The following is a 287648-nucleotide window of genomic DNA, read 5'->3' on the forward strand; positions in this document are numbered from 1 at the left end:
TGTTGTAAATACATCCTCTCAGTCCAAGTGAAAACTGAAATCTCTGGTTTTGCTGAATATAGGTTTACCAGTCTCTAGGTCTTAAAGGAGCTGATAAACTGATAACGTTTTTGTTGTGAATCTGCTGGCAGTGCCTGCCCTGTCTGTGTTTGGAAAATATAATCTGTGAATCCTGCTCCTAGATGGACTATGTAGCTCCAGTGCCACGGAATGAGCTGGAATGACCTCTTCCTCCTGAAGTTCAGATGTTATTTAGCACAAAAGCAGCCCCAAAGGGCTTCCCTGAAATCACTGTCTGCCAGTGCGGCAGCTGAACATGGGCTTTAATTTGTTTTGTTTTGCTGCTAGAGTGCTGTGAGAAAAAGGATTTTGAGTTACAAACCATATGAATCCCACCTCTAAGCTTGTAGACATCAGTTATCTGTCCATACAATTAGAAAATAAATCAGCCTATATATTGTTAACACAAGAGATTGGAAGTTTCTTCTTAAAATAGCTGAGTTATTGTCATGACAAGGGTATATTTAATACTTGCAGCCCAACACTTTGTTCCTTCTCTGTCTCTGTACCAGGATTTGCAAAATTCCTGCCAAAGATCTGTGCATGTTGTGAAGTTCAGGTGAAACGTGGTGGTGTGCTAAGCTCCCTTCTTACCCCAAAAGTGCTGCTTAGCTCTTCTTTTTGGGAAGGTGGGGGGATTGCAGGTCCCCTGCAGCCGCTTTCAACCACTGCACAGTTCTGTGCTTGCTCTCTTCCCAGGTGAAGAGGGGTTTGTACCCAAAATGCCTGGAGGCTTTGTCTGTCTCATAGGAGAAGGTGGTGACAATCGTGTTCAGTAAAGGCAAGTTTAGGAAAGGCCATGGCTTCCAGAAAGGATACAAGATGACCTTGATTATCCTGTGCAGCTGTATCATCAGCCACATCTTCCAGTAAGGGATGTGTGAGCCTAATCGGACTGAGGGGTCTGCAGAGGACAACAGCTGATGCCTGATCAGAAAACCTTTTCTGGTTGGAGTGTCATCGTAGGAATAGTACACCTGTCCTGCAAGTAAGTCTGGGTTCAGCTGCAGGTTCCTTGCTGCAAGAACATGCATCCACGCAACATTCCCTGGAGAAATAAGAGTGGGACACAAACAGGTATTCAGGAGGAGCTAAATTTTCCTATTTACTGTAGGAGTGAATGATTACATTGGATGTGCCGGCCTCAGTGATGCGAGGTAGGGAAAGCACTCCTCTGTTCCTCAGCCGTACTGTGGAAAGACTGAGTAGTTAATCCAGACCTTCAAGGCCCTTTAAACCTTTGGTCTCCCCTTTGAGCTGAACAATTAACGTGCCTTGTGATGCTGGTTCGTGTGAAGCGGAAGGGGCAGTGTTTTGTACCAGAGCGGGATGAATGGGAGGCAGCGCTCAAGGGTTTGATTCCTGGCTCTGCTGTGAGCCTTTGAAGAAGTCACTTGATTTATCTGGGCCCGGCTCTTCTCTAACAGCATTTTCAAACTACTGTTATCTGCACTTTTGGAAAAAGACATATAAGTGCGCTGCACAGAAATAGCTAGAACTGCATGATTTAATGGTGAGTTCTACTCCCCTGAAATTCATTCAACACCACAACAAACTCTTTCTGTAGGTTTTGTGAGTAGTTTTTTGTGCTTGCTAAAATCAGTTATGTAGTACAGCCTTCTTTGCAAGAAATTTTAGAAGTACTGGTAGCTTAATTTCTCCTAATGAAGAAGAAATTGTCTTTTCAAACCAAAAATGTATTTTTAAATATAGTCTGAATTTCTCTCTCTTTCCTCCCATATATCCCTTGAAATGTTTACCTAGGAAAAGAAAGATTAGATCTCTATCTTTTTTTTTCTTAGATTTTTTTTTTCCCATTTTTCTAAACATTTTCTCTATGTTGAGGAGAAGAAAAAAGAGAATACTCTGCCCAGGAAAAACAGTAGAATGTAAACCACTTTTTAAAAATTCTTTTAGCTAGTCTAAGTTTTGTGGTTATACAAATATTTTGTTTATTCACCATCCTTATCTCTCTGTCTTGAAAGAGGATGGTTAAGCTGACGTGTAAAATCTGCTGTGACTGGAACAGCCTGGTAGCACCACATGCAAAGAGGTCAACCGTTCACTCACCCACATACGTGTAATTGCGCTCTGTGTTTTCGGGTTCTAGGTAGTTCATCACACCATTCCTGGCTTTGACAGATGAATACAACTCTTGAAGAAACCTTCCCTTCTCCCCATACACTGTGTTTGCACGGATGATGCAGGTTGTGAGTTTACCACCATTGCTCAGCTGTCAAAAGAAATGGGATGCATGTTAGCAAGTGCTGGATACAGAGATGAAATCTTCCACAGTGATGCTGAGTTTGCCAGATAAACCCAAAACCTGGGAATATTGGGCTAGGGGAGTCAACCTTTGCAGAGATGATCTGGACGGCTGGTTTGGGTCCCTAAAAATGCAAGGAGGTGCCCAGTTCGGGTTTTGTTGGGTTTTAGTTGGTTGTTTTCACAGCACACCTTGCACCCCTCTGGTGTTCACTGAGAGCTGTTGGATGGAGGATGCAAGTGGCATTGACCCTTGTGCAGATGTGATGTATAAATGAGTGTTTGCAACATCTAAAATCAGGTACCAGAGGAAGCCAGCTAAGCTGGCTGGCCTCAAATAGTAGCTGGGAGAGAGATGCTCCAGGCAGTGATTTAGGACAGAAGTCTTATTTTTACATTCTACTTTGTGCTCTAGAAGAACTCATTTGTCTGCTGACTGTACTGGGAATCTAAAAAGACCAGCCAGCTAAATTAGGTAGGTGGCTGGCTCTGGGTACATTAATATTTTTTATTCTTAAATCAGACAAGTCTGAAAATTACACCTCTATGTAGTGTGAACCAGGTGAATCTGGTTTCTTATGCCCTGATTTAACACAGCTCTTTCCAAAGTCACAGTCCTCTGGTGGGGTTAAAGCACAGGCTCGAAGGGCAGCACCCTTTAATGTGGGAAGGTCAGGCTTTGGTTAAGCTTAAGGCACTGCGGTTTGTACATCAAGTCAAGGCAGCAGTTGGATACACACCAGGATACAAACTGTGGGGTCTTTCAAACCAGCCCTCTCCTTCTACCCACCCTGTGCTGTAATACCAGGGGCGCTACCATCAGCTTTTGTACCTTTTTGCCGTTGGCTTCAAATACAAGTTTTTCGGCCATGGCCTTTGTCTTCCCATAAGGCAGCTCCACTTCTCCACTGTATTTGGTGTCTTCATTTCCCCTGAAATAGATTGTGGGAGATGATGAGTGACCATGGAGTAGGGCGCATCTGTCACAGCGTGATTTACTCTGCAGTCACTGCTCCCCGGGGACTTACCACTGGCTGTGTCTAATATGAACGTGAGCTCCTTGCTGCAGTTTAGGAGAAATAAGGCCTCAAGAAATACAACGTGGTTCTTGGTGTTCCAAGGCAGGTTTGCATGAGGGTGGTGGTTTGATGTCTGAGAGCTGGATTTGTTTTTGTCTAATACTGGGATTGAAGCAAACCACACTCTGGCATGGAAATTAGAAGGCGGTGGAGTTACCTTTTAAAGCAACTCACAAGGGGCTGGACAAGGTGAAAAGAGCACAAGAAGGAGAATGAGAACAATCCTACTTCATATTTTCATTAGAGGTAGAGAAAAGCCTCTCATGAGCCATAAACTAAAAGGAGAAGCTGATGCTTAATTTTCTCACGGAGTTGATTAGTATTGGAAGACATATGCCAGTGATATGATAGAGCTGCTAGTGATCTCCTGGAAGACCTGCAATCAGTGGGTTCCTGCTGGGATTATTCCTTCAACTCTCCTAGTAAATTCTGCTCAAGGGGAAGAGCAATGAGTGGACCGATGACTAGGGGCAAGCAGGGCTCACAGCCATGCTGGGGACACTTGGTGGCCAATATGGAACCCAAACTGCTCCTCAGCCTCCTAACTTAGAGCTGCAAGGAGCAAAGCCCATGGGGACTAACATGTAACTGGCCTCAGAGGCCCTGAAATAATTCCAAGGAGAACCAAGAAAGCAGCTCTATTCCCTGCCAGAGTCCCATTTTGTCTCACTGGTTCTAGATCAATGTTAGTCCACTGCAGGATTTGGTTAAGCAGATTAAGGTAAACTCTGGAGGAGCTGGGGAATGAAGAAACCTTGTTTGAAGCACTGGAAAGGAGCATTTGTGAATACTGTGTGGCCACTTGCTCCCCTGCTGCTGTGACTAGCACAGGTAATTTTAAAGTTAATTTACTTGATATTTTGCTCTCCTAGAGAAATTCACCCTAGGCAAACACCAGACTCTGCCAGGCATGGGGTAGACCCCACAGGCAATGAAGACTTGTACTTTTGCAGCTGGGGCTCTTGGAAGGGTGAAGTGGCCTGTGACGAGTTCATGCAGCAAATCTGCAGCAGAGGTCTTTTTGTCAAACACTGGGCCTTGGGAGAGCAAGCTCAGACTCAGGGTCCCTGTTTGACCTTGGGCAAGTTGATTGCTCTTTCCTGTGCTCAAATCTCTATGTGTAAAACACGGACAATGCTGTTGCCTTTCTCTCTCCTGTTTGGCAGTCTAGTATCCTGTGTGTCAGATATCCCAGCTGAGATCAGGGCCGCCTTGTGCCACAGCAACAGATATAAATTAGGAGCATCAGAAATAACAGCCTCCCACCCTGGGCTTTTATCACAAAACCCTCCTCCCCTTCCTTGTGTTTATGGGTGATGAGCAAGGGACAAACCAGAAAACAAGCAAGACAAAAGATTGATTGCGCGTGGTTTGTTGCAAACCCAGGAGAGGCCCAAGACAATAAGAGGGGTTATTGAGAAGTTCTAGTTTTACTTGCTTTCTTTTTTAAATCCAAATTTATTTTTTTTGCCTTGCGAAGCTTTTTATTTTTAAAAGCAGCTTCACAAAGGGGCAAACCTGCCTGCTGTTCCTGGGCTGCAGAGCTCTGCTCGTGTTTGCCTTTGCCCACCCCTTTTGAAGCCTGGTAGTAACAAAGAGCTCAGCATAATGCTCTTGCTTTTCAAAACGATCACAGATAACTGAACGCTAATAAGACTGGAGCAGCATTGTCAGAAGGTATCTCAGCGGTGGCTGTCTCAGAGGGATTGAGACTGACAGAGGCATTTTCTATTATTGTCGGATGCTGAGGTGTGAGCATTATCCCTGCACCCATCACCCTGTTCCAGAGACTAATCATGCTTTGTCTATGTCAATTCCCAAGCACGTAAAAGTGAGTTAAATAAAATTACATGAGGAATGATGGAGAAGGAGGACAGAGAAAAAGAAAAAGGCAGGCAGAATCATGGACTGTGAGGGGGAAGAGCAGAACAGATTGGGTGGGGATGGGGGGCAGATGAGGAGGAATGGGAAAGCCTGATCACCTGTGCTTTCAGTCTGGAAAACAGAGCCATATTACATATTCCAGTCTTCGCTGGGATCCCTATTGAGCCAAGTGGTGTAATATTTTACTAGGGGTCTGACCCTTCTCTCATTTTGTATTATGTAGCTCCCTTAATTTAAAATTAAAATCATTGGACAACGAGGCTCACTCTCTCAGGCTTTCTCTCAGCAACATGGGAGAACCTGAGTGTGTTCTGCAAAATGAGTTAAAGGCTCTAGGTGGTGGTTTTATTTGCATTTATGGTGTAGAAGGGTTTGGAGTTGGTGGGCAGGGGATGTTCGTGTGTAGCTCTGTGAGCATCAGCCCAGAAGGGTTTTCGTATGCACTCATTGGTGCCATCGTTGCAAGCCAAAATACTGTGCTCAGGTGAGATTTGGGGTAGATTTTTCAAGACGTCTATTCATATCTGTCTCTTAAGTTGCAGAACTAAAATACTGACAAGGATGCGCCTGTATCTGCATTCATTTTTTAGAAATGATTTAGATATGCTCGTGACCAAATTCCCTCACTTTTCAGTGACATAGAGCCTCTAGCGCTCACGGTCCCCAACTGGATTTGAGGTTTGTTGCTCTCATGGATTTTTTTCATAAGCCAAGCATTTTTTTTCTACAGATTTGAGTGACAACTGAGTTATGCCTTGGCTTACTTGTGAGTGCAAAATTCGTGCTTGTAGGTCATTTAAAGTTCTGTCTTAAGCACCTTTTTCTAGCTGGGCTCAAATTTCTAGAGCCAAATTACTGAAGCCAGCTGTGTCTAGACTGGCAGCCTAGAGAGACAAAACTTGACTTTGAGCCAGTTGCCATGGTTTGATCAATCTGGATGGCTACAGCAATGCTTGAATCCGGCAAAAACTCTGACCCAACAGCAGGGTACAACCTGACCGTATCACAAATCTTAAGCATCTGAGACCTTAACTGATTTTAGGGCTAAGAGAGGAGTGGTGCTGCACATACAGGGGACAGGCTGGAGGTGCAGTTGGGTCATATATTTTTCAACCAGCTCTTTCAATCAGAGGTATCCACTATTGGTCAAGTTTAGTTTGAGAAGAGGTGTGGTTTCTCAAAGTGAAGAGCAGCAAAGAAGGATTTTCAAGAAAGAGAAGAAGAATAGACAGGACGGGGAACACATATCTTCTCCTTTGTAGCCACAGCAAAAATCTCCATCTGGTTGCAGTTTCATTGCTGCTTAACCAGAGATCCAGAATGATGGTGATTTGTTTAGCCTTACCTGAACATGGGCTCACACAATGTATTGGGTCCCACCGCAGCAATGGAGCTTGTGTGGACAACATATGGGATGTCCAGGGCACAGCAGGCCCTTAACACATTTTCAGTACCTGTGGAGCAGTTTGGGAAGGACAAACATTAACCCTCTTGGCGCGATTCCTGGCGTGCAAACCAGAAGATTTCCAGGCTTGGGATTCTGACCTGGAACAGACCCATCTATTTTATGGCTGAAAAGATGTAAAGAGACAGGTCAGAGCTGCAGTTCCTCAGGTATGTTTGCACACGCATGGATGGTTTAGAACATGAGAGCAACAGTTACATCTATAGGATAATGTGGCTTAACCTCTATGGCTATTGGCAGCTGACTTAACTTGGACTTACTAGTTGCTAACAAAAAGGAAGCCAAGAGCTCAGCTGAGCAAAGCTCTGTTTTTTCCACCCTTTTCTGATTCATGGGTAGACTATCAAAGGGTGAATTGCAGCCTTCTGGCAGAAGAATAGGTGTTTTAGTTACGTATGTTGCTCTATAGAAGTTCTGCAGGATGACCACAGGTTCAAAATCGTTGCAACAGGCTCCTGGTAGCTGCAGAATTTTAAATAATATAGTGGGGTCAGCTTACAAATCCACATGAAATCCAGACAAATCTGCAGCGTGGTTTGCCAGTGTGTGTGGTTTTTGTTTGGTTGGTTTTAGGGGGCAGGGAGGGTGTTTAAATGATTTAAAACTCTTGCAGGGATAGTTTTTGCATTCATCATGACTTTGATACAAGTTGATTCTACAAGAACCTCAATGACAACAACAAAACCATGGTTGCATACTGAGGGTCTTAAAATCTGATAAGTCAGATCTTAGAGGAAAACACTGATACGGTTGGTTTCTGAAAATCTCCATCCTATTTATATCTGGCTAATCAGGCTCTGCCCTTGAGCTTTGCTGCAGATCTTGCATTGGGAGGGCTTGTGATTTCTATGTTCTCTTTGTTGTTAAGTGCATAGTCTGAAATGACCAAGGAAATCCTGAGCTTAGGCTACTTTTGGAGGGCATGAATCAATATGAAGACCTGGTGGAAAAGATTCTATTTACTTCTCCATGTGCCTATCACAATATGTAAAGTTAACTGAGAACCCCTGTTGAGAAACATCGCTGGAAACAGTCGAGTTAAAATCCATTCAGCTTAACAAAAAGCAGATTAAAAAGTCTTTAAGTGACTAGATGAAAAAAATAATTCTTGCAGAAGAGGATCCTTCAATCTAGTCAACTAGACTATGATAGAATTTGGCAACCAGTGGTTAAAACAGAGAGAATAAAAGCAGAAGAAACATGTAGATTTTTTTGCCAGAAATGGTAATTAACTATAGCCACACTAATACTCTTCAGCATTGTTATGGCTTGCTGAAAGACATAATAGATAGCCCATTAACTTGGACTCCTTAATTCCAGGCAACAAGTCTTTTGAAAAGACATAGTCCAATTTAGCCACAAATCATTAGGCTTAAGGCAATAATTGGATGGATTTCTGTGGCCTGAGTTACACAGAAGAGCCAGCTAGAGGATTAAATAGCTGACCTGTCCTGACCCCGTATTTTTTTTCCCATGATGTCTACAGAAGGTATCAAATACAGTTCATTTTTATTCTTTTGCCTGCTATGATTTTAATATAAAACTTTAGACTAATCCCTCAATCCAAGTATTTTGAGAAGCCCTAGTGAAGGCAGCAGCCCCATCCAAGGGGAGGCAGAAATGCAGAACGGTTTCCCTCTGAAAATAAGGCTCCTGGTAGGACACCTCAAAGCATTGGAAAAACCTTCGTGTGTGTGGTTTTCTGGGAACGTCACCGACCTCTGCAGGAGGGTTGGTTTGCTGAACAGGGGAGTTGCCCAATGTTTGCTGCTATCTGTAAAAACCTCACTGCTGAAGTACCTTGCTCCTAGCAAGGAGACAATGAAGATCTCACAAAGCCATTAGAAGGCAGTGGGAACCCTCAGGCTCTGAATATGCTCGGTACACATGCACAAGACAAGCTCTTAAAAGCATCTGGTTTGGAAAACAACTACAGCAGTGAAAAGAAAGATGCAGTTTAAACATAGCCCTGGAATGCATCAGTAAACAGTGGGAGCCCTAAGCAGTAATCGAGTTTGAGACAGATACATATATTAAGAAAAATAAAATTCCTTCCTCGTGGTTAACAACTATTTTAGCATCTCACAGCCTGAGGTGCCATTGGAATTGCTGCTGTAATAGGGATTTCATTATTTTTATAGCCTGTGCTTATTTCCTAGATTTATGAACAAATTTTCTTTAAGTAGATCCTGCACCTTACAAGGAATCAGCTCTTGGTGGTAGGAAGATGTTGTGGAGCTCTCAGTTATGCGTGGCTGGTAGATAATAATACTTGTGAACTCTGACTACAGTTAAACACCACTCCCTTATAGTGTGGGTGCAGTTTGAGTGGTATCGTCTTGCACAGGTATATACTGTAGGGATTTTTTTCTCCTGGGAAAACTAAAAGCTATCTGGTACAGGGTTAACTTTAAATTGTTGCCCTTGTCACATACTAAACAGTTTCTTACCACTATAGGCATGCTCTGAATCATCTCAGTACTGACAGTGAAAATTATACCCTTAAAAAGTGTAACTAACTAATAACTGGGTCCAGATTTGGCTTCCTAAGATGAAGTGGAGAGGAGCAGCATAATCTGCCCTGAGCAAGGACAGAGGGGGACAGGCAGAAATGTCCCCACTGGAAAGGAAAGGTCCCAGGCACTTTTCTCACCTTGTAGCAGGGCAATGCTTGTGAAATTCAGGGGATGAGGGAGTGCTAAGTCAGAGAGGATATGGTCCTCATGGCCTCTTGTATAGCTACAGCAAGACATGTGAATTTAAGGCTGTATTTGTTTGCTTGTTTTAAAGAGCTTACCCCCGACATTGACAGCTCTCATTTCCCAGAAGGGCACAGTGTTCCTGTAGTCCACAATAGCAGCTGTGTGAATAACCACGTCAACTCCCCGCATGGCAGCAAGGAGCAGATTGTAGTCTCGCAAATCTCCTTTCGTCACTGTCACAAGAGTGGTAGCTGCAGAAAAGTAATATAACCATAGACGCAAAGGGAAAAAAATACAGATCAGCATCCCCACCTTTTTGCAGGATGAGGATCCAGCTTGGAAAGCTTTCTTCTCTGCAGAGCAAGCTGAAGCACACTCTAGCTAATGACTAGGCCATTTGAATACATCACATCAGGGGAAAATATATCCTGTTTTGGAACCCCAAGAAGCCAGATCTGCATCTGGTTTAGTTCAGCACAGCGCTTACACCAGTTTGCATCAACTGTGGGTCAGGATAACTGTGCTTGTTGTTGCAAATCTCTAGCGCGCATCCACAGGCAGTGGTGAGACAGAGCCAGAGACTTGGCCCAGAGCTGCAGCTGGTTGCAGGATTTGGTCCAGTGCATGGGAAGGAGCAAAGCTATGCTGGACAGTTTCCTTCAGACAGGAGACTTCTCAAGCTTGCTGGGAATAACATCAGGCATGTTCAAGGGATAGAGAATAGAGCAGAAAAAGAAGGAAGGCAATGTCCGCATAGCAGAGGTAACACACTTGCCTGGAGGACCAGGGTGCAGAGGAAGAGGCTTCTGCTCAAAGTCCTTGCTAGTGCTGTGAAGTGAAGCAGGACATCAGCAGCCTCACGGTGACGGGGTTTCACTGCTACTTAGTGGTGAGGGAAAGCCTGTGACCGCTCAGGCTGAAGTGTTTAATAGTCTCTTTTGCATCACCTGTCTTAAGGCAGCTGCTGCAATTAAGACCAGCAAGAGAATGAGAGCTCAGCCAAAAACAGGGAGAGAGGATATAAGGCAGCTATGAGACATTTTCAGATTGATAAGGTCTGATGAAGTTTATCCAGGGCTTCCAAAGAGGTGATGGATGTAACTGCAGCTTTATTGCATTGTCAGCTACTTTGGAGAATTTTTGGAGGAGGCACTGGAAGACTGTCACAGAGCAAATGAAACACCTGTGCTTAGAAAAGAGGTAAAGAAGAGACAGGAAATTACAGAACAGCTTGATTTCCACCCCAGGAAATTCAGGAACACACAACATGTGTGTGAGCACCTGTAGGATAATAAGAATAGAAGCAGCTGACATGGATTTGTCAAGAACAAATCAAGTCAGATAAATCTCCTTTGTTCTTATGACAAGTTAACAGGCTGTACGGATATTGTAGAACAGGTCGATGTCATCTATCTTGATTTTAGAAGGGCTTTGGAAACTCTGTGTCATTCTCCTAAGTGAGTGAGTAAAATCTGGTGCAAGTAAGCGCCATTAGGCTGAGCACAAAGCTGGCTGAGTTACAGTTCCCAGGGAATTGCCAGCTGTGGTAGGTGGCTGCCCTGGGGCTCTCCGGGGCTTATTGCTGTATTTGAATCTTTTTTATTGTTTTCATCAAGAATCTGGCAGATTTGTTCATTAAATCAGCAGATAACATCAGACTGGGAGGGACTCAAAGTACAGTGGAGGATTAGAGTATGAGCTGAACGTAACTAATAGAGTGCAAAAAAAATAAAGGTGAAATTTGATAGGCACAAAGAGAAGATATTGAGCTTAGTAAGGAAGAGGCAGCCGGTCTTTTTGAAAGAATTTGGCTGGGCCAGGATAGCTTTAGGGGCTATCGCCTGTCAGCAGGGTCTTGCAACTGTGGAAAAGGTGTAATTGCACTGACAATACAAACAGGAGAATTGTTTTCAGGTGGAAGAAATGCATCCATCGGCTTTACTCAGCACTGGCAAAGCCACAGCTGGCTGCTCTGTCCAGAGAAGACCTTCAGAGACCCTTTTCCAGAAGAGAACAACGCCAACGCCCAGAGATATAGAGAGTGGGAGCTGCAGAGGAGAGAGGAGCACACCAGAGGTGTTTAAGCCTAAACCAGCATGGAGCAGAAGGGGTGGTTTTCAAATCAGGATGTTTGTTGTAAAAAATTGCAGTGTTAGCCTATTCTACCTGTAAGGTTCCATGAGATGTCAAAAGTCTTAAATAGTAGATTAGACTGTACCAACAAAAACGGCCTGATGGTGCAGAAACTGGTCACCCGAGGTGGCTTGGGAACGGGATGGAAAAAGATCTGTTGGGAAGGTGGTGGCTGAGCTGATTCTGCCTTGGGGCACAGGGACAGGCTCGGGATGGCCCCTCGGGGATGCTGCTGCCTCATCTTTCTGAGATTTGCTGTGGCCTCAGGCCACAGAGCTCTCCTGGAGCAGGGATTATGGCAGCTTCTGAAGTTTTAAACAGTTCTTTTTTTTCTTCAGTTATGGACGTTTTTAAGGCAACCTGGAGCCTGGGGAAACCAGTCTGGTGAGTTCATCTGCCAAGGGAGGGTTTCTGATAGTGATGTTTCCCTGGGAGTCTTTTAAATTGCTTTAAGAATATCCCCTTTCTATTGATATCTCATAACAGATAGATCTCCCTCATCATTTTTTCCTCTCTCAAAGCAGGCTGAAGGTTTGGACAGTCAGAGAGAGGGGGGCCCAGCCCACCATTAACCTTGCAGAGCCCATGAGCTGCACTGGCTTGTTTTGTGTGGGTATCCTCGAATCCAGTGAAACAGGTTGCTTTTCCCCAACATATCTCACTGTAATCAACCCTGGTGAAACACCGGAAGGCAGCTCTCAGAATATGATCAAATGGATTCATTTAGTATCTTTGAGCATGTTCACTGAGACTCACCTCTTCCTTTCTCATGCACAGCACAATAAGGCTACTATAGGTTTATCTCAACTACCTCAGTAATTTATTTCACAATATCTGCAGCAGATGCTGAGCTTGAATCTATTACTGTCAGTGGTTTTTGGTTATTTTGCTCAGAATTGGCGCCTGGTTGGAGCAGTTCAGGAGAAGGTGTTAGTTAGTTGCTGTTAGTCAGACTGGTTGAGCAGAAACAACCAGGCAGCCAAGTTCCCACGTCAGGTACTCGGTGTGCATGTTGCTTCTTACAACTGAATGGGGACTTCGATCCTCCTTGTGATTTATCTCCTGGGCTTACACACTATGGATCTTTTTGCTTTGATTTAGTCTTATGCTGAAAAACCTCTCTGAGCTGGCAGTTCTTCAGCCAGTCTGTTTAATACCCAGGTTCCTACCCCATGCAACCGTGGCATCTCCAGCTCTCTTGAAAGGGAGGGTTATGGCTGCTAAATAGAAGTTGATGCCCTTTTCTTACCTGTGGTGAATTTTTTTACTTCTTCTCTTGCTACTGAATCAAAAACTCTGACTTCTTTGATGTAATCTTGTTGAGACAGGAGCTCTACAATCTTCTCCCCAATAAAACCACATCCTCCTGTCACCAGGTAGACCCAGGCTCTATCCATCTCTGAAGATGTTTTTGTGGTTGAGGAGTAGAGAGAAGGTTGCTGCCAAGATCCTATCGTGCACCGTTAATCTTTCAGCCAATAGATTTTTTCTGAACTAAGTCTAAAGTTTAACTGTTATATAATTTTACTGGCTGAACATTAACTCCATCCAGTTATATATAAATCAGGTTTTTGTTTTCCCTTCTACCATGGTACCCATGATCAGGGGGCATCTCCAGCTCATGTTTTATCTACCAGACAGTGGCTAATACACCTTTTCCTTGCTGTGCTGTAATGAATGTGTGCTCTTAAATTTGCCATTTGGATAAGAATAATGGGATTGGCTTTGTCCAAGGTTGCTCGATCCTGTCTGAAGATTGGGGTGAGGGGAGGGAAGACTTGGCCTCTGGCACAGTTGTTTCTCTGTGCCTCTCTCATGAGGAGTCTCAGAGATGACCAAGTCAGGCCTGATCAGCTCGCAGTCTCTCTTTGATGCCAAGAAAATTATTTCCTGAAGTATGGAGTAGTCAGATTTTTTTCCAATCTGTCTTTGAACCAACTTGTCACCATTTTTGGTGATCTGTAGACACACTCTTCTAAGACAGGTAGCAATGGTAAATAGGGTAATGCATTCTCCCTACTTACTTTGTCTGTGTACAGTGTAGTAGTTGCTTTTCTGGCCATAGTGTTGCTTGGGAAGCCAGGATTAGACTGTTCCCCTATCAGGACCACTGCTTTCCCCATCCCCAGGCTGTGAGTGCGAGTTCCAAATGCTAAGCCAGGCTGTGGTGGGGTGGGGGGTCACTCCTGGTAACCCTCCCCCGGTCACATCCAACAGGCTGAATGTGGCAAGCAATTCTGACTGCGTGAATGTACGAAAACAACATGGTCAGAGCTGTTCTTACTATAGTGTTAATGTTTGTATGTCTTTAAATAGTAAGCTGTATAGCCACTTGCTGCTGAGCATGTGGTTAATGACGAGTTAACACAGTGTATTGAAAGAGTAACTGTTTATTGTGTTTGCATATATAAACATATATATATTTTCTTTAAAATCAGCTCCTGTTAGAAGTTCAATCTCTTCAATTCTACCATTGATTTTTCTTCTGCTGTGTTAAGCGTTGGAAAAGCGCCGTTTCCCCAGCTGTGATTACAATCAGTGGCCATAATGGCCCAGAGACCAACATGGGCTTGATGCTAATTTGGTGCTTGGCAGACCAGTGCAGCCGCAAACATCCCGAGAAATTAATTTAGCCTTTTATCCAGCAACTCCCAATCTGTACAGTAGTGATTAACAGAACTGCCTTCCCTCAGAGGACTTTTTGCAAGGATAAATCTATCAGAGTTGGAGGTGTTAGGACACAAAACCCAAGATAAATACACCCTGAGAGACCCAGAGAAGTGCTGCATGGGAATGTTTGGCATCCAGTAACCTTGAGTATGTCCTCGTCAGTGATGCAAAGAACCGTATGAAGCAGAGGCCGTGACACTGCGGACGTTTCCCAGTGTTTACAAGACTTTGCCTTTGCTACGCTATTGGTATCTGCATATCTGCCGTGTAATCGGATCAGTGGGGGAAAAAAATTAGCTGTGATTTACATATCTCTTGTTTTTGTAGGATGTAAAAAACAAGTTCAGGAACCAGACCCGTCACACCTCTGACAAAAGCAGCCAAGGCTCACAGGGAGTTAAGCCTCCCTTTGCAAACAGGTAGCTGCATCTAAATGGGTAGTCCTTCCTATCGCAGGAAGGTTAAAAAAGAAAATATAGGTCCCTTACCACATCCTCTGCTAACAGTGTGAATTGTAACATGAGGTGATGACTCTGGGGGAGTCTCCATAAGCCCAGAGGCAAATTCAGCAAAAGCACAAGTGTCTGGAGGAGGCAGATGCCCAAGGGTACCAGGGGATTGCAGGAGTGGCCATTGGGTGGCCATTGCCATCTTAGATCAGCCAACTGGATTTCCTTCAGCTATAAGGAAACTTAGGAGCAGGTGAGACAAATAACAAGAGATTTAATTTACGCTCTGAGGCACTGCAGAATTCTCCCTGGCTTGTTTCCCTGTCATGCAGTCGCCCAGCTCAGCCGTGAGCCCTGTCCTGGTACCAAGGCACAGCTCCTGCAGCACAGTCTGCCGCAGCCAGGTAATGCCTCACTCTGCAGTGCCAAGCAAGATGTTCAAAGCTGACACTGCTTGGCCACTCACTTAGGCTGCTGCAGGAATTAAACTAACCGGACATGTCTCATCTTTGGTTAGTGTGGCTGGGAATGCAGAGTAGTGACCAAGTGCATCCTAGAGACACATCTCAAGCCCTTCCGGAGGGCAGAGGTGCTTGCCGAAGCCGTCCTGCAATAGCTGCAGAAGAGTCAGTCCCATCATGGGTGAGCAGAATGTGAGATTTTGCTTTAGTTAACGAAGGCCTTTTTGCCTCTTCACCCCACAGATGATGACCAGAAGCAGGGTCTTGGTTTTTTTAAAGAGACCTGCAAACATATGGTCAGAGAAAGCTGAGATGGCAGGAAAGAAAAACAGATGCCCTAATTTCAGGATGCAGTTGCTTGAACTTGCTCTGGACTGTGTAAATGCAGGACACCCGACATCAGACTCATTTACAGTATGTTTATTTCTCAGTGCATTACATGAAAGGTCTTTGGTATTTGTGGGTTCTTGAATACTGTTCCCACTCTGCTCTGTAAGAAAATGCTGAATACAAAACATTCCATATACAGTAACAAAACCCATAGCAAATAAGGAGAAATAGATATTTTGAACAATAACATAGCAATATGAAAACAGATAAGTAAACCATGCAAGAGGTGGAACAAACAGGTTGTGTTCACAACAAACATTAGAGCCTGCCATAAATGAGTTCATCATGTCAGATGAGATTTATTCTTGCTCTATGTTAAGAAATTACACATGATTGCAAGATACTGCGTATGGCTGCCCTATAAAAGACCAAATGGTTGTAAAGCTTATTACAATGAGAGAAGCTGAGACCATTTGCACACATAGGAAACACACTGATATAAATAAAAAAATGCTGTGTAAAATAACTAGTGAAAAAGTTAACATTTCCTTCTGTGGATGGAAATGTGCTTTGTGGACAATTATAGCACCTTTGAATTGCCTGGTTTCAATGCAATCACAGAAACTGAGTAGTTTAAACCCCTATACCACTAAACGCCAACATGGAATGTAATCTCGAATAAGACAGAGGCTGTAAATGTGGAGAATGGATTTCCCATCAATTGGATCGAGCAGTAATTCCAGAAGCTGATTGTCTTTTAGAAGCCTTTGTCGCAGTGGTCAGGTTCCTGTATTGAAATAGTTCATTGCAGAGACGGGGAGTGAACCCCAAACTCTCCGGGAGCTGCTCGTGAGCCGTACACTCTGCTCCACTGACAGCAGCACCGTCCATGCTGGACGGAGACCTGGGTCTGATCTCTAGAGCCTGTTCCTGTGACAGTTGATGGCAAAATTACTGTGAAGTTTGGTGGGAGCAGGTGAGGGCTCTTCGCTCTACCTTATTCCCGTTTCCCTGGGTTGCTGTCAATTCTATACAATAAGTGCAAATTAGATACTCTGGAGAGAAGCATTTTCCACCTCCCAGGAGTACCAGATTGCTGGTGAACATCAGGGTGCACGAATAGCAAAGTTTTTTTGGTTGTGCAATGTGCTGCTTCTGGTTCGCTCAAGGCACGGAAAATGTGTTACTACTACCAGAACCAATCCAAGTCAAAAACACATCGGAGCTCAAAGAACATAAAGAATTTCAAAAAAAGTCTTAGGAAAAGGAAGAGGAAAAGAACACACTATGGTATTGCACAGTAGGCATGTAAGATAAAGCACTAAACATTTCAATTAAAATATACTTCTAAATGAGCACGCATTCAGAATAGATCCCCTCTCTAAGTTACATAGATGCGGCAAGATGCATTATATGCCCTGGCTAAAATGAATCTTAGTATCCTGCCCAACATGGAAAATGTGGTTGGAGTGGTTTGCTTAGTCATGAATATCATAAATGTCAGCATGTGAGGCTGTGTTCACCTTTAAAACATAATTGAACTGGGACTGCACAACAGTGTGGTCCAACTCTTGTGTAAGTAGAGAGGAATGAAACGCCAGCTGAGAAAGTCCATTTGGTATAACACAACTGTCCCCCAAATTCAAGATACAGTACCGCATAAGAGAGAGATGGAGCTAAATAAAGCAAGAAGCGTGGGGAGAAAAAAATTACATAGCTCATACAGAAATATGGAAAAGTCAATAATTAAAATGGTTGCAACCCAAACCTTTTTGTCTTGCCAGTAATCCGTTTTAAATAATTTTTAATCCAAAATCCTAGCCAATGTGAAGACTCGACGCGAACGCTCACAGTGCTAATGCGATAGATTTAGTTCAGGGAGACAAACTTGGAGAAAGAAAAATGCCTCTTTCAGTTCAGTGTGAAGGCTGCAAAATGTCACGGACGGGAGACTGGCCCTGTTGTACTCCCTTGTCCCCAAATTCAACCCAGTGAAACTAAATTTTGCCATTTTCCTTTTTAAACATTGCTTTAGTTTAGTTTAGTTCCTGAAATTGCCATGAGGACACTTTCTTAATGTACAGTTTGCTCTTTTCACATGGCTGTATCTTGCACTAGGAACCAGCCAGAATGTGGCCAAATTGCTTGACTTCTGCCATAAGGTGACAAACAGAAACTTTCGTTCTGGGCTAAATTTGAAATAAAAATAAAAGATAAAAAGAAAATAGTACCTTCAGTTCTGTCGATTAGTCTCACCCTTTCTAACAAAATCCCTGTCTTCATGAATGACACCAACTTGTCCGATTTGATTTGCGCAGCAGGTGCAGTGATTCATTTGTCACTGAAGGGCGGGTTCAACTTCTTAACCCTGGAGCTGGGACTTCCCCCAAAATACCAAGTTATTGCAAAAAGTAAAATGACTTTGTATTTAACTCCCAGTGCAAGATAAGCTCTTGACAAGACTAATTCCTCAGGCTGTGGTTTGCTACTACACTGTCTCCAGATTCACATGACAAGGATTCACTGACAAGATAAAAAAGGAACAGCATGAAAACATTTTTCCTTATTCATGTAGGATTAAGAAGCTATTGCAAAATATCCTTTTCTGTGAATAGTTATTGCTACTACTTTAATTAATTATCTTGTATGTATGCACAAGCTGAACACAATATGGGAAAATTCTTGCACAATTCCATCATATCTCGTAGAAACTGCTCTATATTTTCACAGAAACAGTCTAATCTAACCAAAGATAGAGAGCAAATCAATGATGCCATGATCATTTGCATCAGAAGTCCTTGCTAAGGCAACCACAAATAGAAATAATGCCACTCACATGCAATTAGCAACATGAAAAGCCAAGAATTTGATGCTAAAGACCAGAGACTAACCTGAATTTTCAGAGTAAGAGTTTTAAATGTTCTTTGAATTTTACTATTGGTTCTTTGCCTAAAATCCTGGCCTATTGAGGTGGTATCTTCACCTGGAAGTCAGCAAGACACTACCACATGAAATAAAAGCAGATGCCACCAACTATGCCAATGGACAAGGCTAAGGCTTGAGTCTAGGTGGGATTGATTGTCTCAGCCAGTTAAGCAGTGCTTTAACTGAGTAACCTTCAAGGGCAGTGAGTAAACAAGGGGAGGACTAAACTCTTGAGACACAGTCAGGAGGTGTCATTGCTGTAGATAGCTTCTTAGGATACCTGCCATCCGGTATTCCTAAGGCAAGCCAACAAAATCAAGATAAAATGTTCGTAAGACCCTCTCTGAGCTATGGATAAGGTGTTCCCTGCAATTAGGGCGTAGAATTGGCCAGGTGAGGAAACCCAGTTGCCAACACTCCAGCCTCCTACCTACTCCCACTTCATTTGCGCTCTGCAATTAAGCACTGGGATACTGTATCTTTAACTGGTGAACAGGCAGGGAGAACACACAGATGCTCCTACTTCATCCGATTGCTTCTTCTTTTGGCTTCACCGTCATCCAGCAGTGAAGAGAGGATCTGGTAGGCCTGCGGCTGCTGGGGTCCTCCACGCTTGATCTTGATGCTGCTTCGCAGAGGGGAGCCCGGGATCACGTCTTGTCCAGAGCCTGGCTCAATGGAAGACAAAGAGTCTGTAAGGAGAGAAAGTCACGGGAGAGCGCTATTTAACAGGGGACGCTAAGGACAGAGCACGTGGGCCCTCTGAACGATACCTCTTCTGGAAGAGCTGTCGGCCCTCCTGCTGTCTTTCCATCCACCAAGAAACTGTGGAGCTACATGTTTGCTGCCATCACACTACTGCTGTATTAGGTCTCTTCCCTCTGTTCTATCTAAACTCTTTGGGGTAGATACTCTAACTGCACATGGCCCAACAGGCCTTGTTCCCATTCGTGATTCAATTTATAAAGCGCTCTTCATTTATTGATTATAAACTTGCTTGGGCTACAGCTGCTACTCAATATTGCCCACAGATTCCTGTTATTGAAGGCTGAGGCCAAGTGGTCACCGGGAGGTGATTCTCCTGAGGGTTTAAATACCATTAAATACCACTCCTTGTAAAGGAGACACTGAAAAGATTGAACAAAAGGACTGATCCACCTTAGGCTACAGACAAACTAGCAATAAAGCTGGGAATAAACATGAGTTGTCCATTCTCCCAGAGTCTCATGGTGACGCACACCTCCTCCTCCTGCAGCCTCCTGCCCTACGAAGCTAAATATTCATTTGGCTACGGCCACTCTTCTATTTCCCAGCAGTCAGCCACAAATGCTGATAACTCAGTGCTGCCTCATCATTTCTAACGCCCCAGTTTCTTCTTCCTTTTGCCTTCGGAGCTGGACATTTGCACGTTTCCCTGCCAAGAGCCCAACCTCACAAGCCAGACACCCAGCCTTGGTCTGATCCCATGAGGCAGCGTTTCTGTTTCAAGTGAGTGTTTGGCTGCCGGAGGGTTTGTGCTGCCAGACTTTGGGCTTTCACGTGTCCTGCTGGGCCAGAGAATCTCAAACCAGCCTCCCGTTGCAGAGAAGGGGTTTGTTTGCTGGTATGTTTTGCCTTGTTGCTTGGGTGGCTGTGGGTTTGGAAACCACACTGATTATGAAGTTTCTTGGGAAAATGAGAGCATGGGATTGGCATTTCTGCGTGGGGCTTTAAAGCTGGGCTGAGTCAGGCTGCCCAGGAACCTGCGGTCAAATCCTTAACACCTACGGTGGGAACACGACCAGAGAGTTGGTGCTGCGTGATCTAAACCTGTGTGATGCCTTTCAGTGCAGGGAGGTCTGGGCTTCTTAATAAGATTCTCCTTTCTTATTTTATGGGGGTTTTTTTTAACCATATGCGCATACAGGGATGAATATAATTGCACAAAGAAAAAATGCTTTACTTTCAAAGTTCTCTTTCTAAACAGTATATCTTATGTTGTAGAATTGAACTATCTCAAAAGCACAGAGTAAAAATATAATAATCTATAGTCATTGGATAAAAAAAGAACTATTTAAAGTCACACAATATAGGTGTTTAAATATAGCTTAACTACACTGTACTATTAAGAAACATCCATTTTTGCTGATGCAGCTACACTGGTATAGAAGTACACATGGGTATAAATAACTTACCTCCATCCCAAGCAGTAACAGAAAATATGTTTATGTCAGTAGAAATGGTTTGCCAAAATGACAGTTTCAAAATAAGAACCGCACATATCTTGTTGCCGCTGTATTACCAAACAATGTTAAAAATAGGTAAACTAGGCAGCTCTGCAGGCGCAAAACTGCATGTATCCCCCGGTCCAAGCCCTGGCATCTGTACAGGCTTCCTGAAGAGCTGGCTTGTTTGCTTTTTACCAGTATAAATGAAGGTAAAAAGTTAAAAACAATGGACAGCTGGGCCCTGGGTCCTGTAAACACACTACGCTGTGCCATGGACTGGGTTCCCCTCCTCGTACCCGGGAACACCGTGGCTGGGCATGGATCACAGCCCGTAACCCAGTGGGCATCTGCCTTGTATCTCCACCATCCCAGAACACAGATAAAAACATCTCCTCCTGCCCTCGGTCTATAAAAATCCAATGAAAATATGAAGCAAAGTAGGATTAACGCAGAGGTAAGGTCAGGGTGACTGTGGTTAAATCACGGGTTTGTGATTCAAGATTTCCCAAAAAGCTTAAGCTGTTGCTGCCTATTGCTCTTGGAAATAGTGCTTTGGGCCTCTAAAGGACATGTGGCCACTGAAGAGCAGTGCAGCCAGCTCAGCCATAGGACACAGCACTTGCACTGACACTGCTCTGGCTCTGATGTGCCCAACAGCATTTTCTTTTTAGCACCGTGCTGGCCCCAGAAGGGGCCTGTGGGCTCTCAATCAGAGGCTGCTTTACTGCACAGCAAGAGATGTGCTTTAAGTCACTTGCCTAGGAATTGCCAGACATTTTAGCTACTAAACATTTTAATAAGCTAAATCAATATCCAAAGGCCATTTCATTATAAAAGTGGATGTCGATCTGAAGGAAGGTGTGAGCAGCTCGATTTACGAGCAAGGCCAGGAATGAGGTTCCATGTGTCAGGGAGAGCATAAGAAAGAAAAGTGCTGTGGGACTCAGTACCACGGAACAGACTTGTTTCTCACAGCTGGGGATGGTAGATCCAAACAACATTTTGCCTCTACCATGTTTCTGAAAGAGGAGAAATTGGCACAGCAACTTTTGGCAGCTGTGAGAGAATTGAGACTCAAGTACCCCAAAGGGAGAAGCCTGATCTGTGACAATCGCATGAGCCCATACTCTGATTAAGGGAAGAAAACACTCACTGAGGGTTGATACCACACACCTGTAGCAGTGGTCGAGAGCAAACAGCCTCAACAGAAAACTTAAAATCTAACTGAATGAAGAACATGTGAGACTTTCTTTAAATCTGATTGTGAAAATAGGTTTTATGTAAGTTATAATCACAAGACATTCAGGAATCACTGGTTTTCAGGGTAGCATGGTAGCACTGTTTGGGCTTTCTCTGTAAAATATAATGCTACACAGGGCAAGGGCCTCGGTGTTAAAGTCACTTGGAAGACACTATTAACAGGATTAAATGATCTGGCCTAAAGACTTGAACAAGCAGCTCCCTGGGAAGCTGGTAGATGATCTGTGCCACATGGCTTGAGCTGCTGCTCGTGACTTGGCTTTTTGATTGTAATAAAAAGTATTGTGGGGGTCACTTCACCTGCTACTGTAAAGCCAGAGAAACCACTGCAGTTAGTGGAAGCTCTAGGTCCTCAACAGTTCTAAGCATCCTTTTAGTTTTGAAAACCTGGCTTTAATAGATACTAGACAGACAGTTTAGGAGACTGGGAGGATGTTTAACCATCAAGTAGCTGCCTGAACAGAACCCCCACTTGTCTAGAAAAGAAAACCTTAGCGACACTTACCATGAATTCCTATCATGTGCTCAAGAATTAGTACCCTCTCAGCTAAAATCTTCAGAGCTTCTCGAAGTTGCTGAACACCTTCCCCCTGCAAGAGGAAAAAGAAAACTAACATTAGTATATGTTGCAGAATAGGCTTCTTGTTCATAATGTTGCTTCCATAATGCCAAACTATGCAGTGTGAATGTTTAAAAAAGAAAAGATGTAAAAGGTGAGATAAACTGCAAGAGTTAAGTAGGAACGCAGGAGAAAACTCTGATTAAAAAAAGCTCCTCAGTTGTATTCTGTGTTTGCAGAGCCTCTGACCCAAAGCCAAGCTTTTCAGTTTGGTTCCTGCTTCTGCAGTGGGCCAAACCCAGGGTGTATGTTCCTGCCAAACCTTTATCCTGTGCAGCTCAAGTTATGCTGAGCTACCTGGAGGACAGGTTTTACTCTTAGCTGACATTTACGCTGTCCATCAGTGAGTTACCTGGGCTTTGTCTTTGCTGTTACACCAGGAAGCTGGGACACATGGCTGCCACCTTCTTGTCGCTCCCTTATTAACTGGGCAAGCAGAGGTGTGAGAGGTCCAACTCTCTCTACACATGTAGTTTGATCTCTTCTGGGAGTCTGTTCCTGAGTGTTTGGGAGGGACAGTGTAGGGGTAATTCCCTACCCTGTAGCAGTTCTGTGTGGTACAACAACCACTGGGGACTGCAGAGGTGTTCAGAGAGCATGGAGAGAAGGGCAGCTGACAACAAGGACAAGGAAGCCTCAAAGACCAGGATTTCTAGCAGGTGTTAAGCTCATACCCAAGGTTCATGTCATGGCTTGCTCTGCACTTTTAACTGTGGACAGGACCTTCACCCTCCATAAACCAGCCTGCCACAGGGAATATGATTGAAGCACAGTAAAGAGATAAAAAAGAAAGTAAAACAATGTGCTTACATCAGTGCCTTTGTCACCTTCCTCACCCTTCTTCCCTGGTTCACCCTAAAACAAAGAAAGAGCAATTTGTTTTCACGTGACTGGCTCTGTCCAGGATCACTTGCATCCCTTCCCTCCAAAGGAACAATATAAAGGCAGAAGCGTTTCACCAGTAGAAAACAAACAGGCCAAAGTGCTCTTGTGAGCTCTGTCCTGTCCCCCATCAGCTTCCCAGGAGCTCATCACCATTTCTAACACTGATGGACTTGGCCAGGAGTGCCCAGCTGCAGGAGGGACTGGCTGCTATCGCCTGGACCCGCAACAAGACTATATAGATCTCATGAAGCTCTCCATGAGCAATGCTTCAGGCTAAAACACTGAGATAAAAATACTGCTCCCTGCCCCCCCCAAACATGCACGTGTTCATCTTTGATGTATAACAGAAAATCTTCCATTCCGCTTTCATTAATTAGTCACATCACTTTCTGCTTCTGAAGATGCTCATTAAGCTTTCCTTGAACAAAGATCCCTGTGTGCTGTGAACGTCGGTCTGGTGTTCCCCCCAACCAGAAGTTCATGCATTTCCCAAAGAACAGATGACACGGAGACATTAAACCACAAACTAAAACATAAGGTTAACAAACTGGTGAATGAAATAGTGTGGAAATGCCTGTGCTCCTCCAGCTTGTTGGACATCCCTGAGATACTTGCATAGGAGTAGGTATGGGAGGAAGGACTGAAGAAAAGGTTGGGTGAATTGTATGAAACGATGAGGTAGAACTAAGGAAGAGAGAAGAGAAACCTCCCAGAGGACCTGTGACCTCTCTGGATGCTGCCAGTCACAAAACCCAGCTTGCTCCACTAGCTGACTTTGAGCCAACCTTCATCTCCACCAGTTTGTTTGCACTCTAGGCATGTGTGCCAGTGCAGACATCTCCTGTGTGCATCTGTTCAGGTATTGCCAAGAAATCATTTGGAGACATCTCTTAATCTCACTCAAGGGCTTCCAGCTCAGCTTGGCAGACCAAGGTGCAAAGAGGGAGCTAAGAGCAGCTGATGTACTTTGGGTTGTTTGGCTGTGCCAGGAACCTCAGGGGGCAGGGAGGGGGCTCTGGCTGCCCAAGTTTGGCTGGAGGGGGCCTGCCAGCAAAGCACAGCTCTACGGACGCGCTGCCTTCCCGACTGCGGCATTTCGGCACTGCGCTCAACATGCGGGAGGACAACGTTTCATTCGCAGAGGAATGCGTTAGGATGAGGTTGCCTGTTGCACAAATGTCTGAGCTGGAGACAGTTGCCCTGCAGTCCAACTCGGTGGTATTTATGGTGCCAGGGGCGCACCAAACCCAGCTGAGTCTTGCACACCCCCGCAAGTGCATCACTTACAGGAAATCCCTTAATGCCCCTCTCTCCAGTCAGACCTGCTTGCCCCTGTTGGAAATAAAGTAAGTGTCATTAGGAGATGTTTCTTCCATTTGACAAGAACATAGTGTAATTTTTACTAGTGGAATTAAGATGGCTTAATGAAAAACCTTACACTTGGGATAATATGAAAAAATTCCTCTCCCTTGACATTATCACTTAGAGACAGCAAAAGGGGGTCATGGTTTTCTGTCAAGTCTCAGCTCCAAATCCCATCACACTTTGGAGAAGTTTGGTTTGATACAGAGCTGCTCAGCTCACTACCCTCTCAGTAAGACGATTAACAATTTTTTGAACTTTACAGCAGTCAGTTACATTATGCCAGGAAGGAATTTGGCTGGAGATTTGTTTCTTACAAAGATGCCACATTCTTCTCTCTAGTAAAACTGATGGGCTGATGGTGCCCCAGACAGCACCCGGAGCCCAGGACTCCCACAGAGCACTGATTTAATCTGCCTCCTGCTCCACACATATCCCCGCGTTAACCCCAACAGCTACTGATCAAAACACACCTACAATATTTTGGTTGGTTTGTTTTTCCTGCTGTGCTAATTTTCACCTTGTTCTCCGTGGTGTTTGTTTTTTATTTTAAAACAGAAACATTTTGAAATGCTACGTGTTGGTTTGGGGCAGAATGAAACAGCATGGAACTGAGCATCTTTTTCCCCCTCTTTTCCTGCACAGGGCTGGTTTCCCACCCTGGAGCACGCTGGGGCAGGACACAACCCCGGACTGGGAGACCAGACAGAGATTATTTAAAGGAAAAGCAGGAGCTTGGGGGGAGGTGGCAAAATTTAAAAGCATCTTCAGAAACCCATTGATGAAAGAACCACATATTTAACCTTGCTCTTCTCCCCTAGACACACACAGAAACAAACCCATCCTTTTTTTTTCCCCAACAAAACTACCTAGCTGGCGGCAGCTTTTTGTATTATTTGCCAGAAAGCTTTGTGGGTTTTTTTTGCCAGGTGCTTTGTTTTTGTGTCCATCAAACTGCTGCTTTGTATAAAACCAATGGGCCTTGGGCATCTACAAAACACAAGTAAGTACAGAGAGCTGAGGGGGCTCGCGAGCACCAGACAAAGGCCCGTATTGACATGATGAGCGCTGAGAAGAAAACCCAATTTGTGAGGTTCTCTGAGCATCTTCAAAGGCAAATACTTGGATTCTGCACTGGAGGGCGCGAGGCCTGTGAAAAAGCACAGGCAAGCGGCAAATCACGGAGAGGAGACAAAATAACGCACAGAAAATACATAAACAGGCTGTTCTCTATGTCCAGGGGGGACAGGAAAGGATGTTACCAGCTTAAAGGAGATCAAAAGATATTTAGGCTGGGTGTTAGAAATATCTGTTATCCCAGCACCTCTGACTGCTGCCGGGACATGATGTGGTGTGTCCCTCTCTGGCGCTGCGTAAGAAGAAGATGCTGGTGAGTGGGACACGTACAGATGTGCCAGCCAGGGGCGGCTCAGACTGCCGCAGGTCACCTCTACATCTCTTCTTTCTGAGATGAGGCAGGAAGAATGTCTAATAACATCTTCTCAAATCTCAATAGACATTGTAAACCCCACTCCGCTTGTCTTTGCAGCTGCACAGCTCCTCCGCTCTGTGTAAGACCAGCTCTAATTTGTATCCACCAAACCCAAAATTGCAGCGTGTGGTTGTCAAAACCAGCACTCAAATCCACACTCGCAAAAGACAAAAAGCACACAGAACATCCTACAGAAATTCTGCCAGAAAAAGCAATTGGCTTCGCTTTCCATGCTAACACAGGAAGGACAGAAAATAGAATTTTTCTATTTAGCGAGACATTCTGATATTTTAAAATCTCATTTGTTCCAAATCTAGATGCAGAGTTGCAATTCTGCATAGCTAACAAGGAGGGAACAAAATCAAATCCAAAGGATTTGTCTGTACTGAATGGACGCAGCGCAACAAAGCTTTTGTTTCAAAATAAGTCTAGTGTTAGCAATATGGTCAACCACAAACTAATGGAAAATGTTAAATGAATCACTAAGGAAGAGCTCTTATCAGTTTCCTGGATGGAAACTTGATACTTTGCCACAAACCATGCCTTGTTTGGTTTTTTAATGAAAATAAACGTGTAATGGCTATGAGCTGCAGTTGGTAACCTGCGCTGAATCTTATCAGTTAAGGTTTTGCTCTCTATCAAAATCTTAAATTCTAGTCCCAGAAATGTATCAGTCTCTAATCTATCAGTAAAACAAATGCACTCCCAAAGTGGCTGAACTGCACAAGGAAACTTACTAAAAAATAATCCTAACAGTCACTTCAAATGGCTTCTGTCTTTCAGGGAGCTGAAAGTCATTTCTTACAAAAGAACAGGGGCCAAGCACCCTACACAACGTGCAAAGATACTAAAATAAACCGGAGCATTTTAAAAGCACGTGCTCCATCCCCAGATATCCCTGCTCCTTGGCATGGGGTGCTCAGGAGGGGATGGAACCAGCCACCTGGACTTGCTCTCCTTGCACACAGGCTGGACAGAGGAACGCAGCTTCAGTCACTGGTTGTTTCATTAATTTGAGAAGTCATCAAATTGGAGTTAACTAATTTGTCTTTGTCTGTCTTGGTGTTTCAGACATCCGCTGTCTTATGGATTGGAAGAGTGAGCAGAAGCGAAGAAGAGGAGATGCAATTGCATGGGGGAAGCACGTTGTCTCGAGCCACCCCTGGACAGGTGGTGACCTCCATGCTCACCTCCATCTTTGTGACCATGAAAGCGGCACTTGGCAGAAAAGGAAACTCATTTCCTGCAGCTGCGGGACAAGGTGCTGTCAATGCAGCCACCACTGCAGATGTCCATCATTTTAGAGGTACCATCCAATACTTTTCTCCTTACCTTTCTTCCTTTGACTCTGCTTCACACTAGGGTTTAATTGCTGAATGATCCTCCACCACGTACCACATTCTCAAATGACTTTGTGCCCCTAATGTCTCTCACAGGAGCGTTCAAAGGCAGTGGCCTTTTGGAGAGTGTGCTGAACAGAAGCAGCTGAAGGCCCAAATGCCACTTTGAAGCCCTTCCCAGTGCTTGGATTCTGGACTGGGAATCTGACAGATTTATGTCCTTGTTTGATTTTTCTCTGGTATTTCCTAAACTTCACCAGCTTGGAAGTAACATTCAAACAGCACTTCTTTCTATGCTTAGTTATTAGCACTTGACAACCCAATCAAGGACTGAGGTATAGCACATAAACAAATTAAGAACATGATTTCACATAAACATATTATGAACATGATTTCAATTTTCCAAATATATTAAGAAGATCTTTTGACCTGGGGAATAGGTTTGGTTCAGGAAAGGCATGATGAGCTTTTACTGCTTTATTACCATAGAAGGAAGAGTTCAGTGAGATCACTCAAAGTACTACAGCTAAAGAGCTTTGGTTGGTGCAAGGAAGTTGTTCTCCACCAGCCTTTATATACCACATATTTGCTATCTGAATCTCTTTAGGAACACCAGACTTTGCAAGCAATTCAACCCTTTACAGTAAACCCTCATCTTGGTTCTTGCAGAAGACCTAGAAACTTTACATTTAAAATTATTAATGGTTGTAGTCCCACAGAATTGGAAAGACCTATGCTGTATGGAATTTCTGAGACATCACCCTGGGAATCTCTTCATGTGTGTAAAACCTTACTCGCTCTCCTCGGTCTCCTTTGGAGCCTTTTGGCCCGGGTTGTCCTGGAGAGCCCGGTAAGCCCTAGAAGAGATGAGAACAAGAAGGAATTAATTTCCACTGTGCCTCTTTTGTGTAGGTGAAGTGAACACAATTCCCAATGATCCTTAGCTCCTGAAAACCTCGTACACCCATTAAGCAATTGGGATGGATTCTCTTTTACCCTCAAGCAACAACAATGGAAACTCTGTCTGCAAACATCCCGAGCCCTATAGTTTCTGTGTATTTGGGTCTTTTGGGGTCTTTTAAGACACTGCAGACTACTGCTCTAACATTTTTAAGGGACCAGTATGAGAGGATAGTTCTTGCTGTCAGTTACCAAGAGTAAATTAATACACAGATAGTATGGCTAGCTTAAAAATCCCCACTGCTTTCCCCCTCTTCATAATTGCCTCAGTGGGTGGCATGAGTAAGCATACATACCTGAAAATTAATTGGATTGTGCAGTGGAAATTATTTTGAAGCTATTCACTCACCCTAATAAACAATTTTCAAATTAAGCCCAATCTCTACTAATAATTTTGCTCCCTGGGTTGAATAAATCTATAAAACAGTCACCAACGGATAAGAAGGATGTAGTCTTCAGATTTCTACTAATTGAACAGCTTTGCAGAAATCAATCCAAATTCCTAACTTATCCACCCAGTGAAGCCACAGCTATAATATAAACCAGAGACAGGGAGAGAACAATATTGTTTGTTTATATGTGCCATGCCAGCTCCCCACGACCACGTGCAAGACGTTTTTATCCACCTCAAGCGACTTGCACATCACCTTGGAGGCTGCAGCAAAAGAGGCCACTGCTCCAACCTGCCCAGAAACCCCCACCTCTCAGCACCCAGAGACTTGGGCTTGCTAGGCACAGCTGTGAGGAGCCTCAACATTTAGTTAAGTGGCCCAACAAGACTGGATAGAAGTTTTCAAAGGGTCTAAAGGAGGAAAACTCTCCCAGTTCCAGCCGGGAGGCAGCGATGCTCACCATTAACATGCTGCTCCCTGCCTGCAGCGCCCCCAGCTCAGCGCCAAGGCGCACAATGACCCGGCCTCCAGTTCAGCCACGTCTCCCCTGGGCCCACAAAAGATTCAGAAACTCAGGCCTGGTTTGGGAGGTTACTAGCGCTGTCAGATGAGGTGGGGAACAAACTAGACTTGGCCCTAAGTCCAACAGGCAGCATGAAAAAAGCTTAAGTGTCCATAAGCATCCTTTGCTCTTGACAGCTCTCAACAATGACATTCAAGAACACTGAATTCCACAAATCTGTTGTAAACAATAAAAGATTTATAATGTGTGCTGCATGTGAAAAAGCCAGACTCCACTACAGAACCTACTTATGAATTGTGAATTACCTTATATTTAATCATGTTAAACTGCATCTGCCATTTTGCTGCCAGATTTCCCACTGTGTTCATATATATCTGGTATTCCTCATCGTTCTCCAGAGCATTCACTAATTGAAATTATTCTGCTACACTGGCAAACTTTCACTAACCAGCTGTCCATTGCTTCTTCAAAGTGATTAATAAACACATAGCAAAAATCTCCTTTCTCTAATGCCCAGCAATTCCAAACCTCCTATCAGGTTCTAAGTTACATCCCTCTGCTAAACTACTTAACCTTTCTCTCTCTGTGCTCTTCAGTCGCTTTTATCTCTTTAGTCATGTTAGATTCCTTTGAAATATCTGATGTTACTGGTTTACCTCCACATTAAGTAATACTCATCCCAAAACTGGAGTCCCTTTGTATCAGCCAGCCACAATTTTGAGTAGTTTGGCAGTAGTTTATTATTCATCATTACTTCACTTCTTTCCATTTAACCAGCTTTTTCCATCTATGTGAGTACTTTGCCTTTCTTCTACCATAAATTCATTTGAGTGAGTTTATCACACTCCATTATCTTCCCTGTCCACAATTTTTGCATTGATAGATAATCAAACTGATGGGAATTTGTGATATTTTTCTTGAATAGAAAGTGCTATTTCTGAACAAGGAGGCTTAACAAACTCACTTTGGTGAATTGGGGAATTCCCATTGATGCATTTTTGATCTTTTTATGTGCTCCTCAGGAAACACAGTATTTTTCTATCACCGTGTTAGTAAAGCCCATGTCAGATCCTTTGCATCAACTCAGGCCAAAAGTGAAATGTTTCGAAACAGCAACAGCAAGATGTGTTGTTATGATCAAGGAAAATCCAGAAAGCACAACCATTCCAACCTCTTAATGCAACTCAGAATGAAAAGAAGCTATTAAAATCATGGAATTTCATGGAGAACCAAACATCAGATCCAAGACTTATAAAGTACTCTCCCTCTTAGTGCAAAGAGAAGACGTTTTGCACCCAAGCCCTGGCCCTGCCCCAAAGCGCCTTACTTGTGATCCAGGGGCTCCGATGGGTCCTGGTGGCCCTCTGGGTCCTGATGCACCTGGTGGCCCTGGTGGGAATCATCATTTGAGACAATTTTAAGGAGATTTAGAAGGAAAGACCCTAAATTCCAAACATCTGTACTTCCTTTCATTGTTCTGCTTAATCTCTCAATAGGTAAGAGCTGTTCATCGATCACAGGACTGTAGTATAAATGCTTCATCACATACTGGATTACTTGATACCCACATCCTGACATAATATATCCCTATGCCTCTGGAAAGACGCTAGGGCTCTGGGAGGAAAAGAAGGTGAAAATAAGCAGGAAGGATGTCAGTAACATGCTGCATTTGTTTAAAATGACTGCTTTTGAGAAAGCTCCAGCTAGATCCAGGAAACAGCTACATCAGAGCGAGATTAGTTGCTGTTTCTGAAACAGAGTCTCGCGGTTGGCAAGGGAAGCCCACAGGCCCACAGTCTGCCTCGTGTTGTCAGAAAGCTGACGATGGACATGAAGGAGATGGCATTTGGATGTAGCCAGTGTGAGACTGTGGAAAGCAAAGTCTCTTGTTCTTTGCTCGCTCCAGTAGCAATAAATCATTTTTAAGTCTGTACCACAGAAGCGCCTTCTTCCAGAACAGGTTAAACACTGTCTAAACAGGTCAACCTCTTCTACACAGTCACTTAACAGATTCATTCCTTTTGGAAAAACAATTCTATCATAACAGCAGCTGTTAAACTATACCTGCAAATGTGAGACAGAATATTTGCTTAGTGTGAACTTAGCAATACTCCTCTCTGCTTTAGTTGTCGCAACCCTTGAGGTGAAACAATGTAGGCCTTGTACACAAAGTGCAGCTGAATCAGCCTCAATCATTAACACACCACACAAATACTTAAGTCAAAGAATAAAGGGATTGAAGGATAAATGAAAGGTCCTCATAATGAAAGGAAAGCCTTTTCTGCAACTAATGGGAGTTCACTTCTAAATATGCATCATACAGGGAAGTGCTGATGTTTGCAGGAATACTATCATTTAAGCCACCCATCAGCACAGAGAAAAAGAAGAATTGCCACTGAATTTTCATCCCAGATTCTGATTTTAGGCATACTGGTGAAAATCTGGAATAGCTCAAAGCAGCTCCGAAGTCTGTAGACATATCACAGAGCAGGTGGCCAGATCCTGTTCAGTGGAGCTCCACAGTGACAGCACTCTCCCAAATGACTTCATTGGACAACCCATTCTTAAAGACAGTTTTTAATTACACCCTTCTCAAGATATGTCCTGCCAAAGGTAAAACGATCTGCCACTATCAACAGGTAAGAAACCTGGTTATGTCTTGCCACCCTTCCCACTCCTGGACCCACGTTCCCATGAGGACCCCCTGCTTTTCCTGCAGGCCTCCCACAGACTCTAGTCTCCATCGGGAGTTTCTTTTGCTCATCTTCCCCATTGTTACAGGTTTGCAGCTCTACTGAGTTTATTACCTGGTGGCCCAACGGGTCCCGGGGCTCCCCGAGGTCCTGGCAGCCCAGCCATGATGGTGTCTATGACGGTGGAGGCCAGCTGGGGTTCCCCATCTGTGTGACAGAGCAGAGCAGTCAGTGTCCCTGCAGCAACGGCTGCCCAGCGCCAGGACTTCTCTCCAAAACCCTTCAGTGCCTTTTGCTGGCCAAGGGCACACAGTGCTTCAGGATGCAAAATTTCAGATCTTGGAGCGATTTCCCTTTGCTCTGAAAGGACACAGGCTGCATCCCCCAGACCTGCAGAGCTGCTCATCCCTCCTCTGACCACCTCAGAAAAGTCATCCTTTCTGTCAAAAAAATGGCATTCCTGCACACCTATATACTCCTCTCTTCAAACGCCCAAGCAGTTAAGAGTAGCTCTGTACTGTACAGCAATAACTGACCCAAAATTCGCCATCCCCAAGACACATTTGCCATTTAGGATTATTTTAGGTTGTTCTGGCCAGCTTGGGCAGGTCCATTAAGTTCTGGGAAATGGATGGAAATGGGAGCAGAGGGAAAAGGCATCAGTGCCTTTGTAGGTGTAAGAGACAGCAAATGTCTCACTGCTATATTGATGCAAATATCAAGGGACACCAGGAAGGTCAGAAGGATGTTTGCTTACTCTGCAGAGTCCAGCCCAAAGGACATGAAATAAAATCTCCAGAAATGTCAACAGACACATTATGAAGCCTTCTCAACTTCTGGACTCTTGGCAATGATAAAGACGACTTTCAAGGTAGTTGTTTGAAAGCAGTTCCTAGGGAAAACTGTGAAACCTCTTCAACTGCCAAGGATGACAGTGCATCTCTGCAATGCCCTCCTGGCAGCAGAACTGCACAAGATCTAATACAGATCCTCAGAGAACCGAATTTCATGCCTAAAACCTGAATGCAAACAGGTATTTTTTGGGGTATTGTTTCTAACTTCATCCATCTTCCCTTCTTTACAGCCCTGAAACAAAACAACTGAGACTGTTTTCATGTTCAGAAGGAAAGGTACCCAAGTGAAGTGTGTAATCCAATTAATGTGAGTTTTATTTGACCACGTCAAAATCCATTACAGCTTGGGAGCAAGATGAAATTGGGAAATGAGCATCAAACAGCAGTGAAGGCATTAACAATTGCAGAGCCTTTTGTTTTTAAAGAACAAGCGGTCAACAAAATCAAATGCACTTCCACTGAGAGGGGGAGAGGATGTGCTGCAAACAACCAGGATTTAATTACTGCTGGAGGTAAGCCAGGGATAAAGATCTGGGTTACAAAACATTCCAGCTAAATGTTGCATTATTATGATGACAGAGTTACTCCCACAAATACACCTATCCTGACATTTGATTCAAAGTTATTGATGAAAGGTGGTTCCATAATTGTGGCACAGAAGAGAGCTCTGCTCAGCAGCCCTTTGCTCAGCAGCTCGGGTTTGACCCTGCAGCCCCGAGTGTGGACGTGCACAACATCTGGAGCAGCTCCTTCAGCTGCCTGGCCAGGAACTCTCTCCATATTCCCATAAAGCAGCAAAAAAGAACTGGGATCTCCTTTTAAATCCCCTTCTCCTTAGCAGCAGGGAGACATTCAGGGCTCACTGCAGCTGGAGGGTGTTAGAGCAGCCACAAAATAGCAACAAATGGTAGCAGGAATCTTCCCTTGTCAGTCACCTCCTGCACTGATCCAGGCTTTGCTGGGCTCAAGGGCTGGATTTTGTTTCAGTGCTTCTGGATATACCAAAGAAAGCAGACAACAATTTGCTCTGGGAGTTTTCCAGCCAAGAAGAAGAATTCAACCAGTCTGACCTGGGCAGATACGAGCACTTACGTTCTCTGGAAGAGAGCACAAAAATCCTGCAAAGGGGAAACCCGAAACAGGACAGAAATTCCCCGAACGAGGCAGTGAAACTGGCCAAGCCAGAGTGGCACAGGCATCAACAGCTTTGAAGGCAATCGGTACAGTTTTCTAAATTAAATGCTGTTCCCTTCCTCTGCTGTGTTGTCCCCTCCCCAGGACGCCTACGCGTGGCAGCAGGCACAGGGAGTCACTTCACAAACCTCTGCTCTCCTCTCTTTCTCACCAGCGATGTGCTGGGCAGGCAGGCAAGCCCGCTGTGCCTCGGTTTCCCCTCGCTGCCCCTGCAAAATTGGTTAATGTTGTCTTGTTTGAGATGTAAGAAAACACAGCCCTCAACAGAGTGAAAATTGCGTGTTTTTTTTTTCTCTTTTCCCTAAGAATTGTCTTAGCAGGAGAAAGAGGACTGAGTGGACTCCAGGCCACGTACCTGATCCGCTCATTCGGAAGCGGCAGGGAAAGCAAGTGATGCTGGGAGCTGCAGCCTCAGCAGTGGGGTACGGCAGTTTAGCTTCTGGCCTCTGTTTAATGTTTCTAAGGGATAAATTCCCCCATTATAGGCTTGATTTGTAGAGACAGGATGGAAATGAAGTAATCCTGTCTTAATTTCTTTCTGCTACCTGATCTGGTTGGAGACAACTGGGACCAATTTCTTCACCACGGCACAGTGAAACTGTGAGAAAATATTTGTCTCCCCATTTTTGGCTTTTGCCTGCTGATAAACATTGCCAACAGGAACTTGCTGCGATTAATGAAGGCACAGGCATTAACCATGTTCAGGCGGAACCAAACACTGTACTATAATAATCTGATACAGCTTTCTCACATCTCTGTGGGTGCATGTGCCCATTACCAGGAATATGCTTCCCTCTGCTGTCAGCAGCTGGAATCTTGTGTTAATAGTTTTCAGATGTGCTCCATTCAAAATAAAAAAAAAATAAATTAAAATAAAATCTACCCAGAATTTACAAGGCTACGTTTTATTGGTTGTAGAGGATCAGCTTTCCACCAACCTGTGGGAGGCAAACTCAGCCAACACATAAGCAAAATGGCAAGTTTTGTAAGAAAATGGTCTTGATATTACTGTAATTTTATCATGACTGCAGAGATAAGTTACACTTGCAGTGAGACTTGTATTAAAGAAAAAATAAACAAGAAAAATTGTCATAAAGTTTTGGGCTACTCCTTCTGCAAACCAAGAAATCCACCAGAGATACGGACGAGAAGTACAGGGATGTGACAGTCACCATTTACCCACGGTCCTCAAGGCCCTGTGGGAGCCTGTTGCTGCCCAGTGTTGGTCCAGTTAATACAGACATTGATCCACTCATGTGCCCATTTCCCATCTGGGGACAACACAGGGTTCACCCTTCTCACACATCATCTGGAAAGTCCATGTTATCAGTGCCTTTATATACATTTTAGTTTAGCCACTCTCTGCAAGAAAGAGTTTAATTTAAAGGGTGGTTGGAGGGAGGGGGTGGCAGCAGCACTCAAACCATCCTTAAGGATCTGTTAGAATAAAAGGCTGAATGCAGAATGGCACCATGTGGCGTGATCCTGTAAGGCACCGAGGTGACTGTAATGCAAAACTTTCTTGTTATAAGGCTGGGGAATGCAGCAGCTCAAGCTACATTTTGTGAAAATCTTAGTATCGAACCATAATTAATTCCATCCTACCCATACGCTCTAAGTAACTGAATATGAAATCAAGCTGTTAAAATTCTTCCCAAATTAAAAATACATCTGTTCACTTTTGGGAAAAGGAGTCTGGAGAGCAGAGTGGGCGGAAGGGAAAGGGGAGCTCTAGAAACCCGTCAGACACGGGGAGACGTACTAATCACTGGCTGTAACTAATACAGCGGAGCTCTGGAGCTGAACGTGAGCAGAAGAGCTGGGAAAGAGGCACCGCTGAAGTCTGGGGAGTGGAGACAAGAGACCTGGGGCTCCAGGAGTTCACAAGGCAAGTGTCGGTACAGCTGAGCTCTGCTTTATCGCTAATAGATGCCAGCTACACAAGACTGGACCAGAAGAATCAAGCTCAGATCTGAGAGCACTCAGATAAAAGTGCATTACGTGCCTTTCCTAGAAAGCCTTTTCTTGCCATGCACAGCACAAATCAAATAAATATATATTTTAAATCACCATAGGCTCAAAGAAATCCTCACCCTGCACTTATAGGGAAGGGATAAATCAGAGTCTTGGTCTGGGCTTTGGAGTCTGTAATTCTGTGTTTTGCGTGGATGTGGGATAATGTCAAGGCACCAGAAATGCAGGTGGAAGACACGTCTGTGGGAGCAGGAAAAAAGACGAATTTAACAGATGTCCCTGTTCTGTTATATAATTTCAGAGTTGCAAACCTTTAGAGCTCATTTCCGAGTAACCCTGAGCTCTGTTACACCGCAACAGCGGCACCAAGAGGTCTCACATCAGTGCCGTTTCATTGCACCAGCACCGAATCAGCCAGAGCGTTTCATTTCTCTACCCGCTTGTCTCTCATGTGCTGCTACCTGAGCTCTGTCGTCTCACCAGAGACCCTCTTCACAGCAGCTACTCATGACACAGGCTTAAAGGACACCAAGCTGCCTCCTCAGAGCTTTGATGAACTCAGAAAACCAGGCACAGGGAACAACCATAAATCACCCAAACCCTGTTCTCACTGGTGGTTCTAGAAAAACAGTGACTTAGTTTCTCATTTTGGTTGAACCTCTAGGTTCTAAGTCTCACATGTTTAATCTTGAGCACGAACTTTCAAGAGACATACACAATGAAGCAGATCATATCCATGATCCCCAGGAAGGCAGAGCCTGGCAGGGAGGTGCGGGAAGAGCTGAGCGCTCCAAGCCTGCCCGCTCTGCTGATGTACCAGAAAAAACCAAAACTAAACAGGAACAAAGGAGGAAACTTACTTTCTTTCTCAGCTGTGGGCTGGAGTGAGTAGAGAACCCCTTGTTGGAAGGTGAGGGGGAGGCTTGGGGTGGCTGGTGGCCCTGGAGGACCTGGGGGACCTGGGATCCCGGTTTCTCCTGGAAGTCCTCTTGGTCCTTGGGGTCCCAACAGCCCTGTATGGAGGCAGGAGAGGATTTGTTAGTGCATTTGAAGATGTGCTAGTGGATACTATGGCAGTAAGAAGACACAGGACTTCTGTCCTGAACTGTAATTGTGGGAATTAGGGTGGGGGGGAAATAAGAACAACTTCCCAGTTTTCCATTATTTGCCTTTAGCACCTTCCTTGGCAAAGCAGGCAGCCTTACTTGGCTTGAAGGTGTTGCAAAGCTTAACTCCTCAAAGAGTAAAATCTCCCCTCTCCCTAAGGCTGAACAAGAAACTAAAGGCAGCAAGGCATGAAAATCAAGCTGTTCTCCTCCACGTACACCTGTACACTACAGAAAGAACAGCGGAAACGTGGTCAGTCCCAGGGCAGATCAGTTCTGCTTCCTGCGGGGCTGGAAGGCTCCCGCTGCAAACCAAGAAACCAAAAGGCAGACACATCCTTGGCCAGACTTTAGCCATTGACAGGCTGCCAGAAATTGCCAAAAAGCATTGAGGGCTGCTCTCACATTTAAGGCACGCTCCAAGTTTGAAATCTTTCCTGAGCTCAGTTTTACAAGGCACAGCCTTTTAGACACATACAAAGCACAGAGCCTCAGGTCTGGCACCTATTGTGTACTATCGCCTTCATCAAAAGATTTAGGAACGTTTTGGAGATGAAGAAAGTCTCCTAGCTCAGGAATGGAGTGTACTCTGAAAGAATGGCTCGTAACCTTTTTTCTTAACATACAAAAGCATCATTAGTTTGACATCCTGGCATCTGACAGCTTGACACAAAGGGTGGAGAAAAAAAGAGAGATAAAACAGGCACACAGTGAGAGGGTTAAACAGGGAACGCTCTTATCCGAAGGCTGACAGATCGGAGACTGGTTTTTACAGCTCCTGAGCAGGACGGGGAAACACGATCCTGCTCTGCAGCTTTCTGGACGGGCTCTGCAGCTCCACGGGAAACCCCAGGGACGGTCGCTGTTGGTGCAGCTGGCTGCCCGCTCCCAGAGCTGCTGCTCCTTTCAGTGCCCAGGGCACTCGCAGGAAGGGATTCATCACCAACCAAAGATGCTCAGTATCTGTTTGTCCGGGGCGTTTATCATCTGTTGTCACAGATAACTTGGAGAAAGTAAAATATTTCCTGCCATGGTAGCGCTGCCCTCCAGGACTTACCTGGTGGCCCTGCCGGGCCCCTCTCACCAGGTTGTCCTTTCTCTCCTTTTGGCCCTGGTGGGCCTGGAAGACCAGTTGGTCCAACCGGGCCTGGAGGACCCACCTGTCCCGGCAGCCCTGAAAACATTCAAAAAGGGAATTAGTTGGAGGTCAGAAAACTGCTGAGGTCAGAGACTGAGAGATGCCGGAGGGGAGAAATGCACAGATGAGGTAGAACTGGTAGCAAGAGCCATCCAGTATATAGGGCAGAAGAACCAGGCTGGACCTTGCTTCTCCCCTTCTTCCTCCAGTGTTTAAAGGAATAAGCATGTCCCCATGCACAAATGTCAGCAGGACATGCATCTCCAGCTGGGGTGTGCCAAACTGAGCCCACACTGTACCCAACCCAAGGCCTGAATGGCTCTGTCAGGGTCCAGCTGGTCCATTCCTTTGCTACCTTATCCAGACACACCTGTAGCTCCATGGTAGTCCCACTGCATCAAAATACACAAACTATATCTGCAAATCAAATGCCATCTCCCACTTGCTCTGGCTGATCTATACAGACCACCCAGAGATTCTGCATCAAAGATGTTTCCCTGTTTTCATTCATCTAACGAGTGTACCATGTTGTGCACAAGCATTTTTTCACCCCAAACTGAAATTAGTGCACCCACACTTCTGAAGTAACTAGGTGTTACTAATTTATATCCATGAACAGGGTGCTGAGCAAACCCATCTGGAAATACCAGCAATACAACAACTACAGCCCAACGGGATGTTCTTTGGCAAGACCACTCAGACTCCCTGTGAGGCTCCGAAAGGTGCAGGTAGTGTTGGTCATCTGACAGTGACACTAAATAAAATCATAATGTTGTTTCCTTTAGACTGTCAAAATATCAACAACACCTGGCAATTCTACAGTGTTTTTCCGAAAAGCACTATGCACCTTTGGCTCACTATAGTAGCTGCTTTGGAAAGATACACTTAAATACTGCACAAACATCAGCAAAGCTTTTAATACCTTTGAGAGGTGCGTGAGTTTGTCTGCTCGGATTAAGTGGTTAATGGTTACAATAAAGACATTAGCTGTCAGAGCCAGGAGAATAAGAGGTTCCTGGTTTCTGGGCTACCAAAGGGCTTTTGAGTATTTGAAAGTGGTGGCAGATGCAAAGTACAAAGCCAGAGGAAGATTCGTCCGAGTCCAAAGTGCATCCAGATTTGGAGTTTTAGCCTGTATATTGCATATGACCGTAAACCAGCAGAGTGCAAGTTAAGTTTTGATGAACTTTTAAGTAGTGTCCTTCCCTTTCCCTGGTATCAGAAAAGGTACTGGACCCCCTGAGAGTGGGGCCGGGAGAACCTGCTGCATGTAGAGGATGGAAAGGAATGGATGGGAACAGAAGGGAGAGAAGGAAAAACAGAAATAAACTGGCCAACTAGCACCTTCACAGCCAGTACCTAAAGGAACAAGGCTACATCATAAAAAACGCAGCTCACAGGATTTTCAGCTCCCATGTTTGGATCCGGTTCCCAGCCTGGGCATGGGACAACCCACCTGGGGCATAAAGCCATGTGCTCCCCATAGACATTAATGCAAACTCTGCATTTCTCAGAATAAAGGAATAATCCCCCAATATTAGACACCCTTGAAAGACTCCATCTCTTCCTTTTTTTTGCCATTCTGGAGAGACGTTCAGATTACTTTTTCTTTCAAAAATGAAATCTATCCATCTCTAACGCATGATGGAACTGGGCAGAAATGAGATTTTTTTCAAAGGCTTTGTGTAGGTGTGTGTACCTGTACTTCTGTTCTATTCAGTCATCTATAAAGGTCTGATTTAATTTGAGTATTGAACAAGGAGGAATTAAGGTAAAGTTTTAATTTGGATCAATTTGCTTACCCACAGGACACGAACTGCAGACTTTTCTGTGAACAGAGGGGCTCCGTTAATAGATCTGGGCTAAAATCTCACCTGATAGTGGACGCTGCGCTTGGCAAACTCAGGCAGGTGATCAGGAGCTCATTTAAGAGAGCAAGAGCATTTGTTCACAGCACTGCAAACAGCTTTTCCCCACTACGAAAAGCCCCCTAACACACATTAAACTTTATTGCAGCAAATTCTTTCCAGCACAGAGGGAAGAACAGCAGAAACACTGTTTTGCAAGCGCAACACACCGCGCTGCTGAGTGTGGGTCAAAATGTTTCCTCGCTGGTGTAAATCAACCTCAATCCTTCAGTTCAACCTCTATAACTCAATCCCGAGAAGCTCTGCAGACCAAGAGCAATCATTTGCTGCCAGCGTCCTCAATCACGCTGCTCCGCGGAGCTTTACAGGAACTGGCACTTCCTTCCCCAAAGGGGGAAAGCGCTAAAGGACAAACCAGGAGGAGCAGCACTGAGTAATGTGTCAGGCAAATGCTCACACTGGTGACAAATGGTGTTACCAGCAGGAAAGAGACAAGCGCAAAAGGGAGAGGAAAGAGGGGAGGATTCAGGGAAAAGAAGGGAGGGAAATTAATAGGCCAAATCTTCAGCCGGCATAAATCAGCTCTGCCACAGCGGCATTGCTTTCAGAGAGCTGAAGCCCATGGCGAGTGTTTGTACTTCAAAAATATGGAACAAAAGGCCACAGGGAAGAGAAAAAAGAGCAGAGCGTCGGTATTCTACTGCTGGAGACCAAATCAGACGTGCAGAGACCTGGATTTTCTTTCTGGCCTTGCCATCAACCTGCGACACACCATCTGTGCCCGTTTCTTCCTGCAGATATTCTCTTACTCTGTGTATGGAGCTCAGCAACACGATGCCCTGACAATCGGCAGCAGCTCCCGGAGCCCCTGCCAGGCAATACCAATACCGCAGTAATGGTGTTTTCCCCATCACTCAGCACGTGCCCTGCTCACCCCAGCCACGTGTCCTCCGGCAAACTGCCCCTCCATCGGGCAGCGCGTTCCAGCCCCGTGTGCTGGGGGAACTGAATGCTCGAAGATGGTAAAGCTGGTATTTCACCTCTCTAACTAGAGCAGCCCGTCATCAGATAAACCCAAAAGTTGAAACCCAACCTCTCTGTATCTGTGAGGCTGTGAATCGGTGAGCACTCTGGCCTCGGGACCTTCCTGCTTTTTGGGACATATCACATACAGGACTGGGCATAGAAATATTCTGTGCTTTGGAAGAGGAAAGGGCAGAAACCGTTGACTTACCCTGTGGTATTAGCTGCTCCTCTGCACCTCGGTGTCCTTTAGGTTCTAGGTAAGAAGGTCAAGGTTAAAAGAAAATAAAAAGCAAAACAAAACCACAGATAGGAAAAATTAGGTCTCTTGCTGCCAACTGGCTCAGCCAGAGAATATATATTTTCTTAATACTCAGTAAAATGTATCCTGTTGATTAACAAGCTGATCAGAAAGCCCAGCAGTACAGCTGTCTCAACAGTGCTGATTACTTTTAAATAATTGTCTCTTCTCAGCCCTGTCACTCACAGGAGAAAGAACTACCCTAATAAACAGTAGCAAGTTTTCCTGTGCCTCAGCCTGGAGAGGCATCAGTCACCCCAGAGCTGTAAGGTCACCCAGAAACACCCCCCCACCCAAAGCATCTGGTCCATACCAACCATCTCTGTGTTACGCACCAACCTTCTGCCCTTAGTCCAGCCGGCTGAGAAACTTGGTGGCATGCAAGCTGGGATTTGGGTTTGCTTTAGCTGAAATGCTAGAAACAGGGCAAAGTAGGCAGTATTTCACAAAAAAACTCAGGGAAGAAGATGGGAAGGACAAAGGCTTAGCTTTCCACAACCCCAAATCACACGGGACACTCAGGTTTGACTTCACCTACTCTAATATCACGCTTGCTGAAAGATCTCCTGAGGTCCACAATCTCCGTAAGTGAACCTGGGGCCAGCTCTGAGCAACAAGGCCCAGGACAGTGTTGAAATCGTGTAAAATGGGCAGCCCTCACCATCCTAAACCAGCTCTGTGAAATGCCCTACAGTTCACCCAAATCCACAGTGCATTGTTTTGGCTGGCTTTGAACTGCAGATACAAAGTGGCGTGGGGAGGGAAGGAAGCCACACGTGGACACAGATCTGTGAAACATCCCCACAGTTCCTTAGCAAAGCAAGATTTCGAAGCCTGCAGAGCTTGGGCAGAGGCTTCAGCAGGCAATCACCTGTCAATATGCAACTTAACTGATTCATTCTAATTGCTGAAAGACACTGTCCCGACTCAAAACAGTCCAGTGCGTTCCCAGTTCCCAGTGGTGCTACAGTTGTTATTGCACACTAGGTTAAATAAATCAGGGCTAGAAAAATAAAGGATAATGGTGAACAAGGACTACACCTGGCAGCACACAATGCAGCTCACAGCCTGGCTGACAAGACACTCACATACGGCTCAAACAGCATCATCACCTACTTTTTGGAGGTGAGCACGAGCTACTGGGTGGATTTGTGGCTGGGGTGGAGGGTGCTGATATCGGACCATGGAGTCAGCCTGGTGCAAGCGCTACAGGAGATGTGTTCTGGTTTGCAATGCTGCCAGAAGCCTGGGTGAGCAGCATTCGCTGCTCCTTGCTGAGCGAGAGGAGGTTATTATGTGTACGGAGCCGCCAAGAGGAAAAGACTTTGAGTGGAAAGGACAGAGGTGTCAGTACTTTTGCTGGACTGACTTTAGCACAACGAAGTGCAGGTGCAGAGATATTGCGACAGCAAAAAAAATGACATGGAGAAGGCAGAATGAGCATATAATGGACACTGGGGGAAATGGCTTTAATTCAGTTCCTGGCAGCCACCGCTGTGGTTCTGAAAATACTTTGCAGAACATATTGTTAGTGAACCTCCCTCCATGTTGTGGCATCCTGTCAAATTATAAACACGAACGACATCTGGTCTATGTTGGTTGCTCCAAGCCTGCTGCAGTCGTGCAGGGGCCATAAGAAACTGCTCCGACTGGAAAAAGGAAGAAAAAAGAGCAAAAAAAAAGGGAGAAAAAAGCAAAGTAGGCACTATGGAGGACAGAGAACTAGAGAGCTGCTGTGGGAGCATGCAAAGCGGCTGCCAGGCAGGGCTTTGGAAGCAGCGAGTGGGGATCTTGAAATGAGAAGGTCAAGGAAATTCAATGCGTGGGGATGTGTCTAGCCAAGTGGGGTCGCAGGGAGATTTTCTTATGTGTATTTTTTTTTCATGCCACAAGAGGGATCATAAAACAGCCCATTGTGTTTATGGCAAATTTAAAAAATATAATGCAGACTGCAACTGATGTTGCTGTTCATGGGAAAGTTTTTTTGTCCTAATAAAACCATTACCCTACAGCCCAGGCTCTACCTCCCCACGCCGCTCCCAGACAGGGAAACACTCTGTCCCCTCTGAGCCCGATGTGTCTCTGGAGTTTCCTCAGGAATGTTTCAATCTATCCAGGCTTGAAAATCCACTTTTTGGACTTAAAACACATACACTGAAACACACAGGCAGGCATAGTGGTGGCCCTCCTTGTTTTAGAGCTAAATAACACTGATTTTAACCCTACAAGAGAGGCTGAATGCTCGCAGATGCCTCTCTGCAGGGTGGTGTTCCTGCCGAGCACAATCCCACCTTGCAGCAAGCGTTTGCAAACACCAAAGCTACGGTGTCTGGGCTGAGGATGCAAAGCAAAGGGCAGACGCAGGGCAGGGCTGCTCATCGGGCAGCACCGCCTGAGCGCGGCCAGTGCCACGATGGATCAAACACACAGCACCGAGTGTGCCCACAAAAAAAAGAGGAAAATATTTTAAAAGCCCATCTGAAAAATCTTAATGCTGAGGGAAGGAACTGTCAGCATTCCCCTCCAGCCTCTCTCCCCTGCAGCTTCCAATACTCTGTCACGCTGACACAGCCTCATTTTAGCTACCCGATGGGAATGCTGCACGTTGGGTGGGCGCTTTGGTGACAGGGCGGTTGTGCTTACCAACAGATCCCACTGTTTTTCTCAGGACAGTCCCAGGATTGAGCAGGGGAAAGGCATCTGGCAGCAAATCGTCGTACCATGTGGCCGTCGTTCCAGCGATCGGCAGGTTGTTTTCCAGCGGCGGGCTTCGCTCCGCGGCCTCCAGCAGCAGGATCTGGACAGGGGAAGCAAACAAGGTCAGTGGGATGTTTTTGTACGTGGTCTCAATCCTGAAGTGGTCTTGAAACTCCTCTCCTTGCCAGCAGGAGCTGTGAATAACTCTGCATCACAGAGTGCAGGGTTTTGGTGTTAAAGCCCTGTTGGTTTTCTGGACAGCAGCAGCAATTAGTGGAGGAAGCTGCTGGGTTAAGTTGCAAGCAGGTCCTGCACAAGCCGCCCTCAGAGAGGGCTTGTCTGCTTGCGGGGACTCGGCCTCACGTATGGTTGTCTCCCTGGTGAGAAACATGAAACCAGGGAGCAGAGCTGGTGTCTGGGGACACAGCATTTCACTGCTGGGTTACGTGCTGAAATCCAGAGGCATCAGCTCAGGAATCACTGAGAGCTGGTACCAGGTGAAGGGCTGTAGGATGCCCAGAGTAGCAAAGCGAGGTACCTCAGGACAAGTGCTGGTTGGAAGCCAAAGCACAAATGCTGACCAAGTGAAAGAAGGTGGAGAATCTGAAGCTTTTAAAGATGTGAAGTGCTTTCATTTTGGAGTGAATAAAAAAAAAGGTAGGCAATTTCCTCAAGGAGTTCTATTTAGAAGTAATAGGATATTATTAAAATGCACAATTGTTTCTATACCTTGTAAACACGCTACCTTCAAATAAATCCCCAACCCCATGTGCACCCCTGAGCTGTTTGGGCCATTTACAACTTAAGCTCCTTGGGAAATGACCCCTTTTCCCTGTTTTGATTTAGACGGCTGTTCATCAAGCGGCGCTGCCCTGGCCACTGGTGGCCAGTATGAAACTGGAAGTCGGTCTTTAACATGGCCGCAACAAACCTGAACGCCCACAGGCAGCAGAGGGATGAAGGACTCGCGTGGGCTCTGTGACAAACTTCATTACAGTGAAGCCCAGAGGAACATTCATTGCACTTTATAATCAACATTTTAAATTGATGTTTTCACAAAATTAGGACCTAAAAAAACCAAACTCGACTACTTCAATCTAAATGCTTGATTCCCCCGCCTTCCCAGGCACTAAGCAAGCAGGGCATAACAAAGTAGTCCTATAGATTTCTTTTGAAAAAACCTAGTCCATTGGGAGCACTGACCCCATCCCCCGTCAGGCTGGAGTGGGGCTGAGGTTTCCAGAACAAGAGTTTTGATCCGAGCATCCAGCACCTCCAGCGAACCCGGCTCTCTAAGCACAAAGCTACACGGGAAAATCATTCGAGGAGTGCAACGCCATGGTTTGGTACAGCGCTGTCTCCTCCTGTTTGGAGACCACCTAAATAAATACTGATCTAGGGAAAAGGGAAATAAAAGAAAATATGGCTCAGACTTTCCACTAAATCCCTAGAAGTTTCAGCTTTTACATGCTGTGTTGTTTTTACATAATGAAGTCACATTGCAATTATAAATGAGAGTGACTTGGCTCCTCTTGTTTGTTCTTAACTTGCAATTATTACAAGGTTTATCACTTATTTATTACAAGGCATGGTGAGAGCCAGTATCGCAGCAGCGCCAGAAATGATGAACTTCCTGCAGAATGCACTGGCCTGACAGGGGTGAATCAGAAACTAATTAAACTGGGAGCTAGGTTAAGTGCAGGGGAACTGAAACTCAGCTGTTGCAAACAAGCAAAATTCTTCCTTTATTGCAAGGATCTTTATTCATGGACCCATAGTTTTGATTTCTGACTAATAAGAAAGCAAAAACAAATCAGGCCACTATGCATTTATTTGACTGGCTTCTCTGATGCCAGGCAAGGAAGGAATCAGTTCAATCTGTCTCATGCACTTTTGCGCTCCTATGAAATGATTTGTCAGACTTTCAAGGAAATACGCTATCAGTAGGCTAAGCATGTGCCTTACCATGATCCTGCTTAAATCCCATTGACACAGGACTCGAGCGTGCCCTGAAGACCTTTTCTGAATCAACTTATGCTATTATATTACCGTCTTATTTCCCCAGCAAAACACTTGGATGTTGCCAAAGCGTATTCAGCAACACAGGCAAAAACTAATGGTGGAGATGGTGAATTAGCGGGGCTCCAGCCAGGGCAGGGTCAGGATGCTCCTGCTGCGAGGAAGGGACCGACAAGGGTTGTCTTGGCCAGGATTTGGCCCATCGGCGCTGTGGGAAGAGGCGATGTTAAATCAATAGCAGCGATGGTCAGAGAGCAGCGAACCACAGGGGTGCGGGGCCCTCCCGGGCGGCGCGAGCGGCACCAGCACAGCTCTGCTCAAGTTGCATCTGGAGTGGAACGGCTCCAAATCATTTTTATGGGTGATAATAAAAATGTGTTACCACATAATCAACATAAAACAGTGGCAACGGTATCCTTTTCATTAAAACAACATGTTTTAAATGAGCGCTCTGCTGATAAATGCTGTAAAAGATTTAAAGGCATGCACGGAATAATCCAGCATGCTCTTTTATAAATTGACTATATATACTTAGCAGTCATTAAGGCTCAAATCATAGGAACAAGTTTATTTTCCCTGGGCACAAAATGATAGAGGTCAGGAAGTCTCCAGACTTGAAATTGCTGAGAAATTCTAGTTTTTATGACGAGGACTGAAGAAGTGCCCAAAAGAAATAAAGGAGAAAGAAGAGAGCTCTCACATCCATGAGATGCACAGAGCCAAGCTAAAGAAGGAAAAGCACGAGGGATTTAGTCACATTCAAAATCTCAAACTACACACGCTTCTTTCAACAAGGAGTGTCCTCTCATAAGCCAGCACAGCACAAACGGGGTCCTTGCACATTATTGCAATAGCGTTGGAGCCATTCATCTATTTTCTGTCACGTTCTGTTTTTCTTAAGGCTGCCATTGCCGTAGTCAAGGGACTCGAGGAGAATTCCCACTTTCATTAAACAAAAAAAGAAAGTTTCTAGCCCTCTGTGTAAACTGCTGGAAAATGATACCACAGAGGCTCACAGCCAGAAAACAAATTAGCAAAACGTGCAACGGATTAAAAGTCTCAGTATTAAAGTCTTGGTATTTTCTAGTCAATAAGGTTGAAGTGGAGAGAGGAATAACATCAAGTGAAGAAGAACGTGTGGTTTTGATTGGAAACCCTCACTGCAAGTGGTGCCCACCTCTGTTACCATCACCACTTCAATGCAAAAGTTACTCCTCCATGAAGAATGGAGGCAGAAAACACGTTAGAGCTGCGATATAAGTGAAATATGTCGTGATGCCATGGGTAACGTTAGCTACCCAACCAACCAGAGCAGGTAGAGAGAACGACCCGAAGGGCAGCGCTTGTGGTTGCTGCCGGTGGAGTCAGGAGATCCCTGCAGGAGAAACGAAGACTCTTCCTCCCAGTTTGCGCTGTGTTGGGCAAGGTGAAGGACGGACTCAACTCAGCAAAACACTCGGGCTTTGTCTTATTGCACACATGCAAGCAAAAAGTCAAACCGGAGCCTAAATGGACATGCTGAACCCGAGCCTCTGGCAACAGAGGTCCCACCGGCATCAGGGCTTGTCTCTGCTTTCCAGACCCCACCTCTCAGATGCAGCTGAACTGGGTCAGAAAGCTGGAAAGAACTGAAACGGGGCCGCGTCTCCTGCCAACACCGCAGCGGGAGACGGGCCCGAGGTAGGAGCCGGCGTGCGAAGGCGAAGGGAACGCGGAGGGGTGACGCACTGCGCTGGCCGGGGAGCTCGCGGGCCAGCGCCAGCGGCAGAGGTTATTGCCTGAAAACCTCACCCCTGGGCCCTTCGCTTCCCGTGAGCCGCCGGCATCACCTCTGTACAGGATCTGGCGCCGACTCTTCCCCCATGGCCCCGAGCCTGGCCCTTCAGCGCGGGGCCCGCTAGAGCACAGGGCCCTCGGTGGGGACACGAGCGTTATGTGCCTGAAGCTCAGTCCCAGCTTACTCAACCCACCTCCCCCTTTGCTATTTGCCAGCATAAACTTTCTAAACTTCAGACACATACCACATTTCTTGCGTCAGATCAAAAGCTCAGCCCAGGGACAATGGAAACAGGAGGAAGGTTTTCATCTTCTTGAGATGTTCGGTGTCAGAGGACTTTTTTTGGCTTGTAATGGCTTTCAAGAACCCTATTTTGGTTGTTCCCACACATCAAAAGAAGATTTCACAAACAGCCTCCTCCCATCATCTGTCCTCCATTCGCATTCCTGATGTCCTGTAACTAGTAGGTGCTAGAAACAAGGAAAGAACAGCCGGGCTTCCAAAGATTTCAAAATTGATACAACAGGGCTCAGAATGCTTTTTCTTTGGATAAAAATCCATGAAAGTGCAGGGGGAATCATTTAACATAATCCAGATGGATATTATTAATTAATAAACAGGGGATATTCAGTCTCTTGAAGCACTGGCGAAATTAACTCCCCTCCATCCCTCTCTAAAGAGGAGGGAAAGAAACTGCATGAATCCAACTCATCAACTAAAAATTTCAGTGCAAAATAAGATTCCCTTGATCTTGTAAAGACACAAGCTGATTAATAACAGTAATTGCATAACTGGTTGGACATATCTTTCTTTATAGCAAATTATTTGGCAAAATATAGGGGTTTTTATCATTCATCAAGACACAGAGTTAAACAGGGAGTTTTACAAAATCTGATGGAGAATGGTATCTCTCTTATAGCACTATGAAACCTGTGAACACAAGGGTCCAATGCAGATGCAATTGCTTGGTTTCATAAGCCAAAAGATATTCAATAAGTGTCCACTGAAATCTGATGAACCAGGTGCCCAGAGAGAACCTGGGTGACTTCATCCTTCCTACATCTTGGCCAAAGAGGACAAGATAATTATTGCATGGAGAAGTTTTTATTGTATTGATAAATGATGTGGGGAGCAACAGTTGATGTCATTCCAGTGACGCTGTGCAGACCAAAAGGTAAGCCTTATGTCACCAGCTACGGCTTGGAAGACACAAACACGGACCAAAGGCTTCTGCCAATGCACAGGTAGTGTAGTTCATGCTCTTTCTGCAAAAAGTATTTGTTTTTTGGTATAGTTTAACAAGATTTCCAAAAAACAGGATGCAAAAAAGAGACTGTTTCATCAGCAGGTGTCTTCTGGCAGGGAGGGAATCAGAGCAGAGAAGACACAAAGCTCAGGCTAGCCTGCTGGCTTAGGTGAAAGGCAGGCAATGTTCAGCACATCGTCACACCAGTTGGCACCCCAACGTGTCCAGCCTACCATTGCTGGCACCCCAACATGTCCAGCCTACCATTGCTGGCACCCCAACATGTCCAGCCTACCATTGCTGGCACCCCAACATGTCCAGCTTACCATTGCTGGCACCCCAACATGTCCAGCCTACCATTGCTGGCACCCCAACATGTCCAGCCTACCATTGCTGGCACCCCAACATGTCCAGCTTACCATTGCTGGCACCCCAACATGTCCAGCTTACCATTGCCAGCACCCCAATGTGTCAGGGCCAGGGGAAGGAGGTCGATGTGGAAAGGATCCAGTAAAACTTCAATGCCGTGCTGAGAGTTCATTGCAGAGGGAAGTACACAAAGGCGCTCAGAGTGAAATCAGATTCCCCAGCATTACTTTAAAACACCTGATAAAAATACATTGGAGCTATAACCTTCCACTCTCAAAATCACAGCATTCTTCTCTGCCCGATTTATTGCTTGTCACCTGCTGGGGATGTAGCAGCGCTCCGGATGTGGAGCCAGGCCAGCCTGAGACGAACTCGCTCTTGAGAAAGTAACATCTGTTCTCAGCAACGGCTTTGAGATCAGCTCTCTGCTGCTCTACCAGCGAGGAGCCCTCAGCTCTGGCTGATTCCCATCAGCTACTATAGTTTCCCACCAGCCAGTGCAGAGATTCCCATCACTGGCTCCAATGGGCTGCGATGCCGCCTCATGTGCTCTCCTCCTCTGCTGGACTCTAAATGAAAAGCTGCAAGGGGAGAGCAGCACAACTGGAAAAGTTCAGGAACTTGGTTCCTTCCTGGCTCACCTTGGCGCAAGCTGAAAAAAAGGACCCCAAGTAATTTTTCTCTTCTGATATTTTCCTTATGAAGGTCCACTAGAATATCTGATTGAGGATCAAGTGGAAGTTTGCATGTGTAGGCACAAGATTAGCAAAGGTTCTGAGCACCTCCATCCCTCAGGCTCCTCACACGCCTCCGCGCTGAAACCTGATTTTGTCCACAAAAGTATTTCTCCCAAAAAACAAAGCTGGTAAATAATGTTCCCAGGTGGCAAACACACCAAAAGCATTTCCTAATGAAGACATAGGATTTTTTTAGCAGATTAAGTTGCATGTCATAGGAAAACAGAATTTTTCAAAGCTATACTGTGAAAATATTAAATCTATTTGACTAAAAATGCCAAACCTGTAACTCAAAGGCTTTGCGGGAGGGGAGGGTGGAGGAGGACGAGGGGGTCTTTAAAGCCTTTTTGTGGTTCTGACAAATTATTTACATCATTTGCCAAACACATGGAACAGCCTTAGGGGACAGATTGCTCCTTCAATCCAACAATGATAAGAAATAACATCCAACAATTACTAGGACTTGAGAAGGAAAGGATTTTAACTGTATTTCTGAAAGACAGAAGCATGCCCAAATGAGAGAACGGCCAGTACCTGAACTTCCTCAAGTGTCCTAATCATAAGCACAATTATCGTTAATTAGAAATAGGCCAATGAGATCGATGCAAAGTTCAGATGCGGACCACCCACCCAGTTTTGGCTCATGAGTAAAAATCAGTTAGGAAGCTGCATTTTATTCTTAGGGACGTTCGTTAGACTAATTCATCTATAGAAAACTCAGGATTACATTTAAAATTGTACAGGGATTGATTTAAGTTTGTTCTTGCTACTAGAAACCAGCCGTTACTATACAGCTACCTGTGAAACAGCCTAAATACTCCTTAAATTCAACACATTCCTAGAGCTGGAGAAGCAGATTCTACACAGGGTCATTAGGAAACCTTCGAGATGAGGTGAACCACCTTCCTGGTCAAAACAGAAAGGAAATTAACTGCTAGTGGCAATCACATACACGACATGAAAAATCCATGAAAATCTTTGCAATATCAAGTAGCCGCCAATGTCCCCTCGCAGGACCAGCAGCAACGGGGGTTTCCCTCCCAACCTCTCAGCTGTGTCACCGTATCATGAAATATTTGCTATTCTCCAAATATTTATCCACTATGGCAGGAAACTGTTTTATTGTCTATCAGAGAAAGACAAGACAAACCCCATAAACAGACAGACATAAAACCCCAGACAACTGCTGGTATTTCATGTAGCTGCTTGGAAGAAGGGGGGAAATAGAGAAACATTTCATACAATAATTACATTAAAATTCCAAGTAATGGTGCTTCATAATCAAAAGACACAGGGTAGTGAAGGTGCTGTGGGGTAATCTGCTCTAAATAAATGGGGTGATTTCATATAAATAGCATTGTATTGATCAAACTTTGTGCACAGCACGAAGGTTTTCTTTAAAACCTCTCAGAATCTTCTGCGTGGGGAATCACATTACAAGGACTGCTTTCATGCGAAAAATATGCATGTCGTTTATCAATCACACAATGAATCAATCAGACACCAGATATGTAATGTTATCTCCCTGCATTAAAGCTCTAAGTGAAATGCCACGAACTCCTCAAAAGCAGTGTCAGGAGATAAGACTGGGTTATATCAACTCACATCAAATGCTGCACTCAAGCTCCAACCAAAAGCTGGGATGAATATCGCACTGCCCGTGGCTCTGTGGTGGAGCTCATAAAAAAAACTGGGTGAACAAAATCAGCAGAAGTTTTTCTGCAGCTGCTTTCCTGCCGCCCTCTCGAGTTTTGCGGAGTATGGGCTTAGTCCTGGGACACAGGAGGGCAGCAGCAGGCTCAAGAAATTCAGAAAGGAAGGCTCTACACTCTTCCCACTCAGAAGCTGTGCTGGCAAAAGGAAAACCTTTCATTGGAAAGGATCCCCGCAGGGTCAGGGGGAGCTGCAGCGATGTCAAGCAAGATTTCATGGGAAAGAAGTAAAGTTTGGGATGTCGGAGCTTGCGGACAGGGTAATTTTCTCCCTGTCCTGCACACTTTCTTGTCCTTGACTCCAGGCTCTACAGCACCCTCCCTGACATAGTCCCATGGCTCGCAGATTTCAAGCTCTCAATCAAGCTTTCAAATCTCTGGCACCCAAATGGTCTGGTACTGAGCAAATGGAACAGGCCAACTCCCTCCTGGGAAGATGACAGGGTAACTCAAAACAGGGTGGACAAGGGAGGAACCTGATTCCATCTCTACCTCTTTTCCTGCAGAAACATCTCCTACAGCCACACAGACAACCTAGAGCAGCGTTAAAGAAAGCACAAGACGTAAAGAGTTTGTTCAGCCATGTCTCAGAGTCTCTCTCCTCCCCAAGGGCTATATAAGCACCGGTCCCTAATGAGTCATTTTTCATTCCATTTGCTCTGTGTTTATTCTTGCTTCTTGCTTTCTGATCCAACTCTCATATTACAAAAAATCTGAGGGTCACTTTTATTACCTCATTTGGATGCTGATCTTACAAGTTGGATGAACCAACTCATCCTTGTATAAGAAAGATGAGAACATTTCTAGTTATATCCCCATTTTTTAGGGGGACAGCTATAAAAGTCTGCAGAAGAGGAGTGGAGAGAGAAAAAACCACAGTCTTGTAGCCTCTTCTTCCACAAATGAGTTTAAGTTTCTCTAACTTGCCCATCACAGCCACTGGAGGACAAACACGTTTTATATATCCTCACACAAAACCTCCTCATCCTCATCGCAGAGGTGTGAGGAAGAGATTGTTTTTCACTTGTCCCTAACCTATTCAATTTAAAGCACAACCCCTCACCCAGCACCCAGGCCCACAGTGCCTTCAGAGGCAGCTTTCCACACGCTTGCTCTCACCCTGGGTCTTGCAGGGTTTATCATGAGGATGCACAGGCTCCAGGAGCCTCAGAGCCCTCAGAGCAGGTGGCGGTGGCCTGACCTGGTTGAAGCTGGCTGATCTCACCCACCGCCGCTCCCTGAGCTCACCGCAGTCATGCTGGGCTGAAATTCAAACGAACAAAAGCAGCAAAGCTCCTCAAGTTCAGCTGTCTCCAGAAGAAGCACGACCGTGGCAGGGAAATCTGCCTCTGCTCATAGGAAGGATGAACCCCCTGTCATCACCAGGGGCTGGCTGGCTACATCTCAGCACTGAACCCTGCAGGCATCTGCCTCCCTGTTCCTCATGTCAGAAGCTCTGCGAGACTACAAAGTCTTCAGCCATCACGGCTGTTTGTTGCTGGTGACTCAGTGCTCCCTCCTGAACACAGAGCAGGTTGCAGCCAGATGGCTGCAGACATAGGAAGCGTCTCTTATGGACAGCATGGCAGCTTTGCCAGTCAGGACAGAAATGCCAGTTGTTGCACAACAAGTGTCCCAGGTTAGTGTAGGAGAGAACGTGCTCCTGCCTTCACTCGAGCTCCCACGTAGAAGGCAAGCAGGCAGCACCTCCCAAACACGGGGGGCACTTGGCAGTTGGTGCCAAGCGCAAAGAGCAGATTGTTTTCAAGTGGGGGGAACGTCACTCGGTTTAAACCAGCTTCTTAACAAACCCACTGACCTGGGTGCAGTTTCACTCCTGGACTAAGACTTCTCGAGGGGATTTGGGCAGGTAGGACTCCTTCCTCCTCCACGAGTCCTGCCAGGGCCCCGGCTCAGGTTGCCATTAGCATCTTAGGCTTTGTTAAGTGCTGAGCAGCACTAGCCAGGAGAGCATGGGTGCTCTGATGTCATGACAGTCTTTGACATCATTTTTCCAGGGACTCAGATTTAGAAAGTCCTAGAAAGCACAGGAAGGTGCAGCTGGTCACAGGCTGAGCATGGGAGGGTTGACTTACATCTGTCTGAGGCTGGTCCCGTGTCTCACTTGGGCTGGGGACTGCACACACAGAGGTCACTCACCAGCCCCTCTCTCCTCTCCAAACGCCTCCAGCTCCTCGCTGCCAGGTCCCGCGGCTCAGAAAAACAAACCAGCTCATCTTCTGTCCTTTGCGCTACAACAGTTGTTTTCACTCGAACAAGTCTGCTCCCCAGAATTTCACTCCCCCCACCCCTTCACTTTCTTGTAGTGAAATATAACTGTGAAGGCTTTGAGGAAGTTCCAGACAACGTTGCTCACTCCGTTTCAGCACAGACAATTCTCAAATTACCATAATGCACTGGCCTGAAAAACACCCCACATCCAACACCCCCCTCCACAAAGGTTTCTCCCCAAATTCTTTTATGTCATTGATAACCATCAGTTAATGAATAATAACGGCAGCACATGACTTAAAGGGAACAAAGCACTACATCTAACAGCCAGGATTGGGCTGTCACAAAACGGACCACAGATCAAAGGGGAATGACTGACTCAGTTGCTCTGTTGCTAGACTGGAACAATTTATCTGAATCCCAGTAGGTAGAAATTAAAATAATTTGCAGGAAAAACATCTGCATCATGAAGGTCTCCCCTTAACATTTGTCTCCACTAAACTATGCGTGAAAGCCGCCCATCTTTCACAAAAGGGATAAAAAAGCAGGACTAGATAGCACTTGAAGAACAGGCTAATGAAGAGCTGTTCTTAGAAAAATCTAGATACCATAACTCCTCTGTTTGGCACTCTACGTTGGGAGGGTTTCTACGAGACATTTTTAGTGAGAGAGACCAGAATCAGCATCTGCTTCTTTCCTGAGCCAGGGGAATCACTGCTTTACATCTCCACCTTATCAACCAGCTGAAGCAAGAGATTTTTCATAGAGCTCCGTCTGCCCTCTGTTTCTGAAACAAAACCTGAGCCAACGTGTCCCAGTCGAGGGCAACGAGCTATTTATTACTTATTAACAGCTGCACGCTTGTGACAGCAGCAAGCACGGGCTGAACACGCCACCGCACAGCAGCCAGCGAGCCCGGCACCAGAGCTGGCAGGAGAGGAGGCGGATGCCATACAAGGACAGGCTTGTAACGGGTAAACGTGGTGATGAGCATGATGGAAACACACAAGTTATTTCTCAGGTCTGTGTGTTATTTAGGGGGAGCTGAGCTGGGCGGCTGGAGGGAAGAGGGAGGCAGAGCTGCGGCTGCATGGGAAGCGCCAGGCGAGCGATGCCGGTGTGCACATCAGCACAGCACAGCCTGCTCCTCGCTGTGGGTGAAAGGACAGACGCCTCATCCAGGGCTGCCAACTCGGCCTCTTTTTCACCAGCAACTCTTGGAAACGTCTGCCAAACAGAAGAATAAAGGCAGGTCCTTACCTTGGCCTCAAGCGTGTTTAACCGCTCCGTCATATCGGCGAGTCTCGTGCAGTTCATGCATTCTAGAAAAAAACAAAACAACATTATGTAAAATCTCTGTGTACTTTGCATTTTAATGCATTGCTTTCAGTTTGCAGGTTCTGTTCCCTTTTTGATCCATGGCACATAGAAAAATTATTCTAGATAGCTATAGGGGACAATAAATATTCAATTCCATTGCACGGGTAAGCAGCCACAGCCACATTACACAAACTTTGTTTGGGGATGTTTAGTTGGGTAGAGTGTGAGACCAACTTCCCAGTAAGTAGAAAGCAGGTGAATTAAAAATCAACTTTAAGACTTTTCATGGTACCAACCAGCACGATCTGCTGTTGCCAGCAGAGACACATGTTCTGCCACTGGAACAAGCTGGTATGGCCCATGTTCCCACCTCACAGGACATCAGACTGCACAGCCACTACTCCCATTTAACTCTGTGCTGTAACCTCTCCTATACTAGGTACTGGTCAGATGCTGAGGAAATCAATAAATACACAAAATGCCCATTTCTGTGGAGCCCTGCTCTGTCCCTGCACTTCCAGGCCCTGTTACCACTTCCACAACAATACATCTGTCTTAATGACAGCAACAAAATCCAAGACAGACCCCAGGGCTGAAGCAGACCAGAGCATGAAGTGGTTTCCATCTCACTTTGCTGCACAGAAACAACAGCAACCACCAAAGGGGTCTTGACAGGATGCCTTAGGAAGAACAAACATTCACATAATGGGCTCTGAGTGCAGTTTAAAATGATTGCTTGATACAAAGGACATGGTTTATCTAATCAGAAGGCCTGCTGCTTTGCCTCTGTTTTTATTTCAGCAATTTTCAAGTGAGTGAAGGAGCAAGAAGCCCCGAACAGACATTTAATCAACAAGGCACTTTTCTCAGCCCTTTGCGCCAGTGTTGAACTGCCCATTCCCAGCTCTCAGAGCAGCTTTCCAGACTGGACCGCTCACCTACCGTGACTTGTGAAGCACAACAGGTTTTAAAAAGGGAAAATGACTTGCAGCATGAAGTATTTCAGAGAATAAACCATCCATATTCAAGTGATGAATCACCGCCATCTCATGTCCCACAGAGGAGAAATACATCTCTCTGTGTGTTTCTGGTCTCGTTAGGGCCAGAGTCAGTTTTCATTGACTGGCCACGGAAGGAGTATTTAATCTTGGTATTTCCAATGGGCTGGGGACATTCACATGTAATTCTTCATCCCCTTACTAGACCATCCAGGTGCAGCTCATGCTGAGGCTGTACTGATGTGTAGTATGTTGAGTAAACCCAGCGCCTACCTATGGGGAGGAACGGTGTAGGTTTGGGCCTGATTAAATATCACCCCAACACATGGAACTCAGTTATCAAAGCCCTAACAAGCTTTGCCCTCTTCTGCCCAAGGAATCTCTCCAATCTTCACCTACAAACACCTTCCAGTTTTATGAAGCCCATGGTATGTGCTGATGGCTCTCGGCCATGCAAAGACTTTAGTGCATGGCTCGGAGGGCCAGGGAGCTTGGCTGTTCCACCCCGTGATTTACAGACTAAGAAGATCGCTTGAGCGCTAGCAGCAACAATCACCCATTGCATAAACCTGCCAGAGAAATTCTCTCACTGACCCTCTATGTGGAGCTGCAGAGCTTCCCAAAGGAGCTTCGCACAGAGCATCCACCTCACCAGACCCAACGCTCCGCACACAAAGCATCTGATGGTTCAGGAACACTTAGATTGAGGGATTTCCTTTCAGGTCAATACTGACATGGACATTCTTCTACCTAACAGAAAATAACACTTGTTTATTTTTATTCTCTGCAATAGATCTTGGACAATATTTTTTGGCTTGAATTAGTCCATGAACATGCAAGTGCCATAAGTGCATTGTCCCACAGGGAAGGAAATGGGTGAGGCTTGCTTGGTCTGGATCTGCTTGTGGTGTGTAAAACGGGGAATTATGTTCTGTGTGTAACCAGCTTCATGCTTTTGATCTTGCTCATCCCCATAGAAAGATAAGACTGAATAAATCCAGTGCTCCCAAGAGCCAAAAGGCGTACCAGATGTGTTACAGAACAAATAAAATATGGAGTCCTATTCTCCCTTCTGTTGGCTTGCACATGTTAATAACTCCCACAGGTTTAGAGAGATTGACTTGAACTGTCTAAAAACCATCTCTGTGCATAATTTGAGATGGATTGATCATTAAGCTCTCTTTGGAGAGCTCAGCTCATAAAAAAGGGCTCGTACTACCCATCTGCACAGGGTGAATCAACCAGCTCCTGGGGGAGGATGCTCTGATTGCCTCTGTCACACAGTGTGCAAACAGCACCAGCAGCCTCTCTGCTCTTGAGGAGTCTCTCCAAGGGCCCTCTCAGGTGTGTTTGCAGCTCACACGGCTCGATTTAAGTGAACAAAATCAGAGAAGGAGGGAGGAAGCAGCAGTGCCAGTGCATAGTGGGGTTTATATTATATTAATATCACCTTTGTGTCAGTGATTCCTGGTGAAACATATGGAAAATATAGCCCAGGTCAGCAAGAGAATTACTTAAGCCCAAGCTGAATTTGAACTCTGATCCTTTCCTTTGAGAAATGCCTGGAAACCCAGATCCACACCCACAGTACTTAGCCCAGGCCCAAAAGATATCTCACTAATCCAGAAAGTGAACATCCTAATGTGAAAATTTGTACTGAGGCAAGCCATAGTGCTAGCAGATCCTTGTGACATTCATCTAGCTAACCTGCAGACGGGTGATGCTCTCAAACACAGAGGAACGCTTGGTGCTGCAGTTATAGAAACTGCGTTCAGAGCTCGCTCACAGCACACCAGGGACGGGGCTGCTCCAAGGTCTGGGGTCACTGTCTGTCCTTGCAGAAAGCCTGAGAATGATAGTGACAAATCAAGCTAATAAATATCTTCCCTGACTACTATGCGCCAAAGTATTTAGTATTTAATCCTGATGGCTGGTGGTTCCCAGACCTGAAACTGTGAAGCTGAATTTTCTGATCAGGGCAAAAGCAATCTGCTTTATTAAAACGAGCTGGAGAATCTCACATCATTATTTCGCATGCAACGAATATAACATTGGGGCAAAAACACATACTCTCTGACCTGGAACTCCAGAGCAGACGCTTTCCATATCTGCAGAAATCCATCACTTGTTGCTACACAGAACCACAGTTTATTTCCCTAGTTGGCAGATTTGTATTTTTCCAACTAGACTCTGAGAAAGGAGTTGTGATTTCACTCTATGAAGCCCAACCTCAAAACACATGGTAGGATTTGTTTTAGAAATATTCCAGCAGGGAGGATAAATAATTGAGATAACGAACGCGAGACCGTACCTGCGAATGGCGTGACACTCAGTCTGTCTCCATAACGTCTCGCTGTTACTGTCCTAGCACACCTCTCCCTTCCCACCCTCCGGCTGCGCGGGGAAAGCAACGCAACTGGATGGAAAGAAAAGTCACATCAGGGATGTGGTAGGCTCAGCATGCTGGAAAATAACAGGTCATGTACCCTGTGCCAGCAATGATGCACTAACCCCAATCCTGCTGCGTTTGACTGCGCGGCTGCAGCTCCCGCCCTGGACACGCTCCGGCCACAAGAGACTCACTTTGGGTGCCTTGCTAACGTGGCATTGCCGCTTTGCAGGGCTCGAGCAGCATTTGCCATAATTTCATTATTAAATAGTTGCACAATTCAACTGCTCAAGGCTGAAAACCCCACAAATATCCAAACTCCTCACTCAAAAGAAGAAAGGTGTGATGACGGCTCTATACCAACGGGGCTCTAATCATTTCAGCACAATTATCACAGTGGTACTGAGTAAAACAAAGAAAAACCAAACAAACCAGGCTAACTTGCACCATGAGGCCACAGGTCAGACTTTTATGCAAAAAGGCAAAGAAACCTCTTGGCATCTCTGCCCCATTTCTCAGCTCTGACAGCCCACGCTCATTTGTATATCCAGAGTCTCTGCAGAATATTAAAAAGGCTTTTGGTTTCCCTACAGCCAGATGCTCAGTAGATACAAATTGCACAGCTCAACCGAAGTCAAGGGATCAAGGTTCTGTCTCCCTTTTTCTTGATGGATTACTCCAAAATTCATATTTCAGAGGGGAGGTGGAGGAGGTGGTTTATAGCATATGAAAGGAGAGAGAATTCTAGAATCACAAAGCCTTTGTTTAAACAAATAAAATCTTTGCAGCCAGCTTTTTTTTCAAGACCACGTTTTGCCATTATAAGAAACTTCAACCTTGCAATGCAATGGGGTGTAGCACACAGTCAGGCTTCGGGACATAAGAATTGCATTTGCAGTTCATGCTTCAACCTGCTTGGGACTCTAAACAACGCACTTTCCTCCTCCAAGTCCCACTTTCATGAATTTTTAGTGAAATGCTTTTTCTGTAAAGGACCAGAGGTCAGAGGATGAAAAAGGACTAAATATTACACACAGAGAAATAAATCAGTGTATCTGATTTCTGGGATAAAACCTGCCTGGCAGCTCTTCTCTCTCCATCTCATAAAGCCCACCGCTTCCATTGTGCTTCACAGAAACAGACACGCACAAAGAGGATAAACTGGGTTATGCCCAGGGTAGGGGGAGCAAACAGGAGCCGCAGCGAGGCCACGGAACAGCCCCAGTTCAGAGCTCTGGGAACGCGACAGCTTCAACTCTGCCCCAGCAGCTGCACAGCCTGGCTGCTCAGAGCAGGTTATGGCTTGGGATGCACTGCCCTACAAGTCCCTAACTCACAACTCAGTAGGTTGAGTTTAAAGAAAATGTCGTCTTTCAAAGGAAGCAGGAGACCAGCTTATGTCAGTCAGCAGACACCTTTCTCCAGGATAAGTTCAGTGTAGTCTCTGAACAAATCCGGACGAGCATGTGGGTGAAGTCAGCTAAATTAGTCCAGGCAATGATGCTTCTTTGCAAGGAGAGAAGGATAAAGCTGGAAACCCCAAGAAAAGTAGAAAACAAAGCCAATGCCTCCTGTCAACTTGGGGAGCACCTGAGATGTTACACACTGGAGATGTTATATTTGGACACGCGCGAGATAAACCACCAGACCACTAACCCCTCCATGCACTTGTTGCCGCACACATACACACAATTTAGCCAGAAAAAAAAACAGTGATGCTTTCAGACTCCAGCACAGAAGAAATTTCAAGTCAAATTCCACACCAGAGGTACAAACGCAGATCTCCTGTGCCTGCCCAGGTGGCCCTCAGCAGGGGACCGCCAGCCCGGGCCTGCAGCTCCGCTCCTCTTTAATTTGTCTGATTTGACCCTTCCAGCCTTTTTACATGGATACTGAGTTTCACTAAGTAGTTTACGTTCTGGCCCTTTGCAAAAGCTTTCGCCAGTGCTTGTGAAGGATAGCAGGCCCAAGCCATAAATCACAGCCAACCTGGGATCTGTTTTTTCAACACGTTTCCTCTAATGAGAGTCAGATGTTGGCTAGATAGACTTTATTAATTGTACTTGTTTAGAATCAGTCATGTCTGTAGCGCTGTAACTGGGTTTTCAGCATGTGAAAGGCAACGGGCTGACAGCAACCGCGGAGAGGAGGAACGTTTGGGTTGCCCGGTAGCCTCTGCTCCAAAGAGCAAACAGGAATCAAAGGTCTGAGAGCTGCGGGAGGGACGGGATCCTGCCGCAGGTTGGACGCCCCGACCATGGCTCAGGTCCCAGCAAGCTGGCACAAGAACTGTTCCTCTGCAAGGGGAAGCTCTGCGAGTTTTGTTTAGTGTAGGATCATTAAGACTCAGCTGCAAGAGTCTCTCAGTTTACTGCCATGATGTTTACTTGTTGCATGCATTGGAAATTTTCACCTTTTGGCAAAGACAGCGTGGAGGAAAGAGCCACAGATGCCGAGGTCTCCCAGAGCAGTGATGCTGGGACAGCCCAAGACACCTGACCAAAGGAAAAAGCTCATGAGGTCCCTCCTCTCCCCAACATATCAGGGCTGCAGGGGAAATCCACGTTCTTGCTGAGCTGCAGACATGGCATGTTCTAACTCAGGTGTGCACAGAACATGTCACCACCCTAGAGCGTCCCTCTGTTTGGGCTGTGCAGACACAGCCGAGCGGGGCTGGGTATCGCCCACGAGCAAATGTGGAACGACGGACACGGAGCATCTTACTTTTGTCCCTGTTCTGGGTCAAACAGCTACCAAAACCCACAGGCTACTCTCTTCCAACACACAGTTTCTCTAATCCCAAGTTCCAAGCCAACACTGATAAAGCCCAAAACATTTCTGCTCAGCGTGACCACTGACATAATTAAAGCATCTCCCAGAGAAGGAACTGTAGGCTCAGAGAAACACAGACTGTCTCATTGACCAAAGAGGGCTTGTTCTCTCCCACAGTTTGCACATCAAGATTCTGCAGGATGGAAAGTTTTAATTTCATCTATAAATTGTGAATTGTTAGGCTGCCTACCAATATGAAGCAGAACACCTATAGAATATTTTTGCCTTTTTACCATCATCATGGATAACTCACCATCTCTGCTAGAAGACCCCGATCGCTGTCAAATCTCAGTTTGTGATCTCTCTCTCTAATGTATATCTCTATTATAAAAACCCTTATCCTTAACTTTACTGGCTCTCTTTAAAAAGCAGCTCAAATTTCCCTTTTCATAAGAACTACTATCCAATCTTTATCTGCTTGCAAAATACTCAAACTTCATTTTCATATCTACTTTCTTCTACCTTCTTAAATAGGAAAAGGCTTTTTCCCCCTGAATAAGTGATACATATTTTTTCATTATCACGATATTCTGTGATTTTGAAGTGTCTGTAAAAAAACCTGAGCGAAATTTTACCACAAAATGCACTTTTGGAATAACGACTGGTATTCTAGAAATGACAAAACATTTGGTACCTCATTTCAAGTGAAAAAAATCGGTGAATTTTTAAAAACGTTTGCAATATTTTTTCTAGATGTTTTAAGCTATTTTCATCATTTCTTAATGACATGTTTCAGTCTCAAGTTTTGAAATAGCATTTATTTCAAAACTCGCCCAAATTAGAAATGAAATGAACCAATTAAACAGTCTTAACTGAAATTAAATGGTTCACTTTGGGTCAAATGAAATAATTTGGATTGACCCAAACCCATATTTTAGTCATTACGTTGTGTCAAAAAGCTAAAAATTTCCATTTCGGTTTCTCCCAAATCATTTTTCTTTCCAATTTTTTGGTTTAGCAAACGAACACCAAAACTCCCCATTATTCACCCAGGTCTCTTCTTAAACAGCTCACATCACTCACGTTGTTTTATTTAAAATTTCACACATGCACACTCCCACACCACTAATTTTACACATAATTGCTCTCAGCCTGGGGATTTGTGCTCTTTCACAGCGCCAAGGATCTATTTTGCTGGTTAGGCCTGGGCTCTGTTAGCATATGGAATTAGATCATGATCATTTATTCACAGGCAACCACGAGCTGTGGGATGTGTGTTCAATCCATCTTCATCTGTCAGAGGAAGGTTTAGCAGGGAATGGCTGGATTTTGATGCAACACGTTTTACTAGAAACGTATTACCTATTGTTTTAGAAACACCAAGGACATTTTACTAACGTAGCCCAGCATAGTTGCCTGATGACTGAAAAGACCCTGAAAATAAAGATTTTAGCCATCCAGCATGATTTTGTGAAGCCTTGCTGTCTCTGGGGCTGCTGAATGTGGTTCACCTGGGTGATGCTGGTGGTACCATGGGTGCTCAGTACTTCTGATATTGTATAAAACAGCCCTCCCGTGAGCCCTTGACTCCCCTGCTTCACCACAGCATCACTGCATGGCTGCAAAGTACAGCAAAGCAAAAAATATATATAGAGAGAAAATAAAGAGACGGGGTAGTATGAACAATATGTATGTACAATCCTCTCACAGGAAGGTACGTGAGTTAGATTAATATTCCCCAAACTAAAAGGAGGGAGCCCACACGCCTTCCTGCCAAAGAGGATGAAGATGCAGAGCCCAGAGGAAAAGCATTCTCCTCCTATAGCTGGGGTGCAGTCCTCGCTACGCCAAAATCCAGAGCCTGACCCAACTCATTTCTCTGTCACTCCCTGATCTGTGACGTGCTGTGATACTCAACAGGACCTGGCTGACTCTGCCGACCCCAGTCCAAGCACACCCCACTTGAAAGTTCATCTCAAATTGAGATGGTCTCGCATCCCTTATGGAAGAGACGGCTTTTCCCTGCTGGGAGAAGCAATCGGGTAAAAACGCACTCAAGATACGGCGTAATGTAACGTGAAATAAGGAAGCAGACAGGACAAAAGGAAACACTTCAATCGAGGCTCACCGTCACGTCTGGAGGGACTCCTGTAATATCAGTTCTGCACCTGTGTGTCGCAGGGCAGAGAATCTCTCACAGTCTCGAGCCAAACGATGTGTGCTTAGCTGGAGTGTGTCTTTCAGAAAGACACTCTAGAGCCAGACAACCTGGGTTTCTTTAGTAAACTGCATCCAAAGTTAACTGCTGTATAAGAAATATGCATCAGGTTTCCAGTTTGGATTTCTGACATTAAATTCTACCCCTGCTTTGAGTTTTATCACACTTCAGCCTGCAAGGCTGTAAGACACCACTCGGGTTAGGTGTCTCCTCTCTGCACAAAGTCCCTGTAATCCATAAACATGTTACATTTAGGATGCCCAGTCAAGTGCTAGTGGTTCATAATCCAGAATATTAAGCATCGGCTTCCTTTAGCCAAGACAAAAAATTCGCTGAAAGATGAATAAAGAAAACAATTGCTTAAGCAGCTGAAAAGGATGGTCTGAATTCGGAAGAATTTGGCTCCCTGAACTTCAAAATACTATGTCTGCCCATGCATTCTACCCATGCTTCCTTCTACAGCAAATGCGCTCTGATTATTATTACTATTATCAGGGGCACTTTTGCAAAGCTTTGATTTCTCAGGTCAACATTCCAGCTTCAGGGCTGCACAGCACCCACAGCCCTTGTCCAACACACTATCGCCCTGTACAAGGCTCATGACTTGTCACTCAGCACCCGGGAGCTGGAGTGAACTGGTCCAAGGACCATTACTCTGCTTAATTCTGCTAATTACCCTTTGCTGGCCTGTATCGAAACCCTCTTAGCCTTGCAGTGGTCCCTATAGGTGTGAGCAGCAGCAGGAGGAACACCGTCCACGTTTCTCTGCAGCTGCGATGTTGTTCTCTGAGGCACCCAGGGATGCTGGGGAGTCAGGAAACACGGTAAATCCTCCTATCATCTGGTCCCCGTAACGTGAAGGAACAAGTAAGACTTGCATCACGTTAGTGGCTAGCGCGAGGCTGCGCAAAGGAATTCTTATTTTGTTTTGGCTTTGTTGTTTCCTTGTTAACTTCTGGGTGAAGCAAAATTAGTAAAGGAGATATCCAGTTGCCGTTAGCCAGGCTCAGTTCATTTTCAGTTTCAGATTTTTAACTCTTCAAAACAGCTACACCAGGCTACTTCTCTAACTCTTTTTAGAACGAAAAATTGGAGGATATCCATAATTAAAAGGTTTTCCAGAATTCCTGCATCCTGTTATTTTAACCCAAAACTCATCAAATGCGTCCCAAATCTGGGGATCCATTTACTTTCTGACAGGACTGAGCCCTTATCCACAATTTGCCTGTTTGTGCTTTCTTTGATTTATGGTATCTATACAACAAGCACCATAGCTTAAGCATCCCCAACAAGACATGCTGGTGGTAGTCCAAGGAGCTTCATTTTGAGGTTCTAGCTGCCTCCACCTTGAAACTCCCCTAAAAAACTGCCTTAAATGGCAAGTTTAGAGCCATGAATGAAGGCCTGGCATCCAGGGAGGTTTCTCCTGGACCATGGCAAGCATCGGGTAAGGCTGGGCGACAGCCAACCTCCTCTCCCACGCCTGTCACCCCACACACTCAGCCTCAATATTACGTTACGCTTACAGCTGTGGAGGATTTGACAATGAATTCTGACCCTCCCTCTGAGCACTGACGAGGAACGGGGAGAACAACCAGCGAGTCCAAAATGGACAAATGCAGAACAGCGCAATTTGTCTGCAATACAGCGAGAAGGAACCGGGTATCTCCAGGGACACCTTCTTTCCCCGCAACCCCGCACCTTCTCACCACAGCTCAGCATCACTTCTGAGCACCAGATGACAACACCCTGGCAAATAAGCTCAGACCTGCGCTTTAAAATTACACAGTGCGAGGATGGCGTCAGAGGCTCAATGCAGTGTCACTGGTGCCTGCTGCCACACGGTGCCGCTGGCAATAGGGATGGTGTTGGCTCTTTTGAACAAGCACAGGGTCAGGTTGTGAGGGGAACAACAGCGATCATTCCCCTGCAGTCAAAGGAGCTCCGAGGTTTCGCACCAACCCAGAGTTCAGCCCCAACAGCACAATCGGTGAACTTGAGGGCACTTAAATCAAATCTCTTAACTGTTTAAGTTCATCCTTCTCCATGAAACGTGTCTGGAAGACACTCTCAAGCACTTCAGCAAAGTTAATTGTCTGAACCCAAACCATCACAGCCCACAAATCCTTTAAACTTTCAGAATTGACTTAATGCTGAACAGCTGCCAGGTACTCGTTCCCTTGCAGCTACGGGAACAGCTTTTCTTATCAATAAACGGGGATTCCTGTGTATGCAACACTCAGTAATGGTGATGGAAATGGCCCCGTCAGATGCCTCTGCTTTAGAGATATGGATATGCCCAAAAAGGTTGCAGGCAGCAAAAAAGCGCTAAGTGCAGCTACGGGCCAAGCAAGATGCACATTCAAAACAAACAATGGAACAGTCCCCTTCCAGAAGCGTGAGGACAGCCAGCGTGGGGGATGCTATAAAAACGTTGACATTTGCTATAAATCGCTGTGCTTTGAGACCCAAGACGCTACAGTTTTCCTCAATAGGAAATAACTGGGCTATCTCCAAAAACTGTTGGTAAATGAGGACTTTAATGGTGACAATTGCATCAGTACAAAAGCAATCTCCTATTTTAGCCCAATTAGTGCTGTGCTAAATCATCAGCCCAGGCTTTGCCTTTTTGCAGTTGAAAGGGACACATCTGTGAGGCTCTTCTGTTGCATGTGGTTTATATTATACTCTAGCACAATATGTATAAACTAACACTATTCTACGCTTACACAGCACCTCATCTGGAAATCTGAAAGCGATTTATGAATGGTGGGCATCTGTGACATTTTACAGATGGAAATTGAGGCACGAAGGGATTCAGTAATTAGCCCCAGACTTGCACAACGAATCAGTTGCAGAACAGAGCCCGTTATTTGTTGTGCAGTAACATCTAGCGTCCAAATATGGAGGGAGACAAGTCTTTCCCCCTAAAAAGCATAAAAGTGTGCCCAAAAATGCCACCTATGCCTGTGTTCAGACCAACACTGCTGAGGAATAGTCAGCACAAACGCAGATTCTAAAGCACAGCCTCCCCTGGTAGACAGGTCCCTCTGTTCCTGTAATACAAACGCAGGCCAGAAGAAGGGTTAATACACCTGAAAGTTTTTCTGCTTTTTCCACATCAGTTGATCTAATAAAAAAGATTGATTCTCCCCGCAAATCTGGCCTCGCTTTAACAAATCATTTGATTTGACACAAAGGACTATATTCAGATAGTTTAAATTCCACTTTAGTCCCTGAAAGTCAAGTTTCTGATGGGCTGAATACTTTGAAACAGCCAATAAGAAACCCCAGGCAGAGACACCCACCTTGGGTAGGGTTGAAAGTGCCTGAGTGCGGCCAGAAGCATCTGTAGATCTCTATACCATAGTGCTTGGGAGCCTACGAGGAACGTCAGAGTGTTACAGAAAACAGACAGGCTTTTCAATACCTTCCAGAAATACAGCAGCAGCTCACACTCCTGAAGCACTTCCAGTGTGTAAGCACGAGGCTGTTTTACCTTCCCACATTGCCCAAGATAGCGGGCCAGATGACACTCCCAAGGTATTGGGATGCAAATCGCCAAGGGGTAGATGAAGTCCATGACAAAATTCAAGCAATCCAGGTACTTGCATTAGAAAATTTTCAACTTCTTTAGCTTGAAAAGACAGAAAAGCATTTGCAGCCAGATCTCTATTGTGATTTAAACAGACCTAATTTGTAGCTCTCCATTATTTTATCTGAACCTCTGTCCTCATGGGAGAGCCTGCAATTGCAAACACGGTCACAGCGACCTTCCCTCCCAGAGCTCTGCAGCTCTCACCTCTATCAAGCAAACTCTCTTTCTACCTCTTCTCAACATATCACCCCCAAAGATTGATGAGGAGCATGAGCAGGTCAGGGAAAACAGGGGAGTGACATAGTCTGTGGAGCCTGGAGTCCCCTCTCAGACAGCGACCCAAGGGAAAACCAGTAAGGTTCAAGCATGGGCAGACCTTTCAGGTGCTCATCAGGTGCTGCCTGGGCAATTCCCTGAATCTCAGAGCCTTTCCAGCCCCCCTTCTCCTTGCCCTCCAGGTACTTGAGGGAAACTGAGGCAGAGTAGGCAGAGTCTCGCAGATCCCCTCCCGTGTGCTTCCCCCACAAGCAAAGGGCAACCCTGGCTGCCTCGGCCCCCACCCAGGAGTGCCCCCGCTCCGCTCTTAGCTCTGCTTTTATGCGATGCTGGTGTTGCCCACTTACGGTCCTGGTTGGAAAAGTAACCATGCTGGCGGCCAGACGAACCTGCGGGGGGGAGACAAGGCAATTATCACTGGGAACGTGTCAAACCCTCGCCCTGCACAGCATTGGTTCAGCAGAGAAAAAGTTTACTCAGCTTGCGGAGCAAAACTTGGTGAGGAATGAAAGCGCCTTCGCTCCCCCCGCTTGGCTCGTTTCTGCTCTTGCCAGCACTTCCCCCCTTCCCACCCACAGCAAGACGTGCACGCACCAACGCGCACCCTCCTGCTCGCAAAGTGTTGAAATAAGCCCGTAAAAGAGCCCCGTGCCACTATTGGAGAGGATGCTTCCAAGAAATACAACCACAGAAAAACCTACTGAATGAAACAGCCAAGGAGTTGAAGGCGTTTAGCAGATCAGGCATAGCAGCATCTCATAATGTCCAGAAAACCAGAGAACACTTCAGAGGGGGGTCTGTCCCCAGCTCTGCCAGGGCCAGCGTTTGAGCTGGGCTGGTTACCTTGCCTATAAAGATTTTTCTGTCTCAAAATCTAAAACTAGATATGACGACTCAAACTGCCTTTGTAAAGCACCCTGAGGTCTATGAAGATCTAATTATTTAAGTCTGTGAACCACAAAGCACTTGCATCTGGAAAGCGCAATATGTGAGCAAATGAGTATCTGTGTTTTCTTGCAAAGAAGGGTAAAAAAGGAAAAAGAAAAATGCTAAACAAGCTGAGGAAATAATTGCCTTAGTACCACAAATTTCCCACAGCACTGGAGGATGCCGGTCCCACTCAAGTGATGTATATTAGTCACGATCAGCACACATAAAATCACCCTGAAGATACTAACTACTAACAACTGTTACAGGATTTTACAAGAGTGTGTTTCTTGTACCAGTGTCTAGAAACATCACATTAAAAACAAACAAACAAGATCAGATAATTGCTTTGAGTATGGTTTTTGTTAGTTCAGGGTCCTAGATTGTTTTGCACGTGTGCCTGGAAAGCTGAGCACAGCCTTGTGCTTGTCCTCCTGCTCATCTCCCCCGGGAGGAACGGGACATGTCGGTGTAATTACACCAGTGGAAATCTGGCCGCAAACTGGAGTCCCTTAAGACCCTCAGTCACTAAAACTCACACAGATTCCTTTGGAGGGCTGATGCTTTAATATTCCTCCGGCTCTGCGGTGTCACTTCAAGCTTTAGAGCACACAAGCAGCTATAAAGGGCCAAGTCTGGTTCCACAGTCACCAGTGTTACGTTCCTCCTAAACCTTATCCTGTAAGGGAATGAGACTTGGCTGCTGGTGTCACTCCTAGCAGCTGTTTCCATAACATCAGGCAAGCGTGGGACATGTGGACAAACAGAAAACTGTCCCAAATGGACACCAACCTTAGCTTATTCTATTTTTCTTAAAGAAATTCTGCCTCAGAGGGTGCTGCTACCAGGCCCCCCACAGGACTGACAATGTAAGGAATCTTTTCAGCTAGTTTAACCTAAGATTTGGGTTGCAAGTGATGCTCATTTGGCAGGGACATGGTCAATCAGATAAGGGCTCCCAGAAGATGCTCCCATGAAGTCCCACCACGCTCAGATAAGCACCCATAGCACGTGCTGCACCACATACACCACTTCTAGTTCCACCAGCTCAAGCGGTGGGACCTGGCAGGAAGTTCTGCTTCTACTCTAAGGAACAGATAAAGATTCCAGTTAAAATGAGATAAATGTTTTATGCCTTCTCCAAGAACTGCAGAGTCAACAGAAATACCAAGGGCCAAATCCAGAGGAATCCTGTTACTAACTCAAGATCCATCTAGAGTTACACAGCGTCCACAGCGCCACAGAGGAAGCTTCTCCCTTTGCACAACAGTGCCAGGTTGAGATCAACGACATAGGAAAAAAAATGTTTACAAGGTCTTTTCTGTAATTGCAACAAGAAAGAGAAAACCAAATCACAAGAATTACAAAAGACCAATCAAAGGTAGAAATGCATCCCCCAGCCCTGAGTGGGGAATCCATTTCTGGACAGCTGCCTAAAACTCGGCATCCGCCTCGCGCTGGCTCGACCCCCATCGCTCTTGGCAGGTGAGATAGAAACTGGGTTATAAAATGAGCCCTATATTTTACAAGTTTCATAAACATTTTTTTAAAAAAGCTATAATATGAGGTATTCTCAGAGATCCTGTGCCAGAGAGTAATATGGTCTAACTTGGAAACAGAGTTACCACCTGTTCATGGCAACCACTCCTTTAATCTTCATTTCTGTTTTATGAGCTGACCAACACTATTTTATTAGCTGACAATTAGTTTAGGTTGATTTAATTAAACAAAATTGATTATACTCCCTCTTCCTTCAAGGGCAAACTTTCTGCAGGACTAGGGTTTTGAACAACTTGGACCCTGTATCAATACAACTATATTCCTGATCTTTTTGTTAAAAACAGTCAAACGATGATTCGGGTAAATACACGTCAGGGCACACAGGTATGTGTCAAAAAGGCAGGTTCTGGAATCCTCGTTACAAACAGAGGTGACAGCTTGAACACCAGGTAGCACCACTACTTAACTGGTTTAAAAAGTTGCCACCTCTGCTTTAAGAATGAGTGTGTCTGCACCGCACAGATGGACAACACATCAGATAGGAAAGAGATAGCTGAAAAATCACCCAATGTGGAAAAAAACCCTCTCATTTATTATTTTTCAAGGAGATCGATTCCCTAAAGCACATGGCTGCAGAGGTGCTGGGGTCAGTGGAACAGAAGGGGCGGCGCAGGGTGGACCAGCAGGCACAGCCAAGGGGGCAATTTTAACTGGCACCGGGAAGTGGTTCGTTTAAGTAAATCGAAGATGGACACACGGCCGCTGTCTGCTGGTGTCAGACAGAACCGTGACACCTGCTGCTTAAAGTTGATGACAAAAATCTGTTGACATCAACAAGCCAAGTGCATCTTGAACAGATTCCTGTACAATAGATGTTGCACACTAGGCAAGGGAAGGTTTTCTGTGCACACAGACACTCCTGAATCAGCACTGGGGATAAAGTACCATGTGTCTGAAAAACACTGGTCTACCGTGGAAGAGATGGCATAGGCTAGATACCTCAGCTTTAGTATGTCTTTGGATTTCTTTTCATGCATTATTGTAGCTGTTTTCTTCTCTTTTTTCTCCCCTTAATCTTTTTAACATTTTCAGAGCTATACCAAGAATAAAGTCCTGAATGGGCAAATGTCTCAAGTTCAGCACGTGCTCCACGTTACACACACAGGCAGGTGCTTAAACTGTCAGGTATCAGTCAGACTGAGGCACATTCATCCAGAAAGGTCCTACAGATATTTATGTTCGGCTCATTTTAAAGATTCAAAGCAATAATTGGCCAAGATCAGCAGCACTAAGAGCCTTTCAAGCGCCGGCCCTTCCCGAGCTGAGCTTGAGCGGAGCATTCGAGGATGAACTTTCTCATGTCACAATTTCATAAGTCCCGGTTTGCAACAAGGCAGAACTCAGCAGTTAATTCTGTCTGCAGAGCTTGCAGCAGAGGCCGTGGCAACCACTCAGCCATGGAGGATGGATAGAAATGACTGTAACAGTAGTAGACATTTGGGTGCAGTTAAGTATAGACAATGCTGTAGTCAAATGGCTGTTCTTCAAGATATATGTTGCCTTTGACACTGACAGAGCCTTGAAAAGCAAACCACCACCATTAGTTACAACTCTCTGGCAAGAAAAGCTCTAATAATTTTGACTAATTGTCATGGAAAGTTACTCTGATTGCAAATCTGACAGTTATAAAAATCCAATTTTGGAATTCCAAACAGGCCAGAAACATAATTAAGCTCTACATTTTAACACTCTCTTGATCAATGGTGGGGTAAAGGAGACCCTTCCAAGAGCTTTGTTTTGAAATGAATGGCGCCATATTGATGAAACAACTTGGACACAAACCAGAAATTAAATTGAAAGTTTAAACAATGCAGCTGTATTTTATCATCCTGTATTGTCAAGATTTAACGAAAATAGCTCCTAAACAGAGCCACATGTTTTGCCTGTTGCCCAAAAACTGAAGGTGAATTTTAAACCCCTTTCCTAAACTGCAGGATGCCAAGATTTTTCAGCTAGAAGTTATTATTAGGACACAACAGTATTTCATATAAGTCTTGACAATGGTTTTGTATGGTTTCTGTAAAAGCAACTTCATTTTTTAAATCAGAGATGGCTTCGATGAGTGATGCTTCAAAAAAAATGGAATCTCTGTTGTATATTTCTTCTTGTTCCATATACACATGGTACCGGCAAAAATAAAATCTCATTATAATAAGAGGAATAATCAATACAGGGATTATAAAAAGGATTCTCCCCTCATCCTACATATCATTAATGAACATTGTCAGCTGCCTTCTAATCTCAGGGCTTAGAGACAGATCTAACGAGGGTATATCGTGTTTCAGTGTCACTGAGAAAACCATAGTCAACCCCTCCTTTGAGAGTTCTCTCTTGCCTTTGAGAATTAAGATATGATGAAAAAAACACTTGTTAGCTACAACACTCTGAGAACCAGATCTTTGATAATTCTTGCAAATTGGTCAAGATACGGGAGACAGAAAATGTATAAGAAGACTTAGTCTTTTTAATATCCAAGGCTGGATTTGCACAGCTGGAAAATTAAGAAAAACGCTCTGGTTTCTGGCTTGTCATCTGTCCAAATAGCCTAGAGGATTTTAGGAGGTGCAACTCATACAAATTAAATGGGATTCTATCACAGTTATTTACTGGAGTGCAGTATTTAAGATTGCAAGATTCAATTCCACGTTGAGTAAAAATTTGCTGAAAACTGAATAGCATGTTAATAACAGCCTTTCCCATAAAAGTCTAAGTGTTCAATCTCAGTTTTGAATCCCCGTAATCCCAGAACCAGGACAGAAAAAGCGCTCCAGGACTGTAACCCTCCAGCTGAACAGGTCCAACGGCTCAACCCTCACATATGCTACAAGAATGAGGTATTTTAATTGGATCTATCAGGAAGCTTGCAGAGGGGTGCACGCAACTTTCATCCCAGTCCACTGGATGAAGGAAGGGAGATGAGCCATAAAGAGAGAAAAAAGCTGGGAACAAAGAGATCTGCGTGGTTCCTCCCAGCCTCTCTCATGCTGGATAAAGACGTCTGTGAGATCCTGAGGTCAGGCGGAAACCTCTGACAATGACTGTCTGTGAGCCTGAGTATCTTTTACCTTCCTGGGCGACGTGGACTTTCCAATAGCATAAGAAACAACTTCATTGGAAAGCTTCTGTGGAGCTTCACCCATCATCCGTTCCACTCACGTGCTCCCACGTACAAACCACTCCTGCTAGAAGAGCGCTGAGTTGGACACCATATGCACTGAGAATGCAGCATGACAGGAGGGCTATGAGCAGGCTGTTACCCTCAGATAACAAGCAAGGAACCCCACCAGCAGTTATCCTGAGATAACAAGCAGGTAGGCCCACCAGCAGCCCGTTGTGCCCGCCTCGGTGGACTCAGCTCCATGCCATGTTGTGCTGGCAGGCAGAACTACAGTGGTACCCGGATTTAAGGCGATTTCTTTGTGTGGGATGGTGCTGACACAGCCATAGCAGCCATGCCAACGTCACTCAACATCACTAACACTGTGCTGCATCACACGGTGACAGTGGAAGTCACAGTATCACAGTATGTTTGGGATTGGAAGGGACCTCAAAAGATCATCTAGTCCAATCCCCCTGCTGGAGCAGGAACGCCTGGGTGAGGTCGCACAGGAACATGTCCAGGTGGGTCTTGAATGTCTCCAGAGAAGGAGACTCCACAGCCCCCCTGGGCAGCCTGTTCCAGTGTCTGTCACCCTTACTGAGAAGAAGTTTTTTCTCAAATTTAAGTGGAACCTCTTGTGTTCCAGCTTGATCCCATTACCCCTTGTCCTATCATTGTTTGCCACCGAGAAGAGCCTGGCTCCATCCTCGTGGCACTCACCCTTTATATATTTATAAACATTAATAAGGTCACCCCTCAGTCTCCTCTTCTCCAAACTAAAGAGACCCAGCTCCCTCAGCCTTTCCTCATAAGGGAGATGCTCCACTCCCTTAATCATCTTTGTTGCCCTACGCTGGACCCTCTCCAGCAGTTCCCTGTCCTTCCTGCAGACCAAGCCAGGCACACAGGGATGCTCAACCCTCTGGGGATATCCCTGTTTCTCCCTCTTCCTCCTCCACACCCCGCTCCGAGAGGGAGCCGAGATGACTCATTGAGCACTAGATACACAGGTAGACAGGCAGACAATGAACTTCAATGAGATGAACACTTTTCTTCATGTTTTAGGTCACTGTCTACTACACGTCGATGTGGTACATCCTACCCTTGCATATATTAGAGCTATGAAGTGTGTTACAGAGGCTGACAGACTCACTATAGTAATAGAGGTCATATATGCTCTTTGGGCAGACCATGAGAAATGCTATTTTTCCTCAGCTTTTCACCCAATATATTACTGCATTGCAAATTCTCATGGTCATTAAATGCTACCTAAACGTCGGGATGAGATGGTTCATAATGAGGTTGCTACTCCCATCCATCTGCCACTGTTCAATATCTCATGAGCATTTTATCTCTCTTATCAGACTAACAAGACTGTAAAAGAAGTAAGATAAACACCAGTCAGATAACTTGGATGTTATAGCCTCAGATGCGAATATTGACTTCAAAAGGGCACCATACTTTACAGCCAAGGGCTTTGCTGACGTGGCTAAGGGCTCAGAGGGGGAAGCACCTACCTGCACTGCTCTGTGCTGTGGCAAGTTTTCTCTACACTCCTTTCATGGCTGATGAACATGCAACAATGCTTGATAAAAACAGTGTCTGCTACTGATCAAGTACTCATTGCTTTGTATCACACTTGAATCTAACAGGAAGAAATGTCCAAGAAGATGTATTGTCTAAGTTCAATGTTTTATCAAAACCAGATGAGCACACATAGCCCAAGGTCCTGGTCAAAAGCCAAAACATACAAGCAGGAAACTGCAAGCGGGTAAAATGTGACACTTGAATAAAAAAAAGGGGTCGTTACCTTTGTGCCAAAAACAAAGGCATTTTTACCATGATGGTACAGTGTATCTGGAACACCTCTGCCTCCTGAAACAGAACACTGGGATTGCTACAAAGCCTCTTCATGTCAGGGTCTGCTAAATGGCAATCCTAGCTCAGACCACCGCTGGGTGATGCCCTTCAGTGCCTTCTCTTTTACACATTCATTTACACAGATGCATACACATATGCACATACCCTTGTGTCTGTGCCGAGAGGAAAACTGCTTCCATCACAGCTATTTTTACTCTTTTCAGACTATTACTGAGAAGCTTTCTGAACAATTTCCTTCCTGCTATGGCCTTGGGCTTCAGTGAAGAACCTTGTCCAGCATTCTTCTCAAAGACAGGCCCTTATGGTGGAGAATAAGCAATACAGAACTACCAGTGGTTTAGCCCCGATGTTCTGATGACCACCCACACCCCTTCACCTGTCCCTTGCTCCACTCTCTCAGCTGCACTTTTTCAGTCTAAGTCTCTTTGGTTTTCACTGAAACCAAATTCAGAGTCATCAAGACTTGGAGAGATGGGGCTGTGTTTAAGCTGGAATAGACATGGCTTTCCTAATGCAAAGCCCAAGCTTCCTCTACAGTTTCATCAGCTCTCAGCTGCTAAGGAAACAAGAGTTCAGTGGTGCTTACTGAACCCACGTTTAATTCCCAGGACGGCCAGCTCAAAGTACCAGTTGGCTTGTGGACTTCAGATACCTGCCATGGGCACTTAAGCAAAGAGAGTGTAAAGCATCTGTGACAAGAACAAGAGGGGAATATAAGGCATTGAACCATTATCCAGCTACGCTAGCACATTTTTTATGTGCTAAATCATTTTTTTCAATTAAATTCTAGCAAGAAAACATCTACGGAGTGAGTTTGTCACATTCCTGGTAAGGAACAACCCACCACTGCCTATTGAAAAAAAGCTGCAGGGCAAGAGGAAAGGTCTCCAAATGCCCACAAATTCCTCACTCCTCAACCCCAACACACACTGCGCCATCCCAGCCGCATCTCTGCAGCCTCACGAAACCTACCTTCGTTCTGCACCAGGAAAATTAAAAGCAGAAGAGGCATGCTAGCCCCTGGTCATTTTAAGTAATCTGTCCAGTTAAGGTGAAAGAGTCTCATGGAAAAGGCACTACTCCATCCACTGCCACATACACACCAGCCACAGGTCCCTCGGTAACATGTCCCACCCTCCACCATTGCTGAAAAGTAACATAGCTGTTGGAAAGAACTGGAAAATAGTTTTTAAGCTTCATTAAAATATTTCAAAAAGTCACTTTGATTTAAAACCCACCTTAATAAAGCCATATTTATAGTTTCTTTCCACAGTCTTCATCCATTTATACAGCTGCAGTTCCTCTAAAAGACAGTTCAAAGAAATGCAGCTCCAGGCACCCAGTCAGAGTCTAAAAATCCACTGTTGAGTTGCCCAAGGTTTTACTAATAAAATTTGTCTTCAGCGATATAAATTGAAAAATCAAACCAGAAACCTGCTCACAATCTCCTGCAGTGGGTTTTTCAATCTGCGGCTCTACTCCATGAAAAAAGGTGTTCCACATGACCTCCGATTGCTGGAGGGAGATAAGGAAAGAAACACGGTAAGTAGGTGTTGAAACTTCTTAGAAATCTGACTGTACCCTGGGGCACTTTCATCTTCTCAAAGGCACTGCACTTCTGGTTCGGAGATCAGAGCAGCCACTCGATGACTTCTAAGAGAACAGGTCAACTTGCAGCCGTCTCCTTCCATGGCCTCTGACAAAAGGTCGTTCCCTAGTTCAGGCTCTCACACAAACCCTCTTTTTCCAATGAAAGGGGATTCCTCTTCCCCCTCACTGAGGTACAAGATGCCCCAAGGAGCAGCAGCAACTGCAAGGGCACAACACACCCCGAGCAGCTCTCACAATGCTGCTCCCATGAGTGTCAGTGAGATTCCAGATTGCTGCAGGTACTAATGGAAGAGTACAACTAAATTTCCTACCAGTGCTTGGGTTACAGCCTTGCAGCTCACCCAGTAAGTTACAGGTCAGAATTCAAGACTAGAAAGAGTGGATAAAGCTGGAATTGCTGAACTCATCCAATAACCAAAAGCATTTTACGTTCTGCAACTACATAACGCAACATTAAAATTAGGATAGTATCAAAAGGTGCACAGAGAACTTAAATGAAGATACTTGTTTTCCTAGATTGCTACCCTTGAGCCGTAGCAGACTCGAAGGTTTTACAATCTGGTTTTGGTATGAAAAAGAAACCCATAGCACAGAACCTGGGGAAGCAATCAGGGATCGCACAACCTCCTGTTGAGAAAGCTCTCCAAGCCCCAGCACTGTGTTCACAAGAGCAAGACCTCTCCAGTCCCAACCAAAGCAGGACAATCGAAGTCTGGAACAGCAACACCAGCTCTGATTCTATCACAAGTCCCTTGTTACACCCTGCCAGTCTGTGGGGACAGTGGCTCCCATGGTGTCAGTGAGGGTGGCACCTGGTGCCAAGGACACGCATGTTTGGCAGGAGGATTCCCCAGTCGAGCATGTCAAACACAAGCAGAGCTCAAGGCAGGTACTCAGCTGGTCTCAGGAAAAAAAACAGCTGGGAGCCCTGCTATAGAGAGAAGAAACAAGGCTGGGAGAGGAAAGTTTTCAGCTGTTAGCAACTGTTCCTTGCATAAGAGTATTTTGCCAAATCTATCAGTGCAGCACTTCTTCAAGGTCTCCATTATTCCCATGTAAAAAAGGGAATGTTCAGGGCTGTGGGAGCTGCCATCTGGCAGGTCCTGCTGTATCTGCAAGCTTTTGCAATGCTCATACAGGGCCCTGGTCTGAGTGGTCTCTTGGTGCTACTGAAGCTTTGCTGTTAAATACCAGAGCACTAGTGAACTTGCAAAGTCCATCAGTACACAAGCAAAGTTGGGGTTATGTTTTATTTTGGGGTTTTTTTTAAATTTCAAAACACAAAAACCCTTATTGAAGGGCCAACAGATGACAAATAGGACAAGAGTCAAGTGTGTTATCAGTAAATGGGGACAACCAAATTTTGAGCTTGCAATGTAACATGTTGACTGAGAAATGCGGGAACTGGCCTGATTAGGAAATGCCCGTAAGACCAGCCCGTCTAATGAGAACCGCAGGACGGGGGATATCTTTACCGGCCAGGCTCTACATCCCAAAATTCTTTAATTTCAGTTCCTATGAAATTCCAGTGCTTCTCAGATAACATCTAGAAGGCAAACGTTACCACAGCACAATCTCCAAGGAAGCAAATTTCAAAATTGAAATGACCTTTGAAATATTTGCCTACATCACTTTTGCCAAGAAACTTGGGGCAGTTTCATCTTTCATTATTGTTGATTCTCAACTTTTGGCAAATAGCGCATTAGGTTATTATTAGTAGCAGTATTTTAAATTAGTGCCCGAGAATCCATTTGTCCTTTGGTACTGAAAGAACTTGAAAGGGGAAAAAAAATTAATAATAAAAATAAAAAATACCCCCCAACTCAGAAATTAAGACTCAGCTAGCTAGCATGCCTGGATTCAATCTATGGCTCCTCAGAAATCACAAGCCAGTGGAAGATTAACTCAAAATCATGGGATGGGAACGCATATGGAATTTTCATTCTGCTTACAGGAGGGTAAATTGCATTTTTTTAATCTCTGAAGCTCAGCTGATGTTTCAGTTCGTCCGTGGCTGACAGATACCTGCCCAGCTGCCTCCTGTTTACATCTGCACGGGACGGATTTCTCCATATACATTAGATTTTGCTTAAGACAATGTGTCGACTCTCACTCACAGCGCAGTAGGAGAATCCTCTGCCTGTCCACACTTCCCAAAAGTGAGGGCACCCTTCCCTGCCACATTCCATGAACAAAAAAATACTAGAGAGGGTTACAGTCCCCTGGGGACACAGACAACTGCTTTCTTATTTCATACCCCTTGGATACAAGCACCTAACACCAGATGTCCATGGAATATTTCATTAATAGAACCATAAAATAGTTTGGGTTGGAAAGGATCTTCAAAGGCCATCTAGTACCAGCCCCCTGCAACGAGCAGGGACATCATTCTATAGAGAGTTACCGACTTCCCTCATCATTTTTCAATTAACAAGCAATTACGTTTAGCATTGGCCAGGACATGGGGTCTTCTTTCAGAAGGCAAGTTGTACCACAAAGTCACGTGTCATACAAGAACATTGACACAAACTTAAAAAACTAATATATCCTGAACATTTTTGTGACAACCTTCCCCCATGTAAACCAAGACAAACCACAAAATGCTGCCCAAGCCATGACCACTTTGGTTGCAAAATATAACATATTCCTCCCCCAGATGCCTTCGCCTTGCCTATGCTAGTCCAGCTGTTTTATTTTGTGAACTGGAATCTAAATGCGCAGGCAAAAGAACCACGTGGTTTCAGACTCACCGATGCACAAGGGGATTTTCTCTAATAATCCCATTCATCATTACAGAAGCTCAATGTGTGAACGATGATCCCTAATATCCCCCGGGGAGAGCTAAGAGTCTCAAATTCAACAGGCCATTCAGGGAGTTGCATCTGTGGATCTTAGAAATATGATTAAGTGCCTTAAGCAGAGGAAACTGGTTTTTCTTTCCTTCCTTTTAATGAACAGCTCAGAGTTTAGAATATAGGAAAGAGACAAAGTGCCTGAAAATAGTCAACAGTGCATCAGAAGAATCTGGAAACTTCATCTCTTGAGTTTCTTAGAGATAATCACTACATGTTGGGCTAGCAACAAATTTTACATCTTCTCTCTTGTATATTAACATGAAAGGCTAGGAGGAAAATGTTACGCTTACCTGGCAGAACCAAGGCTCTCCCAATCTGGACAAAACCACACAAAAGACCACACATCCAAGGTGGAACCATGCCAACCTGCGCCAAGGCAAGATCCACCCCCTTTTACCATCAACTCAACAGACAAGACTCCCATTGTGAGTGTATAAACAAAGTTTTGTGTTAACTGCGTTAATGATGTCATGGCTAGTAACTCTTCCCCCTGACTTTCAGTTATTTCTCCATGTTTTTCACAGGTCATAAATTGCAAGTTCTGCTAACCAGCGGTGGTAACAGTATGGGGTTTTCCCTTCTCTTTCCTCTTCTCACTTTATTCTCTTCCCATAACAAGTTTTAGTTATTTGAAAAAAATAGACTGATTGTGACTATATGCAAAATGTCCATCAATAAAATCTCTGCATAGTTTAAAAACCATAAGCTGACAGTGGCTTCCAGCACCGTTCTCCTAGGGACACTCCAGCATTTTCCAGTTTCTGGGTCACAGCTTTGCCCGCAGCCTTTTGAGACATTCAAGACTGACAAATTACGGTGCAAAGTTCATAGCAAGAAGCACTCTCATGAGGGCTCTGATAAAAAGATCAAGCAGAAAAACTGCTTTCAGTTGTTTTTAGCTAGTGTTGAAGGACAAATCTTGGTAAGCACCATCAAGGATAGAGGAGCAGCAATCAATAGCTCAACTGCTGCAATGAAGTCACCAGTGATGCCACTCTGACCTGGTTCTCAGTCAAACACCCAGATCAAAGGAGCAAGTTGCTTGAATTTCTCTCTCTCATGGCTTACATTAATTAAGTACTACTTAATGCAATATGATGTTTCGCCATTGTATTCTAAAGGCAGTCAGGCAACACTGAAATACTGTTCTCATGGCAAAATTACTTGATTATGTTACATATTCTACATATGTGATCATACAGATTTAACATATGGGCCATTCTAACTGTAAATTGGGACCAACTTCATCAAAGCCAACAGAACGATGCTGCCACATGGCCAGTGTGAGATGAGAAATGGGGCTGTTGCCTTCAACCCTCAGCTGACGGAGCACTGGACTAACATAATGGAGGAAGCTCTTTTTAAGAGGGGAAGGGGCGAAAAGGAAAAGCAAGGTCAGACCACACAGGAAAAAAAATGGATATTTCTTGACTTTGAACTCATTGCCTACTTGCCTGGGCCACAGAAGTGACTTCAGAAGCATTGTGACATGCTTGGAGAGTGGTGACAAGGAGCCGGAGCAATGGTGTGGCCTCTGCCAGCCCCACCACAAATGGCTAGTGATGCCATATTCCTCTTCTGTACTTTACTCCTCTTGCTTGCTAAAGAGTCTACAGTATGTAACATAATGCCTGTTACAGGAAGGAGAATTTAATGCTGAATCTGGGAAAGCCAGGGAATTATCAAGAGATTTCCAACAGCTGATGGCTGCTCTGCAGGAAAATCCAGCTGCTCCTTTCCATGGGGTGACCTGTTAAAGTTGGAACAGCAAATTTCCAAACCAGTCTCTAGCCACGCCTGGAACAATGAAGCATAAATAAATTAAATTCTTATCTCAGAAAAAAGCTTATGAGTGTCTCGGTCTGTATGCAAGCTTTTCAGGAAATAGGGAAGGGGGAGAAAACCTCCCAAAAATTCTGTGCTAAAATCATTTATACTTTTTGCAGTCAGAGAAAGGGAAAAAATGAATAAGACAAGAGCAACCTTTTGTCAGACAGAACAAGCAATGCTGTCTGCAGGTGAGCAGGAAAAGTCCTTTAGATTCTGGCACTCACCCCTCATTAACGCTAGCAGGAGTTCAGCCGCATCCGCACTCCGCTATGGCTGGCACAGGCTTTCTGCTTGAGCATAACCTGCGATTCCCCTCATAAAAATCCACCGAGGAGTAACTAGTCCTGCATTAGCCATGCACAGCCTGCATACATGGTCTCAAAACACCCACCAAGTAATTTCAGTTCCAACCCCAAAAGCCTATGTTCCTACCAGCCAAGAGCATAGGCTGGCAGGACAGGGAAGTGACCTCAGCCACATCCTCGCTCTGTAGTAGAGCTGGATTTCCTCGAAGCGCAGCATTTTGCCCTGTCCTTCGAAAGGATGCAACTTCGAAACAAGCGTTAACGCTCAGAAGATCTTTCAAAAGCTTTTGCATCTTATGTGGACACTGTGGGGTCGCAGAAGCTCCAGCGCTCGCTGCAAGGGTTACGGAGACGGAACATTAAAGGCTCGCAGTGACGTTTGCAGCTACGCTCATTAGCAAAGGTCTCAAAGCAACGAACACCTGAATAAAAACTGTAAGGGCTACTGAAAATTCCTTATAATGTGACTGTTGGAAAGCTGTCTTCTTGCAGGCCAGAGCAAACCCGAAGTTAAGGCTGTTGCTTTTACCTGGCGATAAACTATTCCACATGAAAACGGAACGCAGGATGTAAAAACAAAGAGCAGTTACGACATGAAACAAATGTCTCCTGAATTCAGTCATTTCCCACAGGGAGTAAAAGTTAATCACATAACCTAAAGACCAGGCAACTCTATATAAAAGTAATGATGCGAACCATTCTTGAAAAATAAAAAGTAGACCTTTGCCTGTCCTTAGATTTTGCCATTAAGACCATTATTTCAGTTTGACCTCTGTGTCACCTAAGATAGAAAAAAATATCCTCACTATCATAAAACAATACTGCTACACACACTTGTGTTACATTTATCTTACAGTTTGTGAAAATATTTCTCCCAAGTACTCTGTTAAATATCTAGTGCTTTGCTGAGAAACAGAGTTCTCAGCAAAAAGACCAAAACTTGCAATCCAAAATTCCTAATTCTGGGCTACATTTTCAGACAAAAACTATCAAGACTTTAGTCAAGGGGGGGTGGGAACGAAACAGGCAATTCAGTAACTTTTAAATTTAGACTAAATGTCAGCTCTCTCCCTTAAAAATGTCAAAGGCAAACGTTCAAACATCCTCCCTAGCACTAATTTTATTAATACTGTCAGCAATTCTCAGTATCTCAATCTAAGACAGTGAGTCAGGCAGCAAATCAATCCAATTGCCAAATCTCCAGAGGGAAAGAAACAACAGGGGAAGGAGGCCAAAGAGATTGCTGATAATGGATATTTAGTCTTTGTGTGGGACAAATACTTTGCTACTTCCTCACACTCCTTTTGCTCTGTTACACTGGGGGCACTCAGTTAGCTGTGGTTTAAATGCCTAAATTTAGCCATTTAGATTACACTGCCTAGAATTTTCATATGGGAAGAATTCCTGCTTTCCGCTCCCCGAGCAGATTGGCCGCTGACTCATGGGACATCTCACCAAGTTTGGGGTCTATGACTTTCCCGTGTGGATGGAGTGATCCCAGTGAGTAACCCTGAGCGCTCAGTCAGGCACTGCTGTGCTTCTTGAGCTTTATTTCCCCTGCAGCCCACTCAACACCAGCACACCTCCATGACCACACCTGCACATCCCCATTAGAGCAAAGAGCCATTCCACCCACATCAAGTTTCTTGATAGAACGACGCTGAGGAAAATGACAGCTGAGACCACTGGAGTCACTTGTTGAACCAGCTACCTAAGCAATTTGGCCATGAAAACTGGGTTTACTCCTTTGCTCCTGTTAGTGGAAAAGAAACCAGACAACGGGGTTTATGCCCTGGACAGAGAGAACATGCCCAGCACCCCAGGGCCTTTAGAGCCATTCTGTTGGTTTTGATTTTACCAGCTTGGCAGGACACAATGGCATGTCCGACATCCTATTCCCCCAGACAGATGCGTTTCTTCTGAAGCACTGCTACCTGCAAGACTTTCTATCCCTGCCTACATTGTAAGTCTAGGATTCACCTGCCCTACTTTAGGCACCGGAAAGTTAGACATTTAAGTCCAAGCTAGCAGCCTTAGCATCCCTTCACGCTGCAAGGCAAAGAGCAGGTGACACACGTCACTGTGACAAACCTCCAAGCCAGGTCAGACAGTCTAGAGCAACCTATTTTTCTACATTGACGGTGTGGGGAGTGTAGCTCACATTTTCACCCAAGGAGCTCACAGCCATACATGATATATATGTTAACCTTTGCTTTTTATGTTCTTTGCTACCAACTTCTTATTCATGCCTTCACAAAAGATTTTCAGCTCTTAAAACGACCAGGCAGCTTGGGTTTCCAATACAGCGTTAATGAAAAATGCAATGTGAAGGGTTTGAGACCTGCTGGGCACCAAATGGCTAATAACCATAGCTGCATTTTCTTGCCAGCGTTATTTTTCCTCCTTGGTTATGTGTAGTTAAGGGACTAACGAGAAGCTTCTCCACATGCCTGCACGTGGAGGTTTTATTTCCTTTTCATGTGGGAATTGGGCTCGTGTTTGATTTGCGCTGACCCTTCTTCCCACACGATGCCAGATCTCTATCGCCTTGGCCGCGGGCCACGCGTTGCGGTTTGAAACGCGGTCCCTCAGGTAATTATCTGAGGAAAATTTACATGGAAATCGATGGTACAAACTCACAGCTGTCAGCCTGGGCTCCGACTTTGGCTGAGCCAGAAAGGGATTCAAAGAGGAAAGTCAGCTTCTAAATATAAATTAAGGGTTGGGTTTTTTTTTCTTCTTCCTTATGTATTTCTAAGAGGCAGAAGTGAGGGAAAGGTGAAAAGTGGTTCTTCTTGGGGGGACAAACCTTAGGTCTCTCAAGATGCCTGAAAATTTTGATCAAATTACTTTGTGCCTTCAGCTGTTATCATGCAGGACTGGGCACCCTTTCAAAGGGAAATTGCACAGAGACTAAAGCATACGCTCATTGGCACGAAATATCAAGTCATCTGTTAAAAGTATTTGGACTTCTTTGAGAAAGTTAAAACGTTTTACACCCGTGATTGTGTTAAAGCGCTACAGTAAAAAGAATCCAGTAAACCCAAACACAAAGTGCAAAATTAATAGGTAGGATATCCGCTGATTCACTACGTTATTTCTTAGCTGGGCCTCCAGTACATTTAACCCTGGGGCTTTCTCTTGCCATACTTGGGTTGACTTCAATCAGTGTCCTTAAGATCCTATTGTTCAGTTTCCCAGATTCTTTTATACTTTCTTCTGGGGGGAAAATCCACATTGGTACAGACTGACCCAGCTGGGAGGCTGAGTTTCAAGGTAGTGCTATAAGTTAAAAAATGAAAAGGTTTCCCTACTTTCAGAGAGGTTTTAAGATATGTCAGTCACAAACATACCATCCCAAAGACAAAATCCTGTTAAGTATTCACTTACAAAGGTGATTCCTAGGTTTCTCACCACCTGAGCCACAGTATCTTGAGAGCACTTAGAGATTCTTCTGGTGAGTCAGTGGTGAACGTGTTCACGAATTTTTGGAGGGCAACGTGAGACCAGGAGTCTGGGCAGAGGAGAAGTGTGATGCTTATCTTTAAACAGGGGAAATAGAAGCCAGGCTTCTATCAATACCCAGAAAAAATGCAGCAGTAAATAACTGGACTATTTATAAGCACCTGGAAGATAACAATCAAATCACTTAACAGCCAACAAAGATCTGTCAAGAGCAAATCATGTCAAACTAATCTAATTTCCTCCTGTAATGAAATACCAGGCCCCTTGAGGACAGAGTCAAAATAGTAGTTTGCACATATCTTGATTCTGGTAAGGCTTCAGTCCTAGTTTTTTGTGACATTTTTGTAAGGCAGCTAAGGATGCAGAGCCTGCACAGGGGACATTGGCAAACCGCTGACAGAATCACACAGCAGTGATCAAAGTTTACCTGTCAAATGAAAGGATGCACCAAATAAGGCTCCACCTCAACTCAGGTTCTGCTCAGTGAAAATAAAGAACATACTCTAAAACAAAATGGAAAACTTACACAAATTGAATAATTAATAACATGGTAATAAGCAAACATTAGTGTTTGTATTGAGCAAAACACGACAGCAAGAAAGAATCCATAGCATAATGTGAGGCAAAAATGCAGATTTTTAAATTGGCAAAGTTGCCTGGATAAAGAGAATTGCTTTCAAACAAGCAAGAATCGCAAGTAAGGCCAATAGGATGAAGAATGCCTGGATAAGTGCTCGTTCTGAAGAAAAGGTCCTCACTTTTAGAGGGCAACAGGTTAAACTCTAGACACGGATACCACACTGTTGTGACCAAGGTGAGCACCACGCGAGGCTGGACGACGGGCACACAGACAATAAGGGCTCTGCTGGCCCTCAGCTAAACACAGCTGCAGATAGTTCACTCCATGGAAAACTGATCCCTTTTAGTTTCGAGTGAACCAGAAAATAATTAAATGTAGCATCCATCTAGAGAGATAGCACTGCAGGAACAGCGAGCGGGGCACATGCAAGTTGTGCCATCCCAGCCCAGGGACCTGGCAGTGCTGTGAAACTTACTCTGAAGCCCACGGACACATCTGTCCCTTAGATACGCAGCAATCCTGTTCTTAGCTCTTGTCTGCATGGACTCTCGGCTACTTACTGCCTTTCTGCTAGTGAACCCGGAAAGCAGAAGTGGTTCTGGAGCAGAACGGCGAGTGGTAGATGCCCCAGGCTGACGTTTCCCCTTCCTCAGTGCTCGGGCTGGAGAAGCAGGGCAGGCGTCTCATCAGGCTGCACATCCCAAAGGAAGCCTCATCTATGCAGAGCTTCCTGACAGCTCCTGGCCTCTCTCTGGAATGTGTTTAATTTAAAAGAGAAAAAGAAGGGAAGAAGTGGGAGCAGGGGGAGAAGAAAGGAAGAAAGATTCCAGGCCCAAGATTTATGGAGAGCCAGGTCAGTGGGAAGAGGGAATTAATAACTAAGGCTTACAGGGTTTTGTGTGCAGATGATGATAACTGGAAATCACTTGGAAATTCACAAGATATAACTGGTAACGGGGCTGAACATGAAGCAACCAAAGCCATCTGTGTGGCTGGATCCAAACCTGATGCTTGCTGGTTCACCAGTGCACACAGATTCCTTTTCCCTGTTCCTTTTTCCAGAAAGAGATGAGTTTGAAGTTGGTTGAGGGTGTAATTTGCTTCTTCCAATACTTTCCAGTGGTAGATTTGGGAAGAAGCAGAGACTATCCCAAATTCTAAATTAATTGCTAGCTGTTCAAATGTTCAAAACTGAAACAATAATAAGAGCTTCAAATAACATAATAATATGCACTAATAGCAACAAAGACAAACATAAACAATTACTATTGCCTTTATACCCACTCTCCCAAATCTTCATCTCAAACAGAAACAAGAACTGGGGTGTATCCTCCACCTCCTGTTATTGCAGTAGATTGGGCTAAATAAACACAGAGCTAAAATGAAACGTCACTGTCACTTGCAGACCGATGCCTCCCATCGCTGCAGCTCCCAGCCCTGACCAGAACTGGTCCATCACCTGCAGTACCAGAGCTCTCCAGCTCAGATTTCAGAGTCTGCAGGCTTTTTGGAACGCGCTTTCATCAGCCACCCATTGCCACTAAAGAGCTAACACCATCCTGCAGTCCGAAACATTAGAGGACAGCAAGTCCAGCGGTTTTAACTGGTTTTAATCCCACGTTGTGGTCACTGAGTCTGAGCCAGGCTTAAGCGTACACCGCAGCTCAGGGGTGAACTCTCAGACTCTATAAATTGCTCCTGAGGAATGCAAGTGACTTATGGTCGCTGATTGACTATAAATCAATTAGATTATCTAATTTCTGCCACAAACACAGAGTGTGATAAAGTTACGATGAAAATGTGCAGGAATGCCTTCTCATTTTTAGAGAAAGCAGAAGGCACGGATAAAGCAACCTGCCTAGAGCTTCTGCTCTGCATGAACGGAGCAGACACGGCAACAGCTTCACACTTCATAGCATGAATACTTACAGTTTTTTAATACTCTCAACTAATTAAAAACCCACTGAAATACAGGAACACAATCATTTTGAAGCCATTCCACCAATTGTTACCCACCCTGCAGAATGTTCTATCAACCAGGCCAGACCTGACACCAAGAAGGCATTTATTTCTCTCCTCCTCTTTATTTTCTTCTTCCTGGAGATAAGCATTACAGCCTGAGCTGGCCATGGGAAGGAGGAACATCCAGACTCTTTCATCAGTGAAATACCAGACTTTTTTTTAAACCCTGTTATGGAGAAATCTCATGTTTAAATGTGACAGGGTCTGCGGATTCGTGCTGAACTTGGGAACTCTCGGGTGGCCTGTGCCTTTTATTAAAGAATCTCAGCTCATTGACTCAGAGCTATAAGCTCATTCTTCTTGTAGATGACCTCAACTGAAGCCTGGTCTACGGGGTTGGGTAGCAGCTGTCAGGCCCCCTGCTCACAGAGCTGACATCTACTATTCCACCTCTGTTTTTATTAATGATGTCCCGTGAAAAGTACAAAAGCATCCTGTATCCCAAACACTGGAAAACCCACATTAAGAGACACTCTGGCACAAACGTTAGGTATGATACAGACAACAGAGATCTGCCTTTTCTTTATGATAAAGAGAAACTCGATTACAAAGAATTAAGAGAAAGGCAGAGTGATTTTACAGCTTGGTCTGTTGGAAGCCAGAAAGGAATCAGATTAAGAACAAATTGCTTAATTTATTATGTATGTTTCAATGAATCTCACAGCCCTAGTATCTGAACAACCTATAAATATTATCCTCCCAATTCCCTGTGAAACAGGAACATGTAATCCCCATTTTATGTACAAGGAAACAAAATGCTTTGACCAAGATTCAGAGAGTCTGTGGCAGAAAACCGCTCTTTCATATAGTGTGTAGTTAAGCCATGTAACAGCTTGGCACAGATGTTGCACTGTAACACCATGCCAAGGATGTGGCACTTGACCAAATTTTTCACAGATTCAAAAAGACTTGGACCAAGTCACAGAAAAATCCATTGAGGGCTACAAAATGGAAAGAAATTGGCTCACAACTAAGATCATGCTTGTTGGATGTAGGCTGGCAGAGTAGTCAGAAGAATTACTACGCACTTTCCTTTTTACTCACACTTTTCCATAAGCATCAGCTCCCGGCCACTGTCAGAGACAAGAACCAGGACTAGACAGATACTTGTTCTAATCCAGCGTGATCAGTATCATACCTCTGTCTTCATTCTCCATCTGCTATCTTTAACTTCCAAGATAAGGATAACTGATAAGGAATTTCTATTCTTTATCACAAACTTATGAAGAACAGAAATGTTTGATAAAGTTCTTGTTTAACCCACCTAGGATTCTCAGATGGAAATCAGAGCATGGAAGTTGCCAGCATAACGAGAAAGGAGAGAGGGATGTGATGAGCCCTTATTTCATCAAAAAGTGACTGTTGCACCTTAGCACTGACCTCTTGGACCCTCATGCAGGGGTTGCTCAAACATGCAGCTTTTGAGGAGACAGCTGGTAAGGATTTTGCAGCAAGCAAATCCCATTTTAATTCTATCATGATTTTCCTGCTCTTTGGGATAAAGAAGACAGACAGAGGGATCAAGGAAGGAGTACCTGGAAAGCGTCTGCTCTAGCAGGAATAAGCCTCTGCTGCTTTCTCTAGCCCATAATGCTGGGGGCTGAGTGCCAAGTGGCATCGTGTCAAACCCTCGTTGTAGGCACCTGGTGGAAGCTCCACAAGCAGCTGCTCCAGGAGGATGGGCTTGAAGACCATAAGGGACTGGGACTGTGGCCAAGTCTTAACATCGCAATGCTTCCTTTGATCTGTTTAGACAGCACTTTCGAGACAGCAGATGATGCCTGGAACAGACCTCTCTTTGCCTATGCACACAGTGACCCAATCTCAAAATTTATACATACGTTCTGCAGCGATCCAGACTGAGGGGTAGACACCCAGGATTTAGCATCAAGTAAAAAAACTTGCTGTAAGGCTGAGGGATGAACCTGCTCAGGAAGGAAATCTGCAAACATCACATACAAGTTACTGGAGGAAGAACAGAGAGACAGAGGCTGCACTCAGTGGGTAAGAACAGGATCTCCTGAGCATAGGGACAGCAGCTGTGGGGAGAAGGGTCTGACCAACGCTGGTCTGACCAGCATAGGTGGGACACAGCTGGCTGAAATCTTTTAACTGCTGCAGAAAGTCAGTCTCAGGCACAGTAACACTAAATAGTGCTGAGAGTCATAAAACTGCAGTTCAGCTGAACAAAACAGAGTTTGCAAATAGCCAAAAGCACACACAGACACACTCGCCCTGCTGCATCTCCTAATACACCAAACAACACATCACCAACTGCAGAATCAGGATGGACAATCACATGTAGGCTCACCTAACAGAAAAATATGCTTCTTAATATGGGTTTGAACACACGCGGCATTTAAATGAAGACAGCACTAAGAAACCTCTGATTTCAGTTTCTGGGCTGCAACGTAGCATTATTGCGGAGCCTTGTGCTGCTTCTCAGGTTGTCTCAGAAAAAGAAACTGAGGAAGCAACAGTGGTATCACAGCTGAAGCTGCAACCATAGTTATCTTGTATACTGGCGGCACCCCCATTTAAACATGCTGTGGTGGGAGCGGAGCAGAAGGACCTGAAGCAGGTTGCTCAGGGCTGCGCGGGGTCAGAACACCCAGCGCTTCCACCTCTCGCACCTGCTTTCCCTGCCAGGTGCCCCACGTCTCGCCAGGCAGGAGCAGCATCCAGTTCAGCTCCGTTTCAGTCACTGATTTATGAGCATCACTGCATAGAACCTCAGGAGCCGCTGTAGAGCATGGTGGCGAATCCTCCGTACAAAGCCAATGCTGAAAATCAACTCTGAGCTCTTCTCATGCTGTTAGTGCAACTACACACGTGCCACAGCAGCAGCGCTTCCCAACCCTGGCGCACAGAGGCTGGCAAACATCTATGTGAGCTGGTTTAAAAGAGTCTCTTTATTAACTCAAAAATTATCTGGGCAAGCACAGATGAAGGCCGCTGCAGGAAGATTTCTTGTGCAATAATAAAAGTTACTGGTAGTAATAGCAGAGTCAACTACCAGCTGAGCCACACACAAACCGTGGCTGATTCAGACAACAAGGCTTCCAAAGACAGCAGTAGCTTTAACTTCTGGATGACCCCATGAGTTATTAGGCTAATCCATATCCTTTCCTAAACTAGTAAGAAAAAGAAATGCAGCCCAACAAGGAAGGCTTGAAAGTTTGTTCAAGGGGAAACACATTACAGTTTGCTGCAGGTAAGGGATTATCAGTCTTTCAGAGAGGCCTTATGGGATTTCCAGAAAATTTGACTGTAGCAGCAAGAAATGATCCAGTTTCAGTAGGAAAGGCTACAGGGGAAGAGGGAGATTGATCCTGCATGTGTTTAGTCTTCAAAGGTTCAGTAATTTCAGCCACTTGGCTGGGCTTTCCTGCTCATGTTGTTTATCTTAAATGATTGTTTGGAGATGCATCCAAAACAAAAAGAATCAGAAACAGAGAGCGAGCGCAGGTCCAGCACAGAAAAGCTTCTTGTTCTCCCTGAGCAAGCTGTAAATTTGCTCATTCTTAAGCATTTCATTAGGAAAGAACTCATTTTTGATAGGACTCTGGGTTAGGGGTTGGTTTCTGAGGACCCAAGGGCTCAGCAAATTAGCCAGGGACTCCTCACCTCCATGAAGAAATGCTGATTATTATTATCTTTTAATGCTCTCTCACCCTTGGTTCGTGGTTTCCAGAGCAATCAAAACGAGGATAGCATGTAGCGCCCTTGATAAATGACCGTGCTGGCGAGCAGCTTCAACAGACAGGGCTTGAAGATGAAATTTAATCCAACATAGCCTCAAATTATTGAATAAATGTGGCAGCCTGGGAAGCAAGCACTGTGGATGGGCTTATTGCATAAAGCACATTTTTTGAGGAGGACTCAAAACTCTTCTGGCTGTTTTGAAAACCCTGGCTGGTCTCTGAAGTGTCGCTGGGCTCAGCCACAGTAGGTGGAAGGGCTCGGTCACTGCCACCCCCAGAAGTGGTTGCTGACATCATATAAAATTAAACCTATGAACTATGTTCCCAGCAGCACTGAAAGGTCATTAGTTAGACAACTCATTTATTTCATTGATATATTAATAATAGTATTTCTTTGGAAAGGTCCAGATTCAGAAATTTGTACGAGAAGTCAATTTTTCCATGAAAATGAGCATGAAAATTTATCCTGCTTCTTAATTAGTATTGCTAATTTGAAGTTTAGGGTTTTTTTAAGATGATGATTAAGTAAAGGAACAAGGATTTCTGCGCCACATTCACTGTTACAATCTATTTGACAGAAACACTCAAAATATTAGTTAATATCTACCTAAGTCATACACGAGATCTCAAGTTGACCAATTACATGGAACAGCTGGTGGTCTTTTATAATAAACGAAACTTTAAAACCACAACACATCCAAGCATTTCTTTTTACTTTTTCTAAACGTGGACCTTGAAAGAAAAAGAAAAGCCATTGAACGGGGCATTTCTCCCAAGGCACCCCCGGGAGGAATCCCTTTCCCCAGCACAGGGAAGGAAGGCAGATACAGCAGCACTTTGCAGATATGATACAGAATCACAGGATGGTTTGGGTTGGAGGGACCTTCCCAGCTCCCCCAGTGCCACCCCTGCCATGACAGGGACATCTGCACCAGCTCAGGTTGCTCAGAGCCCCGTCCAGCCTGGCCTGGGATGTCCCCAAGGATGGGACATGCAGCTTCTTTCATCACCACAGCAATCGGAGCAGACCAGAACCCTTTCTACAGGGTTTTCTATCAGACCTGCAGCTTAGCGATTGTCCCAGGAGGAACTGTCCCCATCCCTGTATCCACAGCCCATCCCAATTCTCAGTTTGAGTGCTGGGCTGGGGGCTGGCAGCGCTCAGGCTGCGAGGGCACACCCATGTCCCACATCTGCAGGCTCGTTTCCAAAAGCAGCAGCTTTTCCTTAGGCCTCCCACTATGATGTTGTCCATGCCTGAGCTGAATGCTTCACTGTTCTTTTCATCATAGGTGGCTGTTCCCTGGGTTTAGGGGAATCCTGCATACCAACAGAGCACAGTAAGATAATTATGAAGGAAAATAAGTGTCCTAAGCTTTTATCTTCTCCCACTGACTTCCATCAAAGCAGCTTTGGTGGTGGCCTAGGACTATAACAGAACATGGAGTGAGGACATAAAGAAAAAAAGGAAAGGAAACAAAACAATGAAAACAACACACAAAGAAAATTACAAAGAGCATCTTGCATTTGTTGATCTTTCCTAAGGTTCACTGACTTCAGAGTTTCCTGTACGCGGGCTAAGAAATAACATAACTTTAGTAATTTATCTTAGTCACTCAGCATAGGGCCTCTGTTCTCAGCTTGTACTTCAAATCTGTTCTTCAATATATACCACATGAGTCAACTGTGTGTGAGGAGAAGGCACTTCCCAGGAGAAAATGTGTGTGTGTTTTGGGCTGAGAGTCACCAGGATATTTAAATAACTTGGTAAGTATGCACAAACATCAGTAATTCTAGTGTAGCCATAAAAATTACACAGTATGGAAATACACTGAAAATGAAAATTACTACCTCAGACAGCCATAAAACTCTAAACTAGCCACGAGTTTGACTTTAGGAGACCAAAGATATCTTTAAAAAAACCCATTAGCTTGTTGGAATAAACTTTGCTACTAACCACAGTGGAATGTTACAACTCAGAACTTTCCCAGTGATTTTTATTTTAATGCTGGCTTAGAACAGATATAACCTTTCCTAAATTACTCAAGAACTGCTCACTAAGCGCTACTATACTGGTTTCCTATCGCTTCCTTTTTTGCCTTTTTCCCCGCGCCCTCTCTTCTTTCACATAGTGTTACCTATACAGGCAGTACACACTGCACAGATATCAACAAGTTCCTTTTGCTTAGATCATTTCTTGCCATTGACAGTTCAAAATAACACATTTTAGAGAAACATCAAAGCTATTACCCAAAATCTTCAGAGCTGCAACTCTAAATTTCATACGCTTCTATATTCTACCCCAGCTGCTGGAGCGGATCCCTTTCTTCACAAGCCAAATTAAAACCCCAGCAAAAACAATTTTGCTGCTGGTCAGATGGATCAGAGCCTTGTGAATAGACCTTCCTCTTGCTGCATTGCCCCCATGTCTTTGAAGATAAAAGACCGCAGAAGGAAAGCATCTTTTCAGGCTTCATCTAGAAGCAGCATCTCTCAGTAAACTCTGATCCAAACCTATTCCTCTACAGCTGTGACCCTCATCCCAAATTTGAGTTAGAGATGGCCACGGCCCATTGCTAAAGACTTCAAAGGCTCACTCCATCCCTCCTGTTTTATTTCTCCAGTCTGGGAAAAGGCGGCCACATACTAAAAGAATGCGTGACTGATGGTGACTTAGAGGCTTTATAACTTCAGGGTTACACTCACCACTTGAAAGTGGCAACTCAAAGACCCTACTCAAAAATTCCTTTGCTAAACGGAACCACAGGGGAAGTTTGGGATGGGCAGCATTTCATCTCCTGAGAGCGTCTGGCTAAGCCCAACATCAAAGCTAACCATTTTGCCAAAAGCACCAGGAAGACTAAGTCACTGCAAAAATAAAGATTAAATCTCAGATTTAATCTTGAGGTGAGAAATGAAACCTCGGCATGGCGTGAGTCAGTGAACCAACACGAGGAAAGTCCCTGAGCGGATCTCACTGCCCGTCCGACAGCTTGCTCTCTGCTATCCGTTATTGTAGGAAGAAGCTCCATCAAGAAACCTCCACACCATGATGGTCCTTGGAAAACCGAGCTCCTTCCCTTGCCCAGGTGCAGGAACAGCTGCCTCCAAAGCAGATTTTTTCCCCAGCTCCTATCCAACCTGCTTTATGACCAGGGTCTTCTGTGCCACAATTTTTCTAGATGTAAGACAGGAATAACAACACCATTCTTTCCAGCAAAGCACTTCAGTGATTAATGCAAAATATTATGTACAAATTAGGTATTTTTATCATAATTCAAACCTGTTGACAAACACTGAAGTTTCACCATGATGGATGCATGATTGGGTGTATGGTGTAGACATTCTTAAGCAAGCGGTTTGCAAAGTCCACAAACCCATCTGCCTTCAATTTGATGCTTACACTTATCCAAGGCTATTTATACATCATGGCATTCTTAACCTCAGTGGCTTTGCATCTCCCCACGTCTTTCAATCACGTAATTGAGATGATGAAATGGTCCCTAGTGTACTTATTTCATGATACCATTTTTAAGACTGTATAACACATCCCCAATGCTGGTAAAGCTTTGAAAAGGGAGCTGTGAACACCAAGCAACAGCAACGCTCCAACCAAAGTCATCTTTTGTTGCAATTCACACAGTGAATGACAAATGCACAGAACGATGAATTAAGCGCACAGCACACTCAATTCAATTAAGCAGGCAAAGAACTTTGCAATAGCTTTTCAGTGCTGACAGCTTGGTGATAACGCAGCCTGGTTATTCATTGCACTGTAAAACGCAGAGCAGAACATCCAACCTGAATGAGAGAAAGAATAATGTTTCTCTAATTTATCACGTTTCCAAGTGACAAATAACTTAGGCTCATAAAAATCAAAAGGAAGTGAAGCTTTAATCCTCTCTCCTTTCCTACTCAGTGGAACATTTTTAAAGCATGTATTCGCATTCTGGACCACGGATCCCTGATCCTCCTAAATGCTGCTGCATATTAGTGGTTTCACACACCGCCCCAGTGCTGTTCCAACATATTCAAACCATAATGCAAGAAGAAATGGGGCGTTTGGGAGGGAGGGAGACACAGGAAATACCCTTGAAAGCAAGGGAGACTGAGATTTTATCCCACTTCACAATGTAGCAGAGAAAGGAATTAAACACACTGACCACAAAATCAAGCAGAGTTTAAAAAAAATCCACTTCCTTCTAAGCACGAGTATTTGTATCACATAACCTTGGGACACAGCCGACATGTCTATGTTTGGTCTGGTCTCCCTAGGTTGCCTGTGATCAATGGACAGAGGAGTGAAATCACCTTCTGGATCTTTATCAGCTCCTGTTCTGAACGGACCCTTGGGGAAACCTTTCCTCCTGCTCGGATGAGAAAGGAGCTTTTCTAGACAAGTCTTGGCTCTCACGAATCCTGCTGAGGCTCCTGAAGAGAGGGCCCAGGAGTCCTCCCTGCCCAGAGGTGCTTCCACAAGGTCAGCGCTTGTCCACAGGTGTTCCAGGTGCTGGTGGTTCTGTTCAGGTGTTGGTTTGAGGACCCCACCGTCAGAAAGGTGAGCACCAAGGTGGCAACTGCTGCCATCAGCATGTGCAACATTCGTGCTCCCTCAGAACAAACGTCTGTGATTTCCAGGGTTCAACACACTTGGGAAGAGCTGAGAGCTTTGAGCTCCTTGATCTTTTCATAAGGGCAACACTCCCCTGAAAACAAGGATCCTTCCTGAATATCTACTCCTACAGTGTCTTCTGCACTTCACAGATGGACCTCAACATGTTTCTCTTGTTTGTAGTAGGTTTTTAGGGTTTTAATTCCTTTAATCTAAAACCACTATTATTCTCATTTTATCAGGTACACTAAATGAAAGGAGAGGAACCTAAGCCTGTGTGTATGCAATAAATTTGTCCCTAAACACACACACGTTGGGGCCAATGGATTAAACTCTTTAAACTCCTATTTCAAAAGCTTGCTGGTAGCCTACCATCATCTAGGTAGGATCTTGAGGATAACTGAACTACAGTGTATTCAAACTACTGCAGAGAAGCTGCACTCAAATACATAAGAAAGAACACTTGGCGTATAGTTTTGTTAATTTACACTAAGCACCTGCCACTCACAGAACAGCTGGTGTTCTCACATCACCATGTGCAACATCTAAATAAAGTCAGCGACAAAACTGGGAACTGCATGTCTAAACAGAGCAGAGAAATTTCACAACCACACAAGACTGGGGATCTCTCCCCTCTTCATCGTCACAGACCAGGGAACATCGCAGAGGGTCATTTAGGATGCACATGGCAAAGCCTGAGACTAAACACCGACTCTTCTGAGTCACCATCCAGCAGCTTAACCAAAAAGGTTACACTATACAGTAGACTGGTTCAAATAACTTCCCCAGAGAGTCAGAAGCGACCTACCTATGAACAAGTAACACAAGCACATAGGCATAAAATAGCTTAAAATCTCAGACACACTCCAGCAGCACTAGATCCTGCTGGCTGACCCATGCAGCGGCCTCACCTTGGAGAAAAACACACTGACAAATTGTATGGAAAAAAGGCCACAGCCTCCTGCTGCCGCTTTGTGCTCTGACAGGGGTCGGAGGAAATTACAAAGGCTTAAACAAGTTTCTAACACCCAAGTTGCTAACGCTACTGTGGTCAGAATGGAAATTTTCATTAGCCTGCAGAGGGCGGAGAATGACAATTCACAATGGGCTGGAATCGCACACAAGGCAGGAGATGAAATTCAAGCCTGATCTCAATCAATGTACACATAGTCCAGAAAACAGTACTAGGACTTTCTCCAGAAATGAACAGCAATGAGGAAGAACTGCTAGGAGTGGAACATTATTAAATCATTTCTGGCAGCCTTTTGGAAAGAATTACTTGAAAGTTGGTGCTTTTGTACCTCTGCTCACGATTCTGGTAGAAGTTTTTGGAGCCCATGGGCTCTATCTGGAACTTATTGCTTATGTCTTTGATGTTTCCTCAGTCAGCAAGCCAGCTGGAAGGTGGGCACATACACCCACACTTAATCCGAAGTGACTGTACCTTACTGTTGAATTATTTGCTTAAGTTCCTCTCTCTCTGCAAGAGCAAGTCTTGTTAGAATGATTCATATAGTTTCCGCTGCTTTCACTTCTTATCAATGGGACAAAGCACTTAGAGTGAATGCTAGTAGCTGAATTAAGATCTAATCAACATCCCTCCTGTGTTAACGTTGATCTGACTTCTGAGCTCTTCCTTTATAAGAATCTTTAACTGCGAAAAAAAATAAGGAAAAAAAAAAGAAAACTAATTTTAAAAGAGACTCAAACTCTGTATCTAAGAAGCCATTCGTGGCTTTACTCCTGCAGTGCAATAGTGATGCAGTCCATCAACAGCCAGAACTAGAAATCAAAATTGACCAAAAATCCCCACAGTACAGCCCTGCTGCAGAGGTGGTGTCACTCCTGACACCCCCAGGAATCAGCCCTGGTGTGCTGGTTGTGTCACCTCCAGTGCAGGTGTCATGAGACACATACAAACAAGCCCTCAAAACTGAGACACTGGAAAAAAGAGGATTGTCTAGACAACGAAATACTGAGGAAAACCATCAGGAGGACTGGGATTGCTGTACTAGAAGACATTGACCTTCCCAAACCTATGAGCCTCATCCCAAATCCTTCCCAGGTCAGGCTCTTCTTGGTGACAACCAAAGGTAAGACAAGGGGTAATGGGTGCAAACTGGAACACAAGAGGTTCCACTTAAATTTGAGAAGAAGCTGCTTCTCAGTGAGGGTGTCAGAGCCTGGAACAGACTGCCCCAGTGAGGCTGTGGAGTCTCCTTCTCTGCAGACATTCCAACCCGCCTGGACACCTTCCTGTGTAACCTCATCTGGGTGTTCCTGCTCCATGGGGCGATTGCACTGGATGATCTTCTGAGGTCCCTTCCCATCCCTGACATTCTGTGATTCTGTGTAAGCAGCAAGTCACTGGCCACAAAAAATCCAAGACCAGAAGGGAGGAGGTACCGCAGGAGTGGGAGACGACAGTCATCTCCCACATGTCCATGGCGGGGCTGGGCACGTGTGTGGGTGGGTCCCAGGTCAACCCAATGACATCAACTTCTTCCCCAGCCCCTTGCTGGCTCCATTCCCCGCAGCTGGGAGCTGGGGCTCGCCAGCAGCTCCCTCCCCGGCACACCCGCTGCCAGCCCCACCGCTCTGCCGGCCCCACCGCCCTGCCGGCCGCTTCCACGGCCTCACTGCCACCAGTGGGATGTGCCCCAGCACCGGGCATGGTCCTGCTGGGGCAGCTCCTGGAAGCGAGTTCTCCATTCCCAACGTGCAGCGAGACTCCAAAATGCAGTTGTAAGCAAGGCTGGGGACAAGACAGAACTAGAGAGAAGGAAACCACACGTACCTATCACCTATTTAGCAAGTGCTGAATAAGCCTTTTTGTACACATTGCCCAACAGAGAGAAATAGAGGCTCTTCTGAGTGTAACTCAATAAATTTGAAGGGAGAGAATGCCAACACACACTTCCAACTCCAACCACTAAATAAGGAAACATACGTGGAAATTACAGATGAACAAATTCTAAACAGACCTAGGGGAGTTTTCTCCTTTTCATCCAAAAAGCAATAAATGTCACAGAACTGAGCAGCAAATCATTCAAAACAATGTAGCTTACCAAGCACACTGTCAAAGCAAAAATCTGAGTCACTTAAACAACTGGATGCTATTTCAGGACTTTTTTTTTTTTAAAGGCTCATGAAGTGCAAGTGGCTCAAATTCCTCTTTTGTACTTGTTAATAATGGGCGTGTTTCTTGGCCAGAACTGGTCTGCAGAGGTCTGAGTTTTGTTTTATATTTCATTCTGAAATGCCTCCTTGACCTCCAGCCATGGGACCAGGACCTGGGGAGGCCATCTGCCCAGCCTCGCATCCCAGAGCAGCATCAGCTCTGCTCTTATCATTCCTGACATGTTTGCCTAAGTGGTTCTTTTAAGATTTCCAACACTGGAGGCTCCGCAACCACTTCAGGCAATCTGTGTGTGTTTTATAGAAATCAGCGGCTCATCTCAAATTGAATGCTACATTTAATTTTGCTCACTTGGGTCCAAAAACAATGTTTAAAACATGCATACTAATGTTGAAAGATTGGAGAGCACATGTGCGTCAGTGCCCACCGCCTACGCCGCTGTGTGCCTTGTGGGGGTTCTCAGTGCACCCCAGGAACACACACGTTTGCACCCCTTGTTGCAAACCACCAAACCCAGCCAAAGGACCCTGAAACATCTGCAGACCAAGCGGATATGCACGTTTATTGAAGGCATGTTTAGGTCAATGATTACAAACCACTCAGAGGTTTAATCACTCAAAGCTACAATTATACAGCAATTTCCCCTCAGCTGAGGAGCCTACTGCACTGTGGACCACAAAATTTTAGGGGATCTCAACTTTTCCCCAAGGTTTTGGGCCATTCCGCATAAATGCTCACATTTTTACCACACTGGGAACATCAATTACACTCTGCAGCTTGAGCTGGGATCTTGCAAAGATTTCATTTGCTTGCTTTACACTGGGATTCATACATCTGTTTAACCAGTTCCTTAAAAACGTGCAATTACTTTATCTGCACGGTTCATCGGTTAGTTTTCCACTATTTGCAGCTATCAAGCACTTAACCGAAACAGGTCAGTGACAAGGCCACGGCTTCCTTTGCTTCTCACAGTTGGGATGTTTGATCACTCAGGTTTATCCCACGTGCTCCCATCTCCCTGGAGCCCTGCGGAGATTCTCTGCATCCACACCCTTCCACTTCACGTCCCAGCTGCTATAAAACCTCAGTTTTTCCTTAATGAGGCATATACTAGTATCTGGTGTTGCCCATTTCTCTCAAATTATTTATTAGCTACTGTTCCTATCTAATTTAAAGACACTCTTTCTGACTCAAATTAAATTTGATGTATTTCCTTTCAAACTTATTAATTTTCCTTGTTTCGCATATTTGGTCAAAACACAAAGAGCACATAACTAAAACCAACACAATAAAATGAAGTGATGGGAAGCACTGCTGGACTCACCATGTCAGAAGCTGTAAGCAGCCCTCAGAAAGGGCTTTTCATCAGCTGGTTTTTATGTTGTTGTTTGTTTTTCCCCAAATTCTCAATATATTTGGCAATTTACTTTAATATTATTCGTTACACCACCTTAATTATTATTTTGTTTACCTTGTATTTGTTTTACATTTCCTTATCCATGCAGTATATTTTCTGTAACTCTTTCTCTTAATTGATTTACACAGAAAAATCCTTTCTTAGTCTCTCTTTCATTGGTTTATTTAGTTACTTGCACCATAACCCCAGGTTGAGTTCCAATCTAACAGCATATTTTTCCTATTTAATGTAATACACCATTTGGAGTAAGCATTTCTTTCTAATTGTAAAAACACGTTCTCATGGTAGAGCAACAGTTGTGACAAACTAGAACCTCTTGGCTGACAAATTCATTCTGTAGGTTTCTGTTTACACCCTTTTGTAGAGATTTCCGATTTACAACTTCCAGCCAGGAATGAAACGTGCTTGTTATTGAAAACATTGATTAAATCATTGCCTAATATTAATCAAAAGGAAATGCAGCGTGAGGTGCAAGTCACTTGAAGGATGACATATATCTGCCACTTATGAAAGTTTAGCTCCTCCAATGATCCAGTAAGATGAGCTTAAGTTAGCTGAGGAAGGTGTGATTTTTTAGGAGACCTGAGTCTCTGTATCCCAGTGAATTGGGTAAGAGCTGCACACACTCAGCAATCTCTCAAAAAGTCAGGCAACAAACCAGAAACAACGAAATCCACTGATTTTCATGCCAAAGGGGGACTCATCCTTTCCTGGATAATTCTGCTGCTCTCAATTGAGAACCAAATTATGGATTGTAAATGACTTCTCCTCCACACACCTTTAAAGAACAAAGAACCAACCAAACAACCTCTTTGTCTTTACCTCCGAAAAAGAGCTAAACAAACCAGGAAACCACAGGCTGCCAAGTCTCATGACAGGGGTCCTGCACATCAAACACCGACCCAAGCAGACTATACAAAAGGGAATAAGCGATGGCTGTTCGTCCGTGCAATACACTTCCATGGCATATTGCACTTCCAGCTGCTTCCAGCATCTGTGACAGCTTACAACGGGCTGTCACTTACTTACTCGCTTCCTATTCATCTGCACAGGAACGGAGGGCAGCCGGCAGGGGAGCTGGCACGGTGGCAGGACAGATCCTGTTCTTCTGTGGACATTATGCACAGCTGAGATGGTAATGTAGATCTTTTCTACAAAGAACTGTGATGGGAGAGTAACTGCTTTTCCTTCCATGCCAGATTAAAATCTAGGCTTCCTCTGCAACCTGCTGAGTCAATGTGGAATAAGAAAAAGGCACAATATACTGTCCAGACTTGCACAAGGGATTTCCTTGTCCTTGGGCAGTCCTCCTGCCCGGTCCACACACAGGCTGCATTTGTTTCAGACATCTGGGCTGTGGGATGTACGTTTGGACACAAGTCAAGGACAGTTTGGAAAGAAAGGTGTTCCAAAAAAAAGACCACAGATGCATTCCAAAACGGCGATAGGAGGGAAAAATTACAGCACAGAAAAAAACACCGCCACACTCTATTGATCTGGTACACAAGATACACTTTGAGACAGACCTGAACTACATCTTCTGGACTAAGCTTTGAATATCCTCATAATTCAAGGTACTTGAGCTGGATGGTAAACTTGACCTGGGTCTACCTCAAATCACAACCAGCACATTCAGGAATCACAATGTTTCCATCAGGCATCTGCCACTCAACAGCTCCTCCAACACCATTCCTATGTTTCATCATACAGCAACTAAATCAGCACTATTTTGAATAAAAGTACACAAGCGAGGCCCAAAATTCAGGACCTTGAGTTACCTACGGTTACACAAGTTATCTTTCTACATAAGAATATGACAATCTTGCTATAACAGGTTAAGGAATTGGTTCATAGTGAAGAGAGAGAGAGTTGAAATGCAGAAAAGGGGGCAATCATTGTCAAAGTACCCAAAGTAGCACCCACAAAGTCTTATGGTCCTGCCTGAAAAGATGTGATGCAATCAGAAAGGGGTAACTGAGTGGCAGCAGCCCCTTGGTTTGGTTTACCTCATAAAAAAAGAAGGGGTTCAAATAAACCCCAGGAATTGTGCCGAGGCTGCTTAGATTGGCTGTGAGTAGATCAGAGGGAATTAGCAACAGGTCTGATTGCTGAATGAGATGCCAGTCAGAGTAAATAATGGAATCACCTCTCTCTTCACACAAGGAACTTTATAATATGTAACATATATGTATGTTATAACTTTAGAACATCAGTGTAAGAACATGGTCAGACCACGTTGCAGCTTTCCCAGGTCCAAGAGCAGGCAGTGGCCACTGCCTGTGGAAGTGTATCAGAAGGACAAGCACATGGCGATACTTGGACCAGAAACCTCCCAGTCTCCTGCGGTTTGTGTTTCAGCAGCTTCCCTGGACTGTGCTCAGCAACACGGTTCAGCTCATCCTCCCACCCGAGCACCTGTTCACAGCTCCCTGAAGAGTCAAGTGGATTCTTCTGCACTGGTTACACTTCACTCCCTGTTTGACACTATTTTCAAACAAAGCAACTAAATGCCTTCTGGAATTTTTAATGAAAATTGATTGTTTGCAGTATGAGACAGCAGATGAGAAGCACCAAGCGTGCCAGGTGCCTGGCTCCATCCTTTAACAAGGTGGCCAGGACATGCCATCTCCTCAGACCCACCTTCCCACTGCAGACATTCCCTGAAGAAGGAGGGAGAGCAAATGGCTATTCCTGGAGAAACAGATGGGAGAACAGAACCCACAGAGGAAAGGAAACTGCTTAAAGACTCTTCATCTGACAATTTTTGGGCAGAGATTCAAGATACTAAATTTGGGCTATGGATTAGGGATGTTGCTACACATCTTTAAAAAAATAAAACGCAGAGGCAGAAGCCAGGAGTCTGAATCGTTCCAAAATTCCAATGACTCAGATGCTGGTTGAGATGACACTAATGGCACAGCAAGGCAGGGGTGAACATGTGTCAGGAAAAGAGGAACTCCCTAGTGTGACTTGCTGAGCAGCCAACATGAGCAAATACTGTGGTGTTCCTAATCTTCAAAATCCTGCTAGGCACAATTACATACATCAGATGGTTTTAAACAGAAAGAGAGGAGATTCAGGCTAGGCATAAGATGACATTTTTCACAGTGAGGGTGGTGAGAGCCTGGCCCAGGTTGGCCAGAGAGGTGGTGGATGAACCATCCCTGGAGACATCCCAGGCCAGGCTGGACGGGGCTCTGAGCACCCTGAGCTGGTGAAGATGTCCCTGCTCATGGCAGGGGGGGTACTGGGGGACCCAAACTGTTTGATGATTCTTTGTTTAGAAGCATCTGATCTTATATGAGGTGTTCTTGAGGAGATAGTATTCACTTGAGAAAGGAGCACACAGATTTTTTCACTTTAAAGCAGTAGGAATAAAAATGCCCTGGAGAATATCAATGAGGACTCCATAAGCAAGTCTTGGAAATTAACCACAGAAAAGTGGGAAATACTTTAGAAACAGCTAGAATGACTGGAACCGAAACCCAAGCAGGTTTAGAAGTCAAAACAGGAAGGCAGAACTCCACCACACCAACATGGCTGCAGAACAACAGTATGTGTTTCTGAAGATTACACATATTCATCTTATTAAAAGGTATCTACAATCAGACTCATTACAGGAGCCAATGGGAGTTCTGAGAGGAGGGCAAGAACCCAAGAACAGAAGCTGTAGCCCTGATCATTGAACAGCTCGTATTTCAGAGGCGTTGCTGCAGCAGAGCCCGTGGAGGAAAGACTGTCAACAAGAGGGTCAGAGCTCAGCTACAGAGCCAGACAAAAGTTTGGTGCCCAGGAAATAAAGCCAAGAAAACAGAAGAATCTATGCTTACATGGTTTGCTTAGGAGTGCACACGCAAGAAAGAATAGAGGAGAAGAATCACCAAGTAGGTATGGAAATACATGTAACACTCAGCGCTGGCAAATAAACTACCAGCTCTGGTGAATTCAGAGGAAGAGCCCAGTCCCACAGGGCGAAAAATGGCTCAGTTTCTACTGACATCTACTGACTGCTCTGTTCAAGGTTCTCACAGGCTCTGGATCACATCCCACATGCAACAAATGACTTGACACCTTCAGGTGCCTGGTCCCCATGGAAACTGTTAAAAGGAAGAGCTAAACCAGCCTCTACTGTCACCCCACACATCCCCATGCCATCAGAGGGCCCTTTGGTAATGCCTTCAGCACCGTGACTCTTTCTGCCTTGCTGTCATTTTCTTATTCTATTCCCAGGCAAGAAGGAATTGGTTTCTTGATCAGTGACTACGTACAACACTATGAATCACCGCTCCACGTTCTCACATACCCAGGTGATTCTCCATCAGGCACTGGTTTGTTCCAATATCCAATTGTGATCTCCTTGTCTTGTAGTAACTGTGCAGCCAACTCTCTGGAGGCCTTTCCTGGTCCCTGTGCACCCAGGTGAGTTCTCCCACTGCTGATAATCCACGGTCAGGGAAGAGAGAACAGGTGTGAGCAGCATTGCACCCTGGCCTCTTCAAGTTTTATCAACCTTCTCAAGGTTTTTATAAATGCTAAAACCAGAGATGATCACACCAAGAAAGGAGATCATATAATTGAGTTTGAGGCCAACAGGCATGCTTCTGAATAATCAGAGGATGTAAAGTGAAAGCAGTCAGAAGATTCTTAGATAAAATTACAATGTATGGATCTTATTGAGCCAAGTACCTTTTTACTTATAATTTTCCCCTATCTTAATTCAGGCCGATAATTTGCAATTACAATTGTAAAGGGCTCCAAGTGAAAAGCCCTTTTATCAGATGTTTCTGTTGTTAGTCGACTTTCCAAGAGGGAATCAGATCCAGATGAAGGCACAGAAAAGTCCAAATCAATCAGCCTTTGACAAGAATTGTAGCCCTCCAGCAAATCCAAATAAAGCATCTTGATTTAAGAAGACGTGAATGCAATTAACTGAGGAATCCACATTCATTTATTTCCCTTTGTAAATATTGTTTATTTCCTTAGCAGGTTACAAAAATGGTGACACACTGAAAACTCAACAACCTTAATCACTGGGCTAACAAGATCTAAGTGATTCCAGGTCCCCCAAAGGGAAGTCGTCTACTCTCAGATACCCGCGTCCTGATTGTCCCTGTCAGAGAAGTATTGGCTAACATTTATTAACCCATAAAAACCACTGTCTGAAAGGGGCATTGAAAGTAAAAACCTTGGCCCTCCAAAGTTTACATTTTTCCTATATGAAGCATGCCAGCCCTTTGATTAGCAGCCAAGAAAATGGACTCAACTCCATTCCAAGTCTTAAAAAATTGTATGAAACAAAACATTAGCAAAGTGATTTTTCCTTGTTTTAATGTGGTTTTCAACATTAGGTTTATTGTTTTGTGGTTTTCTGCATGGAGAGCATATGTTCACAATATGTTTATAATATTCTGGGTTTTCAAAGCTACAGTATAGTCATAGAAAAAAAACCCTGCAAACTGAGGAATAATTAAACAACAGCTGATGTTTTCACCCTCATAAACCCCTTTGCAAAAGGTACACTCCAGGTAAAACAGATTCACTGTTTCTGGCTGGAGAATCAAGTTCTCTCAGACATTGTTTTTGACATTGTGTTGTATTAGTGTTCTGGCAATGTTAGCAATGTTCACTGGTCCACCTGCTAGAAGGTCCCCATCCTTTGTGGTCTCAGTTAATTCAATAAAATATCCATCTCATTAGCTTTTTTCAAGAGGACAGTAGAGGTACTCTCTAGGGTTGAGTTGATCCTACATGTCTGTCTGTCCACTAGTAGAGCTGGAGATCTTTGGTCCATCAGCTCATCCAGCCTCAAAACATGATGCCAAAATTTCAGGGTGGTAACAAAGGAAAAAATATCAACTGACTGAAGCACTTTAGGGCACAGATGGGATGACAAGAGGAGGCAGGATGGGGGGAAAAAAGGAAGACTAAGAGCCAACAATCCCTGAAATACTGGCTGAGAGGTGAAAGAAGGAGAGCAGCTCATAGAGGAGCAGTTACCTGATCTTTGCAGGACAGTGCAATGGCAATCAACAGGGAGTTTTGAAGACAGATGCACACAAGGATCTGAGAACACTTGTCTGTCCATAGGCTGGGTGGTTTGGGCAGGCTGAAATACGATTTTCTGGAAATGTGATTATTCGGGTTACTGAGATCACCACCAGTGCCGGTCAGGCTCAGGACCAGCCTGTTTCCACCACCCGCAAAAGGAGGTTCCTGTGCTTAGGGTTATCTGTTATAGCCTGACACCCAAACCCAACAGCACAAAGCTGGTGCCTGTTTGGGAAGTTTGGCTGCAAACTGTCCCCAGTTTGAGAGAAGAGCACTGTAACCCAACAAGTATCAACAGATCATAACTACAAACAGAGACGGCCACATAAAATGGGTGTAGTGCTGTCTCTGCTACAACCAACTCACAGCTGTGGAGCGAGAGTCAACCCTCTGCAGTGTGACCGCACTAAGCAGAGCTAGTGGGTTCCTTGACATCCTGCTGTCCCCCAAGCTCTGATCCGAAATAAGCAGAGGAGGAGTTGCTGACATGACTCTGTGCACAACCACAGTCCCTTCCCTCACACCTCCCCCAGATAGCCCGGCTCCAAGGGCTAGTGTCAGAAGAGGAAAGAAGCATTTAATTTTATAATTCCTGCTTAAATGATTCACGAGGTGCTTCTGCAAATTGCAAGAGAACACCCTATGAATCAGTCAGTGACAAAAATAAGTTGCATTAATCCATAGTAGTAATATGCTCAGAGTGCTAGAGTTTCGGTAGAAATGAGCTCATTTGTTGAGCTCCCTGCTCAGAACATATAGGATGGCTTTGTGCCGTAACATTGTCCCATAACACAAAGGCCACTTTCCTGTTGGAAAAGACAGCAGCTTGCACACCACATGTGTCTTCCATTTCAGACGTTGCAGGGTGGCATCCTATCGTTCAGCTGCCTTCTCTCTCTTCTTCGTCCAACACCAATCTCTTGCCTACTAATGGTGGCCTCCTCACATCACAACCACTGAATTAGTCAGCTAGAAATGGGCCAAGATCCAAACTCCATAGCCAAAAGCAGTGGTCATGGCTACACAGGAAACTCAGGCACTGCAGGATGAAAAGAACCAAGCCAGCATCTCTAAAGGTGAGGGTGAAAGGCAGGGCAAAATTCAAGAGCAAGACAATCATCATAGGTGGCTTTGCAAGAGCCAACGGAGCCTGAGCCAGGACATGTGAATGTTGCATAAACCTGGAGGCTGGAGCTCTTTGTGCAAGCAGTGATCTAGAGCAAAGTCCTGAAATGATCCTCAGGCAGCATTGCTTTGCTTCATTCCAAGTGATTTAAAAAAGAATCTATCCAATTCATCAGAAAACAACAAAACACAAACGCTTTGACAATGTTGAAAACAATTGCAAGAGATCCTGACGCTGAGTCCAGTGCCTTCACCCTTCCCATTCTATTTAAATAAGATTTTCTGTGGAGCAACTGGTACCTGTAAGAAATAACACTGGCAACCTCAACAGAAGTGCTGCTTCCAAATCTTCTGAAGCATGACCTGACATTGAACAACTCGCACCTTTATTTCCAACAGCAGCTTCATTTTAAAGAACTGCTGGAAAATTCATGATCAGGTCTATGAAAAATTACAATAGCTACTATGAACACTTTCCCAAATGAAATGATGGTCTTGGGCCAATTTCACAGTCCTCTTGTTTGCCACGGCTGCATGTTAGGAATGGTGCGGCCAGTGTGCGTTTCTGCTACATTTTCTCTATCTGCTGCAGCTGGGTAAGCACAGGATGACCCAAATTTTCCCCATTCTAGTTTGTCGCAGGGATTGTCACAGACTAATTACATATATTAAAAAGAAAAAAAATAATCCTTTCAGATATCTAATTTCTGATGCTCTGAGCATTGTGTAATTACTGCCACAATAAAATTTGGCTTTAGAAAAGCAGACAGCCTAGTGCAGGAAAGAATACAGACAACTAAGTGGTCTTTTGTGAAGACTAACTTGCAACTCTTTAAAAAAATAATGCTGTTTTATGAACTGCTTGGGACATAAAGTCACACTGGCTCCCTTTACCTGGTATCTGTGTTACAGGTGTGATCTGCAGCCCCTGCTCACCTCCCCCATCCCACACACAGTCCAGTCGGACTCCCAAACTGTCTTGTAACAGAGATAACATCTCTTTGACAATGAAAAAGTAACCCTTCAAGTCATAATTTAGATCCACTCACATTATTAAAATGGAGAATTTGAGAAAGCGACCCCTTTTTCCACATATTTTTTACACCGTGCTGTTTCAGGTTTTGCTCCCTCTAAAAGTTCAAGCTGATGGCTCCCAACCTGATCCACTCAACTAGTTTTTAATGTACCAGCAAAAACGTGGGAGCACTCGGGATGTGAAGGACACCATGGTTTGTATCACGCACACATGTCTTGGTCGAGGAAAAACATTTCTCTTGGTAGAACATTTTTCAGAGAGAAAAAAAATGTTCTATTAAATCCAAGTCTGCGAGAAATGTTGCGTGATGTTTTTTTGAGAACAAGGGCCCTAAATTTGGGGTGAAATCTGACCTTACATTGTTCCTTTATGTCTGCATTTTATTTTGACTGGGTGGACCCTTTTTCCCATTTTTTGCTGGGTAGCGCTTTTTTAGTTACCTTTTCAAATGTTGCTCAGCTTTTGTCATTTAAATGCCAAAATAAAATGCAACTATTCTTCAGTAAAGCAGTTCTACATATAGCAACCAGGTTTCTGAGTTTATAACAACTTCTGAAATTTGTTAAGGCTACATCCCACATAAAAGCAGTGCTTAAAATTCTGATCCTTAGACCACTAGAGGTCCACAGAGCTGTTCCTGCTAAAGCAGCGACTAATGCACAATTTAAACAATAGTTTTTACTCCTCTGACCTTGAAAGTTTCAAGCGTCCCATTTTAAAAGCTGAAGTTCTCTCCACATATCTGGTTAGTTGGATTATTGCAAGCCAAGTTTTAAAAAGCCTCTTCCTTTTTTGGATGTATCACCGGTATAAATTCAACCATGAACAAGTTTGCAGATGACACCTACGGCAATAAAACCTGAGAAAGACAAAGCAAACTGCAAAGTAACCTGCAGATATTACAAAAGGCAACTGAGCCAGATTTCCTTGGTCATTAGCTGAGGAAAATTTATTTGATGTGAATGGAAGTTTAGCACTATTTGGTACCAAAATATTCAAGTCTCTAAGATGAAAATTGACGCTAATATCCATAACACATCTAACCCAAGAAAGTAAAAACAAATAGACCAAAGACAAAATAGAATGGAAGTAATAAAGGAGCCATAGCCACTTCACTAAAAGAGATCTTTTTTGTTCAGGCTTCTTCTTAACCTCCTCTGTTATTTTAACATAACCAAGCCCTACAGTTGTGCATGGCAGCGATAAAGAGCTGAACAGATGGGGAGGGGAAGAAGAGCTGTCCCCAAAATGATAGCTCAAGGGAAAGCCACGCTACACAGAGAAACTCTAGACAACACTGGGCATTTAAAGGCTGTCAAACATTTTCTCAAAACACATCCTCCACTGCTATCATAGGCACTGCTGATGAAAACCTTACAAGTCAAACCCACAGGACTGATGCCATGGGGCCGTCCTCACATTTCTTTGTTTCGCAGCATATCTGCAGGAGAGGATTCTCCGAAGATCCTCCCCACCTGCGGCCCCACCGCACTGTTCCAGTTGTCCCAGCGGGTTGCTATGAATGGGAATACGCAATGCCACAAATCACATCTTCTGACTCCAGGTGCAGAACAAACAGCAGGAACAGATAAACTCCTATGAAACAAAGACCTCACCAAACAGACAGCCCTTTCCTTAGCAATGGAGAAAAAGGAATAAGAACTAACCTGCAGGAAGAAGGTTCCCCTTATCTCTTCAAATGAATGCAGACACACATGACAGTCCATCATCTGTAGCGCTATTATGCCAAAGACAAACTAGATGTACTATGTGAACCCTTGAACAACTTGTAAAATGGTGCAAAGAAGATTAATTAGTTTTACTTTTATAGTATTGGGCAAAAGAGAAGGAAGGCATAGGCTTGCACATATACACAGATCTCTTCTTACTCTCCACCTCTGGTGCCCTTCCATAAAACAGACCCTTCAGAGTCTAATTCCTTTTTCTCTTACTGAAACCTCATCAGCCACTTACTCACATCCCGCCTTCATAATCACATCTGCATTTAGAGTCAAAAATGCTCAGAAAATCTCTACTAGCAAGTATTCTCTCTTTTGCACTCACAAAGCATCTCTCAGGTATCAGAAGAGTTAATTTTCCCCCTCTTCACCTTCAGAAAAAAACCAGGTTATTTTCTACAGCTGCACTGGTTACAAAGCAACTACAGGCAATGTGTTTGTCTTATGTCACCAGCAGCTCTTCAGTCACCATTATAATTAGAGGGATGATAGTTCAGTTTGTCTTCAAACATTAGTTTTCCACAGGTAAGCTTTTACTGTTGTTGTGAAGCTCAGAAGCTATAACTCCTGGTGAAACATTCTGCTGGGTTTTACAACATCAGCAATACTTGCTTGCCAATGCAAAGATCACAGGATTGTCCCAGAGCATGAGAACTGAAAAGGAAACAACGTAAATAAAGAAAATATTTGATCCCTCGCAGCCTTCCCACACATAACTTGTCTTGATGGAACTGAAAAGCACTGCTCATTGGAAGAGCTGGCTAAAATAAGAGTATTTTTCATTGTCCAACTGAGAAACTCAAGTGGCAGCAAACAAAATCAATAGCAAACGTGCAATTGTTTAAAAAACAAGTCTCCTCCCTATGTTACAAAATAACCTTGGATTATTAAAAACAGAGATTGTGTTTTAAATACATAGCTTTGGACACCTCCCCTTGAAAAAGAGCAAAAAAAACCCCCTCATCTGCTACCTATATGCAAATCTAGAGCTTCAGTAATGTCTGCTTGATAACCTCTACTTTGGAAGGAGCAGCTTTAACGACAATGTCTAAAACGTGGTAATCGGACAATCTAAAACTTTGGCTTAGTACATGAAGGATAAATGGCAGGAAACTGGAGGAAGAACAGTTTTAGCCAAAACTGGATGACTGAAGACCAAAAATACTACCGTAAATAATTCACAGAGGAACCCAGCCAGGGTATAAGTACGTAAAAGCTTAGATCTTTTGCAGGATAATAAATTAAATGGAGATGTCTCTGATAGCATGAACAGCACAGATCACTAATTGCGAGAGTTTGCGAAGAGGCTGAGCACTGAAACACAAGCATATGGTTGGAAGGGTGGTCTGATGACTGCAGCAAAGGTCTCAGCTTTTCTTCCCAACTCTGAGACCAGTATCTTTGGCAGACCATAAAAGTCTCTTATCTATCTTACTCATCAAAAAGATAGACAGATTGAAACTCAAGTTCTTCACCTAGTTGTCTGGGATGTGAGCAAGCTTAGTATTTGGAGAAGCTTTGAGAGTGATAAAATACCAAAGTGTTTCAATATAATTTAGTTTGATTTATTCAAAATTAAAAAGAAAAATAATAAATACAAGAAAGCACGCTGATTCAAGGATCTAGGCCTCTCAAGCCTCAAAACACAAATCATGCAATAAAACTCAGCCGCTCAGGCAGCTGAACTCCAGGCAATTAAATCAACCAGCCAGACAACAGAAAAACACCCCTGTTCTCCCCAGGGGCTCCCACTCCTCCCGCCCAAAGCATCCATCTCAGAGCGTGCCAAGAACAATTAAGATAATGCTACTCCATATCAAGGTACTGGATAAATCCCGATGTCAAGGACCTGAAGAGAAAGCACTGTGCCAGCAAATCATTTTAAAAATGAGATGGTCTTCAGTGTATCTACAACAAGTCCATCTGGAAAGCACAGAGCTGCATTTGCTACAATACACCCATGCAGAGTTTGCCCTTCATGGTGTTGCAACGGCACAACGCTCGTCTTTCTGCAGGATGTCGCTGCCGAATCCCATGGGCACAAGAAAAAAAGCTAGAGAAGAGAGTTATATCTGATCACCCAGACTGGAAATTATTGTGTCTATACAGCCTTGTTTCAAACCTAATTATTATAAAAGCTTCGGGGAGTGTTATTTTCAAAAATGAAGTCTTCTCTGTCAAAACTTCCATTAATAAGTTGTATTTCTTAGTAGAGGATCATTTTACATAGAGTGCCCAGAGATCTTGCAATATGGAACAGATTCTTTTTAGATGAAGTAGAGTATATTGTTTTAGCATTGTGGTAACTTAACGTTTTACTTATGTTTTTGAAGCAGAAATGTTCTCAAACTTTACATGTACATATGTGAGAAATGCACTTCTCTTAGGCAGTCTCACAGCTTGCTTTGGTGCTGGGAACTCAGAACAAGACACAGTGGGAAGAGAAGTCTGCATAGTAACAGGAGGAGAAAAGTAAAAAAGAGGGGTGAAAAAAGGGAAAAGAAAAATATTTACAATAAACAAGATCACACCGTCACTACCCAAAAACTTTTCCAGCAACTCATGTGCATGGGAATATTAACAAATCCCCAAACGTCTCCTTGTTTTCTGCCCACAAACCATGCTGGAATGCCGTCAAACGATTCAGGCACCCAACCTCAGAGCGAGGAACACAAGTACAGTCCCACGTAGTAAACAGCAAGTAGTGACAGTAATTAGCTCATTACTCAAACATACAGCCCAAACAAGACCAGAGAAGGATTTGGGTTTTAAAGACAATTCCAAATTGCCAATATTTGGTTGGTTGTGCCATGAGTGAAAGGAAAATACCAACATTGTAGAGTTTCCAGCGACATGGCTGCATCCAGAAGGATGCTCCCTGCCCACCTGCCCCACAGGTGGCTGATGGATGGGGCATCTGCCCAGCTCAGCCCTGCCTGGATCCCTTCCCACCCAACTCCATGGCCAGGGTGCCAGGAGGCCGCTCAGCACCATTACTCTTGCCTGTCCGGTTCCTGTCAACACCTTCTCCCCCAGCAATGACAAAAAAGAGACTCCAAGGAGTCAGCGTTTCCTTACGGAAAACAGTTCTGTTGGGAAAATCCCAACCGGGTCTAGATGCAAGACAAATTATGGAAGGCTCAGAAGTATTTCTAAGCTAATAATAAATCTATGCTCCCCAGAAAAAAAGGCCAGATGTTATCCAGCATAGCAGCCATAGATCCAGGGCACATTCATCGGGCGCCACAAATGCAATGGAGCGAGACATGGCCACAATTACGCTGCACAATTTTGAGCTGTGCTGTGGTTCAGGACAGTTTCCTCTGCATGGAGCAAAGCGAATGAAAGGCTGGGGCAGAAAACTCCCAGCTGCAGAGGTCAAGATGTGGAACGAACATTGAGAAGCTAGGAGGGGAATCAAGAGCATGGGTATTTAGCATTTTATCAAAAGTAATATGTCAGCAGTTTCTTAAAGGTTTTCGGACATAATCAGAGCGGGTGACGTTCCTTTCTGCTTCAACACCAAAAGAAGCTATTGTCTACAAGGAGATCTTTCTACAGCAAGGAAAGATAAGCCTACTAGAGATTTCCCTGCTGACAACATATTTTAACACCTTAAATATGGAATCAGTAGCTGGGCATTCCTCTGAAACTCAGTACACATAGGTTTTATGCCCAAATAAAGTGATTTCTGTATATAATACACCTGCATGCTGGAAAGAGACTACAACCATTCATATCCTTGAAGACTTGCATAATTATGAATGTCTATTTATCTCAGAACAAGGAGCATATTTGTAGCAGTGAATGAAACATCCACACCAGAAAAAGAGCCCATTTGTTGTCTGAATTTGGAAAGTCTTCCTTATGATCCCACAAGGTTGCCTTAAAGTACATCTTAAAGTACAGAGTAGGCAGGTTTGCTTTGGATCAAGAAGCTGCTCTCCGTCCCAAGGGCACCAAACCATGCAGGAGTTGCTATGGTACTGCAAGTATTTTTGTTTGTTAAACAGTAGATTAAATAGTCACATAAAATGATTAGGCTGCACGTTGGATCATTCCCTGGGAAGGCTTATGTTACAAACTGGCTTTCTGGGGAAATTATTTAAGCTTTTCACTTAAAAAAAAGGTTGGTGTGTTTAAAAGACTCTACTTCTTACTCTGATTTAAACTTATTTGTGCAGGTAGGTAATATAACAAGGCGCTTTTACACCTATTAAAAATGTCATTGCAACTGTTGGCTTCATGCAGTAAGTGCTTTAATAGCTCCGGTATTATCATCACTATCATGAATGGTCAGAGCTTGGATTACAATTCTTTCGCAAGAGGAATGGATGTCTTGCCTTGGGTTGTAACAGTGCTGCAGCAGAAATTAAAGATGAAGTGTTAGTCTGCATTACCAGACAGAACAACAGATTTCCTTAAAAGGCTAAATACACATTGTCTCCAAAATAAGCTGGTTTGATTACAGAAGTTACTGGGGGGATATAAAAACGTTTACTGTCGCTTATTTCATTTACCTGCCTTGGCATTTATATTGCTCTCCATGAGTTCCATGCACTATTATGAGAGAGATCCAAAAATAAGCATAATTATTCCACAGTTGATGAATGAGCCTCGGACTAATTGCTCAGATGACTTCACAGGCTCAGGAGCAGATGGTCACCCAGCTTAAGTCAGCACAAACATCACGAAAGGTGTGACAGCTACACAAATGGAGCATCTGTCCCTCTGGCTCATACTACCCAGGAATCGTTCAAGTCTAGATGGCAGTGCCGGACCAAAAATAAAGGTGATGTATCTTAGAAAGGTGACCAGCAAAGAGCATCTGATTAACTTCCAAAACCTTCACAGCTCCTTTCCATCTGATGGTTTACACCAGAAGGCGACTTTGGAAGACACAAGACAATGAATATTAAAGACCAAATCCTGATGCAATAAAAATGAATTATACATACAGATATCAGAGATAATTTTGTTTGCTGAACAAAGATGCCTGATTGCAGAGGACTCCACTTTTTAAAATATTTTCTCAGGAGAAAGGTCAAGCTAAGCAAAATAATATTAACATTAAGCAAGTACAGCTGTAGATATCAGATAAGAGCAGTTCTGAGGATAATATTTGGCATATATTACACTGCTTCATCTGTTTTTCCTGTACCCCCATAAATGATGACAGAACTCTTCTCTGCAAGAGTTCCCACAACCAAAGGCATTGATCACTGGAGCTTCCAAAAGAAAAGCAAGAGGAGCCAATACCGGCTCCAAAGAAAACAAAATGTGTACCAAACTTACAAGAAAGAAGTCATAAAATTCCCATCAAAAATGCCAGTAGGACTGAAGCAGATCAACTGCAGACAGACCTGGAAAGTTTACTGCTGAGCTCCCTTCTCAAGCATGGGGTATAACAAACCAGACGCTGAACAGCTAAAGTTACAGAACCAAATACTGCGTCCTCTGGGCAGGAGGAGACAGGAACACCCGTGCATTTAGCACAGCCACAAATGCAAATAAAAATGCCCGTTCAACACAAGCCAAAACTTTCTGCCATGCTTCAGAGAGCCCAGTTGCCATTCAAACCCATAGTCCCTGCTGTAGCTTTGCCAGTATCCTCCTGGGGTTACTGCTTTGGAGTAACCTCAACTTACCATTTCCTTGGGATGAACATCATACCGTTCTAATACAATACTCCCTATACAGCCCCCCGGGGAACAGGATTGTTCCAGACGTGAAAAAACAATCTGGAGAATGGGAACATCCATGTTCAAAGATGACAAGACACACAGCAGCCTGACAAGAACTGCTCTAAGTTGAAAACCAACAGTTATATGGCATCTTCGCTTCCCAGAGAGAAAGAACCATCAGGAGAATCTTGGTGCCAGATTTATAAAGTTTGCTTCACCGCTAAGTTTCCTTAGAGGAAACTAAATTTGCAAAAATCATTTATCCTTACAGTGACTACTGGGGACAAGCAATTGGTTGTAACATTGCTATTTTACAGATGAAGAAACAGATAAAGATGAAAGTCAATGTCTTCTCGTGTGGAAAATGAAGCTGGGAACCGCAGTCTTCGGGTGTCTTCACTGGGGATGTCTGAGCAGCAGGGGCAGCCGGGGGTGGTGGTTGTTTGTTTAAGGCTCTGTCTCTCTACCCCAAACTACCAACTGAAGCCAGTGGAAGCTGCTTGGATTTGGCAACTCCCAAACCAGACATCCCAAAAATCACTGACTGCTTTTGAAGAGCTGGCCCGAGTAATCTGGTCCACATCGCACGCAGGAGTTGGTTGCAGAGCCCCAAAGCAGAACTCAGGGGCCTCCATTTCACAGCTCACGAGCAGTGCTGGGCCACGACGTATTCAAAAATACATAAGCTCTTTGGATGCTGTCTGAGAGCAAGCAGCAACTTTAAGCCTGATTTCAAGTTTTAATGCCTAGCTGGACCATTTGCCACCTCTTCCATTTTTCTTTTTGAAAAATATGAACACCTCCATTTATTTTTAATCCCATATCTCTCTCGAAGCTGCCAAAAAATCAACCCGGTTTGCATGAGACAGCACTTTACATCCTTGGGGTGAACCAGCAACCCAACCGAAACAGTTCCTATCCTCTGCCTTCTCCCACCTCTCCAGACATGTCCCTGCCCCGGAGTGACGGAGCCGGAGGCGCAGTCAGCTCTCCCCGTTATCAATCAGACCCGAACACTCACCCGGAGGCAGCCGCAGCCCCAGAGCCAGCGGAAGGAGCTGCACAGCAGCTATTTTATTTACAACCTGCTGACAACAGAGTGGAAATTGATAGAAGCTGCAGGCACCAAGTGACTCCTTGTCTGTCAGCACCAAATGGCAGCTCCTGCACTTACCCCACTGGACAGGAGCTCTTTAACTCTCTCTTGTCTCAGCCCAGGACTCACAGGGTGCTATGGGTCCCCACCATGTTCCCCTTCGTGCCAGATTTACGTTGATGCTCTTCCACCGCTTTCAGCTGAGCTGCTTCTGATTCAGAGCAGCAAGAACACACCAGGACCTCCCACATTTATATATTTACTGTCCACGTATGTTTGTTGGACAGATACTGGACCTTCATATTTTATGCAGTGCCAGGTGTCCATACAGAGCATGTTCTAACAACATGATCCTACTCAGAAGAAATGAATGCTATATTTAAAAGGAAAGAGGTCACCTACCCCTAGAAACCCAGAAAAAACAGTGTTATCTATAAAGTATGGTTTTAAAAAGGTAATTAGGCAAACCATACTGAACCCTACATAGAAATTGTTTACATTCTAGTGGCCATCATTCAGTTTTAGCAATTTCCAAACAGTATCAAATTAGGGTTGGGTCAATCCTGAAGAAGCATTTATATGATGACCTAATACAGTTTAATTCTCTTCAAATTAATATATTTAATTACTGCAGATTATCAAGACAAGCCTTCATACAAGATTCAATAGCTAGAATTTCAAATGCATCAATATTGTTGTTTTTAGTCCTGGGGTGGGGTGTGAAATCACATTAACTTAAAAAATTTCAAGCTAAAGAATGTCAGTGGCCCAATGATGTGTAAAAATCCTCAACTCTCATATGTGCATGAATGGATGAAACGTTACATCTGTGTTAGAATTAAAAACAGCCCATACTGAGATTTCAAACCATATAGTACCCATTTTGGTGAAAACACTTTAAAAGAAATGAGCTTTCTTCCCCACCTTGAAAATTATTATGGTTTGAAATCTTTCAGTCCTCTCCTTGTCCTGCTCCCAAAATGATGCTTCTAAATCACGCCATTTGTCCATCTGCAGGCGTTTCTAGAGGATCAGCAGAGGTGCCCGGCAGCTTTGTCACCGCTGTCACTCTGATGGTTGGTGTCACACCATGATCTCCAGCTCACTGCCGTCACTACCTGTGCCCTCACCGCCTTGTCTCACCTCAGTGCACCTGAGGCATGGAGCAGAGGGAAGACACAGTGCTGGAGGTCACGGTCCCCAAAAGCAACCCTGTCCTCGGTCACCAGATGCAGCACATGGGGTCTGCTGAGTGGGAAACGAGATATCTGGAAGGTATCAGCCTCCACCAAGCCAGCTCAGCTTATATTTATTACCTCTACTGTTCATTAATTCACTGTAATTTCAGCTTTTATATCTAACCACAAAACGCACACCCAAGGGTGCCATCCAGGCACCTTAACGCAGGTATTTCACACCACTTTATACACCCCTGAGCACCTACAGCTGCAATGTCATCATCATCTCAGTGAGGAGACACATGATAAGAGAAAAATCAGATAAACTCCGAATTGCTCAGCTAGCACACACCTCTGCTCGCTCTATGGACAAACACCAAAGAGCACCAGAGGTGCTTTAAACCTCTCTGTGAAGGGGATCTGTGGCAATTTCTGTCTGAAACAGAGGCGAATCCAACAGTTTTGATCGTGTTCACTCTGATTTCTGTTGGCACAAGCAACATCACAATGTGCCCCTCAATAAGAACAAACGAGCCACCACTGCTCTATAACTACATTGAGTCCAATGCAATGTGAGAAATGCAAAAGCCCCTTATAAAAATAGCTCCTCACCTTTCAGACTTTTCCAAATCACAGAACAGTTTGGTCAGATTTGAGCTGTTAGCAAAGACCGAAACAGCTCTTTTTTAAGTCTGATTTGATAATTCTCAAGATGCTGATCAGAGCAAATAGAACTTGCACTTGGTTTCTGGATCTTGTGTTGAATCTGTTGCAACTGATTACATGCACACTGAAGAGATGAGCTATGCTGCAGAGGACATGCAATCCCAAACTCAAAGCAACACACCAGACCAGCTGAACCAAGAGATATTAAAGCTCCATGTGCCATTGGAATAAAGAACCCCAAACAAGCAAACAGTTAAAAGCATTTATGAAGCAAACACAAACTTTGCATTGGACAGCTGGTTCCTCACTTAGGGAAAAATATATACATTACTAATAGGAATTATATCCTGTTTCCTTTCTACTGCTTAAAACATACAAACAAATTATATTTCAGCCTAAAGACATATTATTCATGGATCTTTTACTTCATTGGAATTTATAGTCCAATTCCAAACCTGTAATTTAAAATGTTGGCTGTTTGTCTAAGTAATTCACCAGAAGGTGGTCCCAAGTCCCCTTCATTCTTCTGCTAGTAAGGAAAAAAATCCCCTGCCAACTTCTACATAAATTGGTGTATATCACAAGCCACACCACTCAAATGCCCAGACACGACTCTTCACATCAGAGCTAAAGTTAAAAAAAATACAGACACATATTATATACAGCCTTTCCTTCTTTGAGGGTCATACAGCTGGCGTTAAACTGGTGGTAGCAGAGCACCTAGAACAAGAGAACTAAATACAGCATTCAGCAACTAGGTAAAAAAATTACTAAAAACAGTATTCAAGGAGAAGGAAATCTGCTACCAAGCTCTCGGTGCAGGAGCCCAGTGCTGAGCTGGGCACGGGCTGAGGGAGCATCGTTAAGGACAGTCGGGGGGATGCTGAGCAAGGCAGGCGCTCTGCCAGCAGCATCTGCTCCCTGCCAGCCCAGCTCCCACCGCACCCCCTGCAAGGGGGAGGTTTCGGGGCACGGCAGGGATGGAGCAGAGCACCGATGCGTGTAACTGAGGGCTCTCTGCCAACTCGCAGAGATTTTGGCTGAGAAAACTGCAGGTTGGCTCCCTCTGACCATGCAACAGGGTCTCTAGGAGCAGGCTGGTACCCAGTTCCTGGAACACACATTCCCATCACCTGTAGGTCACATACCAGAAGGCTAAACATTAAACTTTGGCTGGGCAAGTCCACCACCTCACATGTAGCTCTGGAGGAGACACGTACCCAAAACACAAGGACTCGCGCGTCCCCACAGGAAAGACAAACTGAGTTTTGCCCAACAGAAGGCAGGGAGCTTTTTCTTTTGGGGTTAGCAGAGAGGTGCCAGTCAGACACAGTTGTTTCCCCCCTAGAAGAAAGGCACAGAGCAGAGCGAGTCACAAACCATGTCAGCTACAGGTACAGCTGCTTCCTGGGAGCCTAGCAGCTCCTAGTGCTGTGCAGTGACACAGAACATGGACCACACACCCATAGGAATGGTCCCTGCAGAGCTTGTGGTCCCTTCCACCTCCTCCTGACCCCCTAGGCTGCTTCGCTCGCAAGTTTCTCTCCCAGGACTGGTCACAGGAGTGGACACATGAAGATGGGACTTGATCCAAGAGGCTTCATTGTCAGAAGCTACATTGAAGTCCAGGGGAGTATTTTTCACTCGCTCTCTTGAGGTCACAGGGGCTGCTTTCTTGCTCTGCATTATGTCAGTTTATTTTATAGCAAGAAAGGGTGGAAATAAATACCAAACTAGCCCTGCCTTTCCTCCCTCACGTTCCACACAAGAAAATCCCTCAATCCCTACAAAACAAATGGAAGCTCATGCCAAACCTAACAGAGCTCATACAGACATTGTTATCTTTTGAAATGACACCTTCAATTTAATTATCTCAGAGATTAAATCATCTCCAAACTATTAAGCAAAATAATTCAGCTGTGCCAAAACGCTGCATCACACCATCACTTCTTTTTTTTCTAGCCCCCTTTTAAACCTCCTCTCTGACTAGATACACAGAATGGCAGAAGCACACAGATTTGCAGTTGTGTTTGGCCTCTGGAAAGCCAATTCTTGACTGTGCAGCTCCCCACGTTTCATATCTACTTTAAGCCTGACCAAGCATTTGTCTATACAGTTCTGTACCAACTGGTACTTACTCTGCTTAATTATACATACTCTTAACTCATTGCCCTAGTCCTACAGTGAAAGTCACATCACCAGCAACATCGGCACTGACCAGCCCAGAGATCACCGGGGAACAGCACATTCCTAGCGCTTGTTAAACTGGGGACGTTGGCTACATAGCCAAAATATAAGTATTTTTCTCCCTTCCCTTCTCTTCACACATTCATGGACACCCGCTTCAGAGGGACAGAGCTGAGTGACCAGCACTGCTGCCCCACACCGAAAGACAATGACAACTCAGTAGACTCACCGCACAGCTTCAAGTCAGGGGAAATATTTGCCAAAAAGAAATTACTATTCCAGTCAAGCCTGTTAGAACTACAGCGTCCTTTACCATATGAAGGCATGTGGAGCAACATAATGAACTCTCTGAAAGGGCAAGGAAATAATTGCAACCTTCTGGCTGCAGGGACCAGAGAGAAGCGCACACAGCCTAGGAAGTGGCTCACTTGGCAGTAATAAACCCCTGAACCAAAGTATGTTTCTCTAAAGATGATTTTAGAGCAAGAACAGCCAATGATGGACCAAGGACTCGATGTGAAGCACAAGCTGGTTTTACCAGAACCCCAAAAAGGCCAATTATCTCAGAGGCCAAGCGTTTGGGACAGCTCATGCCCCCCATGCAGTGCTGAGGGGCACACGAGGAGCTGTGTGCCCAGGCGCACTGCACTAGACCATCAGAGGTACCACACAAAGTTGGCTTGGTCTAGGAAAGAAAGGACAGGCGAATAATTTTGTGGCAACAAAGCAGCTTCTGCCACTCAGATATTTGCCACCTGGGCCCTCAACAGCAAATACCTGCCTCAGGTACCAGCCAACAAGATGACTGCTGATAGCATGTGCCCAAGGGAATGAGTTTTTGAGAAGAGCTGGGATCAGATGCTTCAAAAGCAAAGTGCAAACCTCTGTACAGAAGATAGTTTACAGAAAAACTTACGCTTAGATAAGGTTCTTCTCAAGCACGATCTACTAGCTGGGCTGTGCTATGGTAGGTTTATCTGCTCTGATGCAACCAAAGTTGGTCTCAATAGTGGAAAAAGATTCTGAACATCTTTTGAACCACACAGAAACTTTGTGTTTGTGTCCTGTGACACTGAGATCCCAAGACTATTCCTACACAAAAGCAATCTCCCAGCTGCCTTCATTTCTGATCTTTTAATTAATTGGGTTGAGGGCTCTGTTCTGTGTTCATAGCACAATACAGACCCAAGGCTACTATTCACAACATAAATAATACTGTATTCTCCCTTCCTTCCTATCCTCCACTATTCCTATGCCTTGACAAGAAAATTAATTGCTTGACTGGCGTCTGTGCTGTTTGCTATTTCATATCTCATATTGCTCTGCCATATCTCATCTTACAGAAGAATGGTGCTGAGTTGTCTGCAGAGGTATAAGAGCTTGTCATTTCTACAACAGTTTGCCTTCTTAAAAGTTTTAACATTCAGTTCTCTGGAGACCTGGAAACAAGATATCCTGGCACAGGAGACTTGCGTGCTAATGGCACAACACCATATTGCATTTAACTAAATTATGGACTTATGAATGAGAGCGCCTGCAAGTGAGAGGCAACTGATGTGGGGCAGAGAGGGAGTAAAGGAGAAAAACATGATGTTACGCCTAAGAACTCACCCATCTGAGCTATCAGGCTGCTCCAAGTCAGCATTTTATTAATATTATTCCCACTGGTCTTACATCTTGGTTACCCCAGCAACCTATTCACAAACTCCCTGTACTATACACATGCTTAAAACCAGCACACACTAAAGAAAATGTTCTGATAAAGCAGCAACTCAGGGCTGCGGCTAACACTGTCGATATTCCCCTACAGTCCTCAAGACTGATGCACCAGAAGCCAGACATATACCAGAGAGAATGGGCTGCAAAGCAGGGAAGGTGAGACACTGCAAGGTAAATTGTCTCCTGGGAGATCCTGTGATGAAAGAAAAAACAACAAGAAAAAAGAAGAAAATATTTTATTTTGCCAAAATATTTTCCTCTCCAAAACATTTCCAGGGGTTTAAAACAACTGTTGGTCTAACCTAAAACTCAAAAGGTCCTGCTCATGGTGTTTCTTCCTCTCTGCAGAAGCTAATTTGAAATCCCATGCTGTCCCCTGGACCAGCCTATTGCTCCAGTGTCCTTCTCCACCAGACAGTGAACATCCAGCACAGGCCAAAGCTGACATGTGGCTAATGCAGAGGTGAGGGTAGGTAGGCCTGGCCTTCCATCATGCTGGGTGGGATTAATTCCTGACTAGGACAAAGGAATGCAAAAGGAATAGACTCCTGTGCAAGCTATCACACAAGTGGCCACTGCCAGTTCCTCCCCACATGATCATACCACAAGCAAGTTTCTGTCAGCCTCCCCAGCTTTCAGCAGGGCTTGTGTCCCTGCTGCCCTCATCACCTGTGCATGTCATCTGCTTCTCAAACCCATTAACAGCACTAAACAGGGAAAAAGCCAGTTAGGGGTTTTCATTTTTATATCTAGGGCTGGTGCAGAGTTGATACAATCAGATTAACAGACTCCAACATCCATATCAGCATCCAAAGTCCCTGATGATCTTTTTAGCTCACCTTGGACTGAGAATAAGTTGGTTTTATTCCCTTAGACCAAGAATAAATTGCTTTTCTTCCTACTAGTTTCCCTGCTCTTTCTACTCATCAATTCCACAAAGACTAACCTGTGAGCAGAGCACAACTAACACATCGAAGATTGTCAGAAAAGTTCAGGATACATTGTGTGGTGTCCAGTTCCAAAATGGCATAAATTACATCCTGGAACGCATTATGTCCTGCTATGTTAGACAAGAGGAAACGTGGTATACAATGAAATAAAAGACATCCTGGAACCTATTACATACTCAAAAGACAAAAGAAAGGACATTATAGGATCGACGTGGCTAATAAATGATGTGTTGGCATCTCTTTTCTACCAAGACGTGGATTAACAACAGATGTATTACACTAATGTCTATTTGTATACTAATCTAAAACAACTGCATTGCTGTTGCAGACAGGAATTTGACAAATGCAGCCCCCATTCCAGCTCCATGAGTGCTGCTGAGCTTTAGGAAAGGTGGGGAGGGGTGTGAGCCACTCTCAGAGTTCCCCTTTTCAGTGTTCAGGTCCTCTCTCTCACCTCCTTTTCTTCATGGGTTGCTCCCCGCTGATTTCTCATCTGCACAGCCAGGATGCTAAGGATGCAGAGAAGGAAAGGGGCTGCCTTGCACTAGCCCAGAAGCAGCTCAGCTGTGGAACACTTGGGAAGGACTACTCGGCATCTTGAAGCAGTCAGTGCTTTTGAACTCCTGAATCTAAAGGGTTAAATCCCGGAGCCCAGCAATTTCCAAAGTATCACTTTCCTTCTCACAGGCCAACAGGCCTCCTGCATTTACATAGAGGCCTCCAGGGAAGGCAGCTGCAGAAAGCATGCACAGAAGATGCCTTCCTCAGGTGGCTGAGGGACAGGAGAGAAGATACTGCTGGATTTACCCTCTAGTTCCTTTCTGCAGGGAGCAGAGTTAGAGGCAGAGCCTCCAGCTCACTGTGCGGTCCCAGTTTGATAGCTATGACAATTCACACCTTCCCTCAGCTTGAAGAGGGAAGCCCAGGAGAGCAGCCTTCACAACGCTGGAAACCTGGAGGAAGGTAGCAGATGAGGTGGAGACAATCCTTTGGCAACCATCTTGGCAGCACAGATGAAATTCAGTTTAGTACCAGCTGCAGAGAGCCTTCTCCAGGCATTGCTGCTCTCCTACAGCACATACAGAACAAAAATCTGCCCACAACATCTTATAATACCTCACCCTGTGGACAGGGACACCTTACTGGCACCCAGAAGCCACCACAGATGATGACACTGGTGGGAGCTGCTGTGAGCCACTGAACAGCAGCCGAGGCTGAGAATTGGGAGCCCACATCAGCCCGTCACCCCAAAGCTGCATTCCTTGCCTGTTCCTGACTCAGGCTGTGACTTAACCACTGTAAAAGAACAAGAACAATGGCTCTTAGGGGGAAAAAAAAGAAAGAGAAAATAAACAGAAGCATAAGAAAGAAGGAGAGAAAGGAATGTGAAGCTGGCTGGATGAGAAAACCTAGGTGAATATATCTGATCCTTCCTCCCCAGCCAGCAGAGGCTTGCTCTGTGAAAAAGATTTTCTCTGAAATAATTTGCATTTGCTTCCAAACTTAGTGCAGATCTGTCACCAGTCACTCAAAGCCCCACTTCAGAAACCAGCAGAGATTGAAATAAAAATGTGACATGGTCTGTCTTCACTATGTTCGTAGCCTGGCTTATCAGTGTGGCTAAGAGCACTACTTGAAAACCAGTAGGACAGCCCTACAGAGTCATGCAATTAGGTGACAAAAGTGTACCCACAGATGCCACATACATTTTTCTATGTATATTTGCAACCTCATGTGAAAATAAGTTGTTATTCTGTGTTAGGCAACGCAACCATCTGTTCAAAGTCAGCATCATGGCAGGTTCTACACTACACTCCATCCACTGCTTTACTTCCACTGTGCAGGTTCACAACCCAGCACTGACCCAAATACAATGTTCAAGCGAGAAGCAGCTAGTCCCATAGCTACCCAAACTTTTTATTTTAACTTCCTAGAGAGACTATTTCTATTAAAATTTTAAAAACCCCTCACTGCAGAACTCCTAGGGATGGTGCTTAGAGATGTGGTTAAGAACTTAGCATGAAGCAGAACTTCTCATTTCAAGAGATCATCTTCACACACACGATTGCTAAAGGCCATCTCTGAGTAGAAACCTGCAGAATAGGTGTGTTCTCCCCAGACAACACGTCCCTCTGATTTCCCATAAAAGTCCTACAAAAGCTGAAGCAAAAGGGAGCCTCAAAGCCAGGCCATGGTCTCTGCCTAAGCAGCTCTGGTTCACATTTTCATTTCTTGCATTTTTCCTACTTTCCCTTCCCTGGATGTATGTCAATGCCCTTAAGGTGCTGAAAATGCTAAGTTACTCCACATGGAGCAGAAGTAGGAAAACTCTCCAACTTCCACACAGTTCAGCATTCCACAATAGTCTAAAGTTTTGCTTCCTGCATCACTTCAGTACTCTGGAGCAAGTTAATTTTCCCTGGGACAATGGGATTTGCAAACTTCCATATGGCACTTGTTTGAAGGAGGCTCACATCAACCATGACAAAGTTATGTGATGATAATTCTACATGAGAAACACACATGGTGGTCTCATTGGTGAACCCTCCTTGTTGGCACATAGTCAAGACAAGGGCAATCCTCTGTTGGCAGCCTTACTCCTGAGGCAATGGATTGACCCATGAGCTCAAAACCAGCCCCACTAAGCAGGATTGTCACTAATGGGCCATATCCTGTGCTAATTAGGTTATTTGCTTTTGTCTTGTGGGCATTTGAAGTAGAGCGTCCAGGAACAACAGAAGATAGCTTTACAACACACAGCAGCAGGACCAGAATCTATTATCCAAAGAAACTTCACTGCACAGCATTTCCTAAAAACCATAAAACAGAGCAAAGCGCCAAGAAGACTCTTGTCTGAAGCACCAGCTGTTTCTCCATAACTGTCTTCCAGCTCCCATGCACCACCAGCCTCCCCTCCCTGTCCCCATCAGCCCAGGGAGGGGACAAGTGCCAGCTGAGTCTGTAGCTTCCTCCCTTGGAGCAGCTCAGGAGAGGGACATCTCCATATTCCAGGAAAGGAATCAAGCTCCACCTGGGCAACCCAGAACCTCAAACCAGGCTGCAGACCTGAAGAGATGGGATGGAAGAGGAGGTGGGGTGAGAAGAAAAGATGTAGGGATAGCAAGGGACAACACATGGAGGAATCTACAGCATCTTGCCCCAGGCTACACAATTCCTGGCTGTAGCTCCACTCCCTGAGCACCAAACACTTCAGATGAGTTAAGACCCTGGCCAGGGTGCTGCTGTAGAGCTGGATCTCTGCTGCTTTCCATCTGTTTGTACTTGAACCAGTCAAGAGTCTCACAAAAGAAAAAGTACGTCTAAAAAGCCATGAAAACTGGGACAGTGCAAGTGGATATCCTAGAAGCAGGAGTGAGGACAAACTTTGGCTGACAGAGCATTTAGAGCCGTAATAACACTCTACTAGGTTTAATAGCCATGAAAAAAAAGACAGACATCTATGTATAAAAACAATCACTCAATCAAAAGCTGAAAAAGGCCCCTAAGGCCGTCTCAGTCTGTGCAATGGATTGGAAGGGCGCAGTGGAAGTTCTAATTGCTTGAGTGCTCTTAATACACCCAAGTATTCCAGTGGAAGCATCTACTTCATGGCCTTGCTGCACACAATCATTTTGTCTATTGATCTCGGAAGATGTTATAACCATTTGTTGTGCAGTTCATTGGTAAGTAGTGCAAGGCTTGTCACCTACCCGTGCTCTGCACAGTGCATTAACCACTCTGAGGACACTGGGCACCTTCCAAGTTGCACCCTATATTGACTTTCCATATAACACTTTGCAAACAACAGTGTATCAGGGTGCAAATGCAGAGAAACAATGCAGTAAAAAGGTGGTTCCCTGCTGACAGGGACAAAGAGGCCAGGAGAAACAATCGGTACAAACGCATCCAAATGAAAACAAGCCTTGCCCTTGAAAAACAAGGCAGCAAAACAGGTCTAGGGAAATCATGACTTTCTGATCACAAACATCAGGTCAGGACAGTAAAGTCATGGATCCAGAAAAGATCTCACATCTATATGGAATACCAGAAAGTTGAATTGATTGCTGTGTTATCAAAAAGCCAAGTATGTGGGTGTGAATCAAGGCTTAGGGCTTGTCCACTTCAGTCTTTCCTTCCCAGCACACAACTGCCAGTGTGGACACTTCAAGTTAATGAGACACAGACACATGTGCCCTTTCGGAAACAAGAGCATTGCTGCATGCACTGAAAACAGGGTGAAACAATTCTTCAGTATATATCAAAACTACCTCTATGGCAACAAGCACAGAACAACTTCTATACCATCAACTGCCATCTTTGCTTGCCAAGCATTAGAAGTTGTCTCCAGAGACCTGCAGTGTAGACAGCTTCCAGGAAACACACTAATGTGATTATAGGTTAAGAAAGATCATGAGAGGCACAGGTATGAGTTACATCCAGACACAGTTGTTGGCCTGATACAGAAGTCTTGCCCTCAAGGGGACACACATATCGTAGAACAGGTATCTGGGGAGAGCAAGGTGCTCTTCAGATGAGAAAAGTCAGATGTGGGAACAAAATCTGCAATAACCATTTACATGGACAGAGAAAAGAAATTCTAGGTGGCAGCATGCTGTAACAGAGATGTCTGAAAAAGCTTACTAAAAGAACCGGAAACCAAATACCAGTTAAACGGAAGAATATTCTTGCCAAATTCCTTCACTTGAGGACTATGTAATTAGGCCAGGAAAAGCACAACAGAATACGCTATAGAGAATAGTCCTGCACCGCTTGTTAACCCAACAGGCCTCTTCCATCCCCAAAGCCTGCATTTCATAGCAGGTACCTGAAAGGTATAGATTACACCAGGTGGTAAGCCAACAATTCCAATCTCATCATGAAATTAAGCCCAAGCCAAGCATGGAGAACTGCATATTTTAATACAAGTCAACAGACTAGCTAGGCCCTTGTTGGCAGGGGAGCTCTCCCAGGGAAGCAGTGGAGTTATGCCCAAATAACCGATGGTGGACAGGACACGAGTGACTTCTGCATGTGCTTTCTACCCCTAAATGTAACGTCCATGCAACCCCATTAGGGATTACAAGGATGTTGCTAAGACTGTAAATAGTGAATACTTCTGAAAATCAAGCATCTGGGCACCACAGCAGAGTTCTTCTCTTTCACCTACCACCCCATAAAAAACAAAGCTACCCAAAACAGCAAGCCAGTTTTTGAAAAGGTTGCTGTATATCACCCTCTTTCTGACCTTGCCTGAGTCATGACTGGACCCAAGAGTCTTCCTCTCTAGTTCTGGACTCTAAGTAGATGGCTACACTGCTTCCCTGGAGACCCAGTGAGGCAGAAATAGGAAATGAAATGAAGAACAGGGAGGAAATTCCATCTCCCAACACAAAAAAATTAAGAGGCAGTCACAGAATTCTCCTGGTAAGAGGTAAAGAAATACGTATGCAAGAGTGAAGGCTAGAGACACAGAAATATCTTGTTAAATTTTTACAGTTTAACCACTGAACAAGCTACTTTCTCTCCATAATTTATACCTGAATTGTGTGTCTAGACATGACATCATTTTAAGGTATGCCTTGTGTTCTGTGGTAAGTTTACAATAACCAGAACTTATAATTGCTGTGGTTCAGGTCAGCAAAAGCGGAAAAAATATCCAAAGCCCCTTCTAAGCAGCTGTTCTTGGTAATCGTTTTAGTCTGTTGTTTTCCGTCAAGAAGACAAGGCCTAGTAAATGCTAAAAGCCAACATTAAACCAACTCCCCTCCTAAAAGTGACGAATACCATAGATAATCTTCAATTCCCAGGCAGCTTTATTTGGTATGGTTCATATTAAAACAGTGAAGGACAGCCAGATAAGCCAGGGCAATAAAAACATCTACTGTGTGCCTGCAGAGATTGACAGTTACAGACACACCAGACCCTGCTGTGTGCCCACACGATAAACCAGTTATCCACATACAGGAAGATAAGCCTGTGGGTCTCAGGTGGGATAATAACAAATACCAGCGTATTCTCACTATTGAGACATAAATCCTGAGGCTACACAAGCTGGAACCACAGTGTAGTTAACACGCACCAGCCACTCTTATTTAGAGGAATGAACCCTGTGGTGATAAGGGCTGCTGGCCAAGTGACTTTAATCACATGAGGAGTTGCAATCACTGCCCTGGAGAGTGTAGCCCACAGCATCCTATTGTGTCAATGAAGTGGAATTTAGACATTGGAATTGGGGAGGGGGGAAATGGGCAACCTGAACACTAAATGATGTTTTGGTTTGGGGTGGTGGACATGCTCAATGCCAGAGGCAGCCAAAGAGGAGCAGGGAGTAGGATCAAGAGGGCACCTCAGTGCACATCATAACTGTCCTGACGGCAGCAAGCACAGAGAAAATCCTGTGCTGTCACACCCAGGGCAACTCAAAGATCCTAAAGAGAGCCCTAGATCTAGAGGTGCATTGGGTGGAACACATCGTCCATAACATGCACCTCAAAAGACACAGGTATGTCACATACAGGGAATCTTTAAACTTTTTTTTGAGAATAGAATAGTCCCAGTTGAAGGAGACCTACAACAATCATCTAGTCCAACTGTTCTGTTTTGGAGTTTGTTGGGTTTTTTTTTTTTTGACAGAAACGTTAACAGTGGTAAGAATGAAATACAGGTGAAGATTACACAGCACACATTGTGCCTCTCTTCCCATTATCTCAATGGGAAGACAAACTACGGCCCTGAAGATATCCAAAATACAGTCAAAAACAATGGGCAGCAGCCCTGGATAAGAGTTATGGATGATGAAGTAAGCAAAATTCTAAGTCAAAAGGATAGACCATAACTATTGTTGACACCTGAAAGGCATAAAAGACTGTCCAAAATCCAGCTGTCATCAACAGTCAGGAAAAACCCAAAAGACAAAGGACTTGACAACCACTGTCCCCTTTTCTCCATGTCACACAAGTGATCCAATCCAGACCACACAAGTGCTCACAGTTCCAAGAATGTGAGCAGGCAGAATTAACACACTTACGTGTTTTAAAATAAAATCACCATAGAGGTCCCACAGAGTTTTGTTATACTACTTTTCCTACCTATTTTAACATAAGCAGTCCAACTCTCCCCTGTCATCTGTACTAGTCAGAAAAAACCTTCATTACTTCTAAGCTCTTTCAATACCCACTCAGAAACAGCAAACCATTTCAGCTAACAGCAAACAGGAGAGGACTCTACTGCACTAACAGGGCTTGATAAGAGGCTGATCATCACACCCAAACTGAAGCTAAGCTTCTCTTCAGCTGGTTAATACAGACACAGAGCTCTCACATCCCTGTCCGGATCAATCCGCATTGATGTGAGGTCAAGTCACCAAAGGATCTGTGCCAGAACAAGCGATTTAACGTACAACTTCCCAGGTCCACATCAACGGTCCTTTCAAATCACATGCACACCAGGGACTCAAACGCGGACCAACAAACCCAGTGCACTGTTGTAATGCAGGGTTTGTGCAGAGCTGTTACGGTGTCACACTCTTCAGCGCCATGGCAAGAGCTGGGGAGACAGGGAAAACCATGACGGATGCTGGAAAAGGCTGCCCTGAGATAGCTGATGCTCGTGAGCAGTGGTGACAAGGAGAGAGCAGCCGCTGCATTTCAGCAGTGGATAAGTAAAGAGCAGCAGTGAGAACACCATTGCTCACAGGATCCCAAGAGAACAAGCATATTCCTGCCCAAATGGTGCAGCTGACCTGTTACATCCTCTGTCCCAACCTGAGTGTTCACCAGGGTCTACAGCTGGCTTATAATGAAAATCTGAAGTCATCGGGGCTGTTCTGGCTTCAGTTCTTGTTAAAGATGTTGAACATCAGCCCAGGTTTGGTCAAAAGGTTACACAGGTTTTCAAATCATTCCAGCTTGCAGTGACCAAAGGTTGATTTAGGGTTTGCTGTCAAGACTGTATTTGCATTTACAGTTCTACAAGCTGCCATAAAAAGCCAGGTGAAGATCAGAGTTTCTCATGATTTGTGGATTGGGAAAAGATATTCACTCTCTCTGGGATCATCACAACTCCAAGGACAAAGGACTGATAAATAATCAGCTTTTTGACATATCTTCAGGAACACTGCCTTCTTTTTCTCCTGCCAACTTTTAATGAATTTGAAGAGCGAAACAAACTTTTACTCCTGCTTAAATCAAAGATCAAAGCTTAACACTGCTGAACCTGAGGCAAAACCAGATTCCAGGGTGAAGGTTCATAGCCCAGAATTTGAGTATTCACAATTGCCCAGGTCCAGGAGACCAGCATCAAGTGTCAAAGAACATTAATTCTAGAAAACTCTGCCACTATATGTTAACAGACCCATTGAAATGCTCATTCACATTGTCCATTAAGTGTGTGAAGGATCTTGTTACTTACACTGTTCTGTAAAGAGCTTACAGTTTTATGGTTATCATCCTAATTACCACTGCTAGTAGCCATTCTGCTTCCCTAAGACAAGTGCGGGGCAAGAATGATACCTTTGTACAGACACATCACACTATAAACGAACTTTAACTACTCAGGCCGCAAGGAGAATGGTTTATTTTCCTGTGTACCTCATAAAAAGCTGCTGTCTTGCTGTGAGTGCTACTACTAAGACAAAAGCAAGAATCTTCAACTTTACATTATGTTAAATCTAAACCGATGCTCATCCCCTGCATCCCACCCAGACAGTCTAGATGCAACAGAAATATCTGCTTATTTATGTTTCCACAAGGATTAGCAAGTACATAGCAGAAGGACAGTGTTCAAGGCATCTTTGGCAGATCACACTGGGAGATGCGTCTAACAGATAATACAATTGGAGAATGCTTGAATAGCCACTGTTTGCTTAATCACTTGAGGGCAAGTCTGAAAAGATCAAATAAGCCAAGTTTAGGAGTAGCTTGTTCCCCTTATTTAATGAGCTATAATATTTTACAGTGTAAAACCCTGCAGCAATCCAACTAGCTGCAGCATTTGGAGCTATCACTACACAAGTACTATGAGCCAGTAAACAGAAAACCAGAACCTCTGTTACTTAAGCACGGGCCTTTGCCACTGAAGCTAAAAAACACTGGCTGACAACAGCAACAGGTTTGTGTCCGTCGCCCAAATCAGCCACCAGAGAAGAACTAATTAACCCAGACACTTCACAATTCCCATCAGTATCTCAAAGGTACCACAGCAGTTTCTACAGCTCGTGCTCTAGAAAATGCTCTCCATGAGAACAAGAGCCAGCACCTTCAACATAAACCTCTAGCCCTCGATCTGGGGAGTCACATTCAACACGGTCACTGGCAGCAGAAGTACTCTCATTAAAGTCCATCTGCCGTGAATGTTCCTCAAGGTTTAGAATGAGACCACCTAGCAATCAAAGGCCCCCACACTTCCTGCAGTGGATACACACCAAAGGCTTCTTCAGCATAATTGCTACAAAAGTCACCCTTTACAAACAAATTAAACACCAAATTCCAAACCCTCACTGGGTATGTTTTCTTCTCTTTTATCCTTGTGTAACAAGCAGTGCTTTCCATTTACAGGAAAAGAAACAGAAAACGCAAGAATTTCTTCAACTACCTCTTAGCACCTCCACAACCAGGTAAGGACTAGAACATCTTCTAGACCCATATTTTCTATAACCTTTCTGACTTTGTTAGAATTGCCACCCAAATTAATTTAAGCCACTGTCACTGCACCCCAGTCTATTAATCACTGTGATGCTCTTCCATGAGATCTGTCTGCAGCAGAGGCACCAGCCATCCACAGCATCACAAGGCTTAGTGAACAGCACATAAAAGTCACAAGCATTATTAGTTTTTGCGTTATTCATTTGATGGTATTAGCAACCAGAAAACCGCAAACGTTACAACAATTTTCCTGGGAAGAAAGAACACATGTAAGATGTGGTTGCATCTGTAGTATGACCCTGATGTTGCCTTTCTTATATAGTGCACCCATTGCTACGCATCTTGAAACATCTGTGCCTTTCCAGTGACTGATTATCCAGAGACACGCAACAGTGCTCAGTATCTATAAGAGGCCGGGGACTGAACCCTGAGTTTATTACAGAAAAGAGCTTGCCAGAAATCCAAACTCTAGCCAACGAGTCCCTCCAGGCTCACTTGGAAAGGTCTTGTAACCTCATTGCCGTATGCCTGCTGGGCTTAAAATGAAATGCAAACTTGCTTGTTACTTGTGGATTTGGATGCACTATCCAAGGAGGAGACAACTCAGGAGCCCAAGCAAGCAGCATATAAGTCCAGAATAAAATTTATCAGTCTTCAGTGAATTTCGTGATAGGGGATTTTCACAGAGCCATTCCTTAATCTCTTTCCTGCTTTGGTAGTTGAGGGACCTAGTACAACCTGTTTAAATTGTGATATTTCACTCTTACACAGCTTGATGAAGTATTTTATTAAATGTTGTTTGAAATCCAGCTCATGGTATGTAGAATCATTGCTGATTACTACAGAAAGTTCACCAGCAAGTTGTTCCCAGCTTTCATTGATTTGGTAACTGTAAGGTTGCTAAAGACCCATCCAACAAGTGTTCTTTATGCTGCAGTGACAATCAGGGTATCTAGCAATGCTATGCTTGTTTTGGAACTGATTAGACACTTCCTACTCTTTGTAATCACACGTAGTCATTACAATGAGTCTTCACCTCCTTTTCCAGTGTTTGAAAGCCATGAGTTAGCCCTTAATGACTACCAATTATGTTATTTCTAGAAAAGCTCATTTGTGCTGGTGCTATTTTCATTTGCATATATAACATACACCTACTAACTACTTTTTAATCAAAGTTAACCAATGTAATTATTTAACAGTATGACATTCAAATCCTATCAACTACAATTCCTTTCCCAGCCAAATACTACTTCACAGATGCGGCACATCCCTTTTGGTATTTAGGATTGTGGGACTCAGTTGTGCAACACCGAACTAGGAGTAGCTTTCACAAGAATTAAGCAGTAACAAGGCTGAAGTTACTGTAAATGCTGAAATGTGACCTCTCTGAGAAACATGGACACAAACACAGGCAGGCAACCCTATCCATAAACTTACATAGGAATTTAAATGTGTCTGGCAGTCTCATAGATGCATTAGTAGTAAACATTAAACCTGGTCAGAGTATTTGTAACACCAGACTCCAGGATGGCATTTCTTCTCCTGAGTTTAGAGCAGAGCTTCATTCTACCATCTTCCACAAACTCAATTCTCTCTCAGGATCCTACTACCTTTAGAGTCTCCTTCCATTCAAAATCTGTGCATTTGACTATTCCAGCCTCTGACTGTCTTTGACAAAATCTCACTTGGGTAGATTTCTGCCCAACTCTACAATTTAATCAAGATTCGCCTGCATTTTAACCCTAGTGTACCATGTATTCCCAGTACTGCTCAGCCTCTAACACTCCTGATCTGATTAGAGAGCTCTATCCATTCCTTACATCAACTTTAAAACGAAATAGCAAGCCATGCTGGACTGAAAACTGTCCCTGGTACAATTCCATTTGACACCTCTGCCCAAACTGATAGAGTCTGAACCCTTACTACTCAGAACACAGGGTTTCTTTTGAGTGAACTGTGCATTTCGAAGCTGCCCCATCTAATATACATTCCTGGAGCTGTACTCACTTCGCTAACTGGTTCACATAGAGAAGACATGAGGTTGCAGTGACATGTACTGAACAAGCTTTTGTCCAGCACTTCTCCCCGTTAAACTGAAATTCTACTCTACTAAAAATTATTCAGAACACCTTTGGTCGCCCTTTAATAACAAGGAATTGAATAATAACAATGTCTAGGCTTCAGCAGCATGGGAATTTGATGCCTACCTCTTCCATTCACCTTGAAGTCTTCTACAAAACATGAAACCAACCTCAAACTTGCTCTGGCAAACTGGTCTCTGTTCCTACTCCTGGGCTCACAATCTCAATTCCACCTGCATCACAATTGCTTGCAATCCCATTTTGACATGGCAAAGCATCCCAGAACGCAGACCTTTTCCTAGTTGTTTAACCGCTTCGACAAGTGCTTAAGGACGACTACCCTTTATATTCTTTACAAGATCACAACTACTCAAAGTGTGAAATAAACAAAAAAAGGCAATCAAATAGTTTATCCACATAAAAAAGACTATCTACATACCACAGTAATTTGATGGGAGCTAAAAAAAATGGGACAATGTAACAGTGCGGCATACAGCTTTTCTAATTATGTTAAGATAACATCTGCAGATGTTTAGCACTCTAAATATTTTGACATTAGGTGCTGAATAAAATTCTCCCTGTTCAGATTAAAAATGTCCAAAAAAATGAAACTACTCAGATGCTGGAATGCATTGTCAAAATCTCTGGAAATCTGACAGGGTCTTTTTTTTTTGGTGGTGGTTTTTTTGACTGTATCAAAAGAGAAGATGAACATTTAGAAATTGTTCAAGGAGTCACACAGCACTGATGCCAGAAAGCATTCTCAGCAGGCTGCAAATTCTTCCAACAGTGACCACACACTCCAGGAACTCCTCAGAAAATGTGATCAAGGGTGACAAACATCGTGTCTGAAGCCAGAGGTTGCTGAATGGTCAGCATGGTGACAGGAGGGGATGGGAACTGGGTGACATAGAGAATAGTTTGGGAAACTTCTGGTGGATCTTCTGCCTTATATTGGAGAAGCCACCAGAAACACAAGCAGAATGAGGCGTAACATATGTAGGAGGAGGCGGCATATGCTATGGAAGAAAATACCAGGGTAGATACTGTTCAATACCTGCATACAATAGGTACACAAACATCATTGCTCCGAAAGTCACTTTCATGCATCAGCAGTTCCATCAAAGGTGACTGACATGTTTTGACTTTTTTTCATGAAAAATTTTTAAAGAGTTAGTTACCACATTTTACTACCTACTTACTCACTGCTTTACTAACTAGATAATTAGGAAATTCAGGTTGCATTTAATAGTCTATAACACGTATTCACATAATTACCTAATAAGCAATAAACTTCGGAATTAGAAGATATTTTTAGAAGCAACTTTGCTACATGGGACCCAAATGTTGGACTTTGAAACAAAGGTCTCAAAATGAAAGCAAAGTCACATTTCACTGAAGGAATTAATGAGCCAGTCTCTAGTAGAGAACTACAAACATATAAAGGTCTGTGCTAGATGCAAACTTGAGAGGAAGGTACCTCTGTTTGCAACACATGTGCAGCACAGAACTGTCCTGCTACCCAGAGAGCACCCAGATAACCACCCTGAAAGAATGTCGCTGCTCAAATGGAAGCTTTTGCTTTGATTATGACAGGATCCAGACTCTGCCAAAGTCGGAAAACATCGCCGTACTAGGAACAGAGAGGACTATGCCTCTCTGGACTATGCCCAGTTGCCTTCTCTTAGATTTTCATGGTTTCTAAGGGCAAGATGAAAAAAGCTCTGCTACTCACTGCATGTGATACACAGACTCAGCTCCTTGCTTCCAGACAGTGGCTACGAGGAAGTGGGAAAAACCTCACATAAGCTCAACTTTTAAAGAGAACTACTGTGATATCACGGGAAATGTTAGTCCATAACCTTCACATTGTATTTTCTCAGAGAGTAACAGTTCTACATTTAACTGTTCACCACAGGGGAGCAAAGCAAGACCTGGAGAAGTGAAGTCCCATCAACACCACTTTGAGTACCCTTTCTTCTAGAGCACTCCAATGGGCTTTCAGACAATTTAAGGTCTCTAGTTCTGATGTTCATTCTCACAGCCTCATCGAATTTTGTAACCGAATTGCATTTGCTAGTTTGAGGTTTTCCTGGCAGTGTTGTTCTGCATCTCTCCTCCTGAGACCAAGAAACTTTGTGAACAAGCAAGAAAAAAGAAGAGGGCTTTTGCACTCTATCATAGTGAAGGAAAAGTCCTCATTTGCTTATGCTGCTTTGAAGACTGGTAACACATGGGAATCTAAGAGGTTTGAAAAATATCAGGATGACAAGATGCAAACAATAGTTATTACAAGTAGATTAAAATATTCCAAGAACTGAAATGGGGGGGTGAAGCTCTCAAATTAAACCATTACTTGAACAAGACATATCCTACTTGTATTCTAATGCAAAGCAAAAACAGGAAAAGAAAAAAAAAAGCTTACAATCACAATGGCATCACTTTAGAGGTGCTAAGGTTACTCTTGGAGCTGTTTCCTGCCCAAACAGCTAAGCTGTCTACCATCAATCTGCTTCTGGGGTAAACAGTAAATAGGATATTGGCTACTGTCCCAAATTCAAGCAATAGAAACAAAGAAAGAAGAGATCTATGTCAGATTTTTGAAGCGAAATAAGACCGTGCCTAGCTGGAAAGCTCTAGGGCAGTGCTGAGCCCCTGAACTTGTGAGGGACACTTTTCCTCTCCTGAGAGATTTCACTTGCCTTTGAACTTTCAGCCATATAGAAAAAAGGCTGAGTTGAAATGTCAGCATCATCTTGGATTCAAATCAATCAGCTTGATGCATGATTGCAATAGCTAAACCACTTCACCTCTGCACTGCCCTCATCCATATGTTCTTTATATCAGCAGTCAGTAGACTGGGTGGCTCAGTGGATTAATTTCCTGTCCTAGGCTTGGGCTCCAGTTTAAACAAAACAAAAAAATCCTGAAACTGAAAAATAAAAATTAGTATCTACTGACAGTTAAATTCACCAGACTTGTTTGCATGAAGTCTCTTTTTCCATCCAAGAAAGCTGCAAGAAACCCTTTGGGAAGCCCTGGTACAGCTGGTGATTTTTAAGTATCTAGTCAACTAGCTGGTCACAGTTCTAGAAAAACAATAAAGGAATTAGAGACCTTTCAAATGCTGACATACCCTTGGTTGAGGGCAAAGCAATAAAGGGAAAAGGGGAGAGCCCCAAGCAGCATCAACTTGAAAAGGAAACAGATTGGAAGCAGCCATCCCCACCTCAGTAAATTAATACCCCACTGAGTAGCAAAATCTCCACCCACTTTTAGAGCTGGGCTTTCTCCACATGGTGCTGCTCTTTATCAGCTACAATGCAAGAGTTAAATTCCCAAGATAATTTAAATCTAAACAATGTGCAGCTTTCAGCATTAATGTAGGTGCCTGCCAGCTGGTGACAGTTAAGTGGTTACTTTCTCAAGCTAAACTTATTAGCCAAGGGTCGAGACACTTTGTAATACTCAAATTGCATTTAATAGCTTGCTCTATTGGTGCACAGTACGTTATTGTGGAAGAGGAGTTCTCATTGAAGGTGTATTACAGCAAGCCAGTCTCATCAGGAGCCTCCTATAATTTGGGGCTAGAGATCCTTGCTGGATCATCTTCTTTGCAAAAGAAAAGGTGGCCTGCCATTTGGGAGATAACACAAAAAAATACATATGTCAGAAATAGCTGCTCTGCTGCCTTTGAATGATTGAGAGTTCTTTGACTTGGTTTCCTTTGTTCACCCTCCCACCGTCTTATCTTCCCCCCATAAAATGCTAAAAGAAATAAATTTTAAAAGGGCAATGAAGGCCTCATAAAAGGACAGCTAGTAAAAATAATCCATCCTCCAGACAGGCTACAGTGACTCCCCCAAAGACACTGTTCCAGAACAGGGCAAAAAAAGGAACAAGTATCAGCCCTGCTCGCCAGGGATTAAAGGAGATGGGGTGTCTCAAAAGCCTCAAGATACAAAAAACAGCCTTTAGTCTGAAGGAGGGACCCCAGAGCGTGCCCATGAACACACAACTAAGAGTTCTCTATGTGCTTGATCAATCCATTATCTCCTGGCTTCATCTGTCCTACTCATGATAATACAACCTTCCTGTTCCAAGGCCCATGGGGAAAGAAAACTTTCCTTCAGTCTCTGGAAACAGGAGACATCTTGAAATGGCAGCTCAGCACCACTGCAGTTGCCATTCTGCTGACAGTAGAGAACAATAGCGACTGTCAGAGAATTAGAGCATTTGCAACACAGCAAGGAGGCAGATTAAAAACAGTGCAGGTCAAATCTGCCGTCAATCATACCTACCTCACATCAACTTCAAAAGCACCAGCTGCGCACACAAGTGAAATGAAATATTGAGGTGAAATCTAATTTTAAAAAAATTAAAGCATTTTGAGGGTCTACCCTGTGAATTCACTGTGACTTCATAATTGTACTGGCTTTGTTTTGGTTCAGTTTAGTTTTGTTTTCTTTTGGTTTAGTTTTGTTTTCTTTTGTCTGCTGTTTCCAGGAAGGATCCACACAGATGTGAGCATCCTACCCTCACAGAGGAACCGAATCTGCAGTAGGAGAGAGCACAGAAAGGAAAGAGCACAAAAGGCTTTATATCATGTTGCCAAAAAAACCTAACACACTCTTTTCAGCCTCTTTTACTTACAATTCTAAGTGACATTAAAGATTAACATAAAGAGCAAGTAAATACTTCAGTTTTAAAACTGATGCCTCTGGACAGCCCGAGGTGCTATGCACACCACTAGTGTCAATACTGCTGCTAGAAATGAAGTGGCACAAGCCTGTTGTACTAGAAATGGATTTCATTATTTCTTTTAAATTCCTTCTCCTTTCAAGAACATGGGAATGTCAGTAGTGCCAAATGTTTTAGAGAGAAAAAAGGTAAAATGGAACTCACACGTGAAAGTGAGGGCTTGCTACTGGCTTTCTGCTCACACTTCACAGACCGTATCCAAGCCCAAAAGAACAGTTCCACCTTGAGAACTTACTGCATAAAATTGTCACCTTGTTCCACAGACCTGCTCCTGTGAGATCGCTGCTGATTTTCTCAAACAAGCTTATGTTGGCTTTTTATTTCCACTGAACTCTGCTGAGACAGATCTGGCACTGCGGGAGGGAGCTGGATTCTCTCCTTTACACCAGCAGCACCACTAAGCTGTAATCGCTCACACCTGTCCAAACCTACAGGCACGAAGCGGCTGCACACACAGGCTCCTCGGCAGATCCTCCGCCAGGCTGAGCTGCGGCTATTTTGGAATTAGCAGTTCTGCCACAATCCTTAGCATCTCTCTCCCCTGCAGTGACAGGTAAAAGCCCAAGCGGCACACAGCAGCTTCTCTTTCCCAGGCTCACTTTCAGCAGCATGCTATAATGCAAATCTCAGTCCTGCAATTCAGGGTAGCCTTGCCACTTTTTAAGGCTTTTGTTGAGCTTCTGGGAAACTATTGTTTCCTCAGCAGCCTGAAGCAAGCTGCTGTCTGCGACCATCATTCTTTGTGACTGTAAGGAAAGAACTTCCTAGTTAGAGATCTGCTTAAATTGTGTGATTAGAATTGAGATATGACAGCACAAAGAAAAGGAGGTGCAGCTACAAACAACAGTCTTAGAGATGCTGGGCACCCCAATGACCCTTCCCCAGCCAGCAGAGACAGGTAGTGGTGAATTAATGCAAACAAACAGAAGACTCAAGGCTTAGTTTCTCATTCATAAGCCATGTACACTTAAAGCACAGATTCAGCAGATGCCTTAGTGCCTAAATCTGAAACCTGATATAAAAGCAGGACTTGTTTCAAAGCCCCAGAACCAACAGGTAAAGCAGAAAACATCAGGAAGGATAACGCAAAACATGCCCTTTTCATCCCTCATGATAAGAAAAGGCCTTTCTTCCTGCTCTGAAAAGAACCCTGTTTTCCTCCATGTGAAAGACCAGGTACAAAACCCAGAACTGTGTCTTCACATGAACTGTGCAACCTCAACATTGCACTAGTAGACAAGAGGTGGGTGGGAAGGGGAACAAAAGGTGCCTGGTTTAATTCAAGTCTCCCTGGGAACAAATGTTTTTGTGTCCAGACCTTACAGACGTGACTCTTACAAGCAGCCATCCAGGGACCAACTTTCATCAGCTACAGCAACTGATGGCAATGACAGCAGGATGTGGAGAAGATAACACACTGACATGGGGAAAGCATGTTTTCTGAAGGACTGTGCAATGAGGACACCATGAATGAGCACATCTATAAACAGGTCACCCCTGAGTACCCCTTTCTTCATTTCTTTCCCCTTCTTGTTCAGGCTTCTTTGCAGGCATTCAGTATGGCCTGCTTTCCAAGACCATCTGTAGGAGCTTGTGTGTGAACATTCAGAGAATGACAGGGAGTGAAGAGAACAGGTGATTTGTTCCTGTGTTTGAGAGGTGTAGAGCAAATTAAGGAACAAAACCCAGCTCAACGCAGCCGGTCCATCCACACATCCCCTCGCTGCTCTGTAAGGGCAGATGCATTGCTGGATAACTTACCCTCTTCACAGTTGCTCCCCGTGAAGCCAGGACAGCACCTCCACTCCAGCGTGGTCACAGTTCGGTAGGACATTTTGTACGTGGGCCTGATGAGAGTCCTGTAACTAACACAAACAAGAAGTCGGTAAAATGCACTTAAGTACTTAAGGGCAGTGCAGGTCTCATCGCTACCAAGTCATTGCAAGTAGCAGAGATGATGGTTCTGATTTACCTCACTCTGCCTCTATGTGGATTTTTCCAGCATTGAACAAAAGCTGACATTGGCCTTTCTTCACTCAGTACTAACAGAGTTTTCAAAACATTGCCGTCACAAATATTGCTTAAATCTCTCTGGTGTCTTCCCTTCTCCCAGCCCCACTACTTGGATCTGGGGTGTATTGACACATCAGCATGACAAAGATCATCACTACACACTACACTCATGATATACATGGAGCCTTTTTTCCAGCTAGCTGATCTGTGCCTCAGTTTCTTCTACCTGAAATAGGGTTACACCCTTCCTCAGCACAGCTGATGTTCTGCAGGACACATTTGTTAGCTCTGCATTCTGCAACCAGCACACCCACAGTCCCAAAAGAAAGAGGGCGAAAAAAAAAAGCACAAGTGCTGCCATGCCCAACTAGAAACTAGAAGGCTCCCTGCAGACACAAACAAACCCATGCAAAGGACCACGGATTCTGAAGTGAATGCAAAACGGAGAGTTGCATAAATGCCAACTTTTATTTTCAAACAGCAGGCTTGGAAAGCTGGCAAATCAGACTTTTCCCAGCATACAGCCAGAGAAGTCACTGCTGCTGCTCACGAACATGAAAGCAAACACAGAAGTTGTACTCTACAAGCTCCCCTTCAAATTCCTACCCTTATTTAACAACCAAAGGAATGTGGCACACACAGGGAGAGGCTGAAGCTTTGGGATTACAGCGTTGCAGCTTTATGCTTCCCTCTCGGGGCCAGGCAGACACAAGCCCCAGGCACTCGAGTCTCCTTGTTCCGCAGTGCCAAGAGCTGCCCCTCGCTCAGCAGGCACAAGGCTGAGATGGAGCTGTAAGTCACAGGAATCTCACCCAAAACCCCTCTGAGGGGCAGCAGGCACAGCTGTACATCCAGGATGGCACTGTAGGGACATCGGTGCAGTTACTCTGAATAGCAGTAACAAAGGCTTGCCAGGAGAGGCTGCCCATGTATGTCTTGGAAGGCAAGCAGCAACTCAGTCGTGGTTAACACAGTCTTTAGGAAATTAATTTCTCAGTAAGCTGTTCCTGATTATTGATGTCAGTTACCAGACACAGAAATCAGCTTCTCCTATAGCCACTGGAGGCGAGGGCCGCACAAGTTTCCTCCTGAGCACATGGCCGCCTGCACTTGGAACAGCATCGCAGCGATGGGAAAGCAACGTTGTCTCCTGAGAACATTACGTCCTCACCCTCCGAGTTGCCAAAAAGTACACCAGTTACTGCTAATACTGGCAACTGTGATCCAGGCACTTGTCTAACACAGGCTGGACAGAGCCAGCTTGTCCCACCTAGTTCTCTGCACCTCTGCATCCACTGGTATTCAGGAGTTTGCAGTGATGAGTGAGCGTGAGGACTTGGCACAACATTGTAGGTAGACCTTCAGCGCTTTTGCACAGAGAGACCTAAAACACAAAGGTTTTAAGGGCCAAAGCTGTTCTGCAAGACCCTTAGCAAGACAAAGTTCAGGAACTGAACCCAAGCCTCTCGACTCTCAGCCCTGGCGTTGGACTCAAGACATCTTTCCACACATAAGCCCCAAACCATCAGTCAGGAGTTCATGACTTTGTCACTAACACCACAGTTGGATTTGACCTTGAGATGAAAGTCTCCAGCCCTGTTACCAGTGTCCAGAGCCAACTAGTCTCCAACCACACCGTGATTTTAAAACCATGTTTCTGCCAACACCAGGATGTTAAAGCTCTCTCAAACTTCATTATGAAGTGTGGAGAGTGCCTTGAGCCAGACTGGAATCTTGGCAGCAGTTCTGTGTCGGGGAAGTAACTATAGTTTAATCCTCAAACGAGCAAGGACTTCTCAGGACATGACAAGCATGGAGCTCAGCTGTCACAGCTACCACCCACCCTGAATTTCCTGGAAGAGTCCTGACATTTGCAGCTCTGTTCAGCATTGCACAGTCAGGCATGTGAAGTGGTCCCAGCTTGCTAGCTCCGATTTGCTCTGAAGCTGCTCTGTTCTTCATAACATCATTTTTTGCTCAATCATATGACATAGCACCAAGGTCTGTTGTTAAATATATCATCACAAAGATTTCTGACTGCTATTCCAGGAGGAGAGAAAACAAAAACCAACAACCCTCCTTTAGCAAAGCTTCAATACTATCTGATACCTGAAGTGTTGCAATTGAAAGGGAAGAAAAAACATGCAAAAAGGAGAGGAAAATATACCTGTCAAAGACCAGAAGCCTCAGAATGAAAATCTGTGGAAAACGCAACAGGCAGAAAAAGGGACTGGTACCAGAATAGGAAAGCCTTTCCCTTGGATGACACCCAAACCACAGACACTGGCATAGAAATCTGCAAAACCACAGTAAGAGGTTAGGATAAGCCACAACCCGCACCTCTTTGCTTCCCAGCCAGCCAAAGGATGCACTTGGCATCCAGTCCCCTTCAGCAGAGGCTGCTGAGCGCTTCCCACAGACACAAACTACCAGGACCTGCCACCCTACTGCACGAGCCAGGTGTCATTTACCAACACGTTCGCTGAGGATCACGGCAAGACCTCAGGGAGCGAGGCAACACTGAGGGAAGAATGCACAAAACTCAAGCAGCAGCTTGAGTCACTGCTCTTAGTAGAGCTGATTAAGAACCTGGTATCCTCAGAGACTGCCTGATCAGCGTCACACAAGCTACAGGAGCTCATCTGCAGGCAACCATCATTTGGGAAAGAGAGACCCTCTTGCTTGTGTCTCTATAAGTGACTGTCCAGGAAGCAGTAATTTGAGGAAGGAGCATGAGATGAGTGATTAACTAGTTTGGGGATATGACGCTAGAAATACTGGAGAGGTCAGGACACATCGAGGGACAGCAGCCAGCAAGTCTCATGCCTCAGCACACAAGGATATGTTCCCCTTGCTCTCAAGGAAGTGTCACTGAACACAACAGCCAGACATGACACAAGAAAGGGAAAGAGTGTCACATTCTTGGATCAGAGCCTCAAAACAAAAAAATCAGGTCAAAGAGAAAGGCTTGATCTCTGCCATGACCCAAGCAGGACAGCCTGTCACACACAGGAAATACCTTCCCCCTTATGGATTTCCCCTGCCCTTTGACACTTGCAAACAAAGCTGTTTGTACACGATGACCACATGAGAGGGAAGGCGTGAAACTCGTTTCCACATCACAAGAGATGGTTTTGTTAATGTGATTCATTCAGCTGTTGCAGCTTGTGCCTGAGGAGACCTCAGCGACCTCAGAGGCTTCCATGCATTTTCATTCAAGTTCCAAGTTGAAAGTTTCAACATCCCTTACTGGTGGGTTTCACCATAGCCAGAAGAATGAATATGCCCTTTTAACTGGCAAAGAATGCAGAAACCAAGGAGTCTAAGCTTTCTTTTACCTACTACTCTCCTGACAATGAAGCCACACATCAACATATTCAAACAGGGACAATCCATCTTAAGTTATAACAAATGCTCCCTCTGTATTAAAAGACGATCAGAACAAAGCTCATGGGACTTCCTCTAATTTTTGGGACCCATAGCCTGATCTATAGACATGCCAAAAAGCAGTAGTTCCCCAGGGAAGAACATAATGAAGAGTTTCAAAGATGCTCCTGCAGATACTGGACAAAAAGCCTGCAGCTACAGAAGTATTGAAGGCAATTGTGCATGTCCTGCCTTTGCCAGAAGGGAGAAGGATGATCATTTCACTCTGAGCATGTCTGTTTTGCACAACTTATCAAGCATCTAAAACCCAGAAACCAGAATCTTATACACTTCCCATCTCAAGTTGTACAGAGCAATAATTTACACGTTCTCAGTCCAAAGAAAAAAAAGACCATGGACACAGAGACAGATGTTTCTACACCAGCAGAGTAACCATTAGCTCCTGGATCACGTGCTAGTGCAGAGCAGCACTGCACTTCCCCACCAGCAAGGAGGAAGAGTGGCCAGACAGCATGTCTGAGCAAGATCAAAAGGCCTTCAATTAGCAGCCTGGGGACGCCTGTGCACAATGTGTGAAGCAGATGGCCCTCCACCTGTGCCTCCCAGCAGCACACAGCCATCCACACCCATCCCAAACCTGATAACACACTTTCACACTACAGCTCGAATCCCTTACACTCCCAGATGCTACCTATCCCATTCACAGGAGCACTGTTCACCCTGCATTTATAACCCGTGTGTGTATGGCAGGGCAGGCATCTTGTTCCAAGCATATGACTGAACACCTTGGAAAGAAATAAGGGAAGTAAGCACTAAAGAGTTCATGTGTAACAAGACTTCAAATAGCAATCCCAATGCCCTGGAATTATCTCTGGGATTTATTATTCAATTGACTGGAAAGAGAGAAAGATTTCCCTGTGGCATTACTGCTTTTGAAACTGAGGAGAAACATCAGCTACAGGCCAATCTCTTGGGTGACAGATCCCCAGCTTCTACTGACTCTGTAGCAATAGAGTCTTCAAAAGCAGAAAAGACCAAAACAGATGAGCCTGCAGAATTCCTTCTTTGTTATTCTGCAAACTAGCTTGTAAAAAAAAAAAAAAAAAAAAATCCCCTTGGGTAGCACAAATGTACTTAGTTTGAATGAAAACAACAAAATAGAAAACCCAACACTGGGAAACACCAAGCAGCAAGAATGATCCATGCAAGATACATAGCCTCCTTACAAGAAAAATGTCATCAAAAGCATAAAGCATATGTGATAAGCCAAACCAGCTAGAATACTGAAAGAAAAAGAAGATACCACAACTAGCTGTTAGAAAAGGCATCACAGCCCGGATTTGCTGTGTTGCAAGAATGCTCTCCCCTTCAATCTCTCCCACCTTTGAGTTATGTTTGAAGCTCACAGATTAGTAACTTCATGTTTAGGGTTTCAATGGCTCTCGCAAAAGTCCAGAAGCCAGGTAAGCCCATTCCCGGCCAAGCCAGATATGGCTTTCTAGGGAAATCTTCAGATTTTCTGAAGCCATAAAGTGCTGCAGAGAAAGGATGCTCAAAGGTTAGCACGAAACAGTCATGCAACCAATGAGTACAGCAAAAAAAACCAGCAGGATAAAATCTTGCACAACCTCACTCAGAACATGCATTTTTCTAGGGTGAAACATGTAGGTTTGTCTTCTGAAGACTGTAAAAGCACATGATCTGCCAGGCGGTTCATCACATTCATTTATCTCCTGAGATACAGATTTACTGACCACAACAGTCATACGCAAATACCCTAATCAAAATTAGGCTGATTTGGGCCAATTAGTGTATAACAAGAAGTTGTTACATTCTCAAAGTCATAAAACACAGCAAGATAGAAGTAGTACTGTTCTCATCTTATAGACGAGGTGGCATCACTTGACTGAAGACACAGGAAGTCATGGAAGCTCCAGCAATTGAACACAGGTCTTAAATTCTTGCCTGATCTATGAGACCATCCTTCTCTGTGAGCTTCCAGGAGCTTGGTGTCCTAAGCATGACAGGATTGTGCGTTAGCCCACGGCTGCTGCAGCAAAATGACCACTCAGGAGCAGGGCTACAATTCAGTTGCCCGGGTTTACTGGGAGCCAGGTACAACCATCCAGGCAGCAGAGACCAGAGATTAGGTTGCCATTGAAACACCAAGCTAGAGACTTTATCCCTTCTTTCAGATAGATAAATGGCATGTGATTTTTATAAGTAGACTAGGAGCTTCAGCCAGACTGCTGGAAAGTTGCCTGTTCACTTCAGAGTGTGACAAAGCAAACGCGTATCCTACGGCGCGCAGAAGCTGAAGCCGTCACTACACATATGGAGAGAGTTCAAGAACAGATCTGCTGAGGGAAAGTCTCCAGCCAAGAGCACTCCAAAGCAACTCAGCACCCAAGCTAAATAAAGAGTCTGGGGTGGAGGGCAAGAGCAGAGCAGCTCAGCCCATCCCAGCCAAGATGACACCCCTGCAAAAGAAGTACAGCTGCCAGCTTCCCAAGAGCAAGTGAACAGACAGCAAGGACATCACAACGCAAAGCTGCTAGGCTGGGGATCTCACAGATACTCCCCTGTCAAGGGCTTGACCCTAAGCTGCAGTTTGTGCAATAAGGGAAAGAAACAACAAGAATGAATGGGAGACAGGAAACGGATTAAATCCTCGTCTGGCCACACTGATGTCTGCTTGTAAGCAGAGTCTGTCTAACAGAAAGCCCCTCTCAGCTGTCACCACAAGGTTGAGAGATGCCTTTTTTTTTGGCTGGTGTCCCTTTTGCTAGTGAGAAGCTTGATAATGGGTGTTGGCAGAATGAAAGCCCTCCCAGATATGGCTGACTCCCTGTAAACAAGGAGATTAAAAGAGTCTATTTCAAGTTGCAGCTGGGAGAAATATATAAAGCCAAAATAATGCCAGTGGCTTATGGACATTTTACATTGGTTATAGTCAAATGTAACAGCATATGAATCTGGCTATGCCCCCACTCTGCCCCTTGAAGCTCAGGCACCAGAAATCTCACTGGAGAAGAACAACTGGAGAAAGCCAGAAGATCTTTAAGTTTGTCTCTTCGGCAAAGGGGAAACAGATATATTTATATTACCTGAACAACCAGCGAGATATAGAGAGCATGAACTGCCACTGTCAGACCTAGAGTAAGCCTGACGTCCTCAGACACTAGACTTCCAGAAAACCTGAAAAGACAGAGACGCTGATACAGAGAAGGGAAGGAGGAAACAGTCTTGTTCGATGGGAATGAATCTTTGTCCGTGTTAAAAACTCAGCTTGACCCTGAAACAAGAAAAAGCCAATTATTCACACAGCTAAGTTCTGGCAACGTAACATTGGCAGGTCACTGTGTAGGCCCAGGAAATCAGACCTCAACCATACAACGTGACTCAGGCTTATCAAGCCTTGCCCACAGTAGTTACATGTCACAAGATCCATCCTTCTCAGTGGCTGGTTTTCATTCTGTGATCAGAAGTCAGATGCACTCCCAAAAACAAGCAACCACTTATAAAAGATGTCTGGGATGGGGATAACTTTAACAACCCACAGCTCTCAGGACCTCAGTGACTTTGTCTTCATTGTTGCTTGTCCTTGGGGCTCTCCTTTTCATACAGTGGCAGCACAGTAAACAATCAGGAACCAGCACATGCCATTCCTGCTTTACCTCTGTTGATAACTTGGCGGGCTCCAGCATTTGTTGGCAGCTTTCTGCAGGTTCTTGGGAAAAAGAGGTCCAAGGTCTTTCTCTACTTCATGCAAGAATGTCATATGATGCATGATTAGAGGACAGATAGCACAGTCATTTCCTGGAAATGCTGCCATTCACTTTGCTTGCATTTTGTCCCACTTGCAAAGGGAAAAGAGCATCAGCGGCCTCCCATCTCTTCTGGTAGGCTTCTTCACCGTGATCATCTTCCAGAAACACGGCTCCCATCAGTTGAGCTTTCACCAGCTGAGATCTTAAATATCAATAACCCCAGCTTCTTTCCATGATATTTTCACATGGAAAGAAAAATTGAGAAGTCTGTTGCCATTCTGCATTGTCTCCAAACAATTGGACTCATCAGGCAAATGAACCAAACTACATTTGAAGCTGAAAATGTTCCATGAATAACAATGTCACAACAGCACACTCCGCTCTTAAAGTCTCTGGGTTAACAATGTAAGAAACCGTGTATATGAGTAACTGCAGGAGCCCACAAAAAGGATTTTTTCTAGTAACATGATCAATTGTTTGGTACTTATGGAACTACAGTTATGTTAACTAGGAAAAATAAGCAAATTTTTTGGCACATTTAGGAGACAAGGTGAAAGCTCGCAAGTTTCTAATGGCAATTATGTGTGTAAAAAGTCTGGGAAATTAAAAAGCTTCAACAGAAGTTTGGCCATGACAGTGTAAAATATTAAGTGTTTCAACCACAGCCTTGCGTAAAACAAGACCAAAGAGACACCAAAGCAGATATATTACAAGCGAAAAACCTTAGACTGACCATTGGCCAAGTGGAAACTAAAGAAACAACTGTGGTAACTGCCACATGGAAAATGTGAATTCCAGATGAAGAGTTGCAAGAACAGATTGGGAAGGTGGATCTCTGGGTATTTAAGTGTGCAGCTCAACCAAATTCTGGGTAGATTATCAACTACAAGAGGACCTCAATCAGTGTCCTGTGGGTGAACTGGTAACAATAGCAATATAATGACTAAGCTTTGTGAGCCACATTATGGGCTTGTCTACATGGAAATTGTTATAGAAATTAGGTGTAAATTTAGAGCACAATGGCTTTTTTGCACCAATTCCCAGATGGGTGGGTAACACTGTTCTGCTCTTTCTGCTCTGAGAATGTCTTTCAGAGAAGGCAAAGCTCAACAATACAAAGACACTTTGCACAAGGAAAGGTGGTAGGAGGGGATAGCTATTTCACATGCGGCTTGAGTTTTTTGTTTGGCTGGTTTGGTGTTTTGTTTGCTTGTTTTTCTTCCTCCTTAAATGTAGGTAAGTCCCAAGACTGTATATGACTGAAAGGCAAAGCAGGCTAACAGCAAACCTGGGGCAAATTTTTGGCAAGTCACAGTCTCTAATTGTGTTTCTCTTCTGGGGTGAGGGGACATTGTGCTTATGTGCATGTCTATAAAGGACAGTGAGATGCAGGAGCGCTGTAAGGAAATTCCACTCTAAAGGCAGAAGGCACATTACCTTTGTCCATCAACAGCTGCAAGGGATTATTTTTTTCCTCTGGCAGGGGGATTGGACTAGATGATCTTTTGAGGTCCCTTCCAATCCCCGATACTCTGTGATTTGATCAAAGCTTCCCAGTGTATGTCGTTAATATTTCTCTTAAAAACCCAAGTACAAGGACCCAATACCAACAAGCCACACAGTGCCATTTGTCCAGCATCCCCTCCAACCCTGTTGAGTCACACCACACTCTGTTGGACTTCATATTTATTTAGCTTCATGCCTGACTAGCAGCCACCTCCTGCGTGAAGTACAAGTTGGCATTACAACCCAAGCTAAACTGTTTTTTGTAGCTTGTCCCCCATGCTACACTTACCTGCGTGCGTGGTTACTCTGCAAATAACACCAGTGGCATTCTATAGTTACGCCACCAGGGGTATCACATTTGAGGCACCGATCTCAATCCTCTATGCAGTACTCGAAAACTAACCCATTTAATGAGAAGTGCTGGAAAATCTGGGCAACGTGAGACATGAAGATTTTTACCTCACTAGGTTGGCACAAGGTCCTGGCCACCGGCAGCTCTGATAAACTCGCTGGATGACTGTTTCTGACCCATTCTGCACCTGGCAGGAAACCGTCCGCGTAACCGTATAGTGACACCAATGCCTGCAGAGAGAAAGGACACCATTAGCCTCAGTAAGACAGCAAGCTGAACCAACGTATAACAGACTGCAGTAAAAACAGACCAAGTATCTAGGGGTGGGGTTGTTTCTTCTGCCAGCCATAGCGAGTCTAACTTGTAGTCTTCATTTCTCACCCTGCCCTCCCCTCCCAATAGCTGCAGAAAGATTCCCTGCTTCTGCCAACCTGAACCACAAGAGACCCAGTAACGCCCCTTGCTTGGTCCTCAGAGGCCAGAGTTTTACAGTACATGATTTAGTTCTGTTAGTTATCATAAACAATAGGACTTCAGGAAAAAAAAAGTTCCAAATCTCCTGATAGTCAGTTCCCATTGTACTAGACTCAATTTCATCCTGCTCATTATGGTATCATGCCCCAGCCTCCCAGTATTGTTAACAACATCTGAGTTGGAAAATTCTGCTATTTGGTGTGGTGGAGCTCATTATCAGCAAGGCTCAAACAAGCTGGGTGCCAAACAAGTCATATTGCTGTCCTGGTGATGTTACAGTCTAAAAATAGGCAAGAAAAATGCAGGGGACAGGGGGGACTAGTGTCTTATGCTGTCTCATATGAAAACAAGAGAGATCTCCTCACCATAAAGCATATATAAGAAGGTAGGAGCAGCAGTGTCAGCCCTGGGAATCAGGACCCATAGAGCCTTTCCATCTTGTCTGAAAAATATGTTTTTAGGTTCTGGTGTTGTGCTTGGGGCAGTAGGAGAGGAAAGATACTCTCATTTCCCTCTTGCAAACATTATTCATACTTGCCAAAAACTGGTCCACATTTCTGCTTTTGTATCTCAGCGTAGTTAACAGGTTCGAGAGCCGCTTTTCTAGTGATTTGGGATAAGACCTGTAGTCACTAATGGGAAGTGGAGATACCAGCTTGTGCTCCAAAACCCACAGGGTGCTTGTGTCAGCGCTTCCTGCACATGCAGGACAGTCCTGCATCCCATCCACCCTAAATCAAGAGCTCCCAGTACAGTCAGTCCCTTCTTCTCCAAGTATCACAGTGGCTTCCCAAGCTCACACACCAAAAAACAAACTGCTTGCACAATGGCAGCAGCCATCTACACATCCCCTCCTCCTTCCCTCACCCACCTTCCCCACCACAGTTCAGTTTTTCCAGTATTTGCCATTTACAGTATTTGTTGCATTTTGTTTCCTTTTTGGATTCCCCTCCTATCTCTGCAGGAGGCTCCCTGCTCTCTGGATAACTCTCATTTCCATGAATAGGAGGCACACATGCCAGCGGCTGAGCCAAGCGCTGCAGACCACAATGGGCAAGCTGGGGCCAGCAAACTGCTCACCAAACCTCTGATACGGCCAGGAGGGTGAGCAGGGGCACCTTCCCACCCAGCCCCTCAGCTTTCCCTGCAGACACTGCTCCTGCTCACCATAAACCCACTTGCAGTTCTCATCGGGAAGCACAGACTACAGTTGCATCTCAGGTGCCTCCCAGGCTGGTGGGCAGGTCTTAGAGAATCTCTTCTCTCAGATTTATTGAAGATGTGTGGTGTATTTATAGGGATCAGACATTCAAATATCTCCACTAACATCTACATCATAGAACCAAAGGGCAAAAAACGGGGGTGAAAGACTAACAAAGCTTCAGATCACATAATGACAGCAGATCCTTTAACAGGCTTAACACAACTTCTGCAGAAAGTTCAGGGAGCAAAACCACAAGAAACACAAAGACAGGAGCTAAAGATTGGAAATGTGACAATTAAGTTATCACAGAGTCATCTGGGAAGAAGTACTGTTTCCATGGTGTGGAGCTGGATCATCCTATCCTGATCATTTCACTCTAACACTGATTTTGGTGGGTTTCTGAGACAACTTGTCCCACTTCCTTGGGTACACATAAAGCACCTTGTGTCAGATTTTAAAACAATAAAAATTACACTGTATTGCAAGAAAATCCCTCCATATCTGATGCTGAAACTAGAGAGCTTCATATTCTTGAAGGCAAATGAGGTGGGAAGGTGAACAAAGACAAACCGCACCACGCACCCCGGCACAACACAGAAGAGAAGAGGCAGATTGCACAACTGCCAGAGGGAATCTGGCAGCCTATCTGCTCTGGTTAATGTATAATGGCAGCTCCAAATTGCAACTCCTAAAGAAAAACTGGAAACTAACTGATATTCCCTTTTGCTTTCCCTTGCACAGACCCAGATGTAACATCATCTTGCTCCTTCAAGGATTATTTTCAACCAGCTCTGGGGAGTCTAGCTCTACTTTTGTGGATCTGCAGCTAAACAGGCGGCACTGTGCATGGTGCCTATGTCAGAAACTGCCAGAAAGGTTGATTATTTCAAGCTATCTACAAAGTTGTTCTTGCCAGGGCTTTTATTCAGTGGGTGCTGCCAGCACGCACACAGATTTTTCTTTCCAAAATTGCTGTTTTCTGAGTAGATCTCTCACACCTTTGCTCTATCTAGTCCTTGGAATAATCTGTTCAGGTACACACATCCCCTCCCAAGTCGAAGGAATTTGGCAGTCAAGTTGTCGTTTCTCCTTGCAAAAGCCTTTCTTGGAAGCGAGAGATGCTGAACAGACCTTGTCACAATATAGTGACAGAGCCTCAGGCAGCGCTTGGAGGTAAAGCTGCTCCTCCACTACAGTGAGTAGGAGAGAATCCTGCATGTTACTGGGGGAAGAAACCAAACACTTTTCCTACAAATGCAGCTTTTAGGTGTTTTACTGTGGCACAGAAGCAGGTGAGACAAAGACAGCAGAGTTGATCATGAGATGCGTTAGGATACATAGCTTGGGACTCGCTGTAGATATAATAGCAGAGTCGCTACAACAGCCAGACAAAACCACCCTAAGATTTCTCTTTGCAAGCCAAAAGTCAGCAAGAACAATCTCCAGAATGCAAGCAGGCTTCAGACAAAGTGACGAAAGGCCCCATCATGGCTTACAGAGACTATAAATGACCCTTTATATTATACACAGATGCTAGCAAGAAATGTTTAGGACTTCTACTGGCATGCATCCAGGATGGCAGAGAATATATTGCTGGTTATTCGAAAAGAATATTCCAACCAAGCAAACAAAACCATCCAAATAGCAGCTCCTTTAGGGCTGGGTCTGTCAGATCTCGTGCATGCTCATCACCAGCACATTTAGCACGGTGTCCCACAGCATCTCACAGAATTGGTGATCGTTCCACTGCTTTGCTTACAGGCAAGTCTTGCTTAGTCCAGCTTCCCCATCTGTTTCCAAAGGGATGCCCTCCTCTCACACCCTATTTAAATTTCATGAACAAGTGAGGATCTGCTGACCATGGCCTGCAAGCTACTGATTTAGACAGTTTTGGTACAGAGCTACAGACCAAGATCTCATGTCTTGATGACTGCTGACATCATGTCATTCCAGAGAGAATCCAAGTACTGATGCCAGCAGATATCCAGTCATATTTACTGTCCAGGTTCAGGATGTTACTATGGACATTTCAGGCTAAACAGAGCAACATACTCAATAGTTTGCGTCCATTTGGAGATACTCTAAAAACTACTGGTTTGAGCTTAAACAGACCCCTCCCTCAGCAGATGCGGGGGGTTCCCCACTCTGCTGACCCCACAGGAGCGGTGATGGGCAACTTCAGGCACTTGGGCATAGGAGGGGACACAAAATCCTAACTGCCCAGAGTGTGCAGGGAACAGGCTGAGAGGACCTCAAAGGGCAGCTGGACTTACACAGGGAGCTTGAGCTGCATTTTGCCCCTGTAGGCAGATGCTATATTCTGCACCACACTGGCTTTCTGAACCTGCTGCACCCCTTCAGAAGCTTTGTTTGGATGCACAGTTCATCCCCTGGGGATTCTGGATGTCTATACAGACTGTAATCGCACAGAAAGAGAGAAAAGTAACCACAGAGCGGGGGAGAATGGTAAGGTAACAAATAAGTTAAAATACTGTAAGTTCCAGAACAGCAATATATTCACATATCAAAGCTCAATTCCTAGCTAGCATGACTGAGTTAACTTAGAGCAATCATTTCACAGATGGGAAGAGACTGACAGACAACAAGCTTCCCCTTCCTTCCTCCTCACCATGTGGATTTGCACAGGACAGTTTCCTGAGCCCATCACTCAAAGGGAACGTGCAAGGGATCCCTCTGCCAATTCGTATACTGTGAACACCTCGAAAGCCTCACACCACAAACTCACAGGGCCATCTCCAAAGCTCTGGTTTGTGTCTTTCCTAGTCCAAACTGCTGGCTTTTTATCCAAGCTTGTCAGAATCCTGGGGGTCCCTGAAGGACCTTCTAAGGGGTTTGCAAGAAAAAAGCCAACTGGTTGTTTGTATGCTTCATTTCACTGGACAAGCAATCACAAACTGAACAATGTCAGAAACCATCAGGCTGCACCGATCAGGACTCTGCAAATAGCCTGTTTAATCAGGAGCACGCAACTTGAAAATGAAAGCGGCTACATTCTTGCCTCATCACTCCTTTCAGTGGGACAACAGGCCAGCTCTACACACAAAACCGACTTATTGCCATGTGGTTAAGGCCAGACCTACAGCAGGCAGCACCTCACACATACAGGGCCCTGGGGCTGATGTGTTCACTGGACTGAAGGACACGGCTACAACTCCAGATATCCGTGGCCTTATAACAAACACACCATGCTCCTACCACCGTGAAAAGCTGCACTTTCAGCAGAGACAATCCTGCAAGTTAGACTCCGAACAAAGCCATTTATGCTGTGGTAGAGCCAAGTAAAATGCAGTTTTACTATGGTTTTAGTACTTCCAATGAAAGCCCATGCCACATGGTACAATACAAAAGCTCAGATCACCAAGACTTAAGTAGCCAAGACAGAAGCAAAGTCTTCCTGGGAGACAAAAAAAAACCCCCCACCACACCAACAAAAAACACACCACCACATCAAACCACAAACCCACACAGACTTCTACACACAGGATTGTTTCATCAGCACCTGTTGCATGTGTTTAAGCAAGAATTGCCCCTTTCCACTCCCAGTATTGCAGAATTTCTCAATAAGGTTGGCATTTCTGATGCTCATGATTTGCCCTAAAGCTCTGTGCTGTGTAAACAACTGCACTGAATTATCTTTTTGTTTCCATAAGGATAACACACTGTGTGTTATACTTAGCAGAGATCAGCATTTAGGGCACAGAAAACAGTAGGAGTGTTTTGCTAACTAGATAGATTTCCCCAAGTTTCCTCATAACATTTTTCACTGGAGCTATCAATTTCCCTGCAATCCTAGAGAGGAATTTCAATAAAATCAGAAGGTCGCTGACTTTCACTGGGAAAAAGTTGCAATCCTGACTCCATGAAAGCAAACCATGCCCTTTTCTCTGTGTAAATAGTATGGCATTCCCCTAGCTTTGCCAGAACAGCAATCCATACATTGTGTGCTGGAGCCCATCATTAGGAGGGGTTCTTTATTTGTAGACTCCACTGAGGCCAGGAGCAGAAGTTGCCTTCTACATGCCAAGAAATCCAGCTCCAAAGGCTGACAGGTTCTCTGGGGTATCTCTTTCTGAACCATTCCCTTCCTTATTCACAAATACACACCTCCCTGAATGGGCGTTGACTCTCATCAGGATAAAATTTACCAGCTAATTCATTGGGCTGTGACCACATTAGTCTTAGTGCTGTGGTGTGGCTAAAAGGGAAACAGTCCAATCACATTACCAGAAATCTGAGATAAAAACCAAGTTGGGCTTAAGTCTCTCCTGTGCTTGACCAGGTAAGTAGGTTTTAGGATCCAAGACCATCATTCAGCTCATTGTCCAGCAGAGACCCAGCTGCAAAATTCAATTGTGAGCAGCAGTTTCCACAATGTTAGAATGTTCAGAGCTGATGGATTGGTTGAGGCCTGTAGATTGAGGGACTATTGCTAAGGAATCCATGAAAGACCACCTGGCAGGGGCAAGGGGGTGCCTGTACACAAGCGTATGATGGCAAGGTTCAGTTCAAAGCAGAGTCTGCTCTTCTTTTACAAAGTTTTAAGAGGTCTGCAAGTCAGAAGACATGACAAGCAACAGTAATCTTGTTGTCAATATTGATGTTTTACGCATGCCTTACGCCCACTGAGTACTTCATAGTCACTAATAGAGGTTACCCCGACTCCTGTGAAAAAGGGAGAAAAATCTGTAACAGCCCGTTCATTTTGGGAAACAAATAAAACTGGAAGACTGCTGGTGTTTCTGAGGCCAGACAGCAGCAGCCATTTGAAGCAACAGAGAGCCAGAGGCACAAACAGGAATAAGACAAGTTCCAGGTCTCTTGCTCTGCTGTGCTGGTCAGACAAAGACTGGAAGGAAGTCCAATCTTTCTGTACACACCACCACGTCCCCCAGAAAGACTCTGAAAAAAAGTGGCCATAAAAATAAGTTCTGGCTAGCAGAGTAAGATGGGACTATTTATCTAGGTACCTCCCAATAGCATAGCCCTTCCCCAGGGGGCAATATGTACAGTGCTTAGTGCACTTCACGTACTCAGTTGCCAATAACAGTCTTGAGTTTTCCCACACAAAGTGGATTATCAGAGACTGCTGGAGGGAGTTGAGTCCTAGAGGAATCTTTACCTTAGGAGGAAAACACAGCTCAGTCTGCACAACAGCTTTAATCTTCAGCAAGTTCTGCAGCCAAGCGCATTTAACTGTGCTTTCCTTGCTTTGTTGTGTGCACGGTTGACCTTCCAAGCAGTGTTACCTCGAGGGCTGAACTCACTTCAGTTCATAGGAAACCGCACAAACTTTTGCCTTATCCTTCTGCAGCCATTGAAGTTACAGGGGTTAAAGGGAAAACCTCTCCCTGCTGGAATTATTAAAAGCCTAGAAGCAGAATGGCCAAATGGTTATGGAGCTGCAGGTGCATCTCTTTTTCAGAGACAAAGAGAGAATCCAGCTCCCCAGAGCAACATTCAGCTTCCTCAGCCATGAGACCATTCCTCTTCTCTTCCAATCCCCCACCTCATTCACAGGGCACCTTCCAAGAGCTGTAACTAACGAAGGAGGGGCTCTGAAGATGATAGTGCTCATCTGTTACACACGCTTGATTCATTTGATTCTATATCAGCACTAATATAAATGCAAAATATAACAGAGGTAGATGAAGACTTAAAGGTTGAGCAGGCAGGTAGTATCAGAAATAAATTAATCGTCTTCACTACATGCCCCTCTGTATCTGTTTATGCATGCATAAGGGGAAAGAGGTGAGAAGGTACAAGAAGTACTTCCATAGCATAAATTCCCCCTGATTTATACCCACTACCCAGGTCCTCTGAATTTGCTAGTGGCATGTTCCAGCTGAATCAAACAAATGATTGACCTAAACCATAATTACCTTCATCATGAAAATGAAAGAAGTTAGTCCATGACTGAGCGCTCAGAAATAAAAGGAGGGTTCACTCCTTTGAAGTGCTTTGCTTTTACAGGCATTCTTCTATGCACTGAACTGTTTTGCTGCTCCCTCTCCCAAGCTTATCACAATCAATGAGAGGACAGGAGTTTCCAGTATTCACAGAGGGAGGAAAGAGGAAATGTACAAAAATATCCATGGAATCTGTCTTTGTTAAATTAGACTGACTTGATGGAATTCGGCATTCAATATCCACGCAGCGTGGAAATCATGCACAATTACAGCTGTGTCATTTTTGAAACATGAAAGCTCCTTGAATTAGAGCCTTTCAAAAGAAGAACCTGAGTCTAAACATTTTTGCACAGCTGGATAACCTGGCTGTAGGTAGGTCTCCTACCTTCCTATTGCAAATACATCCATGGTACTGGTTTGCTCATTCCTAGAAAGTCTGACCTTGAGGGGAAGGGGGAGGTTAAGGAAAAAATATTCGTAAGACCTTGACTGAAAGCATTAGAACTGGGATTTAGAATAATGACTATTTGTCTAAAAGATAACCCTGTGCTCAAAAGTGACATCTGGCACTTGTGTGTCCTCCTCTGAAGATCTATCTAGAAGTGCTTAAGTTGAAGACAGTGGCCCTGAGCTTCATGGAAATACGAGACTACTGTCAAAGTCAGTACCCTCTAAATTTGTGCCAACATAAATTCATCCAGAACTAAACCGTAACTTTGAGTTAGCAAGATGTGAAGGGGGAATTGTAAGTGGAAAACCAGGACTCTCATACATGGCCTGCTTGTCCCTAAAACCTCTGCAGAGAGAAGAACATTAAGAAAACCAGTATAAGGAGTTAGCAACCCTTAACAGCACCCTATGCTTTACTAGTACTCCTGTTACAGCTACAGAGTCTCCTCCACCATCCATAAAGTCAGTACCCATAGCTGTCTTTAATTCCCCTCACTACATTGCATCCTAACTAACTGACACTTCACACAATTTGAGTCCTCCAAAAGGGACAAATCGGGCTCCTGCTGGTTTTCAGCATCTCCTTCAAATCACATACGTAGCCCTGCAGGGCCTGTATCTGCAGGCACCAATAGTGAGTCTGCAAGGGTTGAACAGGGTTTGCTTCTGAATTTATTTATTTTTTTGCTTACAGAGCTCTGTACAGACAACAGTGCATCTTTGTGCCTCGCATTCAGCTCTCTGCTGCCAAAATCACAGCACTTACAAGCAGCAATGAAAGCCACATGCATGACAGGAACACAGGGACTCTGCCTAAATGAAGCAGTGTTTTTCATTAGCATTATACTGGCACCAAAAGCCACAAATTACAACGAGAACAAAAGGCAATGTCAAAAGGAGAGCATTGAGCATATCAAAGAAAAAAAAATAGGATGGCACAAACAAGTCATTGCTTCTGATTAGTTGCATACGGTTAATCTGCCCATGTAACATCCATGTTTCATGTTTTTCCTGGCACTGAACAGTAGAAACATTACTGTCATTTGAGACAGGTACATCCTTTTGACAGCTAAAAAGCATACTGAAGAAGATCCCACAGACAAAACATTGCTTTTTCTCTTTAAGGGTGTACAGATTTGTTTTCCTGAGCTATTTCAACACTCAAAACAGTGTCCTGTGGGCCCAAAAAGGCATCGACAAGCAGAACAGAGCATCAGATTCAGATGCATAAGGATACAACTGGAAATATGTACACAGACTGCTGTGTCAGGTAAAAACCCAGAACTCTTCTAGCAACACTTCATTCACCCACCTGCACTCTTTTCCTGTAACACATTATGATCACTTCATTCAGTCTAGGTCTTCAGTTTGTTCTGCAACTTGAAAAGGAGTTTGTGGGTTCTGGTATACAAGGGACTATGCAGCAGACCTTTCTAGAGTAGTTACCTACCAATGTGATTGCACATCATTGTCAGGAACCAGATTTCACAACCCAAGGAGACCTCTTCCTAGGGTGAAGTCACAGTAAGCGTGCAGGCTCAGCTTTATTCCACATCACTTCTGTTTCAGTGACTACCCTACAAACAGCCAGACGTGACAACATCCTCATTGAAACTGCTAAAGAAACAGCCTTTGCTGTAATGCAAGAAAACCCCACACCTTTCTAATGTTTCCACTTCTGGAAGAGGTGAATCAAAATAATCAGCCAGTCTAGACAAATCCATCTACTTATATTGCTTTGAGATCAACAATTCCCCTTTTCCCTCTTTGATTTGTCAGTTGTCCTGCTTAATGCAAGTGGCTGACCTGAAATTCAGGTACCCATCAGCCAGCATTTCCATTAGGTCTGAGACAAGCTGGTGCTCCAGGAAGGTTTTTTGGGGGACAGGTGTACCCTGCCAACAGACCTGTACTCCAGGAACAAAGCACTTTTCTCGAGTAACTGCTCTACTGATATGCCAGGTCATTCTGAACACCAGGCTGTGCTGCATGGAGTAGATAAAGCAGGTTGTCTTCTGTCTGCCCAGCTCAGAGACCCCTAAGATGAGCTACATGAGGCCCAGTTCAGTAAAAACCAAGCCTTGCAAAACCACTCTGCCTGGGTATTCAAAGTGTTAATCAATCTGAAAAACAAAACCCCAAGCCTGTGTGTTAATTTGTTATTTAAATTGAAAACTTTTTATTCCATGTCTGCCATGTCTGGCACAAGGCTGTCCTGGGCGTTACTACAATAAAAAATAATTTGGAAAATAATCCTATTGTTCCAGTCACACCCATGGGAGTTTCATGTGTAGGGAAGTAGGAACATCAAAACTGAGATCTGTTGTGTGATCAGAAAGCTGAGTTTGCCCTTTACAACAGTCAGTTTTGATTCAAGTGCATGTTGGGAGAGAGAACAGAGATGGTGAGCTGAGGCAGGAGGATGTCTCAATAGCTTTAAGGTTAATAGATTCCTACTTACACACCCTAAAACTCAGAAACATCATCTTCAGTGTACTAAACTAGCAATACCCTTAAAAGCACGTGTCCACTCCCCCATCTGGTTAGGGAATTACATCTTTCCCTTCCTTGTCTCCCTCTCAAGCCAGTCATTCCCAGTGCCCACCCAAATGCAGTAACGAATTGGCCTAAAACACTTCCCAGTTGCCGCTCACAGGCCCCTTCAAAACGCTTTCTCTGCCCAAAGTGGAAGCCTCACTCAAAGCTCCCTGTGAATATAACACAGCCTGGATGCGGCAGTTCCAGCCACACAATAATCCACTATACCAGCAACCTCCTTTTCACCTTTTTCCAGCCTCCCACTCTTACACTGAGTCGGTCCAATGCCATAAAATATAACTACATAGCAACTGCTGTACATGAGCTCTGCTGCACACAGTAGTCCCAAACCCCAGTAGTGAACACTCTGTATTGCCTCATCAAGTTTTAAACTCACTCTTCAGCAGACGGTGTAACGTTTCAATCACACAGAGCCCACTCTGATACCTGTCCGTAGATCAACTGTGTAAAGACATCTAGTAACAAAGTGCTCTAACTACCTATTTTCAATTTAAAAGGTTCTTCTGCTTTTAACACACCTTCCTAAGCTTTCACTGGTTTTGGAAGCAGTCTCCATACCTCATTTCTAGCCAAGAACAATTATTTGTAATCTTTTAAATCGTGCTGCAATCTAGTTTGTTCATTAGAAAAAAAAAAATATAAGAACTTTATTTTTTTAAGCCTTTCTCTCATGAATAGAAACACCAACACCTTTCCCTATTATTAAAAAATTCTTGAGCAATCTAAGAAACCGCTTTAGTGCCTTGGTGCTTTGGAAGCCTCTATTTGGAAGGGAGACGGCCTTAAGGGAGGAGATCTATATTTCGGTATCCAGGTGGAAAATGGGGTTGATTTGGCCAAGTAATAACAGCCGAAAAAAAACCCTCTGTAGCCTGTGCACGCACAGTAGATTCCTTAGGAATGATAACACTGCCTTGAAACATTCCCGAGTACACACATGGGAAATCGGATGGGGAGAAAGCAGCACTAAGCAAAAGAGAGGGGACAGCGGGAGGTCCGAAGGAGAGATACAGACATTTAGCCAGAAAAATCACTGCCCTGTTCTGTGGACATTACAAGTATGGCAACCTCCGTTAGAAGGGGACTTGTAGGGGATTTTTGGTTGTTGTCAAAGTTTAAAGTTACCTGCCAGTGCAAAAGGACATGGCAACCTAGCTGTCGCCACCAAGCTGAAGTGGAAGACTCCACAATTGCCTTTTAACCACGAATTCAGTAAGGGTGCAAATCCATGCGAGCAAATGCTCCATCTTCCTAAAGCAAAGAATCCACAAGCATCCCTCGCTCATTAATGTTTATAAATATATAAAGGGTGAGTGTCAGGAGGATGGAGCCAGGCTCTTCTCAGTGAAAACCAGTGATAGGAAAAGGGGCAATGAGTACAAAGTGGAACACAGGAGTTTCCATTTAAATATAAGAAACTTCTTCCCATTGAGGGTGGCAGAGCCTGGCCCAGGCTACTCAGGGGGGTTGTGGAGTCTCCTTCTCTGCAGACATTCCAACCTGCCTGGACACCTTCCTGTGTAACCTCATCTGGGTGTTCCTGCTCCATGGGGGGATTGCACTGGATGAGCTTTCGAGGTCCCTTCCAATCCCTGACATTCTGTGATTCTGCTGGGAACAGAGTCACTGGTGAGAAAAGCCTCAGTCTACACATGCAAAGCAGCACTGACTGACACTAGGTACACCCACATCCCATTTTAGACACATACTACTTGCAAAAGCTTGCAGCAAATTCAAGGCAAATCCATTGAAGACAGCTGCCCTTTTTTTACAAGCAAGCGTACAGGGATGCCATGCACAAGCCAAGTCACTGAACACCAGCACCCAGTGTACACATCAGTGCTGAATGTCAAATTAAATGGCTGGAACAGAGTCGGGTCATGTGCTTCTTGCAGCAGAAAAAAACTGGTATAAGTTTCAGTTGAAACGATTCTCCCATACACAAATCAAAAAGGTGGTTGAACCTCAGAGCGTGGACTGACAGAACAACTACTATTGAACTGTGTCCCCTTGCCGTTGATACGTCCATGGGACACTTATTCAATTATTGCTGGAAATATCTGAGCCACAAGCTATTTGGGGAAGCACACAGTTCCTGTCAAATGCTTTTGTGGGGTTTGGTGTTGGCTTTTGTGGGGTTTCTTTTTTCAGTTCTTTGGCTTTTGAGTGTTAAACACAAGAAAAACCCAAACACACAACATAGCCACACGCATCAGAGCTTATGGAGGTGCCCTGCAAAGTGAGCCTTGTCTCCACAGAGATGCTCAGATACTCACAGCTGGTTTTTTATTTGTAACACAAGGTGACTCGCAGGCTCAACCAGGACACCAGCTGAAGTGTTTGATACAAACCAATCTAGTTTCTAGTTGCATTCAGCTCAAGGGATGAGTTGTGGTGATTCCTGTAATTTCCACATTCCCTCCTCTTTTCCCACCCACTGCAGACAGACATAGTTTCGTCCTTAACCTTCCTAAACACTACACAGTGATTCCTCCAAAAGGTACCTGAGGGCTGAAAGTTTGCCTTCGGCAAAGTTCTGTAGTCATTTAGAAAAGCTCCTTTGAAAAACTTCTGGTTCAGAAGCCAATAACCACTTGGCAGGGCCTGATGAACATAATTATAGAGCTTGATTGTTTCAAAGGACATTACCCAAGCAAATGAATATGTTGCTGTGGCCCTCGCAATAAATTTCCAATGAGTTTTGGTTACAGAGATCTTGAAAGGGTTTTAGCAGACTTTTAATTACACTATCAGGGCTCCAGTATTTTGCTGGTGCTTGGCAAAATGGGATCCTATTATTTCTGCTTGCAATGTGCACTTATTCAAAGCTTATCCAGAGCCCGACAGCCTAAGAATTCCTACAACTTTGTAATCCAAAATTTTTATATCATTTGTGATATACATTAGTGACTTCCAGTAACAGCGGCCCAAGAGACGGCATTTTACTGTGCGATACTTTAAACCATTTGGCTCTGTGCTGTATCCTGAAATATACTGCAGGGAAACTATATATTTTGCTGCAGGTTACACTGACTTACAGCAGCATTAAGCCAAGCACTGTAACATCCTACAGAGCCAATTTGCCTTTTTGCTCTCTGCTATACATCAGACACTGCAAGGGAACAGAGAACACTTGCAGCATTGCAGCCCAGACCTGCCTTTGCTCATAGACTGGTATTTGTTTGGTAGCTCTGGTTGTTGCTTCCACGGGTATGTTACACATTCAGCCTCCCACTGCAGTTGCAGAGAAGAAAACTCCACAGTCTGCGGCATCACCCGACACTCCGCTGCTGTTCAGCCTCTCCCACCTCTCAACTTGCCCTCCAAACTAAATCCTTCTCTGCAAAGACTAACTCCCAAAGACTAATTTCAGTCATCCAGGCTCAGAGAAGTGCATTAAACAGAGAGCACGACGACCTCTATTCTGTAAGAGTGGAAGTTCATGCAAGCGCCAAGTATTATTGTTCATAGATTTATTATAAACTTCTGCATATATTCACATGCAAGACTGTGGATTCTGCAGCTTTCCCTCTAAGATCTAACCACACCCTCATGAAATATTCCCCAAAGCCTTCCCTTACATGAAGGGAAGTATTACTGTTCTCATTTTATTTAGGGGAAAGAAAAGAGAAAAACTTAAAAGTCTCAGTTCCCAGACTTTGTTCTGCTCTACAGAATATACACTAAGCATTTGAGGGAATGGTCTTTTTCTTGGGAAAGAGGGTAGAAAACAAAGCCTTCTGAATCAGCCAGCTGATAATTAAAAGCAACTAAATCCAGATCACTTTAAGCTGCACATGAGAATTCAAACTCCTTAGATGCCGAATTCCTCTGCCGACCAGAAAAGCCAGGGTCACTTGCCCAGCTGGTCACTATTGTTCTGTCCAATAAAGTTCTGGCAGGAATGCATGTTTAACAAAATACAGAGATTAGGCATAGCAAAGAATGCGGCTTCCCCCTCACTGTTTAGGTTAGTGGGGTTTGCCATGTTGAAATACTGAAGCTTAAGCGTATCAGATTTTCTCTGTCCTGTACTGCTAGTGCCAATGACAGACACAAGCTGACAGCTCGGTTCTCAGGATTGCTGCCATTTTATGCTGCTTTGAATGAACCTACAGCTATAACGTTCACCTCAAAGCTGCAATGACCACTAATTAACTGGTGTTTTCTTGGGGATGTAGAGTACCAAATGAGAAAGTCTCTCTGTACCTCCCATGCACCAGAAATTCTTGAAGGGCAATTTAAACGACACCAGAGATTCAAGGGACCAGACTTCGAGAACCTTGCAACAGGCTCCCTTCCCTTCAAATGCCTTAGGATAGCCCAGATTTCCGAAAGAAAATCCAGCATCCACTGACTAAATACAGCATCAAAATGGCAACAATATTCCTAACATGTGGCTTAGCTCCTCACAGTTCAGAACTAAGATCTTTAGCTCAATTTACAACAGGGCACACAAGACTAGAGTCACAGGCAAAAATGCCACAAGAACAAGTCACACAGATGATCTTGCAGAGATGTTGAGACATCTCGCAGGAACACAGGTTCTACCAAGCCAGATGTCGTGCACAAAGCAGCTCGGGTACCTCACTGGGCCAAGAGTTTCTCAGCTGAAAGAAGAATGATATTGAATAGACAGATATTTGAGACACATGAGTAGATTTGCAAAGCATACATTCATCGCAGAACTGAGTGTAAGAAGATTATAAATAGCCTAGTTACACCTCAGCTAATAGCTTATATTTAGAGATACCGAGGATTCATAAGATCCCCTGCAGGGGTATGGTAGCTCACACTGTGTGAAGTGCAGTTTACAGGTAGAAAGCATCTAAGATCCTGTTACCATGGCAGTCTCTCCTCTCTCTCTGCTGTCACAAAAAGCTGAAGAACAACTTTCTGTCAGAGCCACACAGTAAATCTGGAACAGATACAGTTGAGATACAAAGCTGCTGACAGCCAGATCTAAGCGTTTTCTTCTAGGAAACCCTTTTTAATCTTCGTAGCACAGTAACAGAAACCTTATTTTAGCTGGTATCACTTTCACTGGCACCTGAAAATGCAAATAGCTCAAAGTTTGTGCAAGATAGAGCAATGATACAAGCAGCCAGACAGCCCACATTGAGCAGGGCAGCAGAAACCAGACTAGTTTTTGCCCGATTCCTCCTTCTGCTTCCCCAGAAGAAAGCCAGGAAGCCAAGCAACCTGAAGCAGGAAGTGGCATCAGATTTGGAAAAAGTCTTTTTCTTTAGGGAAAACACAAGCAGAAATCTCCCTGGGTTTGAGTGTTAAATTCACGCCAACCCCCCTTCACGCACAGGCACACTGGAGAGCTGTTGGTAGAGCTGTCACCCATCACTGCCTCAAATGAGGATTTGAAAAAGCTCCCTGTGCTCTCTGTGTTTACAGCAATAATGAGAGCCTGGAGGAAAGGGGTTAGAAACATCTGAGTTTAATAAGGGCTAAGCAGCACAGAGCGAAAAAGAAATGTCTGCCCTTCCGTTCAGGGCTACCACACCCCAGCAAGCATCGCAGCACCAGGCCAATGGCAGACTCAGCGCGGAGACGTTATGTCATGCGAACCGCCGCAGCAGCCCATCTGCCCCGAGCCTTTTCGCAATGAGAAGAAGCATTTCAAACCAAGCTGAGAGCTCCCAGCACCACACTTTTGAATGGCTAAATGAGCAGAGTCCTGTGGGGAAAAAAGCAGATGTTGGTTGACCCCAGGCACAAAATAAGCCAAGGACAAAAGGGAGGTTTTTGTGCAGTGCCTTAACTGAGCAACTCCATCTCACAAGGTCATCACAACGGGGCAAAAGGAATATTTAGCTCCTTTAACACCTACACTGCTGCCTTTTCTTCGTCCTAAACAACTCATAACATCCAACATGCACAGGGTAAGGAGCATCCTATTCCAGTTTCTCACAAAGAAGACCCCTGATCGCAGTATTCAGGTCCTGCAATCGCATTTGCTGCATCCCCTTCCTCACTTCTACAGCATCCATCTCCAAAACTGCCCTCACATGCAACATGTATCTTTCATAAAATACCTTTGCCTACACTGCCTTTGAGGCACTCTCTTCCCACCCTACACACTTGGTCTTTTTATTCCATTGAGAAGTGAAAAGCAGGAATCAAGAGTCTTGTCCATCTGCCAAATCAAAACCAAATCCCCTCTAGAGCACACATATATCAAAAACAACAAAAGGGGGGGAGTGGGACCCAGAAGAAACAGGACCGGACCCGTTCTTAGCTCTACAGACTCAGCACAATTTGGTTACATGACCACATCCAGGAAGATATTCCCTTGCCTCATGATTTCATTGTACTGACATTTCTGAGATGCTCTGAGCAAACACATGCTTGTATCTAGTGCAAATACTGCAAAGAATATCACTTCCACCCAGTTCCTAGGGGCAGAAAAAGTTGGAACCAATTAAAAAGACATCTGACTACATAACCTGATGTCAAGATTGGACATGAACAGATGCATTACTATGTAGTGGTACCTCGCATTAGCTTTAAAGTTTTGCAGATGGTTTGTTTGCTCCGCACAAAGGAAGGTGACTGCATAACGACAGCCTTACTCAGCTCGCACAGGACAGGCAGGAGACACGCAGCAGAGCACAGAGAAGGGAAAGAGAAGCTCACAGATACCCTTCTCAGCTTCAAAGATGATTCAAGATCAACTACTAGGATTTTAAGTGGCAGATTCCCTTTTCCAGATAAACCACATGGATATGTAAGAGGAAACTGATTTGTCCCAAACATGAAACACCATGAAGCTGCCTTCATCATCCATTCTGTGGGCCTCTGAGTGAAAGCCATTTCTAAACAGATGGGAGAGGTTTTTTATTTGCCAGAGCTAAGATTTCCCTGCTTTGTAGGCTGAAAAGGAGGCTCAAACCTGAAATAGCTTCCTATTTATTGGTCCTCCCAGAAACTTTCAACTATTTTCAAATAGCCAGGCCTAAACATGACAGGCAACACTCTCACCCAAGCACACTCTTTACATACACATCTGTTCATTTCCAAGAGGAGGAGAAAATTCAACTCCTCAAAACCAGCCAAAACATCTAATTCCATGCAATAAATTGCAAGTCAACAAATAATTGTTTCTTACTAAAAAGGAGATAAGGAGCCAAAGCAATCAGGAATAGTGTCACAGTTCCCACCTTTCTTCTTCTTTTGTTGTAGTAGTGTTAAGAACACTAATTCCAATCAGTGCCACATTGTCCATGAACACACTAAGCAAGAGCTTTAATATTATTCAACTATATACAAAGTTGAAAAATAGCAGGACAGTAACCTAGTTAGTAACAATATGCTTTCCTTAACTTTTGTAGCTACGATCCTTAACAGAGTCTCTGTGATATCTAAGTTGGCACAAGTTAGCTTTATGCTCCAAAGCCTCAAAATAAACATTATGCCTCAGTGAAATGAAGTTTAAGCACTGTCTACATCTCTGTAATTAAGAGTGAGTTGAGAGCTTTGAGCATATTGCAGAAATTAGGTTGGATGAATTCTAGTATTACCCTACAGGAAAGGCAGTCTGTGCTTCACAAACAACCTTTCCAGACATGCTAGAGGTCTAATGCAGGAAGAAGCAGGAGTAGCTGGCTCGTTATTGTACTCCAGCAGACCTAAAGCACTCTGTGCGCTCAGTCTTTCATCATTATCTTAAAGCTGTTCTTCATTTTTCCCCCTTTATCAAGATACAGCCCAATAAAACAAAGATTGAGTAAATATTTTATGATCCAAGTGTCACAGAACTGCTCTCCCCAAGCAAAGCTGTGAAGTTTCTAACCTGACATGTTTCAACTAGGAATTTAGCACACTAACAAGCTCAGCTCTTAGAAAATGAACAAATAAGAGTTATTGAAAGAGACATATTTGTTAATTTATCCAAAGGGAGCACAAGTTCACTGCCACCCATTGCTTTGCCTCTCCGCTCTCTTTTCCTTCCTAGAGCTGGAAAATGTAACCTACATGAGAGGAAATGATTCACACAAGCAGATGGCAAGGCAAGACAGTAGGAGATTTCCTAAATGAATACAATTTACTGCAGTAACTACGGTCACGTCTGGTATTTCAAAGCCATTCCAGCATTGCTATGTCCTTACACTATGATTGGCTTCCCTGTTTTAATTGCATCGTGAAGCTACAGCACCAAACCCCACAAGTCAGATGAAGATCATAAGGCTGCAGAGTGCAGGAAAAAAAAAGAAAAACGTTGGATACTTCACAAGTTTGGTGATGAGCTTATGACCTTCTGCCCTCTGGTTACCTGGGCAGGGCACTTCAAAGGGGAATTAGTGCAGAGGACTCAGCATGACACAAATCCCAGTTTGCTTGCTTGACATCCTCACACAGTCCACAGTAAACCATGGAAAACCAGAGACCTCAGGCACTGAACAGACTATTAGGTGATGGAGGGAATGACTCAGAAAGCAAGATCATGTCAGTAAAAGGAAAAAAAACGCATGTTTCTCCAATATGTATAGTTTTATATTCCACACCCACTTAAGAGTCACAAGAGATTTAGAATTTGGGGCTGAAATCAGGTTCAAACCATCTTTCTCCGGTAAAAAAAGAATTAACAGACAACCGTCAGGAAAACTCCAGATACATGTTCTGAAAGCACCCAGACTGCAGAAATCAGGATACTGATTTACAGATCACCTTCTAATATGAAGAACAGGTTTATATCATGTAGAGAGACCCACACTTGAGTTCACAAAGACTTGACATATGACTGATTTGAAACTATGGGAAAACAGGATGAGAAGTTAAGCTGGGAGAACACCAGTTCCAAAGACAACTAACACAGATGCAGGAGTTCTTCGAGAACCAAGCTACTTCCAGCATGCAAATCAGCTTCCCTTCACTTGGTTGGCAAAGCTTCTCATGTCCAAGTCTGGAGGACCCCAGTTGGTGGTTGGCAGACAGCCTCTCCATTCTTAGGCTTTAGGTAAGACCCACTTCCCATTCTCATTGCCTTAACACAGAAGCAAGCTAGAAACCCACACACTGAATGCGAATTTCAAACAAAATAGTGAGGCTGCTACAATATATATAATGCAAATAAATACTGCTGCTTGTATTTCAGTCAATATTACTTGCACATCCCCTACAGAAGTTCAAAGTAATCCAAGGACAGGCAAATACAGACTGCAAGCATCATTGGCCTAATAACGACCAAGCAGAAGCTAGAATTTCCACTTTAGAAAATGAAACAATGCAAGCAACGTTTCACTGAAACAAGCATTCCACAATTTCTTTGTGAAGGATGTGAACATTCTCCTTTTCCTCCAAATTCGCCTCCACCCCCCTCAGGCTTTTTATACTGCCCAGTGCCTTCGTTTTCTAGCAGAAAAAAATGCTCAGCAGCCTGCAGAGCCTCAGAAGCCCCCCTCCCAGCCAGCCTGCAACCCAGATACCAAGCACTAAATCAGCTCTTAATTTTGGAATGGTTTTCTATCTAGGTGGAAGACAAAAGATTCCAACAACTTTTATGTTGTTGTTGTTTTGGTTGGTAGTTTGTTGGTTGGTTTGTTTGGAGAAATACACCTTTTATGACAAGTTAATTAAAAAAAAAAAATCCTAGATTCCCAGACAGTTCAATCATGTCTTCACTTGCTGATCAAGGACAGAAAGAGACAATGGCAGGAACATGGCATCTCTGGATCAAGAAAACATGTCAGCTGTAGAGCATTGCTTCAGTATGTGCAGCAACACACCCAAAACTGGAGCTGCAGCAGTAACCCTCAAGGCTCTAGCCTGCTTATTTCTGGGTACCACCAGCCAAGTAAAGTGCCAGAAGCCACTGGATAAAGTACTCACTGGGAAGGCTGAAGAAAAGAAAATGAGAATGGCTGTGTAGTACCATTCATAATAATCACCTACCTACCATCTTGTGTCTTTTGCAGCCTCCTCAGAGCACAGGCCGGCAAGTTATGATGTGACAGAGCTGCACATACTTCAGGTTCTACTAAGATCCCCTGATTAGATGGCAAAAGGGACAGGGAACAACGCAGACAACAGTTTATACCAGCCTGAGCCAGTCTCCTGAACCAAAAAGGCTTCACACCAACATAGATCAACCAGATTTTAGAGCAAACAGTCTCATTCTTCTCAGCACCATATTAAATACAGAAAAGCAGAGCTACCCCAACCTGAAGCTGTGCCCTGCAGGAGGCTCCCCACAAAGGTCCAACACTGGGACTGGCTAAAGTTTCCCCACACAGATTTTCCCATCATAAAGTGAAGCTGTTCGACACTTGCCAACAACAGAATGCCACCACTCAAGGGGAAATTAAAGCATACAAAGATTGCTTCAACGTGGGCTATTTGACTAAGCACTTGAATTTTTATTTCAAAACATCCACCAGCAATTTTTCTCTCCAAATTTGTATTTCTCCCGTTGTTTTAAACTAGAATAAGATATTCTCACATGGCAAAGGCCCAGTGGACAAAAAGAAAAATCTACCGGTTTTCCCAACACCACTGTTTAAATCAGCTTTAGATGGTTTCATACAACACTGTATAGACTTGGAGAGGGACACGTTCCCCTGACAAAGCATCAGCTATCCAAACAACTGAGGCATGGGAAAATTGTGCAAGAGCGTGAACTGGGGAAGGTCTTTGGTGAGCAGAGACATAGTCTGCGCTCATGTAAGCGTGGTAGCTCTGAACAAAGATCTGCAGGCTAATAGATATGTAAGACAAATGACATGTGGTTTTCATTGCAGCTCATGCTTTGGGAAGGGGCTACCTTGGAACAGATCCAGCTGGGATAGGTTTATCCCATTACTCTCCTATAATTTTCTGCCGTTTCGAGCCCTTTGACAGTTACTGTAGTTTAACATCACACCCCCTACAGACTGAGGCCTGTTTGACAGGCCAGCAAACAAAACCACCCCCACTTGGAGATGAAATATGCACCATATGTGAGAACCGTGCAAGGCACAAGGCTAGCACCCACTCCTGTACTTCTGTGACATGCCGATGTAAATCTGTTGTGTAGATGCCTTATCCCAGTTCCTAGCCCAAATAAGCCCTAACCTAAGCCCTCCTCTACAGCAGCATAACTCATGCATAGTAGGTATTAGCAAGGGAAGGAGAAAGAGAGGTGGAAAAAAGAATGGAAGAGCCTTGAATATTAAATTCTCAAGTCCCCATTTAAGGCAATCTCAGGGAAAAGAAAAAAAGTTCAAGAACAACTGGAATCAAGTTAAGCCACTCTCTCACTTTATACAGTGCGGCTCATTCATCTGAACAGCTGTTTCACCTCTAGAGAAATAACCAGAGAAAACAGAGGGGAGGGGGAGAAGCCTGAATTGTTTGCTCTACTGAAGCAGCAAGATACAGTAAATCAAAACTGATTTACATTAAGTTTCTAAGAAATTGCTTTGGGGTGGGAGGAGAGGAGAAGAGTGGGAGGTTTGGTTTGAAAGAGCTATTTGAAAGCTGCAGCTCTCGAACAAGACATCTGTAATTAAGGTCTCGTCTTTGTTGAGCTGAAGCTGAGTTTTTCCTCGCAGCCGAGGGCTATAACAGTTCCCTCTGCCGGCATCACCAGCGTCCGTTCCGGAGGTTTTCGGGGTACACGCTGCCCCGCGGAGCCGGCAGAGCCGCCTTCCCCTCCCGACGGACCGGGGGAGGCGAACAGGGGAGGGATTGAGGGTTTAATTCGCCAAAGCTCAGCTCCTCCGTTCCCGCGTTGCTCCCTGCCCAAAGAGGGACACCGCTGCGGGCAGGTACGGAGCCTCCCTCCGCCTCACCGAGGACGGGGCCGCCCAGCCCGGCTCCCAGCCCCTCGCAGCCTCCGCGGGGATCGCTGCCCTCGGTCCGACCGTGCCCGTTGCCCCGCCGGGAACCGCCGGCGAGGCCCAACCTCCTCGCCGGGGAGGCGGACCCGGTCTTACTCACCGGCGACTGGCGAAGCCGCTGCCCGGCGAGCCCGAGTTCTGCTCCGGGTAGTTGTGCTGCAGGGTTGATGCTGGGAATTGATAGAGGAAGCCAGTCCCTAGCGCACATCCATGCAGGCAGCAGCACCAGGACAAGAAAAGAGCGAACCGCATTTTTGCAAGAACAGGCTTTTCCTCCCGCCTCCCCCTTTTCCTCTCACACGGTACGCGCGGGGCTCCACCGTGCTTCCCCCGGCCGGGGTCACGGCGGGATCCCACGGCGCGGAGGTGCCCCCGGGACCGGGGACCACAGGACAGGGGGTGCCCGGGACACAGGGACCGCTGCTCCGGCTCCCCAAGGGAAGCCCCGGCCCTGGCAAGCCGAGCCCCGGCGGCGGCGGCTGCTGCCCGCGCAGGGGGTCCGGGGCCAGCGCGGCTCTTTGCGCCCAGGGCGCACACTCAGCCCCGGATGCCTTTTCAAATTTGGCGAGGTTGGCCCGACTCCGTCAAAGGGGGCGTGGGGTTTCGGCGTTAACCCTTGCCAGGCCTCGCAGCAGACCCTGCTGCGAAGGGGCTCCCCGTCGGTGAAGGCGGCCAGGCACCCTGGGGCCATGCCGGGGCCCCTCACGGGCACGAACCGCCCCGGGGCAGCACGTCGACCCCGGGCAGAGCTGGCAGCAGCATCGTGGGGAGGCCAGGCTCGGCTCTGGGCATGGAGCACACACGGGGAGCCTCAGCCCCATCCCAAAACATCACTGACACACATCACCAAGCCTTGTGTCTCCCTGATAGTTTAACTAAGAGCCGCTTCGAGGGGAACCCACTGCACCCCAGACACCTGAAACCTGGTGCCTGCTGCCACTTTTCCACTGGAGAAGTTACACAAATAAAGTAAAAATTTTTAAGATGCTTCATTCACAAGGTAACCAGAAGAAAGGTAATCCCTGCTTTAGTGTGTGCATCCTGCTTGTTTTGGCATCACAAGTAAGCACACCCTTTATCACTACATCACACAGACCTCCTTTGCAGAGCACCCAGGATGGCCCTGAGCTTGTACATCTCGTATTTGGTGACAGTATCACAGATTCCATTTGCTGGCTTTCCAGTGTCCCCCTCTCAGCTCCAGAGGGACTTCGACTTTTGTGGCTTATTGACCAACAAAGCAACTTGTCTGAACCAAACACCATAAGGAGGGATTTAACTTCTAAGACCACACAACTGTGTTTTTAAGTTTTCCACCCTCAGATCCTGCAAGCTCACAGTAACCCCTGTGCATCTTCACCATTTGTGCAGCCATGCAAAAACAGCCTTGATTTACCACTGAAAACAAATCTTAGTGGGGTATCCTAGCAGCCTGGGGCTTCCCTGTGAGGCTCTGCAAAGGCAGAGACCTCTTCCCCTCAGGGGCAATATGATCCTTGAGAGATTCTGCAGCTGGAAAACAATTCCTACAAGATACCAGGAAAATGGCTTTGTTCATCGTGAGCACCTACCCCTTCCCCCATGGTGCCCACCTCCAGAGCCTGCACACAGAGATAAATAGCCCCTGGCTGGAGCCTGTAACCAGACAAGTTTAGACTGCAAATGAGGCACCAGGTTTTTAAACAGTCACTATCATTAATCACTGGAACAAATCACACAAGGAGGCAGTGGCACAGCCTGTACCAAAGCTCAGTGCAGCCTCCCTGGGGTTACCCCACAGCTGCACTGGGGGTGTCCCAGACCCAAGGGCTGGAGCAGGTAAGGGATCAGCACTCTCTGAACTCAAAGGGAGTGAAAGGCTCTGGTCCAGCAGCACCGAGCAGCCAAGCCTGCTCAGAAACAGCCACTATTTATTTACAAAAAGCTCTCAGTGCCTGGAGCTGGGACATAGCAGGGCCCTCTGCCCCGGGCCTGGCTCAGGTCAGGCTGAGCACCCTTCCCCTCAAGCAAGGGGAACTCCCCATCTCCCACCTCCAAGAAAACAGGCAGTTCCCAACAACTCACCTTAGGACATTCAGCCACTCAGTCATTTTACTCAAGATTCAGCCCTTAGGAAACCTCTGCTCAGCCCAGCAAAGGAATAACAACAGAAAAACCACCAAAACAACACCAAAAAAAAGTTTGCTCTCTGGTCTTCCCTCTTAGTAGAGCTATAAACTCCCCCAAATTCACTCTCATCCTGAGAAAGCAGTAAGAAGTTACAGCACACCTAACACACTAGGCAGTTTTCTGAGGTTCCTCTCCCCTCCCCTTCAATCTAGGTGATCATCCTCAGCTGTGTGTGCACAGCCAGACTGGGTGCAGCTGGGCCCACACCTGTGCCAGATTATTGCTGCTCCAGGCCATGTGCTGGGGGCTTGTTTCAGTCTTTTGTCCCAAACACACTAAGTTCCCCCTCCTGACAGCCCAGGATAGATCATTTATCAGTATTAACAGCCCTGAACAGCACCAGTGGCTTTCTGACCTATTTTCCTGGCTTGGGATAGCTGCTTCAGAAGCTCTTTGTAGTCTTCAAGTCTTAACTGTCCAAGAGCATTTTATTTTTCAGTTGCATGCAAAATTTGCTGCTTCAGCCTTCACTGACTTTGCAAGACCCTAGGAGATATTAAACACAGGTGATTAGACAAGACATGATTCTGGCAAATTATTAGAGACATCTGTAGGAAGCAAATGTTCTTCCTATTTCATGAACTGAGAGACTGGAGACCAGAGGTCAAATGACTTCGCTCAAGACTGTAAAGAGTGAAAGGCAGAGCCAGAAATAGAGCTCAGATCTCCAGACTCCCATTACTTCTGCCCTGTCCCTAATGCACACTTGCTTCTACTCTGTATGGCTGATTTAAAATGAAAATGAAGAATTAACTTCCAAGCTGGTTTTGGAAAGAGAGAAGAAAGGGTGATATTGTCTACTGTAAGGGGAGAATTAAAGATGACATTTCATTTTAGTCATTTAGATATGCATAGTATAATCAAACACAATAGCAGTAATAAATGAATATTTTTTTCTCCCCACGGTGCTTACGAGTGCAACATATTCTAACAATTTCTCAAAACTATGTTGATAAATTGAAAACACAGTGATGGAGGTAAAAAAGACGGCCAAGAAAAACATAATTCATGCAATTTATCAGAAGGACTAGCTTTGAGAAGAGAACCCTTGAAATCTGAACAGTCCTATTCTTATAAACCAGACATACTGTATTTCAAAATATAAAGCTACACTTTTTATGCCTGTGCATAAGCATGTTAATTAAAGATTTGCCCAGGAACTCAGGGCTAAATAAATGATTTGGATGTATTTCGCCAACTCCATTCAAGGTGGAAGACGCAGGGTGCATACTGGAAAGCCACAGCACATGGAAGCACAGGAGGAAAAGGTTTATAGGCAAAGGCCAGGTTTTCAATTAACCAACCATATTGACTTTGCTATCATGAAAAAGCAGTCCCTGGAGGGTGTTCCTCCTCCACACTGCTCACCTTCCACGCCAGTGACAGCCTTACACTATCACATCAGAAGATTAATCCATTGGACGTGTGTGGGCACACAGTTTCACAGGATCAGGAGTAGTTTTAGGCTTCCCAGTCCATCGGGCATACCTGGAACATGAGACATCAGAAACTGTTCTGTGAAAATATCTATAATGTCTTTAAACATATAAACTGCATCCAAGCCAGGCAATGAATGAATTGGATTGAAATACAGATGCTAAAAGAAACATTCAAAGTTTAGTCTGATTTTTGTTCAGCTGCAAAAGAAAAACCAGTGGAATTGATACAGCAAAAGAGGGATTTGTTTTCTACCATGTTTTCAGGTTGAAAATTGACTCAAAAAGGTAGAAAAGAACTGCCATACCTGTAAGCAGAGTCTAGCCCCAGAACTGCAATGCCATCTCAACTGTTCAGCACCACTTGCAGTATCACAGAAGTCAGTAGTTAGCTGAAAAAAGAGAGAGTCACAATCTTGTTAGAATCATGGCAAACAAATTTTGAAATGCCCATTCCTTGGACTTTGTGAGTACACTTTTCTTGTGGGTACTAAGAAGAGACCAAAGGAAAAGAAGTTTGTTCTGGTTGATGAAACCTTGTGGAGCTTTAGAATTATGAAGTGTCCTTTTGAAGTTAGAAAGAAGTCATCGACAAGACCATCTAAAACAAAAAGAATTTGGATAACACCCTTGTACCTTCCCAAGGAGGCTATATTAATTCATTGTGGTATAAAAATTAGTCAAGAAACCCTGGAAAATTAGAAGATATGGGTAAGAGCTTCGTAACAAGATCTTCATGATAAGTTAAAATGTAAGATTACTAAGGTAAACATGTATATTACAAAACCTGAGCCAAACTGAAAATTTTAGGTGACTGTGGTGTTTTCCCTTTTAAGCTGGAGGTAGCTAGTGTGTGAAGATTTCTTGAATTTGACTTGGAATAAATCAATCACAGCTGAACTGAAAACAGAATAGAACTGAAAAAAGTGTCACACTTAGACAAACAGTTTAGCATACAGTAAACATGATAGGCAGTGATACGGTCTGCAGCACAAGAAATTAGCTGGAAGTCATGACTTTGACAAAATTAATTGACCTTAGATGAGAACCTATTCCATTGCTTTGCGCTCTGCACTGGTAGTTTTTCTTAACATCCAACCTCAGTCTTCTGTTGCAATTTAAGCTCTTAATGTCTTACTTTCTCCATTATGGATGTAGAAATCTATTCCTCCTCTCTGTGAACAGACTTTTAATTCCTCAAAGTACTTTTTAAAAAGATGTTTTAACACCTCTCTTTGCCTTCTAGAAGCAAAACAATGCCAACATCTTCAGACTTACCCTGTAAGACACGTTACATAGTTCTGATTCTTTTTGGTATTCTCCTCTGGACTTTCCAGCTGGTCTACATCTATCTCACAGTATGGTACCCATAACCTGTACTTCTGGCCAATACCTCTGCCCTGCTGAGGATTTGCCTTATTGACATCTGTACGTCATTGTTAATCCATGTTTAGTTTGGGATGCTCTACCTTTTCTGAAGAACTGCTAGCCTGGCTTTCCCCCATCCTGTATTTGCTATTTAAAATGATTCCTGCCAAAGTATAGTGCCCTCCAGTTGTCCTTAATGAGTTTCATCTTATTTTATTCAGATCATATCACCAATTTGTCAAGATCACTTGAAATTCTAATCCTGCCTCCCAGTGTTCTTGCACTCGGCTCCAGCTTTGCCTCATCTACAGATTTAATAATCATGCTCCCTCTTCCATCACTGAGGTCACTAAAGAAAACACCAGGAGGTCTGTCTCCATGTCTATATCCTCAAACTATGTTCCTGTTCATTAACTGTTCATTAAACATTATTCAGTCACTGAGGGCTGCCTGCTTGCTTCATGCTGTACAGGAGATAAACACTGAATTTATAAACTCTCCATACCACAGATGGTCTTGAACTCCTACAACAAAACAAAGTACTTTATAAATTGCAGTGGAAGGAGATACCAGATATCAGGCTGCAATTTTCAATGGAAATTCACTGGTGTCCAAATGCTTTAGATGATTTGAAAATCCATCCTGAGTCTATGTATCTCTATGAATCTCAGAGAACAAAGAACTTCAATGACCAAAGAATGTCTCTTTTTGGGCTCTGGCCCTGAAATCCTCCTACTTCTCTCAGTTTCCCCATGGACCCAGGTTGCCCAACATAAGCAAATCAACATGAACAGTAGTCTGAGTTTTCCTTCTGTATTGTGCAAGTCACCTAAAAGGCAGCGGGCTCATTCCCTTCCTGACAAAATACACAAGTAAGGGCACACAAAACAGATAAGAAAGGATTTATGAAACTATGGAAATAAGCACCCTCTTCCCAGCTCCTGCACACACCAGAGGCTCTGCCACTTGCCTTGTGGAGCCAAGGAACAGATGAACTGAGGGGATGCAAGTGGGGAGACTGGAGTCCTCTTCCCTCCACACAGCAAATCCATATGCTCCATTCATATTTTTCTAGCTTGTATTGATTTTTTTCAAATCTCTTAGGAACCTCCCCTGGGGGCCATGACATTGAGGCCTAACCACAATAATCTGCTTTTCTTAGCTGGCTTTCACAGGCCCCCTCGAAGCTGCCTATAGTCCCTCAAAAGTTTGTGGGCTGCAAGCTGAAAATCGCTGCACTGTAGCCATTGTACACGGACCACCACCTTCACAGCACAATTCTGCCCAGCTACCATCTGAAATCGCCTCCAGTATTTTCACCTTAGCTGTCAGCAATTAAGGCAGATTAACAGCAGCCATACACTTTCTCCCTCTTCCTTCCTCTACCCTGTTCCGTCTGTCTCCACACTGCCAACTTCTCACCAGTCAGTGCCTTCCCGCAGCTCCTTTGCTGGTGTTGGTCCTCAGCACCAAGGCTGCAGGACCTTCGGATCGCTCCCTGCTGCAGGTGTTCCCCAGAGCCTGCTCCAGCGTGGCTTTCACTGCCTTGCTGTGCTACTTATTCCACCTCACTCTGCTCTAAATCACTGTCCATCTCAATTCACAGGACCTCACTGATAACGAACATTACACACTTATTGGAGAATTCACATGAGCCTCTCCCTTGTCTGTCTTCATTCTTTTCCCAAGATCCTATTTTTTAAATTAAGTCTCCTTGTTTTCATAGATTGTGTCTGTTTCAATGTGATTAATCCCCTTCATTATTTTAAAATCATTGACTGAATCACAGCAAGATTTCTTTTTAAACAAGATAATACCAAAGCTCTTCAGTCTTGCTTTATAACTCAGAGCTGAAAGGCACAGTATTATTCTCATTTTCCCTGCTTTATCCCCTTAATCATATCCTTCTTAGGTAGAGTGAGCAGTACTGAAACAAGCTCTCTCAACAAGAACTCACCAGTGTTTTATGTAATAACACCAACACCTTCTTGATATATACTCTGTTCTTACCGTAATGCAACCCAACATCCTGTCCAGTTGTTGGAGGCTTTTTCTACAGCTGTGTGTTAGTCTGAGAGCTCGGGGGATTATTTAAAGAGAATATTCTCCAGATTTATCAATTTACCTTTATGAACATTTTGCTCTATTCATTCTAAGGAGAGCAATCACTTAAGTAAACCCCAACAGTGTTCAGTGGCACTGTCTTGCTCTTTAGCTGGCTCTCTACCTAATCTTCTCTCTTGACTCTTACAGATTCCTCCATGGAAGCAATAAAAAGGCAACTAAGGTGCTAAAGACAAAAGAATAATTGTAGGCATTAAAGGCTAAAGTCACTGCAAGGCAATTGGATCCAAGTATTTCTTGGCTATGCACATCCACACTAATGCTCACTTAGGTGTTCACAGTATACTATAATGTCACCACACCTAATGAGCCTGGTATCCAAAATCCACCCCTTTTACAGGGCCTCTGGGTGGTTTTGTCAAACAAGCTTAGTCTGAGCACCTTCCTGAACTAGCTGCATGCAGATTTCCCTCCTCTCCTCGCTTCCATTTCTAAATGACCCAAACCAGAACTACTAAACTGTACTTTGCAAGTATCAACCCCTGCACACAGAATGCAGATCTGTCCTTCACTACAACAAATGCTCTTTATCTCGCTCTGTTTTCTGTGCTGCCTATCGGAGATCAATCTCTCTAGAGATGCAAACCCAATCCCTAAATAATCCTCCGGGATTACACTGGCTCACAACCCCTCATGCCACTGGGTCTCAGGCAGGAAGGATACACGGGCTGTCAGTCTACACCCAGAATCTGGTTGAAGTCCCTGACCTCCCGGAGCCATCGGGCAATCTCTCAGTGCTTCCCGGTATAGCACAGGCTTTACTGCTTTGTTATATATCATGGTTACTGTACGGATAATAGAAATAGAATAAAAAATATATGGTATAAATAGTAAAAATAATGCCATAAGGGAAGAAAAAAAATAAGGAAGACAAGATGTCATCTAAAGAGAGAGATAAATTGTTCCTTTTTTTGGCAGAAAGGAAATGTTAAAATCTGCAAGATACTATGAAATGTTTAAACTGATTGTTGCCCACCCTCCCGCTCCCCCTCAAATGAAATAAAAGCTTTTGACCAGACTAAAGAGATTCTTGGTATGTGATGGACAAGACTTTCAGCCTCGTGGTGTGCCTGGAAAGCAGTGGCTCACGGCAAAACATTTTTTGGCTCAATTCACATCTTGAGTATTTAAGTCTAGGATTGTTGTGAGAAACCCAGTGCAGTGCCCCAACTGTAGGGTGATGCACGATTTTGCATTGAAAACAGGTGTTAGGCTGGCTGGCTTTCTAGCAGAGCACAGTAGATTTGTCCCACATTTTGGGTACATGATCTCTAGGTAATACTTGCCTTTTTTTCAGATGTTTCAAGAAAATTAGATAATTATTTTCCACGTTCTGAGCCTTCTCTGATTTGACTGACAATAGATTTACAGAGCCGAGCTGTCGGCTGGGCAGAGGAGTCTGGCCAGCTTATAGCGGAGGTGAGTGGACTTTGGCAACAGCAGCATTGCAGTTCTGGAGCATTTGAGCACAAGCACAGCTTGAAACATCTGCCCTGGCACACGGCGGTTATGGTGAGTGACTTAGTGAGCTGCAGGCTCTGGTTAGGGAAGAGGAGGACAAACAGTCTTGATAACCCGACCGTTCATTTCCTTAGGTTTGAAGCTGTGTTAGGTAAAAAGCTACAATAACTGAAGCTCTTCACTGTGTTTATTCATTTTAAATGGCTTTGAGATACAGTTTCTTCGAAAGATCCTGTATAATCAATCTCCATTGTTCTGTATATATTTGCAGAAGATAACAGTTTCATTAAAATATGGTGTGCTATTAACAGCAGTAAATATATAGCCTTAAACCTTAAAATATAGTGCAATTAAATAAGAAATATGAACCTAAGGAGGTTAAGTGCAATCAACCACTGACATTTACATTTGATTTGAATTAAAAAACACACACAGAGGGAAATAAAGGGCCTCCGTATGTACTTGGATAACAGGAAATCCCCTGGATGTAAAAACAGTGAATTTAAGAATGGAGAATATAAAGGTCTAGTTCAAATTAAAGATTTTATGACTGAGGACTCCATTAAATCTTTGAACACTTACAGTAAAGAGTTTGGAATGCTTCCAGTCCAATTCTTTATGTTCTCACAAGTGACAGATTATACTCCTGAACTTTTATAGCAAAAGAAAGAAAGAGTGATTGTATTAATCCATCTAAATCTGGAGCTTGCTAATTAAGATGAAAACTATAACAATCTGTGCATAGGTGAAGCATGGTATTTTTATAACCCAGCTCAAGAAAACATTACTAGCCAAGCCAAAAGTAGAAGATTTAAGTTTTCAAATTATTGAAGAACAATGAAATAACAAACCATTCAATACTACATGATCAACTACCTGTACTAAATATGAACTCCTCTATAGTACTCAGTCTACTTCACTTTTTATATTTCCAAGACATTCCTCATGGTGTTTAAATACACAGTACAATACGCTGCTTCTGACTGTACCCCTACCTGCAGAAACACAAGGATTTTCGATTGCAGCAAGTCCACAGTGACAGGCCACATTCAGTCAAAGTGCTGGTCTCACATGAACGTGTATTTGTAGCCATAAGATATTAAGAAGAACATTTCAAATGAGGAGCTTGCAAGTGAGTCAAGCATTGAAAATGGGTGTACTACTTTTCCCAGGCGTCAAAGGGAATCAAAGGAAAATTAGCAAGGCTACAGATTTTAAAGTGGAGGGTGTAGAGTTAAACATTCAGCAGTGTTATCCAGGTACTTAAGCAAAGGAGCAAGGATTTGAGGTCTTGTGCCAGACTCCTCAAAAGATACTAATTACTGGTATAAATCTGTTGTCTCCGATGGCATACTGCCAAGAGGTAATCGAGCCTTAAATTAAAATAAATGTGAGACATCTGAAAAGACAGCTGATTTGGCCCAGGGTGTTCACAGAAACATAATGCCTGAAAGGGCCGCAAGGTGAAGGAACTCCTGTGTTTGGTCATAAACGCCAAAGCAACACAAAAGTCAAATCAGAGAATGAAAATGAGAGAAAACAAAAACTTCCTGTCAGTAGCATCTCCTCTCCTATAGGACCACACGGCAGTCCCTCTAAAGATAATACAGGCTTTTCCACTTGCTTTCCATGAAATCATTAAGGGTCTGACCTTGAGTGAATAAATACATCAGACAATGTTAATAAATGTAGGCTCTTTCCAGACCAAGCTGGGTGGCAGACAGCACAGCTGTCACTAAGAAAAAAACTTACTTTGAAATTTTATATTCAAAAGAAAAAGCATAGGGCTTTAATAGAAAAGGTTCCATGAGCCCTTGTGAATCACAAATAACAATAATCCTTTGATTGTCATTTCAGTACCTTTTACTCTACCATCTATGGAACTGCTTTTACTAAACATAAAGAAAAGGTTTTCGCCCAGCCCAACAAGGCTGCCATGCTCTTTTCTATAAGTAAAGGGTGCCCAATACATGCCAGCACAATATTTCTCATTTCTCACCATCAGGCTGTATTTATCTTTGACTGCTTCCACAAACAGGTATTGAGAACAGCAAACTTAAGTTCTGACTAATGGTATGACTACACGCACACTTTAATTCAATGTACATCTGCATAGTAGCCATAAGTAATGGTCCCATCCTTGTCCCACTTGGCCATGTCCCCACTGGTCCTCGTTACCTTCTTTCCATCAGCACCAGGTTTTTGTGCAGTTATGCAGTGAACAGGTTCATGACCTGATTGGTTTTTTTGTTTTTCCAGAGGCATCAGACTAATTTTCAGTTTAATCCATTCCATCTAAGTAGGTGATTGGAAGGAAGCTAAACAGAGAGCTGAGGATGTGGATGGAGGCAATACTGCTTTGAGTGGGTGGTGCTCCAAGCTTATGTCCTATGTGAAAGAACATGCATCCACAGCATCAATCACAAGTCCAGGCTCTGTCAACAGGCAGTGAAGTCTCTCCTAAATAGATGCTTCCACAGGGTAATTCAGAATACCTAAACCAGAAGCCTAAAATTAGACAGCATGAATATGATGAGACTATAATGTCTCAGTACTGTAATTCCCACAAAGAGTTGAGGCTTTATTTACAAACGCAAATGATCTGGGCTTTAGCAGAAATACTGTTGCTTAATGGTTTTTTTCCATGGAAAAATTGAATCTTTCCCCTGTGAGGGGGAAAGAAGACCCTCTGAAGGGCTCTCCTGCTAACACAATAAACATCTGTGGGTTCTTTCCTCTCAAATGCTATTTTTCTAGGAGGTCCCTCTCTGATGAATTAGCATTCCCAGTAGACCATGGCAAACAATCCTGCACACCACATCTTAAGAAATGGTCCTTCTTGGAACAGATCGGTTTGGTCTGCCTTAACGCAGGCAAGTTAACACCACATTATCAAATGCACTGAGGTCACCAACCTCCATCAGATGATCTGCTTGATCCTTTTCAGACAGAAAAAAAAAAGAGCAGCTTGGATTCCTTACGGAAATCTGAGTGCTCCAAGCTGGAAGCAGTAGGCTCGGCCACTCTCAGCCCACCCACCTACAGATCAAGATGGACTGGAACAACCTCCTCCATGAGCCAGAAAAGTGAAGGGGGTTGGGAGGTGGGAGGAAGAGTTTCATATTTCATCTACCACTTTTAATAGAAAACAGAACATGCTGGGGGGTTGAAAGGAAAATGGCAAATCCCTGAAGATCCTAAGTGTTGGCCTTGCAAGTCAAAACTGTCAATCACACCGTGTCCCCTCCAACTCGTACTTCTTGAAGGGAAGGAAAGAAAGAGGCACGGGACTGGCATGTTCAGCCACTAGGTGTTACTGTTGCTCCACCAAATGTGATCAGAGCAACCACTTCAGAATATGCAAAATATCTATTGGAGTCACCATCTGCAGCTGTATCTTAAGATTTAAACAGTAGAAACAAAATCCTACTTCTAGATTAATGTATTGTGACTCGAAAATCAGAGCACTTTGGTGTGTTTTCCTGGGGTGGTCATGGAGGTAGACTGCTGCTCCCTGTGGTTTTTTTATACAGTACAGCATAAATGGAGCAAGTCAAATTCATCCCTTGGGAACATCCACTGACTTTGATGAAGGTACATGAGGAAAATTGGAGTGCTTAAGGTGTCACTGAGTTCATGTCCACTGGTCAGGAAAATACACTGGCCACCAAGTTGTCTGCGTCCCTGGCCACAGCCCACACTGAATCTCAGAGGCATTTTAATTAATCCTAGATCTGCTGTCAGCCAAGTGGGTTCCTCAGGCAAGTCATTTAACCTTTCTCTGCTTTTGGAAATAAGGATCCTCATCTCCTCTGGCAAGGGCTTTGAGACCACAGATAAATCAGAGCTGTAGTCCTTGGCAATCTGTTGGCATGAACCAAGCAACAGGTTTTGCATGAGCTTCTCCTATGGATTCCAAAATAGGTTTTCTGAGAGAAAGACTGAACTGAGCACTTACCCCTCCTTAGTAACCACTTTTAAGTGGAACAGACTCATAATAAAGAGCAGCACCATTTATCTACTGCACCCATCAATGCACCTTATTGTCCTGTTTGCATTTGGTCCTTTTTCATAGCTCTACCAAAACAAACAGGCAGAGTGTTCCTTCTCGTGGGAAGTGTTGCCATGTGGTTGTACTTCTAACCACGTCATTATTTTCACACACAACTTAATTGGACTGCTCTAGGGTATGTTTTCCAAAGTTTGGGAACATTGTTACAATACATTAAACAAAGTACCAATACTAAGCCACAAAATCTTATGAAAGATTTTTTTGAATTGTTTTCATAGGAAAAATTTTATATGCCACATTAAATGAAGTATAACGCAAACTTAAAATACTATTCTCCAAAAGACTGAATGATTTGCAAGGCTAAAGTATTAATCGAAAGGTGACTGGCACTGTTTACTGCTGCTTCCAGTTAAACCTGTGGGCCTCTACCTTGGAGGCAAAGTCCTCTTATCTGCAATTTAGACAACAAGCATCACATATCTTGATACAGCAATCAACATGTCTCATAGACATTTCCATAGTGAACAACAGTTTTATTGAAATATTGTTGCTAGCCTGCAATTGCTTTTGGCTTTTGAATGAAAAAGGAGGATCTGTCCATGGAGAATCATCTGGAGATGATTGTTTTTGCTTGCTACCAAAATATTATGGTGGAAAACCAGCCATCTAATAAATGCAAGACTTATACACCATTACCAGTATAGTCTGGAAGTAATTCACTTACTGTTGGAGTTTTCTCTCTGCTGCAGTCTAACAAAGAGTTTTCAATAAGTGAAACAAAATGGCCTTGCTGATTTGTGCATGTGTACTCTCCACAAACAATACATCAATAACACATAACTTTACCCATATCCCTAAGGCAGATGATAACATCAAATGTACCTGACTTAGATGCCTTTGAAAACATCACCATAAGTGGCTTGGCAGCTTAATTCCCACTTTCCAAAGTGACTTAAAACTCTAAATCATGTGGATAAATCCCAAAATTGCAGCCTTAGTCAGCTGTGCTCTCCCTACTCTTCAGTGGCTAATATAAACACACAAAGACCCTATCCTACACTTCATCTAAAAATTAATCCCAATTGCTTTCTGGGCAGCTGCACAAACAGCCAGATTTACCCAGTTTCAGTTACCTCTTATTCTTTTTCCCTCTTCTGTGCTGCTGTCTACAATAGGATCCTTTATACCACATTTCTCTTCATGTGCTAGTGGATATGGCAGCTAATAACATGTGCCAGCTAATAACAAAGGTTGTCCTAATTTCTTTTCTCAGGGTCACCCTTTTTGCCTTTCCTTTGGAAGTTAGTAGGTCTGAAATGTGGAAATCAAAATAGCAGCAGAAATTATTAACCATGAGTTGTCCCAGTTCATTGTGAATTTAGTCATGAATCACACGTGGGTCTTCACCAACACGAAATACACATCCAGTCTGCTAGACCAGAAATCCAGTGCTAAGTACAACTACCATTTTTTCATTGTCTTTGTCCCACCAGCCTGGAAACAAAGGGTTTTCCAAATTATAGAATACTGTGTGAATGGTGCGATGCTACCGAACCATCCTAAACTATCCCTACATAAGGTGTGAAACAGCAAATAAGTCGACAGTGTGACATAAAAGGCTCTACCCCTCCGTGAGAGCAGAGCAATTCTGGTTCACATTTATTAATAGTACTAGTAATAAACATTTACATTATGGTAGTGCCTAGAGGCCCTATTTGAACGCTCATCTAAAACCGCTATTGTACCTGGGCACTAAACAGCTCTGCAGCAGCACATCTGTCTGCCAGATGCTTTTTTTCTTAGAAGCCGCAATATTAAGAAGTCCCTTGCTTCCACTAACAAGCCTTAATAAGAAACTTAGAGAGCTTGTTTCATCATCCATCTAAGGAGAATCTGCAGTTAAAATCACAATGAAACTACAGGCAAGGACAGCACTTCTCAAGACAGTGAGGGACACCAGCGCAGTGCGTGAACACAGTGGGATTTTTAAGCACGTTTAGTTGGCCTGACTCTTGCTTTCCAGGCGGCAAAAAGGCCGAGGGGACGCCTCCCCCAAAACAGTGCGGGCAGGAGGATTCGCTGCCAGATCCGCCCGACGGACACAAAAGCCGGCGGTTCCTCAGGGCACGCTGGGTCGGGTTCAAAGCCGTACGGGCGCTGCAAACGCCGCTGCAAACGGCGGGCGGCTGGCACAGGGCTCGCGCCCGGCGCTGCGGCACCGCCGGCTCCCTCAGGAGAGGCCCGGGACAGACCCACCACCAGGATACCTGAGAGGCTGCGTCCACCTCCCGCGCCACAGGCGCTGCTGTGTGTGAGGAGAAGAACGGCAGCGGCCGCGGGCGGCTCGGCCAGGCGGAGGAGCGGGGATCGAGCGGGACCCGCCGCCTGGTCAGACGCCACCTCAGCCCGGGCGAGCGGCGGTGACGCCCCACGTGCGCACCGCCCCCACCGGCACGTGACGGCGGCAGAGCCAATCGCAGCGCGCCTTCTCCCGTTCCCTCGCCCTCCCCTACGGGCAGCGCGCTCCCGTTGCTGGGCAACGCGCGCGCGGGAGGAGGCGGACGCCCCGCCATGCTGAAGGCCAAGGTGCTGCTGGTGGGGCCCCGTGAGGTGAGCACGGCCCGGGCCCGCGGGGCCTCCCTCGGCCACCTCCCACCGTCTCCGAGGTCGTATTTACCTCCACCCCGGCGCCCTGACCGCCCTCCCTGCGGCCTGGCTCAGGCGGGCCTGCTGGCGGTACCGCCGGATGAAGTACGCGGCTGTGGAGACCGGCGGGGGTCCCTGGAGGCGGGAGGGAGAAGGAGGCAGGCCTGCATGCGCCTTAGCTGGAGGGACAGCAGGGTGCTTGCATGAACACTCTTCTCTTTATTGTGGCTTTGGCAAATTCTGACGAGTGTCTTTGATTCCTGTTCTATGCCAGTCTGGGAAATCGGTGTTGGCAAATTTTGTTTCGGAGAGCACAGAAGGCATCGGCAGCTACAGCCCTACGCAAGGAGTAAGGTGAGTGAAACCTGGCGGTGTGCGGACTGAACCAAACCCCCGACAACTGCCCCCCAGAAAGTCCCGCTCTGGCGGCGGTGGAATGGAGAGTGATACCACATTGTATATTCACTCATTTTTACAGGATCCTGGAGTATGAGAAGCCAAGCTTGAATGGTAACAGCAAAGGAACTGAGTGTCGATTTGAGCTGTGGGATTGCAGTGGTGATCAGAAGTAAGTCCGCATCGTCCTTACTCCACGCTACTTAATTCATAACAGTGCTGGTTACATAGAATATTCATACTTAAGGCCTAAAACCAATGATCTTTTTGAGATGAAGAATATTCACGCCTCTTTAGCCCATTATAGTTTTTTATAGCTTTCTGCTATAAAGCATCTAATACTTGGGATTCTCTGCCCTAATCCCAGCTGATGCTGAACTTTGTTTTGGATAAGGACTGAATATAAGAATAAAGTCCATAGCTCCTGGAACGAAGTTACAGGTACAGGAGACAGAAGCCCACTCTGTAATTGCCTTTGTCTCCTTTAAGTTATTATGTGAGTGGACTTCAAACAATGTATATATATATGACTGAAGCCTTAATTTCCAGGAGATACAATCAAGAACTGGACAGGTTTTAGGGAAAAAGTTCAAACAAGCATTTGACCAAATACTATGTTGGTCAGCAAATCATGGGACCAGCTAACTTAATAGCTAAGTCAAAATACTTGGAATGTGATAGATCACTGGCAAGATCACTGATGTTATAATAAAGAAAAAGTACTGAAATGTGTTCTCAAGGAGGCAAAAAGAAAACTTGAGGATGTTTGATTGGATGTTTCTGTTTTCCAGCTATCACTCTTACCATTTTCCATGCATCTGTTTTTCAAGGTTTGAAACATGCTGGCCAGCTCTGATGAAGGACACTCATGGTGTAATAATCATCTTCAATCCTGAGCTGCCCAGTCACCTGAAAGAAATTGAAATGTGGTACTCCTGCTTTGTGCAGCAGCAGCCACTGCTTGATAGTCAGTGTCTCCTGGTTGCACATCATAAGCCAGGCAGTGCGGGGGACACGGAAAATCTGTCCTTGGGTAAGAAGATGGAAAACTTGGTCTGTAACTCAGTTTTTTATTGAGCTATGTATCTTTACAATTTTTCATACCTTGTGGCTTGCCTTTTTCATTTAAATCTCCCAATTGAATACTAGAGTGCTTTGCAAAAACAGAAATAATTAATTTCAAAGGTCATCTAGAAGGCGAGCAATATTCCTATTTCACAAAAGGGAAAGTAAAGGCAAGAAAAGTTTGAGTAACTTCTAGGAATTAGAATTCCTAATGTCTGTAGCCATATGTCATCATGTAGTTTGTTCCTTATGTTGAATTTTATCTTTTGTTAACTGACACTTTTGCGGCCAATTAAGCCTGCATTATATTGTTCAAAAGAACAGAAGCCCTTTGAAATAAACACCTAATGAGCTTCCTCTCAAAATTAGTAATAGGTACCTTATATACTGCATAATTATTTGTGGTTGTTTATACAAATGAGAACACACACTCCCTCTGGGCAACCTGTTCCAGTGTTCAAACAAACACATATTTATTGTAAGTATTAATATGTTAATACATATTTAACAATATAATTCCATAATTTTGAAGTAACCAAAGAATATCATATCACTTCAGTAGTAAAATTACAATTCAGTGCTGAATTTTTTGACTCTGCCTAATTGAATGTGAGACCAAAATGAGTACTTTAAGCTTTAATAATAATGTTTGAAGAATTTCATCTAGCAACAAGTTGTACTTGTTTGTAATGCTAACAAGCTATGATGCATTTCTTCTTCACCTGTTTTATGTTATCTGGGGTATCAGACATTTGATACTACTGAATTCCATCTGACTTCAGCATGAGATGTCCCATGACCTTGATTGTGAATATCTATTTTATAAAAGGAATATACCTAATTATTTTTTATTTACCTTCAAAGCTTACCCACTGAACAAGCTAAAACTCATACATTCCAACTTGGAAGAAGATCCTGAAGATGTTCGGATGGAATTTATTAAATACTTCAAAAACATTATCACCTTAATAAATGAGAGCAGAGAGAGGGAAGAAATGTCAATTATCTCCTAATATTAAAAGAAATACTGAACAGGGAAGAAAAAGGATTATTTTTACTTGGTAAGCTATGCTAGCCTGTGAACAGATCCTCACAACGAGAATTTGCCAGCCTATAAACACTTCAGAGAAAATAATGCACAATTTAGGACTTCACCAGAAGAAAACAAGTGCTGACATCAGATGAACTGTGGTGCCAAAGAGATGTCTGCACATCCAGAATTGGGACAACTTGACTTTATCTGCACATTGGTTTCATTTGTATCAGAGGTACAGGAAGGTGCTGTTTAGTACGTTAGTGGGGACCAAAAGAGAAAGGTATTGGTCATCACTTCAGCATCCCGTTTTGTAGAGGTGCTAAGAGAAGAAAGCCTGACAGAACATAAGATTTGTGGAGTTCCGTTGAAGCGTCTGAGTCAAGTGCTCATACTAGCGGTGTGCCTGGAGAAGTGACACTTTTGGAAGTCAGTACAAACTGATTGGAATAGAGATCTGGGTAGTCATTGTAGTGTGGAATGCACATTTTAATATTCCAAGTTCTCCTTTCTGTCCAGCATCTGAAGAGAGCACATTTCGTAGCTATTGCCTTGGCAAGACAGAGTCAGTTGCAGTCTTTCTCAGGACTGCATTTTTCTTCTATTCCAACAAAAGAAACGTATTGCTGGGGACAATGTTTAGGTCTTTCTGGGAGGGAAAGCATTGAAATCTCAATGTAGTGCAATACTTTGACCCATGTCAGGAGCTCCAATGGAGAAAAAAATGTTCTGCATTCTCTAGAGGAGGAGAAGCTGTTTAGAAACTTGTATTACTGTTCCCTGTTGCATTGAAGTAAGTGGTTCCATAGATAATTCACTTTCTGATTTGTTTGGTTTCCACTCATCCCTGTTCTTAGAGAGTTTTGCTGTGGTACGTTTTTTGTAACATGCAGTACTAAAGCAATAAAAACATTTTAAAAATGCACCTGTTTTGTTCTCGAACAGAAAGTCAATTATGGTTTTGTGGAACTCTTATCGACTTGCTTAATTTTTAGTAAGGAAAACCATGATAAATTTGTAGTACATTTCACACTAATCAGCTCCAACAAGAGGTGATTACCAAAGCTTGTCACTGACTCAAATAGCCAAAGAAATGACAAATAATACCCAGAAATGTGTATTTATACTGACACACACTGCACACAAATAACCTGCACTGGTCTTTTCTTGGTTGCTTGATGCACTCACAGCATTTGCTGCCCCAGCTTTTCATTGTCTGCTGGCTCCCGTTCTGCTAAAATCTTTGCTCGGTTCTGAGATGAAAAGAGGGGAGTACTGAAAGAAAACATCAGTGAGAGGAAGGACACCAGGAGAGAAAAAGCAAAATAAGCAGCAAGAGATGAAGAGAAAAGGTTGGAGTCGAATAGTGGGAGGTTGGCATTTCAACATTACATTTTATTTATACGACTTTTGAAACAATCAGGCTTTATATGTTTGCAATCAGTGTCGTAGGGTGGTCTATTGGAGGCAGTTATTGGAAAATTCACAGTTTAACTAGAGAACAACTTTTTTACATGCTGCCTTAGATTATTTTTTCTTTGTTGCCAGCTGTGTGGTGCTGGAGCCAATAATATACTGCCTTAATAAATTCCGTTTTTCCCAACAGCAACATTGTGATATGCACTGGTAAAGACTGGTGTGAAACCCACCGAATATTTTATATGGAATGTAAAACAGTATTTTGGTGATTCCAGGGTTGGAAAGTCAATGAACTCTCCTACTCACCACCTTGCTTCCTATAAAACAAAAGCTGCAAAAGCTGGTAGCCCGTGGCTTGGACACGTGCACTCTCTGCTGGGTTAAGAACTGGCTGGAGGGCCAAGCCCAGAGAGTGCTGGTGAATGGGGCTGCATCCAGCTGGCGGCCAGTCACTAATGGTGTCCCCCAGGGGTCAGTGTTGGGTCCAGTCCTGTTTAACATCTTTATTGATGATTTAGATGAGGAGACTGAGACCCTCATCAGCAAATTTGCTGATGACACCAAGTTGGGAGGGAGTGTCGACCTGCTGGAAGGCAGGAGGGCTCTGCAGAGGGATCTGGATAGACTGGAAAAATGGGCCGATGCCAATGGGATGAAGCTCAACAAGGCCAAGTGCCGAGTCCTGCGCTTTGGCCACAACAACCCCCTGCAGCGCTCCAGGCTGGGCACAGAGTGGCTGCAGAGCAGTCAGGCAGAAAGGGACCTGGGGGGACTAATGGACAGGAAGCTCAACATGAGCCAACAGTGTGCCCAGGTGGCCAAGAAGGCCAATGGGATCCTGTCTTGTATCCAAAATAGCGTGGTCAGCAGGACAAGGGCAGTGATCCTTCCCCTGTACTCTGCATTGGGGAGGCCACACCTGGAGTATTGTGGTCAGTTCTGAGCCCCTCGGGTCAGGAAAGAGATTGAAGTGCTGGAGCGGGTCCAGAGAAGAGCAACAAGACTGGGGAAGGGACTTGAACACAAGCCCTATGGGGAGAGGCTGAGGGAGCTGGGCTTGTTCAGTCTGGAGAAGAGGAGGCTTAGAGGTGCGCTCAGCACTCTCTAGAACTACCTGAAGGGCAGTTCTAGCCAGGTGGGGATTGGGCTCTTCTCCCAGGCATCAGCAATAGGACAAGGGGCCATGGGCTTCAACTCTGCCAGGGGAAATTTAGGCTGGCTATTAGAAAGCAATTCTGTGCAGAGAGAGTGGTTAGGCATTGGAATGGCTGCCCAGGGAGGTGCTGGACTCACCGGCCCTGGAGGTTTTTAAACTGAGATTGGACATGGCACTTAGTGCCATGATCTAGTGAATGGACTGGAGCTGGACCAAAGGTTGGACTTGAGGTCTTTTCCAACCCAGTCGATTCTGTGATTCTGTAATTTAAATACATTTGGCCTCCACAGTGCAGACTCCAAAGACTCCAGGATTCACCAGCTGTGCAGTGGGAAAACAACCTGTTACTTAACCAGAAGTTATTTAGGTGCAACATTATTTTGTCACTTGGCCTTGAGTATTGATAATCCTGACAGCTTACATCACTGTATTTATGATGTACAGAAATGACTTTTGAAGTTTTATTGCTGTGTAACTACAAAAAGGTTTATAGCTATAGATGAGCTCTACTCAAGTTCACATCTCCCACAAAAGCGGTTGCTACATCACGTTCGGACCGTTGAGCTATCTGGACAAAGAATAAGCATGGAAATTTGGTAAGGAGCAGTCAGAACCACAAGAACTCTCTCTGTAGGGCTAGAAATGCAGAATTTTAAGACTTCAGGGTCATACATAGAAAATTAATGGCTGTGGCTATCTTGCAGACTGGTGATTTAAGACATTTAAACTCTTCAATTATAAAACAGAGTTTGCTCAGGTTACCTCTTACAAGCTGTTTTATGCACACGCAGAACATTATGAAGCAAATAACTACTTGTGATGATGAAAACAGTTGCAGGCACTGCAATCCAGATGTGTGGCTTCCAGGGTAAAAATCATACTTATTTACAACCAAACTTTGGAAGTAGCAGAAAAACCGAATGAAATACATTTGGACCTGACCAAAAAAATGCAGCTTTCCTTTCAAGTAATATATTTTGAAGGCCAGGCCTTTGGTCTTAGTTGCTCTCAGCAGTATTGTTCTAATGGACACAATAGGCTGAAGAAACCCTGTGTTCCTATTTCTATTCTTGAACTGCCAAGTGACTACAAGGGAGTCACATAGGCCACCACATTTAAGAGTGCCCATCCATGCTGTGTTTTTGCATACCCGGTTTAAAATATGTAGGGTGCCAATGTGCAGACACATCAGAAAGCAACTTCCACAAAGTATCCAAGACCTTAAAATCAGATCTTAAACCACTCAACTTCTCAGTCATTGTACCTTGTTCTGGAGGTCACTTGTGAGTTTTTCCTCTCACCACGTCTCCAAAAGTCTTCACTGGTAGAATTCTTCAGTGGTGCAGCAAAAGATTCCCCAACAGATCAACCTACCTTGTTGAGAAGCTGCCTTTCCTGACTCCAACATAAACTTACAGAGCTTTAGTCAGCACTCTTCACGCACACGCAGATACTATTGCACTTGTGAATAAAAGATACTATATCCTCCTGCTTCAAGCAGTCCAGGGGGTTAAATCAGGTGTACGAAGCAGGCTCGTTATCAGTTCAGGTGAATATTTCTGCATTGATCCATCTTATGTTAGTTACTTAGGATAAGATTCCCCCTTGAGTGACTGAGGCTTGCATAACTAGGTATCTTGTAAAGGTGCCTGCTCAGGATTTGCTCAGAATTCATCCTCAGAAAATTAGTCCTTTTCACAAACTATAGTATTTGGAAACCTCTTACCTCTTGTTGTAACCAGAAGCCTGATGGAACTGGCTTTGTGCAGATGGTGAACAGGTTTGGTCACCCATGCTTAGAAAGCTACACTGAATCACAAAAGGGCCACCCGAATGGCTGAAGAAGAAAGAAATAATTCTATGAGAAGTGTTTGATTATTTTGTTTTGTTTTGTTTTGTTTGTTTGTTTGTTTGTTTCACTCTGGCAACATAGGAAGAGAGGGCACACACTTGACTTGTGCAAATATATCACAAAGAAAGAAAATCGACTGTATTGACCTGGACATAAGATAACAGGAGCAATCATCAGAGCAGGGATGCTGGTGCTGAAAGGCTGTACCATTCTAAGCTGCACAAACCTAAATATATAGCACTCTTTTACAATCTGCTCCTTTTGCTTATTCTGCTCCTCACCCCCTTGAATTGTAGGACAAAATACAAGGTGACTTTGTATTTAAGCCCTTTTTTTTTTCTCCTGAGACAAAAAGCAGGAGAAACCTAATACTCAGGCTCACATTCTACCTGCATATAACCTAAACAAAAGACAGTTTTGGCACAATAATATGTGTCGATAAACAAGTCATTAATAAATCTGATCTGGAAACCGGATGAGGTTTCTAACAGTCTCCCAATAAGAAGCAGTGGGAAAAACCTGCCTGGTTTCAGAATGGTGCTTAAGTAACAACTTGTGATAGAGTGTCACTGGACTTGATACTTCTTGTCTCCTTCTCATGAAAACAAGGGGCTTATTTCTTTTTTATTAATGCAGGTATTTTTTATTTACGTAGGCATTTTCTACAGAGTGACAATGAACAAGAATATCAGTTCCAAACTTCCTTAAGCTTTGAGGAACTTGGATTCTGATCGATACTCTCCAGCTGGTGATCATTTGAAGACATAGTTACGTTTATACATACGCAAAGGAAGTCAAACAATTTTGTCAACTCGTAGCACAAGAAAGGTAACACCAATTTTCTCCTGTGAGTCTCACTTTCAGAGAGTGCTGTCTGAGGACGGGCACCGGCCTTTGCTTGCATAACTCTCAGACAGGAACAAAAAAATGCCATATGTTTTGCTGAGTTCCACTGTCTCTTCCACCCTTTGTACGGAAATGAAAGCCTATTTCTCTACTAGTTTCATAAAATCTATCTGAATCCTGGTAACATGTCTCTGAGAATTTGCTCAGAGGGATAAATAGACAGGGTACACCCTCCATTGCTATGTTACTGTTCCATGAGTTCCAGACAAAAGCATTTATTGTGGTTTGGCAGCAACTATCTGTTCCTAAAACCCTGAGACTTCATTGTTCTTCACTTGTCTAAAGCTGATTTAGTACCTACAGGCGCAGATTGCAGGGTTCATCTTTTTAAGGAAGGATCTTCAGGCTTCCTGGAGTGCTGGGGTCACCTCTCACAGCCAGTAAGACCACTCGGAGGAGTCACACCAAAGTCAACTGTGAAGGCCGGGCCCTCAAAGGAGCAAAGGTCTGCCCTGCAATGAATATTTTTATTCTGACCTAGGTTAAATGGCAATACTCCAGAAACTGAGCAAACAACTGCCAGGCCCATAATAATAACTCTGAGTCATTAATTAAAGATATGTCTCAGGGAAAAATATTGCTAAGGCCCGAAAATTGTTTTGCTGTGTTTGGAATTCTAATAATGGTAGGCAGGTTTGACTGGAACTCCTAATGACACAAAGATCTTGTGATTCTATCTGTAGCTACGATAATGAGCCTGGGACCTAAACAAAGCTATTAGGAGGCCCCTCTGCTCAGAATAGTGTATATTTACTTTTAAAGCAGATCATTAAAAGTAATATCTAATGAAAACTCCATCTGTTTTCCATCGAGCATACACTTGGCTTTTTCCTTTTTCTCCCCTAAGGTTGTGTGAAGCTTCACAGTGCACGGTGCTGACACCGCCACAACATGACAGGACAAGCCAACCCTTGATGCAGTTCTTTTGTCCAGGAAAGTTAAGTACTGGGTATATTTGGATCTATTAACATAAAGCTGAACTTTTGGACCTTTAATTTCTTTCATATCCACAGAATCACAGAATCACAGAATGTCAGGGATTGGAAGCAACCTTGAAAGATCATCCAGTGCAATCCCCCCATGGAGCAGGAACACCCAGATGAGGTTACACAGGAAGGCGTCCAGGTGGGTTGGAATGTCTGCAGAGAAGGAGACTCCACAACCTCCCTGGGCAGCCTGGGCCAGGCTCTGGCATGCTCATTGGGAAGAATGAGCATGCCATGTCTTCTCATATTTCAGTGGAACCTCTTATGTTCCAGTTTGAACCCATTACACCTTGTCCTACCATTGGTTGTCACCGAGAAGAGCCTGGCTCCATCCTCCTGACACTCACCCTTTAGATATCTGTAAACATGAATGAGGTCACCCCTCAGTCTCCTCTTGTCCAGCTTCAGAGCCCCAGCTCCTCAGCCTTTCCTCACACGGGAGATGCTCCACTCCCTTCAGCATCTTTGTTGCCCTGTGCTGGACTCTCTCCAGCAGTTCCCTGTCCTGCTGGAACTGAGGAGCCACAACTGGACACAATATTCCAGGTGTGGTCTCACCAGGGCAGAGTAGAGGGGCAGGAGAACCTCTCTGACCTACTGACCACCCCCTTCTAATCCACCACACAATGCCATTGGCCTTCCTGGCCACAAGGCCACTGGAGAGAGATGTACAAATACGGTAGTGATGTAATAAATCTCAGGTCACACAGACCTGCACAGGTATGAGTCTGCAGACTATGAAGGTTATTTTACAAAGCAGTAGCAATAAAAGCTAAAGGTTATTTTACAAAGTAATAACAATAAAACCTAAAACTTGTTGCCAAGTGCTCTCTTCTCTACTCAGTTAAATGGGAGTTTCTGTGTCCTGTTAAGACACAGGGTCTATCACACAAAGTTGGGCAGTTGTGATCTCTACAGACATTCCCACAGTTTTCTATAATGTGAACCCACAGAAGCCAAACATATACAGATGCAATTTCCATTACTAAATAAGTAATTTTCCAGCCCTGGAAAAACCTAGTAGTGCTAGGCAAACAAGCATTATATGCTAAGTGCTGTTGAAGACCAGTTTCCAACAGACTTGTGTCTTAAGGATTTCTATCCTCTTAGAAGGCTCTTCCTCCCTTATTCTCTATACAGACATACACAGACCTATAGTAATGAAATTTTAGGTATTTCATAACTTTGAGACTTCTCTCATTCTATCAGATGTGGTTGAAAATGGCCAATGGCTTAAGAAGGGACAGGTGAGATAAACAAGCTGACTCATAGTTAGACAGTACATTCTTATAGCCAGGCTAACAAAGTTAAGTATGAAGGTGGGATAACATGGCAAAGAGATCACTAACAGTATTTATAAAAATAAAGTTACAAATAAAGCACATCTTATATGATTGATCACAAATAAACAGAATAGGATCAAGCAGGCAATATACAAGGACAAAATACTTAAAAATTAATTCTTACCTTTTGCTTTTGTTAGAAAATGAGACTTGTGTTCATGTTTGTTTACATGAGTTGGCCCCAAATAACTTTGGAACTGGTTCCTAATTACCACTCAAATTTGACATGCTTGAGATATTTAATTCCTGCAAGTTTTGTGAAAGTAGATGGCCAAGTAAAGAAGACAGATTATTCATCCCTTATTGAAGAAACAGGCTAAAATGAACTCAATCCCCATTAAAGATCAGAGAATTCATGCTGAAACACAATCCAAGTTGTAAATCCATAGGAAAAAAGATTTCACTGTTTGCAGAATTACTTGTATTGAATGAGATCAGAAAGAGATAACATCAGTATGATGGAATCTAATCGCCTCTCAACAAACATTTTGGAAACGAGTCAGCAACCACATCTACTTCAACAGAACCAGAGCACCATGTGACAGGAAGCTTATTAGAAACCCTGTCTCTCATTATTTTGTTTTTGCTTATAACTTCCCAGCATGAATACTCGATATTGCAAAATAAAGCAGTTTCCTTCACAGAACATCCAGAATGGAGAAAGAAATTGGGCCAGACAGTCCAGATCCTGAAGAAAGTGGTGCCTGTGGAGCTATGGCTTTCTACCAGCAAAACATCTGGCACAAAATAACATTAAATATGAGTAACTTGCTTCTCTTTCCTCTTACCATTGGTGTGAGGCAAGAATAACTCCATTGAAGTTTGCTTGATGTATCAAGCCTGAAAACAACACAAAAGAAAAGAAAATCAGCCCTTTAAACATAGCAAGACATCTTAAAGGAATATAACTCAAAATATCCTACTTCCTCACAGCATAAACAGTTACATTGTGAGACATTTTTCTTGGTTACTACATATGAAACAGCTGCTTCACGACATTCTAAATGCAACTTAGGAATTCCCATTTGATGCTCTTTCATGGCTTTGGTCATAGCTCCAGAAGTCAGAGCCTCTGCACAGGTAAATTTGATTGATACACAACTCCACTCATCTGAAAATCTGCCCATGAGTGGAGCCAAGTGTCCTAAGTCCCAGGCAGGGCAATGGGAGCTCTGTGTGCTCAGCACTTCTGAGCTGAAACTCTTCGTAAAGTGAAAGGATTGAATCTCAAACATCTCTAAATTAAGTGGTACATATGCACGAGCCCTTGATTTGCCTCTGCTGCCTCAGTTATTGAAGTGAAAAGCGTGAGCCTGCCCTTCCCCTCTGTGCCCACAGTGGTTTGACAAACTGGGCCTGTGGGACTGTTAAGTGTGAGCACTTGCATCTGTTGTACGGCATCAGTCACACAACCTGACAACAGCTCCCATTTCCCCTTCTCACTCCTCAACTCTGCAGTTTTTCTTGTACATAGAGCAGGACTGACAGTGGGATCTGTCCGTGCTGAGCCACGGGACACCAGTCACCTCCCTGGCAGGGAGGGCTCACACGGGCAGACCCACATGAGGTCCTTAAGGGGGACAGAGAGGTTTTATACAGGGCGAGATACTCCGCAGACACATCAGCCAATATCTTCCCTGAAAGAAGTCTCTGGATGACGACTCCTTCTTCTTCCTCCTTCACCTTGAGGACAGATAAAGAGCTTTTCAGGGAGATCTTAAGTCAGTGTTGCCATTTCAACCCCACAGGTGCCAAAGTGATTTTTATACTCTATCTGCTCACCTAATGGCCAAGCCCCAACAAAGGGACTTTAATAGTTTGCACCAGGCAATAAATCATCCTCTGTTGCCTCTAGAAACAGGGAAGCAAGAGAAGGAATGTAAAGCTGGAACAAAGCACAGACCCAGAGCAGGTTCAAATACTTGGAGAAACTGATTTATCCAAAGATTTGATACCAGATATTCTATTCAGACAACTTTAACAGAGCTCTATAGAATGTTAAAGGCTTCTCATGTTTTCAGTATTCAAACCACTCCATCTGGGCACTTCTGCCACAGGGCAAAAAAACCCCACCGCTTAATATTACTCAAAGAAATGAGTTGTGCTCTGAAAGTTCAATATAAAATGAATAAAAGCAAACACATGCTAAGTTGTTCCTGAGAAGGCTGAACACAAGAGGAGCTGCCTTGAATTACAGCATTTCTAAATTATGTCAGCCCAAAGTCTGATTTTAGGAGGAATATATTAGTGATACGTTACTACAAACATTGTGCTAAACTGGAGCACTCTTCATTAACAAATATCCTGTTCATAATATACCAAACATTCCTGTTTCCTTGTTTACCTGGAGTTTCAATAGGTTGTTGCACAACTATTAGTCCATTGAAGTGTTCTGTGCTTTTTCTTGGACATCGATTTGGGTATCACTTCTTTGCAGATAATATACATTTTTGCCTGTGCTGACTTTTAGCCTCAGGGACTCCTTGTTTTCCTATTAGTTCCTTCTCTCTAGCCCACCAAAAGCCTGTAGCCATATGTAATAGGAAGAATTATTACTTATTGCACAGTTCTGTGCAAAATCTTTTTCCAAATAATTTTCCTTCTTGACATCCAGGGCATTTGTCAAGCAATACAAGGCTGTTGAGACTGGGCAGTGGCAGCTGAAGTCACTTCTCCCATATTTTCTCAGCTGTCGGTGCACTTCCTAGCTTCTTTTTGCTGATTCCACTCTGCAAAGGGGAAGGATCACAGGATAAGGATCTGGCCCAGTTTTCTCTCTCTGCCATAGTTCTTTCCTCTCACTGATTTAATTTGCCTACTTTTCTTGACCAGTCCCATCTATTGCCACCTCCACTTCCTCCTACTTTTGTCTTTTGCTCCTCCAATGATCACTAATTCCAACTCAGAATACAGCTCTTCTTTAGACAATGTGATCTTCCAGGTTGTCTCATGCCTTCCTGAAGGGCTGACAACTTTGCCAGGCTTTTCTTAGAAGTTCCTTCTATACCTGACTGCAACCTCTTTTTATTTAGATCATTGTGTACCCCACCAGGTCTGCTTTGATTCTGAGATGAGCAGAGATGCCTCTGTACCAATGCCAGCGGATTCTTCTGTATTTACTCTGACTAGGCACTGGATGGTGCTCTTTGCACTTTCATGCCAGCGAAAGCACTTTCGAAGCAAGCAAACTCTCTCTTCTCGTGAGAATTGTAAAAATTCCCTGGGGTCATATACAGTTACATGTCTAAGTCTCTGAATCCTGTGGGAAGAGCATGTTTTGACTATACAGAATGTAGCTGAAGCTGCAGTGGAAGAAGCTCTGCTAGGTAAGGACAAATGCCAAATAAAATGTCACTATTACACACAAATTCACAAAGCAGTGGCCTCCACATTCCTCCTCAAATATTTTATTTGCTAATTGGTTCCTTATCAGTGTTTCCCATAGCAACAAGAGAGATGTAAGTGGCATAAAGTGGGCTGAATGACATTATGTCTGCATGTAAATGTAACTCGGATTGTGCGATGATCTGCAGGAGGTTAACAATGTAATGTGAAACCTCTTGTGGTCTCAAAGGAGAAGGGAGCTTCTTAATCCTGCATGAATGGTGAAAGAGTAAGGCAGGAAAGAAGCAGCAAATATTTTTGAGAGAAACAAACTGAAATTCTATAGAAAATTAGTTTATTTCACCTTTTTATCTGCCAAGATATATTAATTTTACAACAGATGTTTGTCTTCAGCTATTTTTCAAAGAAGGCCAGAAGCTTTTATTTTATTTTAAAAGGTGTGATGAATAAGCAAAGGAAATATACTTAATGGCAAAAACACTATAGGGAGATGGGAAATACGTGTTTGGTTTCTCCCCACCATTGCTGACTTTTGTGTATCCCCAGGCAAATCAGGATGGCTCTCTGGGTCTTTGCAGCCTGTAAATCTGAGATAATTCCTTCTCTTCTGCTCTACTAAAAGGCTCTTTCTGCAGTGAAAAGTGCCATAGAAGTAAAAATATTTTGTATGACTGCATATAAGGGACACAGCTCTAGAAAAGGCGCTGTAGTAAAATAAAGAGGCAAATAGAGAGACCACTGTAACAGCTAGGAGAAATCAGGGAAAACAGGGACTAAAAGGATTCATAAGGGTGGGATGGCATTGCTGAGAAACAGTTGGACTAGCTGGGTTTACCCACTGGCTTAACGTGTGATTTAAGTTTGTAGCAACAAGTATTTGGGTTGGTCCCCCTCTGGACATGTGGGCACAGGCAAAGCCGCAGAAAAGGCTCAGGAATCACTGAAGATTCCCACTCAGAGGAAGACTTTGAGCTACGCTTTTGGAGCTTCTAGCAATCTTACCTGGATTAAACTGTTCAGAAGGGCGGGCTTGTTCAGCTGAAGGATTTGCAAAGATTTGGTGATCCGCTGAAATCCTATTGCATCTCTTCAGCTGCCTGGTCCACTGTTTATACAAAGGCTGCTCAGTCTTCTTGGGTATCATGTTCTAAATACCTCCAAAGACAGTTCTGAAAGGGACATACTGAGAGTTAACATGGGTTGGATTAATAAAACACTCCAAAATGAGCACTGCTGCTGAAGTCTTAACGTGGAAATCCTTTGGCTACACCATTTAATACAACACACATGGGACAACAAATTTTATGGTACTTGCAACACTCTCTCCTTCTCTTGGCAAGTGGGCATTGCAATCATTAGAATTTATGGGACATCTGATCTGCTTATGCCTCAGAGCAAGAAAATGGGATAAATGGCTCAATCCTGCAGATCTGACGTGACTCATCTTATTGATTTTAATGAACTGGTCTTCTCAAGATTAGGAAGTTGAATGCATGAGATGCTACTGCTAGTGTGGTCTGTTGTTTTGAAAGATACTATTATATGCAATACTTACATGCAAAACAGCCTCAAAAAGCAGAACCACTTACTGTTATTTTAGTTTTTTGGTTTTTTGGGGTTTTTTTAAGTATGTAATGAACAGAGTGAAAAACAAGAGAGTTCTCCCTGGGGTCTCATTAGCCTTATTGTCCCTGCTGCTGGATCACACTGAGCATTGCTGGGTGAGGTCTGATGAGTGCGTGGTGACTGACGTGGGCCTTGCTGGTACCCACTCTCTGCTATTACAAAATCCTGCTACGAAAACAGAGCTGGTGGGATGGACTGTGTGTATCTGCACTTCAATTACTGCCATACAAAGTTCAGCATCTCTACTTAAATCACTGATGAAGGCAGATTTGGGTTAAGGCTCAACCCTGCAAGGCTAAGCACAGCAGTGCTGGTTTTGTGCCTCCCTGCAATGACAATTCCAATGGAGGATTGCTGAGCAAGGTTACCCAAATGACCGTGCTCTTCATGTGTCCTTCGTAACGCACACAAAACAAGTTTCTGATTCGTTGGTTATTTTGCAGTAAGAAAAATTGTTTAGTTTCATGGTACATCACAATGTCCAATGAGCTTGCCCCTTGGGAATCCAGAGAGCTTTCAAATCTTAATATAGACATCTTTTAAATGAGATCATTAATGTGCATATTTCTGTGTCCAGGGCCAATGCAAACACTTCGATTTTTGCCTGCCAGATTTTCATTTTTGGCTTCATTTGCTTCCCATATATTCAAAGAACCGTACCACATGGAATCCTTTAAAGAATAGATGGGATAACATAATTTTTCAATTGCTCTTGAAAAGGTTTTTAACCACATAAACTATTTCAGGGTTCGCTAAGAAGTTACCATTGCAAATAATGTAATTGTTCCAGACTGAATTCCTTGCATTCCAGAATAACTTTTGAAGCAAAGAGCATGACTGGCTTGGGATTTTCAACCAACCTCTTTATGGTAATGCTTAGATGAATGTAAATTTTCTCCAAAAGCTTTCCATTAAAAAGAAAGGACTAAAGCCTACAAACACTTATATCTGCAGAACTAATACTTAATGCTAATGACCCATTAATCTCAACAAAAAGAAAATAAATGTTTAAACATTAGGAAACTCTGAACACTTTTTCATTTTAAACAAATAAAAAAAGTGAGAAAAACAGCAGACAAACTCTGGCAAACCAAAAGCAAGGAATAAATTCTGCTTTTCCTCTTCTCTTTTGCTAGAAGGACAAGTCCCTTACTTGCCTTTTGAATGAACCCAGGGTTTGCTGTGGTGATCAGCTGAAGTGCCTCCTTAAAGATGTGTGCAACTCCTGTTTCCTGGAGTTAAGAACACACAGTTTTTCAGGTCACATGTTTGCTCTCCACATTCAAACCAAACATGTGATCTCACGGTTTGCCCAATGAAGCAGCCCAAAATCTTCACCGTGTAACACCTACAGGTAGCATCACGTGGGACAGATGAGCTGTTGCACTTGAAATTAGTTCTGCTTGCTCAGGCAGAGAGTCCCCAGTTCTGCAATTTTCTTCTTCTATAAGTGTGGTGGAGTCTTGTCTTGGCAAGCCACAAAGCCACTTCCCAAATCTACCTTGTTACTCAGCTTTCTTGGATAAATTGAATTAAACAGTGGGTGGTTTATGAAATGAACTACACGGGGGAGCAGGGCCTGTAATTCACTGCATACTCCTACCATACATGGCAAATCAAAATTCTTTGTGGCCAGTAAAGCAACACAAATGGGAAACAGCGCAGCTTCAGAGGGTCTTTTTGATCTCCATTTTTATTCTGTGCTACAGGCCAGCTTCTCATTTCCCACACGTCAGCCTATTTGCACTGAATTCACACCAGATGTAGACTTGGCTTTGCAAGTCCAGAACTTTAGTTTATCTTTTTAAAGACTCTGGTTTCTGTAGAATCGGCTTAGCTGTCGTATACAACAATAGTATCCTGTACCATTCAAAACTAAAACAATTAGTGCTGTATTTTATTAGTCTCGCTTCCTATGAATACAAAGCCTTTGCGATCATGCTCTTCATCGGTCTGATCACAGCCCTGGCCCCCTCATCATCCATATCGAAGGACTTGCTGGAGTGTGCAGTAACTTCCCCCAAAGCTGAGTAATTTGCTGCAAGTGGTAGTAGAATGTATGTTATTGGGTCTTGTCCTGATGGGGAGTTGGGGCATAGACAGAGTAACTCAACCAGACCTCAGATCTGGGACTCGTTTCACAGATAAAGACAGTGATCATTACATTCTCCAAAGCCTAATGAAAATAGATGCTTCAGTTGAGGTTAAAGTGCCCCAATTAAAGAAAAAAACAAACATAAGCCACACAAAGAAAAAACTTTCTACATGCTCGAAGAAAAGTAGGAAAAGTTGCATTTGGACCTTGAACGTTCATAAGCACTGAAGTCAGTCAACCACAAGACAGATCAATTAGGAAAACAGATTTAATTAGTTCTTTTGCTCCTTATTTATTCTACTTTCCTCAGGCAAAAAGCAAATACTTCTCTCCTAGATGTGTTATGTAAATTACTTCACTACGCTCTTTGCAACCAAAAAGCCACAGTCCCCCTCAGTTTACTCCTGGTCTCCAGACAACCACTTACTGCTTGTCACTGGATGTTACTGTTTAAACAAAAGCTGCAAACTTATCTTTTCCAGCAAGCCTGCAAGATTAAATTTCAGGCAGAGTGCAAGGTGACAGCTGCTCCTCCAGCCTATACTAACACAGCAGGAAGCTGCATCTTCCATTAACTTGCGTCTCCTGCTCGTGGTGCTGATGCTGAAAACATGCTTGTTAGACTTTTAGGCCAAATAGGTTTGATAAAAATGCATGGGATTCCAGGAGTGTTCCTATTTCTGTAGAAGCTTATTCCAGTCTCTGCCCACCTGCAGCTCTCTTGAGCTGACCCATGCTTCAGTGGATCATTAATACTACCACATTTACAGCACACGGATTGGAATTCAGGATTTCTGGTCTCTGCTGGTTCTGCCACTGCAATAGACCTGTTCCTATGACTGCAAACTACCACTAAACTTTGCTTATATCTTTTAATGTTTAGCTGAGTCATGTTAGAAAATCCTTTGAGATGAAGGCTCTAAGAACTACAAGTGTTTGGAATTAAATGGGACATTTGGGGCGGCACAGAGAAGTTGCCCAGTTGTTCCAGGTTCCAAGATATTTTGACTAGATTCTGCATAAACCTTTGCATCTGTCAAGTTCAATTACTGTTCAGAAAAAGAAGATAAGAATCATACCTATAAAGCCAGTACAACATCTGATTGCACAACAATAAGGAAAAAACCCAAAACAAAGTACGAGCCCCTTTAGAGTTTCTCTATTCTTCAAACCACTGTGTAAAACCCATTTAATATTTAACCTCAGCAATTCTGATAGAGATTTTGAAATGTTGTCATCCCAATAGTCAATATTTTGGCCAGGGAAGTGATGGAAGGGCTATGATATTCATCCCTTAATAAGTATTGGTAGGTACAACAGATATCAAGCTGAATATTATCTTACTTTCTGTTTGCAGCAGGAGTGATGCATCAGGGTTTGATCCCAGACTGATCAAAACGTGTGGGAGTTTTGCCTTGACATGAGCAAGATGAAAGTAGCTGTTAATATGGGTGGTACCCATATGAACACACGAGGACAGAGTTTCAAGAGCTCAGTTCCCACAGTGTAAGAGTAGATATTCAAGAGGATTTATGTGTTGAATGCTTATAATGTCCAGCTACTTCTAAAGAGACTAAGCAGGAGCTAAGAAATTTGGAAATGTACCTCAAGTGATAGATGCTTAGTCCTTTGATCACTTTGTCACTAAGCCTGCAATTCTGTGAGCCATCAGCAGCTCTGGGTTCTCCAAATACCCAAAGAAAGCCCTACATGTCTCAAGTTGTGAACACAGAAAAGTTAAATCTTTAGTTTAATCCTGCTTTTTACAACAGCAAGGACTGTGAAGATTCACCTCAACCGATCAAAATGAAAAGGAATAATTTTCAAAGGCTCCCTATTTCAAGTTTGTATTTCGATTAACCGAGCACAAATTTAATATGAAATGCAGAATCCCCTGCCTTGCCATACCACATATTTTGACAGCAAGGCCTGAAAAACGGTGGCACCAAGAGAGACGCTGTTTAAAAATGACTGATTTTTAGGGTATGCAAGCCATAAGAAAAGCAAGTTGCAACTGATTCTGCCCTTGAAGGTCTTGGTATCTTAGTCTTCATTTCAACTCTGCTTTCTCTGAGTTTACATGCTTTCAAAGGATGTAAATCTACTTTTTTATTGTTAAAAACCTGGAGTTTAGAGACAATTTCCCAGTTCGGTGGATGAATGAATACCCTTGTTCACCAACACAAACCAACACACCATGAAATTCTGGCTTTTTGTGGGGAAGAGATCTATGGCTGGACAGGCTCCTTGAGCCACCCGTCCTGCTCACCCCTGCTTCACTCTGTGCATAATACAGCAGAACAGCATTTTGTTGGTGTCACTTATACCAGCTCCCTGAACAATATTAACTATAGTTTTAGGCCAGACTGAGAGCAGACATGAGGATGACTTACTGGCCCAGGAGAGCTGACGGGCCTGCAGGCCAGGTGGAGGTGACAGGCGAGGCTGAGGGGACAGGGGAGACTGAGGGGACAGGGGAGGCTGAGGGGACAGGCGAGGCTGAGGGGACAGGGGAGACTGAGGGGACAGGGGAGACTGAGGGGACAGGCCGGGCTGAGGGGACAGGGGAGGCTGAGGGGACAGGGGAGGCTGAGGGGACAGGGGAGGCTGAGGGGACAGGGGAGACTGAGGGGACAGGGGAGACTGAGGGGACAGGGGAGGCTGAGGGGACAGGGGAGGCTGAGGGGACAGGCCGGGCTGAGGGGACAGGCCGGGCTGAGGGGACAGGCGGTGGCCTGGCCCACGACCGGGCCCCAGGGCGAACCCGGAGTGGCGGGAAGCCCCTGGGGCGCCTTCAGCCCCACCAGCCCCTCCGCCATCCCGCTGCCGCCCCGGCCCTGCCCGTCCCGGGCGGAGGCTCCAACCTGGCTCCCGCCGGGGCCGCCCCTGCCTCCCCTCTCGGCCGGTGGGTGACAAAGCTCCTCAGCATGGAGCCGGGCGGCCACAGGCTGCCCGGGGAAAGCCGCCCTGCCCCGGCCCTGCCAGCGCCGGTGGCGGCAGCCGCTCCCGTGGTCTCACCGTGGGCGCCTGCGCGGCGGCTCCTCCTCCTCCCGCCGGCGGCCGCCGCTGTCAGGATGAGGCGGAGGAGGCGGAGGCCCAGGCCGGCAGCTCCCGTCTCTCGCCGGGGCCCCCTGGCGTAGCGGTTCCCGCTCCGACGCCGCGGCTGGAGGCGGAGGAGGCCGCGGCGGCGCCGCCGCCCGCCCGCCGGAGCCATGGCCCAGCCCGGCCCGAGCTCCTCGACGGACGGTAAAGGGGGAGACGGCCTCGTTCCGCGCTGCAGGGCGGCCGCGGCCTGCCCAGCCCCGGGCTCGCCTGCGGAGCCGCGCCGGCCGGGGGGCGGGGGACAGCGGCCTGGGTGAGGCGGCCTTGCCGGGCCGCGGCGGTGGGTGGTGACGGGGAGGTGGGATCGGCCGGGACAGGGTGCGGGGCAGCCCAGGGCGGGGAGACCCGCGGAGTGGCCTGTGGGGCCAGGAGGGAGCCGTGCCCGGGCGGCGGCGGTGGGAAGGCGGGCGCTGGGCGCCCAGGGGCGAGCTGGGCTGGGAGAGGTGGGTCGGGAGGGCCTTGCGAGGACGGAGAGGGCATCGCAGGTGGTTATTAAGCTGTAAATGTGCTCCGTGAGGAACAAGGGCGGCTCCCGAGGCGGCACAAGGAGGGAGGATGATGGCTCAGAGGACGCGGTGCTGCCAGGAGAGGGGCTCTGGGCCTGGGGGTGAGGAAGGGCCTCTCCACCCTGGGGAGGGGAGAAAAAGGGTGATGGTGCTTGTATCCAGGTGGACACTTCTTGGTTGGGTAGGACTTTGTCGTTGGTTTGGCCATGACAGATGATGTAGGGCTGTGTTTGTGCAGTGTAAGGGCACTTCAGGAGGTTGAGGTCGGGATACTTGGCCTGGACGGTTCGTTCCCGTGATAGAAATGACAAAGATAACGACAGCTTTTCTCTCAAGGTGGTGTTTACCTGTGCAGGAGGAGGCTAATCTTTCCCTCATGGTTTCTGTTATGGAAAGGTTATTTGGCTTGGGAAGAATGATGGACAAGGAAGTATTTTTTTCCCTTGGAATGGGTTACAGAGCCGTATGTGTATTAGAAAAACTGCAGGTAATGCTTAGCTTGGAATGTGGGATTGAATGGAAAACGTCTGATTGATGGGATGTATGGGAAGGGGTAAGAGAGCAGGAAATTTGAGATCAGAATGTAAAAGCAGGAGGACTAGAGAGATTAGAGAGATGTGCAGAACCTTGAAGAATAGGTGCTTACCCAGCTGTGGGATGATGCCAGGGCTCTCTTTTTTTAGACAGCACGAGTTTCCCTGGGAAAGCACTGGCTTAGAGAAGGGCAACAATGTATTCGTAATTCTGCATATCTAGGGAATTGTGTGGACTTTTTTTTTTTGGACTTCCATGAGAAAGTGCTAATCCTCAGGGATTTCAGTATTTCAGTCTACCTTTTCAAATTTTTAATTATGAAGGTTCTTAGATGGTGGGCTTTTTCCTGTGTTAAGGTAGATGATTTTATGCTCGTCCTTTTAGAGCACTAAGGGGAAGGTGAATTTACTTGCTGTCATGCTTGTAAGATTGATGTGGGTCTGGGTTGCTCTTGTGTACTTTCTGGTGAATAACCATTGTTTATTGTTCTTTAGCCTTTTCTTCTGAGAGCTACAGAACAACTTCCAACAGATTTTCTTCTTGGCTCTTGCAGACTATCTGACTGCAGGTGTGCAGTGGCACTGTGCATTGTGCAAATGTTTGCTGCTTCTAGACCAGGAAAGGTAGTGGTATGTTAGGATATTAAAAGTTACAGGTTGCATAGATTCCATTTGTTGTTGATATTTAAACAGAAGGCAAAAAGGTACAAGTAAAATTTAGTCATTTGATAGGTTGATGAAGTCCTTCTTGTGAGAGGTATGGATTGCTGTCTTTCTCTTGCTTTCTAGCTGGGAGAAGATGAGGATGCTGTAAATAAGGCACATGGTGGGGGGAACTGGCTGCAAGTTGGATGGGTTCTGGAAGTGGTTGCTGTGTTCTTGCACTACAGAATTACAACTGCTAAAATGGCTCCTCTCCCTCATCCTCCTTTGGCAGTAATAGGACCAGTTTGGGTTTCTTAATCCACTTTGATGACTGTACTATTGTTCTCATGTGTGTTGGTTTTATTTTTAAGTAACTTGCCAAAAGTGTGTCTTGAAACTTCTCTGTTGTATTTTAATGTGGAGAAAATATTGAAGAAGGGAATTATTGTATATTTTTAGTTGTCTGCACTGAATTTATTGCTTAAAGGAGTAGTGGAACCTCTGATATAAGATTACGTGTGACAAAATAGAACTGAATTAGTATGTTCCCCTAAGGAAGAAGAATGGCTTTTTATAATTCCTTATATTGATTATAAATACCTTATGCAGTCTTGTACAAGATGCATCAACTATGATTTTTTTTGTTGTTGTCAAAAGCAAGTATAAAAGAACTACTCTTTCTACTGTAGTAGATATAACGTGTGAAACAACAGGAGAGGAATATAATATGGAATGTATATTCTATTCTAATGGTGATACTGAAATGAAAATGGGCCCAAGAAGAAGGAAGAAATAGGAAAAGAGTGGACATCAGATCCTACCATATTTTGTACTTTGGCTTAGTATAGATGTTAATAACCCTCTAATACTTTTGTGTGGGGTAATAGAGTTTCCATATGATAAGGATCGGGGAAAGGCTGAGTGCAGAGTCCTTTGGCTGCCGGGGTGGCTTTGTGCACTGGGCTGTGAACCGTGAGCGAATGTCAACCTGTGTTGCAAGTAGGTGTGTGCTTCTTACTGATCCTGGTCAAGATAGGGTTTTTGGAGATTTTACTTAATATGTGTGTTGTCTAGATGGTGTGACTGGAACAGTAATGTCGTATTTTTAAAAATATCTTTATTTTTGAAGGTGGTGTGCTCACAGCCTCTCTGGGTTTAACTCAGATCTGGATGCTCGCCATCTCTGAAAATAAGGTTACCAAACAAAATATTTTGGCACAGTTTTTCTCTATCAGAATGCTCAGACTTTAGTATTATTCCCCTTCTTGTATCTGGAAAATGCTTCAGTGAAGAAACGGCAGCTACATAAAACACTGATCCTTCCAGACTAAAATTAGTTACAATGACATGCAAATTATTAAACTCTTTTTACTGCGCTAGTAAACTTAAACCATTAGCACAGTCAGACTGATAAATAGCATGTCCATTGATATTATTCGGTGAGAAAGGAAACTGTTAATGGCACAGTCTTTCAAATATTTTAATAAGAACTTGCCAGCAGAAAGAATTCGCACAGTATTGGAGTAACTTCTTCTTACTCCAGTGCTTAGGCGGGTAAAAATAGTGTCTCTTTTTTTGTGATTGGAGATGATGCCAGTTCTCAGTGGAGAGAACTGCTCGGCTGCATGTGGAAGGCTGGAGGACGTTGCTGTATTGATTTTATTGCCACTAGCAGCACCATGAGCTGCATCATTTCCCAGTGGCAATAATACAGGATCCTGACAAGAGCCAAAACTTGCTGTCACTGCACTTTTCATGTATCCCAGAAGCTGAGTATTCCCAGTGCAAGGGTCTAGGATGTCACGTAGAAAATTAATGAAGAAAACTTAAGCTTTAGATGCTTTTAAATGTCTAGTTATTTTCCTCATAAGTATCACTTTTAAAGGAACTTGAAGTGTCTAAAAATGCTATTACTCATCTCAAAAGCTAGGTGTGGTTGGCAGGGGACTGTTTTTGGGCGCTGAGGTTCAGCTCTGTATTGTTGATGTAACTGTCAGATGCTGAACTCTTTTTCTCTTGGGGAGCAACTTCAAAACTGTTGGTACTTTCCAAGAGCCAAAAAAATTTCATCCCTTATTTTCGTTTTGCTTCGTCTTTGCTTTATTATTATTTAATAGTTGCTAATATTATTAAACAAATATATTTTTTTCATTAAAACCCACAAATCCACTTTTTTTTTTTTTAGCTGTATGTTTTTCTGTGTCAGTTCAGTGGACAAATCTGGGATTTGGCTTCAAAAGCAAAACAGACGCCTTGAACATACATGTTTCCACCTTTTAAACTGTCCAAGGAAGTTTTGATCTGCTCAGCAGATCTGTTTGCTCCAGAGTGGAAATATACACACTCAGGGTGTCTATTTTCCTGTTGAAGCCAAGTCCCAAATCTCTCTCTTAATTTTAAAAAGTACCGTGACCCTGTTCTTTATAATTAGCTGTTGACTCTCCTGAAGGTACAACGAATATACTCTAACACATGGGCTGATTCTTTGCCCATTTGTATTGCTTCTTGGCCACTTCACCATCGTCACAGAGACGATGGCCTCAGTAAATGTTTTTTTCCCTTTCTGGCCGGGTGCCTCAAGATGCTGAGTTGCTTTCCCATAGCCCTTGGTGGGCGGAGAGGATTCCCACTGTGGAACTGCTTTGTGTGCGCTCCCTCGAAAGTGATTGAAGAAGGAATTTTGTTTTAAAACTTTTAAGAAGCTAAACCAAACCACGTCTCTCAGTGTGGGAGCGGACTCAATCCCGGAGGCATCACCCCATGTGACGGCTGAACGGTTGACTGCTTGGGATCTTGCTCCAGGCACTTCATTAAACTTTTAACTTCATTAAAAAATACGTCTAACGTGAAGTTTTCTGTATTACCTTTAGTTATTTTATTATAGTTGGTATTTCTTTAAATAGAAGCATGAAGTTAAAAGCATGAGGTTATGGCTTTCCTCTGACTGAAGTCTTCCAAGATAAGACCCGGTAACATTGATAAGCAGCACTTACTAAGCAGACCTCTAACCAGTCTCTGACAGCAAGGCTGGAAAAAGAGAGTAGCTACAAGTGCCATTGTGTGTATGTATTTAAGAGGAACGTATTTCACTCCAAAGGTGTAGTGGTTCGTAGTCTTTATGTGCAGAATTGTTTTCAGTACCTGATTTAATGGTATCTGAGTTAGTGGTACTAGCCTCTGCAAGTTCTTCTATAAATAGTGTGAGCATTGTGTAATTTTAGTCATGGTATAGTCAGTTAAGCATGATGATGAATTATCTCTGGAAAAAATATCATTTGCTATCTTTATATAAGTTGGCACAGGAGGAACAAGTGAGTAGCGTACCCTTAGTAAATATTTCTGTGTCTGTCAGAAAAAAAGTAACTGCTTTTTAGTCTTCACTGGAATGTACCTGATGCTTGAGAAAACTTCTGGGTTGTCCTGTTGCTTTATTAGCAGTGCCTATAGTACTGAAGAATGCAGAACTGTGGCATGAACGTTAATAAAATGAGGAACTGCTGTGTTTATTATATTTATTTCTTTAATTCATGTCCATTTCTGTCAGCCATGACTCCTGTTGGCTCTGGGCTGACCCATGGTGCTTCTTTTCTCCCTGTCCCCATCCTGTGCTTGTCTTTCCTGGCCTGACTCCTCCAAATACCACAGAGAGGAAAAATAAAAGCTTTGGTATCACCCTTCACATCTTTCTCCATCTCCCCTGGCAATTTCTGCTTCCACACAGTTAAGCAGCAGAAATGTGGCCTCACTTGACCTTTGGTCACAGATTTTTTCCTCTCCGGTCAAACAGCCAGTCATTTGACCTTGTCTTGGGCAACTGCTGCTCTTCAACTAATCCTCTGGTTTCCTCAGTGCTTCCCAGCCCTCACCTTACTTCCTTTAAATACTATTCTCCCTCTCGCAGGCCTTCTGCAACCTCCCATCTGTGGGTGTCCCGTGTATCTCGTCCAGCCGCTCCAGGCTCTGCATTAGCACCCCTGTGCTCCCTGTTCCCTCCGTGCCTCCGTTCTTCTAGAGAAAATCATATGACCATACAAACTTCCTCTGTGAAAAGCGTATTTTCTTTTCTAAACAGCGCTGCTGTCTGGCTATGTTCAATCTTAGCTCGTTTGCTGGTTTTTTTAATATCTTTTTCTTTATTTAAGATCTCTCCAGTTTCTTTTACTAAGAGAAAAACATCTTCTTATGCTTTATGCTTGGTATAGGGCAAGTACTCGTCTGCTTTTCAACCCTGCCTTATACACGTTTAGGTTTTGAGTGTTTTCTCCAAACAGGTTATAGTATTTTGGAGGCAATGAACTTCAGTTAATAATTTATCCTGAGGTTGGCTGACATGTAATTCTTTAATACCTTGGTATCTTTATTTGTAAATCAAAGCAATTAAGTGTCTCACAGATTGCAAAAATTAATTGCCGGAAGTTAACTTATGCCTCTTGGAAAGGTAGAAAACTATGAGTGTTCCATCTCTTGGCTGTCAGAGCAGTTCTGAAAGTTGCTATTGGTGGAGAGCAGGGCAGGAAACCTGGACTGCTGCAATTTGCTGGGTATGTTCTGTATGGATTTAAGGGCTCTGTCTTGTCTTGTGTGTCTGGCAGTGTTAAGAACTGAAAAATAACTAGGGGGAAAAAAAAAGGCAGCCTGATTTAGTTACTTAATAAGCAGCAGAATCTTTCTGTGTGACTCACCACAGTAAGGAGAGAAGAAATTTAAATTCAGGTGGGAATATTTTGTAAATATTTATCTTCTTGTATTTTGTGGTTTCTGAGAATGTTTTTTAGTAAAGCTATGGGGCAAAAATTACAATAACAGATAGATATTATCCGTGGCAAAGTGAATCAGAATCAATAATTGAAAGACAAGAAAAGCATTAACTGTATGGTACCCCTGCCTTTCAGAAAGTGACCTCAATAGACTGAGCTTTATTGCATCTTTTGTCCATACAGGTTTTTAACTTACAGATAATTGCAACAAGACTTGAAATGCTATTTTAGTGGCAGCAAAGGAGAGAAATGTGCAAAATGAATGAAGAAAGTGCTCTTATCACCTTTTTTGTCAAGGGTTTCCATGTGTAGCTGCTGACCCACCATACCCATTCCTTGGTAGGGTTATGTTTTGTATTTGCGTGGGTCATTACCTTTAGAATACTCCCTACCACAAGTGATATTTGTGTTGTATTTTCATCTGTACTACATCAGTGCTATGCAAAATGATTAGACTAGCACCATGATTGGTTGCTTTAAAAATAATACAGTAACTTGCAAAGTAGGATACAACTACAGAGCATAAAACAATCCTTACATCTGTATTTTCAGTGTCATTGGTTTAATCTACATAGGAAGAAACGCAGATGAGTGCTAGAAGTTATTGCTCAAGCAATAATGATGTTCGCCATCCACTACAAATTTTCATGTCTCGTACCCTTTAAGAAAATGGTCTTTCCTAAGGCCTACTGAAGTTCATATTAGACTCACGTTGACTTCAGACAGAAATTGGGACATTCATCTTACATTAACAGTAGTCTGTGCGGAAATCACTGTGATATACTTTAGCTGTGGTGTTACTTGGTGTATTTTGCTGAAATATGAAGCATAAATTTGACTCTTAGCTCAAACCATCCGACAAACTGGCATCTTTATGTCATATGCTATGTCTTTTAAATTTTCTTTTAACGATTGGTTTCAAGTAAGGTTTTCTAAATTGCCAGCTTGCAATATCTGTGTATATCTTATTCCTTGTGATGTATCTCAAGATGTATGCTAAATTAATGGGAACATAATTAACCAAACTCTGGATTCAGTGCTTGACTGACGATTCTAGCTGTGAACGTATTGTAGCTGTCGGTCTGGTCTTGACAGCTTCTGATGGAGTTTAGATGAAACTGGAGATAAAGGTGCTAAATCTCTGGATGGTGTAGAAACTCCTGATGCTACAGAGGTTGCATTCAGTTGTGGTGCTGAGACCTTTAGCTGGTGATACATCAGGAAAGGTTGTGATGGCACGTTATAGGGTCTAATCAAACGTCAGTTCTGTACTAGCATGTTTCCTTGCAAGTAAGTGTGAGCCTAGCCTTATTCTGGAATACAAATGTTTTCTGACGTATTTTTATCTACAGTTCTAGATTCTGTACCAGTGTAACTGCATTATCCTGGAGACACCCTTTCGCCGCGTTTGTTCAAAACCTGTGTGTATACAAACACTGATGAGAAAGCTGAGCTTTGGAATTTGCTTTCTGATACAGCTTAAGTTTGTAGGCTTCCCCTGGAGAGCCTGAATGGAAACCAGGATTTGAAGAATGTCATTTGTCACTTACAAATTACAGTCATTAAGTCTTAAAAAGTAAGTTCTACTGTGAGACTACACCAATCTCAGCTGCCACAGGGGAGAGTGCAGGACAGAAGGAAGACCAGGCTGTTTCTTTTGGCAAGCAGGACGCAGTTTAAACTGATTATCAAACTGTACCCATGGGCTGTGGTTTCATGTCACAGCTAAGCCCATCTCGGAGGTTGCTGCTGCAGAAAGAGTGATCCTGCTCACCCTGATCCCACAATTGCATTCCCATCATTTCCTTTGTGGCAGCTCTGTGCCTTGGACCCATCGCTGAGCCAGGTCAGCTCAGTAACCCAGCGGAGACCTGCTCACTGCTAAATTAATGAGCTTAATTGATTTAGTGAAAGAGCTGGTGAGTGCTAGAGCTGGTGTAAAGGAAGGGGTGGAGACCACACAGTAGTAATATGAGTGTCCAAGGGTAGAGTTCAGTCTCCTTTTTTCAGAGTTGAAACCAGTCCACATCCTCGCTGTCACATTTGTACCAGTTCTGGTAGATGCTCAGCCAAGTGATAAGTGTGATCAGGGACCTGGTTTGGCTGAAAATTGGTTTGACCCACTCCCACCCCCCAAGTTTTTGGTGTCTCACTTCTCTGATCCTGTACAGCCTCACAGGCTTGGGCAGCATGGTGGGGATTAAAGGCATGAGCGGTCAGGGTGAGGGAGGAGTGCTGAGTTACCTCTTCAGATGACCACCAGTATTTAATTTGATTTAAAATGATCATAACTGCAAGATTATGAAATCTTCATGTTCTGTATTGCTAATACTCCAGGCATATTTAAAAATTTTGAAAATGTCATGCTGGAGGAGGATTTTCTTCCTTTTTAATTGTTCAGGAATTCATTTGGTTGACAAGTGGTAGCAAAAAATGTGAATATATAGAATTATAGCAACGTTTTCTGTCAAGAAATAGACTATAGAGGCTTGGGGGAGTAGTAGTCTGTTCTCAGGGAAACTATTAAATTGCTGTAGAAACCTTACTCCGAATGATAGGAACCGTATCCTGTTCCTTATAAAATAAAGATGTTAATCGTCTTTTATTAATTCTCATACTGTATTTATCACCAGAGTGATAAATACATCTGGAAACTGTATATAAAACCATTTATTAATATTTATATCCTTTTGGTCATAACTTTAAGGCATCATATTTTCAACCTATTGTTCTGACATCTAACACTTTAAAATGCCTATGCCTTGAAAATATGTCTTCACTTGTTGCCTGTTGCATTTTATTGTCTGCCCACCAATTTGGGTGGCCAAATTATGTAGGCAGGGACAAAGAACCACAGAGGGAAAGAAATCTGGTACGGTGCTTGTTCACCTTCATAACTTCAGGGTTACATGTGAATTACTGCTATTTCTGAAGGGATTCTGGTACCTGTAGGGCTACAGTACCTCAATTATTGTCCTTATGACAAATGGCAAGACAGCATGGGATCTTGGACTAGTGGTATCTTGGGGAATTTTTAAATTAATGGAATGGTTTTGATTTCTATATTAAATTTCTTCACCAAAGAGAACAATGCAGTGAAGTTGTTTTGTTTGTTTTTCCTGAGAGCTGAGTCATACTTTATTTATTTTTTTTTTCTCCCTAAAAAGAACTGCCTTTAATAAATCTGTAGGCAAAGTGATAAACATATTATAAGGAGTCAAATGGATTTTTTTCCCTCCCACAGCAAATGAGTCAGCAATTAAATTATCTTGAAAGAAAATCAGTACTGAGTTTGTTGTCTACGTTTAGAAAATGTTTCTATTTTAAGACAGCATTTATACTAACGGTGTTCAGAGCGATAAATTGTGTAAGTGGCCTCCTGTATAGTGAAGTGCTTGTCAGAATCTCTCCCTAAATGTCTGTCAATCTGAGATATTCTTATTTGATCAGAACAGCGGATTTCTGATGGTTTACTAAAACAGACAATATCCTCTGTTTAGTTGTTGTTTTTCTTGCAAGGTAAGACACTCTGCAAACCTCGCTGTTAATTGCCACGTGAAATACTTTAATCCTGTTCTGGATTTTGTGGGTATATCACATAAATGATGGGATGCGGTAGTGCAGCAAAGCCTGGCAGAAGAATCCCAGTGTGAATACTAAGACTTGTTAATATTTTCAGTGGTGCTTTGGTCAAGAATAATTAAGCAACTTGGCAGTTTTGGGGGATGGTTTTAAAATGCTGTGGGAGGGGAATAGGTGGTTCTGCTGAGGGTCTTGGTAGGAGACACAGGAGTTTCGTGTGTGTGTCTGCTTAAAATATCTTCTGCCGGTCAATGAGGTGGGACAGACTGATGAAATAACAGGAGTGGTGAAAGCGCCTGAATGCTGTCATGTTTGACAGGAGCATTGTTTGAGCTCAGCTGTATGAAATGCTCAAAAAGCTTTGCCAAGGGGATCAAGGCAGGCTGTGGCTGCAGGGCATGGAGATCTACCTGGGCAAGTGAGCTCAGGGGTGTAATCGTAGTAGCAATGACACTCAGCACAAGCTGTGAACCCTTTGAGGGAAATTTGACCAATGCTTAGATACTTAATCTTCTCTGAGTGTTGTGCTGCCATCACCATGCTCTTGTTTGCTCAAGCGGTGACTAGTTGGAGTACATGTACACAGCCTGTAAAGTAAATAGACCCTTCATAATCCCAAGAAGCCATTGAGCTTTTTTCCTGCAGTCTTTTTAAAAAAAAATCGATCCTCTTGTAAAGAGCAGTTATAAAAGTGAAAAATTGTTACAGCCAGAAGAATGAGGTACAAGCACTGAGCAGGAAAAATGCTGGTGGTCATGATGAGATTGGTAACTCAGTTCTCTCCATCTTGTGTCGCTGTACGTGTATTCAAAGTGTCTGTGTTCACCAGACTGTAGCTTGCCGTTGACTTTTGAGATATTCTGATAAGCATTCAGGCTCACCAGGACTCTGTTTCTGAGAAGATTCTCTGGTGATAGCAGCATGATAGATAAAATTTAGTACTTTTAGGAAGTAAAGAAAAATAGGCAGCCATAAAGTTTTATTTTTCCATATTTTAGTCTTGAGCAATGGTGACAGGAGAATAAATAGGTGGAAAATGGCAGAAGTTTGTTGTGTGTGTAGGTTTTTTCTGACTTGATTTTCAGATTTCAGCTGTGTAGAACTGAACCTGACGTCATGTTTGACACTTTAGATATCAAGTAGAAAGCTTTGTGGCTTTAATTTTATAAATAGACCTAGTACTCAAAAATAGTCATTGATAATCAGCTTTGTCTGTCTTAGTTCTGGAATGGTCACTGTGTGTTTCTGTAACTGGAAACGTTGTCATACATAAAATATAATCCTTTTGGGAGCTGATCTGTGAAACAACATTTAAGTAACTAGTCAGTAAAAAAATGTGTGTGTGTTCCTGTGTTTTCTTTGAATTGAAATTTTGCTGTGGAGCAGGTTAAGAGAAAGTTCTAGTTTTGTTTTTTTTTTTTTACTAGAGTTTCTCTCTGGGTACTCCCAATAGTTTTGTGGTTCTCCTGTGGTTAAACAGACTGGCTCCCTTTCTTGACTTCCTACGTATCGGGATGCTCTGGTCTTGTGCCCGATAGAAACAGTCCCTGAACATTAACCCACTATCTTGGGCCCCTTTACCTTCAAGCAGCCTTGTCCATGGGATTTCCCCCAGCAATTGTCTGAAAAGGCCGAAGTTTGCCCTGCTGAAGTCCAGGGTTGCAATTCTGCTTGCTATCCTGATCCTGAACTCCACCATCTCATGGTCGCTGCAACTAAGGCAGCCCTCGACCTTTACTGCTTCAACCAGACCCTCCTTGTTAGTGAGGATGAGGTCCAGCAGTGCACCTCTTCTAGTCGGCTCCTCCACTCTTTGCATCAGAAAGTTATTGTCAAGGCACTGGAGGAACCTCCTAGACTGTGGCTGGCCGAGTAGTCCTTCCAACAAACATCAGGGAAGTTAAAATCCCCCACCACAACCAGGGCCTGTGACTGTGAGGCTGCTCTCAGCTGTCTGTAGAGGCCTCAGCAACTTCCTCACCCTGATCTGGTGGCCTATAATAGACACCCACAATAGTATCACCCCTGCCAGCCTGCCCCTTAACTTTCACCCATAGACTCTCAACTCGCTCCTCATCCATGCCTGGACAATACTCAATACATTGTAGTTGCTCTCTCACATAAAGAGCAACTCCACCACCACACCTGGCTGGCCTGTCTTTCCTGAAAAGGATATAGCCACCCATGACCACATTCCAGTCATGTGTGCTGTTCGTTAGAAACAAAGCTTAATTGGCATATCTGACTGTGTCATCAGTAATCTATTTGCCCCCATATCCTGGCAGAAAAAGCGTGATTTACAGCCAATAAATTGTTGGTCAGAGGAACTTCTTGCTTGCTTGTTTTTTTATCGGTTTGGCATATCAATTTCAATTTAAGTTCTTCTCAGTGCTATTTAAGAAATTAAGAGATGGAGTCTTAGGGTTTGTATTTGTTCCTTGATGAGTTAGGGCCCTAATTAGGAAATTAGATCATCAGCACTACTGCTGTTAGGAAATACAGCATGTTCTGTGCCTGTTGTGATCTCGTGTGTAACACAAGCTCCTGTTTGGGTTGGGCGCCGCTCCACCAGCTGCCCATCCATCAAGCCGTGTTGATTTTATACTTCATCGGTGTCGTTAAACATTGATAACTGCATTTCTCTCCATGGCAGTGGGAGCACAGTGACTCTGGCAAGTTAATGAACACTGGCATTGCAAAATGGGTGTGTTGGTTTGGGGATTTGTTTTGATTTTGGTTTTTGGTTGGTTTTCAGTTGATGGCCTGCAGTGGTCAACACAGTTTTCTTTTTCAGATCTATTACAGGCCTGGGGTGAATTGGACCTAAATTCAGGGCAAGAAGTCGGTTGAACAGATTAAGCGCTGTATTTTGTAACATCAGATGCCCTCATAAGCAGCAATCAGTAAAACGTACCTGTGCTTTTAAAATGCCCTTTTGTTTGTGTCTGCTTTTACTCTAAGTCATACAGAGCTATAAATAAATATAACTCAATCTTAGTGGCATTGACTATCCAGTGTTTTACCACTATAAGCTCTAGAACTGATTCCACCAGTTTGCAAGTCTAAATGTCTGATGCTGCTGAAGTCGTGTAGCCTTTGTACTGTGTTTTCACTACTTGCTTTTGGTGGGAAGTGTGTTGGGTGTGATTTGTAAACACTTCTGATGCTTCAGTCTTTTGGGGGATCTATTCTGTGCTATATAGAGGCTATAACTGAAAAGAAGTGATTCAGCTTTGCACGACAGAGTTGGAACATGTTCATAAAATGCTTTTACAGAACAGACAGAGAATTGTGCAGGGGAACACTGCTTGTCCAGTGCATGGCAGCATGGAGGTGGATTTTCTTCTAGTTCATCTGTCTGTTGTTTCTGTTTCCTATTTGAATTCTGAGGTGTGCAATATGAAACTGGCACCTAATGAGACCTGAGCTTCTTGAAGTGCAAAAGAGTTAATATTGCACATGAAGATCAATAGTATAGGGTTGGTGGTTGTGGGGGGGTCTTTATAACATTATAGTGTAGTATCGTATGTTTTTTCAATAACCACCACCTTGTAAAAATCATTAGCTGTCTTGTGGACTTCCTACTGTTCCCCCTTTTGTTGTACCACCAGATAAGTGCAAATGCGGTGAATACTGGAAAACAGCGTGATGTATGTGCGCCTTTGAGGATTTTTACCTGCTGGAAATGAGTTTTATCTTATGGTCAGTTATTTCTCCATAGAGAAATACAGTGGGCATCTGGGAAACTTCTCTGATACAGTCTGAGAAACCTTGTCTTGGTGAACATGCAGAACTGAAGACAGGAAGGATAATGGTACCTAATTTTGAGTTTACGGGTTCTTCTGTGCTTTGTTCCTCCAGAGCTGTTAGCTCAGCAGCTGGCACTTTGTTTTCTTTGACCTCAGCCGTTGAGAACTTGGTGCTTTGTTGCTCGGCATTCACACATTGTTCTTGTGCCTGGTGACTAACTTCCCAGTGTTTGGGAAAGAAGCACCAATAGTAATAATTCTGACACTTTTTTTTCCCCATTTCTTCCTTCATGATATAAAAAATTCTGGTGTTCTTTGAGAGACTGATTGTTTTCTACACAATTCCCTGCTACATGCACCTCTGGTGCTGTGAAGTTGTCTTTTACAATTCGGTGCCACAGTCTGAGAAAACTTATCTTCCTTTGTTGCTTAAAGGACTCTAATTGTCCTGATGTACCATGGGGCAACAGCTGAGCTAATGAGTAAAGATATTTTAAAATGAATAAGCCCCAAACCTCAAATTTGCACAATGGGATGCCTTATTAACTGTTAGTGACAAACCTTATCATCTGTTTTGTTTTTTAGTTGCTCTTCTACAACGGGTAGCAGAATTGGAAAAGGTCAATGCAGAATTTCTGCGTACAAAGCAACAGCTTGAGCAAGAATTTAATCAAAAGAGAAGAAAATTTAAGGAGTTATATTTGGCTAAGGAAGGTAAGCTCTCAGTTTTCTTTATTATTCTAAAGTTTAATTAAACCTGAGTTTCAAATAATCCCTGCACGAAGAAGAACAATTGTAATGCCAACTGTTATTCCCACAGAATCACAGAATGTCAGGGATTGGAAGGGACCTGGAAAGCTCATCCAGTGCAGTCCCCCCATGGAGCAGGAACACCCAGATGAGGTTACACAGGAAGGTGTCCAGGCGGGTTGGAATGTCTGCACAGAAGGAGACTCCACAACCCCCCTGGGCAGCCTGTTCCGGTGTCTGTCACCCTTACTGAGAAGAAGTTTCTTCTCAAATTTAAGTGGAACCTCTTGTGTGCCAGTTTCAACCCATTACCCCTTGTCCTCTCCCCACTTGCCTATGCACACTACATACTTTCTATTTTTTTTTTCTTTTGAAGTTGGTTAAGGATAATTAGGATTTGAGGGAGTTTTCATGCAGTATTGGGATAGTTGACTGTATACCCAGCATGATTGTTATTTCTGATTTGCCAAAAATGAAAAAGTGACCGTAGTGTTTTAAACAGACACATATTAGGAACAGCGGAGGCAAGGAGAGAGTACATTTCAGTGGGTGACTACTTAGCTTCCTAGAGTGAATTTTTAGAATTCAAGATTTGCCAAAATGGATAGGAGTCAGCAGAGCAACTCGGTGTACACCAAGAAACATCACCACTGAATTTTAGTACTGACATTCTAAATCCACGTTGTGCTTGTTCTCTCTGAACAGCAGCTGATCTGGTAAGTGGGAAGACGTTGCCAGGGTGGTATGCTGGCTGGAATTCATGGGTAGCTTTTTTGTGTAGTATTAATTTGTCTTAAATTTCCATCTGAGGTAGAAGGTAAGCAGACAAACATTATAAAAGTTTTAATACCAGCCAAGGGCATCTGTTTCAATAACACTCTTTATAGGAAAATGTGAACCATGCAAGCTCGAATATCTGATGAAGAATTGGAGAGTGGAGATAGCTACTGTTCTGAGAGCCAAATTGATTTATTTCTAATCCTGATGATTTTCCTGTCCTTAACATATGAAAGCAAAGCCAAAAAATAATGCATTAAGACTGCAGCTGCTTGTATAAGCTTATGAGAGCAGAAATACAACAGGCATAATGAAGATCAGATCATAGAGAAGACCTATTTCCTTGCGTTTCTAGAAACTGGATGAAAGGAGATCTAAATACAAAACTCTGCTGGTGAGATCAGCAATAATTCTCTCTTTTTCAGAAGAGTACAGTTAAAAAATAGAAAATAAAAATAAATTGTGATGAGCGGGGAAAAACAAAGTCCGACTTTCATATGTCTGGAAGTGAAAGGATAGCAGAGCAGAATATACAAGTAATTACAAGCAATTACTTTTTCCCTCCCTCCCTCCCTGTTCTCCAAGACACTTTTCTAAATGCACATTGGAACTGTGTCAGTCCATCTTTTATACTGTCATTTGAGAACTAAGTAATATAAATGCTACAAGATCCTGGTTTTGTTACACAAGGATTAATGCCCTTTTGAGTACTCAATTAGCTCAGGGAGAAATTAGTTTAATTTGTGGTTGTAATAATTAGAGACGTAGTGGGTGTTCCTGTTGAATGTTTTTAGGAGAAGCTTAGTTTTAGCAAAGCCACAGTAAAGAACAAATTAGGCTGCATAGTTTTTGTATGTGGGCTCTAGGTAGTGGTCATAGATGGTTTCTGTTCAAGAGATGTGAAGCATTCTATCCAAATTCAGTTAAATAATAATGTACTAATTAAAAGTGCAGTTCACTTTCATCAGGTATATTAATTCATGGGTTATATCTACTGTGTCTACGTTGTGGCTGCATCTGTGCAAAGGTACTTTCTAAACAAAATGCAAGGGCAAGCAAAGTCAAGAAATAATGTTCCCTAACGATACCTGCTGATGTTTGTTCAGTTGTTACGGGTAGATGCTTTAATATCAGTGCTTCTTTCACCCCCTTGTTCAAGCACTGTTCTTTGCCATAGCAACTCTGGATACTCTCCAGATGGAATTGATTAATCAAGTTAAATGTAAATAACACTTCTTTTCAGAGGACCTGAAAAGACAAAATGCAGTGCTGCAAGCAGCCCAAGATGATCTGGGACAGTTGCGGACCCAGCTGATGGAAGCTCATGCTGAAATGGAGAACATCAAAGCTATCGCTACAGTTTCTGAGAATACAAAGCAGGAGGCTATCGATGAGGTGAAGAGACAGTGGCAGGAAGAAGTAGCTTCACTCCAAGCTATTATGAAAGGTAACCAGCAGGCAGGCTGCTGCTGCTAAGATCGGACTCCTCTTCAGTAGGTGTTAGTGATTTGTACCTGCTCTTGCACAGCAGATGGAGAGCTGCTTTTTATGGCTTGACAAAACTGGGATACAGAAGTGGCTGATGGAGCCACTTCCCAAGTTTGGGAAAAAGGAGCTTGGCTCTTCTTCTCTTTTGATATAGGGATAGAATTTAGAAGGAGTTATGGCAATAGGAAGTCCCACATTTATGCAAAGTATTTTTGAGGAACTATGAATGTGATGCTTCATCCTTCCATGAAGATAAGTCTGAAAACAGCGTTAGGCTGACAGCATGATTCTTTTCTCTCCTTCTGTGTAAACTTAATTCTGCTGTCAGACAGTGAAGTGTCTCTCCAGTACCGTCACATGCACTTTTCAGGGTAGGGACTGAACATGCTGCTCTGTATCAGTTGTCTTTTTTTTTTCTTGATAGTTCTGAGCTTTTCTCTGTGTTGCATGTTGCACAGCTGCGGATGTTTCTGAGACAAACTATGGGCAAGGAACAAAGTGCAGATGTAACCTGGGGACAGACTCTAGCTAGAACTGGCCGTTTTCTTAAGCTTCACAAACAGGATCATGTATCCTGAACCGATGGCCTGTTGGCTGGAGGCAGTTGTTCCATCCCCTGATTATGCTTTTTCCCCAGGGAAGACAGATCTTCATGTATATTGAGTACACAAATTTCTGTTTATTTATGATATATATAGATCCACGAACCTAGATCAAGGTTCAGTTGTGCCACCTGCTGAATGAATGTAAACAAAGGCAGCTCCTTACCTGAAGATGTAATATTACTAAGAGGGAAATGAAAGCTACGTGAGAAGTTCTCGTTCTTTTGCATTTTGGAGTAAATAAGTAGTGTTTTGGTAGTTTGAATGGGTGATGTGCTTGGAGGTACAAAAGGTGCTGCTAAATAGGATGTTAGACATGTACGTTGTTTTGAAATTAGGGGTTACACAGTTTTGGGGGGTTGTTTGTTTGTGTTCTAGTGATGGTACAAATTGAGATGCAGTTCCTTGGGATCTCTAACTTACGTAGTTGGGTTTTAGGGCAAGAGTCAAAGGGAAGAGAGGAAGGGAGGGTTCACTGTTGTCCTAGTTTTGATCAGTTAAGATAAATCATTGGAGATGAAGTTCCTAAAGCTCTGTTTTTTAACTTACATTGAAAATAAGTTTTGAAAATGCTGTTTTATAGAGACTGCTCGTGACTACGAGCTCCAGTATCATCACCGGTTGGAGCAAGAAAGAGCTCAGTGGAATCAATATCGAGAAAATGTGGAACGGGAAATAGCAGAGTTAAGAAGGCGACTGTCTGAAGGTCAAGAGGAAGAAAATCTAGAAAATGAAATGAAAAAGGTACGTTGAAATCTAATTCTTCAGTTTCTGTTTCAAGATAGACTTGTGTGCTTATACATGGGTTCATTTCTATGCTGTAGTTCCTCAGAAATACACGTAACCTTGTTCTGCCAGCTTTTGACTCTTTGTTCATGGAAGTCATCTTGACAAAATCCTGTGTTTGAATCCATAAAGATGTTGTATCTGATTATGTGGATTCAGTAGGAGGATTGCACTTGAGAAGATGGGAAGGTGTGGTCTTCGGCTTGTAAAAGCGGGAGGTCTTGTAAAGTCTCTTGTCATAATGTCTGGGCCCCTCAGTTCCAGCAGGACAGGGAACTGCTGGAGAGAGTCCAGCACAGGGCAACAAAGATGCTGAAGGGAGTGGAGCATCTCCCGTGTGAGGAAAGGCTGAGGGAGCTGGGGCTCTGGAGCTGGACAAGAGGAGACTGAGAGGTGACCTCAGTAATGTTTACAGATATCTAAAGGGTGAGTGTCAGGAGGATGGAGCCAGGCTCTTCTTGGTGACAACCAGTGATAGGACAAGGGGTAATGGGTTCAAACTGGAACACAAAAGGTTCCACTTAAATTTGAGAAGAAAGTTCTTCCTGGTGAGGGTGGCAGAGCCTGGCCCAGGCTGCCCAGGGGAGTTGTGGAGTCTCCTTCTCTGCAGACATTCCAACCCGCCTGGACACCTTCCTGTGTAACCTCATCTGGGTGTTCCTGCTCCATGGGGGGATTGCACTGGATGATCTTTCGAGGTCCCTTCCAACCCCTGACATTCTGTGATTCTGTGAGTTCATAGTGTAAAAGTCCTGGCAGAGCGTTACCAACAAACTGCCAAGAAGAATTTTCAGAAAACAATCTCCCTCAACTGAGAGAGTCTTTCCAATAGCTAAAATCTCAGCACTTTTTCATTATTTTATTTTTAAATCTGAATGCACTTAAATAACAGTTGGAATTGCAGTTTGCTCAGTTGAGAGAGCACCCGAACTTAGTGGCTTTACTGTGTGCCAGTTAACATATAAAAGTTTAGTATAGCAGGTAAATAACATTTTAAACTATACACCTGGTTTGCTGTTGGAGCTGTGATGAGTGTAAAGACTTCATAGCACAGTTGCGTCAAACTCTGAGCAGCAGAAGGATGCAGAACAGGGATTTTGCTTATAGAGAGAGCAAGAAAGGACAAACCTGTTATGGGGTGTGCTTATTAGTCAGAAGAGGAGAAGTTGAAGGGTAATCTGATTTCTGTGACAGAGTTGGCCATAAAATCTGATATACAGTGAGGTGCTTTTATTGCTGAAGAATAGTGGAATAGATTTAGATGAACTTTAAACAGTTTACTCCTACTTTAAAGGGAGATTCTCGAATTGCATCTCTGTGTTTTCTGCATTGTCTCATTTTTAAGGAACAAATTCAGGTACAGTACATGCCTGAGATTTCTCTCTGAAAGTGTTGGAGTAGCAGTGAAGAACATGCAGGATTGCTGTAGCCAGCTGTCAGGCCTGCGATGCCATGGTTTGTGTGGTGGCGTGGACCCATTTTAGCATCTTCTTCAGCCGTTGTGCTGTGGAAGCAGGTTTTGCTGGGGCAGGAGCGGTTGGAGTGCTTTGGTTTTGAGTAGGTGCTGAGTAAATGCAAGCCGATAATGCATAAAACCTTTAACAGTCAACTTAGTTTGACATAAGGTCAGAAGGAAATAAACATTTCAAGGATTGCACCTCTGGAAGGGTCTGAATAACACCCTTACCACAGGAAACATGATGGCTGTGGCACCTCTTGCCACATGTGACAGTATCTTTATGTAGCATTTTTTCAGATGAATAGATATACTCATTTTATTAAAAGTTTGAGTGGGAAGTTGAACCTCAATTTGGGAGTCTCAGTAATTATAATTTACCTCCAAAAGCAGACCCAGTGACCAGCGCTCATTTTCTTAGCAGCTATCAGCTCTTCTGAGTGTTCAGATCAGTATCACACTGACCTTTAATACGAATTCTTACCCCAAACCTCCCCCCACCTTCTTTTTTCTTTTCAAAGGAAACATTTGCGATATGTTGCAACCCTAGTGTCAAACTTCAGCTCTGTTTACCAAGCAGTAAAAGCCGGGGTAATTTTTCTGTCCTGTGGAATTTGATACAGTTTTGTCTTTCCAGCTGGTTGCTGTTCAACACTCTGATTTTGCTTTCGGGGAACTTTCTGACTGTTTGTCTGAACTGGTGGGTTTCAACACGAATGCATTTGCTGCTCTATATTCAGTGTTGAACCATGTGAAGTCAGACTGGCAAGAAATATTCCTGCAGTTATCATGAATAATTAGGAAAAAGCTTATTCGACAGTCCTAAAAATGTTTGGCCATCTTTAGTCCATATGAGCTAGCTATAGGTAGCATTGAATGAATAGAAGTCATACAATAAATGAAATATAGAGCAATTCTGAAGTTGAACTGCTGCTCCCATCTGTTTGAAAAACGCGACTGAGTTTCTGGCTGCAAATGCTGGGATGTGTGTGTGTGACACCGTCACATGTCCCTGGTATTGAATTCACTGTGTCATGGGCCGTCCCTCGCTTCCCTCACCCATTCTATTTGTACTCTCTGGATGAGCAAATTGGTAGTGACAAAATGCAGAAGAAGTGAATGAAACATGAACAAATTTAATTTTGTTTTGTCTATAGAGTTTTCTTTGAAGCTTTTTAGACCCCAAGAGCATTTGTATAATTGACAGGTGTTACAAGATTATTTTGTTTGGTCTATTAATTTTATGTTTAGAAAACTTCAGTGGTTAAAAATAATGTCTTATTTTTCTTCCTGAAAGTCGTGCTCAGAATACAGTTGTCAGTAATCTTACCAAAAATGGGAAGTCAAATGAGTAACCTCTGAGACCTGCAGTCCTGTCTAGATATAAAACAATACATGAATGTTATTTTTCAGTGTCTGTCTTTGCTGATCAGGTTAGGAAAGGTGTTGTCTTGTGAAACTTCAGCTTTGGGACACTGTTCTTTGCCTTCCCTCTCCTCCCAAGTTCCTCCAATAGAAGACAGAAAACAATTGTGCAAAACCAACCCAAATGAAGTTGCTTAAATGTTCTGTGGCTGAAGTAATTGTGCTGTGGTGAATATCTGAGTCTCTGCTTGCTGTTGTGGGGTCTATGGGAGCTGCTCCTTTCACTTGAAAAGTTTTTAGAGCATCCATGAAGGAAAGCCAGAGCTTTTAAGAAATGGAGATGTGAGGACCACCCTTTGACATGTGCAATTCTGAATTTGAACACTCCACGCTATTTCTCATTTTAATTCTTGCTATTTTTACCTGGCTCTTTCTCTTTTATTTTCCATGTATCAATCTTTTAATTCTGTTGTCCTGCTTTGATCTTTTCAGAACGACTTCTCAAAAAAATTGTGGGGTTTTTGATAAATTGTCTGTATATAGTTTTGAAATGTTTAGTACAGTAACACCAAAAATTGATGCTACATTTTTCCAAATGTCCCTGATAATGGAAACTGTTGTGGTGAAAACTATGATAACGTGTTATTCATAATTTATTGCATTAACTTCAGGCCCAGGAAGATGCTGAGAAGCTGCGTTCAGTTGTGATGCCCATGGAGAAAGAGATTGCAGCGCTAAAGGAGAAATTGACGGGAGCTGAAGAAAAAATAAAAGAGTTAGAAGCATCAAAGGTGAGGTGGAGTTGTAACTGTATCCTGATTTATATCTTGCACCATGATAGTTTGATGCAGATAGGTGAAGTCACATTTTGTAAGAGAAAAAAGGGTGTATTGTGAAACTCTTCATACATAATACATCTCTTGTAGCTCAAATAACATATTTGGCCTATATATGTTCTCCTGTCTTTCTGTTGTGAGCGTTGCATTATGTGTGTGTGATCTGTGCTTAGCTTAAATGGCATGACTTCAGGTCTTCTGGTATTAAAAAAGAAAAAGCTCTAGAAAAGTAGCTGCTTTGCACCTCTCCAGCAGCCCAGCCTTTAGGTTATTGTCATGCTTGCAGCCACAGAAAGATTTGCATCGACAGAAACACTTGAATCTACTTCCATTCGGCGTCTGCTGTATTTGCCTTCTTTTTGCCTTCCTGTGTAACCTCATCTGGGTGTTCCTGCTCTGGCAGGGGGATTGGACTGGATGAGCTTTGAGGTCCCTTCCAATCCCTAACATTCTGTGATTCTGTGATTTAATTTTCTAATCTGGGCATAAAACTGAAGCAATATCTGCAGAATTTTTAGATCTTAAAATTTAAGCAAACCTCAGATTCATAGAATGGAATATTGGTCATTGCTGGCAAGAAATCAATGTAAGTGATTTATCTGGCATTCCTGTCTTCTTCACATATGTCAGAACCCTTATTGAACTTTCTCATCAGCTGTGAAGGGTAAATAATATCTATATCACTCTAAGTTAGTTGCATTTAATGTACTGTTTTATAAAAAAAATACAAATATTTTATCTTGAAAGTCAAATAGGCTGAAATTGTGAAGTAACTTACCATGTGGATGTTTTTAAGACATAAAAATGAATATCTTCCTTTTCTTTTGGGTCACTTGCATTCTCATTTTAAATAGATGCACATCACTTGCTGGAATTCATCCTCCTCTTTTTTTTTTTCTTTCCCTTTTATTCCAAGCTGAAGGTCTGTCTGAGATTTGGTAGAACAGTGTCATTCATTTCACAGTCTACAAAATTTTACTACATTGAGAGTCCATACTTGAGTGTTTTCCTTCTTTGTAGATTCTTTGTGCTTTGTATATCAAATTGTTCTCTCACTGAGATGGTGGGTTTGTCTCTTTGTATTCAGGTTAAAGAACTCAACCATTATTTGGAAGCTGAGAAGTCATGTAGGACAGACTTAGAGATGTACGTGGCTGTTCTCAACACACAAAAATCAGTCCTGCAAGAGGATGCAGAGAAGTTGCGAAAAGAACTGCATGAAGGTACCTATCTAATAATAATAATAATAATAACAATAATGCTTTTCACTCTTTTACACTAAGGATGCAAAAACCAGTCTAGTTGTTGCTTCTTTTCTGATCTTTTATTTGAAATGGATTTAAAGAAATGGTTGGGGGGTGGAAGCAGTACTTGTAACGGTGAAGGCCCTTAAAATGTTTACAGAAAAGTTGAATGTGGAGCTCTTTTATGATGGAGAAAAACAATAGAGCCATTCATTCTCCTGAGAGATGCTATTGAATTTCTGTTAAGTCCTTATAGTATTGTAAACTTCCTTCTTATTAAAGTGATTTTACTGGTGTCTTTTATTTGTGTACAATTATGGGCATTATTTCACAGAATCACAGCATGTCAGGGGTTGGAAGGGACCTCGAAAGATCATCCAGTGCAATCCCCCCATGGAGCAGGAACACCCAGATGAGGTTACACAGGAAGGTGTCCAGGCAGGTTGGAATGTCTCCAGAGAAGGAGACTCCACATCCTCCCTGGGCAGCCTGGGCCAGGCTCTGCCACCCTCACTGAGAAGAAGTTTCTTCTCAAATTTAAGTGGAACCTCTTGTGTTCCAGTTTGAACCCATTACACCTTGTCCTGTCATTGGTTGTCACCGAGAAGAGCCTGGCTCCATCCTCCTGACACTCACCCTTTAGATATCTGTAACCATTAATGAGGTCACCCTTCAGTCTCCTCCAAGCTGAAGAGCCCCAGCTCCCTCAGCCTTTCCTCACACAGGAGATGCTCCACTCCCTTCAGCATCTTTGTTGCCCTGCGCTGGACTCTCTCCAGTAGTTCCCTGTCCTGCTGGAACTGAGGGGCCCAGAACTGGACACAATATTCCAGATGTGGTCTCACCAGGGCAGAGCAGAGGGGCAGGAGAACCTCTCTGACCTACTGACCACCCCCGTTCTAGTACACCTCAGGATGCCATTGGCCTTCCTGGCCACAAGGGCCCAGTGCTGGCTCATGGTCATCCTGTTGTCCACCAGGACCCCCAGGTCCCTTTCCCCTACGGTGCTCTCTAATAGGTCATTCCCCAACTTATACTTATGTCAATTCTGAATGCCTGGTGGTAGAATGTGTGCCAGTACAGTGCACAATCACTGCAGAGGAATGAAAACACAACCTTCTGTTGAAATAAACAGGGACACAGAAGACAGTCTTTTGAAACCAGTACTAAAAATATAAACTATTAGAATTCATGAATGGAGTTGAGGCGTTAGTGTTCTAACTGGGAAATCTTCCTGTCGGTATTACATCCCTAATCACGAGCCAAGTTTGGGAATTAAGAAAATGTCATCTTTCATCCTAAATAGTTGTTGAGCAAAGCCTGACTGTTTCTGATTAGAACAATAATTACTTTTATTTGTGAAAATGCTTCTCTTTGGAAAAGAGGTTAAAAAAAAAATGTGGTTCAGAACGACTCTTTCTATTTTTGAACAGTCTGCCACCTCTTAGAGCAAGAGCGACAGCAGCACAACCAGTTGAAACACACCTGGCAAAAGGCCAATGACCAGTTCCTGGAGTCTCAGCGCTTGCTGATGCGGGACATGCAGCGTATGGAAATTGTTCTGACCTCTGAGCAGCTCCGGCAAGTTGAAGAGCTGAAAAAAAAGGATCAGGTTACTTGCTGCTTTTTTTTTTAGTACTGTAAATTTAATGTGTTATAACAGATATGGAAATCATACGCTGGAGACAAGTTATTTAAGTGTGTTCATATTTCAAAAAATGATAGCTGACAGTTCTCATAGAAATTCTCTATTTCAATGACAGCCGACAGTTATAACCAAAACTCTCAATTTGTGCAAATATTTTAATATTAATGTATGTAGTAAATTTAAAAGTAACGTTGCCAATATTGTTAAATGAAAAGGTAATACTATCCAGAAGTTAATCTTGGAGGAAGAAACAGTCCCCTGTGACTCAGAACAGCTGGGTTAAGGATATTAGGATTGCAAGATTTCCTTCTTTTTAGGTTTTTCCAATACAGTGCTTAGCTCAGGCATAAATTAAAAACTTCATTTTAAATTAGCTTATGCAAATGGCTGTGTACATGCTTTGAGTTAGTGTTCCATGATGTCTTTTCATTCTTTTTCTATATACTATATTTCATAGTTTAGAGTGATCAAGGCACTTCACGTTTTCACATTTTGTTTTAATGTTCATGATCGTATAATGGCCATTAGTGGGGCTGTAAGTGACACAAGTATATTATGAGGTTCTATACAATAGCCAGTGTAGCAGCTAATTTTGTTACTTATTTGTTAATGCCTAGAATAAGAATTTTGATCTAGGTAATATGTTCTTTGAATAAAATTTTTCTAGAAGATGAATTTGCCACTAAACTTGAAAAGTAAGTTCTTCTTTAAAGTCAGTTTGGGCGCCTTGTGAAATAAACACTAGATTCTTAACCATAAGAATCCTTATGACGTAAAGATTGGGTTTTTAACCAAAATAATCTTTTCCAGTGCCCTCTTTGTAGCTTCATTTAGCATGAAAGCTGATGTCATGGCTACTACGGCAAAACTGAATCCTGCTTACTTGTTCTCTATTGACCACTGATTTCTAGGAAGAAGATGACCAGCAAAGGCTTAGCAAGAGAAAGGAGCAGAAGCAAAAAGATTCAGATGATGAAACGAAAGCTTCATGTTCTCTAGCCCCTGAGGAAACCCTTGTCCAGCTCTCTAATGAAGAGGTAAAACAACTGCATAGTTCAAAGCAACTTTGAACACTTGTGCATTACTCAGGGTGTTTGTTACAAATTCAAATGCAAACTTATTGCCCTTTATTCTCTATAGCTTATAATTCTTATTAACCAATGAGAAATCTTTGGAGTTGCACTTAAATATATAAACTTTTGCCAAAGCCAATTAAAATTTGCTTTTACCACGTCTGATAATTAGTACCCAGCATTTCTCTTGTACCATGCTTCTAGGACGGACTATATAACTTTTTCTTGCTTGTTTTTCAATTCAGGTGCAGGTAAATAGCACCCATGGCTCAGTCCATTCACTGGATGCAGACTTGCTTCTTTCTTCTGGCGAATCTTTCAATAAATCTGAGAATGATATGTTCAAAGATGGACTACGGAGAGCACAGTCAACAGACAGTCTGGGGACATCTGGATCTTTCCAGTCCAAAGCTTTAGGATACAACAACAAAGCAAAATCTGCCGGGAACCTGGATGAGTCAGATTTTGGACCACTCGTTGGAGCAGATTCAGTGTCTGAGAACTTTGATACAGCTTCCCTTGGGTCTCTGCAAATGCCAAGTGGGTTCATGTTAACCAAAGATCAGGAAAAAGCAATCAAAGCAATGACACCAGAGCAAGAAGAGACTGCGTCACTTCTTTCCAGTGTTACACAAGGAGTAGAAAGTGCTTATGTATCTCCTAGCGGTTACCGCTTAGTTAGCGAGACGGAGTGGAACCTGCTGCAGAAGGAGGTGCGTACCCAGGGCCTGCATCTGCGACAGGCTGCGGGGCTCTTCTTCGTGAAAGCTCTTCCTAATTTGGGTCTTTTCCAACCAAAATGCCCCTATGATTGTATGGTAATTTGTTTTACAAGGAGTCAGGTGCAGAAGGAAATACATAGCATCGTATGTAGCTCTTCACTTTTCACTCTTGGAACACTTCTGTAGGTAAAGCACATCTGATGTAAACCCTGCTAGCTGATTCGGTTCGTGGGAAACTCAGCTTTCCTAAATACATAATATTTTTGCAATTGGGGGATGGCCTGGTAGAGGTAGCTGTTGATCTTGCAAATACATGAGAAGGTGAAAAAAGTTGGGAGAACTTAGAAGGGGAAAACAGGAGGCTGAGGAAAGGACATTATAGTGCAACTGGGGTGACTAGGAAAGCACAACGATTAAGAGAGGGAGCAGAGCTAACAATGCTGGTTTGTACAGCAGGGAGTTTTAAGGAGGATTGTGCATGGAGTGCAATTTAGAAATGAGTAGCCAAGATATGCATAACAGACAAAGCTACCACAAAGGAAGCTTCAGAAAATTGTCGGGGACTTGCATCATCAGAAACGGATTTCTGAGAGCGACAGGCTGCAGATTAAACTTAACACTGTGCCAGTTTCAGAATGGGTGACCAAGGAAATTGTTGCTTTTGGGTGTTCTGCCTGTCAGTTTTTCAGCAGTGTTCTGCCAGTTCACAGCTTGCATTTAGTTTATTCCTAAAAAGAAGAGTATTGTGGAGCTCCTGTGGTTACTCTTTCAGAAGAAGAGAGGCCAAGGAGCAACACTTTAGGGGGAAGAAAGGGGAGGAGGAGAGAAAATAATCCATAGTGGGTAAGAAGGAAGACAATGGGGGAAGGGGAGGGGGGTGCGCAGGTAAGAATGCAGTGGAAGAGACCAGGCAAAAGACAGATAAGATGAACTAGCAACATTTTAGTTCCTCAACTTGTTGGAATTCAACTTATCAGCAAATCATGACTTAGGGAAGTCTCTTCAAATCTATTTTAAAATTTTTTGGTTTATTTTGTGTTGCTACTAATTTGTAATATCTGGAGAAACAACAGTGTGATGATCTCAGAGCTGAGTTAAATCCTCTACTCTTGAGTATTTCCTTGCCCTGTTGACATTTTGATGACATTTTACTTCAAGCCATTGTTAGAATTCGGAACAGAAATGCGCTGCTTCCCACACGTTTCTGGAGGCAGGAGGACAGGCAGGGTATGTGAATGCCACTGACTGTGGGCGGGACATGGAGCAGAAAATACAAATAACATTTCGGCTCAAACCTGATTTACAGCTGGAGCTCTGGTTAAACTTTGTTCCCTTGGCCAAAACCATTACAATGTCAAACTGGTAGCTGGTTTATTCTTTGTTTCCCTGCTGCACACCCAACCTTTCTTTTTTTTTTCCCAGTTTGGTTTCTTTTTCCCAAAACCAAACCAAAACAACACCGTAGAGTTGTGTTTATAATTTGATTTGTAATACAAAATAATTGCACTAAAAAAATGCTATCGCCTGTTAAAAGCTTTTCTCAGAGATATTTGTTTCTGTACAGGCAATTAAGTAATATATTTCAGAAGGACACACTGAATGACTCGATGAACTCTTGCATGTCATAGCTTATTGCTTTTGTGCTAGTAGTGGGATTCATGCAAGGAAAAGCTGACGTACTGCAAGCAATTTACATTATCCATTACTTTTAGAGCAACTTAATCTTGTCATTACATGATTCTGCCACTGCGTTTTATCTGTAATATTTTGTGATCACACAACACGTCCAAGAGTATGCAGTATGCATTCCTTGAAGAATTCTATGGCCTTTATGGCAGGTGAATAACTCTTGTGCTCTCCAGGTGCAGAACGCAGGGAACAAGCTGGGAAGACGCTGTGATATGTGCTCGAATTACGAGAAGCAGTTGCAAGGGATCCAAATTCAGGAGGCTGAGACAAGAGACCAGGTGGGACTTCTCTTCTAGCTTTAGCAAGATTTTTGCAGCTCTTCAAACAATCTGCTGGTTAATTCATTGGGTTTAATTTAACAACATCAGCATACTTAAAATCTGGATAACTTGTGACATTGTATTGCCATAACCTGGTTTGTCATTGGTATGTGGTCATGAGCACTGCGTGTACCTATTTCTCAAGGATTCACCATTGAGAACCACTTTACCCAGTACTATACGACCATGCAGTAAAGGCATGGTTCTATAAAAAGTGTTGTGCTCATGCTGAAGTCAGTATCTTTCATAATTTATATTGTAAAATGCTTTTAATGAATCAAATTCTATTATCTTTGATACTACAAGAATTGTTAACAGCAAAGGAAAAATCAGATGTCTTCATTCTGACAGCGTAAAGTGACCGTGAGGTATTGGAGAACATGTTTCCTGCCATATACTGAACAATTTTCAGATGGTATGGAAGGCATGAGTCACATTCTGCTTTGAAATAAGTGACTGAAGTCATTAAGTGGCCATGGTCCACTGCAGTTTGATGTCCTGTGTTTTCTTAGAGCTGTAATGCAGGGTATTTCAGAAGAACAAAAAAGGAACTTCTGGGTTGCGTAGGATTTTATTTTGCGATTTGGAGGTGCAGTGAGGCGGGTTATATTTGTGCTCAGGAAATAAACGCTCCCCAAAAAAGTGGAAAATTAAATTATTTTGTTGTTACAACACAGGTGAAAAAGCTGCAGGTGATGCTGAGGCAGGCTAATGACCAACTGGAAAAGACAATGAAAGATAAACAGGAATTGGAGGATTACATGAAACAAAGTGCTGAAGACTCCTCTAATCAGGTACAAGCACTTTGTAACCAAGATGGTAGGAATCATGAAATGTTTTTCAAAAGTATGTAACAAGAACTGGTCTTCTGGTAGATATGGATGGACTACCTGCTGTAGAGGCAACAAAAATGAGAACTTCTGGGGTTAGTTACGTTCCACCTGAGTCTACTGCAGATTCTAGAGAAGTCTGACACGTCTCTAACGAAATAAACTTTAGTGGATTAGTTTGAAATTTCAAAGTATATAATAGCAATGATAACAGGGAAGAGAACTTCAGTGGTTATTTCTTCAAAACCTGTTTCATGCTTTATGTTGTTTCTTTTTTTAAAGATCTCTTTGCTTATGGCTAAATGTCAGAAGTCAGAGAACTTCCTCAGTGAACTGCAGCAGGCGTTTTTGCAAGCAAAGAGGAGCGTCCAGGAGCAAATGGTAACACGACTTAAGCCCAGAGATGGCTTGGCCAGCACTGTCTGGCCCTTGGAGCTCAGTGTGTTTGTCAAAGGCTTTGTTTTGCTGCCCAGGCAAGCTTGGCTGGACAGAGCTGTGCATCTTAACATGTGAAGTTACTGACCAGACGAGCTCTGAGGGCACAGCCAGCTAATGCATAAATACGGAAGAAAACTGGGAGACTTAATGCTGTATTTGTCATTTGCTTCCTCCTGTCTGCATGTACAGTTAAGACTAATTTTGCCTTTCTTGCTGGTGCGTAGGCCAGGCAAGAGAGAACTGATTGCACTGATCCACACAATCCTTTTGTTTTCCTTCCTTACAAAGAACATCAATTCTCTCGTTTGAAAGCAATAATAGTAAATGGGGCATAAAGAGATGCGAGCATGACCCTAAGTGACAATTTATGCTTTTCTTTACATTGGAGGCTGTCCTGACGCAGTCAAGGGAGCAGGTTTCAGAAGAGCTGGTGAGACTGCAAAAAGATAACGAAAGTCTTCAAGGAAAACATAGCTTGCATGTGTCTTTACAGCAAGCTGAAGATTTCATCCTACCAGAAGCAGCAGAGGTAAAACGTTTTTTAAATCATTAACACAAATAATGCACGTGACTACATCTTGCTGGAAGAATATTTTTTATCAAAAAGCTGCTGACTCAAATAGCACAATGAACAATAATCTGGATTTTAACCCTGTTAAATCTGTGAGGTACAAAATCAGCAGTCTGATCCCACTGGGCCATCAGCGTGCTTCAGGGTGTAGCTAGATAATAACAAAATGAGTTAACTGTGGCCTGACAACTGCTCTGTTGTTAGTGGAGCGTGAGCTTATCCCAGTTGAGCTAGTTTAAGCTGTATTTTGCAACTGGGCACACAAGTGTTCAGTCACCACAGGTTGATGTAGGTATCAATTCAAGAAGTTAAACAAAGTAAATCACTTCAGTCTCTGTCCAGGCATTAAGACCCATAATAATCCTGAGCCTTGAATAATGATAAGCCTTGTCATCCTTTTTGTGGCCACTCTCTTACACCCAAGCACATCAAGCTTAAAAGATCATTGGGCGTGAAGGGCAGGGAGAGTGGGTCATAAATCTATGGAGACGTGAATCTTTACACATTCTTACTTCACTGTGGCCAAGCAAACTCTTTGGAATTTTAATAACTTGCTGGATGCGCGATCTGGTATGGTGGGACAAACCTCAGGGTAGTATTGGGTGGGGAAAAATGTAATGAAATATAACAAGGGCAAGTGTAGAGTCTTGCATCTGGGTAGTAACAACACCAGGTTCCAGTATAAGTTGGAAAATGAGCTATTAGAGAGCAGCGTAGGGGAAAGGGACCTGGGGGTCCTGGTGGACAGCAGGATGACCATGAGCCAGCACTGGGCCCTTGTGGCCAGGAAGCCAGTGGTACCTGGGGTGGGTTAGAAGGGGGGTGGTCAGTAGGTCAGAGAGGTTCTCCTGCCCCTCTACTCTGCCCTGTGTAGACCACATCTGGAATATTGTGTCCAGTTTTGGCCCCTCAGTTCCAGCAGGACAGGGAACTGCTGGAGAGAGTCCAGCGCAGGGCAACAAAGATGCTGAAGGGAGTGGAGCATCTCCCGTGTGAGGAAAGGCTGAGGGAGCTGGGGCTCTGGAGCTGGACAAGAGGAGACTGAGGGGTGACCTCATTAATGTTTTCAAATACATAAAGGGTGAGTGCCAGGAGGATGGAGCCAGGCTCTTCTCGGTGACAACCAATGATAGGACAAGGGGTAATGAGTTCAAACTGGAGCACAAGAGGTTCCACTTAAATTTGAGAAGGAACTTCTTCTCAGTGAGGGTGGCAGAGCCTGGCCCAGGCTGCCCAGGAAGGTTGTGGAGTCTCCTTCTCTGCAGACATTGAAATCCACCTGGACACCTTCCTGTGTAACCTCATCTGGGTGTTCCTGCTCCATGGGGGATTGGACTGAATGAGCTTTCAAGGTCCCTTCCAATCCCTGACATTCTGTGATTCTGTATAACTTTCTTCAGCTTCTGTGATGGTAAATATGGTACTGTTTATGTCTGAAGATCATAATACAAATCTTTGCTAATTGTTGATTCAGGAGCTCCGTGAGCTGATTTTAAAATATCGTGAAGACATAATTAGTGTGCGGACAGCAGCAGATCACCTGGAGGAGAAACTCAAGGCAGAGATTTTATTCTTAAAAGAACAGATTCAAGCCGAACAATATTTGAAAGAAAATATAGAAGAAACTCTACAGCTGGAAATAGAGAATTGCAAAGAGGAAATAGGTGAGCAAGGGTAAAACAGTCTCAAAACAGGATTATTAGAATTTTGAAAGAGAAATTAACACTTGATTTTGTGATAAGTAGACTTATCTGAATTTACAAAACTGCTTTTGATGGCAAATACACCAAAGCTGTGCAACTGAAAACAAAAGTACAATTACTTATTTACCTTTGAGGTACCTTTGACGTAGCACGTGCTTAATTCTCTTTTAAATAGTAACAGAAGTAAAGAGGGTCTGTCCAGTTTCCTGTGCTTTGCTTTAAATTAAATTTTAATATTCTTGTTTTTCAGCTTCCATTTCCAGTTTAAAAGCTGAACTGGAAAGAATAAAAGCAGAAAAGGAACAGGTAAGGAGCCCTTTCGCTGCAGGTTTTTTTTTTAAAAACAGAAGAGGATTCTTTTTTTCTGCTAGTTCTATCAGTAACACTGGGTATCTTTCACATCAACCTCTTCTCATCAGAGAAAATGAACTTTTTTTCTTCTCCGTCTGAGGTGCCAGTTACACCTTAGGTGTATTTTTGTATGATGCTTAGTATGTGAGTGTTGGGAGAGAGAGAGAGCTGAATGAAGGGGAGGATTCTGAAACGTGTCACATTATTGTTCCTTCGTCTCGGCCTGCTCTTGTGCTGCTGGAGGGCTGGCTGACTTGTGCAGCTCACCTTTCATGGAACAGTAGAATGGTTTGGGTTGAAGGGACCTTCATACTCACCCAATCCAACCCCTGCCATGACAGGGACATCTTCACCAGCTCAGGTTGCTCAGAGCCCCGTCCAGCCTGGCCTGGGATGTCTCCAGGGATGGTTCAGCCACCACCTCTCTGGCCAACCTGGGCCAGGCTCTCACCACCCTCAGGGTCAACGATTTCTTCCTCATGTCTGGCCTGGATCTCCGCTCTTCTAGTTTAAAACCCTTGAGCTCAGGTATGGAATTGTGCAGGAGAGAACAGCTGTGTTGGAGCCAGTGTGGGACTGGGACGTGTTCATAGTTCTGTTCCTTACAAGGTGTTTTGCCTGTTTATTAATCTGTAACCTAAATATTGGGTTAACTAATTCCTAACTAATATTAGGCTACCTGGTAATAACCAAAATGTCACGTTTGGGCATTTCTCTCCAGCTCTAAGAAATAAATGGAGAGAAAGAGATGTTCGTTAGGTATTTTCTGTGTACCTAGGTGAGGTGATGGTTCATTTGCGTCCCGGGAAGAACACGTAGGCTGTACTTCTTGTATGGAGGGACTGTGAGAAACCGAAATGTTGGGAGTTTTAGTTAATACTTTATTATTATTATTATTGTATAGTTGGAAAGTTCTTCACAGGAAAACCTGCAGCAGCTGGAGAGTCTGCAGGAAATGAAGAACACTCTAGAAGAACAGCTGAAGAAGGAGACAGCAGCCAAGGTAGTTCTGATGTCTGGACATGGAGTACGTAGAGATGTTTTATGATGATCAGACTGTGGTCAGAGGATGTATCACTGCGTGAGGGTGGAAAAGGAAGCTTTTCAACCTTGATAAGATTCTGTCAGTGAAATAGTGTCCATGGGATGCAGTTTAAATCCTTATCCCAGTCACTTTGTGCTGGGATTTGTAAAGCAGTGGATCTGAAATGCTGCTGTCACATCTCTTTGGGGTTGTCTTCCCATGCAATTCCCTGCACTGCCATTTCTGCATATAGAAAGCGTCCTGACTAACCAAGCCCTGGTTTGAATGCTATGGTACTTTTGAATAAATGTTTCATTGTTACTGTAGGAAGGAGCCCCACTTTGGCAGTCAGATGAATTAATTGAGATCTGATTTTTCACTCTATATTTTTTTCCCCTTCCACAACAATGTAGTTTTATTGCCACCCGCAGATCACTGCCCTTCACCTATGGCCATGTTCCATTACAATTCAGAAATCTGCTTTTTCATTTTAAGATCTTTGGATATAGCACTGTTAAGTGTCATGGGGCTTTTTTATGTCTAACCAGTTGAAGCACAAGAATGTTTGTTTGATGTGTGTTAGGCTCTGAGTCTGCAATTAGGAAAATTAAGGTATAGACAGAGTGATTAATTTAATTTCTTGCCAGGACTCGGGAAATAACCACGCTGCTTTGCTCTAGAATCAGGCTTTAATCGCTTTATACAAGCTTCTCCTGTTCTATTCGGTTTCACCATAACATAAAGAATCTTTCTCTTCAGGCAAACCTTGAACAGCTGGTATTTGAAGAGAAGAACAAAGCTCAACGGTTGCAGACTGAATTAGATGTCAGTGAGCAAGTGCAGAGAGATTTTGTAAAGCTTTCTCAGACGCTTCAGGTAAGAGAAGGGCAATCAATTTGTAAGGTGCTACTTTTGTTCCTTTACTTCTCTAGAGCTGTATAAAATAAGTACCAGTTGCAACTTTTCTTACATTGGTATTTATGAACTATTTTTCAAGTCATTCGTATAATAAACTGATGAAGTATAGTATTAGTATTAAGCCTATTGGGGATTTTATTCTGATGACTCGATTCCAGCCAATTCTCCACAGCAAAGATAGACAATTATTGTACTAACAGGAATGCAGATGGAGAGATGATGATGGCAGTGATGATGAAGGCTTGCTGGAGTTCCCCAGAAAGCGGCTTTTTATTGTAAAAACACAACTGCCTTATGTCTTATTCTCCCATTCTTGGTTCTAAATGAAGCTCGTGCTCCTTCATACCTCGCGTTTTTTAGGCAGTGATAATTTGCCGTCTCTGGGGAACGTGGTGTGTCGGTGGTGGGTTTGCAGCCGCTCACGGTGTGTCGGTTCCCCGCAGGTGCAGCTGGAGCGGATCCGGCAGGCGGATTCCCTGGAGAGAATCCGTGCGATCCTGAACGACACAAAACTGACGGACATTAATCAGCTCCCTGAAACATGACACCCTGACGAGCGGGCTCCGAGGCTGCATTTGGGGTTTTTAACTCATCTTTATAGCAACATTAATTATTATTTAACTCTAACCAAAAGAGCAGAAGACAACAGAGAGGAGCAATGACTAAGTTTTGTTTCTAGAGGGGAAAAAAGGTTTCGTACTGGGCAGGAAGAGAGCACAAGGGTGACTTGCAGTGTAGGAAGGAGAACTTTCTAATGGAAACACTAATGAGTGCGGTGTTTCGTGTTCCACCGAGTGGGATCAGTCCTTACATTCTGAAAAACTTCCCCTCTTTCAGCCGACTTCGTAACCTAATATAGAGTTTTGGAACATTTACCCCCTCGTCTTTCCCTCTTTCCTGTCCCCCCACTACTGTGATCAAAGTAGCTGCTGGAAACCGTATTGTCCCTCCAAAACGTTGAAGAGCAAAGTGGTTGAAGTTTTTCTGTTTGAATAGTCAGTAACAGTATTCAGCTAGCAGAGAGAATGAGGTGTAGAGTATGCTGTATGAATATTTTATATTAAAATATGACTTTATTAGCAGGACACTGGATATTGATCTTTTTTTGTAACTCAGTACTTTTTTCCGTTGTTGTTGTTTTGCCATTGACTTTGTGTTGAAGAACCTGAATGCTGCTGAAATGTGGTGGACCCGAGTGAGCTGGGTGTCTCCTGAACAGATAAACGCTCATCCAAAAAAACCCGAAAAATGTACTGAGAATTTAGCTCCTTCAAGTTTTTCCGTTGGATTCTGATACTTAACGAAAAGCACAAGAAATGCACTGTTTTGTAGCCTCTTTTCACAAGTGTAATTTAGAATCTGGAACTGCGACTGGTTCTTTCTCATCTCTAAAGCTGAGCAGTACCTGGAATCCCTTCTTTGTGTTAAAAACAGATAAGCTGGTATATATCCTATGCATTGCCTTGGTGTGGGGTTTTTGCAGGTCTGCTGTGCTCCGGTGGCTGACACGGCGTGTAAATCCGGTGTAAAGCTGGTGTAAACCTGCCGGTGTTCCCTGGCTGGCACCACGGGAAGGTGCGGGATGAAGCGCTGAGCGTGACCCACGTGTTGTGGGTCTGGACAGTGTGTGGAGCAGCGTCTGCACCCCAGAACACAACACGAGCATGCAGGAGCCGCACGGGTCTGCTGGTTCACGTATGAGAGGTACCGTGCAGCTCTTTCTGCAAAGTACAGCACCGTGTATCGCTCCGTGTTGACTCCTGCACTGTCCCGTTTCTATAACCATCTGTTTAAATTACACTCTGTAACACGACAGCGGAGGTGAGAAATTCTTGTCATGGATCAGGTATACGTTTTGGTTTCTTCTTCTATAAATGTATGGCGCTAACATGACCGTTCTTCCTCCTTTTCTCTCCTTTTGTCGGCGTTCCCTGCGCGCAGTTGGATAGCGGTGGTTTCACGTGCGGTTGCAGGTGTTGATAATTCTGGTGGTGCAAACTGGGATATTGAACCGGCCCTTCCTTACAATCCATTAAAAGAAAAGAGGCTGAAGGAGCAGATCAGTCCTGTCCAAAATTTATAACTTAGACTTTCCTCCTTTGCTTATTGTTGTTTTCTTTATCTACTTGACCTGAAGGTGATGAAGAAAGCTAGAAGTGACAAATGCTTCCAACTGTAATGCACATGACTACATTTTAAGTCCTTAAATCTGATTTTTAGCAGTGTATATCCTCCTTCTAACAGTGGTTTTGAAGAGGAATGCCTTAAAAACAGCCAAGAAGCAGCACACAAACTCAATCCCTCACTCATTGCAAGAATTAAAGCATTTTATTCACCCTAGCAATTAATTCCTTTCATAATCCTGACACCCAGAGCTATTTTCCCTACCTTAGTAATGACTAGACTAGGAGATGGCAGAGCTGTCATCTTAAGGTGACACTTCACGTGCAAGTGAAACTGAAATGTGGCTTAGGTTCTTTATTAATTGACTATTACCAGATTTTGTGGGGTTTTTTTTAACCTTTATCCCCATTTGCTGATCTATGAGGTGACAGCAGCTGCCTCCTGGTGCATAAATCAAATATCGGATGTTTTGCGTTGTTTTGCGTTCACTTTTCCAGGAATTAGGGTCCGATCCTGTTGAGTAAACTTTGGAGACAAAAGCAAAATAGGCCTTTATTAGGAACTGGAGAATGAAAAGCTTTTTCCTGTGTTTCCTTCCTTCCCAAAAACTGACTTCACCTGGTTCCTGGTGCTTCACCTGTGCAGCGGTGATGAAGGAAGCCTGGTGTTGTGCGGCAAAACGACAGCAAATCCTGTACATCCCTTCAGCCAGCTGGACAGGGGAGGAAATGCACCTGAAGGCCCATGCAGAAGAATAATTTTGAGTTGAGTTTGTGGGCTGTCCCCGTAGTCTGAGCAAGCAGGAGGCTCTTGGCCTTTTGGTGTCCCTTGCTGGCCGTGTGTCGGTGCCCGTCCCCAGCAGCCCTGTGCTCCTGTGTGCTGGGAACAGCCGGAGCCGGCTGTTGTCGCGGTTCAAATAGCTCAGGGCTGGCGCGGCTTTTCCTTAGTGTATTTTTTACAAATCGTTGATGCAATGAGCGGGCTGGCGGTTTGCGGGCTCCCACGGAGTCGCTGGGTGTGGTTTTGCATGCGTGTGTTGAGCACTGGCGCGTTGCTGTGGGTGGAGGAAGCGGCAGGCGCGGGGGCGGCTGAGCTGAGCCCGGTGCCGACCACCGCCTGTTACACCAGGCACCCAAAGGACTTGCTTTTGGTGCGGAGAGGAAGGGCGTAGTTACCGTGTGGTTCTTTCCCTTTTTACCACCTTATTTCCATCATGCACCCCAACACCTTTACTCCTGTTTAAGTACCGGCTTGTGACCATTTTAGAGATGAAACAAGAGTGAGATTTTTCACCAGCCGGTGCAAGTTTCTGGTTTTTAAATTAGAAACCTGTTTGCAGCAGTGGTGGGAGATGCTCGCTGCTCACAGCTGCCCTGGAGGGCTGGATCTCCAGGATCTCCAGCTGCTGCTGCACTGCAGAAACTTCAATGGGCCTTTAATAACCAAACAGTGTGTGCCAAATTTGCAGAGCAAATTTAAAAGACTGTAAATTGTTGTAGATACTGGGTGGATTATGGTGGTATCACTCGTAAAACAAATACTCTTTCCTCCCGTCCTTGGTGTTCTGGAGCGCAATTTGAGTGGGCTGTAGGTTCTCCTCGCTTAGTAAGAGATTCTTACCAGGCACTAATCGTAACCTGGCAGATCAGCTACGATACACAGCGTGCATGGATTAGAAACCTGGATTCTGTTCACAGAGGCTGTAAAGGGATGAGATCCGGTTTTGTATGCATTCCTATACTTGTATAGTCTTAATCTGTACAAAAACCAAGTGTTCTTGCAGCATGTCCGGTAACCTTGTTACCTAACAGGTACTAACAGCTCCCTCTTTTCCTTACAGCTCTATCGGGCACCTCTTACCGTGCCCCTTTTGTAGCGTGCAGTACGACTTTTCAAAACTGAGCTCGACCGTGTCACCTTTTCTAAGGGCTGGGGGGAGGGGACAACAGTTATTTATTGTCCACTAAGGTTTGTCTACAGCAGATTAAAATTGGCCTTTGAATGTCAAGAGGGACTCCAATGCCACCTTTTGCTAAAGGCAAACCGAGTGTTTGGAAGTTAATACTGCATTCCGGTGAACCGAGCCATTGGTGTCCTGTGCAATTGTGGGTGTAGAATTCTGCTGTCCTCAGGATTCAAGTGTAACCATTTGTTAACTGTGTTGAAGGTGTGTCCTTTATGAAGAAAAGTGTTCCAAATTAAAAAGAGCTGCTGAAGTGTGTGCGCTTCTCTGGTCTTTCTACTCCGCCTTGTGCCACAGACCTTCCCCGTGGTACGAGATCATTCCAGGGTCACCCCGGACAATTCCCCCACTCCTGAGTGAGCTGTAAGTATCGCGCTATAACATATTTCAGGTTTGAAATACCTGCTGCACAGTCTCCCTCCCCGGAGAAAAGCAGAAAGACACAGCATGTAAGGAGTCTTATCAAAAGTATTTTATTTCACAGTCCCATCTTTACAAAATAATAGGTAAAAGGCATATTGGTCAACGTACAAATGTTAAATATACAAGTGGAAATGCTAGGGAAAATTAAAGCTCGTCCAGCCTTTCGGTGTAGGTTCCTTGCTGTGGACGTGTCAGAAGTTCACGTGGTTTCTGATGTCGTTGATCTGTTTTACCATTTCCCTTATGTGTTCCCCCCTTCAAGAAAAAGAAATTCAAGTCAAAAGGCTGCAAGTCATTTTTGCTCAAAACTGATCAGGAAGGAAAACAGTTCATACGGCAGAAGCAGGGCATGAGAGCACTGCTGCAAGTCATTTTGTTAATTAGAGGCTGGGTACAGACTGCCAACAGACCCTCAGGCAAAAAGCAGACTTAAAAGCAGATTTAATTTAATAGCAGCACAAGGTGGCCAGTGCTGCTGTCAGGAGCTGGCACACTTTGTGCCTTAGGCCACCTCAACAAGCTGCAGCTGGTGGCTCAGCCGGCCCCTCCTGCAGCACAGAGCTTCAATCAGACTCCGAAACCAGACAGAACCGCTCATGCACATGTCAGGGCTGGAGGTCGGGGGGGATTCAGCTCGAACTTACTCTTCCCTCAGGACGCTTTGGATGCACTGGCTCTGGTAAGCACTGAGGGTGATGCTGGGTTTTCGGGGGCTGGTGCCCTTTTCCATCTTCTTCTGCTGGTATTCCTTCTTCATCTTCACCTAGAAGTCACGTGCAAAAAGAATAAAGAGCCCGGTCAGGGTTGGTGCTGCCTCCCCAAGTGAAAGCTTAGAGTTACAAACTGGTGGGTCACACTGCAAGAAATACCAGTTCTTTTTGGGTTAAAATCTGCTTGCTCTTGCACACTTCCTCCCACAAAGAGAAGAGAAAGTCAGTGCTGAGGCTGAGGAAGGTGTGTTGACTTTCTCAGAGCTTATACTGGGTTGCAGAGGTTCTGTCTATATTACCAAAGACCAGAAGTTATTTTAGTGTGTTGTTGCTGATGTAGCACAAGTACCAGTTGCTGTTGGGAGGGGTGCGTTCCATCCGCACGGCCGTGGGGGGGGAGGTGGTGTCGATAACCCGCCAGCCTGATGCCTCATCTCACCTGTCGGATCGCGTTGCTCAGGTGCTGCAGCTGGTCGTGTATCGTCTGCAGTTCTTTCCTCATGTCTCTTTCACTGTCTGACAGAACAGGAAGCTGAGAGTGGAAACTCCGAAGCACTTTCTTCATCCTTCATGGAGAAAGCAAGAAAAGTTGCTGAGTTAACTTGCTATGCGACCAGTTACGCTGAGTCACCAACAGCCTTGCACTTGTGTCACTCTTCCTGAGTCCAGGGGCTCCAGACTCAACTTTCGTCTTTCAGCTGCTCTCACAGAGCGTTTCTGAGGGGAAGCTGACTCAGTCTAGACCTAAAGCGGTGCTGAAAAATCACCCGAGCCCCACAAATTGCATTTCAGAAGCCTGGACTAACAAACCAGGGTGGCACGTCCCACCCACTCTGTCCTATCATACTCGCAAACTTTACATCACAGCGCAGGACCCGCAATGCAACAGCGTAGTTTGCACTCACCTGTTCATAATATCTTCTTGCTTCTCTTTGGCCTCCTCATACTTGTCAGCCAAGCGCTCGGCCATTTCCCGCAAACTTTTCCTTTATGCAAGTGAGAGATGTTTATTTACTTTAGATGAACAGGCACAGTGGTCTGTGTGGAAACAGGCTCAGGAGTCCAAGCAAGCCAGCTGGAGCAGAGACTGAACCTACAGCCTCATTACAGCTGGAAATGCATTTGCCTCTCACTAGTTTCACACAGGACTCTGCATAAGGTATTTTTTGCACAGAGGTGCATCATTCCTGATGTTTGATTTGATAAAAGCAGACAGATTGTACTCACCTTTCTTCCCGACAATAACTAAGATCTTCCAGTTGTTTCTTCTTCTGTCCCCACAGCAGCTTCACTCTTAAAATAAATACATACTTAAAATCAAACTGCCCACAACAGTGAGCAGGATTTAGGCCACACAGAAAATGTGACAGAAGTGAATAATGCTCCTAGGAGTACAAAGAACTAAAGACACTGAAAGATGGGCAGTGTGGAGAACAAACTCCTCCATTTTTTCCTAACTTTATAACATAAATAACTAATTTGAAGCAGCAGAGACTTAATTAAGGTTTAGTGTTCAGTACTGAGCGCTGTTGTTTCAGAGACACTGCACAGCAGGTAGTTGCGAGGGTTTGTCTGACCTTTGCTGAATTTCCTCTTTGGCCAGGTCCTGTTTCAGGATGTACTCCTCTCTGAACACCTGCGTGGCTCTGCTCAGGAGCTGCAGACATTCTTCAGGGGGAGGAGCCGCATCTTTATCTGCTGACCTTCAAAATAGGAGAGACAGGTTTTTGCAGCCCTGCTCGAACGTGTTCAGCTCCCAGGATTTATGGTAAGGATTCTGAGGGCTCAGTTATGGAAGAGACTACTGATAAAATTAAATCCCTTTGCTATAAATCATTTTTCTTACGTGAGGAAATCCCAAGATGTCTTAAGATACTCAAAAACCAATGGGACAAGTGATGAACAACCTAATCAGCAGAGCCAGCCCCGCTTTGAGCCAGGGGCTGCAGCAAGATCATCCCCATCCCAAGCTCCGTCGTCCCTGTTATTGCTCCGTCCCAGCTCACGTGCTGTTCCGTCAGGAGCTGATGGACACACAGGATTCCTGAGGGTTGTTCCCCCAGGAAAACACATTTCCTTACTTGAGGAGCAAGGGGTTGGCAGAGCTGCGCTGCAGGATGCTGCGGATGTGCTTCTCGAAGGAGTGCTGCGACTCGGCCAGGATGCGCAGAGGGGAAACAGCAACTTCTTTGTCCTCTCTGGTGCACAGCAGGGGAGGGGAGGCAGGATGGACTGTGCTCCTACCGAAGAACATCACGTTGGAGAATGCAGTTTAAACCAGAAAAAAAATTAAACCGCATCAGAATTTAAATTGTAAAGTGAGGAACTCATCCGCTGCACAATTAATGTATTACAGCAGTAAGTCACGAGTGTTCCAAGAGAAAATATCTCAACTATGTGGTAAATCCTGCTCTAGACAAGGTTGGGGGAGCTCACAGCCCCACATCTTTCTGTTTCGCCGCAGCTGAAACTGCAAGAATCATAAATATCCTTTTACTTAAGGAGAAGGAAGTTCCATAACAAAGCAAACACCACCTGCTTGGTCACTGTACACCTACGTAATTTCAGATAATGGGGTTTTAAAGAGCTGTAAAGAAATGTTATTTGAGAATGCTGCAGAAATAGTTTTTAAAATAATAATAGGTCTGTAAGAGAACCTGACATGAATGCTAACTCTGCTGAAGGTACCCGTCATACATTCAACAGTGTTCTCAGCAAGAAATAAACTGAAAATAGTGCCCTCCTCTCATGTTCACTCACGTGTGCAGATGCAAATCTACCACACTACTCCATACCTTTCCCACCAACCCCAAAGTAAAGTTGCTCTGGAAATGCAACAAAAATCCCACTACTTCAAAGCAATTTAAGAACACACTTTTCTTCCCCTTTCATGCAAACATAACTTTGGTGCCTATTAACAATCTCTATATTACTGTCTGTAAATTAATTTCTGATTTGCAGGTTCCCTCATTATAAAAATCAAGAAAACAAAACAAAAAAGAAATACCATAAGAACCTTCTGATGCAACTCTTGTCCTAATACCCATTAGAAGTGTTACAGATTAATTATATCCCTTACAAAAACCTTATCAGTAGTAAATTACTACAATAATGCTGAAGTGCTCAGCCAGGGGCTGTTTGGAAGGCAAAACTCAGCCTGTGCCCCAAGAGGTGCAGAAGCCTGGGGTGAAAGGATTCAAAGAACAACAGTTCCTGCAACAATCAGAGATTTCAAACCAATTAACAACGTACAAGAGAGGCCTTGTAATACACTCATAGGTGTTTGTGATGCAGATCATTGTGGGTCCCAGGATGTCAGAAACGATCCAAAATCCTCTGATGGGAGCAGGTTGCCTGAAGAGAAGGAAACACAAGAATTAGGTGGTTAAACCAGCTCTTTGTTCCTGAGGCTGTTGGGCAAGTTCACTCTTCTGGAAAAGCTCTCGCTATGGCAATGCTTGCTCCGAAAGGCCTTGCTCCTGTAACTACTAACGCCACTGGAGATTCAACGTGTCCTGACTAAGATCAGATGACTTATAACCTATTAATAAATATTTTCTTTTCTGTATGTGCACGGTGTTTAATACATAGCAGTGAAAAAATAAAGCGGATAAAGGTATATTACAAAGCCCAGCAAATGATGCATCTTAAGCCTGACTAAGCTTAGAAAAAATCAGATGTTCTTTCGAGGCATTATTTTACCTGTAACAAGTGGGTAAAAGGAACATGTCAGCATTCAAAACAGACAAATCAAGCCTCAGAGTTGTCTAGGGTCAAGTAAATAGAAGTAAAGATTTCTGCTGGTTTTACAGATGATTTTCAGACAATAACACAGGAATTTAGCTTACTTTCCTAACTGTGCATCAAAAATCTTGATACACAAACAGCTTATTTGTATTATTTTAATTCTGTTAGGCCAAGTTCCTTATTTTTAATGGCAAGAATGCAACAAAAGAGGGCAAATTATAAACATTGTTCATAGCAACTCACTGATTTGGAAGCAATAGAAAGGGTTTACCTGCACGGCAATGGTTTTGTACAAAGAATATGTTCAACAAAGCACTTCTGTTCTGCTCCCAGCTCTTGTAAACTGTCTTTGTCTTCTTCATCTACAAAGAGATTGGTCACAGTGCCTGAGATACACCTGACAGCCTAAGAGATTCTCACTATTACCCACATCCACCGGTGTGGTACTAGCAAATTGGTGTTCGGTAGCATGCTCTACACGCAACAGTGTCTTGCCGCTCACCTGAACCAAGGAATTTGTGCAGTTTATTGATCCACGTCAGCCCCACGCTGTGGACACCAGCCTCGTGTGTGCAGTGGTACCGAGAGGGACACTTTGGATCTGAAATTTAAACAGCTAAATGTAGGAGATGGCACCGAACTGAGAAAAACTCAACCTGCAAACCTGCACTGTTGAACACGTGTATCAACTTACTGTCCACTCGGCATTAACATCTTGTTGCAAGTACTAACTCATCTCCATCCAAAAACCAGCCAGATGCACTAGCCATGTTGTTACAGCTCTGCATAAAATCAAATTATGCTTGAAATACCCGATGAAACATTTTGAACTATTCCTCTCACACCACATCTGTATCAATCCACTAAATTTTAAGGGGAAAGCCAGGACACCAGCATTCTGACAAGCTGCTTGTTCAGAAACACACAAAGTTCATCCAACCCAATTTCCTGCCCCACAACTGCACTGGATGCCCTAATAAGCAGGTACCAATTCTTCCTTCGGGGTGACCATCCCCACAGCACTTGCTTATGGACACAGGTCATCACAGGTGCAACAACTTCTACTTCATCAGCCACAGCTGTAAGAATTTAGTATTGTGTGACCTGCCCTAAGTGAACTCTCCAGCACGTCTCCAGCCTCCCCATGCCACAGCTTTACTGAAGACATCACACAAACCCTTATTCCAAAACCATTTGACACCAAAGATGATAATTTGTAAAAACTTTGATCCTAAATGCATGAGAAAAAGCAAGTAAAAGCCAGCAACCTTAACAACCCTACCTCGATGCAGTTTGATTGGGCAAGAGAAATCAGACTCCAAAGGCTCCTCTTCATCTCCTGAAGCCAGTTTCAGTGCGAGTTCCAGCTCAACACATTCAAACACATACAGGGAAGGAATGAGATCGGATCTTGGGTCCCATGACTTTTCTGACTGTAAAGAGCATTGAATTCTTCCATCAGACATCATTTAAAATAGAAAAGCCAACATAAACAGCATCAAGAAAGAGTTACATAATCTAGCCAAGAGTATTAATTGTCAGGGAAAGTAGTTCAAGTCCTTTTCTTTTTTTTCCACTTAAAAAAAATTATCTCCAAACCAGGGTTTCTTCTTAGAAGATCCTCTTTAAAATAGTTCATAATAATAATAACAATAATAATAGTTCAAAGTTTGATCAAAAATGCATCTACCATCAGGATACACAGAACTGATTTTTAAAATGAAAGCATCAGAAATCACAGGGACTGGCTGGAACAGAAGGAAGACTCGCTACCCCATTACCAAAGAACGCAGCTTTGGCACCTGGCATTCCCTTCCAGGCATCCTGCCATCCTGCAGCCAGGACCTCTGACGAAAGAAACAAAAATGCGTCCAGAAAAAAACCCAAAACAAAGTACCTGCTCCTCATCCTCTTCTCCATCCAGCACCACGCAGTGGTACAGCATTCCCGACTCGGTGGCGATCACCAGGATGTTTGGGATGCAGGGCAGGCACAGGACAGCGCAGGCGTCGTAGCCGTAGTTGTCTTCTGCCGCAGGGTGCATGGGCAGAGGGCCAAGCAGCTTGCCCAGGCTCCCCGTGCTGGAATAAAGACGTGTTCACAACATTCACAACACAAGGTGTGGAAGCAGAGCTCCCCACAGCCGCCTGTGGGAGTTTTCTGGACAATAACTATCAAATAAGCATCATAAAAAAAACCCGGTGGTTTGGAGTTGTGTTTAATGTCCGTTAGCAGCAACTCGCACTCCTGCAGACTCGGAGTCTGCGCTTACACCTACTCAGTGGAGATCTCAGAGAAGAAACAGGAGCTCAGTAAAAACGTTTTATGCTTTGAAAGCAACCAAGCTACATTTCAACAATATCATATTTCCTAAGTTGCCTCTGGCTCTTTCAGCCTCATCCAAAGCTAAGAGCGTCTGCGCTGTGAAGGCCCCAAAATACACCCGATAGCCTCAGATCCACTGATCTTTTAATAGTCTGGTGTCTTCATTTCAAATTTCTGATTGTAGACAGTGGATTCTCAGTAGTGGAAACTGCACCCTTAACATGTGGATGAAAAAGGATGTCACACTATTCTTGGATTTCAGTCTCTTAGCACTGCCACGAAGAGGTAAACCAGGCTGCAATACAATAAAACTCAGCCCAACATCTGTTACAGAGTCGCAACCACGCTGAGCGAGGGCTCCCCAACTCTAACGTCGTACAAACATACACGCACCCCGTGAAACCAGAGGACGAAGGGGATCCTACCTCTGGAGCAGGCTGATGTACGTGAGGAACGTCTCTCCATTTTCATACAGAATGTAGAGTGGATAGGCCAACACTTCTTCACGCCCTCGCTGCCCAAGAATGTTCTTTGGGACGGGCACCAGCGGGCCGAAGTCAAAGGCCACGGCAGTCTCTCCCAGTGACGCTGTGTATGCTCTCCTGGGGACAAGTCACAACAAGACCTGAAGCCAGCTGCGCTCATGACAAAACAACTACCTGGATACGTGCTGACAAATTACTGCTGAACACCTGTCCCTCTGTCCTTTCACACATGCTATTCTCAGCATGCAAGTAAATTCTTCTGAGAGTACCTCACTTCTGCAGGGCAGCCGCCAGCCTAGGCTCACAGGATAAGAGGAACCTGTACTGGTATTTCACGTGTGGTGCATCGCTCTGGGACTTCACTAGCACAGACCCTCCAGTTTTTCCTTTTCAATTAGACCAAGAAGGAAATAAAAAGATGATCTATTTTCTAAACTCCTCACTCAAAAAGCCCTTTTTGACCCCATCTTCAAGACAACGTGTATTTTTCAAATGACTACTCTGACAAACACTAGCCTGTATAGTTTATTCCTGCTTTCTTTAAAAAAAATGGAGCAAACAGATTTTTTTTTAGTTTTTAAAAAGTGCAGCTACTGTGCTAGGAAGAAGCCCTGAGAAAATTCACATCAGATTTCAGGGTGAATTTATCACTTATTCATTAAAAACACAAGTAAGAATGCAGAGCTTATGCTGTCAAAAGCAATTCAAAATAAAGCCATACAAACCCTTTTTTGATCGTGAGAGTCTCCTCCTCAGTGTCAGAAAGAGCAATCACTTTGATGGGCGTCTGCGGCACCTTCAGACTGTAAAACCTGGAGGAAAGAAACAGCAGCGAGTCTGTTCAGCTGCCAGTCACACATGTCCCTGCTGATGCAGGAACATCAAACTGTATCAGTCTAAAGTTTCTCCCAGTCTAAGAACGGCAGGACGCAAATATCTGGTAAAAAATCAGACTGGATATGACAAAAAAATCTCCCAAACACAATCAACTACAAACAGGTTTTACCTTATAGTGTTATCTGAAGTCAAGAGGACAATGTGGGGCTCTAATGTCTCACAGGGATACCAGGCAGCGTGTTTTAAAGTCAGAGATGTTGAGCTTGTGAAGAACCTTTCCGCAATAGGAATAGTGCTGAAACACAAAGCAGAAAACTGCACTGTTACAAGAAACACAGTTACTTCTAAATGGAAGTCAGGGCAAGAGGAGCCAGAAATCAAATTAAAAGGTTTCATAGCCATTAGCTGCATTATTCTTAGAGGTGGAGGGACAGCTTTAACTTGAAGCTCTTTGTTATTTCCATAAGGACATGTGCTTTTAGCTACCACAGCTAAAGGACCCCAGAAAGGTTAGAGAACACTGCAGATGAACACCTTGCAACAAGTTTATTCAGGAAACTTGACAATCAGCAAGTCCCTGAGCCAAAATAAAATTTGCAGTTGTCCCTACAACGCAAATACAACCAGTGTCTTCACAGAATCATGGAATCATTTTGGTTGGAAGAAACCCTTAAGATTATCGAGTCCAACAATAACCTAAATCTGGCACTAACCCATGTCCCTAAGAACCTCATCTACGCATCTTTCAAACCCCTCCAGGGGTGGTGACTCCACCACTGCCCTGGGCAGCCTGTTCCAATGCCCAACAAGCCTTTCCAGGAAAAAAACTTTGCTAATATCCAACATCTTGCACATCTGTGTGACCCCAGGAGAGGAGAAGCTGTCGGGGACCAGGACAAGGGCGTCGTTAACCGCCTGCGGTCTCACCCACCTACAGTTCACCGTGGATTTCCCACCTTCAAACTCCGAGTTCTTCCCCCAGCGCTTGGGCAGCTCCAGCACCATGAGCCCCTTCGTACCGATCAGCGCCACATGATGCTGCGTGGGGCTTAACAGCGTCTGATACACCTCAAAAAGGGGCGGGTTTATGCACATAAGGGTCTGAAAACACAAATGTCGCAGTTAAGCCTAGAATCACATTAACATGGCGGTTTCTCTTCAGGACAGTGATTTATACAACGGCTACAAAGCAAAGAATGAGGCAAAAACTTGTCTCTGACCACAGACCGACGGGTTTCTCTGAGGAAACACCCCCGGACAGCGGGAGGGAGCGGAACCCCCCGGCCGCAGGCTCCAGGGACCGGCCCCCTCCCCGGCTCCTGTCACAACCCCCCGGTGCCGCTCCCTCACCCCCCTCAGCGCCGGGCCGCACCTGGTACCGGCTGAGGCCGGCGGGGTCGGGCCCGCCGAGGCGGCGGAGGGCGATGGCGTGGAGGGCGCCGCGCTCGCCGTCCCAGAGCAGGACGTCGCCGTCCAGCCCGAACAGCAGGTCGCGGATGAGGGGCGGGCGCGCGCCGGCGGCGAGAGCGCGCTCGCGGAGGCGGCTGAGCACCGCGTGCTGCGGCAGGGCCGCGCGCCACTGCTCCGCCAGGCCCCATTCGGCCGCCATCGCCGCCGACAAGCGACACTTCCGGGCGTCATCGGGCCGCGCCCGCCAATCGGCGTCACTCTCCGCGCCGGGACTACATTTCCCGGCGTGCCCCGCGGCTCCCGGCGGGCGGGCGATGGAGGAGCCGCTGAGGAGACACCGCGCTCGGTACAAGGGCCCGGCCGCGCCGCCATGGAAGGAGACGTACCGCCGGGTGAGTGCGGAGCAGCCCTGCCCGCTGCTTTGGCCCCGCTTCGCCTCTCCGGGCCGGGCCTGGCCCCTTCCCAAACCCCTTCCCAAGCCCTCTCTGCGGGGCCCGGCGCTGCCGTCGCGGGCCGGTCGGGGCCCCGACCCCCGGCAGCAGGTGTCACCCCGCTCCCGAGCAGCCCCACCGGGATGCCACCGGCCCAGGGGCCCCGGCGCCCGGCCCGGCGCGGCACTAACGCGTTCCGTGTGCTCTGCCCCCCCAGCGCTGCATGGAGCGGCTGAGGAGCAGCCGGGCGAAGCTGCTGGACCGGTACCGACAGGCCGGGGACAGGGAGAGCGGCCCCGGCGCGCTGCTGGTGCAGGAGGTGATGGAGCAGGAGTGGCAGCGGCTGCAGGAGGGGCTGCCGGGCGGCCCGGGAGAGGAGGCGCTGGGCCAGGTCAGGACCGCTGCGGGGCTCGTGTGCTCGGCAGCATCCATGTGCAGAGGGATAATGCAGGCGGATCAAATGGAACCGCTCTGCTGGGAGGACAGGCTGAGAGAGCTGGCGTGTTCAGCCCCAAGAAGAGAAGCTCCAGGGAGACCTTATTGTGGCCTTTCTGTACTTAAAAGGGACCTATAATATAGATGGGAACAGACTTTTAAGCCAGGGCCTGTTGTGATGGTTTTAAACTAAAGAAGGGGAGATTTAGATTAGATATAAGAAAAAAATGTATAGTGAGGGTGGTGAGAACCTGGTCCAGGTTGCCCATTCCTGGAGACATCCCAGGCCAGGCTGGAGGGGGCTCCGAGCAACCTGAGCTGGTGAAGATGTCCCTGCTCATGGCAGGAGTGGCACTGGGGGAGCTGGGAAGGTCCCTTTAACCCAAATTGTTCTATGGTTCTATTCTATGATCTCTTTGCAGCTGTAACTTCAGCCCCTTGCTGGCTGGAGTTGGCAAAATTTGGAGCTTTTGGGTTTCATGTTTCTGCAGCTCGTGCGGGGTGCTGTGCTGTGAAAGCACTGGCCTATGGGCCCACGAGTGGGGAACTTCCTTATTCCTGCAGAAACTGCGTGTGAATCACAGCACAGGGTGGGTTCCTCATCTGTGGTTTTCAGAGCTGGGTCTGTCACCAACTGCTCCTGAGAACAGGAATAAAACTTAGTTTTAAAAAGCAGGTCAGGCTGTTCTGATCCATTATGGGTGGCTCTGCGTGGGTGGTTATGGTGTGTGCATGGCTTTGCAAATAGAGACAGAAGAATGAGCAGAGTGAATCTACGATGCAGTGACAGTTCAGTCAGGTGCTGGAAGTTAAGTGAGCAAGTAGCCAGAATGGAGAGTCACTGACTGATGCCCCTTTCAGATGCCAGAGGAGCCCGATGAACTAGCAGTGCTGGAAGAGATCCAACAAGAACTGATCTTGCAAGGTAATTTCTCTACGTGTTTTCTGACTCCTACTTGATTTGTAATATTCCTGACTTTGTAATAATCCAAACTAGCTGTGGCCACACTCCTCAGATCCTGTAGACCATGTGATACAGAAGAGCCTTCTTAGAAATCCCTGTAACCTCTATAATACATTGAGACCCTTTTTGACAGTTTTAAGTGGCATTTTAAGATCTGTGACAAGCTAATGAGACCAGAGAAACGCCACTGAGGTGTTTTGGAGCTGTAGGAACCTGTATAAATCAATTTAGAGTGTTTCTAAATTACTGGGTGAAAAGTGAAGAGTCACCCACTTGAAACTGGCTAAAGACTGAGCCATAGGAAAAAATGGTTTAACAGGAATTTCATCAAGTGTAGAAATCTGATCCAAAGAAAGAAAAATTCAGAAACCAGTGGCTGCCACAGCCTCCATCTGCCCAGCAGCTTCACATGTGCTGCTTTAAGTTCCTAACAGATGCTTGAGGGTATTTTGCTGTGTTATTGCAGAACAGTTGGTTATAGAAGAGTACGAGCGGAGCCTGCAGTTTGATGAAGAATGTCTCAACGCGATGCTTGATGGCTTGGATGCCAGCGACAAGGTCATCTGCCCAGTGTGTAGAAAGTAAGAAAGCCCTTGGCATTGGCATGAGGTTCTCCACTCCCTTACAGCAGTTTTGGCTTAGAAACAGGCAAAGGTAGTGGGCAAACAGGCTGTTACTGTGAACTTCAACAAAATAAAAAACCTGAGCAATCATCTTGTAAAGCTAAAAGAGGTTTTTGCTAAATTCTGACTTCATTCTGGTGGTTGTGATGATGCTCCTTCTAGGAATAACCTGACTGTGAGGAATCACGCCGTTTTTTGCCAGTGTGGGTTATACATCAGCACGCAGGTAAGCTGCATGTTAGCTGTGACTAAGTTTTTCTGCTGAGAAGAGGCAGTTTCGAGCTACTGGCAGCAGCTTAAGTGTAAGATCTCTTTTAACCTGTTGTTTCTCAGGGTATGACAGAAGAGAAGCTACAGGCACTTCTAGAACACACTCTAACGGAGCACAGTCACAGGTGCTTCCACAACCCCGAGTTCACAGTGACCAGTGGGATGGAGGAGGAAGCCAGTCTGCTCATGAGCTGTCCGGTGAGTGTCAAGTTCCTGGAAGGGATCTCTGCTTGGATCCACTTCTCAATTATGTGGGCAGAAACAACAAGGCCGTTGATTCCCCCAGGGGGTTGTGTTGCTGTTTTCCACCAACTTCTTTGGAAATGGTTTTACTTTTGACCACCAGTAACTATAAAAGGAAGAGCCAAACTACACACTTTACCTTAACTGCTGGATTAGGGAATCTTTCAAGGACCTGTCAGCTTTAGTGCTTTACCTTTTTCACACCGTAGCCAACAACTACCAAGTTTTGTGTGGAACAGCTGTTTAGGTAAGTGGTTCATGAAGAAAAGTTTTTAAAATTACCTCAGTTTAAGCCTCCTCAAAAGGCCTCGCCCATATCTCTTAAAGAACACCTACCATCGTTTGGCTCAAGCTAGAGCTGGCATGTTCTTAGCTTCCCTGCTTATGTAAAATCACTGTGTGTACCTGCACGGGGAGGACAGTGTTAGGACCAGAGCATTTGAAATAGTTTTGAACATTAATAATTCATTTTATATATTGCTATAGCTTCTCTGTTCAACTTCTGTAAAGGTCTGTGACTCCTGGACAATTCTCCTCTAAGTTGATTCGGCTGCTGCTTTTTTACTGGAAGGACTTCAAGACTAACAATCCACCCAGAGCTGCTAGTATTTTTATGTATATACTTGTAACTGCTGTGTCAAAAATATATTTGAAAAGGCAGTAGTGTTGCCTTGACCTGCACTTTTAATGGCACAGTATATGTTTTGAAATAAATAACACTTAAGTTTATTTCAGCCTTCGTGTTGTCTTTAACAAAGCAGCGGTGATCTCACAGCTCATGCTAGACTTCAGCTTTGGTTTCTGCTTGTATTTATCACCTTCAGGGAACAGCTGGAGCCAGCAGTTTGAGCAGAGGCCACAGCTGCTGCTCTGCAGCACCACTTTTGCCAGCAGCAACTGCTGCCTCGCCATCACCCTGCTGGAACCACAGAGCACCAGCCTCCCTGCAGCATCTTTATAAAATAGCTACATTAATACTAATATAATAGGTTATGGCAGCACATCCCTTTTTAAAACAGCTCCTCAAATAAAATGTTTAAGACCCTGAGTTCTATTCCCTAACACAAAGACAGCCAAGATTTCTAGAATGAGATTCACATTCATAATCAGCACTGTTTGGCCAGCAAACTTCCTTGTACAGCTACAACTCTCCGAGAGGGCATGCAGCGTGTTTGGAGCTGCTGGAACAGCAGTCTGGGTCAGTGCACACCACCGCTGCAGCAACAGCTCTGCAAGCAGCTGTGTTAACGCTGGTTCAGACATAAACACCAGCATCATTTTTCTGACAGCTCTCTGGCCAGCAAGGGCACAGCAGAAAGAGAAACCACCAGTTTTCAGTGATATGTTGAACAGATTTTATTCTTCACATTCATTCTTAATTGTACAAAACCCACCAAGTCGGGTGTGGCAATTGCGGGCCATAACGTGATCTGGGCTGCAACATAAATACAAATTCCCAAATACAAGAGAGAATCCTCACATGATGCTCGTTTCCAAATTCAAAGTTACTTACTCTCCATATCTGTTGTAAAGATATATTTGGGTATTGCTGGCTGGAGTAGTGCTGTGGAATACCCACACTTGAAGAGAAGTTTCCCAGCTTGACCTACTGACATTTGACAAAGCTTTTAAGGTCTTCGAGGAATTTAATGTACTCCTGGTGCTCCAGTGCGGTGCTGAGCTCTATTAACTCATCAGCAAATGTGTTGTCCACTCCTCGATCAGCCAGGAAATCCATTAAGTGATCATACAGAGCCTGGAAGCAAGAAACAGGAACCTTCCTTAGCAAGGACACCTGGTCAGGGATTGCTTTTACAACATCCCATGGCAGCTGGCATTTCTTTCTCCCAGAAGACCAGGCAACTCCCCAGCCCCTTCTCAGCAGGCCTGGCCTTGGGTGTAACATTTGGAGGGAGGGGGCCATGGAACAGGCCATCCAAACTCCGTCATGTGAACCCAAACCCATCATTACAAATGAGCTGCACTTCAGAGATGAAAACTGACTGTAGGAGTCAGCAGGTAAAGTCTGTCAAAGGTGACACTCCGCCTGTCCCCTCTCTATAATGCTGTGGCCTTAGGGCTGAATTGCTTCAACAGCATCTGGAAAGGGTGGGATGTGATATAAATACCTGGTTGAGAGACTAAATCCTTTACAATCATGAATGCAATTTTTTTTTGTACTTTCTTAATACTACTTAAATATTGCAGCTCCAACTCTGCAACTCCAGAGCGGGGGAATCCTGGTCTCAGACATTGCCAGCAACACTTACCCAGTCAAGGGAATCTGTATTGAGGGTGTAGTTGGTGTCTTTCCAGTCTGATTCTCCAGTGGGCTGAAAACTGACCTCCCGAATTGTGAAAATATCACTTTCTTCCTCTCCCTCATCTCCAACCTGAAACAGATGAGATGTAAGACACACAATTAGCTCTAACTACAGCGCCCCCGCAGCCATCTCCTCCCAAAGACAAGAATGTTACGCTGCAGGCACTAAGAGCCTTACTAAGGCTCCGTCTCAACAGGTTCCTGGGAAGCACAGACCTGCACAAGGCGGCAGGAACTCCCTGAAGGTGTCACAGCACCAGCTCGTGCTGCCAGAGGCAACCTGATGTAAATCAGCAGCCTGGGTTGTACATTTAAGATTTACATTTTTAAGATGTAAAAATCTCTTCTGCATGGTTCTAAATGCGTCTTCTCAAGTCGGTCTAACCTTTCTCAGCTAGGACTGGCTAAATCAATGATCTGTTAAGGTTTACAAAATAAACCACAAAGCATGGCCTGAAGCAAAGCTCACAATTTTTTTCCCCACCCACGCTTCTTTTAATCACTACTTCTCTTCGTGACACCTGGCACCATGGAGATTTGGAAGTTATTGATACACTGTAGTAAATCAGTCTTGTTTTGGCCATTCCTGTTGATCCCTCTCAAGCTGCGGTACTGTTGGAGTTAACCCTTGCCTCCCCTCTCCAATGTAATTCAATAAACTGGCTGATAAGCAGGTGATCAGAAACATCAGGTCAGGATGTCAGGAATGAAACAGAACATCTCCCCAAAGAGTGTTCTTGCAAACACAAAGCAATTTTATGTGTAAAAAAAAGAAAAAGATCTAAGAGGAGACTGCATCTTCTGCAGATTGAGCAAACCAACAGAGTACAAGGTGCTGTTGGAGTCAACAGCGGCACAATCACACTACAGTCAAGCAGGAAATGTGCAGCGAGGCGCAGTCCAGTGCAATACCCACCTCATCTTCAGGGTAATGGCAGTCGAGAACAAGGGTCTGTTTTGTGTCATCTTTGATGACTTCCACAACAAAGTTTGGAGTTGATGTAAGTTCAGGCTAAAGAAGAGAACAGTTGCATCAGCACTGGAGTCTGAGCAGGAGCCAAAGTGAGGACAGTCACAACACAGCCCACCCGGCCCAGCTTGTTCCCTGTCACCCTCTTCTGGGAGCGTGACCTGGCCAGGGTGACCCAAACTTCCCTCTGTGGCACCAACAGCCCTTTTCTGCAGCTGGTCACGTGGGTAAAATGGCAACTGCCAATCCCTGACACCTCTGAGAGGCAGCAGCCCCCCTGTATGGGTGCCCCAAAGGGAGAGGAGCTGGGAACAGACTCAGCCTGCTTTGAGAGCAAGAGCTGCTCCCGCCTGCCCTTCTTCAGGGAGGACACTCAGCAGGACACAGGCGCTGCCAAACACACGTACGGGTGCGCAGATCGAATGCGCTATGCCTTGTCAGCAGACACCGTGAAGGGAAGGAACGAAGAAATGTCCCCAGTATCGCCCCACCACTGAGCGCCATGCACAGGAACAAACACTGCCGTGCAGCAACTGCAGGTGAACTGCTGCCAACCGCACACTGTGCAACCGCACTCTCGACTCGTTCGGCAGTAGTGTCACCGCAGACAAAGCCACCCACCTCAAATTATATTGCTCATTTACAGTTTTCACTGGTATTTTTACTAATGGTCTAATTAAACAGGAGTGAGACACTTTTGACCAACAAAACCACACAAGTGAAGTCATCATGCGCTACATTAACCAAATACAAAAGGCAGCATTTATTGCAGGGGGTTGGAAAGGCAAGAGATACCAAAGTTCCTCTTATTTCTCCTTGTACAGAGCCCTCTCACCCTGCTCTGCCTTCCTGCTGGAGAGGAGGGTCACAGCCAATGACAGCCACCCAGAAAAACCTGCATTTTGTGACTTAATGCTCCCAAATATCACATGAGAGAGGAAAATGCATAAGGGCAAGGGTCTAACCTCCCTCTGCCCACCCATCGCTGAAGGGCACAGAGACTACATTACCTCCTGCTCATCAGGTTTCTGCTCTTCTTGTGTTTCTTCCTCAGCCGAGGGTGGAATGCTGTTATTAATGTTGAACGTAACCGTTATCCTTCAAAAGAAACAGAAGAACGCACTTTGAGCACAATCAAAAAATACTCATCAAAATTTATTCTACTTGAAGCTTTCGTTGTGGGGACAACATTGCTGGTGTTGAACTCACACAATGTGAACAAGACTATGGATTGAGGTTTGAAACACAGAGGTGAGAGAAGCTGGCTTCCTCCAGAAATGAGAAGTTTTATTAAACTGTTACTTTCAATGCAGGAAAACTGGGTGAAACTTTGTAACACATAACACGGTAGCAAGCTCATGTAAAAAGAAAAAGGGCCTTTAGCCTCAGTGGGTAAAAGACCGAGCTCTGCAGTGTCCGGTTTGCACAGACTGGGCAGATAGGAATAAAAGGAGCACAAGGAGAAATGCGGTTCTGCAGATTCACCAACCCCCTCGGGTCGCCCCGCCTGGGCCACACTCACTTCTCCCCGGCGACCTTCCGCACCAGCCGGGCCTCGGTGCCGTGCACCTCCAGCTCCCACCCACCCGAGACCTTGGGCAGAGACTTGTGCTTCTGGATCTTCTTCTCCTCCTTGATCTCGTCTGTCAGGAACTGCGCGAACGCTTTGTCGCCTGGTGGAGGGTTGAAAGCACAGGATGTCAGGGGTTGGAAGGGACCTGGAAAGCTCATGCAGTGCAATCCCCCCATGGAGCAGGAACACCCAGATGAGGTGACACAGGAAGGTGTCCAGGCGGGTTGGAATGTCTGCAGAGAAGGAGACTCCACAACCCCCTGGGCAGCCTGGCCCAGGCTCTGCCACCCTCACTGAGAAGAAGTTTCTTCTCAAATTTAAGTGGAACCTCCTGTGTTCCAGTTTGAACCCGTTAATGCCCGGGATGTGGGAGGGGGAGGGGAAAGGGAGGGCAGAGCGCGCGCACGTGTCCGCCTCGCGCCCCCCAAAGGGCGGGAACGCTCCGTCCCCTCACAGCCCCCCGGGATCCCCTCACAGCCCCCCGGGATCCCCTCACAGCCCCCCGGGATCCCCTCACAGCTCGCCGGGACCCCCTCACAACCCCCCTTCCCCGCTCACCCTCCGTGTGGAGGCCGCCGCAGCCGCAGGACACGCCGCCGGCCGAGCCCCGCCGCGGGCGGAGCAGCGCCGACCGCCAGCCGCCGCCGCCCAGCTGCCAGAGGGAGCGGGCCTGGGTCGGCGCGGCGCCGGGCGGCGGCAAGAAAGCGCGGGGGAAGGAGGAGGAGGAGAGGAGGCGGCGGGGCGCCGGGCGCAGGGCCGCGGCGGCGCGCAGGGCCCGGGCGAGCAGCATGGTGCGGCGGGGAGAGGGCGGCGCGGGGGGGCGGGCAGAGGACACCGCCGGCCCCGGAACCCCCCGCCCCGCTTCCGGCGGCAGCCGGACCCAGCGGCCCCCGCGGCGGGGAGAGGGACGAAGGTTCGAGTCCCGGACCCGGCAGAAAAGAACGTGGACACTATTTCAACTTAAAATGAAAAAGGAGGGGAGGACGGGGCAGGGGCGGCATGTACAGAGAACCGGTATGTACAGAGGCTTCAGGGGAGGCTGGGGCACCGATAAAGGCACAGAGGAAGCTTTAGCGATGTGGAAAAACAAAACCAAACCAAACCATGTAGTGCTTCCCTATTGACTGCAGCAAGAAAAGCACCGTCCATAGTGGAAGCTTTACCCCACGCTTTATTAGAACAGTCAGCTTTCTGGCAAGACCTCGATGTTTTTACTCAGAAAATATGATTTTTTCTTCTTTTTTCCTTTAGCAATTAAGATATTCTATAGGGAAGACTGTTCTCGCATGTAAAGTGTTCCCTTTGTTTAGAAGTTGGCACTATTGGCCTCTCCTGAGGAACAGAACAAAAGATTCACTGACCCACCTTAACATCTTGTCTTTAACATCTGCACAGACACCCCAGTCTGCTTCAAATGACGACATTCCCATGAGAACTGCAAACACTGGAACTCCTGAATGTCCTGTGACCATTTCTTCCATCCACACAGCTTTCCTGCTTCACAAAACAACACCCAGGACTGCGAATTTTGCCATTATATCTTTATTTTGAAAAAAAATACAAATTAGTTCTAAATAAAGATACGTTCCCTCCCTTAAACAGCCTGTTAAATTAGACTGCCCAAATAAAATGTGCTTATGCTCTATTTTCCTCTACAGCTGAAGTAAAACCAATAAATAGATACAACGCTCTGATAATTCCCTGCAATTCAAGTCAGGGAGAACAACTGAAATAGCTGCACACTCCTGAAATGCCAATCCAAACCCACAGCTGGTCGTACATACAAAAATGGCAAGTTTTGCCTGTGCACCACTTTATCTCCTTGTATTTTTGCCAAACCACCAAACAATAGTGCAAAGGAGCACAACACAGGGATGTGTGTCTGTTTCCACTGCGACCCTGCAGACATTCAGTATCACCTTCCCCAGAACAGGCTGAGAGACGAGGCTGTTCCAGACACACCAGGTTCCCCCGTTTGCTCTTTGGGATGGCGATTTGCACATCAGCACAAGTGACATGCCAGTCAAACAAACAAACAAGGTATTTGCCCCAGTTTTCCAAGAGAAAACCAATTAGTGGAGCCCAACAAAATGGCATTTACAATGTGTTGTGTAACTGTGATGCGTGTGACCAGAAAGAACAAATTATGGCAAAGAAAACGGTGATCACGAGCAAAGCCAGGAGCTTTCCCTGAGCAAACGGAGGGAATAAGGGTTTGTCAACAGCCGGTACGACCGCAGCCCTGAGCTGCCATGTTAATACATTATAAGCTTTTTATTTTTAAAGTTGCTATTTGAAGGATACAAAGACTAAACAGCACTTTAGTCACAGGATGAAAATCCCGCCACAACCAGCATAAACTAATGTCACCGTATTGCGCAATGACTCTGCGTGTGCAGAACAGCTTCCTCTCCCATCCTTTCAGACCCACAACCTGCTTTAGTTCAACTCATCCAAAAAATCTGTATAAATTGATATGCTTTTCAACAGACTCTGTTGAAATGGGAAGTTACCTCTCCCATAGAGGTTATTTTAGACGTACTTAGGATATCTTTTAAAAAACAATTCACATTTTTCCCCACACCAACACAGTCGTAATGGAATAAATCCACTAACAAGTTTTCCGTTTGGAGCAGCTCTAGTTTCTTAACTCCAGTATTTTAAAAGACGATTATGTTTCCTGTTGCCACTTTTCCTCAAGTTGGCCTGATCAGCCGTGGTGGATGCTGTGAAAAATCCAAAGCACGGACAAGAGTCAGGAAACCAGAAGGGTTTGCTGAGGAATAACATCACATCTTAACAGCAAAAAGGACGAACAAAGACGATTCCAAACATGCAGGCAGCTGGACAACCTCACCGAGGAGCCACTGTCAGCCTGAGGCTCAGACACAGCCAGGGAGGCTCTGCCCAAGCCAGCACATCCCCAGCACTGGCTTTTGGATTGTCCCAAATGAGGGTGAACATGACACACAGGCAGAAAGACGTTTGATGAGGTAAAAGACAGTAGCACCACCCTCCTAGAAACAGTAAAAAAAGGCATACTTCTCCCTGCATGTAGACATTTAAAACTTGCTAAGGATACAAGCACAATCATCAAAAATCCGAAGTCTGCTCAGAAGAGCTCTTAGGATTTTGTTTCCTCATATACAAGCCTGTGAAACTCCAGTAAGCGTTAAAAACTGGAAGCTGATGCCAACTCCTCTTTCGCCCCCAGTATAGATTCAGCACATGCAAATACGCATGTGCGCAGAGTACATACAGTGTTCCCTTTTTACAGATTAACTGTTAAAAAGGGTGATTGTTCTAAGCCATGGAGACTCATGAGGTTGTGTTTCTCATGGAGAAGCCATTTTCCTCTAAGGTTTTTACCTTATTTTCAAGGCAAAGCTCTACTGCTCCTGTACAGTCATTACAAATCAAAAAAAAGAGTCTCTTAGGGTGAGCCTAAGAATCCTGTAGGTCCTGATCCCAGAAACACAGGTCAGTTCTTGGCCGTCCGGAGCTTCCTGCGGAAATAGTCAGGCGCTGCCTCGTATAGCCAGTCGGCATCCACCACGCACAGGTCCCGCATGTAGCACTTGTTGGTGTGGAGCAGCCCATTGTAAACCACGCAGGCAGGCTTGCAGTGGAAGAGCACGGAGGAGGGGTGGATGGCCACTGTCTGGTGCGAGTCCACTGTGCTGTAGGTGCCGTCCGGCTGCAGCTCCGCCGCGTTCATGAAGAGGCTGTGAGCCAGGCAGCGGCGGATGTTCCCCGTGTCCGAGCGGGAGGACTCAATCGGCATCGAGAGCTGTTCAGCAGCGAGAAAGACAAGAGTGAGTAGCGTGTATGTGCACACTCACAGGGAAACACAGCCCCTTTCAGTGGGCTTCTGAGATTGGGCGTCAGAAATCCTGCTAGCAGAGGAAATAAGGAAGGACTGCTAGGAATTCAGCTCAGGAAGATGTTAGGCTAATCCAGACTACTAGCAAACAAAAGATGAGCTGCAGAATGCATCAAGACTCTCTAGGAGCAAGTTTTTGGCATCCACAATGGGACAGGGGTGCCAAAGCGTGGCTCCCACGTCACACACACAGACCACAAGCTACTCAGCAGCAATTGCAGTGCTCTGTGACTGGCAGGAGCAGTGCTGATATAATAGCTGCTGTTAACTGAACACCCAAATCCGCAAAGGACCCAGCCGGCATGGGCTGGCGAGGCTGACATGGCGCAGTGGCACACACAGCACGGTCACATCTACACTAGAGCAGCAAAACCCCTCAGGAAAAAACGTCCTCTACCCAAGAAGCCTTCCCAGAGGTCCCCTTCACTCTTCGCCTCAAGTCACTGAGCAGCTGCAGAGTCAGGAATTTTACCTGACTATTCAAGAGAGACTGAAAATAAAACCACATTTTCTCACTCCTGGAACTTGATGCACAGCAAAATCAGTTTCGGAACAAACCAAAAAATACAAACAGGTGAAACACGGAAATGCAGTATGGCACAAATTACCTTTACACAAATGTCCCGGAGCTGAGCTCTGACATCTGACACAAGCATCATGTTCCTGCTGTTGACAAAGTTCTCTTTGCACCATCCCTGCAGCAGAGATGCTGGGAGTTAGAAGGGGCCGTTTTTTCACCCAAGAAACATGACAGTCTTTGGATACCATGAAAAGCAGAATCCTCCAAACACACAATCTTTCTCAGAAAAAAGGCACTAACCCATTTCGTTGTCATATTTCTACCCGCTTACTCCCCTCTGCCTACGTTCCCTCCCACAGTGCTCAGAAACAGCCTGTTGTTGTTCTCTTCCCAACCAGAATTGCACTGCAAGGTCACTGAGTGCAGAGCAACAGCACTTGCTACCCCACAGGTGGCGAAAACAAATAACACAAGAACAACAGATGCTGCAAGGAATGGGGCACACAAACCTACAAATCAAACTGAGGAGTTTGTAGAGTAGGGTAAATCAAAATCCGCTTGTAAATATACTCAGTGTTTTGCCACTGAGCATGTCTAGGTACTTATCAGCAAGTCTCAACACTCTCCCACTCCCTCCTGTTTTCAGTTGGAACCAGAGAAGGAAGAGCCCTGGTTCTGATTACAGAACTGGCCTCAGGAAGCTTTGGATAACAGGTTTTGCTACAGCTTCCTGGAGGAACCTTCAGCACTCAAACAGCTTTCTCCAATTATAAAGGATGAGTAAGTCCTCTCTTCTCATTGCTTTGGAAGGATGCATATTGCATCAGTCGTGAAGGATGCAGTTGTCGCTCTGCGGTAGGCCAGAAAAGGCTTCTCATCACCACCAGAAGCCCAGACAGCACTGGCATCCTACCTTGTTGCCACCGACATTTCTGAAGGCCCTGTAGATGCTGAGCAGGGTCAGATGATCCCCCTCACTGGAGATGAATTTCTTCCTGACGGATTGCACTTCCTCCCGCCGGGCAGGGGGGTTGTGGAGGACACTGTCCACCGACAACAGTGACACGATGGTCAGGATCTCTTCTGTACAGTGGAACTTGGAGGACATGAGGATGGTCTGCAAATCACAGAACAAAACTGATTTTTGATCGACTTCAGATGGGCAGATTTTCCTGCTCACTGGCAGCCCAGGAGCTTCACCAAGCTTTGTTTAGGACAATTTCATAAACATCTGGGCCTAGAGCCAACTGTAAATCCTCTTATGGGCCCACCAAGCACCTTAACAGCAACAGTCACGCTCTTTCCTGAGACTGGCCAGTTCACATACAGTACAGACATGGTGACTAAAATCCACTACAGCATCAGACACTTCATGAAACTGCTAAACAGTGCTACCAGCAACCCCAGAAATCAGCTTCAGAGGTGTCAGAGGAAAGAAATTATCTTTTAAAAAATCTCCCTGAATTAAACAAAAAATGACAAGGAAACTGCTAGAAATAAAGCTGTGCTTCATTAGCGCATTGCAAATATACCAGTACAGCTGCAGTCACCCCAAATTCCAGACCTTGTTTAAGGAGTTTAAAAGAGAAAAGCCAGTGGTACTTGGAAGAGTATAAGAGATAAAAATCAGTTAATTTTGCTGCCATTTTTACTTTAGAGAACTTTGGTTCCAGAGGAAAGGCTGCCATCTTCTTTCCCAGGGGGGTTAGGACAAGCTGATCTCCCTTTCGTTCCACAGCTCCCAGCAGGTCCAGCTGATCAATCGCTGCTTGAATAGCATCTGTCAAAACAAGGATGTTCAGGCTGTGAGGTTTCCTGGCTGGCACTGGCAGGGATGTGAAAGTTCTGCTGGTGCCATCACTACCTCTTTTCCCTGGCCAGAAGGAAAAAAGTACTTTCTGTTTAGAAAAATTAGTGCCGCAAACCATGGCTTATCCCCCTCTATCCAGTACAACATCTTTTCCAATTTAGGTAGCAAAACCAGAGGTAAAATTCAAGCTGCCATCTCCAGCTTAGAGCAGAAGCCACATGAGATTCCGCTTTTCTTGGAAGAAGACCCAGAACTGCTCCCTGCTCTGCTCAGGAGCTGAACTCCCCAGCTCTCTGCTGTAACTGCAGCTGCTCTGATGACAGTGAACCCAAGAAATGAGCAGTGCGTGAATTCGAGATTTCTGGAGCACCAGAAGATGCAACGGAGAGAGGCAGCTCCCCTTCCACAGCTCTGGCCTTTCACGTTTTATCTTCTCAGGCTGGCCTGAAGACCTGATTTTTAAGCAATTCCTCAGTAACTCATATCTCTTTTTTTTCCAAAGCCGCCTTTCTATCCACTTACCTGGAGATGGTTTGGACATGAAGTCAAAGTTGAGCACATTGGGAACTTTCAGGGCCAGGAGCTGAAGCATCACGCTGGCCAGGTTACACCTGTATAGACAGAAAAAAACAATGAGATGGTTCTCTTCCTTTTTGAAAAAAATATTTTTTATCTTTTATTGGCTTATAAGCTGAGCTAGACTGCTCAGATCTGTGCTGCAGCTTGACAGAGACTATTCCAATGCAGGCTGGCGAAGCCTCACTTCCTAAACCAGGAAAGGTAAGAGACCAGTCCAAGATTTGGAGGAAAGTCAAGAGTACTATTGTCCATGTGTGCTTGGAGACTTAGAGCTCAACTGACCACCCTGAGCAAATGCTTCCTAGTTTTTCTGTTTAAACATCTCCACAGCTCATTTTTCTTAAAAGTCAGACCCTAGATCCAGTTTTGTTGTTCAGTTCTTTACACAGCTCCATCTGTCACAGCACAAGAAAGAGGTGTGGCAAGAAGTATGATGGTATCAGGATTCTGTACCCACCTCTGTATCTCAGGTATTGTCATTTTGTCAAACTTCTCAAACTCATCCTCTGTGTAGAGCCGGTAACAGAGCCCACTGTCCTCTCGCCCCGCTCTCCCTGTGCGTTGCCAAGCCTGCGCCTTCGACACCCGCTGGACTGCCAGCACTTCCAGACCAGTTTCTATGTATGGAAAAGCATCGCTTCAGTCTATGTCTGTGTAACACACAGCTTTGAAAAACATAACTTCATAGGATTAACAACAAAAAATCCCAGGGTTTGCCACTCAAATACTGCTCAGATTTCACTTGGTTTAGCACTCTCAAGCAAAGGTAATTATCATGGACTGTATCCATGAAGAGAAGATTCATTTGACAGACTTTTACCTCTGTATTGCTAATAACCAATAAAAACAATCAAAAACCCTCACTTAAAACCTAGGACATTAATTTAGACAGTGCAGAGAGTTTTTTAAATCAGCTGCCAGTGAGGCTCATTGCCTCAAACAACTTCTACAAAACTGAAAACAGCCTCTGCATCGCTCCTTAGAATTCCTCACCAGGGCTGTACTTCTTTGCTTTGACCATGCCGGTGTCTATAACGTATTTTATTCCTGGAATGGTGATGGAGGTTTCTGCAATGTTGGTGGACAGGATCACCTTGCGACAGCCCTGGAAGAAAAAGCAAAATAAACCAGTCAAAAGCCACCTTAAATTAGCTGCAACAAAGAAACGCTGCTGATTTTGGCCAGTATGAGCCAAGCCTACATATCACTGCAGCATGTTACAACCACACACCACGCTTGCTATGCCAGCTGCTGTAAATTAAGATCATCTCTAGTTCCTAATCAGTTCCTAAAACCTTTGTTTACACTTCTTGCAACAAAATACATCACCCAGGACAGCTGTCATTAATACAGCTTTAAACCATTTTGGTTTCATTTCTGGCACATGACCCGAATTCTAATTTATCTGCTGAACAGGTACAAAAGGGCCTGAGGCAACACCATTTCCTTTTCTTATGGGCCTGCCAAATATGCCCAGGTTTTTAGCTTTTTTAGTATTTGGCCCATTAACTGCTATTTTTTTTTTGTGATATGGACATAAAATTCCTATGAAATGGGCAAGTTTCAGTTCCTCTGCCCTTTTCACTCCCCCTAATCTTTCTTTCTTTTAATGATCCCAGATGACTTGCTGTATGTATCTGTCAATACCATCACAGTTGCATCATCTTATATCAGATTAGAACCATTCAGCCTAAAGTCAGTGGACATTATTTACTTATTATCAGTAAAGACTACTTTAACCCCTTAAATTCCACATGCTTCTTACAAAAACTCATGCAAGCAAACTAACTCATCCTGTTTACCCATTGTATTGCCTGACCTTGGGTGCAGCCTGAAAGACGCGGAGTTGTTGAGAGTAGGGCAGAGAAGCGTAAAGAGGCATCACCACCATCTGTGGGCAGCCGTCAGGGAGATGCTTAGCAATGTCTCGACAGGTTTTGGTCATTGCTTCAATCTCTTCCTGACCGGTCAGAAACACCAGGATGTCCTGAGAAGCGGGTGCTTCCTGGAGCCAGAGGAAAAAGCGAGAGAGAAGTTAAGATGGTTTGGATAGGGAGGGAGAACTGAGATTGTAGTGACAGCAAATCTTCTGATATGTCCTGACAGTGAAGACAGATGCTGTGCACGGTGGGCAACAGCCTGAAGGTCCCAAAGGACTCACTAGAGGAGAAGAGTAAACCACATTTTACAGGATTAAGTTTTAACAGGATAGAGGAATCATTTAAATTCACATGGTTATTTTGTTAAATAACTGCCCAGGACATGCAAACAAGAGAGCCAGCAAGCACCCAGGTACGAGCCAGTACACACAGAAAACTCAGGTGAGAGGAGCATTTTGGTATTAGGTAGGAATTGACATCAGAGCGCTTTGCTTAGTGGTCTCCTTTCAATTCCAGCCTTGATGTGCAAGTCCCAAAATCCTAACAGCAGTAGCACCTTCAGAGCATTAAATGCAGTGTAACCATCTGGCAGTTTTGCATTGAAACATTCAGTCACAAAATGCCTATGAGCTGTTATTTTAATACATTTCTGTTTGCTCTGCAATCACACTTCAACAGTAGGTTAGAATCAGCTTCCTGCTACTGTCAGCTTATGCCTGGATTTCCCCCCGCAAGCCAAGGCTCTGTACAGTTGACCACTTCCAACCTGTCTTTGCACTTCGGGAATAACACTGGCCTTTGCCAACCCCTTCCTGTGAGCCAATCCAACTCACTAACCCAGCAAGCTTCCCAACGATCTCTTTTTCCCAAAGGATGCAGTGAGCGCCTCAGGGACGTCTCACATCACCTCTTCTGCTACAGCAACCTGGGAGTCCCCTTGACCAACAACCCATGGCCCCAGGGAGACACAAACCTGATGGGACTGCCATACCTGGTGAATTTGGAAGACTGACACCAGCGCTGCGTGGAGGTAATCGCTCTGAGGCTGTTTGGTGTAAAAGATCTGAATGGGGTGCTGCCTGCCTTCTAAATAGAGAACAGGAGCTCTGTTGAAGTACTGGGAGAACTGGTCAACGTCCATCGTAGCCGACATGACAATCACCTTCAATGTGAGCATAGGAGAGGTTAGCGCTGAAGTTTAGACCCCGCAGGACACATACCAGTCAGGACTAGCCACAAGTCAAGCTTCCTGAGACTGAGATATAGGCTCAGAACAGCAAAAAGCACACAGAGTTTGAGACAGAAGAGAGTGATTTTTTCTTGTTAAAGCCATCAGCTTCGGTCTCACACAAGTGTAATGTGTTGGTATGATAAAATGAGTAAAGATGCATTAAAATTCTTTTCTGCCATTTAATAAAGAGAGCTGAGTGTCCACAAAGCCAGGCTGCACAACAGTCTATTGAACAAGGCTGCACTGGGACCTGCCAGTCCCACTATGTGCCTTCCCCACCCAAACCAACATGCACTCACACACTCCCTCGTGCACTCACATACATGTTCACATCATACAGCTGACATCTCAGACAAACAGCTCCTGTATCCAGGGTGCTCTCAGCAACAGTAATAAAATCTCCCCAAACGTGCCTAGTCTATAACTAACAACCACTAAGCTCTTAGGAAAAAAGGCAGCAAGGAGCTGACCAGGTACATTGTTCAGATGAGTTAAATCAGGCCCACACATAAGCTGGCCACCCTTGTCTATTCAGATTTAAAGAGGCTTTTTAGGAACAGAAACGGCTGAAATTTCAAACACTTTGAAAAACCCCAGGAGGCACTCATAGCCATCAGGGTCCAAGCCCCAGCCCTGCCCCTCGCTGCCATCCAACACGCACGTACTTTCAGTGGCAGTTTGCCCAGTTCCTTTCGTTTCTTTTGTGCAGCTTTCACCACTCCAAAGAGTACATCAGTATGGATTGTCCTCTCATGGGCTTCATCCAGGATAACAACACTGTACTTCCGCAGCATCGGGTCCCCAATAGCTTCTCGAAGCAGCATTCCATCTGTCAGAAACTTGATTCTAGTTTCATCAGATGTGAGATCGTCAAAGCGTACAGTATAGCCAACCTACGAGATAAATCATTTCAGAAAGCACAAGCACAAAGTTACTACAAAGCACACTGGCCAATGTATCGGTCAGAGCCAGCTAGATCTCCGGGGAAACTCCGGAAAGCATAAGGGTGTATTTGCAGTCTGTGAGCAGTTAGTCTTGCAAATCTAATAATTCACCCAAAGGAAGCTCCCCATATTGTATACTAATTAGTTTTTTCCCAACTAGAAGCATTCTATAAATGCTCTAGGTTTCCTTTCCTTTCTTCCCTGCTAGAAAGCACCGTATGCTCTCTGAAGACTTTATGTAGAAGTCTTTCTCCTCCACTTTTCTCCCACAGATTCATGGATCTGCACAGATTCAGCACTCTGCTCCTCTTGACAGTGACTCTTGACACAGGGAGCAATGGAAGGGAGTGCAATATTTTTTTATTCGTTAACCAGTATTTTTTCAAAAGGAGGAACACACACAATAATCAAGAAGTAAAACATGACAGAGTCAAACATAAACCCCCTTGAGCCACAGAAGCAGGTAAACAGCTATTTTTTTCCATTCAGGCATATTATTACATGAAGATTACCTGCTACCCCATGGCTCTTTTTTATCTTACCCATTAAGCCCCAATACAGTCCCATTGGCACTGCAGTACCAAACCAACTTTGTAAAGCAACATACCAGTTTCCCCAGCTCCGTCTTCTTCTCATCCGAGACTCTGGTAGCTAAGGATATAGCTGCTACTCTGCGAGGCTGCGTCACAGCGATGATGCCCTGGCGGCCAATTCCTGCTTCGTAAAGGTACTGTGGGAGCTGAGTGGTCTTCCCTGAGCCCGTTTCTCCTAAAGAACAAAGGAACAGAGTTTTTCACTTTTTCAGCATCTTCAAATGAAAAGTCCCAACTCATTTTTCTATGCTAATTTAGTCATATTTCAGGATGAGGAGGCTGAAGACAGGAAGAGGGTGGCCAACTTGCCCAAAGTCACATAGTAAAGCAGTGGCAGGCCAGGGAGCGAGCCCAGACGCCCTGCTCTAGTCACTAGCGCACTCCTCAACAAAACTCATCTTACCCAGATTCTCTCCAGCCATATTCTGGTTTAGAAACATATTCTGGTCTGTCTGGATATGAAGCATTTGTTGTGTAACACAGCCACCATAAAGAGGTAATCATGCTGAGCAAGGAATAGATGCTGGTTTGGTTTTGTGCCTTGTCTACACTACACACTACCAAGTTTTAAAGAAAAGCTGTAGGGAAACCAAAGCAAAGCTTTCCTCACAACAGCAAGTACCAAGTTACGGTTTGAGACTCTTTTAGAGGAGCGCTCAGGGCACTGACAAACCAGCAAGACTTGCTCTGTGCCTTCCTGAACCCAGAGATGGTCCCTTCAGCCTCTGGTGAACATCTTCTCCCTCCACACAGCACTATCGCAACATAACCAACATTGTCCCGTCTCCTCCACACAAACTCTGTGTACACCCCTCTACCAAAGGCGACAATCAGCAAAAGCTGCCATCAGCACTCACAACAACACCCACACAAAAAGCACAGCTCGCTGGGTGCAGGATAGAGCAGCACAAATCCCAGTGCTTAGAGGCACCACAAGTGAAACTGCCTTGAAGCACAAGGTGCGTGGAAGAGCAAAGAGTCATAGAATCATTTCAGATGGAAGAGGCCCTCGGGATCATTGAGTCCAACCACAACCTAACCTAACTCCAGCACTAAGCTATGTTGTTTAAATGCCTTTTAAACCCCTCCGCCACTGCCCTGGGCAGCCTGTTCCAATGCCCGACAACTCTTGCCAGGAAGAATTTTTTCCTGATATCTCATTTGAATCTTCCCTGGCGCAACTTGAGGCCGTTTCCTCTGCTCCTGGCGCTTGTTCCTGGGGAGCAGAGCCCGACTCCCCTGGCTCCAAGCTCCTTTCAGGCAGGTCAGAGATCAGAAGGTCTCCCCTCAGCTCCTGTTCTCCAGGTTGAACCCCCAGGTCCCTCAGCCACTCCCCAGCACAGTTCTGCTCCAGCTCCTTCCCCAGCTTCATCACTCTCCTCTGAACTCTCTCTAGTACAGCTGGAGAGTAAAAATATGACTAATTTACCACATTTCGGGTTTACACCCAAACCCACTTCTCACAGGCCGCACCGCCCGCCGCCGCCCGGCAGGACCGGCCCTGACCCGCGCCGGGAACACCCGCTGCGAGGAGCCCCCTCGCCGCAGTGCCTGAGGGAACCCGCGGCCGGGCTCCCGCACTCACCGATGAGGACGGCGCTGTCCAGGCCCCGGAGCTGGCTCAGCAGCGGCCCCCGCGCCTGGAAGATGGGCAGGGCGCGGCGCTGCGAGTCGACGGGCGGCGGGTGGCGGCGGGGCGCGGGGGACGAGGGCTGAGCGGAGGACGAGGGCTGAGCGGCGGGGCGGGGGGGCGGCGGCGCAGCCACCTTGGGCCGCTTGGCCGGGGGTCCGTCCCCGCCGGCCGGCATGGCCGCGCTGCGCCGCTCCGGGCCACACTGTCACCCTGGCGACGGCTGCGCCTCGATGGCGTCAGCACGCCGCCGTCACACCCACGTGACGCGACGCGGGGCATTGTGGGAGATGCAGTCCCGTGATGGCAACCGGCCCCACGTTTGGGGCATCACCAACCGCCCACCGGGGACAACGGGACCGCGGCACAACCCGCGCTCCCCGCAGGAAAACCCCCAGAGCCCAAACATATGCTGAAGTCAGCCAAGAAGGGCAGAGCTGACCCACAGGTAACACCCGAGACAGGCAGGTTCAAGATCCCCCTCATCCCAGTCTATGATCCATCAGCACAAACGCTCTGGCATCACGCACGGCTGACAGACACGCTCCAAAGGGGACTTTGGCATTTAAACACACTTCTTTGTGGGACAGGCTGCCCATGAGGGTCATTAAATAACATGTTAGGCAGTAATCTGCTAGTAACATTCAGTTTTGTCCTGTAGCACAAGTCAGCAACACTTCAAAGTTCTTCCCAGATACAGACACTGGGGTATTATTCAGTAAAGCAGCAAGTACAATCTCATATGCTCCATATGCCTGGAAGGAAGTGTGTGAGGAAAGCAGCTTTGGAAGAGCGAGCACAGACGAGCATGGCTGTATAAGGACAAGAGATTGTCCCCTGGAAGGGGAACATCACCTGCCCCAGCCACAGGACTCCGGATTAGAACAGGTTTTATCCCAGCCGCAGGGCTGGCTTTTACCTTCATCTCTACCCCACAACGTTCCACCAGTGAACTGCTAAAGAGGCTCTTAAATACTGAACTACAAAAAGGTTTTGACCCAATTCCTGTCTCAAAAGCTACCCCGGAGCAACATTGCCCAAAACATTTTTAGTACTCTTAGAGAGCAAGATTTATAATATTTTGGAAAAAAAAAAATCTCCCTTAATTCATAACCATTAACAGACAAAATACAGATGCAAGTGGAGTCACCAGTTTTGTTTACCAGAATCTAATACGCTGCTTGTGGCCTAAGCATCACCCCAGGAGATCCCAACACATTCATCTCCTGGACTACAAACAAGTTAAAAACCCATAGCTAGTTTAAGAACAGCAAAATCTGAGTCTAAACAAGACAACCACATGTGTGAAGAGTAAGCCTATCCTCTCAAATTTAAGAGGAACATGGAGTTTCAACTATATCTCTTTTTACCTATTACAATATAATTGTTACCTAGAATAATCCATAGCATTGAGACTGACAGAAAGCAACGAGTTGAACTGCGCTCCAAATACCCTGTGTGGCTCCTTATTTATATTTCCTAGCAGTTCTGAGACACACCGGTGGGCAAAGCTTGCATGAATGCCATCTTTTCCGGGACTTGCTTTTTCCAACCTCTGCTTTTCCACCAGCTGTCTCAAGACTACAAGATTATATAAAAGATTAACAAAAAAGGATCCACGAGACATTTTATTCAACTCATCATCTGAGATATTGGAGCAGTTCTGACTCCAGACAAGTTTTTTTCCCTAGTACCCCAAGCCACTTGATAACCATTTAAAGTGTTTGTGGGGGTAGATTTTTTAGAACTACCTATTTAGACAAACCAGCAAGATTCAAACCTGGTCATCTGAACACCCAGTCTTTGGGGGAAAAGCCATCAAAATGTAGTCTCAGCCTGCAAATGTACCCACACACAGGCGCATTCCCAAAACCTAACAGGCAAAATGCATTATGCATTATGCAACATGTTGCATTTCTTACAATTCAAACAAGACTGGAGACAATAGCATCTCAGATTAAAAAACCTTTTGCCATTGAAATAGGGACTCACATGTTCAACCATCTTGTAGTTGTTTTATCCAAGAATAAAAAAAAAATAATTCAAACCAAAAGGTTGGTTTTGTTCCCTGTAAAGTTTCCTGTATAGTTTCCTGTATCAAATACTTGGAAATAAAAAAAAAAAAAAAGCTTTATAAATCACTTTAAACAAGTATGCATGGTCTTGTTAACTGTAGTTGACAGGAAATCATTTCCAGTTTTAGTTATTTTGGCTCCACTGGATCAATATTTTCATTACCAGCACAATAAATTCCCTTACTGGGAAAGACACTGGTAACCTGGAAGTGTCTTGGATTAGACTGCGATTTCATAAAGTGCTTGTATCCAAACCCATAGAGCTGTCAACAAGTGTCCTTTCTGCAATGGGGAAGGAGAGAGTCCCCAGTGTGGAACTTCACTCAGGTCAGGCTCTCCCAGTTGGCGCTGGGTTTTGGCACAGACACTCGTTACCCTCCGAGGCGCTGACCCTCTCCCCAGGCAAATCCACCCGGTCGCTCTTCTGGCAAGGGATTGTAATTAGGATCATCCTCCGGGGTATCAAATATTGCTTTCCTGGAAAACAATATATATATATATATATATATATAATTTTTTAATTTTAGAAAGCATGTTTCACAATAAGACCGAGACTGCTCAAATTCTGCCCATGTACAGCACGCTCCCTCAACAGCAGTGATTTATACCCAAGTCACATGTGCTGTTCAACCAGGAGCCATCTGGAAGAATTATGTGCCTACACCAACCCAGACTGACAAGATTCAGCTGAAAGTTAAAAATTCCATCTCCAGTGTAAGCAGAATTTCCTACAGCTAGCATGTTCTCCCAGGACAGGACAAGGGAGCTAACAATGAGTGGGATATTGAAAAACTCTTCATATTTTGAGATGGGGACAAAGTAAGAGTCGAATACAAGCAGTATGGTCTCCATCTCGCAGGCAGTGAAAGGCAGACTTGAGATCTGCATTTGGGACAACATTAGAGGCTTTAGTTTCCTATTTATTACAGAAATTATGCTTAACCCTGTAGGTTATTTTATCACTCTCTCTAAATCAGTTTTAGAGGTTCTATCTCTGTAGATTTTTTTTTAATCCACAAACAAAAATATAGTAGATTCTTTCAAATCAACAAACAAATCACAGGCTGCATACGAGCTATTGTAGCCAAAATGTCTTAATTAAAAGTGTGTTTAACAAGACAGTTCTTAGAATAGCTAAAGGGCAATCCCTTTAGTACTCCTCACCAGAATGCCAGGACATTTCAGAGAACTTTTCAGAACAGGAAAAAAGAAGATACCAGGGGTATGACAGGACTACAGCTAACACATAACAGAAAATTAAAGTATCTGCAAAAAAAATCCAGAATTTTACACCCAGACAAGAATCACAAGCAGCCTTCCAAATACAGACAAGTAAGAGGATTTAAATGGCAGCCTGAAGGCAGCTGACACTTTGTTTCCAGAGGAAGGGAGTTACTGAAACAGCACATTGCTGAACAAGAATAATGTGTCAGTGTGAGATACTTGTCCAATCAAATAGGTACAACCCATCAATTAAGTTAAGCATAGGTCTGAATATGACATTTTCATTACCCAGGCTTCTGGAGGCCAGTTAAAATAAAACAAAACAAAAAAAAAAAGAGTCAGTTCAGCTTTAGACAATTCTAAGAGTCTCACAGAGCACCACAATTTGGTCTCAAGCTGCCTAATTTACCAGAGGTCCCTATGACTGATTATAAAGAGTTTTCCTCACAAGTACTTTTTCTACATCCGTTCCAGATGGGACGCTAATACTCACAGGACAGAAGGTGTTCTCAGAAGCCTTCCGCCACCAGGCTGGTTGGGAAAGACATCCTCTAAGAAAAAATATATATGTCCAACAGCAATGCCTAGCGTGTAAAGAAAAGTCAAATGGTGATTTTTCAGTTTTTCTCCTTTATAATACAGCTTTCAATTGCTTCACTAGAATTTTCAGAAAAAAAATCATCAAAACCAAATCAAACACATTGATTCTTTCACAGAAAATACAATTAGAGACATAGAAATACAAAAACCCATGAAGCATGCTGGCATCAGATGAAAGCCTTAACACTAGAAGACACAATACAACTGATTATCATCATTAAACATACCGATGTTATGCCCTTATTAGAGTTCAAAATATTCTAACGTAAGGTATTTTACTTCAATAGTCTGATGCCCACAATCAGATTATGTGCCCGGGCTGATTCCAAGCAATAAAAAGTCCAAGCAGCAGAAGCTCTTTCCATCCTTTTTACTGTACAAAATGTGCTATGGGGTTTAGAAATCAGAACAGCCTGGTATAAATGTACTGGATGAACTAATTCTACATAAAAGGCACTTAGCCCTTGGATTTTTCCGCATTTTGTGTTTCACGTAGAACACTGGCAGGAAAAGAACCTCGTGATTCTTGCAGTTGCTTACCCAGGAGATCCACGATGATGGAGTTCCCCAAAAGCAACGAAAAGCCCATCAGCACCCAGGGTAGAAACGGGGCTTGAAAGATGAGGAGACCAAAAAAGTTCATACGGACGTAGGGGTTCCTGCGGCTCCACACATACACCAGCATTATTGTGAACGCCTGACCCAAGAAAACCAAGTTCACAAACAGGCCAAAAAGCTGCGACAGTCAAAGAAAATAGTTCACCAAATAACTGTTGTGAGGTCAAGCATGAGAAGAATTTGACAGCTTGGCCTGTAATCCTACATTTTCCATACAGTTTTTATCTCTACTTTCTTATGTTCAAGTAAATTTAAACCTATCATTGAACAAATTCAATACTTACAGGTTCATGGTACCTGCAGCCTGAAAAATCCCTTTAAAGTATAATTTAGCATGAAAACATGAAACAACAGCATTTCTCTTAGACAGCCTGAGCTCGATTACACACCAGGGCAGTCCCATTTTATCCACTAATCTCATTTCCATAATCCTGTCAAGCAGTAAAAAGCCTGAACAAACAGCCCAGGATTGAACAGCAACAGTCACAAAGCATCCAAAACTACTTCCACAAACACCATTACTCCTCATACTAAAACCAAAATATTCTATCACCTAAGAATTAAGATAAACGTAACATCACGGTTTCCATTCTCATTCATGTATCTTTAGCTTTGCTAAAGCAGTTTGGAACACGAAAAGGATACAGTCATTAAAAGTCCTCCAAAAAGGAACATAAATACAAAATCTGCCGTCCGACCTCGGAAAGAGCCTTCTTCGAGCATGCGGCAGTAACGATATCTGAAGTCGCAGGTCAGGAAAATTCGATTGCAAAGAAGTTTAAAGCAGACAAGTTTTAATTACAGAAAAACTTATATGTAAATTTGTATCCATTACCTTAATCAATTGGGTCTTTTTGGGTGTCTCAGCTGAGAGGGTGACCCAGAAGCAAAATATATTACTTGGAACTTTCTCCGGCACGTCAGAACCAACCTGAAGGATGAGGCTTGTACGACAATGTCTTAACACCACAAAAATTAACGGCAAAAGTTTTGACAATTTAGGACAGAAATCCCACTGATGTCCCTTCATGACATCAGGGGAGTTTGCATTAATAAACTCCCAGGAACTTCCCAGCGGAACAGAATGGAACCTTTGCCTATATGCGACATATAGCAACATGTCTATACTCTGGAGCTCTGTTTTTCAAAGAAGGAAAAAAAACTTGATAAAGGATACAAAAAGATCATGTTAAACAAAAAATTAAAGCCAATTGGTCCAAAGAATAAGTAGTTTGTGATTAACCTCCATACCTGGAAATAAGACAAATCAAGGACTTTAAACATGACAGTTTATTTTTATTGCCAAAACAGAAAAGCAAGTAACAATGTAACTCAATGTCCTCTACGGGCAATGAATCTAAGACCTATACTAAGACACAGTTCTTGTTCCATCTCTTGGATGAGATGTTGTTTATTACAGAGTTGCACAAGCCTGGATGCTGGAATAAAGCCAGCACGCCAGAAATAAAAGTAACAGCCATTATATACAAAACCTTCTTACAGAGCCTGACATGGCAGGACAGGGCCCCACGGGGTCCAAGGAGCCTGAGAGAGCCTGAAAAAGACTGACAGGACTTGGCAGAGCCCAAAAGGTATTTTGCAGAATGATTATCATATTATTAATTTTGAATGCAATTCTAAGTACACTGGGAAGAAATAATAAATAACAAATATTCAAACCAGAATTCTTGACTGGCAATTGATCTCAGTGGAGCTCAATTTTTACCCATTACTAGAATCTAGGACCAGCCCCTCTCAGAACACAATCCCTCTCCAGAACCACAAGTCAACTCTGGAGCCCAGTCTAGAACCCTCAAGTGAGCCAGAACCTAATCTAGATCACAACCCAGAACTTCAAGTGACTTCTCCATCAAAACAGCTCCCAGTTACCAACAGGATTCACTCTTTTAAGTTGTAATGATTACAATATGATTGGCACTCTAGCTTTATAGTTTAAAATGTAACTTCAACGTTAAAAGTCACAGTCATTTGCGTCACTCAATTCTGAGAAGACAAGCACTTGCAAACTCAATGGCGTATTTAAAAGCCTCCCATGCTCCAGAAAACACTTACTTGAAAGTGCTTAAATATTAATTCAGGGTTGAAATACAGCTGAAAGGGTGTGATTAGCTCTAATTGCTGAAAAAGAGAATAGTGGATGCAATCAGTACAGCAAGAAATAGATAAATGTGCCCAACTAAACACCCTCTTTGTGACAGAAAGGGCAGCACTCAGTCAGCACTCTGGGCTCCCAAACACAAGCGAACGTTGATAACAGCGATAATGGGGCTGTAGAGATTACTTAATTGTGCTTTGCCCCTTTCCAGCCGGGCAGCCGGCAGGGGCTGGAGCGGCTGCTCTCCGGGGATCCCACCGCTCCGGGCCCTGAGTGGAAGAGGCCTGGCCCTGGGGCGGGCCCGAGGTCATCCCCCCCGACCCACCCCTCCCGCTCCTCTCCCCACATCTCGCCGCGTCCTGCCAGGCCCCACCGCCCCCGCCCACGGGCCGGGCCCCCAGCGGAAGTGCCTGGGCGGGGGCAGCGCGGCCGGGGCCGCACTCACCACGGCGGCGGTGGTGAGGACACAGGCCGTGGTGTAGGCCCGCGTAACGGGCGGCACCTGCAGGTACTCCTGCCGGAAGGTCTGGTACGCCATCTTAGCGCCCCCCCCGGCGCCGCTTCCGCTTCCGCCACGCGCGTGCGCCTGCGCGGAGCCAACGGGCGCCGGCAGCGCGCCCGTTTGCTCCCCTCGCTATCCCCGCCCCCTAAGGGCTGGAGCGCTTGATGATTGGGCGGTACGTTGATGCTCGCGGTCGCTGATTGGCTGTGGGCGGTGCCGCTCTCCTGAGGGAGTTCGAACGAAGCGGGAAGCCGCCGGAGGGAGAGCGGCGGTCGGTCCGGCTCGGCGGTCGCGGTGTGGGAGGCCGCGCCGGGTTCCCCTCAGCTCCGGCCTGCCCGCGGCCTGCGCTTCTCCTTCCCTCACCGAGTCTCCCCCGCCGCCATGTCGGTCGATCCCCGGGCCTACGAAGCGCAGTTCTTCGGCTTCACCCCGCAGACGTGCCTGCTGCGCATCTACATCGCGTTCCAGGACTACCTCTTCGAAATCATGCTGGTGGTGGAGAGCGTCATCCTGAAGAAGCTGGAGCGCCTTCCCGACTCTAAAATCACCCCCTTCCAGATCCGGAAAAGCACGGAGAACTTCCTTCTCTTCATGAGGCAGCAGTTTGATAAACTCTTCGGTACGATGGAAAAAGTGCTTCTGCAGCTGGTGTTAAACATCCCCAAGAACGTGCTTCTCCCCGAGGACAAGGCCCACGAGCAGTACCCGTACAGCCAGGAGCAGTTCCAGGCGCTGCAGGACGAGATCAAGCAGCTGCAGCAGCAGTACCGGGCCGAGGCGGCCGCTGGGCAGGCGCTGCGGGCAGAACTGGAGGAGCAGAAGGTGGTTCAGGCCGAGCTCGAGAAGGTTTTACAGTGGTTTGACGGGCTAGAGAACGTCTGTAGGGAGCACGGGACCGGCAACTTCAAAGAAAGCTTTGCGTTCTTGACACAGAACTCCAAGAAGCTGCGAGATGTGCTGAAAGACGTGGAAGAGAAAAACAAAAAAATACAGAGGTGTGATCAGTTGTTGTGATGGAAATTCTGTAAAGGCAGTAAAAATAATTTCAACGGGTTGCTTAAAATGATACAGGTTTATCTTTCTGGAAGCATCTGCCTTAATCCCTCACTCCTTTATTCCTGACAGGATCTAGACTAGAAGCTTCTGAATGGTCAGTTTACGCCTATTTTGCACCTCTCAAGAGAGGCAGGGAGAGGAAAAATCTGTAGAATGTAACTCTGAAACTGATGATTTGGAATAAATTTTGGGTTGGATAATCTGGCCATGAATGCACGTTCCTGACTTTATGAATGTCAACTCTGAACACAACGTAGCATTTGTT

General features: G+C 44.3%; 10 protein-coding genes across 17 annotated transcripts in view; 4 read left to right on the top strand and 6 right to left on the bottom strand.

The window, feature by feature from the left end:
- Positions 1–668: 668 nt before the first annotated feature.
- Positions 669–13036, bottom strand: LOC308048014 (3 beta-hydroxysteroid dehydrogenase type 7-like; the record flags this gene model as incomplete). The annotated part of the gene is made up of 6 exons (XM_080356856.1): positions 12838–13036; positions 9551–9706; positions 6634–6742; positions 3158–3257; positions 2131–2293; positions 669–1108 (listed from the first exon to the last, which is right to left on the bottom strand). Exons 1-6 carry the CDS (start codon positions 12983–12985, stop codon positions 669–671), a joined length of 1116 nt encoding a protein of 371 aa, XP_080212982.1. The 5' UTR covers positions 12986–13036.
- Positions 13037–18942: 5906 nt separating this feature from the next.
- Positions 18943–174615, bottom strand: COL26A1 (collagen type XXVI alpha 1 chain; the record flags this gene model as incomplete). The annotated part of the gene is made up of 16 exons (XM_080357133.1): positions 18943–19115; positions 22396–22480; positions 23320–23364; positions 24682–24726; positions 28383–28445; positions 30791–30852; positions 32271–32363; positions 37039–37191; positions 38342–38458; positions 41525–41569; positions 44258–44411; positions 55664–55725; positions 68322–68363; positions 142655–142758; positions 152029–152151; positions 174464–174615. 16 exons carry the CDS (start codon positions 174613–174615, stop codon positions 18943–18945), a joined length of 1518 nt encoding a protein of 505 aa, XP_080213259.1.
- Positions 174616–189504: 14889 nt separating this feature from the next.
- Positions 189505–192053, top strand: IFT22 (intraflagellar transport 22; the record flags this gene model as incomplete). Its single annotated transcript, XM_080357198.1, has 5 exons — positions 189505–189543; positions 189854–189933; positions 190058–190147; positions 190806–191008; positions 191905–192053. The coding sequence occupies 5 exons, from the start codon at positions 189505–189507 to the stop codon at positions 192051–192053; spliced, it is 561 nt and encodes a 186-aa protein (XP_080213324.1).
- Positions 192054–209891: 17838 nt separating this feature from the next.
- RABEP1 (rabaptin, RAB GTPase binding effector protein 1) lies at positions 209892–248638 on the top strand. 3 transcript variants are annotated; one of them, XR_013923093.1, is made up of 19 exons: positions 209892–210047; positions 224261–224389; positions 226446–226649; positions 227876–228036; positions 231571–231690; positions 232823–232958; positions 234413–234591; positions 235539–235664; positions 235946–236413; positions 238285–238389; positions 239109–239225; positions 239544–239642; positions 240088–240228; positions 241745–241934; positions 242224–242279; positions 243229–243327; positions 244108–244224; positions 244710–246087; positions 248558–248638. XR_013923093.1 is itself a non-coding variant. In XM_080357037.1 (18 exons), the coding sequence occupies exons 1-18, from the start codon at positions 210014–210016 to the stop codon at positions 244809–244811; spliced, it is 2583 nt and encodes an 860-aa protein (XP_080213163.1). In that variant the 5' UTR covers positions 209892–210013; the 3' UTR covers positions 244812–247185. The 3 variants fall into 3 exon arrangements, 2 of the variants coding, with proteins under 2 accessions (XP_080213163.1, XP_080213164.1); XM_080357037.1 differs by lacking the exon at positions 248558–248638 and having other exon boundaries at positions 244710–247185; XM_080357038.1 differs by lacking the exons at positions 239109–239225; positions 248558–248638 and having other exon boundaries at positions 244710–247185.
- A 165-nt stretch (positions 248639–248803) lies between these two features.
- On the bottom strand, positions 248804–258489 carry NUP88 (nucleoporin 88; the record flags this gene model as incomplete). Its single annotated transcript, XM_080357014.1, has 17 exons — positions 248804–249031; positions 249421–249539; positions 249926–250052; positions 250392–250472; positions 250714–250779; positions 251064–251189; positions 251568–251726; positions 252739–252840; positions 253505–253595; positions 253736–253834; positions 254516–254666; positions 255131–255314; positions 255984–256160; positions 256769–256855; positions 257050–257175; positions 257812–257981; positions 258253–258489. The coding sequence occupies 17 exons, from the start codon at positions 258487–258489 to the stop codon at positions 248968–248970; spliced, it is 2166 nt and encodes a 721-aa protein (XP_080213140.1). The 3' UTR covers positions 248804–248967.
- Positions 258490–258595: 106 nt separating this feature from the next.
- Positions 258596–261944, top strand: RPAIN (RPA interacting protein). 3 transcript variants are annotated; one of them, XM_080357054.1, is made up of 7 exons: positions 258596–258682; positions 258939–259112; positions 260018–260081; positions 260587–260701; positions 260906–260969; positions 261077–261211; positions 261743–261944. In XM_080357054.1, the coding sequence occupies exons 1-7, from the start codon at positions 258605–258607 to the stop codon at positions 261794–261796; spliced, it is 684 nt and encodes a 227-aa protein (XP_080213180.1). In that variant the 5' UTR covers positions 258596–258604; the 3' UTR covers positions 261797–261944. The 3 variants fall into 3 exon arrangements, with proteins under 3 accessions (XP_080213180.1, XP_080213181.1, XP_080213179.1); XM_080357055.1 differs by having other exon boundaries at positions 261767–261944; XM_080357053.1 differs by having other exon boundaries at positions 261077–261944.
- Positions 261945–262661: 717 nt separating this feature from the next.
- On the bottom strand, positions 262662–266912 carry C1QBP (complement C1q binding protein; the record flags this gene model as incomplete). Its single annotated transcript, XM_080357138.1, has 6 exons — positions 262662–263012; positions 263527–263649; positions 264496–264591; positions 265560–265647; positions 266072–266222; positions 266681–266912. The coding sequence occupies 6 exons, from the start codon at positions 266910–266912 to the stop codon at positions 262863–262865; spliced, it is 840 nt and encodes a 279-aa protein (XP_080213264.1). The 3' UTR covers positions 262662–262862.
- Positions 266913–267555: 643 nt separating this feature from the next.
- On the bottom strand, positions 267556–279384 carry DHX33 (DEAH-box helicase 33). 4 transcript variants are annotated; one of them, XR_013923097.1, is made up of 13 exons: positions 279148–279384; positions 277577–277737; positions 276691–276918; positions 275786–275956; positions 274734–274919; positions 273908–274019; positions 273372–273531; positions 272858–272946; positions 272178–272305; positions 271439–271642; positions 270614–270700; positions 268739–269912; positions 267556–267616 (listed from the first exon to the last, which is right to left on the bottom strand). XR_013923097.1 is itself a non-coding variant. In XM_080357134.1 (12 exons), the coding sequence occupies exons 1-12, from the start codon at positions 279368–279370 to the stop codon at positions 269604–269606; spliced, it is 2058 nt and encodes a 685-aa protein (XP_080213260.1). In that variant the 5' UTR covers positions 279371–279384; the 3' UTR covers positions 267646–269603. The 4 variants fall into 4 exon arrangements, 1 of the variants encoding a protein (XP_080213260.1); XR_013923098.1 differs by having other exon boundaries at positions 267616–267662; positions 269492–269912; XR_013923099.1 differs by having other exon boundaries at positions 267616–267662.
- Positions 279385–280602: 1218 nt separating this feature from the next.
- On the bottom strand, positions 280603–286398 carry DERL2 (derlin 2). Its single transcript, XM_080357272.1, has 7 exons — positions 286271–286398; positions 285783–285848; positions 284887–284960; positions 284355–284448; positions 283632–283827; positions 282985–283075; positions 280603–281744 (listed from the first exon to the last, which is right to left on the bottom strand). The coding sequence occupies exons 1-7, from the start codon at positions 286361–286363 to the stop codon at positions 281639–281641; spliced, it is 720 nt and encodes a 239-aa protein (XP_080213398.1). The 5' UTR covers positions 286364–286398; the 3' UTR covers positions 280603–281638.
- Positions 286399–286565: 167 nt separating this feature from the next.
- The window catches only part of MIS12 (MIS12 kinetochore complex component), a 1765-nt gene continuing 682 nt past the window's right edge, over positions 286566–287648 (top strand). The window contains exon 1 of the mRNA XM_080357302.1: positions 286566–287648. This exon is cut by the window's right edge and continues 682 nt beyond it. Coding sequence (XP_080213428.1) covers positions 286709–287341 — 633 coding nt within the window. The 5' untranslated portion in view covers positions 286566–286708 and the 3' untranslated portion in view covers positions 287342–287648.

Source organism: Nesoenas mayeri (assembly GCF_963082525.1).
Source record: "Nesoenas mayeri genome assembly, chromosome: 20".
Taxonomy (NCBI): domain Eukaryota; kingdom Metazoa; phylum Chordata; class Aves; order Columbiformes; family Columbidae; genus Nesoenas; species Nesoenas mayeri.

Bases quoted from the DNA above. Each gene is read 5' to 3' on its own strand.
- RABEP1 (XM_080357037.1), top strand. From the start codon at position 210,014: ATGGCCCAGCCCGGCCCGAGCTCCTCGACGGACG. The intron at 228,037-231,570 runs GTACGTTGAAAT...CATTAACTTCAG, and splicing joins TAGAAAATGAAATGAAAAAG to GCCCAGGAAGATGCTGAGAA. The intron at 236,414-238,284 runs GTGCGTACCCAG...TGTGCTCTCCAG, and splicing joins GGAACCTGCTGCAGAAGGAG to GTGCAGAACGCAGGGAACAA.
- RPAIN (XM_080357053.1), top strand. From the start codon at position 258,605: ATGGAGGAGCCGCTGAGGAGACACCGCGCTCGGTACAAGGGCCCGGCC. The intron at 260,702-260,905 runs GTAAGAAAGCCC...TGCTCCTTCTAG, and splicing joins ATCTGCCCAGTGTGTAGAAA to GAATAACCTGACTGTGAGGA. The intron at 260,970-261,076 runs GTAAGCTGCATG...GTTGTTTCTCAG, and splicing joins GGTTATACATCAGCACGCAG to GGTATGACAGAAGAGAAGCT.
- DHX33 (XM_080357134.1), bottom strand. From the start codon at position 279,370: ATGCCGGCCGGCGGGGACGGACCCCCGGCCAAGCGGCCCAAGGTGGCT. The intron at 274,920-275,785 runs GTATGGCAGTCC...CTCTGGCTCCAG, and splicing joins CAGTCTTCCAAATTCACCAG to GAAGCACCCGCTTCTCAGGA. The intron at 272,947-273,371 runs GTGGGTACAGAA...CTGTCTATACAG, and splicing joins ACAATACCTGAGATACAGAG to GTGTAACCTGGCCAGCGTGA.
- DERL2 (XM_080357272.1), bottom strand. From the start codon at position 286,363: ATGGCGTACCAGACCTTCCGGCAGGAGTACCTGCAGGTGCCGCCCGTT. The intron at 284,961-285,782 runs GTAAGTGTTTTC...TCTTATTTCCAG, and splicing joins TAATATTTAAGCACTTTCAA to GTATGGAGGTTAATCACAAA. The intron at 281,745-282,984 runs GTGAGTATTAGC...ATTGTTTTCCAG, and splicing joins CTGAGAACACCTTCTGTCCT to GAAAGCAATATTTGATACCC.